At 39.5% G+C, this 225,160-nt stretch overlaps 16 protein-coding genes across 31 annotated transcripts; 8 read left to right on the top strand and 8 right to left on the bottom strand.

Moving 5' to 3' along the window:
* The first annotated feature begins 698 nt into the window (after positions 1–698).
* On the top strand, positions 699–5,766 carry adamtsl7 (ADAMTS-like 7). The gene is made up of 14 exons (XM_033978986.2): positions 699–792; positions 2,053–2,082; positions 2,140–2,288; positions 2,672–2,801; positions 2,894–3,069; positions 3,142–3,250; positions 3,417–3,599; positions 3,668–3,797; positions 4,294–4,516; positions 4,588–4,761; positions 4,841–5,014; positions 5,083–5,262; positions 5,341–5,485; positions 5,607–5,766. Exons 1-14 carry the CDS (start codon positions 699–701, stop codon positions 5,759–5,761), a joined length of 2,052 nt encoding a protein of 683 aa, XP_033834877.1. The 3' UTR covers positions 5,762–5,766.
* Positions 5,767–6,112: 346 nt separating this feature from the next.
* On the bottom strand, positions 6,113–14,407 carry ptpn9b (protein tyrosine phosphatase non-receptor type 9b). Of its 2 annotated transcripts, XM_033966703.2 has the most exons (13): positions 14,307–14,407; positions 13,119–13,262; positions 11,973–12,062; positions 11,769–11,893; positions 11,556–11,661; positions 11,358–11,468; positions 10,400–11,268; positions 10,039–10,135; positions 9,898–9,967; positions 9,744–9,822; positions 9,426–9,576; positions 9,147–9,354; positions 6,113–9,067 (listed from the first exon to the last, which is right to left on the bottom strand). In XM_033966703.2, the coding sequence occupies exons 1-13, from the start codon at positions 14,337–14,339 to the stop codon at positions 8,844–8,846; spliced, it is 2,307 nt and encodes a 768-aa protein (XP_033822594.1). In that variant the 5' UTR covers positions 14,340–14,407; the 3' UTR covers positions 6,113–8,843. The 2 variants fall into 2 exon arrangements, with proteins under 2 accessions (XP_033822594.1, XP_055077888.1); XM_055221913.1 differs by lacking the exons at positions 11,769–11,893; positions 11,973–12,062 and having other exon boundaries at positions 14,307–14,384.
* An 805-nt stretch (positions 14,408–15,212) lies between these two features.
* On the top strand, positions 15,213–27,576 carry polq (polymerase (DNA directed), theta). Its single transcript, XM_055230915.1, has 33 exons — positions 15,213–15,276; positions 15,345–15,775; positions 15,844–16,076; positions 16,149–16,325; positions 16,387–16,517; positions 16,589–16,745; positions 16,812–16,923; positions 16,997–17,198; positions 17,284–17,425; positions 17,539–17,685; positions 17,765–17,977; positions 18,035–18,177; positions 18,244–18,427; positions 18,521–18,663; positions 18,761–18,954; positions 19,426–19,550; positions 19,695–19,938; positions 20,474–21,647; positions 21,979–23,308; positions 23,937–24,077; positions 24,413–24,615; positions 24,711–25,112; positions 25,188–25,313; positions 25,375–25,549; positions 25,611–25,734; positions 25,821–25,921; positions 25,984–26,066; positions 26,135–26,236; positions 26,302–26,413; positions 26,480–26,604; positions 26,915–27,050; positions 27,135–27,241; positions 27,343–27,576. Exons 1-33 carry the CDS (start codon positions 15,274–15,276, stop codon positions 27,454–27,456), a joined length of 7,536 nt encoding a protein of 2,511 aa, XP_055086890.1. The 5' UTR covers positions 15,213–15,273; the 3' UTR covers positions 27,457–27,576.
* A 752-nt stretch (positions 27,577–28,328) lies between these two features.
* On the bottom strand, positions 28,329–35,356 carry uba6 (ubiquitin like modifier activating enzyme 6). The gene is made up of 32 exons (XM_033974356.2): positions 35,284–35,356; positions 34,816–34,857; positions 34,655–34,749; positions 34,554–34,582; positions 34,344–34,438; positions 34,103–34,214; positions 33,619–33,699; positions 33,390–33,512; positions 33,131–33,254; positions 32,930–33,033; positions 32,706–32,768; positions 32,555–32,631; positions 32,403–32,469; positions 32,176–32,319; positions 31,955–32,101; positions 31,787–31,867; positions 31,630–31,707; positions 31,350–31,531; positions 31,042–31,147; positions 30,875–30,964; positions 30,594–30,674; positions 30,381–30,509; positions 30,247–30,298; positions 30,106–30,169; positions 29,965–30,034; positions 29,809–29,880; positions 29,602–29,725; positions 29,321–29,514; positions 29,126–29,253; positions 28,949–29,036; positions 28,780–28,874; positions 28,329–28,712 (listed from the first exon to the last, which is right to left on the bottom strand). Exons 2-32 carry the CDS (start codon positions 34,854–34,856, stop codon positions 28,571–28,573), a joined length of 3,078 nt encoding a protein of 1,025 aa, XP_033830247.1. The 5' UTR covers position 34,857; positions 35,284–35,356; the 3' UTR covers positions 28,329–28,570.
* A 556-nt stretch (positions 35,357–35,912) lies between these two features.
* On the top strand, positions 35,913–37,913 carry grhprb (glyoxylate reductase/hydroxypyruvate reductase b). Its single transcript, XM_033974512.2, has 9 exons — positions 35,913–36,175; positions 36,391–36,524; positions 36,620–36,692; positions 36,766–36,882; positions 36,961–37,049; positions 37,130–37,234; positions 37,329–37,464; positions 37,550–37,680; positions 37,767–37,913. Exons 1-9 carry the CDS (start codon positions 36,012–36,014, stop codon positions 37,886–37,888), a joined length of 1,071 nt encoding a protein of 356 aa, XP_033830403.1. The 5' UTR covers positions 35,913–36,011; the 3' UTR covers positions 37,889–37,913.
* Positions 37,914–39,590: 1,677 nt separating this feature from the next.
* On the bottom strand, positions 39,591–43,000 carry LOC117377881 (zinc finger and BTB domain-containing protein 5). Of its 2 annotated transcripts, none has more exons than XM_033974402.2 (4): positions 42,715–43,000; positions 42,107–42,320; positions 41,227–42,039; positions 39,591–41,131 (listed from the first exon to the last, which is right to left on the bottom strand). In XM_033974402.2, the coding sequence occupies exons 2-4, from the start codon at positions 42,314–42,316 to the stop codon at positions 40,034–40,036; spliced, it is 2,121 nt and encodes a 706-aa protein (XP_033830293.1). In that variant the 5' UTR covers positions 42,317–42,320; positions 42,715–43,000; the 3' UTR covers positions 39,591–40,033. The 2 variants fall into 2 exon arrangements, with proteins under 2 accessions (XP_033830293.1, XP_055086023.1); XM_055230048.1 differs by having other exon boundaries at positions 42,748–42,972.
* Positions 43,001–44,348: 1,348 nt separating this feature from the next.
* Positions 44,349–48,912, top strand: polr1e (RNA polymerase I subunit E). The gene is made up of 12 exons (XM_033974501.2): positions 44,349–44,442; positions 45,706–45,809; positions 45,893–45,969; positions 46,053–46,138; positions 46,238–46,290; positions 46,680–46,824; positions 46,914–47,024; positions 47,104–47,200; positions 47,276–47,406; positions 47,474–47,555; positions 48,402–48,533; positions 48,609–48,912. The coding sequence occupies exons 1-12, from the start codon at positions 44,379–44,381 to the stop codon at positions 48,769–48,771; spliced, it is 1,245 nt and encodes a 414-aa protein (XP_033830392.1). The 5' UTR covers positions 44,349–44,378; the 3' UTR covers positions 48,772–48,912.
* Positions 48,913–49,853: 941 nt separating this feature from the next.
* On the bottom strand, positions 49,854–53,701 carry fbxo10 (F-box protein 10). The gene is made up of 10 exons (XM_033974383.2): positions 53,022–53,701; positions 52,125–52,943; positions 51,897–52,046; positions 51,677–51,813; positions 51,496–51,566; positions 51,262–51,414; positions 50,833–51,183; positions 50,439–50,749; positions 50,181–50,368; positions 49,854–50,064 (listed from the first exon to the last, which is right to left on the bottom strand). The coding sequence occupies exons 1-10, from the start codon at positions 53,673–53,675 to the stop codon at positions 49,887–49,889; spliced, it is 3,012 nt and encodes a 1,003-aa protein (XP_033830274.2). The 5' UTR covers positions 53,676–53,701; the 3' UTR covers positions 49,854–49,886.
* A 2,051-nt stretch (positions 53,702–55,752) lies between these two features.
* On the bottom strand, positions 55,753–56,569 carry LOC117377980 (interleukin-8-like). Its single transcript, XM_033974523.2, has 4 exons — positions 56,482–56,569; positions 56,255–56,387; positions 56,084–56,169; positions 55,753–55,912 (listed from the first exon to the last, which is right to left on the bottom strand). Exons 1-4 carry the CDS (start codon positions 56,528–56,530, stop codon positions 55,881–55,883), a joined length of 300 nt encoding a protein of 99 aa, XP_033830414.1. The 5' UTR covers positions 56,531–56,569; the 3' UTR covers positions 55,753–55,880.
* Positions 56,570–61,208: 4,639 nt separating this feature from the next.
* LOC117377991 (permeability factor 2-like) lies at positions 61,209–62,125 on the top strand. Its single transcript, XM_033974534.2, has 4 exons — positions 61,209–61,406; positions 61,493–61,622; positions 61,705–61,791; positions 61,938–62,125. Exons 1-4 carry the CDS (start codon positions 61,346–61,348, stop codon positions 61,948–61,950), a joined length of 291 nt encoding a protein of 96 aa, XP_033830425.1. The 5' UTR covers positions 61,209–61,345; the 3' UTR covers positions 61,951–62,125.
* A 534-nt stretch (positions 62,126–62,659) lies between these two features.
* camk2d2 (calcium/calmodulin-dependent protein kinase (CaM kinase) II delta 2) lies at positions 62,660–94,334 on the top strand. Of its 13 annotated transcripts, none has more exons than XM_055224989.1 (21): positions 62,702–63,111; positions 65,115–65,209; positions 81,343–81,402; positions 82,191–82,245; positions 82,399–82,464; positions 83,233–83,305; positions 84,422–84,524; positions 84,646–84,729; positions 84,903–84,997; positions 85,097–85,219; positions 85,303–85,386; positions 85,557–85,599; positions 86,714–86,751; positions 87,501–87,560; positions 88,572–88,616; positions 90,138–90,186; positions 90,407–90,505; positions 91,025–91,100; positions 91,183–91,277; positions 92,229–92,457; positions 92,996–94,334. In XM_055224989.1, the coding sequence occupies exons 1-21, from the start codon at positions 63,050–63,052 to the stop codon at positions 92,997–92,999; spliced, it is 1,638 nt and encodes a 545-aa protein (XP_055080964.1). In that variant the 5' UTR covers positions 62,702–63,049; the 3' UTR covers positions 93,000–94,334. The 13 variants fall into 13 exon arrangements, with proteins under 13 accessions (XP_055080995.1, XP_055080981.1, XP_055080964.1 ...); XM_033974457.2 differs by lacking the exon at positions 90,407–90,505 and adding an exon at positions 90,672–90,692 and having other exon boundaries at positions 86,711–86,751; XM_055224991.1 differs by having other exon boundaries at positions 86,711–86,751; positions 92,241–92,457.
* Positions 94,335–94,664: 330 nt separating this feature from the next.
* Positions 94,665–156,699, bottom strand: ank2a (ankyrin 2a, neuronal). Its single transcript, XM_055224963.1, has 48 exons — positions 156,456–156,699; positions 154,160–154,261; positions 148,451–148,549; positions 147,716–147,814; positions 146,089–146,187; positions 145,822–146,007; positions 142,916–143,014; positions 142,723–142,821; positions 141,729–141,926; positions 141,167–141,265; positions 140,990–141,088; positions 140,811–140,909; positions 140,491–140,688; positions 140,281–140,379; positions 140,074–140,172; positions 139,800–139,997; positions 139,629–139,727; positions 139,458–139,556; positions 139,280–139,378; positions 139,113–139,211; positions 138,947–139,019; positions 138,779–138,829; positions 137,870–137,996; positions 137,737–137,788; positions 137,558–137,658; positions 137,287–137,322; positions 136,377–136,601; positions 135,532–135,686; positions 134,917–135,128; positions 134,621–134,828; positions 134,436–134,532; positions 134,128–134,356; positions 133,877–134,002; positions 133,580–133,702; positions 133,480–133,512; positions 133,386–133,407; positions 126,365–126,442; positions 126,160–126,291; positions 125,947–126,087; positions 125,667–125,877; positions 125,513–125,591; positions 99,329–101,365; positions 98,797–98,886; positions 98,412–98,495; positions 97,619–97,786; positions 97,364–97,531; positions 97,187–97,278; positions 94,665–96,212 (listed from the first exon to the last, which is right to left on the bottom strand). The coding sequence occupies exons 1-48, from the start codon at positions 156,585–156,587 to the stop codon at positions 96,011–96,013; spliced, it is 7,752 nt and encodes a 2,583-aa protein (XP_055080938.1). The 5' UTR covers positions 156,588–156,699; the 3' UTR covers positions 94,665–96,010.
* Positions 156,700–171,852: 15,153 nt separating this feature from the next.
* LOC117378119 (histone PARylation factor 1) lies at positions 171,853–175,911 on the bottom strand. The gene is made up of 8 exons (XM_033974664.2): positions 175,838–175,911; positions 174,243–174,426; positions 173,990–174,170; positions 173,827–173,925; positions 173,555–173,699; positions 172,510–172,597; positions 172,246–172,418; positions 171,853–172,171 (listed from the first exon to the last, which is right to left on the bottom strand). The coding sequence occupies exons 1-8, from the start codon at positions 175,874–175,876 to the stop codon at positions 172,040–172,042; spliced, it is 1,041 nt and encodes a 346-aa protein (XP_033830555.1). The 5' UTR covers positions 175,877–175,911; the 3' UTR covers positions 171,853–172,039.
* Positions 175,912–179,015: 3,104 nt separating this feature from the next.
* On the top strand, positions 179,016–193,961 carry ppp2r2ca (protein phosphatase 2, regulatory subunit B, gamma a). Its single transcript, XM_033974949.2, has 10 exons — positions 179,016–179,400; positions 179,762–180,024; positions 180,459–180,556; positions 180,673–180,856; positions 182,175–182,287; positions 182,375–182,552; positions 186,230–186,394; positions 189,004–189,173; positions 189,381–189,472; positions 190,809–193,961. Exons 2-10 carry the CDS (start codon positions 179,961–179,963, stop codon positions 191,104–191,106), a joined length of 1,362 nt encoding a protein of 453 aa, XP_033830840.1. The 5' UTR covers positions 179,016–179,400; positions 179,762–179,960; the 3' UTR covers positions 191,107–193,961.
* Positions 193,962–194,051: 90 nt separating this feature from the next.
* On the bottom strand, positions 194,052–203,232 carry wfs1a (Wolfram syndrome 1a (wolframin)). Its single transcript, XM_033966972.2, has 12 exons — positions 203,119–203,232; positions 202,530–202,947; positions 202,171–202,250; positions 200,767–200,911; positions 200,503–200,676; positions 200,213–200,293; positions 200,006–200,148; positions 199,808–199,933; positions 199,476–199,721; positions 198,262–198,540; positions 197,635–197,798; positions 194,052–196,562 (listed from the first exon to the last, which is right to left on the bottom strand). Exons 2-12 carry the CDS (start codon positions 202,945–202,947, stop codon positions 195,380–195,382), a joined length of 3,039 nt encoding a protein of 1,012 aa, XP_033822863.2. The 5' UTR covers positions 203,119–203,232; the 3' UTR covers positions 194,052–195,379.
* Positions 203,233–204,352: 1,120 nt separating this feature from the next.
* On the top strand, positions 204,353–221,945 carry crmp1 (collapsin response mediator protein 1). 2 transcript variants are annotated; one of them, XM_033967698.2, is made up of 14 exons: positions 204,353–204,697; positions 206,187–206,275; positions 206,355–206,539; positions 207,874–208,038; positions 208,459–208,520; positions 208,597–208,677; positions 212,655–212,723; positions 213,151–213,271; positions 213,997–214,153; positions 215,020–215,161; positions 216,484–216,654; positions 217,921–218,100; positions 220,298–220,463; positions 220,548–221,008. In XM_033967698.2, exons 1-14 carry the CDS (start codon positions 204,353–204,355, stop codon positions 220,637–220,639), a joined length of 2,025 nt encoding a protein of 674 aa, XP_033823589.1. In that variant the 3' UTR covers positions 220,640–221,008. The 2 variants fall into 2 exon arrangements, with proteins under 2 accessions (XP_033823589.1, XP_055080954.1); XM_055224979.1 differs by lacking the exon at positions 204,353–204,697 and adding an exon at positions 205,183–205,264 and having other exon boundaries at positions 220,548–221,945.
* Positions 221,946–225,160: the final 3,215 nt, after the last annotated feature.

Raw genomic sequence — 225,160 nt, 5'->3', positions numbered from 1 at the left:
ACTACTACTAGAAAATATATACAACAGAACAACAGTGCAAACATGGCTTATTAAATTAAACTACTGACACTACTAGGCTACATCGATTCCATAGAGTGTTGGTGTATGATGATGTATGGTGTAAATACACTAAAAGTAAACTTACTGAACACTAATTGACATTTTAAATAAATTATCAACCACATGCTGCCAGCTGCATGACGTCACAGATTTTGTATGGTACGTAACAATTGCCCATGTACGTGATTGCCTTTGCATATTTCAAGAGGAAAAAATATGTTGAAACCTGTGCTCTGTTGGACCCTTCAGGTATGTGGGTCCTGTGGCTGACCAGAGGTGTATTTATTGCCTGAGAGTGTTCACCTTTGCCGGGTCCGACCCTGTAATCAGGAAAAGGTGAAAGGAGAGAGTCCATCTGTCCTATCTCCCTCCTGTCACTCATTTCACTTTCATACTTGTATTGGACTTGTCTTTCAGCCATTGCACACTCCAGTTCGCTATACTTTACAAATCCTTTTTTAGGAATATCTGACCTCATGTAGTGAATCTAATGGGCCCAACCGTCCACAAACATTGCATAAGAACTCATGTTAACGTATAGAGAGCCAATGTTTGAGTGACTGATTACTACTTTTGTGCGTTTCTCAAGGTCGTTATGAAAAGAGGTAGTCGTTAAGAGACTAACTGGTGTTTAGGAAATGTCCAGGTGTCAGCAGACTCACAGAACCACTCATTTGGTTCCTGTGGCAGCTGGACAGGACAAGCACATCAAAGACCCTCATGCAAGCAGAGGTAACACGAGAGGCAATAGTGTGCAATAGTGGATTGATAATAGAATACAACTATTACTATAACTACGACAATTACTACTATAATGGAATACAACTACAGAAAAGTACAATTTAAATGCATGTCCTATTTCATGTGTTTACTGCACATCAAAAGCATTTTTATTGTACGATAACACAGTGGCTCCCAACTTTTTTGTCTTAAGTACCGCCTATGCGTCATCTCACACTCATTTTAGTTTAATAGTTTATTAGAGTTATAGAGTTTATTTAATAATTATAAATCTGTTTACTAGTGTGATGCTAATTCTAACTATATTTTCTTGTTTTAATAACATTCATGCCAAAATTATCCAACAGAAGCACTCTTAAGGATATAAAATGTACTGTAAAGAATATTCTACATTAGCCATTGGGTCTTCTCCCTCTGGGCCTTATTAAAATACTTTTAATATGATATATACTTGAAATGTACTATATAGGCAAGTACTTGTTCAAATAGTTTGGAGTCTCTGATTTTAAGATAACCACAATATCCATCTGGGTACATTGTAGTCTACGGAGTATTGAAAATTGTGCAGAAACTCCCAGGATGCCTACACGCACACATTAAAAAAGTGTATAACCCAAACTCTGTCTGATTTAGCTGGTGAAACGTAGACTACATTACTTCTCTACGCAGCTGTAATGTAAGGATATAACACTATGGGAGTTTGTCTTGGTACTTCTTTCACATACTTTAGGATTACTGTCGATCTGTTTCTCTTACTGCATCTTTCACGCACCATAGACTCACTCAGCATGACTTCAGTTTTTTTTTTTTTTTAATAGTTCCTATGCGTCCCAATTCTTTATCCACACTTAAACACTATGCAAGCATCTATCTTTCCTCACACATGTACTCCAGATATGTGCAGGAACAGCGCAGTTAAAAGTTTTCTCCAGCTTTATGGTTTCCAGTGTATAGCGGTTAAGGAATTGCATGGTATATAAATTATAAATCAAAACATATTGTAGATGATTTCATATAGTGTCCATTCAATCATTTTTATTTCTTGAGGATAAGATGTTTTTTTTTGGTTTTTTTTTTACAATGTGTAAAATGTTCCAATGAGGCAGTAATTTGTTAGTTATTGCTACCCCACTATAATTGACTATTTTGTTACATTGCAATCACGTTTAACAACTTTACACAAGTTGGAACTACACTAACTCTAGTGTTCTCCATACCCTCCTAAAACTGTCCTCTTTCCTCCCCTTTCAGGTCAACCCCACCTCACGGGCTTCTCTCCCTGTAAAGGATGAATGCTTGTATCCCTGTGCTTGAGGCTGGATGTATGAGGGTCTTCAGTGTCCAGTCTCTCCATGGCTCAGCTGCAGCTCTGCTCCTGCAGTCGGGGTCAGGCCCTGGCACTACTCCTGCTCATTCTCCAACTCACACTTCTCAACCAATCATTTGTTTCTGGTTTCTCGGATATAAACTTTGACCTGACTCCCAAGGTAGGATTTCCGTTTCAATAGATTTAATATTTTTGTTATTGTATGTGCAAAATTCACAAAGTGTGGGCAGGAAAAAAATCCCAAAACAAGTGTATTAAATGAATGATATGGCAAAAATAATAACAATGCAAAAATACTGGTAGAGTTTGAATAATCAGTCACACTATGTGTCATTGTTGCTGGTGCTATTCTGTCATTGGACCACTTTTGAAGTTAACTACTGCAAACTGGTAACACAAGAGCTGCAGTTTTAAAGAGTCAGTTCTTTGGCCATCACAGTTTGACTTTTCTCATATTTATTAAAATCCAAATGCATGCTTATTGTTTCTGCCTCAACTTTGAGTAGAGGGTGTTTATTTATGGTCATAATGCTATGCCTGCAGAAGTATAAAATGGTGAAGGGAGACTTCTCTCGGACTTTCCTACGTGTTGGCTATCACAAAATAGCTGAGATTCCAGCAGGAGCACGCAACATCAGCATACAGGAGACAATGAAGAGCCGCAATTATCTGGGTATAAAAATAGACAGGAAAGTGTTGTGCAACATAGTTCATAAAATATTTAAACTAACCAGTGAAGTTGTAAAAAATATGTTTTGTCTTCAGCCCTACAGACTAAACATGGTGTGTCCATAATCAATGGAAATTGGGTGATTGATAGACCAGGTATCTACACAGCAGTTGGAACACAGTTAATGTATAAAAGACCCAATGAGATTCGCTCACGCATGGGAGAGTCTATTACTACTCCAGGGCCACTGAGTGAGGACCTGATTCTATATGTAAGTCTGTCACAGACAGAAGATCAGCACTAACATTCTTAGACACAAGTCTTATGTCTCCTGTCTGTGCAGCTCATCTATCAACAGCCCAATCCCAGTGTGTACTATGAGTACAGTCTGCCCTCACCACACACAGGGCACAATCCAAAACCCCATGAGGGTTCAAATGTTATTGCCCCAGGTGAGATCACAGACTTATCCCCTCTCATGTTACAGAGAATGAAACACTGCATTACAATGTAAATATGGAAACATTTGGTATTCTTTTGATGTATACTATACACCATATATCATATGTCATGGTTAATATGAATTACATGCTAAAATATGTCTCTGTTTCTCATGAGGGGTAACCACAAACCCACCCCTCTCAAGGAGCGCGGTTAACAAAAGTGGCATCTCTAACAACATCAATGAGAACACCCATCTGTATCAGGCTCTAACCACACCAGCTGTGACCACAAAACTGCAGACCATGTACAAGTGGGTACAGTCAGGACACAGCGAGTGCAGCACCACATGTGGCACTGGTAAGTACACACAGTTGTACATGTAGATCTACACACATGTACATGCTCATGGTGGTGTATGTTGTCAGGCACGCGGCACATGCTCTGGGCCTGTGTGGAGAAGGATTCCCAAACAACTGTGTCTTCTGACCTTTGCGACTCTGCTCTTGAACCAGCAAAGCAGCAAGAGAACTGCAATCCCCAGCACTGCCCTGCATAGTAAACAACAAACACACACACCATATATACAGATATAACAAAATATAAGTGCATGTGTGTGTTTTTTTCATGGGCCTATGAGTTTCTCTTCCATATTATGGATTATATTTAAAGGTACAGTATGTAACTTTCACCTGCATGATTCCATGTAAATGTTTTTTTCCTCGTTGTGGAAGATTATAGCCCAAGGGACATTTCCATGGAAACAAGCAGGAGGAGAGGATTGCCAACTGATTTTAGCTAGAACAGTTGAGGGTCTGTATTGGCCATTTGTTTTTTTCTAGACTTATAATTCACAGAGTGAGAGAGAGAGAGAGAGAGAGAGAAAGAGAGAGAGAGAGAGAGAGAGAGAGAGAAGAGAAGAGAGAGAGGGAGAGAGAGAGAGAATGTGTAGTTTATTTCCTCCATTTAATTTCATTTGCCCTACTCCATACAATATTACATGTGGTCTGCATTCTGTGCTACACCTTAAATGTTCCTTTTCATCCTTGGGCAGCTGGGATATTGGGGAGTGGTCTGAGTGCAGTGCAAAATGTGGGCCTGGTACTCAGCAGCGGCAGGTTATCTGCCGCCAGGTCACCCAGACGCACGCCAATGGCACCGAGACTTCTGTGACTGTAGCGTTGGAACAATGTGGCTCCACTGAAATGCCTGACACCAAGTCCACCTGTCAGCTCAAGATCTGTAGCCAGTGGGAGGTCCGGTCTGAATGGACTCCGGTAAGAAACACAGTAACAAGATGATTCAGATCAATTCATATTTTCATTGTACAACACTGCATATCTGCCAGTGCTCAGTGCCATGTGGAGTGGGCCAACGCAGCAGAGAGGTGATGTGCGTGAGTAACCAGGGGGAACTTGAGCCAGACAAAGAGTGTAATATGAACATAAAACCAGACACTCTGCAAAACTGTGACATGGGCAAGTGTGCTCGCAGCTGGTTCACCTCACAGTGGAGCCAACAGGTGAGACTCCACAACTGATTATGTCATTATTATAGAAACAAGAATATCCCTGAGAGAATGTCTACATTGTGTTCCTCAGTGCACTGCTGCGTGTGGCAGAGGGAATCGCACTCGGACAGCTGTGTGCCTTATGGACTATGTGACAGATCTTCCACTGGGCAGCTGTGAAGGAGAGCGACCACCGGAGGTGACAACATGTGATTCAGGCCCCTGCCAAAACCGCTTTGAGTGGTACACAGGACCCTGGAGTCAGGTAAATTATAATTATACTTTCTCTCATAAATCATTACATTTTTATGTATGTGATTCATTGTGTTCCAGTGTTCTGCAGACTGTGGAAATGGAACACAGACCCGGAATGCTGCTTGTATTATCACTAATAATGGGAACATGGATGTTGTTGACCAAGCAAATTGTGACAGTGAGTTGAAGCCCATCACAGCTCAGGCCTGCACTCTGAAGCCTTGTGGGGTCCAGTGGTATGTCTCGGAGTGGAGTACAGTAAGTGATTTGTTGATTAGGATTTGTCAGGCAAAACACTGACATTTTTAGTACTGGTTCTATGTGCTGTTTCTCTAGTGCTCTCGTTCTTGTAATGGTGGCTACCGTGTGCGTGAAATGCGCTGTCTGACAGACAATATTGCCCCAAGCGAAAACTGTGACCCACACGTGACCCCAAACACACGAGAAGAATGCAACACACAGCCTTGCCTTGCAGAGATTGGTAAGCCTCAGCAGCTTTAGTCAAGAAAAATGAGACAAGTTTACAGACAGAATGAAGTGTGCTGTGGATTAACACTTGTTGTGTACTGTTCATAACCTCACAACCGTTTTCCTCATTTCAGATCCTCAGTGCAGTGACCAGTATCACAAATGTTTGGTGGTAGTTCAAGCTCGTCTCTGCATTTATCCTTACTATAGAAGTGTCTGTTGTGCTTCCTGTTCTCGAGCCCAGAAAACATTCCCTGCCAACATTCACCAGAACAGGATACGCCGGTGATAAAACTGACTTCTTTAAATGGGATAGTTCACCGCTGACATCTTTGCTTAGTGATAAAAAATACTCAAATAAAAATACACTCACCACAGCATGAATGACCTGCCCACCTAGAGTGTCTATTACCAGAATTTCCTGTGCTTCAATCCAGCATATTATCTACCCATCCATGTTTAAAAAAATATTTGAATGATCTAATCAGTAGACTGTGTGGGAATAAAAATATGTAATATTTTTTACTTGTTCTGTAAAATCTCTGTACACCGGTGGCCAATATGAAGTTCCAGGAGTGTGTAAAGCATGCATGTAGTGAATACAATGCACAGTGAACAATTATCTTTGTACTCAAGGCAGTTATAGTAATACCTTTGTTTTAATGGAACCGCTGAACTGACAGCATGTAAAAGGCCATAACTCAATTGCAAGAACACAGAAAGTAACATTAAAAACACCATTGACTCACATTGCATACTCTCTTGTAAAACAAAGTAGCAAGTTCTTCACAAACACAACCCTGCATTTTCTTCTCCATGTTTCCCCACAGTTGTCTTGTGTCTGTGGCTGCTGTTAGGTCCATGCTGTTGTGGCTGTGTAAAAAGTCTCAAGTGAACCTGGGCCTTTGGTAAGAGGGCTGCGGGGTCCACATCACTGTCTGCACTTAACCGCACGGACACCATCACCCCAAAACATTCAAGGCCAGAGGGTGAAAGTTTCCTCAGAACCATTCAAAGCTCTCCAAAAATAGTTCCCATTACTGTAGTATAACAATTACTTATTTGTGTTGATGAAATGTTGTATTAAGCATCGTACCGTGGTTCACAAATTCCATAACTGTATATGTTTACAAAAGACATAAATATAGGTTACAATTCCGTAAAAATAAAATTGATATAGTTTTCTTAAATGATAATTTACCAGAGGCAAACTCAGAAACAGATCTTTGACACTAGGCAAAAACATTAGAAAAAAGCCCTGAGGTCAAATAAAACAATGTCTCATCTCACGCACATACTGCAGTAATGTCCTATCTTTATTACAAGCAAACTCTGCAGGACTGTAGGCAGAATAATCGAGTCCTGTTCAGCTCAATCAGTGGTAGTATGCAAGTGCACTGCTCTGTGTTACTGCGAGACTAGCTGGACTCTGAGACATAAGGAGAATGTGAAGGCACACTTATCGGAGGCAGCTTGTCCCCAAGATTTTTATGTAAAACTATCAAGGAAGATTTCAAAGGCAGGGGTGTAGGTTATCGATTCAGAGGTGAGGCGGCAGTGAAGCAGGTTCAGGCCAAATTACCCAAGACTGCCTGATAAGAATGCTCTGTGATAACGTTTATTGTAGGACCTGACTATCTCACATAAAAATATGATTTCAATTTATAACCAGCTGGGTCGCTACTTAAATATTTCTTCACTATGAGAAGTGAATTGAATTCAATTAAACAAGGTTCAATTTCCCTTTCCCGATGTTATTGTACATAATAGGTATAAATGTATGACACAAGAATATACATTGGCTTTAATCTACCATTTCAAGAGTACATCCAAGCATTCAAGGTAAGGACTTTGGCTTTTAAAAGTTAGGCCCAATCCGAAATGGAGCAACACTAAGGACCAAGGAGGAGGAGTAAAGAGCTATTGCTGCTTTTGGTGGATCTGATTCCTCCTAACCAGCCACAGGAACAACAGCTGTTCAGTAAAGACTACAACACCCAGAAGACGGACTACAAGTGCACCATCCTCCACTACTGCGCTGAGTCTCATGAGAATATTAAAACTTTCAGTCTTTACAATCAACATTTTCATCACAGCGATAGCCTACATAAATAAAGTGACTGTACATGAGTGAAACTACCGCTGTTAAATCCAGAACTGCGCTAAACCCGGACATGAATCTCTGAAGTTAACTATGAACTGTCTCCAATGTGACATAAGCACCAGCTCTGAGCAGGTTCAAATATTCTCCAGACATCAGCAGCACACATCCCCTGTCACAGAAAGAGCAAATATATTACACTGAGTCCTGTCCTTTAGTCCCACAGCAGCTGGTATCAGTGGCACAAGGAGGGAGCTGTGTTTTCAGCTTAGTTTATGCAAAGTAGCCATGTGGTTTTAAGTTTAGTTTCTGTAAAACGTAAAAAAATGCACACAGCTGCATTAACCACATTAACGCTGATGTATTTCAATAGCTTTTATGCTTAATATGTTGTAGGGTTGAGCTTATTAATACAAAATATTTTAATAATCTGCTGCAGTATATAACTTTCAAATTAGTATTTGAAATCTTTTGGTTTGATCTGTGCAATGAATTGTGGGATGCCTCTTAGCTCCCTTACTGCTGGTTAGAAACCTCCTGAGGTTCCTATGCTAAAGGAGCTATGAAAGGAAGCATAATTGCTCCTTGCCTTACTCCTTCCTAACTTCACTTATCAATTCAGATGGTCCTTGTCAAGGCTGACGACGGTGCATGTCCGGGTCAATGATCATGAAAGGAGCTTTCTAGGCGCATTTATCCAATTCGGATGGGGCCTTGGTCTATATGTAAAGATATGAAACACACCATTAAAAACACGCACATTCGACACACATACCACCACTAAAATAAAAATACATTTCACTCACACTCATTTCTCACATTCTCTGTGTTCCAATCACATACATATTAGGGGTAGGATACAAAAATTACAAAACAAAAACAAAAAAAAACAAAAACCAAGGACCATTTTTTGAGGTTATTAACTGGTAGAGCTCGTATTTTCTCATGTGCAAATCATATAAAAATGCTACAATTCATTCTCCTGTGAACAAGACCGGTTCAGGGCAAGCCATGTCTCCTTTAGTTTGCAAATATAAAGAGGCTTGGACATTGGCAGCACAGTTTGCTTAATCAGCGACAATGCAGTCTTTTCTCCTCTTGTGCTCTATCCATTCATGTTTTGGTAGAGGTTTTTGTTTTAGATATGACCCCAGTCAAAAACGTTCATCCGGTAAGTCATTAAAAAATGTAGCACATCTGTGAATCCATCCTCACAGAATTCAGCTCAGGCTTGCAATCCAAAATGTCGTCCTATGAACCCATGAGTGTGTCACTCACTGTCAGTTTCTATGTCTGAGTCAGACCACTGCACTGGGCTCAGTTTGCCATGGCGCTGGGCATACTCTATGACTGCTGTATAGCAGAAATAGTACTGGTCCCAGGTCTGAATACTAAAAGCCCTCTGAGTGCGCATTCGGCGCACAGTTTGACACACATCTACAGTGCCTATGTCCTCTAGACGTGAAAGACAGATGTCCAGAGTGCAGAATGTACCTTAGTAAAAAAAACAAAAAAACAGCTCATCAATTAAATTTATCAAAAACGTTGACAGGTGAATAATGCAATAACATACCTGTGCGACCAATGCCAGCACTACAATGGACAACCACTGGAGGGCCCTCTGGACGGCCGTTCCAACTAGTGCCCAAGTTTTGTACAGCTGTTTTCTGCCTCTGAATTACATGTTCACGGAAATCCAACATGGCTGTAGCACTTTTGGGCACTCCAAAGTCTGGCCAGCTGACATACAGGTAGTGACACACCTCTCGCCTTTCACCAGACTAAGAAAAGTAAGTAAAGTGTTTTTGTTTGTTTGTTTTTAAATAAAAAAAAAAAAGTCAATTAATCTTACCTGTGTGTTGTACAACTCTAAATGGGAGAGTTTGAAGTCTTGAAACACTTGGATGTGAGTGTTTCTGATCAAAAAGCACCCATGCTGCTCAGTCCTACCCTCTTCTAGAGGCCAGTACTGACCACACTTGACACGGCCACGCTCTACCACCCTGAAAGAAGATCAACACTACTTAGATTTGATTGGAGGTGATTTATACTCCTTGTGACTACCCCACAATCTTCTCAAAACCTAATAGATTGAACATTCAGTTTGCGCCAATTCTACAGGAATTTTCTGTAACAAATGAGAAATGCATGAGCAGTTACATTGTCTCACCTTGTGGTCATAACAATAATTAGTACCATCTGTTCCCACACCATGCGCCAGAAGTCAACAAATGTTTTAGGCAAAGGACCTGAGAAACACAAAAAAAATGTTTGACAGAAGCCAGAAAACATTTTTTTAAACTGACGGCTCAACAGATGCATACCCTGAGTAGCAATATAGGCATTTCTTCTTTTGTAACCATCCATGAAGCTAGCATTAATGTAGTCTGATGTCTGCAACCAGGAGATGAATTACACAAGGATTACGGTCACATCTACAGTGAAGTAATGAGTGAATCATTTACCTCATCATCAGCATCACAGAGCTGAGAAAGTCGCACACGAGAGTGGTCCAGGCACAGCACGTCGCTGTACCGATTTTTTATTTGATTGGCCAGTTTCCTAAAACAGAGGGACACACAGAAGAGTTATAATAATAACTGAAAATGATACCTTACACATGTATTGCACTTCACAGGCTTGACAAGTGTCTCAGAGTGCTACAATGTAGTTGATTATGCATATATTTGCCCAAGGACACAAAGACAATATGCTCTGGTCAGAGTGTGGTTCGAACTGCTGACCTTTGGGTTGGTGGATGAGCGCTCCACTGAGCCACTGTCAGCCCAAGTTAGTAAGTGCCTACTGTGTAATATAATGTCTTACTTTGAATAATCAAAGGTTCCTGTTGGAGGTTCCTTGCGAATTTCCTCATACTCCTGGTAGATCCCCTTCTTCTTTTTCCTTTTGACATGCTCCACCAGGTCATGCAGCGTCATGCCACCTTGTTCTGGCATGTGAACCGACTCCTCTATGCAGCGCTCGTCATCGTCTGACCAGGAGAGGTGCGGTGACTGAGAAGAGGCCTGATGTGGAGGACGAGGCAAAGACTTCTGGGGCAGCGGAGGAACACCTTCCTCATCCAGATCCTCACTATCATTAGTCTGAAGCTCCTCCGATCTTTTGGCATTGTCTGTGTCCTTACCATCCGACACATCCACGTTGTCCTTTAGAGAGAGCGGTGTGTCAGGGGGTGTGTCTGATTGTGGAGGAGCCTGATGCCCACGGCCATTGACATTAGCATTGAGACTGGAGCGACTGGTTACAGCTGAGCCATTCCAGTGTTGGTGATTTCCCAGTGGTCTGTTGGCAGCAGAATGTGGAGCCTGTTGGTTAAGGTCTGGGTCTCGAGTCCTGCCCTCCACATTGTCATAGTGGTTGTGTGGATTTGCATTACTATCATCAAAGCAGTTAGAGTTAGCTGCAACTTGCTCAGAACCTAACTGTGTATTAATGTGAGTGTGGTCAGCGCCAGCGCTTGACTTGCTGCACTCCAAACTATAGGACCGCAGAAGACTTCCTACACAGTCATGAGTGTCATGCCTCTGCGTTTCACCCTCAATGGCATTTGTTTGCGTATTGACACAAGACTGGATCCATGCCACATGGCTATACTGGGATGTTCCCCCCAGGTGTTCAGGGAGGGAGGAAATGGGGATATGGTTGGCCAACTCATGCGCCCTCACCGTGCACACCTGATGAGAGAAATATATACTTTCAGTTAACACCGATATGCAATATTATCGAAAAATGTAAAGTGTATTGTGAAGGAACGATTGCATACCCTTTCTCTTAATTTCTCACGTACAAATAGTCGGAGAACTGCAAAAGGGGCCCGAAACCACAGTGGTGATGAGACAATGAAGACACATTTCAACCGAGCTGGGAATGCCCCCTAAATATGTCAAAGAAAAAATCAATGATAGCAAGATAGCTTCAAAATGATTTGAGGGGAAAACACAAAACAGATAAAAATATTTACCTTGAGCAAATTGAGGATCTTGACACAGAGCTCATAGTCAAAATTTCCGTAGCTTGAGTTAGTCATGTCGTAGATAAAAATTAGTCCATCTCTTTGTGTTTGGATGCTGAGAAGAGACAAATAATTAGAAAGAACATTTTATGGTACAGAGATTCATTAATTTGCAAAATAACTGCGGTCCAAAAACTAATAAAATGGTTGCATATGCTTCACCTTTCTATGGCTTTGTCAAGCTGATAGATGATGGCCTGCAGGACAGCCTTGTGCGTGGAGGCATCCGGCCTGTGTAGACGAGCTGTGAATAGTGCTAGAGCAGCTCCTTTTGCATCACGGCCAGGCTACGTGACAATTTATGGAAAAGTAGCGTGTCAATTTCTTTGCATTCAAATATATTAAGCAAAAGGGTTTGTCACTAACCAGCACTGTAAATTTTCCACTGAGCAGCTCAGAGCGAAGGGGCTCCTCGTCAGGGTTGATATTAATGATTCCCTCTTTAAGTCTTGTGTTCTGATTGGAACAGAACATCATATTAGTCTTTTGAATGGCACATTTTGCATGTATGTATTGCTTCATTAAAATCAGTCATACCGACATTCCCACATTATTTGCAAATGATACAAGTGTAACTAATATTACATAGCAATAAAAAGTTAAGCCAAGTCCAGAATAGTAATAGGCCAAATGAAGTGTAGTTCAAGCAAGAGTGGGAGTGCCTCAAACCAAAGGTTGTCCGTGACAAGAAAGTCACATGACAGAGGTCTAAGTTTGTCTGGCAGCAGAAACATTGTGTGTATGTGAGTATAATACATTATATTCTTGTTATCATTATAATCGACAAACGTACTGGTAAAAAAATGTATTAAAGGAAATGAATGAAGCCTGCACTCTTACTCTTTCATAAAAAGGTACTACAACAACTGAACCTGGGTTGCCACTTGCCAGTGCATAAAACCTGGAGATAGAGAACTTAAACAAGTGTTTCTCAGTTTATATGGAAAGACCATTTCTCATGTGAAACCTCCAGAATTCACTCACTGGGTGACAGAGTCTGCACTAGCACCGATCAACTGATCTGAATCCTCACTACCTAAACCCCAGCACCGGCAGCCAGAGACTCCTTTTTTTTTTAAATTTAAACTGGATATCAGCATTGGATCTGGCAACCCAAATGAATGGGACATTATGTCCATCATTTTTGCAATAAAGAATACATCAGCATTAGAATTATTATCAGTAAAAGCTATAATTGATTTGCAAACTTTTACCTCATATCTGGAGACACAGATAGGTCAAGATTATAGAATTTAAAATCAAAATCCTACATACAGTTCAAATAATGTAATATTTCAAAATCCCCTGCAGATGGCAGCATGTTGAGGCTTAATTTTTGGTGAATGCTTAGTGCTGTAACTAGGTGTGAGGCCTTGTTTTTCCCATTTAATGTCAAGGGACTCAAGTATGGGAAGGAGAAAATCCTTATTAGACATCTAACTAAATAGAAAATAGACAAAAAGCCTGAAATGAACAACACACTGGCATAAAATGTATATACAGAAACGGTACCTTGTATGCTTGAAAGAGATCAATGGCTCTGGACACATCAAACTTGCGTGCCATAAGAAACTTAACAGCTGTAGGTTGGGAGACCAGCCCAGCACTGTGTGGCTGCTCCCTGCTGCGCACTTCACTCAGGAACTCTTCAACAGCCTGGGTGGCAAGAAACATGTGAAATAAATAATACTGACGGAATAAATCCTAACCCCAATTCAAATTATTGCATGCGGGAGATGGTAAAGTAGTTGCCCATAATTGTGTGCATTTATCCGGGTTGGATGACCTCTCAGATAATCCAGTTTACCTAAATACTTAATCATTTCTTTTTGGATTAGTATATTGTATGTGTGATGCCCTTCTAAGATCAACAAAACTGGTTTCAGGAGATTCTTTAATATGTCATGTCATTGGTAAGAATAAGTCTCAAAATGTAAATAATAAAAAAATAAATAAACAACAAAGCTTATTTTGCATAACTGCAAATTGTAAAACTGTATTTGAATAGGGGGAATCTGTAATTCGATGTGTGCCATGATCATCGACAAGCCCATCCCCTTTACTAGAAAGTGATGGCAACAACAATGCTAAGAACCGCATCTTCGTTTCTGTGAACTGTGAACCGTAAATCTGAGTGACATGATGCAGCCTGCCAGCTCCTCGTGGAGGGGTGTCTGATTTAATACACGGGTGACCACCACATAAAACCATCTGGGATAATGGTTGATAACGTGTACTTAGACAAAACAAGCAACAAAATCGTAAAAGCAACAAAAGCTAGCATTAGCAGAGGGCTATGGTACATGTGGTAGCTGGACTGCTAACCATACCGTTATTTACAATCCAATCTGCGTGGGCTGAGCCGACAAACGTAAAACTATTGGCGCGTAAACCCGAAATGATATACATATTAGACAACAACGAAAATATTGTCAATGTCCGTGGGTAATAAGACGGACCATCGAGACCCTCGTTAACCTGTAGCCTTCGCTACCAACACTAGCACCCGCTAACTGCTGTCAGTCACACCGGAGCCACTCCAGAGGCAACAGGGCCAAGGCTGTTTACTTAACAATACTACCAGCAACCACATGACATGATATGTACCAAAGATCGCTAATACAGACATTCCTTATTCTGGAAAGTTAACATAATAATGAGGCTGGATAACTTAAGAAAATTCCAACAAGTTAACCTTACCAGCTGCTCCTGAGTTGTCAGGGCTTCCGCCATCTTGAAGCCTCCGCAACGTCGCAGCGGGCGCGCCCACTATCCCTCACCCCCGCCCCGGACTGCTCCACTATCCCTCACCCCCGCCCCGGGCCGCTCCACTATCCCTCACCCCCGCCCCGGGCCGCTCCACTATCCTTCATCCCCGCCCCAGATTGCTCCTCTCACCGATTTACCGGACATTTGCATTATTTGCGTTTATCAAGTTTACCACTATACAGCCATGGCATCTATTGAAGTATTCCAATCTATTTCAATTACGGTTTCTTTTTTTTCTAATTACTTTACTTTTCTTTGTTGAACTCATTGCCAACACATATATTATACTGTATTTTATTCTGCATTAATCTATTTTATGGACCCAACCCAAACTGCAACAAACTATTGTAACAACTAAATCATCACGTTTGGCCAGAGCCGGAACCTTTGTGTTGGAACTATTTTCTTCCGGCCTTCTTTCTCAGTAACACCAGGGCGGGGCTTCTCCTGGCGGACTTTTTCAACAGCTCATGGGGAAGTTGTTTACATTTTCTAATCACTAAGTACTAATTCAGGAAACATCGCCAAGGTAATTTAGTAAATGTTCCCTGTATAAATGGCTCGATTAAGCTTTCTGTAATTAGATGAACCAGTGTCATGGGACCATCATGGTTTCACTAATAAACAACATTTTATTTATCTGGCGTTTTTCCGAAACAATATGCTACTATGAGCCCTGCTCCTAACTCCAAAAAGAAAAACTACATGGGACTGCACCATATCAAAAAAACCCGAAGGTATATTTGTGTCAGACACTGTCTTTTTGGTGGTTATAGTTCATATTTTGAGAATTTACCTCGAGATTCATCTCGTAATTGCTTTTAGAGCTGATGAACCAAGAGACAACTGCACTCTAGCAGGCAATAGTGACAAACCAGGCATAAGCAGGGATAGCACCATGGTGAGTGTTACTATTTTAACCAAAATATGTTGTTTCACAATCTCTGAATTTCATAAATCTTGCATTAGGGGGGAGGAACTCGACCTCAGTTTGGAGAATCCACCTTAGCTCTTGATGAAGAGCTATTGCAGGTGCTTGATGCTGCTGATGCAATGAAACCTTCAACTGCTGTGCACACTGACAATGTAGTTTCTATTATACCATTGAGAGGCCATTCAACAATTTCAAAGAATCAAAATATGGGTTTAAGAAGTAATACCATTAGCAAGATGTGTGCTGCTCAACCAGATACACATGTATCCACAAAAGGTGCCAACATCTCAAGGAGTGTGTGCAGTAATGCTGTTAATCGCCAGAAGCCTGACTGGAGAGATGACTGCAAAGACCTTGCCCAGCGTCTGCTTTTTAATGAAGATGGAGAGGAATCTCCCCAGTCTACCTCAAGTTGCACTGTGGCAGATAAAGAACAACCTGTGCAAACACTAGATATTAATACTATGTAAGCATTGCCATACTTTTTTTTAATGGATTCACTGTGACAAATTTACAAATGCCCTTAAATTACAGTACACAGAATAAATCTCCCAGAAGACATCACTTACCTCAGAGTGCAGATAAAGGCAAAAACGGAGAACACCTGAATGCTTTCAGCAACTACATATTGTTTAGTCCTACACAATTGGCGGAGGCTAGAAAACGGGCCAAACAGCAGCAGTCATTACAGAATCAGTCTGCATCAGTGCTGACAGTTCCCACTGGATTAGATGCCACCACTCTTAATAACACTTCAATCCAACCAGGTGTGTATACTATATATTGTATTTATGTGTGTACATACCTCCTCCAATATGAGTGTGTGCTTTTGTATACAGGCACTGTTATGTGTGCCCCTGAAGAGCAGGCCGAGAAGCTGTTTTTGTCCAGTTGGGGTTTACCTAAACCTGTTTTGGATCGTTACCACAAACTTGGAGTCACTCACATGTTTGAATGGCAGGCTCAGTGTCTAGCAGTTGGCCGTGTTCTGCATGGAGGAAACCTAGTTTACTCTGGTAAGATTTACAGTCTTGTCTTGTTTTGCTGCATTTGTTTTTACATTAATTTTGTTTACAGCTCCTACTAGTGCTGGAAAAACACTAGTGTCAGAACTACTCATGTTAAAGCGAGTACTTGAGACAAAAAGAAAAGCCCTTTTTATTTTGCCATTTGTCTCTGTGGCCAAAGAAAAGATGCATTACCTTCAGGTAAGGAACAAAGGAGTGCATACATACAACATGAAGTCTAATAATGACAGTTTGATTATTATTATGATCAGAATGTGTTTGAAGAAGCGGGTGTTCGTGTAGAGGGATACATGGGCAGCACGTCTGCTGCAGGCGGGTTTTCGTCTTTGGATGTTGCTGTTTGTACAATAGAAAAGGCGAATTCTCTCATCAACAGACTTATTGAAGAAAATAATATGGGGTTATTGGGTAATTATGATCAGTCATTATCATTTTCATATGTGTTCTGGATCACTTAATCCTTTATTTTTTTAGGTATGGTGGTGGTTGATGAGTTGCACATGGTTGGTGATTCTGGAAGAGGGTATCTGCTAGAACTTCTCTTAACAAAAATCCAATACCTTTCATTGAAACAAAACATAACAGGGTCTGTAAATGCATCTTATGCTGCCGGACAGGTTGTACATGAATCATTGTGAAAAAAACTTGTGATGTTTTAGGTCACATTCTGGGAGTGTACAGATTGTTGGTATGAGTGCTACTTTACCGAACCTATCCCTTTTGGCCAAATGGCTTGGAGCTGATCTTTATCAAACTGACTATCGGCCTGTGCCACTAGAGGAACATCTAAAGATTGGAAGCAATATTTACAACAAGAGTCTTTCTGTGATTCGACAGTTTACACCTGCACTGAGTATTAAAGTAAAACCTATGTTTGAACTTTTGAAACACAATGTAATCTCCAAACGAGAGCGAAGCATTCCAATTAACATATTTTCTTTTCGAGGGCGATGATGACCATATTGTAAGCCTCTGTTACGAGACTGTGAGTGAGGGCCATTCTGTGCTGCTTTTCTGCCCTTCAAAGAATTGGTGCGAGAAACTTGCAGATGGCATTGCGAGGGAATTTTATAATCTTCAACATAAAAGTAGGTGGAAAGTACATTTTATTACATGCTGGAAGTGAAGACGGCATCAAAACATTCACAAATACAATGTAATACAAAAAGTGTGACTCATAAATAAGCACCTTCCTCTTCAGAAACTCATTGTGAAAGAGATTCTCAGCCTGTGACCCTGAATCTAGAGGGCCTGGAGGAAGTAGTTGCACAGCTAAAACGAACTCCCGCTGGCTTGGACCCTATACTCCAGCGCACTGTCCCTTGGGGAGTTGGCTTCCACCATGCGGGTAGAAAAACAAAGCTATTCACTTACCAAATTCATCAGCTAGATCAAAACTATCTTCAATGACTCTGTAACTCTTACAGGTCTCACATTTGATGAGCGAGATGTTTTAGAAGGAGCATTTCGTCAAAGTATAGTGAGGGTCCTGTGTGCTACTTCTACACTCTCTTCAGGGGTAAATCTGCCTGCCAGAAGAGTCATCATTCGGACCCCTACGTTCAATGGACGCATATTGGACCCTCTCACATATAAGCAGATGGCAGGGCGAGCTGGGAGGAAAGGGGTGGACACTACAGGTACAGTTAAAAAGTTTATTTTCGTATTACTCGGGATTCATTTGTATCCTTTCCCAGGCGAGAGTGTATTGGTATGTAAAGAAGCAGAGCGACAGAAAGGCATAACACTTCTCAGAGGTGATCTTCAACCAATCCGCAGCTGCCTAGTCAAGAGGGAGGGAGAGGGCGTCACCACCAGTATGCTGCGGGCCATCCTCGAGGTAACCATAGTAACAATTCAAGAATACATCAATACACAATACTGTATATGTACTTTCTGACACTAGATAGTTGTTGGAGGTGTTGCCAGTAAACCACAGGATGTCCGCTTGTATGCCTCATGTTCGCTTCTGGCTGCTAGCTTGAAATGTGAGGGGAGACCGACAAATGAAGAGACCAATACGGGGGCAATTGAGGCCTGCGTTGAATGGCTCATGGACAATGAATTCATAAGTATCCAAAAAGAAGAAGGTGATCACAAAGCTTTTTTCTTATATTACAAATCCAAGCAGTAACCCAGCTCTCGGTGGAATACTTACAGTTGTATTGTTCTTGTCTATTAAGAGGAGCGGTACTGTCCGACTCAACTTGGTGCTGCCACCCTATCTTCATCTCTCTCACCTCCAGAGGCTTTGAAAATATTTGCAGATCTCCAACGGGCTATGAAAGGCTTTGTTCTGGAAAACGACTTGCATATTTTGTATTTGGTATACATTCAAGTATCTCTCACTTTTCGCTTCACCAAACCACAAATATTTGTAACAAAAGCTGACATGACCTTGCTGTATCTTGATTTCTCAACAGATTACTCCGCTGTATGCAGAATGGACTACCATAGACTGGTATCAGTTTTTCTGTTTGTGGGAACAACTGTCTTCTTCAATGAAAAGAGTTGCTGAGTTAGTTGGCATCCAGGAAGGCTTTCTTGCACGATCTGTCAGCGGAAAGCTCGTTGCCAAGACAGAGAAGCAGCACAGGCAGATGGCTATACATAAACGGTAGCATATCTTCTATGCCAACGGTTTGAGATTAAACCTTTTATGTTTGTAGCGAAGCTGCATTTAGACGTTATTTTCATAGTAGACTTGTCAAACTATTATATCTATTGCACATTGAGATTTTTAAATACATATTTAAACAGATAAAGATAAAAAGACTTTAAGGTAGAGAATATTTATGAATACATGTTTGGGTCACAGATATGATCAAGATTGTTAAAATCTGTTTTTAATAACTGATGATTAGTCACAGTTGTTCTGATTAGCCACTGCAGCCCTAATTAGTAGCTGTTTGTGCAAAGCTAATCTACAGTACATATAATAAAATTAAATATTTGCATTTTCCAACAAAGTTAGGTAAGACAATGGCACATTACTGACCTTTAGACAGTTTTATTTCATTTTAATTTACATCTACCTCTTTTTTATTTTTTATTTATTGTTGCTAAGAAATTAAATCATGTTTGTCAGGTTTTTCACCACTCTTGTACTTCATGATCTTGTGAATGAGGTTCCTCTGGGAACAGTGGCATCTAAATACAATTGCAATCGTGGACAGTTACAGTCTCTACAACAGTCTGCTTCTACATACGCAGGTACACAAACACTATAAGAATGATCTGCATGTTTTTTTTATATAAACATTTAAGATGATAAATTCAATGGCTAAACATAACCTCTCAATTCTTGAATATCAAATTGTTTAATCAAAACTAATGACGGACCTGTTCCTGTTTTAGGTATGGTGACAGTTTTCTGCAAGCGTTTGGGTTGGTACAATTTGGAGTTGCTGCTGTCCCAGTACCAGACCAGACTGAGCTTTGGTGTCCAAAGGGAGCTGGTCGACTTGGTCCGGGTTTCACTATTAAATGCAACTAGAGCCAGAGCTCTTTATGCTCAAGGTCTCTGTACTGTTGCTGAGCTGGCCAGAGCCACTGTAGAGAATGTGGAGAAAGCACTGAGGAATGCTGTTCCATTTAAGAGGTGTGTACATAACATTCTGAGGTTAATCTTTAATTAGATTTTTAGTTACATTACGAAGCATACCATTTTTACAATAATACAATAAGTGATTAAGAGATGATAAATGGGAAGTTTATACATGGAATAATATAGTAAAGAAACATGCCAAATTTCTTCTGGTTTATTTCCTGTAGACTGTAACTCACGCCAAAACAAGAGCAAAACAACAGCAGCCTCAACTCACTAGGGCCAGTCTCCAAAACAGACCAGTAACTGACTCTAGAACCTTCACATCAACTTGCCTGCATAACATACAAAAGCGGTTACATTCACAACAATACAGACAGTTACAAGAACAACAATACAGACAATTACAAGAACAACAAAAGGTGTCAACTCTGAACTAAACGCAAAATATAAGATCATAGCACTATGTTATACCATTTTATCTTTATAATTTTGTAGTTGCAACCTGTTCTTTAACACAAGCACAAATCATAATTTGCTATTTATAATATTATATTGTACAAAAGCTTATATATTTCTGTGTTTGTAGCTCTAGACGTGCAGTGGACGAGAGTGAGTTTGAGGCAGCAGAGAGGAGAAGTCTGCGGTGTGTCTGGGTGACCGGTGGACGGGCCTTGACTGAACAGGAAGCTGCAGTAGAGATCATCTCTGAGGCACAGATTCTTCTTCAGGAAGACCTGGCACAGTTAGGAATTCAATGGGACCCTTCAATATGTCCTCCTATAATCCCTGAAAACCAAAAGGACAGCATGGACTCCTCTGATAGTTCCTCTGAATCACTAATTGGCTCATGTGAAATAGATGTAAAGAACGTCACCGAACAACCTAATGAGGGCGGGGTTGATAAAAATACAAAAACACAAGCGGAGGATGACAATGGAAACCCAATTGCAATAGAAGAAACAAAAAAAGAAAATGTAGATGAAATCAAAACTGAAATTCACGCCACATTAAAGACACAACCCGTACCTGAAAGGAGCCTGACACAAGAATTATCAGACATCGTATCAAGCCCATCAATTCAAGCTGTGCCCAAAGTCATTCAGCCATCACCATCTTCACCTATGCCCCCACCCCGTTTCAGACCGCTGGGATTCAGATCTGAACAAAGGGATTTTGATGGGACATCCACAAGTGATGGATCCAGAGTTAATGGACAGTCACCTCCTCGGCCAGGCAGACTTCAGCACTCTATGGTTCTAAGTAAAGTCCTCAACTCCATACAAACAAAAGACACGTCACTCAAACAACTGAATGTGGCAGAGTCTTGTATGATTCCAAGTGCTCCTCCAGATACCAAGCAAGAAAACACAAATGAAGAAAGGCAAAATGAATCACCAGGATCAGTTCCTCTATTCTCCCCAGAGGCAAAAAGACGAAGATTAGCAAGTGAAGATAAGTTTTCATCCCCAGAGCTTTATGCAAGTAAAGAAGAGGTGAAAAGTGGCAATGAGAGTTTTGGGGACAGCTTTGAGTTGGACACTCAGACAGAAAGAATCATGGCACAGCAAAACCACCAATACAGAACTGAGAATGACAAAGAGGAGTCTAAAACGGTAGAAGGAGACGAGGTGGAAGAAGATTCAGATGAAGTTGAAAAGGGACAAAATGAAGCCAGAACTGCTACAGACAAAGAAGTAGCCGTATTTGCTTCTTCTCTCACAGATAGCCAGATGGAACTCATCCTTGACACCAGCAATCAGGTTAGTAAGACTACATTTCTTACAATGTCAATGCTTCATCTAAATCTAAAATTATTCCTCTAGCATACTGTTTTTTCCCTAAGTATAAGTCGCACCAGCCAAAAAATGCATAATAATGAAGAAAAACACATATTTCACATATAAATCGCATCTGAGTATATAGTCTGGAAAATACTGTAACCTTAAAGGGAATAGAAACAAGATTATGCATTTAAAATTTTATGCTGTGCTCAAAAAGTTCAGTGGAGTATGGAATGTAAAGAATATATAGTTCTTTATCCCAAAATTTTGAAGTTCAAACATTTTAATAATATTTTTTACTTTCCCACAGATCTATCCAGCAAACAATGTGGCTCATAATCAAATTAAAGGAGGTTTAGTGGAAGAAATGAACTTGGGAAGAGACTCGTCCACATCAGACAGTCCTAACAGAAGCAGTAGTTTTATATTTGACAGTTTATATGATAGTTCACTTTTGGCGTGCTTGAGCCCAAACAATGGGGAAAACCAATCGGATGATGAGAAGGCAGAAACAGCTGAACAAGGGTGTCCACTACCATCAACACAGGACCGAAGGCGCAGTCAGGTCTTGGCGAATCAGGAAGCAGAGCGGCAAGAAGCTGTCCAATGGGGTGAATCGTCTTTCAGTCTTTCTGAATGGGGAGACTCTTTATTAGTTGGTGAGCACTTCCTGGAAAGGCAGAGTCAACTTCGTCAAAAGGAAAAGACTAAAGCGCCTAATGCTGACAAACCATCTGATTTGCCACAAAACACAACGGAACAGGAGGACAAAAATCCACAGAGTACCAAAGGAAACGAGGAAAAACTAGGACATGTGGTTACCAGACAAAACAACATGGAGGTTAAGTATCTGTCAGAACAAAACAACATGGAAGTAGATGCATTGCCTCAACAATGTCTCCAACAGGAATCTGAAAATATTTTTTTCTGCAGTCCTGGTGTCCAAGAGATCTTTGACCGTTGGCCTAGTATGACAGAACAGACTGAGCAGAAAACCTCAACAGGTACTCACACCGTGTACAACTCCAAAAGGACTTCTCAAAATGCTGCAGTTACATCCAAGGTCGTCACAGATAAGAAAGACAATGCTGTTGACCTGGTTCCTCCTACTCAACCAACAGCGCCAGTCACACCAAGAGTCAAACTGACCACTTCTTCTGTGCATTCGCCTCTTACTACTCAGCCACTCAATCAATCAACTCCCACAAATTTGCTACCGGTAAAAACAAGAGTCTCGAAATGTCCCACTTCTCACGCAAAGGCCATCAGAAAACCTGTAACGGTCATAAATCATCAACAAAAAACTAAAAGTGTCCCCGAGTCTGCTCCTACTTCAAATGCTGACCCCCAGAGCGATGCTGCGTTGTCCTCTGTGCAATCAAAGTCTCCCTCTGACTTGGAAAACTGTGAGATTGATGAAGGATTTAGTTTGCAGTTGTCCCAGGATGCTAGCCCCACTTCAAGTAACCCCGGGACATTCTCCATCATTGACGTTGCGAGTGACAAGCGTCTATTCGATACCTTTATAAGTGAATGGAAAACAAAAGGAAGATATTCTCTGAGTTTGGCTTGTGAGAAGAGGCCACACCAACTGGAGCAGCTTGAAACAGGGATAGGAGCAAGGCATAAGAGAGGTAAAGGTAATATTTACATTTATATGAAAGCCATAGAAAACTGACTAAATAATGTAATTCGTTGTTCATTGTTCATTCTCATGCTCACACATAAAGACAATATTTTATTTAACTGATTATGAAGTATGAATGAAGTATTACGGTAATATTTTCAATGCATGCAAAATGATGTTATGTTGTTTCCTCATCACAAACAGACCCGGAGTTGTGTTTTCTTTCATTCACACATGTTTGAGAAACCCTTTATTATAATTGTCTATTTTTTTTTTTTGCCTCACTGTTCACCTTCACTAGAATCATTTAGATGATTTTAGTTCTGTAATTACTAATCTCTACTGAAGTAAAAGTCAAAGGTAACTGTAAACTTAAACTGTATATGACATCAAAAAGTGGAAAAAAAAAAAGCATTTTGAGCTTTGGGGATGCAGACAGACTAATAAAAAAGTAGTAAACAAACATGTGAATGAAGCAAAACACAACTCCAGGTCTGTTTTCGAGGAGGTAACAACATCATAACAGCATAAAGTTCTCACAAAAGAAAATATTTTGTAATATAGGACCTTTAAGCTATTCTGTAAATAATTATTGTGCAGTTTGTTTATTTTACTGACAAGTTCTGGACTTTTCTTTGCAGGAACAGCAGCTCCTCATAAATCCAGTCTGGAGAATGGTTTTCCAATCAGAAACAGTGAAGGACATGTGCTTATGGGGCTGTCGGTCTGTTGGGGGGCAAAAGATGCTTTCTACATATCATTTCAGAGAGAGCAGGGCCAAGGTAATGTCAACATGAATCTGACTACTGCAAACTCTATAAAATCTATATCCAGGGGCTTCGGATTGGGGCGGTAAGGGCCCAGTGCAAGGGGTCTGTAATGTGCATTTTAATTTAAGTTTATTTTTATGTAGCGCATTTAAAACAACTACAGCTGAGCAAAATGTTTCACAAAAAAGTCATTAGAGATTCAGCAGTGTGGTCCCTCCAACATGTTTGTTCCAAGAATTCCCAGCTACACGAGTGCATATATCTTTACTTTACTTATTTGTTTCCTAATCGCCAGTAGAGTATTCATAAAATGTTTCACTCTCAATGCTGTTCTCTTTCTGTACCAGGCCTCAGCTCCAGTTTGGCCCCTCCTGCACTGGATGAGGCGCTGACAGTCACTGAGAGACTGAAGCAAGTGAAGCTGTGTCTGGAAACGATATCAGATACATCGAGAAGAAGTACCGCAATTGTGTATGACGTCATTGAGGTGTACAAAACCCTCGTATTGAGTTGTGGCGTTAGCTTGGAGATGAACTGTGAAGACCCCAAGGTGATAAAACAGCAATGTTCTATTACTGACATGTTTTTGTTTTTTTGTTTTAATATATCAAATCAAATGAATGCTCTTAATAAATATGTGTACAGGTTGCATGCTGGCTGCTAGACCCAGGCAGTGAAGAACGAATTCTACACAATATGGTTACAGTCTATTGCCCCGAAGAGCTCCCTCTGCTTGAAGGACTTGGAAGTGCACATACGTACTGTCCCCGTGTCAGGGCAGCGACTGAGAGCGTCCTCCTTTATGCTCTCATGAACCACTTGACTGGGTTGCTAGAGAAAGGCGGCATACTAGACTTTTTCACAAGAGTTGAGATGCCATCCCAACTTTGTCTCGCTCTGTTGGAATTAAACGGAGTGGGTTTCAGTGTAGAAGAATGTGAGAGACAAAAACACGTCATGCAAGCCAAACTCACAGCTCTTGAGTCGCAGGCATACAGTCTGGCGGGGCATAGCTTCTCTTTAACGAGCATCGATGACATAGCACAGGTTAGACAAGCAAAACAATTTTCAATTTTCAAACGGAACATAAGAAAATTAAATTACACAGTTTCGTTATTTCAGGTGTTGTATTTTGAACTCCATCTGCCTCCTAATGGCGACATTGGGGCCTCAAAATCCAAGAAGACTCTGGGTTACACCAGGAGAGGGGGCAAAGTGCGACTTGGGAAGCAGTTTAGCACCACCAAGGTACAGCCACCAACAGCTGACATGTGATGATTTGGTTTGATTTTGTTTTGATTTTTTTCAGGATGTTTTGGAGAAACTGCGCCCCCTGCATCCTTTACCTGGTATAATCCTTGAGTGGAGAAGAATCACTAATGCTTTGACCAAAGTGGTGTTTCCACTTCAGAGAGAAAAGCGGCACCATTCTGGGCTGGCTATGGACAGGATTTACCCCACAGCACAGACGCACACAGCCACAGGTAAAATGTTCTTTGCAAATAGTATATTTCATTTTATTCTAAACATATTTTTCTGTTGTAGGTAGAGTGAGTTTCACTGAGCCCAACATACAAAATGTTCCAAAAGATTTTGAGATCCACATGCCCACAGTTGTGGGTGAGAGTCCTCCTTCACAAGAGAAATGCCACTTAATCACCAAACCAGGGTAAGTGAAATATTTAATCATGCACTGATCAAATTAAATTAACCAGGACTATTTAAAATGAAATAATAATGTTACCCTATTAAAAGGAAAAAGAGACGCTCTGTTGTAGCTTCTGCAGCAGCCGGTAGTGCAGACAAAGGGCCTGCGTTCTCAGTCAGCATGAGACATGCTTTTGTGCCTTTTTCAGGTAAGAACATTTTGAAACACAATTTTCACTGGTCACTTTGACATTACTTGTTTAAACTGTAGGTGGAATGATATTAGCAGCTGATTATTCCCAATTGGAGTTAAGAGTTTTGGCTCATCTTTCAAAGGATCACAGACTTATTCAGGTAGGATACATATTCTTAAAAAAATAAAAATCATAATAAAATAAAGCAAACTAATGTGCCTGTGACAGGTGCTTAATGGAGGAGCAGATGTGTTTCGCTGCATTGCAGCCGAATGGAAAAGTGTTGATCCTGAGAGTGTAAATGACAACTTGAGACAACAGGCAAAGCAGGTGAAAAACTATTGAATGTTAATCCTTAGTCCTCCAGCAGTATATAACAGTCTTTTTGTTTTTAGATTTGCTATGGCATTATTTATGGAATGGGTGCAAAGTCTTTGGGGGAGCAGATGGGAGTGGAGGAGGATGACGCAGCATTCTACATTGAGAGCTTTAAATCAAGATACAAAGGTACATAAAATCTAATTAAGTGATACATGTGCCATTAAAATTAAACATATCAATTCTACATTTCAGGGATTAATGCCTTTCTGAAGGAGACTGTGAAGAACTGTGTGAAGAATGGTTATGTTCAAACCCTGATGGGCCGTAGGAGGTACCTGCCTGGAATCACAAATGCAAATGTACACGTCAAATCACATGTGAGTGAGATATTTAGTTTTTTATTCATACATTACAAAGACCACAAGAGCAAAAACAACATAATAAACAGAAAAAGCTCATCATCAGGCAGGAATGCTGAGGGGGTGTGCTTTAGGGTGTGTGTGATTATTTTGTCCCTGCTTCCCTCATGAGGTCAGATCCCCATGATGTCAGTCTTTTATTATTAGATAGACTCTCCCTTCAGGGATCAGGTTAAAAGTTCATTTGTGTTGTGTTATTTTATTTAAATTTTGGATTATTTCTAATTCTATTCAAATCCACTCTATGACTTTAACATTATGTGTCCAGGCTGAGAGACAGGCGGTCAACACAACTGTTCAAGGTTCAGCTGCCGACATTGTCAAACTCGCCACCGTCAATATCGAGAAACAACTGAGGAAAACCTACCCTACGGCGCCTTTGTCCCACCAGCACGTCCCCTCAGGTAACATCCATAATGGTCCACTGGTTTGTTTAGTTTTCTAAATAAAGTAACTAATTTATCTCTTGACATAATTAAAATATTCAGAAAAAACACAACGCCGGATTACTACATCCCAAAGACGAGGTGCTTATTTTGTCCTACAGCTGCATGATGAACTTATTTATGAAACTTCAGAAGAAAACCTTATACAGGTATAGGGATCTTGACATATTTTCTCTTTGAAATTATTACTGTTACGAATCTACTTTGGTCTAACATTTGGTCATGTTTTTTTTTACCTTTTTTTGTTCAGGTTGCTCACACAGTCAAGAAAGAGATGGAGTGTGCAGTAAAACTATATGTAAAACTTAAGGCTAAAGTCAAAGTGGGACCAAGTTGGGGTAATTTACAAGATCTAGATATTTAATAAGTATGTATTGTCATGTAAATAGGATATGAACTTGGATTTTAAATTATAAACGCTAACTATGAAATGTACATAAATTGATTGTAACGAGACACTGATGAAGTGTTAGCTATTTATAAATCTGAAACATATAATAATGATCTTTAAGTTATATGAACAATATGAAATGAACTTAAAATGAGTCAAGCAGCTTTATTCTTTCAGACATCTTAATATCTCATTATTGTTTACTGTTAAATTGTCCCGTTTATTGACATTTTGTGCATCATCTGGCGTTTTCTGTGGAAAACTTAAATGGATTTCAAGATTAAAATATCATGTCTATTTTGGTCCATACCTCTCGACAGTTTTGCATCTTTACAGTTTTTGTTAGATTCAAAATGCCACTGTATCATATGTCCTCAGTGTAATAACCTGCATTACTTTCAGGTTCATGACTGAACATAAAGTTTTCCATGAACCAGCAGAAGAAATCATATACAACACAAATGGCAACAAAATGAGTAGAAAATAAATACATGGTAAAAACGCAAAATCATAAATTATAGTATTCTTTGATTCAAAGTCAGTAAAATATGTTTGGATTCAAAATGCCTTAATCTCAAGTTGAGGGTAAATCTTTAACCTGCTATAGTAATAATTATTTGCCATATGGAGGTTTTACCCAGATAAACAGATATTTTCAATATAGATTCTTGTGATGTTTGTGTAATGTCACAATGTGAAGCACTTCATGAGAATAGTTCACAAACAGAAGAACGTTTGAAAATTTCACTGAATCTTGTGGGATGAGTAAACTGTAATTTTAGCAGACTTGCTGCCACAGACATGATGGATACTATTGAAGGCATCAGTGTAATTGTAGACCAAGGTAAAAATAGTGAGAATTTATTTCACAAATGTACAGTTCTGCTACTTGAGCATCAGTGGATTCCACTGGCAGGGTCTGAGGCACCGGGAAGGCCAGAAAAGACCTTGGCTGCCTTAAAAGCATGGGACCAGTGATCTTTCATTTGACAGATGACAAAGCTTTAGCCCAACGTACAGTAAAACCGCATACATAAGAAGAACTGCAAGGACACCAGAGGTCATCTGTGGATATTCAAAGGAGGGGTCAGGGCATCTCCCCACCGCTGCTGAAATAGTATCTGACTGGAGGCCCAGGCAGATCCTCGTCTCCTTCTGCCTCTGGAGCAAATGAGACTGTGAGGTCAACATAGCGCCGGTCTGCTGATGGCTTGATCAGTTTCTGCATCCTACACAAACACAGAATGTAGTTTAACTGCACCAAAGACTCAACTGAGAGGCTTTCTGAAAACTTACGTGAGTTTTAGTCTTTTTGAGTGTCCTGGCATGACAGGCACATATAGCATTTTTACTCCATATACAACCATAGTTGGTTCAATTCCATACTTTTCCTGAAAAAAAAAAAAAGTCTTGATTACAAAGCTGCAGTAACTCGGGCAGTAACTTGCAAGAGTAAATCACTCACCCTTACTGCATTCATAAAATCTGACAACGTGAAATCTGGATGTCCATAGACAGTCCAACAGTCCCAGATGGAGAAGTAGATGTTGTCCCTTGAATATCAATGAGAAACATGTCCTTTAATTAAAGTCTAGACCCATTACATTAAGATTATACAATGATCCTTAATCACCGTACACACCGAATGAGTGTCTTCTTCACTGGGGCTGGTTCAGTGAGCACCACAACAGGGATGGCCAAGTTGAAGAAGCAGTTTTTGAAAGACTCAAACCCATAGCCTCCAGCCACTTTAATCAGCTCTAGAGCCACCTGAAAAAGTGTTTATTTGAAAGTCTGACACTTGCAAATATCTCTATCAATACAGATGTTTTCTTACCAGTCCTGCAACAGCAGCTGTTGCAGTAGCAATAGCAGGAATGATCTTGCCAGCAATGCGCTTGGTCTTAAAGCGGTCTGCAGGTTCAATAGAATACATCCTGGCTCTGAGAGCTGACGCTGATGTGACGAAGTCCAGGTGGCCATTGCTGTCATCATCTTTTTCAAATTGTAATGGACTCATTTGTAATGTCTCTAAACAGTTTTATACAAACAAAGATTACAACGTGCCCTCCACACACTTGCATTGTTATCACTGTAAACATATATGTTTTTGTGAACCTGGTGTGATGCAGTTTGTTGCAGTGGCCTTCTCTAGCTGTTCAATGGCCTCCCTCTCCTCTTCACTGCTTGTTGTCAGTTTAATCTGATCAGATTTTTTAGCAGTCTCATCCGTCACTATACTCTGAGAGTGGCACATTAAAAGAAAGTTGTGTCACAGATATCTATTTTTTTTTTAAACCAAAGACAAACATTACGTTGTCTAACCTTCTCTGTTGGCTGATACTCTGGAATAGCCACATCTGAGAGTATTCCACTGACAATCTCTTCAGAGAGATCCTAGCAAATACAAACAGGATCAGAAAAAGAAAATGTTATTATGCCAAGTAAAAAGAAGAATCATTGAATAGAAATTTACATTACCTTTTTGGTGTAAGAAATATTGTAAATCTCAGCATAAAGTCGGGCTGTGCTGACGATGAAAGTTAAGTGCCTGAAAATAGCACAGCATGAAGCCTTTAAATACATAACCACAGATCAGATGCTCTTTAGAGACATACTTACAATGGATCTTGCAAGTCAAATTCAATAGGTGATGGAGGTCGTTTTGGAGACTGCCAAAATAAACCTAAAAAAACAAAAGTAACTAAGTAATGGAGCTTTTTATTCCTCCAATAATCACACTTAGTGCTTTGTAAAACGTACTTCCATCTTTTAACCTTGTGTCCAGAGGGAAGGAGTGCAGAAGCTGAAGGGCCTATGAGAAAAACAAAACGATTACATAGAGGAAATCAGTACAAAAGGCTATATAATAAAAATATGTTTGCAAGAGACGGCACCTTTGTCTTGAAATACTTCTCAAACTTCAGGCGAGCAATTGCAATGCACTGCTCCCAATGTCTAGGCCGTCTGCTCAACTGTTTCATGACCTGGAATGAGCCCTCCAGACTTTCCCCGGCCCTCATTCTCTACAGAACAAAAAGGCAGTTATGTGTTAAACTGTATAAACACAAAACCTGTTGAACATGTCAGAACACACAAAGCTCCCTCACCTGTAGGACAACCTCAGCTGAAGAGTGGTTCTGCCAGAAGGAGTTGTACAAAGATGGTTTGTGGGTAAAGGCATTCTCAAACTGCGAAAGGAAGATTATTTGAAATGCACAACTATTGATTTGTGAATGTACATTTTAATGATTCAGTTTTTTTCACATCATTCATATTTTAAAATCCAGGAAATTATTTAATTGTAGACTCTCGCAAACTGTCTCACACTTGGTTCTCAAATTCATCTAAATTCAGCATTATTTAAAAAAAAATAAAATAAAAATCAAACCTTGTCTCTTGCCCATTGGATCGTGTGCTCTATAACGGAAGGGAAAGACTTGAGGGTACAGAATGGGATTTCCTCTTCTGGGGGGTCCCTCTATAATGTATGTAGTATTTGTAAATGTTACTGTTACTTCAATTGTACAGGAGGCAAAATGTCACCATTAAACTTACATGGCTATTGTAGGACTCTGTCAAGTTTGGCAGAATGATCTCTGTGTGACCTTTAGTGCCCATAGTACCGGAGTCAAGCAGTGCTTTTTGATTAGAAAGACATCGGCTGAAAATGGAAACGGAAAAACATTTAAAAGGTCCTATATTACACAAAACACAACTCCAGGAATGTTTGTGATGAGGAAACAATCTTGTAACATAGATCAGAAAATGGAGTAATACGGGCCCTTTAAATAACAGTAACAATAAAATACTCATTAAGGATTTGGTCTTATTTATGGGTGTTTGAAGCAAAACATTTAACTTGCCTATCTACATATCTCCGAGCTTCCACATTATCCAGTGCAGTCACCACTACATTCAAACTGGAGTAGAAAGAGTCACTGTAGATCCCTTCAGTAGCTGGACACACTTTGTTGAGATGAGCGTCTATCTGGAGGTCTGGGTTTATATCTAGTGTAGCTTCTGCTGCTGTAGTACTCTTTGGTTTCTATGTGAACAGCAAAAGTATTTGTGAAAAAGTATGCCATAACAACAGAAATGTAAGATTTGTTTTCATTACAGTTAATTTGAAGTTGATAAATGTACCTGTATATGATGTGGCCTGAAAAGAAACTGACGATTGAGATTGGACTTTTCTATTAGATCAGGGTCAGTGATGCAAACCTACAACAGAAAATTATTTTAGTCAACTAAAAAAAAATGTAATAAGACATGCCATAAAGTGTGCACAAAGCCAGCTCACCTCTCCAGAACCTTTAGCTAGTCCAACCCCAAGTAGTGCAAAATTCTTCAGCATCTCACATCCAATTGCACCACATCCCACCTGTGGTAGTGGAATTGTATTAACTTGTCAGAGAAAATGCTTAGATCTTGATGAATGAGGTGTGGGTTTAGAGAAAATGTGTTTTACCATAAACACTCTAAGCTTCTGTAGCTCCAGACTCAGTGTTTCACCAATGCAAGCTCGTAATCCATCATACCGGTCTCCCCTCGGATAAAAGTCTTCATCAGGAAGAGACTGCAAGGGCCTGACTACCTCCACAGCATCAATATAAAACTGCAGAAGAATAGCAAGTCAACACTGGAAAAATTCAACAAAACAATAATTTAGGGGTTGGCTATAAAACATACCCACTGCTGCAGTGGTGCAAACTTTCCTGTAATGGCTTTCAAAGCTTCCTGACTGGCAAGTCCTCCAACAGCTGCAGCTAGAGGAGGTAGGACCCCCTTAGCTGTTCTTGCCAAACACCGAACTAACTCAGAATTTACTGGAGCCTGTTGGAAAATAGACAACAATTCTTAGACTGTCAAGGGTATGATGTGCTATATTGGATCAGTTAGGGTTATAACTATCTTACCTTGTTCCTCATAGTAGAATTTACTTCTTCAGTTAACTTTAGTAAAGTTTCAGCATCTTGCAAACACCTGTTCATAAATAATGGATTCATTATGTAACACTTTGCTCCTGTGTAACAAGAATTTATAATCATACAATATAAGAAACACTTACTTGATATCTGGGAGTCGACTATGCTGCTGCTGAAAACTGTCCAGGGCCAACATGACAGCGTGAATCTGCATTGGTGCCTATTGAAACAAAAACAAACACACATGAAAATGTTGCATTGCCACTTTTTGTTTTGCAGGTTTAAACTTCTTACCTCTGGTTTACTTAAATCTGGGATCACAACCTGAGGATCACAAAGTTGTTTCTCCATTGTTTCCTAAAATTTAAAATAGTTTATAGTTTAGTTTAGTAATAGTTTTATTTTGAAATTAATCTGAAAGGGGTTTTTTTCATCCCCAACCCCCCAAAAATAGAAATGCATTGATAAATTTAATCTTTGGACATACACTAGTCAAAATTAATTTGGTAGGAACTTACAAATTTGAATGTTTTAGGAGTTTTTACCAGCACCACAAAACCACCATGTGCATATGGACATAGTTGAGTCGTGTCTCCTATTGTGAAACTGTGAGGAGAAAGGACTAAAAAAAACAAAAACAACAACCACACATGAACAGAAATGAAATATCTTCATTGGCCACAAGATGTCACTTTAAAATACTGGTCATGCATTACTACCTGAAATCTTTCGTAGAGTGCCATTGAGTTCATCCATACCATTGACCTCTCTAAAGACAACACACTGTCCTGTCTCCAGGCCATGGGGGTGGTTGTCCATACATGTAACCACACCAGGGTTGTCCTAAAGGTGGTGTCAAACATGTACAATTAAAAATGCATAATTACAAATGCTGTGTTTAATTGTGTAAAATAAATCCATGTAATAATATTAATAATAAACAAAAACAATAATAATAATAATAATAATGTTAAATACCTGAGTAATACTTTGGATAAATATTTCTTTCGGCTCTTCTCCCGTGGGATCCGAAACCTCAAACTCTTCCCCAAAATCACAAAAGACTCTGGCGCAAATGCCGTATGTATCACAGCCAATAAACTGTAAAAACATGAAGAACATGAAGAATACCCACCCATCAGTATTGACTCCAGCTCTGGCTTATCCAACGGTGAAATGTTTCAGTTAGTGTGTGGCACAGACTTACTTTGATAGGAGGTGACTGTGAGTGGCAAAAGTCATTTATTCTTCTTTGAAGGTTAAGTCTGGCTTCTGTCAGTACAATACACTAAGAAAAAAAATATATATATATATCATAGCAGATATTGGAGAGCAAAATGAAACTCATAAAGTATTGTGGCAGATACCTGTGTTACATATATCTCACACACAAAATGTAATTAATTGTGAAAGGGAAAACATGGGAAGTGGATAATGGTTGCTATGTTATGTTATTAATTCAGCGTTGTTATGTTATGATATGAATTCAGCGTTGTTATGTTATGATATGAATTCTGCGTTGTTATGTTATGATATGAATTCAGCGTTGTTATGTTATGATATGAATTATTTTGATTATTCAGTTAGATGTTGTAATTAAAGAGATCTGAAAAGCTCCTCATTTCTTTTCTTGAACTGCTACAGTAAATTAATTTCATGCAGTTTATTCTCATTTAATGTATATATTATACCTGGTACTTTTTGAGAAAGCTGAGGTCAGTATTATCGTCCAAAGAGGAGGACAACATATCCACATGAACATAGGGATTCAATTCAGCAACCCGGGGACACACTGCTTCCACTCTAATGCATAAAAGTTGAGAATATGAAAGAAGTGAGACTGGTGCAAGCATATTAAGAAAAAATAGTGCCACTGTTGACAAAAAATATGGAGCAAAAGGGTTATAGGGATAGTTAAATGTCCAGGCTTACCTCTTTCTCTGACAGGACACATCATCTTTGCGTATGAAAAAGTTAGAACCAAGATCCCATGTTTCACACTGCTTTGAGTCATGAAGAGTGACAGCCTGAATAAAATTTTAAAAAGACCAACAGTAGGCTTAGGACACTTAATAACTGAAATAAATATATGGACATGCTACCTGCCATCTTCAATGATGTACCAAAAATGAACTAGCTTACCTTGACACCAGCCAGGACAATATTTTTTGCTGCATATAAAATTGCATGTTACACAGTTGAATGAACAGTAATAAAGATTAATTTATATGTATAACACGTACCAATTTCTACACCAAGTCCTCCCATTCCACTGAGAAACACAGAGGATTGGGCCATTTGGTGCATAGCCACATCTCCCAGGACATAGCGCTGCCGGCTGAAAACACAACAGGGCTGTGAGAGGATCTCTTATCAAAAATATGGATTTATTTACCAAACGTACCTGTACAGCGAATCGTCAATCTCCATAGAGTCGGATGCCATTCTGCGAAACAAAAATAAAAATCACCTCAAATTAAATAAGCCTCTTTTTCCTAAAACCAACGCCCTCTGGAAGCTAGCTAACGTAATGGTCATGTTATTGATGTTTTTCGTTTTGAGGATCAACCCTGATGCCCTGAAGAGATATAAAAGCTTAAAGGCATGCCACACTACTATCCGATATTTGATTTTTAACGCTACATTACACAGAGACATCCTTTAAATCTAGATGCCGTGTTAGCATACAGTGATACTAGCTAACACCAGTGTCTGTCTCTACTACCTGAGGCTAACTGACGCTAATTTAACGGTTGTGGTTATTCATTCTACAGCGCATTCATTTACAAGACGTATCTTATCATAATGATGTAGAAAACAACAATGACATGGCCTGAAATAACGCTGTAATAGTAAGAAATGACGCTGCTACCTGTCAGTGTGCAAGTCAAGCAGGAGGAATGAATGGCCCGGTCGGAAACTGAAAGTACTTCCGGGTTACGCTGGTCACGTGACCGAGCAAACTCACATTTCAAAACACTGACATAAAACTGATATAAAACTGATATAAAACTGACAAAACGAGGCTCGTCATGGAACCTAGGTATGACATGGCGGTTTATTGGGAAAAAAAACAGCCCAATCAAATCAACATTTAGGTAAAAATAAGCCTAGACGTATTTATTTTACTGATTATTAAAGAGACACTACATTGAAATTATACAGATACATAAAAAAGAATAAATGCAGTGCCCCACGAGGTCAGAGCAAAAATGTATTGTAGATACCGCTGAAGTAATCAAAGGTCATTGGGTTGGTGAAACATTTACTTTCTGCTGACCCTTTGAATGACTCAGAATGGACAGAAAAAAATGAGCTTTTACCTTACACTATAACCTATATAAAGGCTATTATTTTGAAATGAATGCGCTCACTATTCATATGGACCTTTCCACTTTCAATTCTGCTTTACACAACATTTTTTTACTGTGTGTGTCTCAATTTAGACTTTAGAGTTACCCACCCTCTGTTCATATTGGCCAGAAGCACACAGGAGCACCTCCCCTTGCCCTGGAGCCAGACCCAGGGTCCTGTACCTGAACACATCTGAGTCTACATTGGACCCCTTCCATCTCTACGACAGTTCAATCTTTGTTTGCAATGTGGAGCAGTGTGGCACTGCGTCCGCTGCAGCGGCTGTCAGTCACTCGTCTGAATTTAAGTGCAGCTAAAACTTTGCAGAAAAATATGTCAACCCTTCAGCGAGTGTATGTGACTCGACAAATACCACCTGATGGCCTCAAGATACTGCGAGAATCTGGACAGTGAGTCATATTTTACTAATTTTATTCATCTAAATACACATTTGATTGATCTTCATTTCTGTTTAAAGATTTAGAAAACTGCCTGTCAGGGTCTGAAATAAAATCCTGTGCATGTATGTGTGTAAGGACCAGTACTATCAGGCCAGGGGTCCTGGTCAGATAGTACTGGTCTTATCTGGTACAGCTGATATTCTTGTTCATGTGTGTTTTTCCAGAGTTCAGTTTGAGCTTTGGGACTCAGATGACGTCCCAGTCCCCAGGGCTGAGTTACTCCAGAAGGTCAAAGGTGTTGATGGTTTGCTCTGTGTGCTCACAGAGAAGATAGATGCAGAACTTTTAGATGCTGCTGGTCAGTGAAAAACTATTATGTCTATCATTAATTTTTATTCATAATTAATGATGGACAAAGTTTAAATGTGTCAATGTTGTGTTGTACATCTGCAGGCCCAAACCTGAAGGTTCTCAGTACAATGTCAGTGGGGTTTGATCATCTTAATTTGGAGGAGCTTAAAAAAAGGTATTTTATCCATTATGTTTTTATGCATAAACAAAACTTTTAACACCTTGATTAAATCTTTGGTTATTCATAGAGGAATTCGGGTGGGGTACACACCTGATGTTTTGACTGATGCTGTAGCTGAGTTAACTGTTGCATTGTTGCTGGCAACATCCAGGAGACTGATAGAAGCCACACATGAAGCTAAAACGTAAGTCAGGTTTTCACTATAAACAATTAACCTGAACCCATTAGAAGTGTGAAAAGGCAATATTATTGTTTGTGACAGAGGGGGCTGGGGCACATGGAGGACACTGTGGTTATGTGGATATGAACTGGCCAATAGTACAGTGGGCATATTTGGTCTGGGAAGAATTGGTACGAAACTTTCTCACACACAACATTACATATTTTACTAGACCGATTGGTTCAAAATGTGTTTTTATTTTTGATTAAAGGTGTGGCTATCGCTGAGCGCCTAGCTCCATTCAAAGTTAAAAGATTCATTTACACAGATGTTGCCCCCAGGCCTGAGCTTGCCAGTCAAATCAACGCAGAATTTGGTAAGATTTTTTTTTTTCATGGGTTATGGAACGCAAAGATAAAGGCTTCTGCACAAATATGCTCTAAACACAAGCTTACTTCCTTTTGGTTCAGTTTCTATGGATGAACTGGCAAAGCAATCAGATTTTCTTGCTGTGTGTTGTGCTTTGACACCGGAGACAAAGGAGATCTGCAACAAGGACCTCTTTTCTAAAATGAAGAAAACATCCATCTTTATCAACACTAGCAGGTCCCTCTCCTCATAATGTGTTATATACTGTAATACATGTTGTATATATGCTGTTGTATATGTTCTCATAGTTTTTGTCTTCTAGAGGTGGTGTGGTGAACCAGGAAGATCTTTATGAGGCTCTGTCTACTGGGCAGATTGCAGGAGCTGGCCTTGATGTTACAGTGCCAGAGCCATTGCCAACCAGTCACCCGCTGTTTACTTTAAAAAACTGTGGTGCGTGTGCCAGACACTCCAATATTTACTTTATCTCCACTTTGATTGGACACAGCCCTCAATCTCTGTCTGTTTGTTTTCTACAGTGATTCTCCCTCACATTGCCAGTGCATCCTACACTACACGTAATTCCATGTCATCTCTGGCTGCAAACAACCTGCTTCTGGGTTTACGGGGTGAACCAATGATCAAAGGGCTTCCTCTGTGAAGAAAGCAGAAGCTGACACAACATCGCTCTGAATCAAGACAATATAAGCATGATTTTTTATTTTGTAAAGTATCCTCTGACATTTTAAACAACATACATCAAATAAATATGCTTTTTTTCCCCCCCAAGACCCTAGTTTGGCCCAAACTAGGGTTGACTCAGTGCTGAGGTGAAGAGAAGATCACCCGTCTAACTAGAAACAACCAGAGGGGCAAAAAATATTAAATATTACTTCAAATTATAATATGCAATATGATTTTCAATCATAATCTATCTTATATTTTGAGTTGGATAAACAATCAACATTTCACACACTGATTTCATAATGATAAACTCAGTGTTAGATGCAATAATGTATTTATATTTTTTTATTGAATCAAAGAATTTCCCAGATTCCCATTCCTCATAATGTTTTTTTTTTTTTACATGATTTTTTATTTAAAAACACTAGCTTTAAGTTTTATACTTGATTTGATAAAATGTTTTGATTTACTTCTGAATGAAATTGAAAAAAATAAATAAAAATCTTAAGATCAGTTATTAATTCTTGTTTCTCAAGATTGTTACAAATCACTAATCAAAAGTATCCAGCCTTCCATGTGGCAATAAGGATCTTAGAAACCCACAGCGTAAAGACTAGATTTAAGGTGCAAATTATGAATGGTTTTGTTTACTCTTAGTCTAGGAGTAACTGGGTAATGGACAGTAATCATCTCGAGGGAGCCAAGATGATCTTATCATTACAAGACAAACATGTAGAAAGAAACCCTGGTGCGTTCATCTGATCTCACATAAACAGACTGCTGCAGATATCCCAATAACCACATTAAGAGTATTTATCATTTTTATATTTACATTGACATTGGTATTTACTGAGACCTCCAGAATTTGTGCCCAGGGTTTGTGACACTAAACAATTATTAACAACACTGCCAAAAAGTCCACTTACACTTGTTTGTAACATGTACTACCAGTCAAAAGTTTTAACACACCTTCTCATTTGACGTTTTTTCTTTTTCACTACTTTCTAAATTTTATATACATACAGAAGACATCAAATATATGAAGCAAGATATATGGAATTGTGTAGTGAAAAAGAAAGTTAAATAACTCAACTAGATTTTTAAAAATATTTTATATTCAAATTCTCAAAAGTAGCCACTCTTTGCTTTGGCAGCGCTGCAAACCCTTGGCCTTCTCTTAATGAGCTTCATGATGAAGTCTCCTGAGGTTTGACTTGTCAGGGTCAAGAGATGCCAAAAGTGCAAACCAGGGTTCAAAGCAAAGGGTGACCATTTTTAATAAAAAAAAAAAAAAACACGGTGAGTTATTTTGAGTTTATTTTTGTTTACTACATTCCACATGTGTCCATAGTGTCATAGTTTGATGCTTTCAATGAGAATCTACAATGCAAATAATCATGGAAATAAAGAAGAAAACTAAATGAAAAAGTGTGTCCAAACTTTTGACTGGAAGTGTAAATTATTCATATTTACATCCGGTTGTACACTTTCATCACAGTAGACACTCTGTTCCTGTGAAATATATCTCTGAACTGCTTTGATATTCCTAAATTCTTAAAATGTTTCAAGTAAGAAAAGTATGTTCAGGGACGGTACGAAAACATAAACCACACATCAAAGCATTTTGGTCAGTTGGTTATTCCAACTATTGGATACAGTTGAGTTGAGTTGAGGGGAGGACAGATTTTCTTTTTTGATGTTAAAATACACATTTATTAAAAGAAAGATTTGTCTTAAAATCCCATGATTGATGCAATATATTTTTTAAATTTTAAAATCTGCACAAAGCATGTGCACAAGTAAATTGCAGGACTTTTCATTGCACAGTGCATATAATTCATTAATTACCAGAAATCAGAGATTGTTTGTAAAAATAAGTAGGAATGATGCAACAAAGGTGTAGATAATTGGCCACAAACCCAAAAACCCAGCGGGAACTGGGTTGATTAATTTAATTCTTAAACTGCTTCCAGTCACAGTATTGTGGCAGTGGAAAAGGGCCTTCAGCATTAAAAGCTCTATTTTCACAGACATCTCTGATAAAAAGGTGCAATTGAATGAAGAATGAGAGTGACAAAAATAAACAAATGTAGTTCAATTCCAGGAGCAGCCTGAGCCTGCTCTACAGCAGAGCATTGGACATGTTGCTGTTCTGCCAGCGCAGACATGTGGTTTTTGAGTGCTTGTACAGGTGAGAGGACTGGCTAAAGCGTTTGCCACATTTGAGGCAGGCATACGGCTTCTCCCCTGTGTGAACTCTAATGTGTTTCTTGCAGTCCGTTAGAGTAAGAAAAGTTTTGCAACAGATTTTACAGGCATATTTGCGATCTCCTTCCACTACAAGGACGTTATGTTCTGATAACGCCTTCTTGCACTTGGACAAGACATCAGCTGAGGCTCTAGTCAGGTGAGGGGGGAGTGGTGTGGACCTGCCATTGTTCATGTCATACCCCCTTCCTTCATTGAGAAGAAGAGGACTTGTTAAAGAGGAGGAAGCAGCACCTTGGAGAACACCATTTAATCCTTCTTCTGCCATTTTAGGAGCAATGCGCCTGTAACCAGAATATGCCAAAGCTGTGGAGGATGGTCCTGCAGATCCTTGTGATGGATTCCCCAGGGCATGCAGAGAGAGTGAACTGGAACGTTGAAAATCCATCCCAAAGCGATCTACATGTGCTCCACTAGCCCCTGGTCCCCTAGTGTTGACCAAACTTTCATGCATAGGACGAAGGAAAAAAGAATCTGACTGAAGGCCATCTCCAAAGCCTGAATGACTCTCAGTGTTAAGGCGAAGAGAAGATGACTGGCTGGAGCCAGACTGCTCTGCAGAGTCCCGTCGAACCAGAAAGTGAGGGGTAGCTGCTTCTCCAGTTGTGGTGTTTGGGAGGTCATCCTCTCCAGCAACAAGCCTTCCACCATTGCTTGTAAAGTCTTTGGAACTTAGAAAGCTTGATATGCAAAAGCCAGCTTTGGCATTCACACGGTTATTGCTGTTAATGCCTTTTAGAGGAAGTGAAGTGGACTGAAGTAGTGAGCCTGAGCTCGGCTGTGTCTCAGAGGTGAAGCTACGGTCACTGCTCTCTGGACTCAACTCCACTTTCTCCTCGTCCTCCTGGCCCACACGCTCAGTTGGGTCACTGGCTTCAGCTTGTGATGTCACATCACTGATTTCATCAGTGGGCTCCGGAGAACTCAGAGGCTCTTGCTTAACGACAACCACCTGTGGGAAAAGAAAGGTAAAGCAAAAGCAAAATCATGGTCAGCTGATTAAAAGAAAATTATAAGTTATATACAGCCAACTATGATAAATGTTACCTTTTGTTCCTCTTCTTCTGGCTCATCTTCTTCTGTTCCAACTTTGACTTTCACCTCTGCTCTGTTGTCCTGGTGCTCAGCGTCATCCATGTCTTCCTCTTTGCCAACCCCTGCCTGCATTCTCCCCATGCCTTCCGCCTGACAGTGCCCACTGTCGGACTGACTTGGCATTTGGGGATCATCTTGTGACATGCCAAGGAAGTTGCCAACTGCATCCAATTTGGAGTCATCGCCCAGTTTGTGTGAATCAGGTGAAAGAATCACACCATCCTCTCCTGCATTTACATGTTCATCTCCTAACAGCCCTAGGACAGGGTTAGATGTGCACTGCCTCTGCCTGTTTTGGTCTTCAGGAAGTCCCAGAGCGGATGACTTGCGTTTGTGAAAGCGCCTGATTGAATAGGAGGCTTTTTGATCTGTTCTACCACTAACTCCAACATTCCTCACACCATCATCTTCAACTCCATCCAAGGCCGAGCTTACCAGGCTCAAACCCAGCTGTTGAAGCAAGAAGCTGCGCTGTAGTTTTGAACTAGCAGAATTTGCCACTAGGTTTGGGTTCACAGCCAAGTCAGCCTGCTGCTGTTGTCGGTTACGCTGCTGATCCTGCTGAGTGTGATGAGAGGCTCTCTCAGAGGATGAGGACATGGGAAGGGTGCGTGTAGTGAGATAATGTTTACAAGCTTTCACTACATTATTTAGGTGCAGATGGGAGGCTGCTAACAGAACATCCATGACATTACTTTCACCCAGCATCAGAGTCGAGGTGTACATCATGTCCACTAGTGCAGCAAAAGCCTCAGCTGTCACCACCTGGGATGAATACAATTGATCAATACAATGACAAACTGTGATCATAGGGCTAGACATGAGCACTCACCTCACTATCAAGCTGGATCATGTTCATGCTAGCATCTCCATCCACAACAGTGAAAAGTGCCCGGAAGTGTGTGCTGCAGGCTGCCAACACAGAGCGGTGGGCCTTAAAATGTCGACTGCCAACAACGATGACACAATCACACAGTTGCCCATGAATTCGTTGATAGTTCAGCTGCTGAAATATCTGCTCAAAATGTCCAGGGAAATCCATGTCCCTAAAAGAAAAGATGACACAAAATAAGCAAGAATTCGGCATTTCTAAATCAAAGCAAGAGCCATTCCTAATATGGATTACTTTACATAGAACGTTGTCCATGTATTTACAGTGCTCACTCTGATCACTTCTCATCTTGTTGCAAAAAAGGCTAAATAAACACTGACTGGTTCAAGCAAGTGGACTAAAGTTAAAAGAATAACCCACTCATTCACCTTTGATGTTAGCTTAATGCTGGCTGTGAGTAACCGTGCCATTTCACTACATAAAACTGCAATTTTCACACTACAGATTACTTCCATGTGATGCGTCTGGTTCATAATTAGCTAAGTTCGGGTTGGCTAAACAATTGTTGCGTGTTTTTGTCTCATTCTTTTGTGTATTTTTGCACTAACCTATCGGGCCTTGTTGATTGCGCGTAGACTCACGTTTTCTCAGGCACTGTGGTCCTCAGCAAATAAACAGTTCTTCCATAAAGATCCGGCTCCTGACAGCGGATTCTGGATCACGACGATGCCATGCTATTTTATCATTATTCAGTAGGCGTGTGTCATTAAAATAAACTCAGCTCAGACAATGTTATACAAAACAGACTCACATGATGGCGCTGTACTGTACTATTGAATCATGCTGCTTTTTCTTCTTCTACGTTTTAATGGCGGAGGTGCTCCCAAAAGGTGCATTTACCGCCACCTACTGACTGTTTTTGAAAGGTGCTTTTTAAACTTTAGGAGGAGGAAAAACAAATAAATAATAATAAAAAATAAAATAAATAAAAAATAAAATACATAAATAATCAATCACATTTAATCCAATAACAGTGACTTTTCATTCTATCCCAAGTGATGGTCTACTTTCGTTTAGTGTTTTGAACAAATCCTCTCCAAAGATATCCAAAAACCTCTTGGCTGCATTTAAAATCATGTCAATCCTCTCAAACTTTTTTCTCCAGAGTTGACAGTTCACCACCATCGCCCTGGATGCCAAAAAAACGCTTCTTGTCAAAGGTAAAAACGTGTTTACGCTTGTCAGTGTCCACAGGATCTCTCTTCTCTTTATTCTAAACCTGTTTGTTTGCCTCAGCATATGAAAGTTTACCATTTTTCCTTTGTTTATTGAGCTTTCCTTCAAAGTTTCGCCAGTTGACAGATCCCGCACGATAATTTCCATTATAATAAAGACAATGTGGGTCTTTGTCCTCCTCTTTACACATTTCTTGATTTCTCTGTACACAGCTGCCACGTGACCATAGTTATGACGTCAGACGCGTGGGCCACGGCCACATCACCACAGACTGTACATATAAATTTACTTCTTATTTACCTTATTATCTACCTTATTTAGAACTTTTATAATTCCACCCATATATTAATTATTTTGGTATGATTTAATTATTTTGTTCTAGTTTTAATGTATTTTTAATGTATTTTTTTCCCCCTTTAGTTAGCTTTTGTTTTCTGTCTTCTTGTAAACTGATTTATATGAATTTGTGCACTTGTTTTGTTTGTTTTTTTCAGCTTGTATTGTCTTTTAAAAAGAGAGTGCTCTCATTGGGTTCCCCTGTATAAAAAAAAGATAAATAAATACTATTTTAAATGCCTTAAATATTATGTATTACATATGTGTTACAATATGTATTATCGTATATGTATTTGTTATTTGTTATATTGATGTCTCTTAATAAAAACATAAAAAATACAGTCTATAGGTCAAACGCTCGAACAGGATATTCTATGTAATCATGGAAAATACGTTCCTGGAGTTCATCTGGAGTTCATTAAGTCATTGATTAAATGCTGACCGATTCTTTTAGTTTATTTCCGTGCCGAACTTTCACAAATGAAACTCAATATACATTTTTATTCGGAGAAATAATAGCACTAGAGTATTTTTGTGTTGTGTTATTATTTTGTCTTGTCCTGAAGTGGATGAGTCAGTGGTGAAAAGAGCCCTGGTGCATTATTGTCTCCCAGTTGCAGTCCGCCGTGTCGCTGGGGGGCAGCACTGTGCTCCTTTTTCAGAGGTTTTATACCAGAGAAGAAGCGCGAGACAAACAACAATGGCGGCCTCCTGTACCGTGGTGTGCTGTGAAGAAGAAGGCGAATCTGATAAAGCAGTACTTGGTAATTATCACATTATTCATCACAGGTCTTTATTAATACACTATACTACACAGTTTGACTTATATAAAACACAGCTTTTATTTTGCTTTGGCTATCCACCAATTTTCATCCAGAGAGGCCCCGGTTTGCATGGGGAATAAAGCTCTAAATGGATTATCTTACTGTTTTTAAAAAGCTACTACAATCTAGTGGTGAAAGAACTACTCAGTTTTGGTACTTAAGTAAAAGCACAGATACTGGCGGAAAAAGTCCACTAAAAGTAAAAGTATCACATGAAAAATCTACTTAACTAAAAATATTAAAGCACAGACTTAAATGTTAAAGTATATATTGAGGTCTTATAAATCTTCAAATGTAGTGATTTTGATACAGATTTGTGCTGAATTTTGTTTAACAGAACTATTCTAATTAAAAAATTAACTCTTCAGCCTTTTCTGCAGGTCTCAGAGTGAAGTAAAAGTAAAACATATCCACTTTAAAATGTTCTCAAGTAAAGTACAGATGCCTAAAAATTTGTACTTAAGTATAGTTTTACTACTTTTGCTTCGTTATGTTCCACCTCTCCTACAATCAAGGCAAGGCAAGTTTATTAGTATAGCACAATGCATACACAAAGTAATTTAAAGTGCTTTAAAGAATAAAAAAGACATTAAAATCACAATACAACAAATCAAAACATAAATATTTACAAATAATTATCATGAAATTAGCATTAAAATAGTGCAGAATCACAACTAAACTAGTGTTGTCAATGCCTAAACCTGCATATATATATATATATATATATATATATATATATATATATATATATATATATATATATATATAAGGGGGAGAGGCTACTGTAGCAGTATTAACGATTGACTGCAGGTGATGGGGTTTAAGTAGTAGGATTTAGTTCACACATGGTCTGTAGGTTTAAACAAACTAGGTGTCAGGATTGAAGCTGGTAACACAAATGACAAAATTCATGTTGGGCTTCTTCTGCCTCTTCGTCTTAAGTTCGTCTTCATCTGGTGTCCAAAACACCAACACCAAATTATAGCATCAACTCCTTGGACATTGTGTCTTTATAATTAAGAATAAATCAGCACTACAATTGTTATTAGCAAAAGGCATTTATAAATTAAACATGTCTACCTCATAGGGGGACAGAGAGAGGTCTAATGTTTAAATTTAATATCAAAATCTTACATACAGTCCCTCATGATCCTCACTATTTGTTCTATGAGGCATCTAATGAAGTTCTTTTTTATCTCTTAGTGCAATTTTCAAATGGAATTGTTAAAGATCCAGACAAGCTTCAGTTTTCTATGTACAAGAACACAGATGAAAGAAATCCCAGGAAGAAAAACAGACGCATATTGGTGAGAGGTTTAAAAAGCATTAAGTGAGACTTTGATTCATACGTTTGTTGTTGACTGAGGTCGTCATTTCTCTTCTTGTTTAGGTCGCTGAATCAAGCAGACTGTCATATGTGGGTGACAACTTTGGACCTGCTTCGATGAAGTGTAATAATATGTGCCAGTAAGTTTCAAAACTATTCAGAGGTGGTGAAATGGTTTGGCAAATATCACAGTAATTATAATAAGAGGTTACATTTCTTTCAGATATTTTGTTGGAGTTTTGAACAAGCAGACTATGCAAATGGAGGTGCACAAAGCTCAGATGTTTAATTTGCAGCCAGTTGTTCCAGGTATAGACAATATCCTATAATGGCATAATTAGTAGAGCTTTGTGTAATGATGATTTTTACTCATGTTTTTTTTTTTTTTTTTTTTTTTTTTAAACCAAGGAGAAACTGATCCTGTAAAATCCAAAGATGCAAATCTGACCTACAGGGATAAGGCAAGGCTTACTCACTATTACCTTACATTATTAGTTACATTATTGATCATGTTTGTTTAATCCCTTAGTTGTCCAAGTACAATCCTTAGCAAAAGAAAAACTCAATTCTGTCAACTGTTTTTTTGTTTTGTTTTGTTTTTTAATGTGAAGACGTTTTGCTCCTCATCCAAGCAGCTTCTTCTTCTGAAACTAACACACCTATTTATATTCAATAGACTTACCCAACAAACAGAAACTGTGTACAAATAGGCAGTGTCCAGTAATCTGACCAGAACTGAAGAAGTGGCTAGGATGAGCAGCGAAAAGTGTTCACTCAAAAAAAACAAAAAACATTAATATTATTGATCATAGTTAATGTGTAGTAACTTGGTCTCTGTTTGGTTCTTAAGGTTGACTCTCTGATTGAAGCTTTTGGTACAAACAAACAAAAGAGAGCTCTGACTTCTCGAAGACTGAATGAAGTTGGCAGTGATACTCTACATCATGCAGTGACTAAAGCGGCTGACTCTGTGATCGAACAGAAGGGTCTTGAGGGTAAGTATCAGAATCACCTACAGCTTATGAGTGCTTTTTACTTCACTTTCTCATTTCACAAGACATTTTTATTGTCTTTTTTTCTTCAGCTCTTCAACAAGAAGTGACAGAAACTGAGCACCAAGGAGATGTTGCAGTGCACCTACCCCCCTGTAACGCCGAAGCAGATAAACCAGAAGATGTGTATGCATTTGAGAATCGTATCCTTTCCAATGATTTCTTCAGTCAAAAAAAACAACAAAAAACAGTAGCATAGAGTTTCATTCTTAACGGTCTCAGTATTGACCTCGGTGGAGTTATCTGCTTTGAGAGATGTTGGTGCCAAGATGGCGACACTCAGTCCAGAGGAACTACAAACCATGAAGGATGATGGAGGGTCAGACATTTGATCACTACACATTCTGAAAGTAAAATGTGCATTGTTAATTCTGCCTCATATTCTCTTTTAAAGGTATCTTTGCGTCATGAAACACTTGGAAAATCTCCCACAAAATGGTGAAACCAGAGAAAAAATTCTTTCTTGCTCCTTCTACCTGTCCATGCTCATCAAACTGTCTCGACAAAGAAACATGAGCCGGAAGTGTAAGTGGTTATAATCATTCTGTGTTTAAATAATAATTTGTATTTAAGGCTGCTGTATTATCTTTAGTTGGACAAGAAGAAGGATGCCCGCGTATTATTCAGAACAAACTGATGAAGACATTTACGGTGGAAACTTACAGAAATGGCAGGTAAGTTGGAATTAATGCAATAATGGTGAACTGTCAATGAGAAATGTACTGTGTGGCATCATCCCTTAACCCCGTGACACCTGAATCATTTTCCTAGTTTATAGAAAGATATTTTAATGGTGATTTTTATATTCAGTTGGATCCCAGAACAAGGCTGTGCGGATTCTTTTCTTTTTCTTTTCTTTAACATAAGACTCCAGGTCATAACAGAAAACCGTTTTGACCTAAATACAATAGAAAAGAATCACAAAATTGCATTGAAACGCTTTTTTTTACATAATATCCTCAACTGCTCCTTGGTCTGGTGTTGCACTAAGTTATTTAGGGGGAATAAGAAAAACTGCTGCATCATTTTATTTTGCGTCAATTTGGCTCATATTGGAATTTACACCAACTGACCAAATTGACACACTTCCGCATTGTGCAATTTTGACTCTTTTCCTGCCCAAACTGTCCCCATGAGACATAAAATAAAACGATTCACAGGTTGGATTTCAGACAAATAAGAAACACCAGGCTTTAGGTAAATTAACAGTCCCATAGTTTGTTGATAAATCTGAATCTGATAGTCATGCGAACACATAGTTTATGGTTGATATCGTTGTAATTACCGGATCTTGGTGTGAAAAAACTGGCATAAAAATGTTTTGTCAGCACAAATAAACAAAGGGGAAGTACTTTCACATCATAGTGCGATTACCAGCAGTGTGTCAGGCATCTGCCGTGCACTGAAATGACCCAAATGCTAGAATGTGAATACAACTTACTTTATTATTTTATTATCTTGTATAGAAAGTCAGTAACTAGATGTAAATGCTGGACTAACTAACCCCTCCTTCTATGTAGAGTTCAGAACATGATTTCTTCTTCTATGCGTGCAAAACTGGCAGCGTATAGCTTGGCTTTGCTGCTGCATATGAACCTTATGACGGCCAATCTAACACTACTGCACCGTGATCTGGGAATTACAGAAGCCAGGTAAAACATAAAAAAGATAACGCTTATTGTTCACTCCGCGCCTTTATAAGAAACTCTTTTACCCCTTTCTGACAGAATGATTGAGGTGGCCAAATCGATGGGGCTAACTCTAAGCAAGACGCCAAAGGTCAAAGGTGAAGCGTCACTGCTGGATGACTTCAAATATGCTACACTTAATTTACCTCTGGTCAAACACGAGAAGTTCACAGAGCGACGTAAACGCAGGAAAATGCGTTGAAGCCAGACAAGTAACGGCACAAGTTAAAACACACATGTTTATTAATAGAAACAAATAAAATGTTGCGTTTTTTTCAAGATACAAAAAGTGTTGTCATCTGTCAAGCTTTTTATTATAAAATATCTACCTTGAATAAAAGGTATATCTAGGCACATAAGACGTCACATATTGCACACCAAGTTTTCAACGGGCTCTCACAAGTCAGGCCTGTGGAGGCTGTTGTGCTCTACTAAAAAGATGCTAATGTAATGGTTTATAATAAATAAAACTTCACACAATATAAATATTAAGACATTGGAATGGTACAAGCCAACATTTGGCATTTTCTTTGCATAACAGACTCACTATAAATATTCCTGGTCACTGATTACAAGGCACAGATTAATGATGGTTGAGCAAGCAACTCCTGCTTGTCTAAATCAAAAAGTGCAGTTCCTTAGCAGGGAGCCATGAAAGATTATAATGAAGTTTTTAAATATTGTTGGCATTAACTAGCAACATTACAAAAAGGTATTCTTGGTTTTATTGGGTTGAGGTTCACAAAGCGTCCTCAGGCCCAGTGTACAGCAGTTGACAAAAATGGAGATTCTATTATGAGTGATTGTATTAGAAATATTCATGTTTCTTTGTTAAATAATTTAATTTCATCATACAAATGATTAGGAGGTGATGTATTACCTTCATGTTTCAATGGTCACTTTATCTGAAGTGTCACATAAATTGATTTTGCTTTAACAGTTATTCTTCACATGCTTCACATTCACAGACTGGGATTTCCTTCATTCAGTCCTGACAATGAACACATATCTTTATGCTATTGTCTTTGTTTTTCATCATTTCTTTGGACAGACATTCACACATAATCAACCAAGAATCCATATACAAACTCTGGATCAATATCCGTAAACAAAGCCCTTCCACTTTGAATCGACAGCTTTCCTATTGTCCCACACATGAAACAACAACCTGTTTGGGATGTGATCAGTCCTGACACGTCACACAGGTTTTCATGTGGCAGTTCTGATAAAGCAAAAAAGAAAGATAATACATAATCTCTTATTTGTATGATATAGATTAAAAAAACTAAATTATCACTCATTAATGCTCTCCAGAACTCAGAGGATAGTGCAAAACATGCTACCACTGTGGCATCCATTCTCTACAGTGGCACTTATCCTGTTTGTCATAGAAATTCCAAGCCGTGAAGGATATTGAGATGAGGAAAGGCCGGGAGAGCTGGCTTGTGGACGAGGGGGAGGATTTTCCAGCATAAAAGCAGAAGCAAACGTATTGCTGTAATATGGATAAATAAGATCAATAAAACTGGACCACTATACGTAACAAAGACATATGTATACATGTATATATCGTATGTATACGTTATACAGACGTATAACATAAAAGCTTACCAGTTATTATGCTTTATAATACTATTGTTGCGTAAGACACAGCTCTCATTGCCTGGATCCATGTACAGCAGAGTTTTTTTGTTTCCAGGATGTCCCTGGAATATCACATTGTCGTGGACAACACCTCTTACAGCTCCTAGTACAGCAATTCCACAGCCCTGTGCGGGTTGAACACGATTGCGCAAGACCTGAAGAAGAGATAATTTGCATAAATCATTTTAAAAAGTCTTAGAATGTAAATAATATGACCCAAAATACCTTAATATCAGCATTTCCAGACACCTGAATCCCATATCCACAGTTTCCCAGCATGTCATTTTCCACTATCTGTCCGTTTCCACAAAAAACAAGTCCATGACCTCCATTTTCATAAATGCCATTTCCTCGAAGTTCCACTCGACTATCCTTCTCCACTGCAACACCACCACGGCCGTTTTCCAAAATGCAGTTTGCAACCAGTCGAGTTAGCTGACTGCTCTGCTGGACAGCAATGCCAGTTCCACGGTTACAATTCACAAGGTTACTAAATGCATTGAGTGGTTCACTGCTCTTCACATAAAGTCCAACAGCTACAAACAAAACAACAAAAGTCACTGAGTTGTGAGCAACAGTTTAGTTTATTTGCCCCTTGTGTGGTGTATATATAATTTACCTCCATTGTAGCTCATGCAGTTACCCTCCACTAATGCCACACTGATGGAGCGTCGGGCAGAGTGACGCTCATCCTCGCTGTCCAGATCACTCTCCCAGGCAAACAGCTCCCCCTCCTCATTAAGGTTCTCCTGACCATCTCGTCCTTCCGCCTCCACTCCTCTTCTCTCCCCATTAGCTCCTCCGTCTCCCATGCCATCCTGCCCTGGCCAGTTTCCCTCTCTCACTTCAATATTCTCTGGATCCTTCCTGCAAAATACTGCCAGCCCATACATGCAGTTATGGGTGATGAAGTTTCCTAAGAGCTGTGGGAGGCTGGATGACATAACCCACACACCACAGCCTTTGTTACCTATAGAAAAAACAGGGTTAAGTTTAGACAGAAACATTGGCAACTTATCTAAATTTCATTGAAGTGAAGTTGACGTACAGTAAACATGATTTCCCTCAATAAGTCCACGACCTCTTTCTCCCACCACAACGCCATCGGAATAGCCATGACAAATATAGTTATTCCTCAAAACTGGGTCTCCTCCTCGGCGGATGTCCACACCGCCCCATTGGTTCTCTCGGATCACATTATCTGGAAATAGCAGATAAAACGTAATGTACTGTCTTAAATAAGATTTTGCAAATGCACAAATGTTTAGCAGGAAGGGCAAACCTGTTATCATTCCTCTTCCATTCTCATTAATGGCAATCCCTGCTGCCTGGCCCTGAAAAATGTGATTCCCACTAGGAAAATAAGGAATGTTGATACGTGAGTGAATCTGAAGTATTAGACATAGTTTATAACGCAATACAATTTCATCTTTTTATATTTATTTAATATGTTTTCTACCAACCTAACCACAGGATTCCCACTAAAGAGTATATATACACCAGCCTCTTTGTTGTTGTAGATCAGGTTACTCCGTATGGATCCTTTTCCATTTCCAAGTACCACAACACCAGAACGCAAACCACTATGTATTTGGTTACACTAGATTAGAAAACAGAAAAATAATTGAAATTATACACACTTAAACATAAACATATATTGCCATGATACTTGGTTTCACTCACCACAATGATAGGGTTTGCTCCCTTTCTAATGTCTAGTCCTGCTTCTCCATTTGAGTGGATGTTATTTTCTGCTATAAGACCCTGAGCAGAGAGGCGCAAAAACACACCAGAGGCCCGGCACTCGCACACTTCATTCCTCAGCATTACGATCTATATGAAAATGACAATGACAAGGACTAAAAATTAAAACCTTCAAAGTGACTAATGGGTTGTTAAAATATAACTTACTGTGGAATTTTGAATACATCGAACAGCATAATTTAGCCCACGAAAAACATTGCCTTCTAGCCGAGCTTGTCCATAATTTGAGACATGGACTCCTCCTTTTCCATCTCTAAAGAGGCACCGTCTGAGGATGCATCCTAAAGTCGATGCTGCCAGCATGTTAGCCTCTGGATCTCGCTCTAGTTCTTGCTGAAAAGTGAGAGGCTCTGGTGTTTCAGATGGTGGATCAGGGCAAGAAGCCAGTGGAAGGGAGCCATTTGTCTGGGGCTTCAGTAGGTGGGACAGGCCGTGATGGTCACATGGAATTTTGTAATCCAAAGTAAAAGAGATACTTTTATTTCCCGTTTCACTGTCTAGATTGTCGTCTTCTGCCTCACTATGCTCACCATCACTCCATCCATCTTCAATGACTGTGCTGTGGCACACACCCTCTAACAAAACCTTCTTCTGCCATTCATCGATGCTCATAGAGTTCTTATTATTGCATCCTGGGGGATGAGGTTCAACAGAGGATAAGGAATTAGGTTTTAGATTGCCACTACTCTCGGATACAAAACAAGTCGGAAATGTCCTTGTCAGGGCAGCCAAGTGTTTACAAGCCCAGTTCCTTTCTGATGTAGGGGGGCCTTCAACTGTTACAGAGGCTATATCACTGCCTGAAAAATCACAGCTGTCCAGTAAACTAAGTGCAACACCAATTAAATGGGCAGAACTGCTCTGCGAGAAGGAGCAGAATCGAGCCTGGCAAGTTCCTGGTCCACGAATTTGTAGCTGAGCTCCTTCAAAATTGCAGTTATCTAGTTGAACATGTCCCCATGATGTCTGGAAGAAAGGAGAAATATTTAAGAACACAGAATACTGAACCATATTTATACAAGAGATAATAAACAAGTTATTTACCTTGTAGACCACTGTAGAAAACCACGGTGGCATGAAGACTAGATTACATAGACGAGCAGTAGGGCACTGTTGCTCTATACAAACTAAGAGGGCCACCTCACCTAGAGTACCCAGTCCTATCAACTCCACTGGCACCTTTATAGCCAGTTCAGCCTGCTCCTCGTACACTCCTGGGTGGAGAACAACACGATCATATGGCCCAGCTACACCAAGAGCACCACGTAAGGTCTCAAATTCACATCCTGGTCCAACATGCCAAGTTCTGCGATCTTTCCGGCGGCGAAAAAACACCAAGCAGGCAGATGATTGAAGCTCTGGTCCATTTTGAGTCCATGTGCGGGTGGCCAAAGCGTGCTGTTTCAGGGCCTCTCTCCAGGACGGTGGCTCTACATGAGGCTGACTGGGCCAGTTGGGATGCTTGCACTCCGGGCAGCCCAGGCACAGTTGTCTCCAGCGGGTGTTATCCAAGGACAGGACAAGCTCCCGCCAGGCTCGGCACACCTGGCAGCAGCGCCCCAAGTCTGGGAGGGGAAGATAGGCCAAAATAAGCCTCCAGAGCTCCACAGGGAGGCTGCCCACCTCCATGGCAGCAGCGACACCAGCTGGGAACTCAGTAATGGGAGCTGTACCTAGAAACGCAGCACAGTCACACATTAGCGTGAGCAGGCAATGTAATAACACAGTGTGGTTACAAAAGTACACTTTATGCCTCAAGTGTACAAACACATGGTAGAAACAAACACCAACACATTAATACTGTTCTATTTTTGATTGTTGTTACATTGGCTCAAAAACAATTAATCTATCTACAAATGAACTTAAAGCATGTGCAACATCCCTATGGCTAGCTGCAGCGTTAACAAACACATAATACATGGTCAAATATGTCAGCTTGTACAAGTCAGAGCTAGAGACAGGGTCAGAGTCAGAGCTAGAGACAGGGTCACAGTCAGAGTCAGAGCTAGAGTGAGTCAGAGCTAGAGACAGAGTCGGAGCTAGAGACAGAGTCAGAGCTAGAGACAGAGTCAGAGCTAGAGACAGAGTCGGAGCTAGAGTCAGAGTCAGAGCTAGAGTCAGAGCTGGAGTCAGAGATAGAGACAGAGATAGAGTCAGAGCTAGAGCCACAGCCAGAGTCAGAGCTAGAGACTGAGTCAAATCTGGAGTCAGAGCTGGAGTCAGAGCTAGAGACTGAGTCAAATCTGGAGTCAGAGCTGGAGTCAGAGCTAGAGACAGAGTCAGAGCTAGAGACAGAGTCAGATCTGGAGTCAGAGCTAGAGACTGAGTCAGAGCTAGAGTCAGAGGTGGAGTCAGAGCTAGACTCAGAGCTAGAGACAGAGTCAGAGCTAGCTTAGGTCTATCAACACAAGCTCTGTCTAAATTCCACACCGTCTAGTTTTCTCCGTCTTTGCGTCGTTCATCTTTAGGATTTCTGTGTTTATTCCGATCCGCGGAGATGCAGATATTTCCCAATGATGGTGAGCCTTTTCCTTCAGTTTACGTCAGGAGGAAAGATGCGAGCGGCGACAACTTCCGCTTTCTACCGGAAACGCACAAGTGAGGAGACAAAACACCAACGATGTGATAAATAAATAAAAAAATTAAAAAATAAAACACATTGTAATTATGTTAATATGCGGTGTGGAGCCTTTTTCTTTCTGTAAGGATAATTTAACTTTTTTTATTTTCACGATAGTCTGACTCAAAAGGTGAGATGTGGTAGAATAGCATGATTTTCAGACAGTAGAACAATGTTTTTATGGGCTTTACCTTAGCTATATTAAAAAAAAATGTATAGGTTCATGAGTAGGTATTTATTTCTGTTGTTCTTAATAATTTCTAATTTATTTTTAATGTATTTATTTATATTATTTTTTTTTTATTTTTTCTTATCTACTTTCGCCTCTTTTTAATTTATAAATGTAAAACATCGCGATATATTATGGGAGACATTGTTTTTATATTACAAAACCATAATAAAAAAAGAGTTGAGGGGAAAAAAGAGATAAGATTCTTTTCTATTGTTTTACATGGAGCTGTCAGCAGGTGGCAGTATCTCATGCTCTGGTATCTCTTCAAAGGAATGATACACATATGGATCTATTAAAATAACAGATGACACAGTATGATGCAAAGCGTGACCAGGTTTTCAAAATTCAACACCTGGGCACATTGTGAAAAGAGCGCGTAACTGTGCATTCTTGACGCACTTGTGGATCAGTCATAATCTGAGGGACTTCTGCCATTGCAAAAGTGAATTTTTTGCCTTATGGTCATTCTGAAGCACGGTTTTCTGTGTTTTAGCCAAACAAATTACAATATACTGCCCTCTTTACTGTTGAAGACTGGGATCATATCAAACTCTTCAAAAGTAGGGACATTTCCTGCGACATTTCTTGTATAAAACTGGGACAAATCAATGTTTTTTGGTAAATCTATTGGGACAGAGGACACAGGACTCAAAATTAGGACTGTCATGTGTGTAAACTGGGACATTGGTTGCCCTATCATGATGTGCACTGCCTGTGTTCTTTTTATTTATCTTTTAAAGTGCTCTCTTTGTGCTGGGTAAGTGCCATCACAAATAAACTGCAGCCAAATCTTGTGATGTCTTTTTTCAAAACAGCAACTTATGCAAAAACCTATATGACGTTTTAAACAAATGCATGCTTGAATGATAAAGCCCCAAACCTATAAGTTCATGATTTGCAAAGTAAAGGGCAATAAACAGTAGAGAAATCACATTGCTTATTAAAATGATATATATGCACTTTATTTATTTAGTAGGCTATGTACAATTCACATTACAAAATCTGGTAAATGTAGATAAGACTCTGATCACTGTAGTTCACGGATTCCACTCTATCCCTTTATTACGGTTTTTACGTTTTTACCTGCAAAACAAGAACATGAAACAGACATTCAGGTAACATGTCCTTCAGTGGGAGTTTCCATCATGAATATTGCCCCCGCCCTCTTTCACAATCTCAAATTAATCTTTAACTAAATCCCTGAGAGTTTCTGTGGTTCAGTTGAAGACATGGCAGTAAAAAACCCGGACTTACGCTTCTGGTTTCTACGCAAGATTCTTTTGACCCACTGGGCACTGGGGTCAAGGCAAACTTTCTGTCCATCCTTTTTAAGAGTGGCGCTGTAGCACAAAGCACGTGACTTAAACTAGAGCTCAACAGTCAGATAATTACAATAATAATGATAATAATAATAATGATATTTACACAATCTCTGTTTCTCTGCAGTGAGAGTTGGCCGGATGCACCTCCACCTTTCCCAAGTAGCGGCCAATACGTTTTGACTCCTTCTGAATACACTGGCATCGCAGATTCAAAGCTTGATCTCCTTGCACAATAACTGCAAAGTGAGTGTTCAGTTTTACTACAACAAAGAACAACAACACTCCAAAATGCATTTAATCAATCTGCCATCGCAAGCACATGTCACTCACCTTCAGACGTGAGGAGGAACACCAGTGCTACTGTAATGAGAGGAGACATGATTACACCAACCAGATCTCTTGGAAATGCAAAATAAACAGACTTCTCTTTCTTGTATTAGGAAACTTGCACAACAAGCCCGGACACATTTTTTTCCCCTTCTTTCCTTATTTTCACTTCCTGCGTTAACTTTCTGAGAACAAAAGACACATTTCCCAGCAGTGTGATAAACTACATCAGCAGACCAAGGATCCTCTGAAACATATCTGGCCTCAGTTGTACTTGCACTCTTATGTTGTTTTACTAGTTCAAACAAAGGTATAGTTACTTCTGCATATGCAAAGAGCAGCAGTGATAAGCTACCAGTGCAAACTTGTTGAAAATGACGTTTGCATGTGTGGTATGTAAACTCTAACAAAGCTACAGCTCGAGACCGACACTTGAGCTCAGATTCTAAACAAAAACGGTTGTTAATCCTCAAACTCTCCTCCAAAAACCCATGGCATTTCCCGTATTCTCCAAGTCCTCTAAGCACTTTCCTTTGAAAAGCCTTTCATGAAACCATTCCATTGAAACCAATTGTTTTCAATCTTTGTTTTGGCACTAATCACTATTACAACAGAGATAGAGAGATGGAGCCATGTCACATGTGAATCATTTGTGTTTTTCCCAGCTCCAATTTTCCAGCTGTGTTTCCGGGGTTTAGTATGTGCTTGTATAGATGCATAGATTGATTCACACAACAAAATCTCAAATTACGATATTAAAATATTAGAATTTTGCTCTGTTTTTGTTAATGTTCAAAAATCAAGAACGAAATCGTGTTTTTTTTTTTCTAAACAGATCCATTCAGGGCCGTTCATCAAATCCTAGATGTTTAAGTAGCTAAACTGATGCAGAACAGTTACAAGTGTGATCAGTGCATAATGACGAGCCGAACACTCAGGATCTGTTATAATAATAACAAAAAATACTTTTGCTTTTTGAACATGTACCAGAGCTTATGGCTTCAAACCAGTAGTTTCTGATGTAGAAGATTCAATATAGAGTAATGCTCACAATAATTCTTCTATGTGAAAACAGCACTGTACAATGAAAATTAGACATTACAAGTACACACATTTATATTACTGTTATTATGACTTCCACTTTTTTCCTGGAAATTCTTGATGACCATACAAGGATGTTTTGAAATATCCAAATTCTATCAAATGTTTTTCGTCATACTTCCTTCATTGGCAGAAGCCTGAGCTACTTTGGGGAAAGTTTGATCATCCACTATTCATGTATGAATGTAAGGCATTTTTGGGAAAAAAAAAACCCCAAAACAAAAAAAACAAAAAAAAAAACAACAACAATTGCATTCTACTGCCTGATGAATTTGTAAATTAAAGAATTACACTGTAAAAGTTTTCCGTTTTAGATATTATAGTACAGTAGTGATACTGCAGACTAATTTTATAGCAATATAAGTCAGTCTACAGTATCATTGCAGTATACTGCACATTTGGAGACTTGGAGAGACTTATCCTGCATTTGTGTCCAGTAGATTAGACGACTGTCACGTCCTGTTCACTGGCCTCTCCAAACGAGCCTTAAGACAGAACAGAACATCCAGAACATCCAGAACACTGCTGCTCGGGTCAGGACTAGAACCAGGAAGTACTTCACACATGTGTCCTGTGCTCAGGTCTAGAACCAGGAAGTACTTCACACATGTGTCCATGAGCCACATGAACCATCTCACATGAGGAGGACTAAACCAGGACTAAACCAGGACTAAACCAGGACTAAACCAGGACTAAACCAGGACTAAACCAAGACTAAACCAGGACTAAACCAGGACTAAACCAGGACTAAACCAGGACTAAACCAAGACTAAACCAGGACTAAACATGGGGAATCAGTGTTTCAGTTTTCTGTAGCTCAAACCTGGAACATTCTTCCTGAAGATGTGAGACAGACCTCAACTTTGACAATGTTTAAATCCAGGCTTAAAACAGTTGTGTTTATCTTTGAATATGACTGAAAGGGTTTTATTCTGCACTCTTCTCTTTTAATGTACATTTTATGATGATTATTTGTGATTATTTATGTTTTGATTTGTTTTATTGTGATTTTAATGTCTTTCTGTAAAGCACATTGAATTACTTTGTTTGCAAATTGTGCTGTATAAATAAATGTGCCTTGTCTGGCCTTACACTGAACATACAGTATCACTGCTATTATCTGTATTACACGACACTAACTTACTGCAGTGTAGTGATGCAGTACATGGGCTTTACAGTACTACTGTACTTTGAACACCACTGTAATTACAGTAATCTACTGCAGTGTAGTGATTCTACAATAACTTACTGGAAGTAGTAGTGATAGTGTTATATGTTACAGTAATGATAGTGTTATATACATATAAATGTCATGCAAATTATAATAAAATTAAGGAAATGTTACTGTTTATTTTACAGTAATTGTTTGTTTTGTTTTTTTACTTTAAAAAAAACACCAGAAGTTGCCATGTTTTTTAATTTTATTGTGTACTAAAATCAACCTCAGGTCGTATAATACAATGAAACACTGGTCTGTCTCAACTGTGGTGCACAGATTATACAAACATCATTTATACACTGACTTTAGTGTAACTCTTGTACAGTGAGACTATATATATATATATATATATATATATATATATATATATATATATATATATATATATATATATATATATATATATATATATATATATATATATATATATATATATATATATATATATATATATATATATATATATATATTCTGTATATATATTCTGTATATATATTCTGTGTATGTATATATATATATATATATACAGAAAATACATATACTCTACTCCCCAACACAAATTCTATTAAAATGTGTTTCATCATTCTTCATTTTTCCATTTGCAGAAGCCTGTATTTCTCAATACATTCAGTTAGTGATGATTTAACCTCTTAAGACTCACAACTGCCCAAATACTACTAATACTATAATATTCTCTAATGCTGACTATATTGTGACGTTTACATTTTATTTGTCAGTGAATTGTGACTGATTTCCTCCTAAGAACAGAATCCAGATGTTAATATAAACATAAATATTCACCATAAAATGAACATTAAAAGAGTAAAGTGCAGAATAAAAACTTTCAAAAACATTATTTCCCAGAATCCTTTGCCTTTACACTAAAGTACTATAGTAATAACTACAGTAAAGTGCTGTGAAAATTACTGTGATCCTTTGTGTTTTGTGAAGTTTGGAACCAAAGTGCAGAACCTTCTGAATCTAAATGTATTTGTTTCTGGTAAATGACCCTGGTCAGAAAGTTCTTAATAAAAAACACTTCTGTGTCACGTGAAAACCTCGTAGAGCCGAGGTCACATGTGTCCCCTGGAGTTTTACTTCCAAAACCACAACACGAGATTTAACTGTCACATTTCCTTTTCTTTACCACATTTTTCCTGGGTCATTCCCCGACCAATTTGCAATAATGTGTTTACTTTTATACAAAAAGACCTGCTTTCATTGAAAGACCAAGCAAACAAAAAGTCATTAAGTGTGTCTAGTAAATACTCATTCCTCAGTTATCGTCCTGATAAAGAGTGGTTCTTTACTATGAGCCAAACCGCACGACGAGTCATGTTTGGTATGTTACAACTTTCTACTTTTTACTACTGAAAAGAATGTGAGGGACAAATAAACCGTTTAGGGACGTGTTTGAGCTTGAGCTGAAGTTGCATCAGGTGTATGCACCTTAAAGTCATTGGCATTTTGTGAGAACAACAGAATCACACAGGCCATGAGCCAAATCCATAAATCTATGAAGTAAGAGCGATGAGTGATAAGTGATATGAATGAAAGTAAAAATATTAGATAAAGGTCATTGCACCATTTTGAACTGACTTTCCTTTTCTTTTGACAAAATATAACATTTATTACACAATTAAGTTTTTATCACCATGTCATAACAGTTAAGTTTAATGTTTATTTGTTCATATAAAAGTAATGATTTATTATTATTATTATTGATAATAATAATAATAATAATAATAATAATAATAATAATAATAATAACAATAATAATAATAATAATAATAATAATAATAATAATAATAATAATAATAATAATAATAATAATAATAATAATAATAATAATAATAATAATAATAATAATAATAATAATAATAATAATAATAATAATAATAATATTTAGTAAAGATTAGCAGTTTCGGGCTGAAATTGTCCAAAGGATTCTAGTGAAGGTGAATGGATTTTAAAAACACAGTGGAGCACTTCCTGTTTTACCAGATGACATCACAAAGTGGAAGTGGAGTGTCTTGTGTTGAAGATAAGAACTCAGCCTAAATATGCAGTGTTTGTGTGTTAAACATGTGAGAATGAAACAAAACATAACTCCAGGTCTGTTTGTGACGAGGAAACATTATAATAGACCGGAATATACAGTTATATGGGGCCTATTAACTTCGTAAATTACTTCCGAACAGAGGTGCAGTTTTCCCCTGTTATCAGTATTAGTCACCTTTTTAAAAAACACACATGACAAATGACTTTGAAAATCAATGCTCTACACACTGAAAATTCCCACTCCGATTACAACTGCCCCAAATTGTGCAATACTGAAATGAGTCACTCCTACTCTGGCTACAAAAGGAGCAACCTGAGCTCTCACTCTCCACAACAGCATTTCCACAAGTGCAGCAGTGGCAACAAAGAGAAACACCACAGCCTGAAGAGAACAGAAGACCACAGCCTCAAGTTTACAGTCCAGTCTGGTGCTGAACTTTCTGAAGAACTTTCTGTAGATTTTTTTATCCATCTCAAAGAACGAAAATGAAAACCCACGTCATTGCTTCTCTTCTGGTGCTCCTTGTTTTCTGGACAACAAGTGAAGGTAAGTCTTTTTAAACAGTCTGTATCATTGTTCATGCTAAGTAGAAAACACTTTAACATGTTCTAACCTCATGTTCTTTTGCTCAGTTAAAGGGATGAGTCTGGGTGTTGAGCTGCACTGTCGCTGCATCCAAACAGAGAGCAAACCCATCGGTCGCCACATAGAGAAGATCGAGCTCATTCCTGCAAACTCTCACTGCGAGGAGACTGAGATCATGTAAGAATACTTACTTTGAACTCTTATATGAAACTCTCCTGAAAACACAAAAGTCTGATGTTGGTTTGTTTCATTTGTGCAGTGCCACATTGAAAAGGACGGGTGAGGAGGTGTGTCTGAACCCTGAGGCTCCCTGGGTCAAGAGGGTCATTGAAAAGATTCTGTCAAGGTAAGACCCTGAAATATTATTATTATTATTATTATTTATTATTATTTATTATTATTATTATTATTATTATTATTATTATTATTATTATTATTATTATTATTATTATTATTATTAACTGTAATTGTTCTTTCTCTTCTTTTCTACAGCCGTAGACGTTGAACCTGTGTGAATGAACTCCACTCCATCCTCACCAGACTCTGAAAAGACTCTTCTTTATCCACATTCTGTTGATGAAGAGGAAAGACTGAAGAAGAACAAAGAAACTCACAGAAAATGACAGGGCTGGCCCTGTCTGCTCCAAACAAAGCGTGCGCTTTCGTCACTTTATTCTCTAGGCCTATTTATTATTATTTTTTATCACAGTCGTGTTTATTTATTTGAATGTATTTATGGTAAAATGAAACATGTTACATGTAAATGTGCACTTCTGTGTTGTGTTAATATTTGATGATTGTTTAATAAATTATGTTGTTTGACATTATGTTTTGTGTTTTTTATCTTGTATAAACTTTATGGCATAACTTTTAGTTCTTAATAATTCACCAAAAGCCTGACAGATGATGATGATGAAGAGCAAATGTACATGTTTGATTTTTGTCCTCTGATCTCTGCATGAACTGAGGTCCATTTCAAAGAAAAGTCTCAGTGATAAATATCTTGAACTGAACTTGAGCTGAATGTTTGTGTTGTCAGTGCCAGGCTGGGTCTGTCAGTGTGAACATGTGGAGGTGGATCATAGATATTGTATATCGTGGTAAATATGCTCTTCTGTGTCATTAAAACAGTGTAAGAGCTTAATGTTCAGTGACAGTAGGAGCACACATAGTGGTGGTCTTATCGTGGACCTGTGGGATGCAGGGAAAGGGGCGGGGTCACAGGCGGTGGTAGGTGCGCTGCGCTGTAGTGCGGCGCATGATGCGCGCAGAGTCTCCACATTTGCAGCAACGGACGGACGCTCCCAACAAAACAGCCTGAAATCCACGCACCATGCTGCGCTCACGAGCCGTGACGAGCGCTTGAAGGAAAATAAGATCCTTGCAACATTACGGAACCTTCCATCTCTGAAGCTCTCACAGCAGCTGCCCTTTTGTCGCAGGAGCCGCCGATGCGCTTCGGCTGTGCATGAATCTGCCTTCGGTCTGCGGGTCCAGGACACAAACCGGGAGGTGTCGTTGACGGGCGTGCGCGCGTGTGGAGGTGGATTGAGTCCGTTGTCAGTTGAGTAGAGCCGCATCTCACCTTTGGCACCTCCTTCAGGATGGCGTTAACGATCTGCACGAGGTTCACCGATGAATATCAGCTGTTCGAGGAGCTGGGGAAGTAAGGGCATGTTTTTCTCTCATCTGGCATCATCCCGTATGAAATGTCAGTGTGTTATGTAATAGGCCGCCTTGGCTTAGGGACGCGGAGGCTCTGTGTGTGTGTGTGTATGTGTAGGGGTGTGTGTAGGGGTGTGTGTGCGTGTGTGCGCGTGCGTGTGTGTTGCGGTGTGTGTGTGTGGGTGTGTGTGCAGGGGTGTGTGTGTGTGTGTGTGTGTGTGTGTGGACGCTGCTGGTGTTGCCTACTGTATGCGACGTGCTCCAGAAAAGCAGCTTTATGTGCCTCATGTATCGTGAACGGCACATTTCATCACACATTTGAACACCAGTCATCCTCCTTTTGCTTCATAAATATCTCGCATTGTTCCTCCAGTGTCTTTACGCATATGCGCATCAAGCCTTTTTATCCCTGAGCTCCCACAACCCGACCCCGCGCGTAAAAATGTAAAACGGTGAGATCTGGAAACCCACCACCAACACTAACTCCTCTCCTTCTTAAATATCTCCCCTCCTCCCGCCCCAAACTGCCTCTTCTCTCCCCGCGTGACAGAAATACCCTCGGTAATGCGACAGCACCGTGTAGTTGGCGATGACACATTCCTCAGCCAAGCACTAGGCTGCGGTCAATTACCAGACACGACCAGGGAATTCCTCACCCCAGACTGAGAGACACGGACAGAGCCAGCAGGGTCAGCGGGCATCAGAGAATAGCCCACGTTAAATGCTTTTTTCTTTATCCTTTTACGCATGTGTAGGCCAAGTGTGTGCCTCTGTGTGGTCAGCCTTCCTCTAAAAGCCCAGTACAAAGAACCACTGCACCTGTCTGCAACATGACCTGGCAATGAATGCAGTAAACCAAAACAAATCAAAACAAAAGTGATCTCATTATTGCCTTGTTTTGTTCTGTTGGTGTCAGTTTATTGACTCCTTCCTTCCACCTTTCCTCCGTTTAAGACCGGCACAGGAGAATAAATATAGAGTGCCTTCTTCTTACATATGATCCTAAGCTATATCCATCTAACACCATTAGTCATCAATAATGCAGACGCGGTGCTTTCAGTGCTATTCCGCTCACCTGAGTTTCCTCTCTGTGCAGTAAAGCCCGTGACCTCCCACCGTTTGAATATGCTGGATTTCATTAGTGTCATTTCCATCATCAGTAGAGGCTGTTTGTCATGTATATGCTACGTCTGCTGCGTTATTGTGGCGTTTACCTGTACTTAATTCAACTGAACGTGAACACTTTTTTATAATAAAGCATTTTTTTTATCCAGAATGACCAGTTTTCTACCATTTAAATGTGTGTTTTTACAATCTGAGCAGTCAAAAGAAGTGTTGCACGTATGTTTTGTTATTCTTATTATTCATTTACAGCTTTATTCACTCCGTTCAACCCGTTATGACCTTTCTCCGGATACTTTTTTACAGCTACTGCGTGTGCCCTGTGTGACATATGACTTCAGCTGCGCTCCGGGCTCGTTGCAAACTATGACGATAATCAAGTAAAAAGAACAAAACTACTCAGACGGTGACAGTGCTATGATTTTTCCTCAGCGAATTTCACAATAAATTAGAGAGACGTGAAGCAAAGTGCACGCTCAAGGGGTTAGATTGTACAGTTATTATTACGTTATATAGAAAAACGTGTTACTTTTATGAGTCGTATTGGAGCGTTGCCAAGTTTGAAGCAAGTTGTAGCCTGAAACGCAAAGCCTGTACTGTACTGTTCAAGTTTGAATAGCAAAGTAGCAGATGTGAGTGGAGCAGGAGTGGGTTTTTTCAGGGTTGTGTTCTGTTCTGGATGAGAGATGCGGTCCTTTATAGCTTCCTTCTCTTAAATATAGCTGACCTACTTTTTTGATCTTCATACAAGTGCCGGAAAGACCAGGACACATGGTAGTGCTGCAGTCGGCTGTGTGATTCTCTGGTGGTGATTCGCGTGAACACAAATGATTTCGAGAAAGCGTACTTTACTTACAACAACTCAATCTTCCTTTGTTTCAGGGGTGCGTTTTCCGTGGTCAGGAGATGCGTGAAGATCTCCTCTGGACAAGAATACGCTGCCAAAATCATCAACACCAAGAAGCTTTCAGCCAGAGGTAGGACTCCGAGCGCACACAGAGACAGGAGGACGGCACAGAAGGACATGCCTCCAGTCACTCACATGTGAACGAGCTGTGAACATGGCATTCTCAAAGTGCGCTTTAGGCCAAGAGCGTCCGAGCATAATGTGAACAAATGCATTTATTCTATAGGGCTCGTGTTTAAAATGATCTTAATCCTGGTTTTTCATGTTTTAAATGCACAAAAAACTCTTTATTTAATCCGAATTTGACGAGTAATAAGTGACCTTCATTACACGTGTGACTGAATCGTACAAAAAGCAGTGAATATTTGAAACCTGTAGAGTCATAGCCACGATTCTTTACCAATATTTAGCTGTCGGACACATTATGTAGACTATAGTGCACAACAACAACAACACAACAACACAACAACTTTATGGACCTTTCTTGCCTAAAATGATGGATTTTAGATTGAAATAACGTCCAGATCAGTCCAATTTAACATAATTTTGATGCCACAGGTCTGTCCGTAACGCAAGCCTCTTGAGTAACCTCCTAAGACCCGAGTTCTTGCATGACTTTATTAATTTCTCTTTGTTATTTGGGCTGATTGGACCTGATGAGTGTAAAAACAAAGAATTATCCTTTTACATAATGCAGTGGTTCTTAACCTTGTTGGAGGTACTGAACCTCACCAGTTTCATATGCACATTCACCGAACCCTTCTTTATTGAAAAATAAAATATTATTTTCTTCAAATTCAACACATATGTCTGTTTTACTTTTGCACAAAATGAACCGTGCATTAACATCACTGTGTTCAAAGAATAAAACCAGTACAATGCATGAACTCACAACAAATTACATACATACCTTTTTACAAAGACATGACCTTTTTTACACTGAAATCATTTTAATTTTTAACCTTATGTATTCCAATTATGAACTTATTGAATTTATGCAATTTATTATTTTTTAACATTTTAACACACACACATCACCTAATTTCCATCAGGCTAGAATAATAATGAATATTTACTGCAAATCAGTGACATCTGCTGTTGCCTTTGAGAGACCAGGTCAGAAATGCTTCACCTTGGCTTCACATTTGTCCTGAGTAAAAACAAAATGAGAAACAACAATTGTGCCTCTTGGACCAATGTGTCTCATGTGAAGAGCTGCTGACAGGAGCAGGAGACATGTGCCTTTACAAAAAAAAAAAAAAAATCTAAACATTGTAAGCTCTTAAAAAAAATCTAAATTGAATATATTTGCATTCCCAGAAAGATCACTGAAAATAAATGAACTGACTTTTAAATAGATTTGAGATTCAGTCATTTAAATAGTCAGTGATCAGCTTGGATCTTTTTCTGTGAAAGTTTTCCGTCTACAGCCAGTCCTCTGTCAGTAAAAGCATGTGGTTTTGGAGTTCACACTTTGAAGGGACTGTTTTGGTGTTAAAATGCACTGATTAAAACTTTGTGAAATGAATATTACGTCTTTATTCAAATGTAAATCAAACTGTTATTGATTATTATGAGAACAAATATGAATACTAAGGTTTAAAGCATGCTGTATGTCACGCTCTGTCCCTTTAGTTTGCATACTGTTCCATATAGCCTGTACCTTGTGTGTCCGAGTGTGTGTGTTCTGTATTGATGTGGGACTCTGGCTGGTCTTGTCGTCCCACGGGCAGAGCTCTAGCAAAGACGACCCAGTTCTCTCACATCCGTCACTGTAATTGTTGCCGCTGGCCTATTTGCCATCGGCCCAAGACATGCACATATATAGACATGTTCCCTCGCACATGGAGATGTCCACATGCACATGGAAGCGCACACATGACCTAACGATGGCCAACAGCACGTTCTGTCTTTACAAACCAGTGGTGCATTGCTCTTTCTCTGCAGCCAGTGGAGTTGTGTCATTGCCGGGTTGGCTGTGAAAGCTGGTGTTATCTGGTTGTAGAATGACCTTAGTCATCAGAGAAAATGATTAACCAGCAAAGTGAGTTCCCAAAGTTTAGGATTCAGATTTGATGATCCAGCAGGTTTTGAGGTTTGCTTCTAATTCACTTGGTTACTCTGAGTCTAAAAGCGGTTATTATACTTAAACGGCCCATGTTACACTGTTTTCTGATCTATGTTATGTTGTTTTCTCATCACAAACAGACCTGGAGTTGTGTTGTTTCATTCACACATGTTTTTTTTAATAGTAAAACCTTTAAAATATAGAATAAACAAAGAAGTTGTCTTGAATTGAGTCTGGTTTATTGAATGAATGAATGTCGCCTCGCCCTCAGTTGACAAATGAACATGCATACAGTGTATTTATACATAGGAACAATAGTACAAGAAAACCAGTTTAGTCTAGTCAAAGTGGCTCATGGACGTTGGACAAATCTTACCATAGAAATACAGACTTTAGTATCACTTTAATGTAGTTGTGACACAGACAGATGCCTCCACAGTAAAGATCAGAATACAGAATGCCATAACAACACAAATTCAGCATATTTTGGCTGAGTTTTTCTCTCAAATAGAAAACACTCAGCCCTGGAATTGCCAATCTCTACTAAATTAAAGGTAAAATGTAGTTGGTAACTTGAAAACTACCACTTCATGACATCACAAGGTTGAATGGAGCATTTTGAGCTTTGGAGATGTACAAACTAATGATAAAGTGTTACTCAAACGTGTGAATGAAACAAAACACAACTCCAGGTCTGTTTTTGAAGAGCTAACAGCATTATAACATGACTTAAAGCTCAGTTTTGCGTAATTTAGGATCTTTAAACAAACATGACACTTACAACATACGATTAACCAATTTAGATCACAGCAAGTATTGATTAATATCCAGGTCAACAAACATATTTTTATACGATGTTATATTTCCTCTTTCACTTAACACTATTTGCTTAGTATCCTAAACTGTCTGGCCTTTCCCCTTCTTCATCTGTCCTCTGCTTTCGTTGATCTTTCTTCCTGCTCGGTGATGTGTTGGTAATAGACACCTTGGCAGACACATTGGTTGTCTCACTACTTTGCATGCTGGGACAGATTTTCCAAAAATACCACCGGGGTTTATCGCGTCACATGCATGTTTGTTTGTGAGTATAAACATGTCACACACACTTTTCTGTGTCTCTGTGTCTTTAAAGTCACTGCATACTGGGCGCACTGGCACGTCAGATACGCTCTTACCCTCTTTCTATGATAAGCTTCGGTTTTGCAAGTCTGATTCCTTTTCTCCGCGGCAGGATCATGACCTCCCCCAACCTCTCTCCACTAGCATTTATGAGAGGTTTATGGTCGGATTGGTGGTTAGAATGTGCAGAGATCATGGTCACAGATGTACGTGTGCACGGCACCAGTCACACTCCCACAATCCGCAATCCTCCTGATTATGCAGCATTTCATTAAGAGCGCTAGATGAGCCCGTGAATGAAAGTGAGAGGAGAGGAAGAGGAGGACAAGCACAGCAAGAGAGTAAGAGCTTTATAATCAGGAGTAGATGAAGGCGGGTCGTCATTGGCTGTGTTTTAGAATATGTACTGTGTGTGCGTCAGTGTCCTGTCACTATTACTCTGTCCCATCTTGTGTCACTTTGCATTTGCATGTGATGTGCAGGCTGTAGGGCTGTGTGCTGCTTATGTGGGTTTGTAATAGTCTTTGTGTTGTTTGTTTTTTTCCACTGGTACACGCAACACTATTCGGCTGTATAAAAAGCTTTAATATTCTTTTAAATTAACCCTAATATGCGATTCAGATTAACAAACTAAAGCTGTAACTGTAGTGATGGCTCAGTCAAATGAAAAAGAAATCTTGCAAGTTAATCTATACAAAAATACCCCACAATGCATCATGATAGAATATTAGAACATCGTGTACCCCAAACGTTTACACCAATAATGCCAGCCAATTTGAACTTGCTTTCTAAATCTTGCAGATGCGATGGTTTTAACGTTCTGCAGCAGTAATAATGGACAAAGTGTTGTTCTTTGGCCCTGGTGGGAGACTGAAGCCCACACACAGGAGAATGGAGGGTGGTATCAGTAGGTAAAAAGGCAGGTCACATGACTCACTGGGTACTTCAGGGCTAAAAATAAGCACTTGCGTCACTATCGGTGTCTCACACTGACTGAAAGAGAATTCCTATCTTTAGAAAATAGCCTGCATTTTAGTTTGAGGTGCTTTTATCCTCAAGGCACGCGGAAATGCATTTGTTTACCTAGCATAATACAGGTATGGATGAGGATGCGGAATATGCAAAATATTTACTCATTAACGACACCTGAAAAACAGCTTTGAAAACGCTAATCACTAAATCCACCCATCGTTCAATATATGAAAGATAAGTCGATTTTTTTTGCGCTACTGGGACATATTTGGTTATTTTTTTGGCTTGTTTCCTCATTACAAACAGACCTGGATTGGTGTTTTGTTGTTGTTGTTGTTGTTGTTGTTGTTGTTTCAGTCACACATGTTTAACGCACAAACGCTGCATATTTAGGCTGAGGTTCGTCTCTCAAACAGAAAAACACTCTGTTCTAGGTCTGTTTTTGAGGATGTAACAACATTATAACACGATTTAAAGCTCAAAAGAGTCAATTTTGTGTAATATAGGACCTTTAAACCGTAAAAAAGATGAATGAATAACCTGTATGACTTATTACAGATGCAAACTAAATACTAAAGTGTTTCATTCTGCCGTTTATTTATTACAGCTTGTGTTATTTAAATGTATAATATTGTAGATTTAGAGGAGTTTTCTGGTTTAAATCTGCTCTTTTTGTGTTTTTTGTGTCAGTGGCATACAATAGTTTCATTATTATCGTTTATTGTCTATATTTACTTCAGCTATATATCAAATTTCAAAGTGACAGACCGAGTAGAGAAAAGTCTTTGTTGATCATCCAGCCTTGAAAACCTTAACACTATAACTAATAAGGCTAATGGACGGCACATAGAGAGGGACCTCTTCATTGCGCACGTTAGCATCCTTAGTTCTCTCTGTTCTTTCAGCTTTTTAAATGAATCACTTTACCTTATGTTGCCTCTGTTTCCTTTTCGATCATTTCCACAGCACAGACAAAACATATTTTAAAGAAGATTTGTTGTGCTCGTGTCTGCGAAAGTTAAGCAGCTTCTTAAAATCTGCGGGATGAGTGACGTCTGGAGATTTCAGATCCCTGGTCACAGAGGTGTTTCTTCTCTTCACCAGTGCATAAAACAGTCTCACAGATTCAGTATTTTTTTCTTGACAGTGGTTTACTTCCTTTAGTCAATACGTGTGGATATAAGGCCATCATTATTTCAGATCATGCACCACTGATAATGAGCCTGAAGACTTCGGGTAATAGATACAGACCACGGAGATTTAATACTTTACACTTTCCTACAGAGAGTTTGTCAAATTTATGTCAAAGGAAAGGTAATAATACTGCAGGAGTATCCTATGGTTTAATATCGGAGTAACTAAAAGCTTATCTTAGAGGCCAAATTATATCCTACAGTGACAAAATTAAAGAAAAAAAATCAACATGAACAGGTTAAGAAGACTGAAACGGACATTTTACGGCTTGACGAAGTGTCGGTCGACTCTCCTTCACTTGATTTGTTTGAACAACGCACAGCTCTCCAGACTGAATTCAATCTGTTGACAATGAAGCAAACTGAAAACCTTTTAAATAAATGTCTCCAACAGCAGTTTGATCAAGCTATTCTTACAATTAATGGAGAACATGGAGTTAACTCAACAGATCCTTTGGAGATTAACCGTACACACAACTGTATACGTCTAAGTCCAATGGGGATGAATTGCTTTTTGACAGTAAGCTTGGTCTGTCCACTACTGAGGAGGAGTCAGCTCTAGACTTGGAAAGACCCTCCTCGAAAGAACATTATTTTAAGGCAGTCGCATCCAGGCAAAACGGGAAATCACTGGGACTGTTTGGCTTTCAAAGTGAATTTTTGAAAACGTTTTGTAATGACTGAGCCCCGATCCCGCTTTCTGTTTATGATGAGCCCCGAGTCTGTGGTTTGGTCCCAGAAACTATGAGACAGGCTGTTATATCTCTGATTCACAAAAAAGATAAAAATAAATTGGAATGCGGCTCATTCTGACCCATTTCCCTGTTAAATCCCTATTAGATTTTTACCAAAATTCTCGCATATCGTTTGGAAACCGTGTTGTCTTCCTTTAAATCTGATGGCCAAACGGGTTTATTAAGAATCGCTACTCATTCCACAACATTCGTAGACTCCTGAACATCCTCCATCGTCCCACTCCACCCGACACATCAGAAGTAGTTTTATCACTTCGGGCGGAGTGGGATTATCTTTTCTATACACTTGAAAAATGTGGCTTTGGTTTAAAGTTTGTTTCATGGATACACACTTTGTATTCCTCCCCGGTTGCAGCTGTCCGCACAAATAATAATCTGTCACCCTTTTTTAAGCTAGGACGTGGAACAAGACAAGGTTGTTCTCTATCGCCCATGTTATTTTCTTTGGTCGTTGAACCTTTGGAGATTGCAATACGTAGTGACACTTTTATTAAAGGTATTCAGAGGGGGGATTCTGAACATCAAGTATCTTTGTATGCGGACGACAGCCTTTGTATGTGTCTTGTGAAGTCTTCCACATTTGCTTACTCTACTGAATGACTTTGGGAAAATATCAGGCTACAAAGTGAATATGCAAAAGAATTAATGCCCATAAATTCAGTAGCACTGCAGCCTGTCCCTGCTGAGGTCAGTGCCATTTAAATTAAGGAGTAAGGATAAAGTGGCCAGGAGTATAAATTACTAATAATTATAAACTATTATAAACACCTGTATAAAACAAATTTAGGTCCATTATTAGACTGTATAAAACATGACTTTGAACACTGGACTGCATTACCATTATACTACATTACCATTATACTACATTACCATTATACTACATTACCATTATACTACATTACCATTATACTACTTTACCATTATATTACATTACCATTATACCTGTGGGGCAGAATAAACTTTATTAAAATGAATATTTTGCACAAATTTCTATAACTTCTTCTTCGGTTCCTATCTTTCTGACCAATACTTTTTTCTCAAATTTAGATAAACTGGTATCATCATTTGTATGAAATGGAAAAAATCCACGCATCTGCAAAAAATATTTTACAATACCACAGAGATCATGGAGGACTGTCATTACCTCATTTACAATATTATTACAGTCCATCCTATATTGGTGCAATGTTGTACCAGAGTCTGTATTTGGGATTGTAAATGGTTGAACCTTGAGATTGTGTCTTGTCAGTCTGTTTCTTTAGATTCTCTGCTTTGTTCAAAGCTGCTTTTATCTCGATTATTAGGTAAATTATTTTTAAACTCAGTGGTTAAACGTTAATTTAAAATGTGGACGCGATTTAGGAGGCATTTTTGTGTTAAAATAATGTCAATATATGCCCCACCTGTGTAAAACCACAGTGACTGTTGACTCTTTTACATTTCCCTAGAGACACTGAAGGACCTGTTTACTGAAGTTTAGCCTCATTTAAAAGATTGAAAACAAAGGACCATATCCCTGATTCTCATTTCTTCAGGTATCTCCAGCTTTGCAGCTTTGTGCTCATTCAACCTTTTCCCCTCGCAGCCATTGGACTCTCTTGGTTTATGCTCATTGGTAAAGTTTATGCTGCACTCAACTGATATAATATGACTCATGTCATGATTCATGTTAAAACAAAGTCGGAAGAGGAACTGGATACAAATTTCTCTGAAGATGTACGGCAATATGTTTTAGATAATATTCACTCTTCCTCAATCCACTTAAGACCAAGAGTTATACAGTTTAAAGTTGTCCATAAACTACACTGTCCAAAGTAAAGCAAAGATCAAACCAGAACTTGATGCTTTTTGTGATCGTTGTGACACTGAACCACAGACACTGTCACATATGTTTTGGTCAAAGCTGAAAAACTTCTGGCAATCCATTTTTAAATTTCTTTCTGAAGCATTAGGGGCCAATGTTGAACCTGAAGCCACAATCAGAATATGTGGCCTGTTGATCTTATGATCAGAGGTTGTACCGTACTATTATTACTACTATTAGTACTATTACTTCAATGGGTAATATTATCTTTATATATTTGTTTATGGTGCAACAGGGTGGGTTTGTTTTGGAGTTTGGGTGTAAAAAAATAGAGTAATGTGTTTAAAATTGTTGATATCTAACTGAATGCTCAATAAAAAAACACTTTAAAAAATGCATGTCTACGTAAAGACTGTGATACTTCCTCACTTCCTTTGACTTATTAAGCCATAAAAATGAGATCACAACAATAAAAAAAATTAAAATACTTGCACAATTCACGCTGTTAGCTGCATGTGCATATAAGATAAAGCAACTTGTTAGGATAATAACTGCTCAATATGGGGGGAGGGTCATTTATCCGTGACACCAGCTGCCTTTTGTTCCAGAAAGCAAAGGAGTTATCACGGATGTTGTGCCTCCCACATTGGAGACTGGTGGAGGGTGACGGTGTTTTGGGATTGTCTTATTGTGCAGCGTGTTGAATAGAACAATATTTGGGATGGGCGTTAAAAAATCGTAATTAAAATGGGTCAGAGTTATCATGGTTTACTCTCTGTGTTGGGTTTATTTACATGTTGTTATTAATTAGACATGCAAAAGAAAAACATGTGTAACAGTCGAGAACTTTTCACCAGTCTGTATAAAAATAAGACGACAGGATGAAGCCACTCTGCTTTATTCTCTCTGTGACAGACATAATACGTTAACATTAATATGTCCTCACATTGACTCTGCAGTCTCCAACATGCGACTGAGAGTTGAACAACAAAATTATTTTGAATTTAAATGGGAGGTAGTGGAATAAATATTGTTAGAAACAAATGCACCAGTTACTGTTTTACATGCATAAAAATAAAAAAAAAATCGACCACACCTGTGACAGACATATAGACACACGTTAATATGTCCTCACATTGGCTCCTGTAACAATGAGAAAACACCATGAGATGGCGTCTCATTTTCACGGCATAAGTATCATGTTACAACACAAGCTAACGGCAAAATTTTACAATCTGAATTAAAGTTACAAAATTTGAATTATTAATTCCAAAATACATTAATTGCATGTGAAAATATTGTCTAATTAACATGTGTTCTTGTATTGTTGCTAACGGTAAATTATCTTCATAAAATATATTATTATATATATTATTTAGCAAAAGAAACTTACCCTCTGCAATCTCCAACATGCGACTGAGAGGAAGGGAAGCTACCACAATAAAATACAAGGGAGCAATGCACACTTCCGGTTTTTCAAAATAAAACATCAAAAGAAAAAATACACACTGTTACACATGTATGTAATAATGATACGTTGACAATTAAACTAATGAGGTTTTGGGTACTTATTCGAGTACAGCCTAGTCTGCTTCTCATCTCTGTTTTAGTGCTGGTGTTTCTTACTGAAACTGAATGCATATATGCACTTTTAAATCTTCAGTCGCTCCTATAATTCTTAAGTTACACTCACCAAATTTTAACAGTAGATAAACTGAACCTTCTGAGATTTTTGGCAATACATATGGCTATAATTGTTCACTTACACTTGGACTTATCACTACTTAAACTAGGGGATGTTTTTTAAGTGTCCACCATTTTCGTTTTCGCACTGAATCGCCCGATCCAACACACTTTACATAACATTTAAAAGCATTTCTGGCTTATGGATCTTATTTGATCCTCAATATTACATTTTAAGTCGTTTATCGTCTGAGGTTTATTCACAAACACCTTTTCTTTAAGATCGCCCCACAGGAAGAAATCAGGACTAGTCAGGTCTGTGGAGATCACATACTGCCCCCTGTCTTTGAAAAACACTTATTATTCCTTTAATGACATTTACTCTTGGGGTTTGTGAATTTGACCCATGTCACTCAAAGATCCACTGTACATTGAGGGTTTGTTCCTCGGTGCTGTATTTGCTCAGATTAATGTGGGAAGGGTCGTTCTAAATGCTCTGAAAAAATAAAAGAAAAATATTTAGAAACATTTGTAGTTCATATCTTCAAATGACTGGGCCTATTCACATGAAACCAAAACTGGCATTATGTCGTAAAAAAAGCGGTGGATCAAAAAGGCAGGATTCAAAGAGAAAACCGGGTTTATTTCAAGGAAAATACAAAGGCCGGGCGTTGGGAGCTGGGTCGGAGGCTGAGGTGCTCATTGGGTCCAACAAAAAAAAAGGTCACAGGAAGAAAAACTGACGATAGAAATGAGCAGGGTCTTTGCACTCCAGAGGTTGTAGCTTGATTGCTGATTGGCTGCAGGTGAGAAGTGGGTGGCGCCAGATTCTCCACCCAGCTCCAGGCGCAGACACAGAACGGAGGGGGTAGACGACACAGAAACACAGGGAAAAACCCGGAATCCTGACACATTAACGTCTTGTCTGTCAGCACAGCAAACTACATGACAGTGATTTCACAATAGCCTGAGAAGTGGGATCATCATCAGCTCCAATAACAAGTGTTCTTTTGTTTTACCGTGGATCATACCTGGATGACGGAGGGATTACACAGACAGACACGAAATTAATCTCACGTAGAGTTACACAGTCCATCTGAAATCGTCAAATACCAGAACGTGAGAGCGATATATTTGTACGTCTGAGTCCCACGGTCGGGATCAAGGCTCCACGTGAGTCTGGTTTGGTGTAAAACTTTTAACTTTATTTCTGTAGCAATAAAATATGGTTAGACAGATCGTTCAGATGAATCTAAAATCGTTTGGAAGATAAAATGATAAATCATAATATCAGTGATCAAATGTAAAATGTAAAAAAGTAAAATGGATCAGACCTGGACGGCTGAGGGATTACACAGACAAAGTAAAAGTAGTAAAGTACTGTACATAAGTGTAAATTTTAGGTATCTGTGGTTTACGATTTTTAAAGTAGATACGTTTTACTTTTACTTCATTATATTTGAGAGCAGTATCTGTACTTTCTACGCTGCTATATGCTGAAAAGGCTTAGGGTTTATTTTTGAGCATATTTGTAGTTTGAGCGAGACCCGGCCCCGGATAAGCGGAAGAAAATGGATGGATAGTCTGAGCAAATGAAAATATACAAAGAAAAACAGGTAGGAAAAAACTATGAATGCAGTTGTTTCTATTGAACAAAATTCTGCAAAATCACTATATTTGAACATTTATTAGATCTCAAAGTATGCGCGAAATACTTTTACTTTGTGCTCTTTAAATACTTTTTTTCATGTGATATTTTTACTTTTACTTGAGTATTTTTTTGCTGCCGTATCTGTCCTTTTACTTAAGTAACAAAATTGACTTACATCTTCCACGACTGCATAATATTTGTGTTTTAAGGACCTGGCAAATTTTGGGAATGTGATTTAGTGAAATTCAAAAATGCCAGTTTCATTGCCAGATTTACTTATGAATATCTCTACATGTAATTTATTTTGTATTGTTTTATTTGTACAAACAGATTTTTCTACTGCCTTGGGATCTTGTTATTAATGCATGAAAATTCAACATCAGCAGAACAACATTTCTAACAGGTCTTTTCTTTTTTTAAACCCGTCGTAACTTAAACTCCAGCTCTGGCTCTTACATCTGGGTGTATATTTAATCGAGTAAACATTATCTAGTCCCACAGAAGACGAGACCAAGCACAAATCAGATGCCCAGGATAATTTGATCAATTACACTGAGCAGACATAGTAGTGTGCCTCCGAGTGTCTTCGTAGACTCTCCCAACATCAAGAGTCTCCTCCTGTTTTCTGTTATCTAATCTGAATCTGATGGAGTTACATTTACAGGAAGTCTCTCTCAGACACGTGCGCTGGAAGCCCTGCTGCAGTGCGGCTGCAGATTACTCTCTAAAGAAGAGACATGCGGCCGTGAGGAGAGTCACAAGTGTCACTTCAGACAAATATGTGGCCATTTATCCAGGAATGACAAGTGGTGGAAGAAGTACTTTGTTATTTAAGTAAAAGTACAGATACTGGAGCAAAAAAATTACGCTAGAGTAAAAGTAAAAGTATCACGTGACAAAATTTAATAGTACCTCTTTAAAAATGTACTTAAAGAGTAAAAAGTAAAAGTATTTTGCACAGATTTTGAGGCTTCAAATTTAGTGATTTTGATAAAGATTTGTGTTGAATTGTGTTCAACAGAATCAATCTTTTTTTTTTTTTTTTTCCCCTGTCTATTTTATTTGTATGTTTTTGTTTGCTGAAATTATGAACATGTTAAAAAATAAACCCTTCAGACTTTTCGGCAGGTCTCCAACAGTAATAAAAAAAAAACAACAACTTTTACTTTTCAGTCCAGTTCAAAAATATAGTAGAGTAGAAAGTACAAATACTACACTACATCTGAGAGCAGGTAAGAAAAAAGTGAAATGTACTTTAATTTGATTGAGTTTTGGTTGTTTATGGTGTTATCTAGTGGACACTTTCAGAGTTGCAGCCAGAGCATGTTTTGAACAGAACTTTATTGAACAGAAGTTACACTAACAAACAGAAGCATATTGTCTGTAGTATTAACACCGTAATATGTAAATTACACGTGGACTGTGCAGCTCTCAAAATAGCATCAGATAACCTTCAATGTGTGGACTTATAACCTTGTACTCAATATTGTTTACTTTATATTTTGCATTATAATAGACATATCGTGATTTTACATTTGTCTGTTCTCCAGTGTCACTTTCTCAAGCATCATTAAACCTGCAGAAAGACAAAACCACGTCTGCAGAGTCACTGATGTTAGAGTTTATTGCCGTAGTTCCTGTTACGGCACATGTATTACTTTACTACTTTTACTTTGTTACGTTCCACCACTGGCAGTAGAAATGTTGCTCTCCATATGACTTTATTTTCTTTCTATAGGACCTTTAAGTTGTGTTTTTGCTTGTTGAGGTGTTGTTTGTTTATGCATGCAACTAAAAAGTGTTGAACAAAGACATACATTTCCTGGTCAGGCTGGAGTAGAGAAAATCATTAGTTAGAACATTTTATAAACTTGTAAATTGTAGGTTTCTATTCAAAGATATGAAGGAATGAGCCAAAAGGAGCAAATTAAGAATGATGAGTTTTAAGAAATCATTGACAATATTGTTGAACAAGAAAACAAGAAGGCAGAAAAGTGTATTTGTACAGCACAGTTTGTACACAAAGTAATTCAAAGTGTTTTACAGAATAAGAAAGACATTAAAATCACAATACAACAAATCAAAGCATAAATAATCACCATAAAATTAATATTAAAACAGAAGAAAAAGGTCATAAAAGAAAAAGGTTTTACTGAAGGAGATAAAAGTAACATCACCAAGAACAATTTTCTTTAGATTTGTGCATGTTGTGCTTTAGAATTGGAAAATGAACTCGAACAGATGCACTGGAGCAAACGCTTTTTATACTTTCAAAACTCAAAAGAGCAGTGTTTCAGGGCTCTTTTGAGGATTTTAACTGTACCGATCTTATATCCTGAAGTCAGCCACGACGGAGACATAGACAGCAGAACCTAAATGTGTGAAATACTAATGTAGGAAGCAAACACACCTGGAGTGCTGATGCTGAGAAAACGCTGCTTTGAGACAGGATGCTTTATGACATGACAAATGCACGAGGTCACTGTTATGGAGGGACGGTCCGGCAGCTGTCAGCAAACCTGAGCGGCTCCGTTTGTGCTGTCACACAGAGTAACAAAGGCCAAGGAAGAAACTCGTCTTGAATGGAAACAGCTGAAATGGGTAGTTTTTCTGAAAATAAACATAAATTCTGCTGTCAGTTTTAAATACATTTGTAATGCCAGTGATTTTATACTCCCATACATTTTGCTTCTAGTAAAGGATTGCCAAGTATTTTTGTCAGCTTGTCACACCTTAATGTTGTCAGCCTGGAAGTGCCAAGCAGCTGCAGCACTCTGGTTGTTGAATGTGTAAAATGTGATTTGTAGGCCAGAAAGAAATCCTGAATGAATCAGATGAATAGTGGAACATGGCTCTGTTATTGCTGAAACAGCTGAGCAGATGCAAACCACATTAGAGAAGTTAGTGCCATGGTTCTCTTTTGTGCCACACAATATCCTGCAGCAATGCAAATAAAGTTTTGTCACCAGGAATCAGGGAACTGGAAGTGACACGAGAATAGATTTCCTCCCTGTTGAATTCTCTGTTTTCAGGATGAACAAAACACTGCCATGTGGAGATGTTCGACATTTAGCAGCAAATCATTGTATCTCAAATGCTCTAAAAGACAATAAGCTTTTATAAAAGGTGTTGTCAAATTCCAATAGGATTAATTATTCATTGTAATTTGAAATAACTACGGTACATATCATTTATCCTGATCTTGCACCAGGCACATTAAAACTCCTGTTAAAACTAGTCAGTATCTTGTACATTTGTATGGACAGTTTACACAGTTTACACATTTTAACTATTTATTAACTATTTATTATTTCCCAGCAAAAACATTTGACTCCACAAAGTGCCTAATGTAATGCAGAGTTCATGTTCCTCTGGTTGTTGGCAATTTAAAAAAAATCTATCCATATGTGACATAAAACAACGTGTTATACCTGTTCTGCTAAAGTTAGATGAATAGAGTTAGAGATAGTTGTGTGTGAACTCTTATGTCGGCCATTTGCATGCAAGGCTGGTTCCACTGCAGAGGAGAGAAGAAGCCTGACGCTCTGATTGGTGTAGGAGTTGCTAGACAACACATGTCCAGCCGGCTGGGAGGTGGACTACCTGTGGAGAAGAGTGCAGGAGAGAAAGAGTCAAAGAAAATTAAAGCTGAATCTGTGTTTCATTTGATTAAAAACATGTCAAAGTCTTGCTATAAATATTTCTCAAGGTTCGGTTGCATATTTTATTAGTAACTATGAACTGACAAAACAAAACCCAAAATCCCAATCAAGGCACATAATGATGTTTGTGGACACGTGGCGTTATAAGTCAAAGGTTTTAGCTCAAATGATTGACCCCACATGCGCTCCGTGTGTATTTAGATATGTATATGTATATAGAGTGTGTGCCATAGAGTCTGTGGTACATGCACATTTCTGACGCTTGCCAACAACACACATACTATGTAGATATCCGAGCCTATAATAGAAACAAGCTGCATGATGTTCTTTGCTGCTCTCGACTGAACTGAGTCCACAGTTTCCATAGCATCGAGAGGAAAAAGCAGAGGACAAGGATGAAAGTGGAAAATAGGCGGCCTATTTTTAAATAGAACCCTCATTCTGCTGTACTGTGTTCTCCTTCTCTCCTTGTCCTTAAGCAGAGCTGAAGAGGCTTAGCTCACAATATTTTTCTCATAACAACTGTACATTATTTTTGGTACTTTAAATGAGTAAACTATTAGAGTTCATTAAATAGAAAAAGAAAGGAAAACAACTCATAGTCTTTTTGAGAGAATGTAATAAAACTTAATTGAAATTTAGAGGATTTGGATGTGGACTGCATGGGGTTTTCCAGATATAATCCTCTAATCACAGTTATTTCACCATATGACGTAATTACGATCACATATACAAGAAGTCACATAGTTATCTGACATATATATAGGTGCAACATTTCATTTTTTTTTTTATTGAAAGTGCTACCAATGTGCTTTTCTCAGTGGATATACATTTATTAAAGAGACAGAATTTGCTGAAATCAATTTTCCCAGCACCTTGAGACATTTGCTCTGCCTCTTTCTCACCTTGGTATGAAATCTTATATTGATAAAAAAGAAATAAATAAAAAATACAAGTGAATTTAAAGGTATAGTATCCACTCTAACATTAATTATCCTAGTATGCACGAACCAGTTTGTTGTTTGTTGTTCTAAGTCACATTGCGTGCACATATCAGGTCACATTACTTTGTTCAGTACTTTATAAATGATAAGGAGAAGATCTAATATAGCAGAAGGCTGATGCTTACATCTACTACATTAGACACAGTCATCCCAAACACTGGTGTCAGTTCAGTGAAAGCCCGTGTGCAGTTCCCTGTGTGTCAGATGATTCATCAAACCAGTCCTGACAGAGAATAATAAAATGCAATGAAATGACTGTCGGGCTTTGTCTTCTGCGCTGTTTGTCTTTCAGATCATCAAAAACTCGAGAGAGAGGCGAGGATCTGCCGCTTGTTGAAGCACCCCAACATCGGTGAGCAGTGCACAAACACACACGTCTCAGGTTCAGGTGGCTCTGCGGAGGGCCATTCATCTTGTCGACACAGTTATGAATGCGTGCGAGAGCGAGTGTGCGCACGTGTACTGGTGTGAGAGAATGGTCTAATGATGATGTATCTGCGCGCTCGACCAGCTGAGTCAGCACAGACACCTCTGCTGACCCTCCGTTCACATGTCCTCATTATTTCTTTAGGAATAATGCTCTGCTTTACACACTGCTTTTTTAATTGTCCCTAATAAGTGTAAGAGGAGATAAGAGGACCTTTATTTTGTACCACAATGGAGAAATTACTGTGGTGGAACAGAAAAGTGCAAGAGCAGCAGCAGGAGAATAACATATAAAATCATATACATAAATAAATAATACTGTATACATAAAAAGAGAGAGACAAGATGAGATTTGTTCATATTTGTACATTATAAACAGAAATAACTGTAAAGAATGAAATGACAAAACAGGCAAGGCAAGTTTATTTGTATAGCACAAATAGATAGCACAAGTAGAATAAGAAAAGACATTAAAATCAAAATACAAACATATCAAAACATAAATAATAATAAAATGAACAAAGAAAGAGAGAAAGAGAAGAGTGTAGAATAAAAACGTCTCAGTCAAATGCACAGCTAAACAAATATATTCCGCATGTGTTTCTTCCTTGTTAATTGTTAAATTGTTAAATTTTACAACCACAACATTTAATCAACAGTGTTACAAAAATGTATGTTGCAGCGTGTTTATCCAGTTCACATGTTTTTGTGCAGTACGGCTCCATGACAGCATATCAGAAGAGGGTTTCCACTATTTGGTGTTTGATCTGTAAGTTTTTCTTTTGCTATGTCTAATGTTTTGATAAACTGTAAGTAATATAATAAAATATTGTTCTAACAGTAAAACAAGATTTAAAAAAAAACAAATATTTCACTTACCGGTACTCTAAAAAAAAAAATCTATTTTCTCTTCTGATTTTAGAGTGACTGGTGGAGAGCTGTTTGAGGATATTGTAGCCAGAGAGTACTACAGTGAGGCCGACGCCAGGTAACAGGCATCGAACACGGCTTTATGTCTGTGTCACACAGAGTACAGTGTGTCAGCCCGTGTCACACACAGAGTACAGTGTGTCAGCCCGTGTCACACACAGAGTACAGTGTGTCAGCCCGTGTCACACACAGAGTACAGTGTGTCTGTTTATGTCACACACAGAGTACAGTGTGTCTGTTTATGTCACACACAGAGTACAGTGTGTCAGCCCGTGTCACACACAGAGTACAGTGTGTCAGCCCGTGTCACACACAGAGTACAGTGTGTCTGTTTATGTCACACACAGAGTACAGTGTGTCTGTTTATGTCACACACAGAGTACAGTGTGTCTGTTTATGTCACACACAGAGTACAGTGTGCTGAATGTTTACCTTATATACGGTTGTCACCTCAGAGGTGCGATACATCCACTTGTCTCTGAGGCATCTCCGGGTGTTATTTATAAAAGTGATTAATGAGGTTCAGGCCACATTATTAATCATATGATGTTGCCAGCCTTACACTGTGTGCTGTGTGTTGAAGCAGTGGTTCCCGAGAGGAAAAGAGATTCACACAGGCTTAGCTCTTGTTCCTGTTCTTCTGTCATAATTGTTTTATTCCATGTCCTTGTCTGTGCAGTGCTCATATTCACATATTCAAATATTATCTTTCCAGAACACTCATTTACCAAATGATACATTGTAATAACAATTTCCCAACTTCTTTTTCTATCCATTCATTCATGGCATTTGCTTTTTTCCTTTTTTTTTTGCTTTTTTCTTTCAGCCACTGCATACAGCAGATCCTGGAGAGCGTTCATCACTGCCATGTTAATGGGATTGTCCACAGAGATCTGAAGGTTTGTATGACCATCACAGAGCGGCTGTGACTGTTAGGTCCGGTCTCCTGCTACTGGTGCGTTAAGACCATGTGTTTGATGCCTTCATGCCATTTTTGTGGAGTTTGTGTATCTGTCAGTGCATCCCTCTTTTTCATATAGTAACAAAATCTGGACTAAGACAGTTTAAATAATACCCACATCAGTTTTGTGAGTTGAATTTTTGTCAGTTGAGTTTTCCAGTATATATAAAATAAATATAAATATAAAATATTTTATATATATACAGACATGGTTTCAAGTTGTTTATATTCGACCTTGACACAGTCCTGAATCTACTTCATTCATGTCTAATTTAAATCTGTACTCTCCTGAGCTCCCAGGGGGTTATTTCTTTAGTTTGTTCGTATAATACAGGACATATAATAAGATGCCATATGTGGTGAATCGCTGGACTCCATAGTGACCTTTTGAAGATAAAGAATCTGTGAAATCATACAGGCTGCTGTTTTCATTTTTGTGTTGAATAGTCCAATTGTGAGTTTGTGTGCACAGCTGAGTGCATGTGGTTAAGTCATATGTTTGCCATTGACTGGCTGCTCTCAGACTGTCTGTGTTTAGGCTCTGTAAATGTTAGCATATGAATAATTCATTATAGCACGCTGCCTAACTGGCCTCAGGTTAGCAAAGACCTTTCTGCACCTGTGTCCATGTGTATGTATCTACAGTGGCCTTGTGCGTACATTTAGAAGTACACTTGACTGTCAGTGTGTGTCTTTTGTTGTTGCCCATATGTGGCTTAATGGCTGTTACACCCACAGCTAGTCCCCGTCCTTTTCTCTGACATACGTGTCGATAATGACATGTCTGCTAACACTTTAGAAGCATCCATGAGTGATTCACCCTCACCCTGTGTCCAAAGTCTTGGTCCCATCATGCACATCTGTCGTGCTGTCCTTTGTGTGGCAGAAAGAGTGTTGCCTCAGGCACTGATTTAGGAGCAGTTTAGCAGCTACAAACCCCTAATGTTAACTATTAGGATTTGGTTTTGGCTAATCTGATCTTAGATCTCTGTCAGTGAGCAGCATGCTGTCAGTGACCTATCGCCTCTAACCTGTTTGACTCCGCCCCCCCCAGCCTGAGAACCTTCTATTGGCCAGTAAGCTGAAGGGGGCGGCGGTCAAGTTGGCTGACTTTGGGCTGGCTATCGAGGTGCAGGGGGACCAGCAGGCATGGTTTGGTGAGTATTCATCCATCCATTTATGAATCACATGATTAGCCAAGCGACTGGTCATCCAGAACAGCTGACCCACTCGCCCTGCCATTCCATCTCTCCATCATCAACCATGTTGCCCCCTCAGGTTTCGCTGGGACTCCAGGCTATTTGTCCCCAGAGGTGCTGAGGAAAGATCCATATGGAAAACCTGTGGACATGTGGGCATGTGGTAAATAACTGATTATTGATTCTCTCGCTGTTCCATGAAAAGCTACAACTGTGCTGGTCTGTAATGCTTGATGACTAAATTAGACGCTAGTGCTAGTTTTACACTGTCTGCAGTATAACCTAGCGACCTTCCATGTGGTGTTGCATGATGTGGCATAATCTTTACTGTTCTAGGTGTCATTTTATACATTCTTCTGGTGGGTTACCCTCCTTTTTGGGATGAAGATCAGCACCGCCTTTATCAACAAATCAAAGCAGGAGCATATGATGTAAGGCTCACTTAGGCACCAGGCAGAGCACAGAGCATGACGTGATTTGCATATTACCTTAAAGAAATCTACTATCAAACAGTCTTTCTTTTTTGACAGTTCCCTTCACCAGAGTGGGACACTGTTACTCCAGAGGCCAAAGACTTGATCAACAAGATGTTAACTATCAACCCAAGCAAACGTATAACTGCCGCTGAGGCCCTCAAACACCCATGGATTTGTGTAAGCGTCAACATAGAAACAAGATGTCCACACATCTTTAGTCGAAATTAAGGAAAAGTTGTAAATCCCACACTTTCTTACAGCAACGGTCCACTGTAGCTTCCATGATGCACAGACAGGAGACTGTGGAATGCCTGAAGAAATTCAACGCCAGGAGAAAACTCAAGGTGAGACAACAAGTCTCTTTTCTCCTCCTCAGTTCTTTGTCTTAAATATAGCTTCATTCTTAAATATTCCTTCATTCTTTATCCTTCCTGCTATGACTTTTTAATCACACTATTTCTCTATTGCCTTTCTTTTTACCATCACTTCCTTTTCTGCTTTTACATCACCACAGGGAGCCATATTAACCACTTTGCTGGTCACAAGAAACTTCTCAGGTATGTTAATATTATTTAAAAATGGTGGCCTTCGATATTGAGGTTAACTGGAGATATGTTGAATTGGAAATTCTCTGCTATCCTCCATTGAATTATCACAGAACAACAGCAGTCTTTTCTCATCTTTGACCTCTTCTGTCCTTCAAACTGTTTCTCTTCCACTTTGCTGAGTCATGCAGTATATTTTTTCATGTTTTCCATTGTATTAGTTGTGATTGTACCTTGCTTTTCTTGCACTCACTCTTTGCTTAAAACATTTGTACTTTTTGACTTGTTTCATTCATCTTGCTTTTTTTTCAAATTCTTTTCCTTCTTTTGTGTGGATTTTGGGTAACCACTTGAGGTAAGCTTTTTGGACTGGCAGGGGTTATTGCTAATTAAATAGTTTTTAATTACTTTATGCTTTTAACGGTTACACATGCATGAATATGCATTGGCTGGTTTGGATGGATAGTAGTTTTGAAATGTTCACAGATCTTAGAATAAACATGCACCTTAAACCAAGCATGCGTACAATATAATGTAAGCTTAATCAAATGAGTAGAATTATACTTTGGGGGATGAGAAATGGTAGAGTCTTTATTCAGATATGAACAAGAAGCAAGACATTTCACTGGTTCAAGCTCACAGGGAACTTTTTTCACAAGCATATGTTTTATGTGCACATAGTGTTCAAATCCACACCCCTTGGTCATATTAAGTATATCAAGTATTATTTAATTATTTGTCCCACATTTTGATAATTAAATGAAGTTTAATTTGTCCTTTTTGCTGTTTATTAGACTTGTATCTGTGGGTTTGAGTGAGTGAAATGTCTGATTATTTATTTCTCTATTAGCTCTGATTGAGCTTATACACTGACGGTATAATTTCATACTTATGCATGTGTATTTTATTATGTCATTATATTCATTATTACCTACCACAGTTTAACCGCATAAAGCCATAAAGAGATTATATTAATACAGTTTACTAGCACATTGCATTATGGGTAATGCAGTTGTCTCCTGAAGCTGGGGCACAGTTAAAGGCGTTGCTTGGTGCATGTTGAAATGACTGTGTTTACTCAGAATATCACTTATTAAAATGCTGTTTTTATTTCATTCCACAGCAGCAAAGAGTTTGCTCAACAAGAAGCCGGAGGGTGTTAAGGTGAGCCACCGAGAAATTGTTTCTGCATTTTTTCTTGCATAGATAGTGTATGTTGGAACGTTCTGTGTCTTGAACAGTTCATTGGATTATCAGTAGGTCTATGCATTGTGCCTTTTTAACATTCAGGGACAGTCGCTTATCTCTGGGTAAAAGTTGTTACAGAACCTTCACATTTTTATCAGTCTAGTCTGTGTATTTGACCATGTGTTCTTATAGAGCCAGGCCTGAATAATCTTTGAGTGAAATATCTTCATGCAATGGCAAAAATTATGTCTTTATTTAAGCTCAGAGGCACATTTAGTGGCACACACGACATGTAGATTTGAGTTTGCTTTTCACTGGTATTTTGATCAGTGTTTTATGGTGGTGAAACATATTTGTACACCACACACGTGTAGATCATTGGTTATATCACATATTTGTTTCACATTATTTACACCTTCATACATTTTGTGAAGTTAAATTCCTGCCAAACACTTCTCTTGGTAATTTCACTATAATAAGCTTGTTTTTAATGGAACCACTTTGGTCTGTGTTCTTCTTTTGGATCACAGCAGGTGGCATTTCAACTTCTTAATGTGCTTTTAGTTGTGGAATGCAGAATGATGTGATTTTTGTATTTACATATTTATTACATACGGGTGGTTTAATTGTGATAGGTTGTTGAAACATGATGATTGCAGAGTATGGCTGTGTGTGCCTGAAAAGTGCGTTTGTGTGTCATATTCCCTTTACACTGCCCCCTGCAGGTCAACAACAAAGCCAACACAGTGACCAGTCCTAAAGACACTGGCCCTGCCCCTGCACTGGTATTCACACAGTACCTCACCCACACTAATCCTTACACCTCTCCACGGCACCAGTCGGTGGAGGAGGTACAGGTTCACCCTACACACGGCGTCTCAGTTATGACCTTTGGATTTTTTTGCAGTTTAATCTAAATATTTGTATGGAAGTAAATTATGGGTGATACAAACTGGTTCACTAACTCGAGGCTCTCCCTGAATGCTCTCACGTAGCATGCCAGGCCTGAGCATATAGCTGTAAAATTAGTAAAAATATAATAATTCTCAAGTGAGATTAACATAAACAAGTTATTAAATGAAGCATGCATGCATGGGGCATGTTGGGCTGGACCAGTAAGCTTATCCACATGTTAATTTTGGACGGCTCCTAGGGCAACCTCTACCTCTACCACCCTGTACAATGCTCTTTTTCTCATTGTTAATATTCACACATTCTTGTGCACTGGTGCTTACATGCTTAGCCATCATTGTAACATGAGAAAACTATTCACTTCCTCATATTGGTGTTGATGTATTTTCCATGTATTTTGTTGAGCAATTATCTCGCCGCCTTAGGGGAAGATATGTGTACTCAGACTCTTGAGTGTGGCTTATGGATTTGTGCATGCTCTCTCTGAATCGCTGTCTGACGTCAGGTCACATGACTGCTCTGCATGATGTCAAATTCTCTCTTCTTCCCCATTTGCTGCTGTGTTGATTACGCATGTGGCACATGGCATCTCTTTCGCTCCTTTGTGGTTCACCATGTACACAGCACATCCACGAGCAGACAGAGGCAGGCTGATGATGTTATAATCTTGTGTAAGCTGACTGAGTGATTAGAAGCACTGAGCCGTCAGGATCGATTCAAATTTTAAGCCCCTGGTGCCCAGATAAACACAAAGACAAGCGCTATATATATATATATATATATATATATATATATATATATATATATATATATATATATATATATATACACACACACACACACATACATGGTTCTGTGACTTATAATATAATTTATTTTTCTAGGAACCCCAGACAACTGTTATTCATAACCCAGTGGATGGAAACAAGGTATTCTTGCCATAAACATAATTATTATTATTTTATATTTTTATATTATTGATGCATAATGTAAAGCTTTAATAAGAGAATGAAAATAAATGCTGATTCTGTTGTTATGCTGCTCACAAAATGAAAGGAACAAAGTGTTCCCTTTAGTTTATTGTTGAAGCTGCAGAATCCCGTTGACGTCCATTCAGAAGTTTACTAAAGCTGAACACTTGAGTGCTTTGTGTGAGCTGTGTATATGTTACAGGCAGTTGATAATCAGACATTATAGTCGATGTGTATATATAGTATATATAGTATTAGTAGTAGTATATATAGTATATATCGAGGTGTTCTGTTGAAAGCCTCAAGGCATTTAGGCAAAGTAGAGAATATTGATCCATTTCCTCCTTTGCCGGGTCATTTTGTGCATTTTATCGAAGCCTGAGAGTCATTTTTATTCAATCTATACAGTGCACTTCATGTAAAGTGTTTTTTATCTGACTGTTTATGTTGCCTCTTTTAGAATCAGGAGAGAGTAAAACATGATTTAAAATGTATTTATTGGCACAAGAGTGATGGATTATGAATAATAATAAGGAGACTAAAAATAGAAATAATTAATATTAATAATATTATTAATATTAATAATCATAATAACCATAATAATCATAATCACAATAAAGGAAACACTATAACTGTCCACTACAGCCTACTTTTATATAGCAAATATTTATTTTCTGTATATCCTATAACTAGATCAAATAGAAAATCCCAAAACTTTAACCATTTATTTTACAATTCATGGCAGACATTTAAATGAACATTATTATTATTATTATTATTATTATTATTATTATTATTATTATTATTATTGCTGTTGTTGTTTTTAGTATTGTTTTTATTATTCACAATCCATCTGTTGTACCAATAAATACATTTAAAATCATATATTTTTCTTACCTGATTCTAGTCATATATACAGATAAACACTAAATAAATACTCGCTGTAGTAAATACAGCAGTGGACAGTTTAAATGATTCATTTATGGGAAACACTTCCACATCCTCAAATCAGTCACATTTTTATTGCTGGATGTGAAGATTCTTAATCGATAATCGTGATTGTTCAGGTCACAATACAAAGTCATTTCTGTTCAATCTATACTGCCATAAAGTATAATTTTTTGTCACCTCAAATTGACTTTATCCTTCAGGAAGTTTGATTTTATAAACCAGACCACAGACTGCGTGTTACAGAAATGAAAGAAAAGTTTGGGGTTTCCCTGTTTGGTCCTGAGGTCAATAATTATGAATAATAATCATGATAATAATAATGAATAATCTTCTCACAATAATCGTAATACTAAATATCCCGTTTGGTCACATTTAGACTTGATGAGGTCTATGATGCTCTCTTGACTTATAAAAGCAGCTTCTCTCCAGTAAAATTAAACCCAACAATAAAACCAATTTGTCTGCATTACTATTGTGTTTAAAAGTGACACATTATATTTCTCATGTGTCATTTGTCGTTTTTACCAGGAGTCCATTGAAAGTGCCAACACCACCATAGAAGACGAGGACGTGAAAGGTAAACACTCTTTCTGTAGATATATATATTTATCTATTATATAGTCTTTTCCACATCATTCTCCACCGATCAATGATGCTCATCAAACCCCACACTACCTCTAAACTATTTATTTTCTTCATTTTGGCCTCCCCTCTGCTGCCATTGAAACACATATAACATTGATTTGTGTTATATCCTTGCACATATGCATGCTGGCTCACCCCCCGCCCCCGTTCAGCCCTCCGTCTGGGCAGCTTAGTGAGCGGCCTCTTGAGCTCTAAGAGTCGCTCCTCTCAGATGTCAGAGTCCAGGCAGACCCTCACCTCCTCAGTCCAGAGTAAGTCGCCAGCCAATCAGAAAAATGCCCTTCATTATTCAGGAAAGTACATTAAACCATACCTTCTTACAGCTTTTTTTTCCTACGTATTTGACCTTTCTGGTTCATATTTTATATTTGTGTCTTTGTGTTGCCTAAATTAAGTAACCTTTTTAATATCCCCCAGCCTGCACCAATAACAATAAAGGTAATTGTCCACCTTGCTTAGTTAAAATTGCTTTTGTAGAAACGATACACATTTGTTTGTTTTATGAGTTTTGTTGGGTGAAAAGAGTTACATCATGCACATGTCTTAAAAGTATTAGTCATGGAGGGTTTTAAGTTCAAAATAACGCTGTTGATTCTGCTTTCGACGGCCTTCCATTTCTAATAATTTTCACCATTTGTAGATTAGATTAGAGCAGTATTCAGATGATAGATTTGTTTAGTGCTCCAAAGCCCATATGCCTGAAACACGTAAATAATAAAAAACATGAGTGTAAATGTAAAAGTGACACTGTGTTTGGTCTTGTGTTGCAGCTCGAAAACAAGAAATCATCAAAGTCACGGAGCAGCTGATCGAGTCCATCAACAATGGGGATTTTGAGGCTTATGCGTATGTCTTTGATTTGATTTTTTACTTTTTCACTCACTTTTACAACAGATTTATTCACTTTCTTCCTGTCTTTGATGCACAGGAAGATTTGCGATCCTGGTTTGACCTCTTTTGAGCCGGAAGCCCTCGGAAACCTGGTGGAAGGACACGACTTTCACCGTTTTTATTTTGAAAATGGTACATTCTGATGTTGTTGATGCGTATCCATGACACCCGTGAGTCAGTATGTTAGAAATGTGCACGTTTTAAGCTGCGATACTCGTCTAAAATTACTTAATAACTTAGATATATAATTAATAACCTCACCTATGCTTAGCTACAGATCAAGCCAGCAAGTACGAGGTTTTTTTTTTTTCATTTGTGCCAAAATAAGTACACAATGCTGCTAAATCCCAACAATTAAGAAAATAAAACTGAAGAACAAAGTCAGTACAGAAAAGTGGGCGGCGAAAACGAGCTTCATCTACAATATGGCGTCTTGAAAATAAGTGATTAAAGATTTCTCAAACACGCACGAATCACTCCAAAAACAACTTCAAGAGGGTGAATGAGAAGGAAACAACGATAACTGAATTTGCAGAACACGTCTGATTTAATATACACTCTTTACAGACCTGAAAACTACAAACAAGCGCTAGATTGGTGGTTAATTGCGTTATTTTTTTATTAATATTGACCAGACTGTATTTGCTGGTTCTGTGCAAGGGTAGAGCGGTGATTATAGTGTGACCTTGGAGCGAAAATTTTAAAAAAGGAAAAAAAAAATCACTGATGAATAATGACTGCTATAAATGGAAGAATGTCCTCAGACTGGATCAAAATAGAGCAGATCAACCGGATATGTCCCAGAAACCTCAATCACTTGGCATTGGCGCTTTTCCACAGTCAAGCTACAACATATGGAGACACTTTTGCTTTCATATGAGTCCATTTTTAGTATTTATTTATTTATTTTTTATCAGTTTAAGCAATACAGCTCAGTAGCGCAGTTGTATGTTCTCTAAGAAAACATCATTGGTCCAACGGGTAAATCCACTGACTTTATGTGTCGTGGAATTGGAAAAACGCTCTATAAAAATGTATTTATTTGACCATATTTCACTATCAGCACTGTCTTTTTAATTACAGCTCTTTCTAAAGGGAATAAGCCAGTGCACACTATCCTCCTAAATCCACACGTGCACTTAATCGGAGAGAACGCGGCGTGCATCGCGTACATCCGTTTGACCCAGTACATGGACAGCGGCGGGATGCCCCGGACCATGCAGTCTGAGGAGACTCGAGTCTGGCACCGCCGGGACGGGAAGTGGCAGAACATTCACTTCCACCGCTCCGGGTCTCCAAGTATCCCCTCGCAGTAAGAGACACGCAACGGAGACAGAGAGACACAACAGAGACACACAACAGAGACACGCAACAGAGACACACAACAGAGACACACTCGAGACACGCAACGGAGACAGAGAGACACAACAGAGACACACAACAGAGACACACAACAGAGGCACAGCAGAGATACACAACTGAGAGACACAACAGAGACAGAGAGACACAACAGAGACACAACAGAGACACAACAGAGAGACACAGCTGAGACACAACTGAGACACACAGCAGACACGTAACAGAGACACAACAGAGACACTCAACAGAGACAGAGACACAACAGAGACACAACAGAGACAGAGACACAACAGAGACACGCAACAGAGATATAACAAAGACACAGGGAAACAGGGAAGCCCTACCCTTGACCTAAATGGAATGATTAATTGTTATAGTTTGTTTGTTAATAAATCAAATACAAGCAGAGAGAGTATCACATAGAAGTATTCATGTGATTTGTGCTCATGCACTAAACTAAAATTCACACTTGTTTTTACTCTTTTTGACAGTTAATGAAATGTCAGCTTGCGGTCTATAGCATCAACAGTAAGGCCATCCACTAGCCAATAGCTGACCAGTGAGCGCCCTTTTACCTCTGACCCTCTGCACAGGACACAGCTACATTTTACTGTAATGGAGTTTTATCAATGGACATCATTCTGACCCACCACCAGGTGGCAGCACAGTGTATTTGGACATTGAAATTAGCATATTGGCTTTTTTTTCCCAAGATGTTTTGGTATGCATTTTAAATATGAAAATAGAGATGTTTAAAACTCTACTGCTGTAATCTCTGAAAGATTTATTCTGTATTTTTATGTGTATTCATGTGTGTGCAATACTAAAAACATTTGGAAGATCAGAATGTTCAAATTGAGCTTGCTTTATTTCTGGTGATGTATATAATTACATTGTGATTGTTGAACAAAATCAAAGCCGATATTGAAATTCTTACCATCAGACAAATTCCAACTTGACATCGAATCCAGTTTGTGAGCTACATTTATGTTTGCTATGAGCTAAGTCATACTGTTTGAATTCTCCAGTTTTAATAATATTAGCCTAATTTAATTGTAAAGAAAAGCAAAGCAGCTTACACTTTGCATTAAGATATGTTTGCCTTTATTATCAGTGAAATATGAATTAAGAGAATGTAGCATATATGTAATATATGAAAATTCAAGACTATTGTGTAGTGCATGGGGGGGTAATGTGAGTAAGATCATATGAAACTATACTATCTTCTGTTTGATTTGTGAATCACTGACTAGTTTGTTTGCATATGTTATTAATGTTGTGCATCAGTCCTGTCAAATGTTTCTAATGCCAATATCAAAGAACTGTAAAAACAGTTACAATGACTTTGACATGAAAATCAGAAATTATGATCAAAATCATATCAGACAAATGGATGCTCAAGCATCACGACACTTTGTATAAAACTAGAAGACAAAAAGGCATTTTCATAATGTTTGTACTGTACTGTATGAGTGTATGTACGCTTTCTGTTGTCATTTACCTCTTGTCATTTCCAGTGTGTTACTTTGCCAGTACAGAGACTCTACTTTGGGGCAGGGGGAGGTCTTCCTGGACACCCACAGTGTCACCTCGCTGCTTCGGACAGTGGTAGTGTCTTTGTAATCATTACTGTATGCTCTTCAAAAATTGTCTTTTTTTCTTTTATAAAGGGTAAAAATGATAAAGATTTCTTTTGATGAAATGTATGATGTCAATGCAATGCACCGCTCCTTATATGGTGTGTGTTCTGTTGCCAGCACGGCAATGGATGGCTGAACATGTTTAACAAATAAAATCAAATCAAATATGTGATAATAAATGATGAAAGAACACAGCTTTATGTTTCATTATCATTTACACGTATCACTCTTGAAATGTGATAATAAGAATTCAAATGTAAAGATCTATATATTTTCATGTTTGTAGCTATGGCAACTTTAATCATTCTGAAGTTCATAGATATAGTCAAACCTGGTGGTCATCATCGGAACTACATTTAATTGCGTCTGAGTTACAGTAATGTGAGTATTTATAATTAGCTGCTTTCCACCCCTGCTTAAGATATAGTAATTAATTAATAACTTCATAAAGAAATATCGATATAAATGTAAAATGTGAATTAAAATGATGAAAACTGAAGGCAGAAACAAAGTACCATGTCCAGTATTTGAATATTTTTATTTGCGACATCAGCCATGGAAACACTGCAGTCATTTTATTGTTATTTTTTTTTTAGTTCATGCCCTAAATATTTATACATATGCATTAAATTGAATTATATATAACTCATCACAGAAGAAGGATGCTCAAAATCAAAGCATACCTGTCACAGTGAACTTCCACTAGTTTGCATTGTACATACGTATCTCTAAGTCACTAAATGAACAGTGAGACAGAATTAAATACATTAAAGTACATGTTGTAGGTACATACAGTACAAAGCGTTGTGAATAATGGCAAACTGAAACTCTCAACCTCTAGTTTTACCTCAAAGCCTGTGCACAAAAAGCATGGAGGGTTCACTCTGACATTCAGAAGTGCCTGTTTGCGTATCGTGGTAAATACTGCGTGTCCCTTTTAACTATACGGAGAGAACCTGCTCACAAATTCATTCACACAAACTCAGATTTTAAACAATACTTTAAATCATTGTTCCAGTCAGTAACGGATCATCTTCATCTCACCTAAGGATGGCACATCATTACAAAAAATAAAAAGTAAAATACATTCAATGCATTACATAATTATAGATCTGACATGAAATAAGAAATACATGCATGAACAAACAGTTATGGTAGTTGTCACCGTTCTGAAAAATATATGGTATAACATCACATAAATGAAAACACACACATAGGGGAGGTAGCAGCAGTCCACAGAACTATGAAGCTAATATAATGACAGATGTTGATTAGTCATGCCTGCTCTACTTCACATGAGTAGCTATTAGTTTCTAGGCTACAGATGTCCATAATGCCTCTAAATAGATAATATAGAATTCAGATTACATATAGCCTACACAAAACACAGAAGCAGCAGCGATGGATATGAGCAATCATAAGGTCTACGTGACATCCTGACCACCTGGTTTCATATAACGGTGAGTGGAGTGGTGAGAGTAAGTGCACAGTCCAAGCATATATTGAGAAGAGCGGTAGAAATATTCAGCAGGTAAACTATTTTTGAGGATAGAAGAGGTCTGCGTGTTACATAATGAACGTGTAAGGTAATATTTCTGGGTATGTATGAGCCTCTACCGTAGTGACAACAACTTCAAGCATGGAAATAAATTAAAGGGGAAAGGAAAAAAACAACAACAAAAATGTCTTCTTTGGTCACGTAAAACAAGAATATAAATTGAAATAAAGATGTGGTTCGAGACTAAATGGGAAGACTATGGTAACTTAGAGGCGACTTAGCACGCTCTGGGATTGCATCTGGCTAATGCATAGGATTTTAAGGGAAACGTCTAGCTCGGGAGTGGGTTCAAGCAGTAATCGGTGGGTCTACTCTTCCTGCTTCTCGTCGGCGTCTTCTCCGTGTTTTTGTTCATAGTGGTGGTGAAAGAGCTGGTGGAGATGCTGCTTAAGATCTGTAGACCTTGGACCTGTTCGAGGGCCCTCCACTCGCTCCAAAAGCACTTGTTTTTTCTGGCCAGCTCCCTTCACCACGGTTCGCCTCAGAGTGCGGCTTTTACGCATCTGGGCCCTAAGGCGGGGGACACAAAAGTAAAGACAGAGGAGTTAGATTTTATTATTCTCAAGGGAAAGGTGTTAGTAGAAACAAACAACTTTCACTGGATTATAAAACAAACATCAGCAAGTGCTTCTAAATACAACAATTCATTCATTTGTCTTTCACTGCAGGTGTGTCATGGGTATTAGTAGTTTAAAAAGGAGCAGCCTAGGATCAGTGGTGGAACGTTTTAAGTAAAAGTAGAAAAGTACCGTACTAAGGAAATACGTACTATATTTTTGAACAGGACTGAAAAGTAAAAGTACTTTTATTATTGTTTGAGACCTGCTGAAAAGGCCGAGGGGTTTATTTTTTTAGCAACTTCATCATTTGAGCAAACAAAAATGTACAAATAAAAATAACAAGAAAAAAACCCCCAACAACAATCGATTTAATTATTTCTGCTGAACCAAATTCACCACAAATCTTTATCAAAATCACTAAATTTGAAGTGTTGTTATAATCTAAAATCTGCGAGAAATACTTGTACTTTTTTCTTTCATATAAATGAGCACTTTAATACTTAGTAAGCACATTTTTTCAAGTGACACTTTTACGTGAGTATTTTTGCTCTGGTACTGGTCTTGGTCTGTACTTTTACTTAAGTAACATAACTCCTTACTTCTTTCACCACTGCCCAAGATAATAATCTGCTAAAATATAAACCTTTAAATTTTATGTAGAGCATGCAAGTGAGTACGCACACAAAACACAAAGTATAACAGAGAAACACTCAAACAAACTCCTAAAGCCAAAACTCAGTAAATCACTTCAAATGTTTTTGTCCACACTCAAAAATATGTCAGAAATAATGTTAATAGTAATGCAGGTTCTTTAGTAAAATGTTTGATTTATTAGATTACACAACAGTTTTTTCTATAATAATTTTTTTTTTAATCAAAAATCCAACCCAACAAATTCAGGCATTTAAATAAACGACTCCACACCTCCTCACTACAGTCCCATCATCTTTGACACTCTGCCTCTCTACCACACGAGGGAGCTCTTTGTCATTAAAACCGCCTATATAACCTAGAGCCTGATGATTAAAAGATAACACAAATGTTTAAAAAGAAGGTGATTTATGAAAAAAATCATATAGTCCAATGTATATTTTTACCAACCTGTCTGAAATCATCTTGTGCCGAGGGGACGTCCGAGGCCAAAGTCTCATCACCGTGTTGTGTCATCGTCTGCTCGCCCTCCAGCACCACTGTCTTCTCAACACAACTGACCCTCCCGCCTTCAGCTTGGTCTTGCTTCGATAGACCCTCAAATTCAGTAAACGTGACCTGAATTGAAAACAAAATATGTGCTTTATCACGCTAACTTCTGCATATCACATCAGTAAAACAACAACAAAACAAAACGGCACACACCTCTGACTGGTCGCCTTCGCTCTTTACGACAGTCCTCTTGATCACTTTGGAGTATCCTTCACCCTTGGGCGACCTGATGCTGGCCTGGGCACCCGCTTCAGATGGGACGTGCTCCAGCTCAGCTCCATCAGAGGAAGAAACACACTTACGGATAACTGTTCGGGTAACCTGCCAAAACAGAAAGACGTCAATTACAATTCTGAATCTATTTAAGTATGAGTTTAAGCCGTGTTATAATGTTGTGACCTCATCAAAAACAGACGTGGAGTTGTGTTTTGTTTCATTCACACATGTTTGAGTAACACTTTATTATTAGTCTGTAACATCTCCAGCTCAAAATGGTCTTTTCCACCCTGTTTTCAAGTTAACAACGACTTTACCTTTTGTTTAGTAGAGACTGCTAATCCCAGTGCTGAGATAATCTAAATAACATGTGTGAATGAAGCAAAACACAACTCCAGGTCTGTTTGTGATGAGGAAACTACATTATAGCATAGATCAGAAAATAATATAATACAGGCCCTTTAACACTGAATCTACTGTTACTAAACTGTGTACATGATGCATTAATAGCAACTGTTCCGAGTTAATTATTTGCCATTTTAGCGCAAACTAGGTTAATTTGCAGTTTTGTGGTCTAAAGCTGTTTGCTACATTTCAAGAGACATCGCACACCTCTGCAAAAGTGGAGTTTGAAGTCCAGTTAAGCAGCTCATTTGCCTTTAGCCTGGTAAAACGACCCACTACGATTATATCACTCGCTATCTATGACAAAGCAAAAATGTAGGCCAACCTTTTTTACAACAGTGCATCCATTTTCATCCTTGTATATCTCTTCAGAAACTGACTGAGGTGGGATATCGTCCAGTTCATCTGCCTGAAAGGACAATAATAATTATCATTTTGTAATAAAAGTAAATGTTTTCTTGTATCAACCGCAGTGGCTTCACAAAAAAGGGACATTGGCACTCCAGACGTGCGATTGCGTTAAAAAAATGGTTAGGGAAACAAGAAAAACAAAATACTCGATAGAACATTGATTTGGTTCAGTCATCTTAAAAATAAACTTTTCTTTTAAATGAATTTTTTAGTCAAATGTGAGTTTCAGACACCGCAAACAGACGCAAACTGCCGCTACATCGTATAGTTCTGTGCACCCATCATGCCAAAACAAATACCTTAATGATAACCCTTCTTCGAATTATCCTTGTGGTCAAAAACTCCTCATCAGAACTTTCTGACAGTGTTCCAAGTTCTGCTTTGATTTCCTGATTCATCAACATAAGACATTTTTATAAAGTTGATCAGCAGAGACAGCGTTTGTGGTTGAAGCAGAGCAAAACAGTGGTCAGAGTGTTATGGTGCACTTTCCAACAATGGTCTGATTCATGGTATTTTACTAATGCAGGAAAGTACATCATGGCATTCTGTAACAAAGTATTACACCATGCTGGTAATAGGATTTGCTCATGATGTGAAACAAATAGCTGGCGTGTTTGTGAGCGTGTGAGCAAGCAGTGGTTATGGTCAGCAGTGACAAGCTTTTGTGAGTGAAAAAGTTAAAATAATAAAATCATGATAGTAGTTAAAAGTTGTATCTACAGCCACATTGTTAGCAGACATTCCTGTGTGAAGCAAATCAATTTTTTTTTTTTTTTTTGCCAAAAGCTGGGATTCATTTCCGGATTAGTTTTCTGGGCTCCATCTTACCCTTGAGATTGATTCACTAGTGTCATCTTCATCAATATCTCTCGCTTCAGTTTCACAAATAGACATCTTTGGTGGAGCTTCACACAAGGTGAACTCCTCGTCAGAACTCTCTTCATTTTCCTCTTGTACGTGGTCAAGAGGTTGGTAGGTAAAAGAATAATCTTCATAGTGTTCACTTCCAGAAGAAGGTAAGAGAGGCTGGAGAAAAAATCCTTGCTTCTTTGGATAGTTGTAAGATTGTTGACGCGATTGAAATTTTAAGTCCGCTTCCTCAGATTCTGTCTCTGAAAGGTCTGAACTTGCTTGTTTACAGTCAAAGTATGGCTCTGTGTCAGAAAGTTCAAAAGTTGGGCTCGCTGCTTTGGTGTGTGCAGGATTGTCATCAAAAGTATTGGAGACCTCGTCATAACCGGGTGGGATGCAGTATTCATCATCTGAAGGTGATATCGCCTGTTCAGAATCAAGGGACGTTCGAGCTTCCAAAATCTCCACTGGTGTCACTGACTCTTCTGAATGATGCAAATTGTCTTTTGACTTCACAGGGCTCTCGAGTGTAGGTAAAGCTTCCTCAAAACCAAAAAATCTTGATGCTTCTGGTGCAGCCACGGTTGAAGCATGTATGTCCATTTTGTCAATATTTGCAGAGATTGGAAGATCTCCAGAGCTAGAAGAATCTTCAAAAGGCTTGTCATAATTAGTTTCAAATACATCAGCTGAATAATCATCACTGTCTTTGCGGGACAGGCTTTCTTCGTCCTTTGTCTGGCTGGTATTCATTTTAGGCTGAGACATAGTGGACAATAGTTCAGCTGCACTTTCTTTAGTTTGTATTTCCAGATCTAAATCCTGATCTTTTTCATCAGAACTCTCCTGATGCTCGTCAAGGGATGACTGGTCACTGCCTAAATGGCTAAAGTCTGATATAGGGTCTTGATTTGACTGAACAAATTCTGATGCAACAGACTCTGTCAGATCCTTTGAAAAATCAGGAAATTCAGCTGCAGGGTAGACTTTTAAATCAAAATCCTGAGAATTGGTAGAGTCTTCATAAAGTGTGTCTTGTTTTTGGTAAGCCTGACTCTCCTCTATGTTAGGGGGAGGAGTCAAAGAAGATATTTCAAATGTTTGATTATTTTGACCTCCCTGCGTTATGTCCAAATGTTGCATTTCTTCTAAAATATACATCTTTTCTTCAAATAAAGGATCATGTCCTGGCTCTAATCTGGATTCATCTGAATTAGGTTCTGGTTTTGATGTAGTTATTCCTGATGCACCAATATTGGAAACGTCAACATCGATAGATAGGTTAAGCTCTTCAGTGGGTATCACATTTTTAGGTGTGTTGCTGTCCTGTCTTCCATCGTCCAGATAAGTCTCAATGTCCTCTTGGTGAAACATTTCCAGAGGATCATCAGAAATTTTGTCAGAAACACAAGCTACAACATCATCCATTTTGGGAAAAGACACTGATGATGCTACAGTTGTGTTATTCTGGCTTGTCTCTGCTACAGGGTGATCTTCAAGTGTCACCTGATGTTGTGCAGATTCACTTTCATCACTGGCAATGTTTAACTCTGATATAGGTTCTTGATGAATAATTTCAACCATTTGAAAGTCTTGTTCAATCTCTGTGGTTATTTGGGTGTCTGTATCTACACTCTGGCTTTTTTCTTGTTGGAAAAAGTTAGAAGATGTTTTGTTATTTGTATTAGAGCTTTCATCGATGGATGACCAAAGTTCAGAGTGAGTCAAACCAGTTACTGCTGAGTTAGTTTCTATGGGTCCAATGACTGGGTCAGCTACAGTATCAAAATGGACTGGAGTCTCTAAACAAAGAATAGAAGACATTGAATCTTCATTTTGTTTAGTTGGTGTGATTGATACTTCAGTCTTCGTGAGTTCAAAAGGCCCCAAAAACTGTGGTTGTGTATTAGAAGACAAAGTGTTTGGCTGATCTAAATTTGGCAGTTTTTCATTGAACTGAATGGATTGTTCTGAGGGTTCTGAAAGAATGTTCTTGGATGATGTTGTTGGGATCTGCAAGAAATAATAAATGAAATGGTAGATGTTTAAAATGAATGCTATGAAAGATGAAATACGAACATGCACTTATATGAACATATGTGGACAATGACATGAGAACCACAGAAAAATACATTTGTGTCCCTTTTGTTTTAAACACAATTTATTATTATTGTAAACTAAATCTTCCAAGAAGGGCACAAATGGACTTTCAATATCTGAATCCAACAGTCAACAATATTTTCACTTGACCTTGTTGGATCTAATTTAATGCTAGGTAAGCCAAGAGCATAGCAGCAGAATCACAGTAAGCACATTAGTAATATTCTGGCAGAATTCTTGAAGGAAAATCCTTGCATATTAATGTATATGGACTATGGGCTAAAATACTTACATGATATTCATACACAGGGTACAGTTAGTTAGTGTACCAAAACCAAAGCAGGCTTTTTGGAGGCTGTGCTTATTAAAAGGCCATTCCTCTCATATTGCACACATGCCAGGGTGTTTCAACTGATTACAACTACTAGTAACACTGCATTCGATTGTGCTCTCTTACCAAAACGGGGTATGTTGACTCTCAAGTTTCTCCTTGATTTTAATCCAAAACAAGTCTCAAACAATGAAAGTGGAAAGTGTAGAGTCTGAAGATGATGACTGCAATCTGCATTGTCTCCATAATCCATGAACAAAGTCTGTTCCATCAAAGCTTTATATTGATGTTTTGGGTCTGCAGTTGACATGTGACTCAACATTTTCTTACAATTTTTTTTTCCTCTTTAAAATGTTTAAAAATATTTTGTTGGATAATAAAAAACAAACAAACATAAACTATCATTATCTGGAATAAAATAATCCTGACAAATAAACTACTGACTATTAAAAAAAATTATATCTATCTATCTATCTATCTATCTATCTATCTATCTATCTATCTATCTATCTATCTATCTATCTATCTATCTATCTATATATATATATATATATATATAATTGTAATTATAATTATAATAATTGACACCAAAAAATGACCTTACCAAATATGATTATCTAGAACTGGTTTTGTGACAAAGACAGTGCCATTGTGTAATAAAATTTAGACAGGAATAATATATATTTGGAGATTTTTAACTAAATTTTATTCTCCATTTGGCATATTAACTTTAGCTGGTTAAATTTTAAGTTCATGTTCTGAGGAATAATAAATACTTAAAAAAAAATTGAAATGTTGAAATTTCATGCAAATTTCAACATTTCAAGTATTAAAATAATTCATCATAAATACCCATTAAACAGTGGATCATAAATATGTGCTATCAATCCATTTCTCTGATATTTAAATCGATCATGATATGTCTCAACATTGTTAAGATTTGATTCTGTCTCTGAGAAAGATGTGTGCGCTGTTGAAATACTAACGGGTATGCCATCAGAGTCACTTTGAGATGTAAATGAATCAGGGGTCTGGATGTTGTCAGAATTGCTAGACTGGTTTGAGCTCAACAGACATGATGAGTGGGATGAATTAAAACAAGAGTCAAGATCAAATTGAGGAAGTGTCAAGTCAGGTGACAAAGTATGTAATTCATCTACTGAATTATATGACTGAGAAGACATTGACATATGACTATAGCATGGACTATTCACACCAATCCTATCTGACAATACCGGATTATTATTGTTGATTATTGTTGGTAATTTTTGAATATCATCTGAAAGACTGTCGATGGACATATCAGAAAAAAATGAATGTGACGACTGTGAAATTCCTGTAGATAAAATGTGATCATGGGACTGAAATGTGTAGATGGGTGAATCAGAATATAAATCCTCAGAGGATGGAAAGCTTTGAGAATAATTAAGGAAATAGTTACAATGCTGTGTTAAGATTTGATCACTGAAATACAATTCACCAGAAGCCACTGACTCTGGAGAAGATGCTCTGAAGTCCAACAACCATTCTTGCATTAGCTCATAGTCAAATTCAGATGATAAAGATTCTGGGGACAATGGTCTGCAGCTAAACCTGTCAAGTTCAAGGTCTGATATATCTGATTGTGGCGACTGTGCTCTAGCCTCATCAAAGAGGTTTTCTAGGAACAAATCAGTGCCTTCCCAGTCTGAGACTGTTGACGATGGTGTACAAGACCTATGCCCTGAAAAATCACGATGCTGCATAACATCATAGGATCTAAACTGGGGGACAGGTGAGTCCGGAGAAAGAGGCCTACATTCGCTGTGAGATGCTGCTGACTCAGGAGATGATGCCCTGTACTTATCTATCAAGTCACCCTCATCAATGTAAGTAGATTCCTCAAACAACAATATGGGACTGACTGATCTCACATCTGGCTCTTTGCTTTCCACCAAGTTGGATGGTACATTACTCAGATGAATCCCTCGTACCACATCTGCATATGACATAGTCTTTGAAGTGAACAGGGTTGTGGTGGAGATTACTGGAGGTTTGTTAAAACTAGCATTACTTTCTGAAGTAAAGGAATTTGGTGTATCTGGTCTACTATGATCAAATAGTTCTTCAAAATTATATGTGAAGTCGTCAGTTTCTGATAGATCTGAATGAGGAGATGAAGGTTGAGAATATTTCAAGAAATAGTTACAATGCTGACCCATCAATTGACCAACAGTCGATGGCAGTTTAGTGAGAGATTCCTCAACAGAAGCCACTGACTCTGGAGAAGATGCTCTGAAGTCCAACAACCATTCTTGCATTAGCTCATAGTCAAATTCAGATGATAAAGATTCTGGGGACAATGGTCTGCAGCTAAATAACCTGTCAAGTTCAAGGTCTGATATATCTGATTGTGGCGACTGTGCTCTAGCCTCATCAAAGAGGTTTTCTAGGAACAAATCAGTGCCTTCCCAGTCTGAGACTGTTGACGATGGTGTACAAGACCTATGCCCTGAAAAATCACGATGCTGCATAACATCATAGGATCTAAACTGTGGGACAGGTGAGTCCGGAGAAAGAGGCCTACATTCGCTGTGAGATGCTGCTGACTCAGGAGATGATGCCCTGTACTTATCTATCAAGTCACCCTCATCAATGTAAGTAGATTCCTCAAACAACAATATGGGACTGACTGATCTCACATCTGGCTCTTTGCTTTCCACCAAGTTGGATGGTACATTACTCAGATGAATCCCTCGTACCACATCTGCATATGACATAGTCTTTGAAGTGAACAGGGTTGTGGTGGAGATTACTGCAGGTTTGTTAAAACTAGCATTATTTTCTGAAGTAAAGGAATCTGGTGTATCTGGTCTACTATGATCAAATAGTTCTTCTAAATTATATGTGAAGTCGTCAGTTTCTGATAGATCTGAATGAGGAGATGAAGGTTGAGAATATTTCAAGAAATAGTTACAATGCTGACCCATCAATTGACCAACAGTCGATGGCAGTTTAGTGAGAGATTCCTCAACAGAAGCCACTGACTCTGGAGAAGATGCTCTGAAGTCCAACAACCATTCTTGCATTAGCTCATAGTCAAATTCAGATGATAAAGATTCTGGGGACAATGGTCTGCAGCTAAATAACCTGTCAAGTTCAAGGTCTGATATATCTGATTGTGGCGACTGTGCTCTAGCCTCATCAAAGAGGTTTTCTAGGAACAAATCAGTGCCTTCCCAGTCTGAGACTGTTGACGATGGTGTACAAGACCTATGCCCTGAAAAATCACGATGCTGCATAACATCATAGGATCTAAACTGGGGGACAGGTGAGTCCGGAGAAAGAGGCCTACATTCGCTGTGAGATGCTGCTGACTCAGGAGATGATGCCCTGTACTTATCTATCAAGTCACCCTCATCAATGTAAGTAGATTCCTCAAACAACAATATGGGACTGACTGATCTCACATCTGGCTCTTTGCTTTCCACCAAGTTGGATGGTACATTACTCAGATGAATCCCTCGTACCACATCTGCATATGACATAGTCTTTGAAGTGAACAGGGTTGTGGTGGAGATTACTGCAGGTTTGTTAAAACTAGCATTATTTTCTGAAGTAAAGGAATCTGGTGTATCTGGTCTACTATGATCAAATAGTTCTTCTAAATTATATGTGAAGTCGTCAGTTTCTGATAGATCTGAATGAGGAGATGAAGGTTGAGAATATTTCAAGAAATAGTTACAATGCTGACCCATCAATTGACCAACAGTCGATGGCAGTTTAGTGAGAGATTCCTCAACAGAAGCCACTGACTCTGGAGAAGATGCTCTGAAGTCCAACAACCATTCTTGCATTAGCTCATAGTCAAATTCAGATGATAAAGATTCTGGGGACAATGGTCTGCAGCTAAATAACCTGTCAAGTTCAAGGTCTGATATATCTGATTGTGGCGACTGTGCTCTAGCCTCATCAAAGAGGTTTTCTAGGAACAAATCAGTGCCTTCCCAGTCTGAGACTGTTGACGATGGTGTACAAGACCTATGCCCTGAAAAATCACGATGCTGCATAACATCATAGGATCTAAACTGGGGGACAGGTGAGTCCGGAGAAAGAGGCCTACATTCGCTGTGAGATGCTGCTGACTCAGGAGATGATGCCCTGTACTTATCTATCAAGTCACCCTCATCAATGTAAGTAGATTCCTCAAACAACAATATGGGACTGACTGATCTCACATCTGGCTCTTTGCTTTCCACCAAGTTGGATGGTACATTACTCAGATGAATCCCTCGTACCACATCTGCATATGACATAGTCTTTGAAGTGAACAGGGTTGTGGTGGAGATTACTGCAGGTTTGTTAAAACTAGCATTATTTTCTGAAGTAAAGGAATCTGGTGTATCTGGTCTACTATGATCAAATAGTTCTTCTAAATTATATGTGAAGTCGTCAGTTTCTGATAGATCTGAATGAGGAGATGAAGGTTGAGAATATTTCAAGAAATAGTTACAATGCTGACCCATCAGTTGACCAACAGTCGATGGCAGTTTAGTGAGAGATTCCTCAACAGAAGCCACTGACTCTGGAGAAGATGCTCTGAAGTCCAAAAACCATTCTTGCATTAGCTCATAGTCAAATTGAGATGATAAAGATTCTGGGGACAATGGTCTGCAGCTAAATAACCTGTCAAGTTCAAGGTCTGATATATCTGATTGTGGCGACTGTGCTCTAGCCTCATCAAAGAGGTTTTCTAGGAACAAATCAGTGCCTTCCCAGTCTGAGACTGTTGACGATGGTGTACAAGACCTATGCCCTGAAAAATCACGATGCTGCATAACATCATAGGATCTAAACTGGGGGACAGGTGAGTCCGGAGAAAGAGGCCTACATTCGCTGTGAGATGCTGCTGACTCAGGAGATGATGCCCTGTACTTATCTATCAAGTCACCCTCATCAATGTAAGTAGATTCCTCAAACAACAATATGGGACTGACTGATCTCACATCTGGCTCTTTGCTTTCCACCAAGTTGGATGGTACATTACTCAGATGAATCCCTCGTACCACATCTGCATATGACATAGTCTTTGAAGTGAACAGGGTTGTGGTGGAGATTACTGCAGGTTTGTTAAAACTAGCATTATTTTCTGAAGTAAAGGAATCTGGTGTATCTGGTCTACTATGATCAAATAGTTCTTCTAAATTATATGTGAAGTCGTCAGTTTCTGATAGATCTGAATGAGGAGATGAAGGTTGAGAATATTTCAAGAAATAGTTACAATGCTGACCCATCAATTGACCAACAGTCGATGGCAGTTTAGTGAGAGATTCCTCAACAGAAGCCACTGACTCTGGAGAAGATGCTCTGAAGTCCAACAACCATTCTTGCATTAGCTCATAGTCAAATTCAGATGATAAAGATTCTGGGGACAATGGTCTGCAGCTAAATAACCTGTCAAGTTCAAGGTCTGATATATCTGATTGTGGCGACTGTGCTCTAGCCTCATCAAAGAGGTTTTCTAGGAACAAATCAGTGCCTTCCCAGTCTGAGACTGTTGACGATGGTGTACAAGACCTATGCCCTGAAAAATCACGATGCTGCATAACATCATAGGATCTAAACTGGGGGACAGGTGAGTCCGGAGAAAGAGGCCTACATTCGCTGTGAGATGCTGCTGACTCAGGAGACGGTGCCCTGTACTTATCTATCAAGTCACCCTCATCAATGTAAGTAGATTCCTCAAACAACAATATGGGACTGACTGATCTCACATCTGGCTCTTTGCTTTCCACCAAGTTGGATGGTACATTACTCAGATGAATCCCTCGTACCACATCTGCATATGACATAGTCTTTGAAGTGAACAGGGTTGTGGTGGAGATTACTGGAGGTTTGTTAAAACTAGCATTATTTTCTGAAGTAAAAGAATTTGGTGTATCTGGTCTACTATGATCAAATAGTTCTTCTAAATTATATGTGAAGTCGTCAGTTTCTGATAGATCTGAATGAGGAGATGAAGGTTGAGAATATTTCAAGAAATAGTTACAATGCTGACCCATCAATTGACCAACAGTCGATGGCAGTTTAGTGAGAGATTCCTCAACAGAAGCCACTGACTCTGGAGAAGATGCTCTGAAGTCCAACAACCATTCTTGCATTAGCTCATAGTCAAATTCAGATGATAAAGATTCTGGGGACAATGGTCTGCAGCTAAATAACCTGTCAAGTTCAAGGTCTGATATATCTGATTGTGGCGACTGTGCTCTAGCCTCATCAAAGAGGTTTTCTAGGAACAAATCAGTGCCTTCCCAGTCTGAGACTGTTGACGATGGTGTACAAGACCTATGCCCTGAAAAATCACGATGCTGCATAACATCATAGGATCTAAACTGGGGGACAGGTGAGTCCGGAGAAAGAGGCCTACATTCGCTGTGAGATGCTGCTGACTCAGGAGATGATGCCCTGTACTTATCTATCAAGTCACCCTCATCAATGTAAGTAGATTCCTCAAACAACAATATGGGACTGACTGATCTCACATTTGGCTCTTTGCTTTCCACCAAGTTGGATGGTACATTACTCAGATGAATCCCTCGTACCACATCTGCATATGACATAGTCTTTGAAGTGAACAGGGTTGTGGTGGAGATTACCGCAGGTTTGTTAAAACTAGCATTATTTTCTGAAGTAAAGGAATCTGGTGTATCTGGTCTACTATGATCAAATAGTTCTTCTAAATTATATGTGAAGTCGTCAGTTTCTGATAGATCTGAATGAGGAGATGAAGGTTGAGAATATTTCAAGAAATAGTTACAATGCTGACCCATCAATTGACCAACAGTCGATGGCAGTTTAGTGAGAGATTCCTCAACAGAAGCCACTGACTCTGGAGAAGATGCTCTGAAGTCCAACAACCATTCTTGCATTAGCTCATAGTCAAATTCAGATGATAAAGATTCTGGGGACAATGGTCTGCAGCTAAATAACCTGTCAAGTTCAAGGTCTGATATATCTGATTGTGGCGACTGTGCTCTAGCCTCATCAAAGAGGTTTTCTAGGAACAAATCAGTGCCTTCCCAGTCTGAGACTGTTGACGATGGTGTACAAGACCTATGCCCTGAAAAATCACGATGCTGCATAACATCATAGGATCTAAACTGGGGGACAGGTGAGTCCGGAGAAAGAGGCCTACATTCGCTGTGAGATGCTGCTGACTCAGGAGATGATGCCCTGTACTTATCTATCAAGTCACCCTCATCAATGTAAGTAGATTCCTCAAACAACAATATGGGACTGACTGATCTCACATCTGGCTCTTTGCTTTCCACCAAGTTGGATGGTACATTACTCAGATGAATCCCTCGTACCACATCTGCATATGACATAGTCTTTGAAGTGAACAGGGTTGTGGTGGAGATTACTGCAGGTTTGTTAAAACTAGCATTATTTTCTGAAGTAAAGGAATTTGGTGTATCTGGTCTACTATGATCAAATAGTTCTTCTAAATTATATGTGAAGTCGTCAGTTTCTGATAGATCTGAATGAGGAGATGAAGGTTGAGAATATTTCAAGAAATAGTTACAATGCTGACCCATCAATTGACCAACAGTCGATGGCAGTTTAGTGAGAGATTCCTCAACAGAAGCCACTGACTCTGGAGAAGATGCTCTGAAGTCCAACAACCATTCTTGCATTAGCTCATAGTCAAATTCAGATGATAAAGATTCTGGGGACAATGGTCTGCAGCTAAATAACCTGTCAAGTTCAAGGTCTGATATATCTGATTGTGGCGACTGTGCTCTAGCCTCATCAAAGAGGTTTTCTAGGAACAAATCAGTGCCTTCCCAGTCTGAGACTGTTGACGATGGTGTACAAGACCTATGCCCTGAAAAATCACGATGCTGCATAACATCATAGGATCTAAACTGGGGGACAGGTGAGTCCGGAGAAAGAGGCCTACATTCGCTGTGAGATGCTGCTGACTCAGGAGATGATGCCCTGTACTTATCTATCAAGTCACCCTCATCAATGTAAGTAGATTCCTCAAACAACAATATGGGACTGACTGATCTCACATCTGGCTCTTTGCTTTCCACCAAGTTGGATGGTACATTACTCAGATGAATCCCTCGTACCACATCTGCATATGACATAGTCTTTGAAGTGAACAGGGTTGTGGTGGAGATTACTGCAGGTTTGTTAAAACTAGCATTATTTTCTGAAGTAAAGGAATCTGGTGTATCTGGTCTACTATGATCAAATAGTTCTTCTAAATTATATGTGAAGTCGTCAGTTTCTGATAGATCTGAATGAGGAGATGAAGGTTGAGAATATTTCAAGAAATAGTTACAATGCTGACCCATCAATTGACCAACAGTCGATGGCAGTTTAGTGAGAGATTCCTCAACAGAAGCCACTGACTCTGGAGAAGATGCTCTGAAGTCCAACAACCATTCTTGCATTAGCTCATAGTCAAATTCAGATGATAAAGATTCTGGGGACAATGGTCTGCAGCTAAATAACCTGTCAAGTTCAAGGTCTGATATATCTGATTGTGGCGACTGTGCTCTAGCCTCATCAAAGAGGTTTTCTAGGAACAAATCAGTGCCTTCCCAGTCTGAGACTGTTGACGATGGTGTACAAGACCTATGCCCTGAAAAATCACGATGCTGCATAACATCATAGGATCTAAACTGGGGGACAGGTGAGTCCGGAGAAAGAGGCCTACATTCGCTGTGAGATGCTGCTGACTCAGGAGATGATGCCCTGTACTTATCTATCAAGTCACCCTCATCAATGTAAGTAGATTCCTCAAACAACAATATGGGACTGACTGATCTCACATCTGGCTCTTTGCTTTCCACCAAGTTGGATGGTACATTACTCAGATGAATCCCTCGTACCACATCTGCATATGACATAGTCTTTGAAGTGAACAGGGTTGTGGTGGAGATTACTGCAGGTTTGTTAAAACTAGCATTATTTTCTGAAGTAAAGGAATCTGGTGTATCTGGTCTACTATGATCAAATAGTTCTTCTAAATTATATGTGAAGTCGTCAGTTTCTGATAGATCTGAATGAGGAGATGAAGGTTGAGAATATTTCAAGAAATAGTTACAATGCTGACCCATCAGTTGACCAACAGTCGATGGCAGTTTAGTGAGAGATTCCTCAACAGAAGCCACTGACTCTGGAGAAGATGCTCTGAAGTCCAAAAACCATTCTTGCATTAGCTCATAGTCAAATTGAGATGATAAAGATTCTGGGGACAATGGTCTGCAGCTAAATAACCTGTCAAGTTCAAGGTCTGATATATCTGATTGTGGCGACTGTGCTCTAGCCTCATCAAAGAGGTTTTCTAGGAACAAATCAGTGCCTTCCCAGTCTGAGACTGTTGACGATGGTGTACAAGACCTATGCCCTGAAAAATCACGATGCTGCATAACATCATAGGATCTAAACTGGGGGACAGGTGAGTCCGGAGAAAGAGGCCTACATTCGCTGTGAGATGCTGCTGACTCAGGAGATGATGCCCTGTACTTATCTATCAAGTCACCCTCATCAATGTAAGTAGATTCCTCAAACAACAATATGGGACTGACTGATCTCACATCTGGCTCTTTGCTTTCCACCAAGTTGGATGGTACATTACTCAGATGAATCCCTCGTACCACATCTGCATATGACATAGTCTTTGAAGTGAACAGGGTTGTGGTGGAGATTACTGCAGGTTTGTTAAAACTAGCATTATTTTCTGAAGTAAAGGAATCTGGTGTATCTGGTCTACTATGATCAAATAGTTCTTCTAAATTATATGTGAAGTCGTCAGTTTCTGATAGATCTGAATGAGGAGATGAAGGTTGAGAATATTTCAAGAAATAGTTACAATGCTGACCCATCAATTGACCAACAGTCGATGGCAGTTTAGTGAGAGATTCCTCAACAGAAGCCACTGACTCTGGAGAAGATGCTCTGAAGTCCAACAACCATTCTTGCATTAGCTCATAGTCAAATTCAGATGATAAAGATTCTGGGGACAATGGTCTGCAGCTAAATAACCTGTCAAGTTCAAGGTCTGATATATCTGATTGTGGCGACTGTGCTCTAGCCTCATCAAAGAGGTTTTCTAGGAACAAATCAGTGCCTTCCCAGTCTGAGACTGTTGACGATGGTGTACAAGACCTATGCCCTGAAAAATCACGATGCTGCATAACATCATAGGATCTAAACTGGGGGACAGGTGAGTCCGGAGAAAGAGGCCTACATTCGCTGTGAGATGCTGCTGACTCAGGAGACGGTGCCCTGTACTTATCTATCAAGTCACCCTCATCAATGTAAGTAGATTCCTCAAACAACAATATGGGACTGACTGATCTCACATCTGGCTCTTTGCTTTCCACCAAGTTGGATGGTACATTACTCAGATGAATCCCTCGTACCACATCTGCATATGACATAGTCTTTGAAGTGAACAGGGTTGTGGTGGAGATTACTGGAGGTTTGTTAAAACTAGCATTATTTTCTGAAGTAAAAGAATTTGGTGTATCTGGTCTACTATGATCAAATAGTTCTTCTAAATTATATGTGAAGTCGTCAGTTTCTGATAGATCTGAATGAGGAGATGAAGGTTGAGAATATTTCAAGAAATAGTTACAATGCTGACCCATCAATTGACCAACAGTCGATGGCAGTTTAGTGAGAGATTCCTCAACAGAAGCCACTGACTCTGGAGAAGATGCTCTGAAGTCCAACAACCATTCTTGCATTAGCTCATAGTCAAATTCAGATGATAAAGATTCTGGGGACAATGGTCTGCAGCTAAATAACCTGTCAAGTTCAAGGTCTGATATATCTGATTGTGGCGACTGTGCTCTAGCCTCATCAAAGAGGTTTTCTAGGAACAAATCAGTGCCTTCCCAGTCTGAGACTGTTGACGATGGTGTACAAGACCTATGCCCTGAAAAATCACGATGCTGCATAACATCATAGGATCTAAACTGGGGGACAGGTGAGTCCGGAGAAAGAGGCCTACATTCGCTGTGAGATGCTGCTGACTCAGGAGATGATGCCCTGTACTTATCTATCAAGTCACCCTCATCAATGTAAGTAGATTCCTCAAACAACAATATGGGACTGACTGATCTCACATCTGGCTCTTTGCTTTCCACCAAGTTGGATGGTACATTACTCAGATGAATCCCTCGTACCACATCTGCATATGACATAGTCTTTGAAGTGAACAGGGTTGTGGTGGAGATTACCGCAGGTTTGTTAAAACTAGCATTATTTTCTGAAGTAAAGGAATCTGGTGTATCTGGTCTACTATGATCAAATAGTTCTTCTAAATTATATGTGAAGTCGTCAGTTTCTGATAGATCTGAATGAGGAGATGAAGGTTGAGAATATTTCAAGAAATAGTTACAATGCTGACCCATCAATTGACCAACAGTCGATGGCAGTTTAGTGAGAGATTCCTCAACAGAAGCCACTGACTCTGGAGAAGATGCTCTGAAGTCCAACAACCATTCTTGCATTAGCTCATAGTCAAATTCAGATGATAAAGATTCTGGGGACAATGGTCTGCAGCTAAATAACCTGTCAAGTTCAAGGTCTGATATATCTGATTGTGGCGACTGTGCTCTAGCCTCATCAAAGAGGTTTTCTAGGAACAAATCAGTGCCTTCCCAGTCTGAGACTGTTGACGATGGTGTACAAGACCTATGCCCTGAAAAATCACGATGCTGCATAACATCATAGGATCTAAACTGGGGGACAGGTGAGTCCGGAGAAAGAGGCCTACATTCGCTGTGAGATGCTGCTGACTCAGGAGACGGTGCCCTGTACTTATCTATCAAGTCACCCTCATCAATGTAAGTAGATTCCTCAAACAACAATATGGGACTGACTGATCTCACATCTGGCTCTTTGCTTTCCACCAAGTTGGATGGTACATTACTCAGATGAATCCCTCGTACCACATCTGCATATGACATAGTCTTTGAAGTGAACAGGGTTGTGGTGGAGATTACTGGAGGTTTGTTAAAACTAGCATTATTTTCTGAAGTAAAGGAATTTGGTGTATCTGGTCTACTATGATCAAATAGTTCTTCTAAATTATATGTGAAGTCGTCAGTTTCTGATAGATCTGAATGAGGAGATGAAGGTTGAGAATATTTCAAGAAATAGTTACAATGCTGACCCATCAATTGACCAACAGTCGATGGCAGTTTAGTGAGAGATTCCTCAACAGAAGCCACTGACTCTGGAGAAGATGCTCTGAAGTCCAACAACCATTCTTGCATTAGCTCATAGTCAAATTCAGATGATAAAGATTCTGGGGACAATGGTCTGCAGCTAAATAACCTGTCAAGTTCAAGGTCTGATATATCTGATTGTGGCGACTGTGCTCTAGCCTCATCAAAGAGGTTTTCTAGGAACAAATCAGTGCCTTCCCAGTCTGAGACTGTTGACGATGGTGTACAAGACCTATGCCCTGAAAAATCACGATGCTGCATAACATCATAGGATCTAAACTGGGGGACAGGTGAGTCCGGAGAAAGAGGCCTACATTCGCTGTGAGATGCTGCTGACTCAGGAGATGATGCCCTGTACTTATCTATCAAGTCACCCTCATCAATGTAAGTAGATTCCTCAAACAACAATATGGGACTGACTGATCTCACATCTGGCTCTTTGCTTTCCACCAAGTTGGATGGTACATTACTCAGATGAATCCCTCGTACCACATCTGCATATGACATAGTCTTTGAAGTGAACAGGGTTGTGGTGGAGATTACTGCAGGTTTGTTAAAACTAGCATTATTTTCTGAAGTAAAGGAATCTGGTGTATCTGGTCTACTATGATCAAATAGTTCTTCTAAATTATATGTGAAGTCGTCAGTTTCTGATAGATCTGAATGAGGAGATGAAGGTTGAGAATATTTCAAGAAATAGTTACAATGCTGACCCATCAATTGACCAACAGTCGATGGCAGTTTAGTGAGAGATTCCTCAACAGAAGCCACTGACTCTGGAGAAGATGCTCTGAAGTCCAACAACCATTCTTGCATTAGCTCATAGTCAAATTCAGATGATAAAGATTCTGGGGACAATGGTCTGCAGCTAAATAACCTGTCAAGTTCAAGGTCTGATATATCTGATTGTGGCGACTGTGCTCTAGCCTCATCAAAGAGGTTTTCTAGGAACAAATCAGTGCCTTCCCAGTCTGAGACTGTTGACGATGGTGTACAAGACCTATGCCCTGAAAAATCACGATGCTGCATAACATCATAGGATCTAAACTGGGGGACAGGTGAGTCCGGAGAAAGAGGCCTACATTCGCTGTGAGATGCTGCTGACTCAGGAGACGGTGCCCTGTACTTATCTATCAAGTCACCCTCATCAATGTAAGTAGATTCCTCAAACAACAATATGGGACTGACTGATCTCACATCTGGCTCTTTGCTTTCCACCAAGTTGGATGGTACATTACTCAGATGAATCCCTCGTACCACATCTGCATATGACATAGTCTTTGAAGTGAACAGGGTTGTGGTGGAGATTACTGGAGGTTTGTTAAAACTAGCATTATTTTCTGAAGTAAAAGAATTTGGTGTATCTGGTCTACTATGATCAAATAGTTCTTCTAAATTATATGTGAAGTCGTCAGTTTCTGATAGATCTGAATGAGGAGATGAAGGTTGAGAATATTTCAAGAAATAGTTACAATGCTGACCCATCAATTGACCAACAGTCGATGGCAGTTTAGTGAGAGATTCCTCAACAGAAGCCACTGACTCTGGAGAAGATGCTCTGAAGTCCAACAACCATTCTTGCATTAGCTCATAGTCAAATTCAGATGATAAAGATTCTGGGGACAATGGTCTGCAGCTAAATAACCTGTCAAGTTCAAGGTCTGATATATCTGATTGTGGCGACTGTGCTCTAGCCTCATCAAAGAGGTTTTCTAGGAACAAATCAGTGCCTTCCCAGTCTGAGACTGTTGACGATGGTGTACAAGACCTATGCCCTGAAAAATCACGATGCTGCATAACATCATAGGATCTAAACTGGGGGACAGGTGAGTCCGGAGAAAGAGGCCTACATTCGCTGTGAGATGCTGCTGACTCAGGAGATGATGCCCTGTACTTATCTATCAAGTCACCCTCATCAATGTAAGTAGATTCCTCAAACAACAATATGGGACTGACTGATCTCACATCTGGCTCTTTGCTTTCCACCAAGTTGGATGGTACATTACTCAGATGAATCCCTCGTACCACATCTGCATATGACATAGTCTTTGAAGTGAACAGGGTTGTGGTGGAGATTACCGCAGGTTTGTTAAAACTAGCATTATTTTCTGAAGTAAAGGAATCTGGTGTATCTGGTCTACTATGATCAAATAGTTCTTCTAAATTATATGTGAAGTCGTCAGTTTCTGATAGATCTGAATGAGGAGATGAAGGTTGAGAATATTTCAAGAAATAGTTACAATGCTGACCCATCAATTGACCAACAGTTGATGGCAGTTTAGTGAGAGATTCCTCAACAGAAGCCACTGACTCTGGAGAAGATGCTCTGAAGTCCAACAACCATTCTTGCATTAGCTCATAGTCAAATTCAGATGATAAAGATTCTGGGGACAATGGTCTGCAGCTAAATAACCTGTCAAGTTCAAGGTCTGATATATCTGATTGTGGCGACTGTGCTCTAGCCTCATCAAAGAGGTTTTCTAGGAACAAATCAGTGCCTTCCCAGTCTGAGACTGTTGACGATGGTGTACAAGACCTATGCCCTGAAAAATCACGATGCTGCATAACATCATAGGATCTAAACTGGGGGACAGGTGAGTCCGGAGAAAGAGGCCTACATTCGCTGTGAGATGCTGCTGACTCAGGAGATGATGCCCTGTACTTATCTATCAAGTCACCCTCATCAATGTAAGTAGATTCCTCAAACAACAATATGGGACTGACTGATCTCACATCTGGCTCTTTGCTTTCCACCAAGTTGGATGGTACATTACTCAGATGAATCCCTCGTACCACATCTGCATATGACATAGTCTTTGAAGTGAACAGGGTTGTGGTGGAGATTACTGCAGGTTTGTTAAAACTAGCATTATTTTCTGAAGTAAAGGAATCTGGTGTATCTGGTCTACTATGATCAAATAGTTCTTCTAAATTATATGTGAAGTCGTCAGTTTCTGATAGATCTGAATGAGGAGATGAAGGTTGAGAATATTTCAAGAAATAGTTACAATGCTGACCCATCAATTGACCAACAGTCGATGGCAGTTTAGTGAGAGATTCCTCAACAGAAGCCACTGACTCTGGAGAAGATGCTCTGAAGTCCAACAACCATTCTTGCATTAGCTCATAGTCAAATTCAGATGATAAAGATTCTGGGGACAATGGTCTGCAGCTAAATAACCTGTCAAGTTCAAGGTCTGATATATCTGATTGTGGCGACTGTGCTCTAGCCTCATCAAAGAGGTTTTCTAGGAACAAATCAGTGCCTTCCCAGTCTGAGACTGTTGACGATGGTGTACAAGACCTATGCCCTGAAAAATCACGATGCTGCATAACATCATAGGATCTAAACTGGGGGACAGGTGAGTCCGGAGAAAGAGGCCTACATTCGCTGTGAGATGCTGCTGACTCAGGAGATGGTGCCCTGTACTTATCTATCAAGTCACCCTCATCAATGTAAGTAGAATCCTCAAATAACAATATGGGACTGACTGATCTCACATCTGGCTCTTTGCTTTCCACCAAGTTGGATGGTACATTACTCAGATGAATCCCTCGTACCACATCTGCATATGACATAGTCTTTGAAGTGAACAGGGTTGTGGTGGAGATTACTGCAGGTTTGTTAAAACTAGCATTATTTTCTGAAGTAAAGGAATCTGGTGTATCTGGTCTACTATGATCAAATAGTTCTTCTAAATTATATGTGAAGTCGTCAGTTTCTGATAGATCTGAATGAGGAGATGAAGGTTGAGAATATTTCAAGAAATAGTTACAATGCTGACCCATCAATTGACCAACAGTCGATGACAGTTTAGTGAGAGATTCCTCAACAGAAGCCACTGACTCTGGAGAAGATGCTCTGAAGTCCAACAACCATTCTTGCATTAGCTCATAGTCAAATTCAGATGATAAAGATTCTGGGGACAATGGTCTGCAGCTAAATAACCTGTCAAGTTCAAGGTCTGATATATCTGATTGTGGCGACTGTGCTCTAGCCTCATCAAAGAGGTTTTCTAGGAACAAATCAGTGCCTTCCCAGTCTGAGACTGTTGACGATGGTGTACAAGACCTATGCCCTGAAAAATCACGATGCTGCATAACATCATAGGATCTAAACTGGGGGACAGGTGAGTCCGGAGAAAGAGGCCTACATTCGCTGTTAGATGCTGCTGACTCAGGAGATGATGCCCTGTACTTATCTATCAAGTCACCCTCATCAATGTAAGTAGATTCTTCAAACAACAATATGGGACTGACTGATCTCACATCTGGCTCTTTGCTTTCCACCAAGTTGGATGGTACATTAATCAGATGAATCCCTCGTACCACATCTGCATATGACATAGTCTTTGAAGTGAACAGGGTTGTGGTGGAGATTACTGCAGGTTTGTTAAAACTAGCATTATTTTCTGAAGTAAAGGAATCTGGTGTATCTGGTCTACTATGATCAAATAGTTCTTCTAAATTATATGTGAAGTCGTCAGTTTCTGACAGATCTGAATGAGGAGATGAAGGTTGAGAATATTTCAAGAAATAGTTACAATGCTGACCCATCAATTGACCAACAGTCGATGGCAGTTTAGTGAGAGATTCCTCAACAGAAGCCACTGACTCTGGAGAAGATGCTCTGAAGTCCAACAACCATTCTTGCATTAGCTCATAGTCAAATTCAGATGATAAAGATTCTGGGGACAGTGGTCTGCAGCTAAATAACCTGTCAAGTTCAAGGTCAAATATATCTGATTGTGGCGACTGTGCTCTAGCCTCATCAAAGAGGTTTTCTAGGAACAAATCAGTGCCTTCCCAGTCTGAGACTGTTGACGATGGTGTACAAGACCTATGCCCTGAAAAATCACGATGCTGCATAACATCATAGGATCTAAACTGGGGGACAGGTGAGTCCGGAGAAAGAGGCCTACATTCGCTGTTAGATGCTGCTGACTCAGGAGATGATGCCCTGTACTTATCTATCAAGTCACCCTCATCAATGTAAGTAGATTCTTCAAACAACAATATGGGACTGACTGATCTCACATCTGGCTCTTTGCTTTCCACCAAGTTGGATGGTACATTACTCAGATGAATCCCTCGTACCACATCTGCATATGACATAGTCTTTGAAGTGAACAGGGTTGTGGTGGAGATTACTGCAGGTTTGTTAAAACTAGCATTATTTTCTGAAGTAAAGGAATCTGGTGTATCTGGTCTACTATGATCAAATAGTTCTTCTAAATTATATGTGAAGTCGTCAGTTTCTGACAGATCTGAATGAGGAGATGAAGGTTGAGAATATTTCAAGAAATAGTTACAATGCTGACCCATCAATTGACCAACAGTCGATGGCAGTTTAGTGAGAGATTCCTCAACAGAAGCCACTGACTCTGGAGAAGATGCTCTGAAGTCCAACAACCATTCTTGCATTAGCTCATAGTCAAATTCAGATGATAAAGATTCTGGGGACAGTGGTCTGCAGCTAAATAACCTGTCAAGTTCAAGGTCAAATATATCTGATTGTGGCGACTGTGCTCTAGCCTCATCAAAGAGGTTTTCTAGGAACAAATCAGTGCCTTCCCAGTCTGAGACTGTTGACGATGGTGTACAAGACCTATGCCCTGAAAAATCACGATGCTGCATAACATCATAGGATCTAAACTGGGGGACAGGTGAGTCCGGAGAAAGAGGCCTACATTCGCTGTTAGATGCTGCTGACTCAGGAGATGATGCCCTGTACTTATCTATCAAGTCACCCTCATCAATGTAAGTAGATTCTTCAAACAACAATATGGGACTGACTGATCTCACATCTGGCTCTTTGCTTTCCACCAAGTTGGATGGTACATTACTCAGATGAATCCCTCGTACCACATCTGCATATGACATAGTCTTTGAAGTGAACAGGGTTGTGGTGGAGATTACTGCAGGTTTGTTAAAACTAGCATTATTTTCTGAAGTAAAGGAATCTGGTGTATCTGGTCTACTATGATCAAATAGTTCTTCTAAATTATATGTGAAGTCGTCAGTTTCTGACAGATCTGAATGAGGAGATGAAGGTTGAGAATATTTCAAGAAATAGTTACAATGCTGACCCATCAATTGACCAACAGTCGATGGCAGTTTAGTGAGAGATTCCTCAACAGAAGCCACTGACTCTGGAGAAGATGCTCTGAAGTCCAACAACCATTCTTGCATTAGCTCATAGTCAAATTCAGATGATAAAGATTCTGGGGACAGTGGTCTGCAGCTAAATAACCTGTCAAGTTCAAGGTCAAATATATCTGATTGTGGCGACTGTGCTCTAGCCTCATCAAAGAGGTTTTCTAGGAACAAATCAGTGCCTTCCCAGTCTGAGACTGTTGACAATGGTGTACAAGACCTATGCCCTGAAAAATCACGATGCTGCATAACATCATAGGATCTAAACTGGGGGACAGGTGAGTCCGGAGAAAGAGGCCTACATTCGCTGTGAGATGCTGCTGACTCAGGAGATGATGCCCTGTACTTATCTATCAAGTCACCCTCATCAATGTAAGTAGATTCCTCAAACAACAATATGGGACTGACTGATCTCACATCTGGCTCTTTGCTTTCCACCAAGTTGGATGGTACATTACTCAGATGAATCCCTCGTACCACATCTGCATATGACATAGTCTTTGAAGTGAACAGGGTTGTGGTGGAGATTACTGCAGGTTTGTTAAAACTAGCATTATTTTCTGAAGTAAAGGAATCTGGTGTATCTGGTCTACTATGATCAAATAGTTCTTCTAAATTATATGTGAAGCCGTCAGTTTCTGATAGATCTGAATGAGGAGATGAAGGTTGAGAATATTTCAAGAAATAGTTACAATGCTGACCCATCAATTGACCAACAGTCGATGGCAGTTTAGTGAGAGATTCCTCAACAGAAGCCACTGACTTTGGAGAAGATGCTCTGAAGTCCAACAACCATTCTTGCATTAGCTCATAGTCAAATTCAGATGATAAAGATTCTGGGGACAATGGTCTGCAGCTAAATAACCTGTCAAGTTCAAGGTCTGATATATCTGATTGTGGCGACTGTGCTCTAGCCTCATCAAAGAGGTTTTCTAGGAACAAATCAGTGCCTTCCCAGTCTGAGACTGTTGACGATGGTGTACAAGACCTATGCCCTGAAAAATCACGATGCTGCATAACATCATAGGATCTAAACTGGGGGACAGGTGAGTCCGGAGAAAGAGGCCTACATTCGCTGTGAGATGCTGCTGACTCAGGAGATGGTGCCCTGTACTTATCTATCAAGTCACCCTCATCAATGTAAGTAGATTCCTCAAACAACAATATGGGACTGACTGATCTCACATCTGGCTCTTTGCTTTCCACCAAGTTGGATGGTACATTACTCAGATGAATCCCTCGTACCACATCTGCATATGACATAGTCTTTGAAGTGAACAGGGTTGTGGTGGAGATTACTGCAGGTTTGTTAAAACTAGCATTATTTTCTGAAGTAAAGGAATCTGGTGTATCTGGTCTACTATGATCAAATAGTTCTTCTAAATTATATGTGAAGTCGTCAGTTTCTGATAGATCTGAATGAGGAGATGAAGGTTGAGAATATTTCAAGAAATAGTTACAATGCTGACCCATCAATTGACCAACAGTCGATGGCAGTTTCGTGAGAGATTCCTCAACAGAAGCCACTGACTCTGGAGAAGATGCTCTGAAGTCCAACAACCATTCTTGCATTAGCTCATAGTCAAATTCAGATGATAAAGATTCTGGGGACAATGGTCTGCAGCTAAATAACCTGTCAAGTTCAAGGTCTGATATATCTGATTGTGGTGACTGTGCTCTAGCCTCATCAAAGAGGTTTTCTAGGAACAAATCAGTGCCTTCCCAGTCTGAGACTGTTGACGATGGTGTACAAGACCTATGCCCTGAAAAATCACGATGCTGCATAACATCATAGGATCTAAACTGGGGGACAGGTGAGTCCGGAGAAAGAGGCCTACATTCGCTGTGAGATGCTGCTGACTCAGGAGATGATGCCCTGTACTTATCTATCAAGTCACCCTCATCAATGTAAGTAGATTCCTCAAACAACAATATGGGACTGACTGATCTCACATCTGGCTCTTTGCTTTCCACCAAGTTGGATGGTACATTACTCAGATGAATCCCTCGTACCACATCTGCATATGACATAGTCTTTGAAGTGAACAGGGTTGTGGTGGGGATTACTGCAGGTTTGTTAAAACTAGCATTATTTTCTGAAGTAAAGGAATCTGGTGTATCTGGTCTACTATGATCAAATAGTTCTTCTAAATTATATGTGAAGTCGTCAGTTTCTGACAGATCTGAATGAGGAGATGAAGGTTGAGAATATTTCAAGAAATAGTTACAATGCTGACCCATCAATTGACCAACAGTCGATGACAGTTTAGTGAGAGATTCCTCAACAGAAGCCACTGACTCTGGAGAAGATGCTCTGAAGTCCAACAACCATTCTTGCATTAGCTCATAGTCAAATTCAGATGATAAAGATTCTGGGGACAATGGTCTGTAGCTAAATAACCTGTCAAGTTCAAGGTCTGATATATCTGATTGTGGCGACTGTGCTCTAGCCTCAACAAAGAGGTTTTCTAGGAACAAATCAGTGCCTTCCCAGTCTGAGACTGTTGACGATGGTGTACAAGACCTATGCCCTGAAAAATCACGATGCTGCATAACATCATAGGATCTAAACTGGGGGACAGGTGAGTCCGGAGAAAGAGGCCTACATTCGCTGTGAGATGCTGCTGACTCAGGAGATGATGCCCTGTACTTATCTATCAAGTCACCCTCATCAATGTAAGTAGATTCCTCAAACAACAATATGGGACTGACTGATCTCACATCTGGCTCTTTGCTTTCCACCAAGTTGGATGGTACATTACTCAGATGAATCCCTCGTACCACATCTGCATATGACATAGTCTTTGAAGTGAACAGGGTTGTGGTGGAGATTACTGCAGGTTTGTTAAAACTAGCATTGTTTTCTGAAGTAAAGGAATCTGGTGTATCTGGTCTACTATGATCAAATAGTTCTTCTAAATTATATTTGAAGTCATCAGTTTCTGACAGATCTGAATGAGGAGATGAAGGTTGAGAATATTTCAAGAAATAGTTACAGTGTTGACTTATCAATTGACCAACAGTTGATGGCAGTTTCGTGAGAGATTCCTCAACAGAAGCCACTGACTCTGGAGAAGATGCTCTGAAGTCCAACAACCATTCTTGCATTAGCTCATAGTCAAATTCAGATGATAAAGATTCTGGGGACAATGGTCTGCAGCTAAATAACCTGTCAAGTTCAAGGTCTGATATATCTGATTGTGGCGACTGTGCTCTAGCCTCATCAAATAGGTTTTCTAGGAACAAATCAGTGCCTTCCCAGTCTGAGACTGTTGACGATGGTGTACAAGACCTATGCCCTGAAAAATCACGATGCTGCATAACATCATAGGATCTAAACTGGGGGACAGGTGAGTCCGGAGAAAGAGGCCTACATTCGCTGTGAGATGCTGCTGACTCGGGAGATGATGCCCTGTACTTATCTATCAAGTCACCCTCATCAATGTAAGAAGATTCCTCAAACAACAATATAGGGCTGATTGATCTCACATTTGATTCTTTTGTGTCTTCATTATAATGAATACCTCGTACCACATCTGCATATGTCGGATTTCTTGAAGTGAGCAGAGCTTTGGTTGAGATAACCCCTTTTTTGCTAAGACTAGCACTGACCTCTTGAATTCTAGAATTGGATTTTTGAGAGGATAGTGCATAATTTTCTTTTTCTCTATCTTCATTGAAAGTGTCATCGGTTGTATGTAATTGTCTCGAAGATGATTCTGTCTTGTCTGTTTTTGCTTCATCTTTCTTAGAAAATATTTTTCCTAGAAAATTTAACACATACTTCGGCCTCTTGATTAACTTAAACACCTTTGGTCTAAAATGATAATTTTTCACTTGTGGGTTAGGCTGTGTATCGAGAGGCTGGTTGTAATTGTCATTTTTATAGTCATGTTGTGTTATTGGTGTACTATGAATGGTATTAGTTTCCAAGTTAAACTTTTCCCTCTCCTGCTCAGTATTATTCTCTTTTTCATGATGCTTTGTCATTGTTGCTGTTTGTTTTACTAACAAGTTTGAAAGATTTTGGTCCTCTTTATTTTGTTTAAAAGTTTTTTTTGAAGTATCTAATTGAACACTTGGTGACATTTCTATTTTCGAAAGCCAGTAATCTAAATATGACTGTTTTTCTTGGAAGCTTGGGGACAGAGAAGAGTTCACTGTAAATTGCATTTTATTAGAATTATTAATTACTTCATTATATCCTGAAGTGTCAACAAAATTTTCTGATGATGGTCTCACTTTTGCATCTGATATTGCTGGCAGTGATGGATTCTCATTTGAATATAACAAAAAATAATTGCATGTTTGATGCCTTAGCTGAGAACGGGTTGGTTCTGAGAGTGCCAGTTCAAGAAATGAGAAACTACACTGTGAAATTTCAGAATCTGGTGAGCAAGCTCTACAGCGATCCCCATGTTCTCCCCCTATGGAATTTATAACATGGACTGGTTCATTATTTTCTGTAGTATTCATCATTTTGGTAGTGTCACTGTATTTGGTCTTCCAAATATTTCTACTAAAGCAACAAGTTGTCTCGGGTGGTGATGAGCTAAAGCAATTGGTGCCAGTAGGTTTATCCATATAGTTTCTAGAGTCTTTTGCTTGGGCACTGTCAGAGATAAAAGAACAATAATCTGTTGAGTCAGATGTCATAAATGCAGACTGTTTTTGAGTCTGTATGATTGGTTGAAAGGTTTCATTAAATTCCACTAAGTTCAGTGATGTAGAAGTAAGTGGTTCTGATGGTTGGGCGCATCCTTCATTGGCATCAATAAACATCAGGTCCTCCATATATCTGGCTTGGTGATCTTGAGACTTTGCCATCTCTTGGACATTCATAAATGTAAAAACCTTTCCCATAGTTGACTTTTGTATTACTTTGTCATAACACTCTTGTTGGAGGAAAGAGTCAGCAACAGTAATACTTTGAGATGCCAGTGTTTTTATAGTGATTTCATCTTCAATCCCAGCAAAGGGTGCTTGTCCGTCACATGACTGTGCAACAACTGCACTGTGAAGAGTCATTATACACCTCATGTTGTCACTAATATCTTCAAAATCACCCTCAGCCTGCTCTGACTCTAAAAGACTTGGACCAAAGTCTTTAATTGTTATTGATGGTGGAACATTCACACCATCATGTTGTTTACTGTGACCCAATGTAAGATCAAAATGTTCATATGGGAGAGTCTGTTCCATGTAATTTTGCCTTTGATGCAGAAAAACTTTTCCGGTTTTCCCAGTCTTGGAACGTGGATTTTTCCCTTTGCATTTAGTATTATTTTCCACTTGGATTTCCACTTCAGCTTCTTTTAATGTTGGAAATGTACTTACTTGCTCATCCTCTAGGGTATAACTCGTTGGCTCTTGTATATTAACATCATCAGGGTTCCAAAGGTTGGGATTCAATTCTCTGTTGGTGAAAAAAGAACACATATTTTATATAAAATACTTTGATCATGTATGATACTGAATCAACAATAATTACTGTGGAATCTCAAGCTCCTCCAGAAGATCATGTATGCTTTCTGAATGAGTGTGTTCAACAGGCTCTGCCCAGGACGGAATATCCAACAAGGACGCAACTGAAAGGTCCTCTTCAGAAACTGCTGGAGGTGGTCTACGCTCTTCACCTTCAACCCTTCTTACAACTCGGGGACTATCTACATCCTCTTGCACTGAAGACAGGGCCACTGACACTGTTAAAAGAAAATGTTTTGAATAAGTGAAACGTACCTTTTCTTTAAATGGCCTATAGTCTGCCATACCTTCACTGTGATCAAGTGTCTTCTCAATCTCTGCATAAGTCCTTGATGTTTGTTCAACTACCGACTTGTTCATTTGAGTTTCAATAAGATGTACTATGTCCATGCGGTTGATCTTCGTTAGTCTTTTTACCAAACAATCCTCTGAAAATTACCAGATAATCAATAGTATAGTAATTTATTTATTTATATAATGATGACAAACATTGTACTAACCAGTGGCATGTTTTCCTTCTCTTTCAACCCATCGCTGAAGCAAGGCGTGACTCTGTTCCTGAAGTGAATTGGGATTTTCTGTTCTAATGACTTGAATGTCATCCTCACTAAATTCAAGTTCTCTCGCAAGCTCTGTATGAGTTAAAGATATAAATGAGAAAAGGGTGAACTTTTTTCTTTCTTTTTTTTTTTGTTTCAAACTTACCAGTCCAGCTGAAGCCAAGAAGATCTGCGATGATTGTCAAAGTCTCCTCTTTTCTGTCAGCATCATCCTGCCAATCAACTAAAAAGCCACCGTATCATGTAAAAATGTCTCTTATTTCTACAAGAAATTCTATAAAATACAATGTTAATATTATAAGTGTAAGATTATTAAATATAAACTGCATAACTACGTTGTTGTCGTTTTGAATGGTATTGTCAGTGTGCATGCATAAAACAGATGGCAATGTTTTGGTATGATTTTTTGTCAGTATGTACTAACTGTGGTTCTATTAAAACTAGTGCTACTAGAATATGACTAGAACATATTGCTGTATTAGTGGTGAAATTTTATTCTGGTGAATTGATGATATTCTTAGTTGGGGTATGGAATTTGTACAATGCAGTAATTCAATCTTGAGATTTTGAACATACAAAAAAAAGAAAGGACAAATATAAAACAAATATAACACAAAAAAGCATGACAAATGTGCTACACCGTTAACAGTATACCATTGATATACATGAAAAAATAAACAAATATGAAAAACCATAGACAACATAAAGACAACAGGCAGTGGAGACCTAACCATACCTGGTGTATAGTCTGGAGTTTGATCAACGGCGACTCGCTGCATCTGAGTTTCTACAGTGTCATCCCAGGATGGCCTAGATTCAAATACATCCTCTTTTTCAAATGAAGACTGGACAGAAACTAAAGGATGGACATCTGAATCTAACCTCTGTGGGGCTGGGATGTCATAAGTAAAAATAACAGAATCTGGACTCCTATGACTAGTGCTGCTTGAATCCACAGAAATTTTAGAAGAGGATTCTGTAATCTCAGAAAGTTGTTTTGTGACATTAAATGAGTAAGGGTGCATTTGTTCTGCAGGTTTGTGGCTAGGTAAGGACACATCATGGCCAGAACTTATATTGGTTTTACTGCTTTCAGAGTAATGTCTACTGTTTTTATCAAAAGTACTACTTTTACTGTCACTTTCAATCTCTGATCTTGTTCTACGACTTAAGACATGGGCTTCTGCTGATAGAGTAATGCTTTCTTTGGTTTCTGAAGTTGGGGGTGAATTTGCCTTTTGTATGTTAATTTCAATGACTGAGCACTCATCTTCACATTCTTCCTCATCATCTTCCTCAGATGACTCAGAGGATTCATTGCACTGTTTTGAATGCACCAAATGAGGCTGGGTATCCGACTGAAGATCAGCAATAGTAGCATTAAGATTCAGACCAAGATGTTCATTTATTTCATTATCAGTTTGAATATTTGTTACCAAAGCTGTGGGTGAAGCAAGCTGAACCTCTACAGAATTCCCGAGGTTAGTTGAGCAGAGTGATTTCTGAGACATGTCAAAAGTTTTAGGGGTTGAAACTTGATTATTTTCAGCCTGACAAATTATTGATATGTCCTCTACGTGTTCCTCTTCAAATGATTGCTCAATTTCTTCATCAGATTGTCTGATCGTCATGTCAATAGCTCCACCTCTTGTCATTTCAAATAGTTTTCCCTCCTGAAACTGAAATGGATCTGTTTCAATTTCTCCCGTATGGGTAGTTGAAGAATCTACAGGGCCAGCAGATTCAGAATGAGGATGAAAGAGGGGGTCAACATCGAACCCAAGACTGGTTTCAAGGCATGCACTGGATAACTGTGTTGCAGATTTTTGACTGTGTTTCTCAGTTTCAACTTCATGATACATTTCATCAAATGTTTTAATCTTTGCAGCCATTTTGAACATCTCTTGTTCAGTAAAATCTGTATTTCTGCAATCTTCAATATCATCAGTGTCATATATATCGGATGCTGGACAATCATTTGCTTCAGATTCAGTCTGTTCAGTTCCATCTCTGTAAATGGTTTTGTCAAATTCATAGCAGGCTTTGAGCTGAGAGGCATAATCTTCATATACAGCAGACTTTGATTCACTGGGCTTTGTATCAGTAGGACTTCCCTCAAGTGAGTCTTGACAAGGTGACTCCTTAGTGGGACTTGGTTCAATAGAATCCGGAGATTTCTGTGAAGATTGATCCTCTATTACAGGACTTGACTCTAGTGAGTCTTGCTGAGAACAATCACTAAGTTGTTTATCAAACTCCTCAGAGTGCAGCTTTTCCAGACTGTCTGGCCTCTGTGGCTTTAACTCATATTCTGATGTTTTGACATCCGAATCAGTATTAAATGTACTCACATCATTTCTGTCCAGAATGGAGTCTTTTGAATGCTGCGCTTCCTGTTCACTTGGTTTATATGAGTCACAGCCAAAAGTTGTGTCTTTGGTGTCTACCTGGAAGATAGATTTCTCTCGTGATGCATCTGCTGAATCTTGTGCAATATCTTTAGTCAAGATTACTTGTGTAAAGTTCTCATAAACCTCCTCCTTGGTTTGTTGAGGTTGGACATTTGCTATATTTTCTTTAAGATAAAGATCTAAGTCAGAACTGAGTAATGAGATCATACCTGACATATCTTTTTCTAACGCATTTGTCTTTGTTTTTCTTTCGATAATCATTTCATTGAATGGCATTTCCATTGAAGAGCCTGGTGATTCGCTACACTCAGAGAACTGCACCCCAGTTACACTATCCTCTTGCTTCCTATTCTTGGTGGTGACTACAGGGCTCTCATGAACACAATATTCATCTGGATAATTTTGTCTTTCCACTGGACATTCCAGAATATATTGTTCCAAGTCCCCACTGAGAAGGGAAATCATACCTGACATGTCTTTACTTACACTCTCTTCTTCTGACTTTTGGTTAGTTTGTATTACTTGAAATGGTGCCTCGGAGGACGTCTCAGGAGAGTATTTGTCAAATTGTTTATTTCCTATATCTTTGTCATTTTCTATTTTGTCAGTTTTATCAACACTTTGTTCATACATTTCTTCACCTGTCATAATGACTTTCTTTATTTCTTCTTCAGATGTAGACTCATTCATTTCACAGTAGGTTTCCTGTTTTGTGGTTGGCAGAGATGCATCTTTTCTTTCTGGAGAAGCTAGTTGCTCAGACTTGTCCATGACAGTTTGTTCATCTAATAAATGACTGGAAGTTGAAGTTTCAAAACTCTTTTCTGAATCTTGATCCAACACTAATGACTCATGGTGTGTTTTCGGAGTGACAGTGGCATCCTTTGTCAGACAATCTTCTTCTGAACTAGTTATAAATGTTTCTTCAGTGTCCTTTAGATTTTCTGTGTCATTGTCTGCAGCTAATGAACTCGTGACCTGTGGTGTATCTGGGAGGAGCTGTTCCAAGTCATCGATGAGTAGTGATTCCATTCCTGACATGTGTTTTTCTTTCGTTTCTGTGGTATATTTTTCAATTAGTGATTCTTTTTCTTCCCCTTTAGCATACGTAACTGCCAATGGCTCTTCATTTCTATCAGAGGCACTTTCAGGTTTATCTTTTGTTATAACAACCTCCTCAAATGTCTCCTGAACTATATCATTTACTTCTTCTACTTCTTGGGTTGTTATGTTTTTCAGACACTCATCTAATTCTTTGTTCAAGAGATTTGTCATCCCTGACATATCCTTTACTGTTGAAGAAACATCTGCAACTCTTTGCCTTTCAATGCGAACTTCTTTCATTTCTGGTTCCTCTACTGTAAGTTTCTCATAGGCAACAACTGTATCTGTGTGTTTGACTTCATCAGTAGACACTGCTTCATTTGAAACTAAAATATTGTCTCTCTTTCTTGAGTAACTCAGCATTTCTTCAGTAATCTGACCTGTTACAAGAAGATGTTCATAATTTTCATCATCCCCAGAGTCAATATCGTCAGTGAGTACTTCTTCCTCAGGTACTTCCATCTGATACTTCTTATCAACTGATGTGGCTTTGAAAAGTTGATATTCAGGATTATCCTCCAGTTCAGCTTTTATGTCAGCACTAAAGTCCTCTGAAGGTCTGCGGTCTGGACTGATCTGCATGTCTTGGGAGCTTCTTGCTGTGCTAATGAAGGGTTCATCTAATGTCATTGAACTTCCATGTGAGTCTGACCACTCTCGCTCATCTTGGTCAGTGGCAGTGAGCTTGGCAACAATCGCTTCATGTTCAGTCAGTTGGGTCCGATCAGCACTTTCACACGTCACCACTGCAATGCACGCATCGCTTATGTGCTCCAACAGGCCTTTATCTTTTTTGGTGTCCTGCTCAGTCTGGAATGATTTAATTCGTTCTTTAACAGACAATGTCTCATTGTCTAATAATTTTTCCTTTGCTTTTGGAGGAGTTGGTTGGAGATTACTATTCATCTCCTTATCACAATCTGTTTCTAAAATCAAGGGTGTATCATTAAGAGTGTGTGTTTGTAATTGTTCATTTGAGCTACTATGTTGCACTTCATTTGTGGTGTTTTTATCTATGGGTTCTGTCAGTTTAATAAATGAAGATTTGGAATCTTCCAATGGTTGCAATGTGTTTCTTGGTGTTTTAACTGACTCTGACTCATCCTCTGACAAAGGCAGGACACTGTCCTCATTAACCACTACAATATCAGCGAACGTTACTTTCTTTTCTACTGGAAGTTGTAGTCCCTCACTCTGCTCTTTGGTAGGACTTTGTGACGGAGTAAATTGGTGAATATCAGCTTGTATGATAACTTCTTTTGAAAGATCCTGTCCTGCGATGCAGTCTCTATCTAGTGATTCAGATGATATGGTTGAAAGTGAGGTATCCATGGGTTTTTGCTCAATTGGTTTGCTTTTTGCAGCTGCTTGACCTGTCTGAAATGTTTTCATAAGTTCTTTAACAGACATGGCCTGACCTTTATCTGCATATTTTGCTGTCTCTGAGCTGTTCGTCTGATTCATAGAAGTAACTGACTGGTTTATTCTATCCTCATCGTGAATCTCTTGCATATACGATTCAGAAGAAACTGGAACAGCTTTGTGTTCAAAGAGTCCAGTTTTATTCTTTGACGGATCTTGCCCAGTCTGGAATGCTTTCATTAACTCTTTGACTGACATGGTCTCCTCTAATCTCTCAGTCTGGGATCTTGGTGATTTAGGAGATCTGGAAACCCTGGGCAATTCCGGCATGTCATCCTCTGTCCTTGGGACATCATCTACATGGAAATCCTGTGTATGAGTATATTTTTGCTTTTCCTCTTCTTCTAATTTGCTCTGTAAAGCCTTAACTCTCTCACTTATAGGCCCAATAGAAGTTTCAACAATAAGAGGTGAAAGAGGTGGCTCTGCAGCTGAAGTTGGTAGGACAGCAGGCACTTGAAGAACACTGTCTCCGTCTAATGACTCTACTGAGCTCACACGCTCTAACTCTCCCTCTGAGCTACTGCATCCAGATCTCTCCCTCTCACGAAGTTTTTTGCGAATAGGCTTCTTGATATCAGGTGGCCGCCTCTTGCCATCAGATGTTACTATGACGTCTTTACAAGTACTTTCGTAAAGATCATCTTGAGAGGTACTGAGTGATATGGACTTCAGTTCCACAGAGGTGATACAGTTAATGACAGTTTCTGTGTTTTCCTCACTTAAGGCTCCCACTTGGTCACTTTGTACTTCATTTGAAGCTATTTGAGACACTAAAGTAGTTTTATCTTCATCATGAATGTTAGAATTGGAAAGTTGGGTTGTTTCTGTTTTCAGTCTGGACTGTTCCACAACGACTAACAGATCATCCACTGATGCTCTAGCTCCAGCTCTGTCAACACTTAATAACTCTGCGGGGTCAGTCAGTATGGTGGACATTCTTATGTCTGACATGTCAGAGAGAAGGTCAGGGCTTGCAAGTGTTGCAGGATCGAGAGTCTGTCCAACTCTTAAGGAGAATGTCTCTGTTGACTCAGATTCATCATCTTTCAACAGAAAAACTTCAACAAAAAAGATAAAAACCAAGGGGACAAATCAAGCGGGAGAAGAGAGACACAAGAAACTGTGATCAAAACATTGACACCAGGTCCATCTTCATTTGTAAGAGCAGAGAGAGGAAAAACAGTCTTTGAGGCAAGGCCAAAGGGGAGATGAAATGGTGATCCAGAGAAGGAAGAAAGAAGTAGAGCAGCATAAGCAAAGGTAGAAAAAACAAAACAGGTTCAACAGAGCCAAGAAGAGTAATCTTATTTTGGATGACTTAAAGATAAACACTGATAACAAACAAACATTCAAAACAAATAAACCAACAGAAATTCTCAAGATTGTTCTGGACATGACAATTCATGTCTTTTCACCAAATAATACTTGAATTAGAAATCAAATTGAATAAAACAAGTACATAATTTAACAAAATCAGGACGTTTTTGATAGTGTACTGAATAAAAATCACCTTTATGTATGTGTGTATATTTATTCACTTTTACATATTGTTGTGTATTGAAGTGTATTAAATGTGTGAATGTTCCCGTTCAGAATGGATCACCCTCCCACTGATGTAGATGGATGAACATAGCATGGACAAAATATAAGTAAATGTAATACAAATAATATAAATAATAAAGATATGAATAATAATTATAATAAGCAGCTAGTTATAGTTTGTATTCATTACTAAAGAAAAGAAGGAGGATAGTTTTAAGAGCAAGGAATGAGGATGCAAGGCAATGCAGACACACATCTTAAAGAAGACATATTATGCAAATAAACTTTAATGAGATTTTAACCATGGTGCTCTCTCACCATATAATTACTTAAATTTGTCATTTGATAAATTCATTGATGACTGAGTAATCCCCCCCCCACACACACACAATGCACAAAATATAAAATCAGCATCTGCTTATCTTATAATTCAATATAATTCAATACTAAGTACCTGAAAAAGCATGATATGTCTTCTTTAAATTTAAATTAAAAATGTGTTTACATGCAATTTTCAAGTTATAATCATAACGATTTAGTTAAATCATTATTGAATACATTAAAAATATATAAGCTTTACATATTAGCACAAATGTACAATATGATTAATTTTATAAAATAAATAATGAAATACATATTTTATTATAAAATTCCCAAACTGTCAGCGTATACGATTATACTTACATTTCTTGTCACTCTTTTCACTCTGTAAAAAGACAATAATAATTATCAATATTCTTGAAATTTAAAATGTATAAATTGTCTAGTCAATTTTTACCTCATCATCGGCATCTTGGTCTGAATCAGATTCCTGTAAAAGAAGAAAAGATTATTACATCAGAAGCAAAACAGAAACAAAAGTTTCGATTGAGACAGACCTTTGAATACGTCGGTAGAGTGATGTTGAGGTTGCAGATAGCGTTGTGATTAAGACTGCGATAGGTGCGTGGTTCCTTTGTAAAAGACAGACGTCCACACGGCTCTTGTGAAGTGTCTCGAATCTGTTCAATAAAATGAGAAATATTCAGCATTTTAATAAAAAGGATTCATAAATATCAGTTTTTATCCATGTGGTCTGTTTGTGAGTGATAAGTGGTGTTTGGAAGGTGCAGTTTAGCAGCACTTATTTATTTATTATTTATTATTAATTTATGAATTCTGAGTGTGACGCATACTTTTATGAAGAGGGCTAATCTGTTCTCCTTGAAGGCGAAGAAGCTGAAAACATGATGCTGTCCACTCTTGGTCAGAGGAACTAAGTTTCCAAAGCAGTCAGCAAAGATAGGTTTTCCCTCTAGTACCTGTAAAAAGGCAAGTTTTGATAATAAAGATAATTCAATAAAAATCACGTGTAACATTTCAAATTGGGTTATCATTTGATGTGTGTGGGTTTTTTTTTACAAAAACATTTATCCTCCAAATATACCTCAACGTCTCTGCTGCGTGCAACTTCTGTGAAGTTCTCCTGCTGCTCCAGCGTCTTGTCCATCTTGTCGTCCGTCATACAGAAGCAGCGCAGTCGGGCCTCGATAGGGTCTAACGTCTTGGCAAAGATTACAAACTTGGCCATGTACGGCACACAAATAATCTCTCTGTAAAGCTGTGTGCCAAAGCTAACTGATTCTTGAGTTTGTCTGCAGTCAATAAGCCAGAACCTGGAAACATAAAATAAACATAATCAGGTTATTGAGTGGACTAGTCATTTATTATTTGTTAAGTATTATATAAACTTACCTTGCTGATACATTTGTAGTAAAGGAAACACATTGGTTAACAAAAGTTAGAGGTGTAGATCCTGTGATGTCCTCCCACTGAGCTGGAGTTGTTCCACCTGAAACAAGGACAGTGAAATAAAAAGTTTTAAAACTAGTATTAAACAAATATTAAGGTAGTCTGATTTACCATAATGTATCACGTACCTGTAATACTGCAAAGTAATCTTAAAGTCGGCGTCTCTCCACTGAAGGCAGTGTTTTGATCCTCACTGTTGGAGTGCTTGGGGATGGGGATGGTCATCGTGATAGGTTTGTGGAACTTTCTTCGTCTTGGCTCTAATGTTACAATTGGACTAAATATTGCTTTATTACCAAGGCATTTTCTCACTGTGTCAACATCAATTGGTTGGGCCTGTAACAAAATACAACAATATATAAGTCTTTAAGTGCTCTGTAGCGTCTTAAAAAATATATTTTCATTGTTATCTAGTCTTCCGTACCTGGAGACCCACTCTTATCTTTTTGGTGAGTGCTCCTTCAGGGAACACAGCCTGGACCTGAGGCACCAGGGTGCTGCTGAGGACCCCTCCCTCTGGACCAATCAGATGGCTGTCCTGCTTTACACGGGACACCACTGCAAAATACTGGGGAAAGTCTCGTGTGATGATACGGCATATTCTTTTCTTCTCAAGTTCTTCAGGAGAATCAAGCTCTGCAAAGGTCAAAATTCACAGTGTAAAACAATCATCAACCAGGCCTGTCACGATTATGAATATATCGACTTATCGTTCTATACACGACAGATGGAAGAATAGCGTTTATGAGTCAATATTTATCGTGGGTATATTTTCTTTGCACTAGGGAAAACTGTGATGAGATTTGAGCTGTGGAAGGTTGAATTATGAACTTCTATGACACATTATAGACTCAAACAAACTACTTAACACTTGCATTCTGTCATTTATTTATTGCAGCTCATGTTTTTTATAGTTCATAAGTTTTGAGCAATAATTCTGCTTTATGATTTGGGTTCAATTTTATCATTTATCGTCTATCACCTCAGTAATATATTGCACTTCAAAATGAGTTATCGTGACAGGCAACAGCATACATACTTTCATCCATGCCGTTAAGTATCTGGTTTAGTTCCTCCTCAGTGAAATCACAGTGATGTTCCCTCCAGTTTTCTCCTGTCTCACTCCTCAAGATGACAAGCTCTCGCTCTGTGCCTCGCAGTGCTGCAAAATGGGGGATCTCTACAATCACAGGCCTAAAACAACAACAATTACAAAACAATGTATTAATTACACACAGAAAGTTCAATTTAAATGATTTAGATTTGCAGATACAATGCAAATAATGGCGTGAAAAACATAAAAGTCGATCATAAACAGGTTCATGCAAAACAACAAAGAACAAATAAATGTAACCACAACAATCTGACAAAAGTATTTATAGCTGAACTGATATGTGTGACTCTTCCAAAAAGAAAAAATAAACGATAATCTTTGCATCAGACATTTTTTGATCATGTTGAAAAAGTAAAAGTGAAAAAGTAGACATCAAATCTCGCTGCTGTCGGCAAATCTAAAACCCACTAATTCCACATGTCAACGAACACAATCCAGTGGGAGCCTGACAGCCAAACTGATGCAAGAGAAATTATGAAATCAAGATGTAAAAAAAAAAAAGGTAAAGGGGGAAAATATGACATAACCAAGCTTCTGTGGTAGAGGTTGCCCACACCCATGGCCCTACCCGAGGAACTTGGTCCCTGGAGGACCCAGCTGAAGGATGCGACTGACCAGGCTCTCACCCTCATTGAGAGGAGGTGGAGCAGTGGGCAGATGCAGTTTACTGATCCATACGCAGCACAGAGATGGAGCCAAGAGAAACACATAAACACACAGATCTATACATAATAGACAGAACAGATCCCCTCACAGAATCTTTAACTTACCCCAAGAACTGAGCTCCGGTGGGTCCCACTTCAATTATACGACCAGCCAAACCCTCTCCCTCCACCATCGGAGGCATGGAGGCGAGGCGGTGTCTCTTGACCAGTCTGCAGGTCACTCTCGTGGGAGCAGAACACTTCCTCGGTGGGACAATAATACGGAGCCCATTGTGACGGCAACCGCGCATGGCTCCACCTCGAGCATCGACCATAAAACTGACCAGGAAGCTGTGAAAACGGCACCAGCATATTTAAGTCAGCAACAATAAAGATCCAGGTAGTATTATTAGTCATTTTAATCATGGATAAATGCACTAGGAAATGTGTATCTTAAGTGTTTTTGAAATAACCACAATGCAAATCTTCTCTTAACAGTCCTTACATCCAAGTGAACGGTTTGACACATGCCTCATTATTTTGGACCATAACAGGCTCTGTGCACAGCTGCATGCTAGCTAGCTCACTGTGTCTTGAGGCTAACAGTCACTTTTGGAGAACAGAAAATAAATAACCTATTCAATTAATTTAAATAAAGACTACACAATTATTTTTTATATGTAGAATAGTTCAGTTTGTGGCATAGTTTTAATATTTATAATGCCTCAAAACTAGCATTAGCGTTAGCATTGAGACACAAACATTTCTAAACATAAAAGAGCTCTCCAGTGAAGTATTCATTTTATTTGTTTAGTGTGGCAAAAACCATGAGGCAAAAAGAGAGAGATACAATTAGACAGGAAGTAGCGACGCTAACAGTGAGGTCGCTGGGCGCTGTTGTGCACAGACCTAATTGTACCAGGAGAACAGTGCTTTTTAAAATCATCGTATCTACAGAAAACATCTCACACCAAATGTGCACCGTGCATGTAAACGTCAAAACATAACACAAAGATGCAAAACTTAAAAGTTTCACCTGCTGTTGTCATGGTCTAGACACGGTGTGGAGTGGCTATAGCAGAACACATCAACGCACAAACAACCAACAAGACAGCCAAGTGACACAAAGGCAACAATAGACAACAGAGAGAAGAGAATAAAAGAGATGAGTTGAACCTGACACAGGACACAATACACAGCACACTACAGTTGCAGAAAGGAGAGCTAAAGCACATGGATGATGGAGTCTTACTTATAAATATAACCTTACATATTCATAAATACATTTGTGGTTTAAGGATAAATACCCAGAGTGCAGCAGTGTGGAAGACAGCACCACATTATCGAGGTGTTCAGCCCCCCAGCTCAGGCGAAACGACTCTTTATCCTCTCTCGACAGAGCTGAAACCTTTGAGGCACAAATAGCACTAAGAACTTTCCCTGTAATCATGTGGTGAAATACTGAATATAAAGAACTAGACCGTACTTGGTGGCTTGAAATCATATCTTCAATGAGAACTCCTTCTTTCTGATGGAAGCTGTGAATCGCAGTGTATCTGTTAGAAACACATTTTATATTTGTGTGTCTGCATTAATGTTACTTTGAAACTGAAAAACACCTGTCCAGGTTGTGACTCATGTAGCTGAACCCGTCCAAATAATGTCCCGGTAAAGAATCATCTCCCAACTCTCTGAGATCCTCCGCTCTCAGATATTCTCCCCCGTCACCGGTCATGGTATCCTCACCTGGCAAAAATCAAACAGTCAAAATGATGTTAAAAGTGTTGTACGCCTGTAGTTTGTTCAATCCACTCAGTGCAACCTGAAAAAATTCGAGCGGATAAGTCGAGATTCAAGCGTGTGCAAGTATCACATCGGTTATATATTAGTTATGACCATAGACTGGATAAAGAAGTGGAAAAAGCGAGTGTGACGTCAGCCATAGCGCCCAGTCAAATGAAGCTAATCGAGGCTAGCAATTATAGCGGCTAATTTGGAGCTGAGTTCTATATTTGGAAGTCCAACCACGAGTATCATAGCAAACAAAGAGCCAATGAGGAGCGAGGATGTTGAAGATAACGCCCCTTCCCGCCCGCACCGCTGGTTCAGCAGGGAGCGAGCGCTGTCAAACTAATCTGTTGCTGCTAGCGGGACTGACGTCGGGGAAAGAAGGCGCCCGATTTGTTTGTTATGATGTTAATATCTTGATTTACGAGCACAATAGCGAAATAAAAACACCAGGATCACGTAGAGGGCGTTAATATGAACATTTTAAGACCAAAATGACAATAGAAAGTGAACTGAAGGCAGAATCGCTCGACCCGAAAGCGCACCAATGCTAACTTCCTACGTGGAAAGTAGCGGCTAGCAGGTTAGCTCTGTCCACTTATATCTACAGCCTATGGTCATGATTAGTTTTCAATATGTTCATCGCAGTTAAAATGCATTATGAATACGTTAAGATTCACAATCGCATTTGTCATAAAACAATCCACAGCAAGCTCAAAGTGCTGGGGCGTTTTCTGTACCTTCCACCTCTACAGACCCGTCAGTTAAAGTCTCGTCGTCAACCCTAAAAACTATAAAACATACATCTTTAAACCCCCACGTTCAAAATGACATTACCCATCATGCACTTGTACTTAAATTCAATAAAAGCAGTGGGTGATTGATAATATTTTTACGCTGTGACTCACCCTCTTCATCTGATACGTCTAAGTCTTCTGTCATAGTTTCTGGCACGTTCAGCTTGTGTTTCTCTGTCACGGTCTGAAATATCATGAGATCAAAAATGAGTAACGGGATTTTATGTTCGCAAAGAAATCTAACAGCATAATGGTGCACTTTAGTTTTTGAGCTTACTGTTGTGGTAGTGATGACCTCCTCTGTCACCACTTTCAGAGTATCAACCACAGAGATGTAACCCAGACGTTTCGCGATGGACAAAGCAGTGTTCCCGTTCTAAGAAAAGAATACATACATGTTTTTAATTTTCTAGGATCCAAAACAGCGCTATCTTTTCCTCTTACCACTGTTGTAGCGTTTGGTTTGGCCCCGTGTTGCAACAAAACATTTATGATATGTGTGTTCCCCTGCTGTGCTGCCTGGTGCAGAGGTGAGTATCCGCTCTAAAAGATACAAATAAATACATAAATTAACATTGATTAGAAACATGTTGAAGTTTCATGCTGACTGCTCTATGTTTACCTTTGTTTTGGCGTTGACGTTGGCTCCTTGTTGCAACAGAAAGCTCACCATCTTGGCGTTTCCATAATGGCACGCCACAATAAGAGGAGTGTATCCCAGCTACAAAAGAAGTCAGAGCACGTTGAAGTATTGTTGATATGTATAATAGTGTTGGGTAAAGCTGCGTATTACTTTTGTTTGCTGATCTAAGTTTGCATCATGTTTGGCCAGTACTTCGGCCGCGTTCACTCTGTCCTCTTGAGCGGTGAGATGTAGAGGAGTCAGGCCAGTCTGTAACCAAAGGATTAAAAACGTTGATCTGTTTGTTTTTTATTGAGTGTACTTTGTAGTTTATTTGTGTACCTTGGTTGCTGCATTGACATGTGCTCCTTTGCCCAGCAGCAGAGCGGCCATTTCGGCGTGTCCTTCCTGAGCTGCGAGGTGTAGAGGACTGACTCCCTGTTTAGTCAGTGCGTTGGTCTCTGCTCCGTACTGCAGCAGGGAAAGTGCTAGGTTGGTTTGGTTCTTTTTAGCAGCAATGTGCAGAGGGGTGTAGCCATTCTGGACAAGAAAAAGAAGCATTGTTAAAAAGGTGGACATGATTTACACAATTTATTGTCCAAGCCTGAAGTCCTACCTTTGCAGTGACGTGAGGAGATGCACCTTTATCAAGCAGCAGCAGAGCCACTTCCTGATTGTCATAATGTGCAGCCACGTGAAGTGGAGATAGACCGTTCTGAAAAAGTAATACATATAGATTTATTCTGGTCATCTCTGAACAATACAAACATCCTGAGCATAAAGAATATAACCATGAAAACATTTGTTTTTGTTTCCATCTCACCTTTCCTATGTCATCAGGGACAGCTTTCTTTTGAAGAAGCAGTTTTGCTACATCGAGGCTTCCATATTTAGCTGCTACATGTAAAGGGGTGAATCCTTTCTATAAATAGAAAATACAGCTCACTTGAGTCTACTAAGCAGGCACTTCCCGAGATGAACAAAGGTCAAAAGAAGATTAAAATGAGCATTTCATTTAACATCTAGATTTGACCTTAGTGGCCAGAGAGTGTGAGGCTCCTGCCTCCAGGAGCACAGCTGCAGTCTCCACCTGCCCCTCTCGGGCTGAGATGTGGAGCGGGGTGTAACCGTTGGTGGTGGCAGCATCTGGATGAGCCATGTGCTGCAACAGGAGCTGCACAATATCTGTTTTTCCTAAACGGGAGGCAATGTGCAGGGGAGTTTGGTCCTCCTAGAGGAACATTGTGAGAGGATTAAATCAGATGAGTTTATTTATACATTCAAAATATAAACATAAACATATGTCATAAAATGTATTCTCCTCCTGTAATAAAACATAGTATTTAATCTTACCCTGGCCATAGCGTCTACAAATGCACCATTCCTGAGCAAACAGCGAACAACCTCCATCTGACCGGCTCGTGCTGCCATATGAAGTGCAGTTTCACCGCGCTGATAAACACAGAGATTAAGTGAATGCACCTTTCTTTCTATCTGCCCTCAAAAGTGTATTTGGTCAAAGTAGTTCTTACAATGTTACGGATATCAGGTGAAGCTCCATTTTGCAGCAGCAGCAGAACAATGTTGAGGTGGCCCATGAAGGCAGCTACATGAATGGGAGTCAGACCAGACTAGAAATGAAAGACAACAGATATATATAACAAACCTGCAAATGTATCGATACAGTCAGGTCATTTTAAATGTTTTACCTCAGTTATTGCCTGGATGGAGGCCCCGTATTTGACCAACAGCTCCATTACTTTGACTCTGTTTTTCTTGCAAGCGATGTGAAGAGGAGTGAAGCCGTTCTGTTGATTAGAAAATGAAACACAGGCACAGATGAGTGAAACAGTAAAGTGTAAAACTTAGTATGAATAACCACATATTGACAGTCCGGTTTTTGCAATATACAAGAATTATTTGGACTACAATGTCCCTGTAAACTGTTCCAAAGTGGAGGCTGTGGACGAGGGGTCATCGAGCCTTTACAGTCCATTCACCTCGGCTTTGGATTGACCTACTTGAGGAGATAAGGCGTGAACCATCAGTATCATCTTTTACATCACTTTTTAAAACTCACTTTAATCATCAGGCCTTTTTATGAATTGTCTTATATTTTTATGTGTGCATCTTTCTTTGTACTTGTACGTTTTGGTATTTGTGTATTGTGTTTTTTACTTTGTTGTGGAGCACTTTGGATACTCTGCTTTGTTAAACAGATAAAGATGATTATAAAATATCTTATGACAAATTTGACCTGTGTGCACGTACCAAAGCTCGTGCGTTGGGGTTGGCCTTCTTGTCCAACAGGAGCTTGGTGACTCTGTAGTGGCCACAGTGAGCGGCGACATGTAGAGCTGTGAGGTAGTCCAGTGTAACATCATCAACAGGCGCCTTGTGTTGCAGCAGTAGCTTCACACACTCTACGTGGTCTCCCTGGGCTGACATGTGAAGAGGGGACAGTCCATTCTGTGGGGAGAACAATAAACATATGAATTTTGCAAAAAAAAGAAATGTCTTTGCAGAGAAACTTGTCCACGCCTTTATCTCCTCAAGGTTGGATTATTGTAATGGACTTTTTGTTGGCAAGGACATTAAAAAAACTACAATACGTTCAAAACAGTGCCGCCAGAATCCTAATGAATGTCAGAAAATTTGAACATATCACTTCTTTTCTCAAATCACTGCACCCATAAATGCATCACTGTCCAGGCACCGCTGTATCTGCAAGACCTCATCACTTTACAGTCTTCAAACCACACCCTCAGATCTTCATGTGGCTCCTTCAGGTCGTCCCCACGAGGCTCCGTACAACAAGGGACCGAGCTTCTGTTCGGTTGCACCACGACTCTGGACTTACCTCCCTGTCCAGCTGAGAGCCACACAGAGCCTGGACTTTTTTATTGTTGATGTTTTTAGCAAATAGTATTGGTTTAAAGTTCTTGTTTTATTATAGCGCTCTGAGATTGTATGGACTGAAGAGTGCATTATAAATAAAATGTATTATTATTAGCACTTCCTGTATTACCACATGGCATCATAAGGTGGAACAGAGTGTTTCCAGTTTGAGAAAAGGCCTAAATATGCAGGTTTGTGTGTTAAACATGTGTGAATGAAACAAAAAACAGAACTCTATGTTTGAGATGAGTAAACAACACTATAACATAGACCAGTAATATGGGCCCTTTAAGAACTATTTAGGTAAAGCCTTCAATAAACCGTCTGATATATGAATTCAAAGTCCTGCTGCATCCTCTGATAGTACCTTGGTTCTTGCGAGGATGGGCGCCCCCCTCTCCAAAAGGATCTCCACTGCTGGGTCATGCCCACTTCTTGCTGCACAGTGAAGCGGCGTCAGGCCGTCCTGAAACACAAAACACACAGGGAAACATATGACATAATGTGATTACATATAATGCATCAAATACACTCTAATAATTATACAAAAAGCAACTTACTCTAGTTTTGGCGTCAATCTGAGCCCCTCTGTCCAGGAGTAACGCCACCATGTTGGTGTTCCCGCGTTTTGAAGCCACATGAAGAGGAGTAATTCCATTCTAGTGATGAGAACATAAATGAATCCTGTGTCATTTACTGTATTTTAAAGTGAGTTACTTTTGATATTTGTGAAAAGGTTATGTCTTTGAAGGTGCACCATGTTATACCTGACCCCGACTCGGGACAAGATACCAGTTTCTAGCAAGACGTGTTGTTGTAGGAGGGGAAATGTAACTACTGCTAACTTGTCAAAGTCATGCTGGCATTGTTATGCTTAAGTCAAGGAGAGAGCATTCAAGAGGATGAGAGGACAATGCTGTACCCTGGCTGTGAAGTCCACAGCAGCTCCTCTGTTCAGCAACAAGGTGGAGACATTCACATTACCGTAGTGAGCGGCGATGTGCAGAGGAGTGAAACCACTCTGTTAGAGACACACAGGGAAACAGCAGGCAATCACACCATAAGAAGGAAGGAGAGAGAGACATGAGGATCTAGTAGAGCTAGTAGAGATAAATGACAGTTTAAAAAAACACTCAGGCAGATGCAAGATATAAAAAGTAATGCAAAAGAATCAGAAGATTAGTTTAAGCATGCTCTAAATTAGCACATGCAACATGCACATTCATGCAAACCAGAAAAAGTATTCCACATGAAAAAAAAATAAAATTAAATATCTAAGTGGCATTAAAAGAAATAATAAAAAACATCAAATAAATATTAAACCAATCAGTAATACACATAAGGCTGTGCATTATGTGTACATCCTTAAGATGAATAGACTACAATACACAGCAGTGTGTCACTTCTTACCTTCCCATTCTGTGAGACATGGTGCAATTTAATTAAGAAACAATTAAAAGTTAACTTAAACATCAAATCATATCAATGTAATATATCTATGTTTACAACTTAAAGGTCCTATAGTACACAAAATGTATTCTTATGAGGTTTAAGCCACGTTATAATGTTTTTACCTCATTAAAAACAGACCTGGAGTTGTGTTTTGTTTCATTCACATGTTTGAGTAACACTTTATTATTAGTCTGTACATCTCCAAAGCTCAAAATGCTCTGTTCCACCTTGTGATGTCATGAAGAGGTAGTTTTCAGGTTAACAGCTACTTTTTAAACTTTTGTTCAGTAAAAACCCACAATTCCAGGGCTGAAATTATCCAAATGATTCTAGTGAAGGTGTGTGGAGTTTAAAAACACAACGGAGCACTTCCTGTATCACCACATGACATCACAAGGTGGAAGAGAGTGTTTTTGGTTTGAGAGAAGCCTAAATATACAGGGTTTGTGTGTTAAACATGTGTGAGTGAAACAAAACACAACTCCAGGTCTGTTTGTGACGAGGAAACAACATTAAAACATAGATCAGAAAATACTGCAACATGGGCCCTTCATGAAGAAATTAAGTGAATGTTTATCATCTATAACAGAATTATTACTAAAATGCATCGATATTAATCAATTAAATGAATCAACAGATCTAAAATAAACACATTTAGCACATTTGAAGTGTTAGCCATGCAGGTTTGTGTGTATTTGTTTGCATGCATGGAGTCGTGTTGGTGTGACATGCAAAGCTTCCCGTCAGATCAGAGGAAGAACAGAGCAGATGAGCTGAGAGGGATGGTCAGACATAAGTGAGAGGGGTAATAGAAGGATACCTCTGTGGTTCTATTGACCATCATCTGGTTAGGGAAGCGTAGAGAGAGGAGGAACAGGAGGAACGTGGGAGTTAGGGAAGAGGATTTCACAACAACACACAACGTCAAAGCTGAAAACTACCGATAGAACTTGAACGTACTGTGGATATCCAGTGTCTTGAACTTGATTTTTTTACAAGATTTTGGGTATTCGTTTTGCCTGGGATCCAGAATACACACTTCTTCAATGTTTTACGAAGATAAGAGTCTGGTCATCGCTGAATTTCCCGTTTTTATATAGGTGATTGACAGGTGGATTAGCCAATCAGGGACACACATGGTTCGTCGGTATCGGAAAAAATAAAGGAAAAAAGTAACAGGAGGCTGAAAAACGTTGCGGATTTCAATCAATGTGTCAATAAGCGAACCACTGAGATAAATTAGACTTTATTCGTGAATCATAGGTGGCCAATCAGCTCCTTCGTTTCAAATGTGTCACTGAAAAAACAGATCTGACTGCACGATCACGTTTGACCGAGCTCGAGACTCAACGGAAGACGTGGGGACCAGACTGATATCATTTGTATAAAAAACACATAGTGATATTATTCTAGATTTCCCAGGCAAGCATTTATTACCACCATTTTATTCCCTTTGAGCTTCTTGAATGACATGTTGCAAGATATCTCAGTATAATCAATGTGTTAAAGACTAAAAAAGCTCTTAAAGAAAACCAAAAACTAACTATTTATCTCTTTAGGTTCTACACTCCAATGGTTCTGGCTATGTGTGTATGAATGTGTGTGTGTCTTTGTGTGTGGAAAGCTCTGGGAGTTTTTAATGCTTTGTTTTTAATACTTTTGTGTTTTGTCAAATGTTTGTGGGTTGCTCTTTTCTAGGGGACTCCAGATGTATACAAGCCAATATTTATGTTCTAATTGTCCATGTTCCCTTTCAAAATAAATTAATAATAAAATAAATAAATAAATAAATAAATTAAAATAAAATAAAATAAATTAAAATAAAATAAAATAAAATAAAATAAAATAAAATAAAATAAAATAAAATAAAATAAAATAAAATAAAATAAAATAAAATAAAATAAAATAAAATAAAATAAAACAAAACTTTTTGAATTGAATTAAAGGAGAGTCTGTTTACACTGGCAAGGTCTTTACTTTATGTCGTTTAATTGGATTTTAACCCTTCCCTCACCTTGGACTGGACATCAGCGTTGTGGTCGTTCTGAAGCAGTAGCGCCGCTGACTTGGTGTCGTCTTTGCGAGCCGCGATGTGTAAAGCCGGGAGCCGGACCTTTCCCTTTGTGTCGTGCTCCAGCAGCAGAGACACCACAGAGTTATGTCCCTGCTGCAGCGCAATGGCCAGAGGAGTGAAGCCGTCCTGCAAGAGAAAAGACTAAAACGTATATATGTGGGGTTTTGTTGAATATTTACAATTATAAATGCAAAAGGATCAACGTACCTCGGTGGCTATGCTTTGGTTTCCATCATTTTCTAGCAAATATCTCACCACTTCCAGATGATTCTCCTGCGCTGCCATGTAGAGTGGAGTGAAGCCATTCTGAACACGCAACAAACCAGAAACATGCATGCATTATAAGCCTGATAACACAGTTTGGACCACGATATATCGCTACAAATGATAATATTGAAACTACTTTATGCCTCTGAACAATAACAGTAATGCAGGATTATACAGTCTCATTAAAAGGCCTGAGCTGAAACAAATAAATAACAGAATTAGCCAATAATTAGTCCAAAAAAATAGCAGAAACCTCCTGACTGTTGCAGCAAAAATATCCACACGATAAATATTGAGCCCTAAAATATATTAATGCAGCTTTCATTTACAGAAGTCGATATAGTAATAACTGTGAAAGGCCTAATGCATTAATCTGTTTTTTATGAGTTACTGTTATGGAAATCTTTACTTAATAGTGTTTTACCTAATTTGTACTTTGTCATATACGTTTGTGTATGAGATGGCACTTGTATGCAGACCTCTTAGTCCCAGTTTCTTGAATCTAAAACTATATCTTATCCATTTTACTTTGAGATCCAGTGCACCATGCTCTGTGTCCACTATCTGATGAACATTAGATAAATTGCTTTTCCTATGTCCGTCTGTGTGTTCACTTTATAATATCTGCACCAACTGACACTTTAGAATAACTGCACTAAACTTTTTCTGCACTTTATAACACCGGTCACCTTAATAAGCCATGTTTGCACTGTTGTTCTGATGTTGTTGTTGTTTTAAGCATCTTTTTAAACTTTATGCATGCCCTTATTTGTACTTATTCAGTGTTTTACGTTGCACTTTATCGCCAAAGTAAGTTCCTAGTTTGTGAGCTGTGTTCACTGACAATGGCAATAAAAGTCTTCTGGGGTTGTCGGTGCTGTCTTCCCTCCTTCCTTCTACACCTGGAACTGGGCGGAGACTCTGACACCACCCACTACACACCTGCAGCCGATCAACAAAGTACAAAGAGACCAAGGATCCTACACATGCCGCCAGATCGTCAGTGTGTCCTCCGCGGTACAGCTCTGCTCAGCTCAGTCAAGTTTTTCGTTGTTATGGTCATAGTGCTCGGTTGGCATTTCTCGTTTTTTTTCGCCCGATCCCGTTTCGTGGACCCACCTGGCACCTCCGCCTCCGACCCAGCTTCCCACGACCGGTTCGAGCACCTCAGCCTCCGACCCAGCTTCCTACTACTAGCTCCTCCAACCATCATTCGCATCGTCTTGTTTGTAAAAAAAAACCTCTGTTAAACCTTTACTGCGAGTCTGTATCTTTGATCCCGCAGACGTTACGACAATGTTCCAAGAAGTCTTTTGTCCTCGTGCTCCTTTAACGGCTCTAAACTGGTTTTCTGGCTCATGTAATTCTTATCTGTGCGGTATAAATATGCTGTATGTACCGAGATTGACACAATTTAGAGCAAGACGACGCTCAATAAATCAACGTCTTGGCTCTTTGATTCAAGACGACTCCTCAGTTCATTTTATTCTTTAGTTGTTTGTAGAAATTCCACATCAATACACTCACGAATTTCTCACAAACAAATGACTTCATAAAGTGCTCGTACCTGTGACTGCGAGTTCACATTGGCCCCTCGTTTGACCAAGAGCCTCACCACGTTCTTCTGTCCCGCTAAAGAGGCGATGTGGAGTGCAGTGTTCCCCTTCTGCAAATACCGAAGAAAAGAAAGACAATTGGAATAAACTTTCAATTTGTGAGTGAAAGTTGGTCCTTGTCTTTATCTCCGTCTTTCCAAGGACAGTGTAATTGGTATATTGCCAGCTGTTTCCCGGTAGCTGTTAATCTTCAAGAGTTTTGGGTGTCATATAACGCTCTCCCTGCCAAGCCATTAATGTTCTCGGTCTTTCCTGTCATGATGCAATCGGGTGTAAACAGTGGGCGCTTTTAAACCCTGCAAGTGACATTAACAAAAGCGTTTACTCGTGTTTATGCATTTAAACTATGACAAATCACAGCATTATCTACAGCGGTTCATAACTAAAACCAGTTCCAGCTCATTTTACTGCGGATTCCACCATCTCAAACCGTCGTCACACACCGAGGAACGCGAAAGGACGTCCTGGGTTTGAGTTTCATTGACAGAATAGGATTTCAGTCCGACGTATACTGCCCCACGTACATTTGATACCAATGCATCTTGCTCAGACTCAACCCAGTTCCTCTGCTGTCATCTCCCCATCCTCTTTCGGATCAGCCAGTTGTCGCTCATGGCTGTTTCTTACGATTTCAAACACCGATGTAGCTCTGACCTCATTTAGAAACGAAGTAGAGGTGCGGTTACCTTGGTAGAAGAGTCAACCTGTGCTCCTCTGTCCAGTAGCTCTTCCACTAAATCCATGTGTCCCTCTTTCGCTGCCAGGTGTAGAGCGTTTAAGCCGTTCTAGAGGGAAACAAAGACACATGTGCAGTCAGTAATTACAAAGAAATTATATAAATAAGTTAGCGAAGGAAGCAAGTCGAGCAAGACATAATCGAGGTTATGATCCAGAGCTGAGATTCACACATGTCTAAACACATTTTTGGAGGAACGAATATGACTGTGTTAAACTGCATCGAGTAAAGGTCAGTTTTCTGCAGCTAAAACCTTCTGAAGATGTTTGACAATGTTAAAATCTAGGCTCAAAACTGTTCTGTTTAGCTGTGCATACGACTGAAAGGCTTTTATTCTGCGCTTTTCTCCTTTAATGTTAATTTTATGATGATTATTTATGTTTTAATTTGTTGTATTGTGATTTTAATGTCTTTTTTATTCCGTAAAACACTTTGAATTACGGTGTGTACCAGTTGTGCTGTACAAATAAACATGCCTTGCTTTGCCTAAAGGTCTGTCTTCTTTATGTTATGAAATTATCGTGGTTTGCAGTTGATTTTTTTTTTTCTTTTGTTTAAATAGTGAGTCATTTCTTGTAGAACTGATGCTGCTTTTCTTTGAATTCTTGTGTGTTATTATTAAAATGGGTTAGGCATCATAAGTATTTTTTTTTTTACTTCAGCCTAAACCCTTTCGGTCATGATAGAAATGTTATGTACAACCTTACACAAGTTGAATAATGTTTGATTTGAATGTAATGACCAAATAAAATAAAATAAAATAATAATAATAATAATAATAATAATAATAATAATAATAAATACATAAATAAATAATAAAGAAAAATAAATAATTAATAATAATATTGAAATCCATTTTTATGTTTGTTTTCAGTAGGATAAAACAAAATCTACAGAAAACTTATGATCACATAAGGAGCTATATTACATAATGTTTAAATATGTGATTGCATGACTGTTACCAGGTTAAACAACCATATCACTTAGATATCTACGCAATAAAAAAAAATTAATAAATACAAAATACAGCAGAAAATCTAGGACTTTCTGAAAATTTCTGGCAAAATTGCATTAGTTCAATAAACTCATTAGTGCAAGCAGGATGTTTTCTGTTAATCCACACACAGAAAAAACAGACAAACCAACGTCACCTCATCCTCTTCTTCCTCCATCCTGCCTCCCGCCTCGTCCCACTCCTCAAACTTCTTCTCTAATCTTTAATGCACTCTCTTTCCAAACTAATCCTAACTTCTTAAACCTCTTCTTAATTTTTTGCCCACTGATGCTTCCAGCTCTTTCCTGCGCCGCGACCAGAGGAGAACACAACAAGGAGGTGCACGCCGCCTGTGTATAGCCCACCCTGTCACCGGTCAAGTTGCCAACACGATACAACGGGCACGTACTAACTGATGACACTTCTACACATACACACGCATGCACACGCCCCACGCGCACGCACAAACACATAGACTCGGGGAAAGGCCAAAAGCTCAAAGGGGTGTCATGTTTCTGCAGAGTCATAAAGGGTATGTAGGACACCCCTCGGACACTCAGAAGTATGGATGCTCGGATTTAGAAATGGCTGAAAATGGCAGCCTTTCAAGGAGGAGCAAAAAGAGAGCATTCCAGAGAGGCCACGCAGTCAGGAGGCGTGGACGTGACTTATTTATAATTACTAAAAATGGTCATTCCTGGACATACAGTTGAAATAAAGGTTCTATATTACACAAAATTGACTCTTGTGAGGTTTAAACCATGTTATAATGCTGTTACCTCATCAAAAACAGACTTGGAGTTGTGTTTTGTTTCATTCACACATGTTTGAGTAACACTTTATTATTAGTCTGTGCTCTGTTCCACCTTGTGATGTCATGAAGTGGTAGTTTTTTTAAGTTAACACCTACATTTTACCTTTTGTTTAATAGAGATTGGAAATTGCAGAGCTGAAATCATCCAAATAATTCTAGTGAAGATGTATAGGGTTTAAAAACACAGTGGAGCACTTCCTGTATCACCACATGATGACATCACAAGGTGGAACAGAGCGTTTTTAGTTTGAGAGAAGAAGAACTCAGTCTAAATGCGCAGGGTTTGTGTGGTAAATATGAAAGTGCTTTTATGGAAATGTATCAAAAAATTAAAAACAGTTATGATATAAGAACTGTCATTAAAACTAAAAGTAACACACGATGAAAATATCCATACATTTATTCTTATAGATTATATCAAAGTCTTGTCTCCCCAAACACATGCTGGTTTTGTTATTGTTCGCTCTTATTAAGGAGTCTGACAGGACAGAGTTCTACATCATTAAATCAGAAAAGTGAGTTTGTTTCAGTAGGATTTGAATCGTTCCAATTCCAGACCCCGCGTGAGAAACAGTAACAGAATTAACTGTGAGAAATGCATAAATACAGATGAACAGAGACAGAACAAGCATCAGGACTGAATGGCACTATATGATGTTGGTGTAACTGGCTTTGTGATCTTTGACCTGTATTATACAAACCACTAAAGCCAATAATAACATGACAGTGTTTTGTTTTGTTATTTTATTTAATTTTAATTTTAATTTTAATTTTAATTTTAATTTTAATTTTAATTTTAATTTTAATTTTAATTTTAATTTTAATTTTAATTTTATTTTTATTTTATTTTATTTTATTTTATTTTTATTTGTATTCTCTGGGTGAGAAAGTGTGTTGGCGAAATTTTCCACTTTGTAACATGGCTGAAATGTAATGTAATTATTCAATGGGAGAATCTTATTTGATTAGTTGTTTGTTTTTTTTCCATACATATTCATGCGCCAGTGTACACAGACACTGGGGGTGAGGTGGGTTAAGTGTCTTGCCCAAGGACACAATGACAGAATTCATCTGTGGGAGCTGGAATCGCACCACCAACCTGTGGGTCAGTGGATAAGTCCGCTCAGCCAATGATACTTTTAAGTTGAGAGCGGGATTTGAACTGCCAACCTTCAGATCAGTGGACATAACATCTTTATAACATGAATCTCTACATGTTTCTACTAAACGTGATATTTTACAGATAGTGCTGCATTTAACATGAACCTCCTGCTGTTATATCTGCACTAATATGATCCATCCGTCCATTTTCTTCCACTTATTCAGGGCCAGTTTGCGGGGGTAGTAGTCTGAGCAGGGACTCCCAGACCTCCCTCACCCCAGACACTTCCCCCAGCTCCTCCAGTGGGCGTTCCCAGGCCTGCCAAGAGACACAGTCCCTCCCACATGTCCCAGGTCTTCAGTAAATATTACACTATGCTCCTTCTGCTCCTCCCTTCCTGAAGTAGAATGTAGGACTAACATATTTGTGCTCTGGTATTATGCGACTGTACATTGTCCTGTTGAATAAATAAATAAAATGAAATATACACAGAGACTCCCAAAGCACTGGTGATGAATCCAGCAATTTACATCCCTGGACATTTACTGACTCACATTGACTGAGTCAGCAGAAACAGTACAATCCTATTAAAGCGTTTCAGTCCAGTAAGTACATGTGTCACTAACACGAGCACACAGACATGTACTAACCACACACCACTTCACAGCCTGATTTAAACACACAGAAAGCCTCATTTCACTAATGCACTTTCAGCTGAACTCAGTGATCTCACTGTGAATTCACTGTGAAGAGAAACAGACAGATCTGTGTCACCGTGTGCTGCAGCATCACTGACCACGGATTAGCACTCGGATACATTATATAGTGTATATTGTATATAGTTGGTGCACTGTGGGTAGAACAGGTGCATCAGGTAGTTCTACGTTAGAGTAAAAAAAACCAAAAAAAAAACAACTAGATTTGATTTATATTGAATTTTACAGTAGAATAATCAATAATGTGTCTGGTTTGTTGATCATATTTATATCAGATTTTCAGTACTGTTTTCATGTGTCAGTACAAATACACTGTCGACTCTCTCAATCTCTGCTCAGTGGCAAATGCAATAGTAGATGAACCAGTCCAGGGTTTTTTTCACTTCAGATACCGATTCTGATACTATGGCTTTAAGAATCTGCCCAATATCTACTTGATATCAAACAAAACCAGTGGAGTGACTAAAAAAAGACTTTATTTTCCTAAAAACAAATCCTTTTGTATGATAAAATGTGTGACGTAGCTGTTATTTATCCCTCAAATAACTACAGAATAACTTTGTGTTAAAAGCTCAAACATTATGAGACTTTCTGGACCAACTACAGCCTGTGGTAAATTATTAAATCAGTTAACAGGCCCAACCAGGAAATTGACAGAAATGATATTTTGGAACCTAGACCCAATTTGTCAAATTTTCATGACTGGGTGCCGATATTCAATACTCGTATCTGTGCATCCCTTTGCAACAGTCCACACTTACAGTATTAAACACAGGGCAGTGTATAGATAATGAGAATATATATAATGACATAAGTAAATTAGTACATTTGCAGTACTTTTGCAGTTGTTTCCACATTACACATTGTTACCAGACAAAGACAAAACAGTCTGACATAGTGACATCATCTATTTTTACTGAATATTCACACCAAATACGTCGTACCATAACACTCTTGATTTCACTGATTAGTTTCAAAAAATCCCCACGGTGCAGCTCGTGTTTCCTCATCTGGTGTTTGTCATGTGACTTTCATAGACTTCAAATGACTTGGCAACAGGACACGGTTTGTCTGTGGCGACAAAGATAGCGCTCAAAATGTCATCCATATTTGAGTCACCTGACTGAGGCTCAGATGTGAAGGGCAGGGGTCTTGTGTTTCCTGGGTGTGTGTCCAAACAGTCACGCCGCCTCTGTGGAATGTTGGTACACAAAACACAAGCGCTGGTGCCCATGACAACTATCCTCGATGCAGGTCTGTCACGTAATGTCCCTAAATACGCACTGACAGTAGGATCATTAGCCGTCCTCATCTCCTAAACAACCCACGACTTCCCCTGTGCAAATCTAAGACGTAAAAATAGTGGGTGGAACAGGGCTATTTATCACCGTTCATTTCCTGGAGCTGAGGAGAATGTGACTGTGCGTTTGTGTGTGCGTTTGTGTGTTTGTGTGCACTATACTGGAGGGACGGGGGGGGTATTTGAGCGCAGCTGTCAGTGGGACGAGGCCATCAGTCTGAGTGGGGATTGGAGATGAAGGGGGTGTGGTGCAGAGGACAGGAAGGCTAGTCGAGCTGGTTGCTGGTCGGATGAGGTAGAAGGGGGGCAGGGGGGCGTGGGGTCGTGGGGGCGGGTGGGGCAGGTCGGGTATGTGCTGACCTGGCTCAGCTGTGGGGGGGGGGGGGGGGGGTGCCGCAGTGACACAGCAGTCCGTGTCCCACAGCTATGACCCCCTGAAGTGCCGTGTTTGGACTGTTTAGGTTGTGGTGAACAGGAACTCGCGCATCATAACCAAACAAAAAAGAAAACTAATCAAACCAAAACTATATAAACATTTGATTTTACATTTGGAGACAAGTTAAAAGTTGGAGTTAAGCACATGCGGGTGTCTGCCTCTTTAGTGTGTGCTGTGTAAATAGGAGTCTCGTGCTGTTATGGTCGTGTAAACAACCTTTTACATGTTAAAAAAAGAAAAACAGCAGCATTCACAGAGGCAGGAATAATGACACTGACTGACGAGTGGGCTCTTTACCTGGTTACATGTGCAGATGTCAATACCATTTTTCAAAAACTCCAGCACTTTGTTGACGTTCCCCGCTCGTGCTGCTCGGAGGAAACTGGTGTTGCTGTCAGACTGAAAAGCCAAAAACATAAAACACGTATTAGAATCTGTAATGAAACTATCCTCATAAATGTAACCAAATGTAATGTAAAATAAATCTAACAATTTTTTTATCTTGTTAATTAACCATTTCTGTATTTCTTACTTATTCAAATTACAATTATTGCATATGAATTTGCATAGAAATGAAAATATGGCTGTTTAACTGTGTATCTCCCGATAACCTGATATTTTCATACCTTTTAATTTACCTTGTCGCAGACCACATAAAATGACGTGGTGGGCCGCATTTGGCCCATGGGCCTTGAGTTTGACACGTGTGTTCTAGAGTGAAAACAAGGTGTAGACTCATTCATAACCACTGCTGCTTAACCAAAGCTTTTTATTCTGCACTTTTCTCCTTTAATGTTAATGTTTTGTGATTATTTATGTTTTAATGTGTTGTATTGTGATTTTAATGTCTTTCTTATTCTGTAAAGCACTTTGAATTACCTTGTGTATGAATCGTGCTATACAAACTTGCCTTTCCTTGTGTTGCCTTGCTCACGTTTTAAACATATAGTCTGACCTAGTTGCTGCCAAGGTTGTAACACTGGAAGCGGTATCTTCTGACCTGGATTCTTTAAATGTTCTAGGGATAACTCAAGTGCTCTCCCTGCAGTGACATGGACATAAATCTATCCAATTTATGGTTAAGTCACAGTTTTATATAGCGCTTTTCCACCTTCAAAGCGATTTAGTCAAAGAAACCACTCACATTCATACACAGACACTGGGGACGAGGTGGGTTAAGTGTTTTGCCCAAGGACACAACAACACCGTTCATCTGTAGGAGCTGGAATCGCACCGCCAACATGTGGGTGAGTGAATCTGACCACTCAAAAAATGATGCTTTTACGTCGAGAGCGGGATTCGAACACTGCCCTGTTCTGTATGTGACTGTATAACATCTTTATAACATTAAAGTTGATTCACTGCCTGGCCAAAAAAAAAAAAAAAAGTGGCCAACAAAAAAAAAGACCATAAAACAGCATAAACAATAAAAGAAACAGAAAAAACAGTAAAAGAAACAGCAAAAATAATAAAAGAAACGGCAAAAACAATCAAAGAAACGGCAAAAACAATCAAAGAAACGGCAAAAACAATCAAAGAAACAGCAAAAACAATCAAAGAAACGGCAAAAACAATCAAAGAAATGGCAAAAACAAAAAAAGAAATGGCAAAAACAATAAAGAAACAGCAAAAACAATCAAAGAAATGGCAAAAACAATCAAAGAAATGGCAAAAACAATAAAAGAAATGGCAAAAACAATAAAAGCAACGGCAAAAACAATAAAGAAACAGCAAAAACAATAAAAGAAATGGCAAAAACAATCAAAGAAACGGCAACAACAATCAAAGAAATGGCAAAAACAATAAAAGAAATGGCATAAACAATAAAAGCAACAGCAAAAACAATAAAGAAACGGCAAAAACAATCAAAGAAATGGCAAAAACAATAAAAGAAATGGCAAAAACAATAAAAGAAACCGCATAAACAATAAAAGAAATGGCAAAAACAATCAAAGCAATGGCAAAAACAATAAAAGAAACGGCAAAAACAATAAAAGAAACGGCAAAAACAATAAAAGAAACAGCATAAACAATAAAAGAAACAGCATAAACAATAAAAGAAACAGCATAAACAATAAAAGAAACAGCATAAAAACAACACATTTACCCCGTTCACATTTAAATCTTTCATGTATAGATTCAACTAACAAGTGAAAAAAGTTTGTTACATGGAAGTACACCATATGTTTCCTTGAGCATGTGTGTGTGCGTGTATGTTCTGTGCGTCTCTAAAGGTCAAAGGGCATCACACTTCCATTGTTAGTGTGTAATTATTCCAAACATGCACAAGATTGAAACAGGATCTCCGGGACTTTCCAATCACTGGTGTTAATTTGTGCGCTCTGTGTGATCAAACGCACAATTACACGTCCGGATTAAGTTTTCACCCTCGCATAAAGGTCACGCACACGCACATACACGTACATACACACACAGCGACATACATGCGATGACCCCACGTGCTTCAGCCTCACTCAGAGTCAAACATGGACAGTGACAAAGCTAAACTGAGCTCCGTAGCAGCGCTTTTCAGTTTGTAAACATAGAGTAAACGTAGTGCATCGTGTATAAAGTTTCAAAAGAGATATCTCACCAAAGAATCATTCAAGTTTTCAGATTCTGTTGCTCTGTAGTTGTCAGTGTGATGGTTCAAGTTATTCTCACTTCCGGCCCTTCGTAGAGATTGATTTGATCCACAACCTTTACAAGACGCTGCGTTTCCCATTGTACAAAAAAAACAAATGAGTCCACTAGAAACTTTGTGAAATACATCTACTACTAACACAGTCTCTATCCGTCCGTCATCTTCTGTTCTTACTACCTTGTCTCTATTTCTCACTGGCAACTGTAAACACTACATGTCTCTGGAGGCTATTTTTACGTGGGGAGGCCTGTCTTGGACCATACACCCAGCCCATTGCTGTGTGTGTGCCTGGGTGGGGTGCATGACAGCTGGGATCCGCACTGTCAGGAGACGACATGGGCCCGGTGCTGTCAGGGAACAACCAGAGCCTTCAAACTCAGTGGAGAGGAGTCTGGACATAGCAGTGAGATCAGGTTTCAATACAAAGACTGACAGAGATTCCAGAGAGACAAGATGAGCAATTATACAAAATGCATCAGATTACACGGGCAGAAACTGAAATTTAGAACTACTTTTATTAGTAGTTAATGGCAGTCTCCAAAGCTATTAGTATTCTCCTTTAAAAATAAATACATCTTTGAGTCGCCAAACAAATGGAGACAGAATGTCCAGAGACAAAACCTCCTTTTGTTCAGCACAGCCTGTCTAATACAGATTCATCTATGTTTATTACTTTCAGTAAATAAACAGCAAGTACAAGGAAATAGCAGGCATTTATGAGAAAACCTCCATCTCTGCTAAGTACTGTGTACTCCAACATAAGTATGTTATGGTATCATCCTGTGTGTTATGCAATGACACTTGTAAGTACATTACTGGTGATGCATGTGCTGAGTAAAGCACACACAGATAGGATTGATTGTGAAGCAGATGTAATCTGTGAACCTCCGCTGGGTTTGTGTAGACTGAACTGCATCCATCTTTATAATAAAGCAGACTGGATTATACAGAGATATAATCCCATATCCAGCAACGAGGATGTAGTGAGCACAGAGTGCCCGTATTTCCTTTGTCCACATATCGACCCCACTCCTTTTTTTCTACTAGTTTGCTCTTACTAAAAACAGCTGCTTATTACAAAAAACAAACAAACAAATGTATGGAGAATATTATGGAGAGATTATGAGAGAGATCATTATGGAGAGATTATTTCTTCACGGACATATTTTATTCTCTCCAGGTTTTGTCGTCCATGCTGCCGTGGGCTCATGAACGACCATCAGGATCAAATACAGAATATGACATTTACAAATACGACCAATACACACATACACACTGCACCATAAGCAGCACAGAGCTAAAGCAAAGTTTACCTGTCGTTTTCGTTCTAGCTTCTCTCTCTGGCGCCTCCTTTTGTCTCTGGCCTGCTGAAGAGCTTTATACTCAGGGTGCTGCTCAAGCTCTCTGGCCTTCTTTAGGTGAGCGGCTGCATGGGCCATGACTCGGCCTTAAACTCGTATTCTCAAACAGAAACACTCTAACTTCTCCACATCTGTTCCACTTTAAAAGTTAGTTTAAACCTGGAAAGCTCAGTGTCCAAACACACAAAACGCAGTTACTCCAACATCCATCAGTCCAAAGCAAAAAATGCCATTCAGACACATGTGGGCAAATACAAAGGCAGATGATGACAGAAAAGGCTTAAATAATGAGGAGAGTAAGTCCTCCCTCGCACTCATCACATTTGAGCACACAGAGAATGCCTCATCCAGATGTGCACAACATGAACAGCTGTGGAAAAGCAGGCACATGCAGAGGTTATGCATGTAAACGGTTTTCTATTATCACAGGACACTGGTTTAGTCCCAGCACTTTAAAAAGGGAGTTATAGCAGTCGGAAATTATAGCCAAAATGTTTATTATACTGTAGATACATGTACATTTAGGCATAGACGTTTTACAGTTTAAAAAGATACTACTGACGCTCCAAAAAATCCAGAAATAAAGGTAACCGTGACATTAAATTGAAATAAAAATCAAAGATAGTTACACATGTTTTCTTCTTTTACAGCGACTAATCAAATGCACTATATTTACAGCTGCATTATCAGTTTGTTGCACTGAACATTTGTGCCTTTCCTGACCCCTTGTGGCTACGGTGCGTTAGTTTCTCCCTTTCTCCCTTTCCTTCTAATCCAAATCTGCCCACTGTTGACAAAAAGAATCATTCCCCTGCCTGGAAGTAATTTAAGAACCACTAAAGCAGCATAAACACACAGTAATCAATAGGAGCGCGAGTTGAGAAAGTAAACCTGTAGGTTGAGCACACACTGTACCTACGCCAGAGCATCCAGAACGCTCCACTCATCCGGAAGGGGACTATGAGCGAATAAAAGTGACACTCAATTACCTGCAATTTCTGTTTCCCACCCCCCATAAACAGAGCAAAGTGGGTCAGTCCGGTTTCAGCTGCAGTGCACCTCAGCTCTGTGATTTGACGACATGAAAAAATGAAGAGGCGACGTGTACCGGGCCATAACAACGTCATAAAGTTCACTGTCTTGGTGCATCAGGGTAAATAGGAGACTGTAATTTCAGTAAGATGCTACTCTGACAGCTGTGTATCTGCTGCACAGTTAAACCCGAGCATGTTTCAGTTCTTTACCACACTTCTCCTGTTACTAATGCTGCATGTGGCAGAGTAAATGCCCCAAAAAACTCCAACTGTGTCAAATCCTGCTGGTTTTGCATTTTTCCTGTTTGTCTTAATCTGCTCTACTGCCCTCTCCTGGTCATTACTAGGAAATAAACTCTGAAAATCAATACAGTTTAATAGTGCAGTGCAACAATGCGCCACTAGGGGCTGCAGGAATACATAAAACTTAGACTTATTAGACTTATTTTCACAGAGGGCCACATCAGCTCTCAAAGGGCCAGATGTTAATGTAAAACAAATTATAAATAAACCTTTTTTTATCTTGTTAATTAACCATTTCTGTATTTATTACTTATTCAAGTTACAAATATTTCATATGAATTTGTATAGATATAAATTTAAAAAAATGTCTGTGTGACTGTGTATCTAATGATAAACTGATATTTTAAGACAGTCATACCTTTTAATTTACCTTGTCGTGGGCCACATAAAATGACATGGCGGGCCACATTTCGCCCACGGGCCTTGAGTTTGACACATGTGATATAAAAGGTCAGTTTCGCTATAATATATTGTAATAAGATGAAATGCAGTGATCTATGTGTGAGTAGTAGCTTTACGGGAAACTTATCCGTGTAAGAAGACAAGCTGATCAAATACTGAATCGTTTAGCTTTTAATTATCAATCACACGCAACAAAAATATGTTTCTTTTTGTTGTTTTTCTTTGTACGTCTCAACGCATCAGTGTCTCAACTTCCTCTCAAAATCCATACGATCGATCGCCATGTCACCCAATCCCGCTACAATGTTCTTACTGTAAATTTCCAAGCGCATGTTCTGGGCCGATCTCTTTATACTTTGACCATTTTGCAGCTACTTACATCAACAAAACTGATCAATATCGCTTTATTGATCGTCTCCAATCTCCATCGCTCATTCGGGATGGCGAGGATTGGGTGAACGCATTATAAAGCTGCGACGAGGGCAGAGTGCGTGTCCATTTAGGAGTCGCATTACATGGAGAGAGGCTGAACTGCAGGTCCAGGCTCCTGTGTGGGGAGCGGGTAATGGTGTACTTTCCACTTTATAGATCCAAGGCTTTTATAATGCCCATTAGAACAGCGTGATAGATAGATACAAGAACGTCGTGTCATTTGACTTGTCTCATTAACATACGTGGACACGAGGCTACAATACAATGACAGAAGAAGCGTAATAGCCACAATGAATCTTAAACTACAGGTATGTGGTTTATTAGACAACTTTATGCCCACTAAAAAAAAACGATAAAGCTTTAATATCGAGTTCTCTTGGCCAAACACATGTAGTTCTTGTTTTTGCGTCGTGCTTGGTTTACAGTAGCTTTTGTTAATTGCCTCCTAATGGACTCGGTGCTGACTGGTAACACACTTTATGAGCCATCAGCTTTAATGGAGGGAGGATGTTTTTGTTTTTTGAGTCTGTGAGCCATTCATTTTTAATTTTTCTACAGCACTTTACCTCATTTCACTCTGAATAATAGTGTTTGTTTGACGTAGTTTGCAGTGAGAATTACGCTGTGATCTCAAGACTTGCGTTTTACATCCATTTTATCATTTGGTTTCTTTATTTTTTGCTTTTAATGTGAATTTTTGTCTGCCCCAAGTGTTTTACGAAGCATCATTCATTCACTCCATACCACAGACTGTGTAAAGAAGTGGACTAAGTGAGTGCGCGTCCATGAGCACTTCCTATTTGGGCTGGAGCAGGTCAGCTATGTCCATTTATATGCTCCATTGTAGCCACAGCTGCCCTGGGGTAGACTAATAAAAGCAAGGCTGCTAATCTGCACCACTGGCCTCTACAAACACCAATCAATCACATCATATTCACAAAGCACAGGTCACTGCCGCTCACTGCAGTATTTAAGGAGTCTGTACAAAACAAGTCCAACCCTTTGAGCATCACTGGACAATGTCAGTCGTATGGTCAGTGCAGCTGAATTATACACGACCAGTCAAAGGTTTGGACACACCCGCTCATTCAGTGTTTTTTTCTTTATTGTTACTACTTTCTACATTTTAGATACATGGAAGATACCACATATATGAAGCAAGATGTGTGGAATTATGTAGTAAAGACAAAAGTTTAATTTGACAAAGGATGGCTACTTTGAGGATTGGAATATAAAATATATATATCTAAAAAAAAATTTAAAAAATTTGTTATTTAATGTTTAAGAAGAAGAACAAGAACAAGATGAAGAAAAAGAAAATATATATCTAAAAAATAATTTAGTAGTTATTTAATGTTTAAAGAGCGGAAGAAAATGGATGGATTAATGTTTAAGAAGAAGAGGAAAAAGACCAAGAAGAAATACATATCTAAAAAATAATTTAGTAGTTATTTAATGTTTAAGAAGAAGACAAAGACGAAGAAGAAGAGGAAGACGAAGACAAAGAAGACGAAGAAGAAGAAGACGAAGGTTTAATTTGACAAAGGGTGGCTACTCTGAGGATTTGAATATAAAATATACATCTAAAAAATAATTTAGTAGTTATTTAATGTGTTTTCTGTGCTACATAATTCCATATATCTTACTTTATATATTTGACGTCTTTCATATGTATCTAAAACATAGAAAGTGGTAAAAATAAAAGGCAAAAAACATGAATGAAACAGTGTGTTCAAAATTTAGACTGGTAGTGTATATCTTAAAAGACTGTTTGCTACAGTGCAGTAAATACATTAAAAACAGCACATGTCTCAAGCCCAGATGAGTGGAAAAGCATTATGGGTTCTTGTCCTTAAGACACAAGCAAAGTAAAAGTAACTGTAAAGTAAAATGCACAGTCTCTTAACAAATAATCTCTTCACAGTGACTCAAAATTGCATTATGACATTAGAGAGACAGAGACAGGGTTTGAGATGCTCCAGACAGCAGTGGGAGGTCCATAAACACTAAACACACACATGCATACACAGTACACACACACACACACACACACACACATGCAGCACATGCACCATCTCCCTTTAGGTTATTGATTCTAAACTGCAGCTGAACCCTGCACATCGACGTCACTGCACCTCTCCACCTGGCTCCTATAGATATTTTTAGTTTCCGTGGCTAATTAAACTAAAAACAAACATCGGTTGTATCGTTTTTGTTTGGGTTTTTCTACTATCAAAGAACGAAATCAGCCCTAAACAAATTCACCGTATTGATTTTGTGTCGTATTACCCATCCTTGTAATGTCAAATGAGACTATTTAAAAGGCGGTGCAGGATATAGTCATGCAAACGTCAATACAAAGTGATCAGCCACTAATTCAGTGTACTTAAGAAACATGTAAACAACAGCGAAGTCCATGTTCTTTGCAGAGACAGTGCGATAGTAGAGTAAGAATGATCTCATGCTCGGCTGCCTTTAATACTGCTTAGGAAAGGTCAGTGTTCAGATAGCATTTCAACTGTCTGTCTCATTCTGTCGCTCCATTTGTTTTCCATTTAATTAAGTTAGATGATATTTAGCGACATATGGTTTGGTCGTATGAAGAAATGAAGACTTGGGCCTGAGGCTGGGCTGAGGACAGAACACACATGCACACAGATGCAGCACATTTAACCTTGATACAGTCATATGATAGTCCACAAGAGCAGGCCACAGAGACAGAAAGAGGAGACAACCACACCCCACTGTAACTCAGATGGAAGCCGACTGCACAAATGCACATATCTGATCTGCAACTGTGAATTTAAACTATGGAGGGGTTTATATTTTCAACCAGGCTCCAAACAGGCTCCAAACAGGCTGTAACCAGGCTCTAACCAGGCTCCAACCAGGCTCCAAACTGGCTCCAACCAGGCTCCAAACAGGTTCTAACCAAGCTCCAACCAAGCTCATACCAGGCTCCAACCAGGCTCTAAACAGGCTCCAACCAAGCTCCAACCAAGCTCCAACCAGGCCCCAAACAGGCTCAAACCAGGCTCCAACCAGGCTCTAAACAGGCTCCAACCAGGCCCCAAACAGGCTCTAAACAGGCTCCAACTAGGCTCATACCAGGCTCTAACCAGGCTCCATCCAGCCTCCATCAAGGCTCCAACGAGCCTCCAACCAGCCTCTAACTGTATTTAAATTGAAATATACCCTAGGCCCGAGGTGCCCAAACTTTTTATCATCAAGCTCCTCAGCAGAGGGGCAATCGGGGGCCATAGACTGGTGGACAGTACAGAGAATAACCTGTTATAAATGTACAAATTTTAATTAGATTGCACCACCAAACCTTTATTCAGGCTTAGATTCTCAATAGAACACACTAAATAATTGATATTGGCAAAAAACCTGCAGTAAAAAATGCTGTTAAGGTAATACGGGCCAATTCACCATGAAATCTGGGGGCCAAGAAACGTTGATTTGAGGGCCGCTTTTGGATCTCGGGCCATAGTTTGGACATGCCTGGTCTATGTTTATAAATGAAACAGAACTGCCAATGTTGGAGTAGGATTTATGAACTAAAATGATCATAATGAGCCTGGACATTGAAACACATGGAAAAGAAACAAAACAACACTATAACAAGAATAGGAAAAATACAGTTTTACCTATAATATTGCATATACAACCTTTAATGTACGTCCTTATTGTTTGAGGTACCTAAGTACAGCATCTGCCTCTGTATATAAATAGACTGTGCACGTTCTGCTGATGCCAGGTGCACACTTCATATACATACACATTCTGTACTATCATAAACTCTACTTTTCTATTGCAGGGGCCTTGTTCAAAGCTTTGGAAACAGCAGTAACGCCACAGAAATTTATAGCGTTCACTTATTCTGTTTGAAATGCAGCCAGGTCCCCGGAGAAAAAATATGACGTCAGTTTCCCATATTCATAAATAAGAACCAAGAAACTCATGTATTTCAACAGTGATCTCACCGCAGAGGCAATCTATTCTCCACGCATTTTAATACGAGCTCTGCAGGTCCATTTAAATAGACTTTATGATGAGAGTCTTAAGTCAAATTTATCTGCATTTATCTGTCAATCTTTCTCCCCGTCTCTGTCTCTCTCTCTCTGCCTCTCTCTCTGCTTTTATTTCTTTCTCTCTCTCTCTCTCCCTCCCTCCCTACCTCCCTCTCTGTCTCTGTTTTCTCTCTCTCTGTGTCTCTGTTTTCTCTCTCTCTGTCTCTGTTTTCTCTCTCTCTGTGTCTCTCTGTTTTCTCTCTCTCTCTGTCTCTCTCTTTTCTCTCTCTGCTTTCTCTCTCTGTTCTCTCTCTGTCTCTCTCTGCTTTCTCTCTCTGTTCACTCTCTCTCTGTTTTCTCTCTCTCTCTCTGTCTTCTCTCTCTGTTTTTCTCTCTCTCTGTTTTCTCTCTCTGTCTTTTCTCTCTGTCTTCTCTCTCTGTCTTCTCTCTCTCTGTCTTCTCTCTCTCTCTGTCTTCTCTCTCTCTCTGTTTTCTCTCTCTCCCTGTTCTCTCTCTCTCCCTGTTCTCTCTCTCTGTTTTCTCTCTGTCTCTCGCTGTCCCCCTCTCTCCCTCTCAGCCTCCCTTTCTCTCCCTTCTTCTCCCTCTCTCTCCCAATCCCGCATTGAATCCTGGCATTGTCATCTTGGAATACGCCCGTGTCATCAGGGAAGAAAAAATCCATTGATGGAACAACCTGATCATTCAGTTTATTCAGGTGAGCACAGACTGTTGCTGCACCTGGACCGGACCAACTGCAGCAACCCCAACATATTTAGTTTAATCCATGTGGCGACTTGTTTTTTGGCCAGGCAGTGAATTTATAATAATAAAAACTAGACTCTATGTGATTCATTCCAGTGAGAGGAGCATCAGGGCTAATCCAGACTCCAGACTCCGGAGCGCAGGGTACATTAAAACGAAGGCGTGTTTCTGAGAAGTCTATTGATCACAGGCCACACCCACCGCCCTCTCCCTCAGCCCCACTCCTGCTGACGGGAAATATAGTCATAAGGCCGCAATCAATTATTAAGATGCTTTTAATGTTCATTTCAAACCACCTGCTCTGCACAAAGCATGACAGAGCAAACGTCTGCAGCCCGTACGAGACTCCCTTTACGATAATGATTCATTTACGTTAATAATACAATTGGCAGACTTCCTAAACTACACAATCCAAATATATTTTCCAATCGAATGTCTTATTGTGGGTTTTGTTACCGCACACATCTGTCGTCTCCTGTGCAGCAGTTCTTATATTATGGCACAGGTTTTAGGCGAATTCCTGAAGAACTGCGTCAACACTCAAAACACTCCACCTTGTTCCACCTTGTGATGTCACGTGGTGATACAAGAAGCGCTTCACGGTCCATTTAAACGCCGTTCACCTTCACTAGAATCGTTTGGATGATTTCAGCCCTGGAATTGCTGAATCTCTACTGAACAAAAGGTTAAAAGCGCCGTTAATTTGGAAACTGCGCGACACTACATGACATCACAAGGTGGAACAGAGCGTTTTGAGCTTTGGAGAAGTAGCTAGAATAATAATAGCATTCCTCAAACATGTGAATGAAACAAAACACAACTCCAGGTCTGTTTTTTGAGGCGCTGAAGTATCAAAACGCTGCGATAAACTGTGTTAAGTTTTATCTGATGTTCTCGCTTCCTCCTCTCGTCCAGTGGGAGGTGTCAGACAGAACGTGGAGTACTCAGTGGGATTATACAGCCTTGTGGTAATGTTATGTACTCGCTGATGACAAATATAGACTCTGGGACACCACATGTTTTTTTTTTTAAGAACAACATGATACAAGAAACACATCAATGTTATCATCTGGAGTGTACGAGCTTTGGATTATGACAGTATTTCAGAAGCAGGTTCACTGTTACCATGCAACTATATTTCAAAACAAGATATTTTTTCAGTTTTGTCTCATGTTAACTGTTTTTTTTTTTATATTTTATTAAAGTAAAAAATATATACTGTATTTTCTGGACTATGAGTCGCAATTTTTGTCATAGTTTGTCCAGGGGTGCGACTTATATGTGAAATTATTCAAATATATAACTTCTTGTACCAGTGTAACAGCCATCTATTTCCAGAGCAGGTGGAGCTGTTCAGAAGCGACACTGAGGATGAAGAATTCAGTGGATTTATTGATTTGGACTGAGATCCAGAGTAAACTTGTTGTGTTCTTTATCTGTTTAACTGTTAATATCTTACGTTAACAAACCAGACACGTGTTCAGTTCTGTCTGTGCTTCATGTCGCTGAATAAATATAAATGTGTTACGTTAGCGTGATGTACTGATATTCAGCCTGTTGTTCCACATTTTATTATTATTATTATTATAACTTGACTTTAAAGATAAAATGTTTGTTCTTGGTCTTGGATTTTGTAAAATAAAGTTCCCCCAAAAATGCGACTTATAAATGTTTTTTTCTTCATTATTATGCATTTTTTCTGGTGCGACTTATACTCCAGAGCGACTTATCGACCGGAATAAACGGTAATTTAAGACGTAACGGAGAGAGAAATGAATAAATACAAAGAAAATAGAGGAAACAGATGAGAAAGCAAGTGCAGAAACCAAAATATCTATCTAGTTTATCCAAGGGCTTTGCGAAAACGTCATTTTTATCGTAAACAGTCGCATTTTTATACAGTGCAGCGCTTTTTTTACCTTCAAGGCACACGTTCATACATCAAGTGGTTAAGTGTCTTGCTCAAGGACACAATAACAGCGTTCATCTGTGAGCGCTGGACCAATGATGATGATGTCAACGCCGAGACTAGAATTAAAACCGCCAACTTTCAGATCAGGGGACAAACGCTCTACCAACTGAGCCACTGTCGCCCTTATCTCCAATAAAAATAAATCTTTTTAATCACTGCACTGTCAATCTAAACATCCTGCTCTGCTTTAAATGAACAAAACAGCGACTATCACCAAAAGCCGCTCTAACTAATAACACTGGAGTAAACAGGTGTGTGTGATTCAACAAAAAAACACACACAAAAATCACGTGTAAACACTCACTAACCAGCCCAGTGCGCTAAACAACACAGCTGTGGTCCAAACGGTTATGTAACGCTCTGAGGTGAGTGTTACAGCCCCGCACATCCACACAGACCCTCACACACACTCGTCTTTGCCCCTCTGTAGTCGCTCAGGAGTGTGTGTGTGAGTGTGTGAGCCCGTCTAAAGAGCTAATGTAATGAAGGCTCCATTAGGACGGCCTTCCTGCACAATCCCATCGCCCACATCCCACAGGAGAAAGACAGACGGAAAAGACAGAGCAGCAGCTGAGGAAGAGCAGAGGAGAGTGTCAAAGGTGAGGAGCAACTTGGACCGCTGAGGAGGGGGAGAGGGGGGAGAAGAGGGAGAGAGGGGAGGACAGAGGAGGGAGAGAGGGGGGAGGACAGAGGAGGGAGAGGAGGGAGAGAGGGGAGGACAGAGGAGGGAGAGGGGGGAGGACAGAGGAGGGAGAGGAGGGAGAGGGGGCAGTACAGAAGGGGGAGGTAAGGAGAGAGAGAGAGGGCAGTACAGAGGAGAGAGTCAGACAGGGTCATAGGTTAAGCTCACATTGATCACTCCAGTTCCATTATGTGATTGGTTGTTACTGGTAGGGCATCTGACATAAAAAAAAATCTATGCAACTTGAGCCGACTATGACTCCACTGCAGGTTTCACCAAAATGATTTAGAATAAACAACAGTAACAGAGATGTGTGAATGACTTATTCAGTAAAATAAAAATACCACAAGATTATCTTCCCTCTGGAGAATATTACTACTACTACTACTACTACTACTACTACTACTACTACTACTACTACTACTAACAATAACAAGGTGAAGAAGTAGAAAAAGACGAAGACAAATAAGACAAAGAAGAACATGAAGAAAAAGACAAAGACGAAGAAGAAGAAGAAGAAGAAGAAGAAGAAGATGAAAGAGACAAAGACGAAGAAGAAGAAAAGACGAAGAAGAAGAAGAAGAAAACAAAGACAAAGAAGAAGACGAAGAAGAAGAAGATGAAAGAGACAAAGACGAAGAAGAAGAAGAAGACAAAGACGAAGAAGAAGATGGAGACAAAGATGAAAAAGAAGAAAAGATGAAGAAGGAGACAAAGACAAAGAAGAAGGAGAAGACAAAGAAGAAATGATAATAACTTAATTTGTATAGCACTTTTCAAAACATAACAAAGTGCTTCACAAAATAAAAGTCAAACTGATAAACATGAAAAAAGTGACAAAAAATAACACTCAAACACCCCCCCCCCCCCCCCCCCCCCCACACACACACACACACTGTATACTGTATTATTGACAAAATGTATTTTGTCCAAACAAAACAAAAAAAACTGTATTATAAGTTTTTTTGTTTGTATTTAAAAGTAGCTACAGAGTTTGCTGACTTAATCTCTTTTGGGGGACACTCTCTCACTGAGGACGCCCTGTCCCCCTGTGAGCAGCCGGGAGGGGGACACAGTGAGGAGAGTCTGATCTGTGGAATGGAGGGAGCATTTGAGGACACAGGTGGTGAGTATGTCATAAATAAGAAGGTGCCAGGCTGCAAAGAGTCTCTTTTAATTTGCCACTGATGCAGCCACTATAGTTGATAAATGTGTCTAAATCTGGTCTTATCTTGTTTTTGTGGATCCAGTTTGTGTTTTGTGTCGTGTCCTGTGGGTTTTTGCATTTTCAGCAAGTTTCATGTATCACAGAATATTTTACAAGCCAAATTCAGGATTCTTAGTTCTTAAAAATAGCTCAAACTAAATATTAATGTGTCTGCGTATGTCTTTAAGTTGCACTATGTAACTTTTCTGGGGGGAAGGCCACATGTTTTTAAGGTATTTTTGAGCAATAAATACACCTGTAATTGATTAAATTCACAACAAACAAGTTTAAATCTATAGTGTGGAACATTTCAGGCAAAGCAAATGTAAATGAGCAGATGGCAGAACCCCAAAAAAGCTACAGTGCACCTTTAGATCCATCTATTTAAACACAAACGTATATTCAATCTGAGAAAGTGCGATGGAACAGAAGTGTTATTATCCCGACTGTCCTGAAGTTATCTCTGCAGTTGCCCCAGACAGCGCCCCCTTAAACAGACAAGTGAAGGACGGGGATGGGTCCGGGGGTGTCCACAAAGGCGGCGGAGCAGACTGGAGCTGTATTCCCTGACAACAGCGGTAATGCTCAGTGACACGGGTCCACTTTGCTCACACACAGACACTGGGCATCGAAGTGGCCATTTTTTCTACTGCAAAAATCACACCAGAGACAAGACAGTGCAGTATTTTTAGCCCAGGAAAGAACAGACTCACATCGTTTTGATCCTTTGTCACTCCAGCAACTTCAACTGGCTCTTAAAAGCATTTACAGTGTCTTTTCTTAAACAACTAAAAGGCCAAGCGTCTTCAAACGGTCAAGAGACGAGGTAAAACTAGGCCTGAAGTTCGATACATATACACCAAATCATTAAAAAACATAAAGTGCAACATATAAACAGCCAAATGAACCAATAATTAGCCATAGAAGTTATTTATTCAACTCTCTGCAGCTCAAATGTTATCGTTTTGCATTAAAAAATATGATAAAATCTTGCCACTATTGCAAAAACATTGTACACCTGATAAATACTGAGGTCTAAAATATATAGTTCCAGCTTTTTCACCGTGACAGGCCTGGGTAAAACATGTAGATGCACTGGGTAAAACGTCTAGACACTGCCAACGCTCCAAGGTTTTGTTATAACACAGATCTCATATTCTCCATTTACATCTTCAAACTGTACAGAGCTCATACTAACAAACTCCTGTGACTGGATGAGATCAGAGGCCCCACCCAAAGACCAAGTGTGTGTGTGTCTTTGTGCTTTTCTGCCTGCTCTGACTCTGTGTGTACGGCACGAGAGTCCATTACTGAAATCACATTAGCCTGAGAGAGCACGAGCAGGAAACAATCTACCATCCACCATCTCCTGACTCCAGTCATCAAATACACCCAGTCCAGGAGCATTAAGACTTCACCTGCTGCTCACGTTTCATAATTACAGACACCTGTGATGAGCGGAATCAGCAAAACTCTTATACATCAGGTTATGTGATCCACACGTAAACACTGAGAAGACCCTGATGTGACAGGGCTGTGTTTAAACACTGTTACAGTCACAGTTACACAGCTACACTGTAACTCTCACGTCAAGGCCAAGTGTCCAAGCTGAAGGTGTCAAACTTATAAACACATGCAGCTCTCACTCACACCAGCCAAACCTGGTCCTAACCCCATTAACGTCAATTATCATCTTCTGTGTCAAAAGAGTCGATACTGAGCTCAGTGTGGCCCAAAGCCCATGGACATGTGAGTGTAACAGGGACAATCAAGTGTATAACTTTGAATAGTTTATTAGGCCAGGCTAGTCACGCATCCGCTCTCCAAGGTGATGGAGAACTTGGTTTAATAGACTGTAAAACAAGGATCTGGCCACTTTAGCTGTGCCTCTCTGCAGAACCAGAGCCTGTTTATTTTGACCACTCCAACAAACAGCCCCCAGACCTCTGCATGTATGAAACATGTCATTTACACAGATCTACATGTATGAAACATGATATTTACACAGATCTACATGTATGAAACATGATATTTACACAGATCTACATGTATGAAACATGCCATTTACACAGCTCTTTGACATAATATCTATTTCATAACATCACATCACACATCCCAGTCCATTTGGACCGTGCTGAGCTAAAGGATGAGCTAAAGACATGGATGTGTGAGAATAAGACACCGCCTCAGACCTTCCTCCTCCAGTGAGCACCACAGTCTGACTGGGCTAATGCAGAGAGAGGACTGCGGACACCCACCTGCCGAATCCGGCCCTGGTGAAGAGGAGCGGGGGGCCCACCCTCCGGAGAAGTGTTACTGGAAGAGGCCATCTTCAAGTCCCGGTCAGAGCCGCCGCCCCTGAACAGACTCTCCTCGGATCTACTGGACATGATGCCCGGGCTCAGTGGCTCCTTCAGCGGCTCAGTCTGCGGCTCCTTCAGTCTCTGGGTCCTTGAGCCGGGGCGAGGGGTGTCTCTGTGCGCCTCAGACTGGAGCAGGCTCTCTGGGGCCCGGGAGCATCGTGCACAGTGCGCACAGCTGCAGATCAGGACGTGTCCGTTTGGAGAGATGCTCCTGTGCTCTGCTGGAGCGCGCGTGTGTGGAAATGTGAGCGCGCCGCAGATGCGCTTCCCCGAAACTCCGCAGGATCCGTGCTGCTTTCAAGGACCGTAGGAAACGTCACCGACACTGCCCAGTAGAGCGAGAGGGCTGGACCTGCCACTGAAGAGACAGAGGCTAAGAAAACAAAACACAGTGAAGGGCAATATGACACAAAAACACTAGTACTATCTGAGCTAATTAAAACAAAGTATTATATCCACCGACTGCCTTCATAAAAATGTCACTACTCAAAAATAAAATGCTCCGTAAACGCAGCTCCGCATTCAGCGTGAGACTCTGGTCCTCTGGAAATGTGGAGCTGATGCAGAGCAACCTCCCACATGTAGAGACAAACACCACCCCTTATCTGTTTGTCTCCTTCAAATGGTAAAAGTTTGACTACTACTAAAACCAGACCTCTTTATGTGCAGAACAAAAACATTTAAAACCCTGTAGATCTGCTCCACATTGATGATACTGGAGTGGAACATCCAGCAAAACCTTGATCAGAGTAAACACAGGCCTAACGACATCACAATAACACTTTTTGTAGTGTTAAAAAAAGAGCATGAGTAAAAATATAAAACAAAATCTTTATTAGAATTTGATATTTTCACACACTATGAACGCATCACTGAACTGTTTCCAAACTTAAGAGCACATATTACAGCACCAGTCAACAGAGTCAAACGCAGTAAACAGATAAATGTACATTGAGAAAGATATGAACACGTGTAGGGTTTTATTTTGTGTCGTTTTTTTTTTTAGTTTGCCAGTTGGTCCACAGGTTCCTGACTGCGGTTTGACAGATGAGCCTCAACAATTTCTCCAAAAAGACTCCTCTTCAGTAAGTTGTAGGCCAGTGGGAGAAGCTGCTTGATAATTTTATGAAAATACTGGAGGAGAAAATATATTATTATGATTAAATATATTATAATTACTAGCGATTGAATGAATTACTGGTACTTACGTGGGATCCGTAACAGAATAGGTCCATTCCCAGTTCGTAGCCCATGCCGTAGTCGCACTCGTCATTCGCAAACTGCACAAAAGTGATCATCTCCTGTATAGGCCCAAACGCTTTAATTCGTTCTTCGTCAGTTTTGGCTTCAGCGATGGCTTTGCAGATCTTCTTGAGCGCAGCTAAACCAGCAAAACGCAGATAATTCATACACTACTCTGCAGATAATTCACCGGTAAAGCTCTGAAAATCTTACCCACACAGAAAGCTTACCATCTGTTTCAGGCAGTTCTCTGTATCCGACGTCATTCTTATCGACAGGTACGACTATGCCTGCACCGTGGAATGTTTTGGTGACCACCTACAAAATGAGTTAATAACAGGGTCTTCGGTAATCTATTACACAAACTAAATTCTCAAGTAACGTAACAAGGTCTGTCACCATAACACATCTGGAAGTACGATATTTTGCTCAAGGAAAAGTATAAACGATAATGCAGTTGTCCCTCACTATAACGCGGTTCACCTTTGCGGTCTTGTTGTTTCACATGCTTTTTAATTTTTTTACTGCTTATGAATGTACATTGTGTTCTGCGTCCTGATTGGCTGTTGGACCGTAGACCATTGTCCATCCGTCTCCTCTGTACCGTGTCTCCTGTTCAGTACAGAATGTGTTCAGACAAATTTACATAAACGTTGGATCGCAGTGTGACTCAAGTTTTCGTCCCGACAAAACCCACAATGTCGACGAAACGAAGGACGCCTACGAAGGTTTGAACTTTGTGTTTAAACAAGAGAGAAATGTGAGAAAATGTTAATTCCTGTGTGAGAAAAGTGTATAAAGTGTGTGGTGAGGGGTTTTACAGCCTTAAAAAATATACTAATTGTAAAAAATAAAGCTGATACTTCGCAGATTTCGCCTATCGCGGGTTATTTTTAGAACGTGACCCCCGCAATAAACAAGGGACCACTGTATTGAAACTAATTTATTCCACTGATACAGCCTTAACAACAACAGCCATAACGCAGGATTAATTTCCCAGGAAATTATTTTCTAAATCTACAATATTGTTAAAAATGATGAGCTCCAACAAGTTGTAATGGGACATATAGTTATTTCTTCAACCTTCTACAGAATAAATCTCATAAAATAGCAAAAAAAATAAGCAACAATTTCCCAGTAGTGCAAAGAAATAATACACACGATAAAAAATATTGTTCCCTCTGTCATGTATTAAATGATAAGTCGATATAGTGAGTATTGTGACAAGCCAAAATGTAACCTTTATTTTGTAGATGAGATCAGTTGTGTCTGTACCTTCTTATCTCTTTGCTTCATGTCTTTGGTTTTCTGCTCAAGTGAAAACCCCAGAATCTCAGCTTTGTCTTGTAGCTTCTCCTCGAGGCTTTCCAAATCTGGCTTCTGGCTTCCCTTTTCTTTCTTTTTCCTCTGAATATACAAACTGATGACAAAGAAATGCATATTGGTTACCGTGTCTATCGAGGTGCAGTGGTCAAGTATTTGCCCACTAACCCAAAGGTTGTACTGCTCAATTAAACAAATAACAAGACTATTGAAAATGTACTTACTAAACAGCAGCAAACACATTTTCTCCCATCTGTGTTATAGTGCAGCCTTTCTTGGCATCATTCTCACCCACAAATGAGGGAAGTGAGTCTGGAGTATCTCTGTCAAGAAGTACAGTTTGCACATTAAGTTTGAACATTTACAGACAAAATATTCAGCCTTTACCTGTAATAGCCGAAGTGAAGCTGGCTGCAATCACTTCGAATTATAGTTTGAAATTCTGGTGGATCATAGAAGTATCGACAATGAAGATTTAAGTTTGGTTTGGTCTTTAGTTTTTTGTGAGCTCCAGCCAGAACGTCAAAGGGACCAACCAGCTGTAACCCAAGTGTGTCTGTTAATGCACCTGTAAAATAAAACTATATTATAGACTAGATATTCTATTAGAAGTACTTAGGTGGTAGTATTTGGCATGTACCACGGGGGTTGTCCGGACAGAGTTCCTTGCAGAAGTCCCAAAAGTGATACAAATCTTCAGGCATTTCAAGACTGTAAAGTTCTTTCATTTCGTCGCGTTGTAGAGACGTTATTGTTGATGTAGACACGTCCTTCAGTTCATTCGTGCGTGCTTTCTTTAGTTTTCCATTCTCTGTAAAGCAATCCTGCAGAACAGAGAGAAATAAATATGACAGGCTGGGTTCATCATACAGTATGGGATGGCTGGTATAAATAAAACTGTGAAAAGAGCAGGTAAAAGGGTCCATTTTCGACTGACAGGAGGATCAGTCATAATCTGAGGGACTTCGGTTGGTGTACGTTTTTGCCTTATGCGATTTAAAAGCACGGTTTTCTGTATTTTAGCTTAAAAAAATGACAATATATTACCTTTACTGTTGACATAGGGTGACCAGATGTCCCTATTTACCCAGGACAGTCCCAGTTTTGAGCCATTTGTCCCATGTCCCAGAGGATTTATCCAAAACCAGTGATTTGTCCCAGTTTTATACAAGAAATGTCCCAGGTGTCCCTATTTTGACCCTTTTGATCCCTGCCAACAGTAAAAAGGGGACTATATTGTCAAATGTTTTTGTTCAAATACAGAAAACTGTGCATGAAAATCACCAGAAAACAAAAAACTTCACTCAGTTGTAATGATAGAAGTTTGTCATGTTATACACTGCTTCACAAGTGAGAATGTTGTTAATTACAGGCTGTTTTCACAAGTTTATCATCACCAAACACCCTCAACCCAGTGTGTCCCAGTTTCTAACTTTGAAAATCTGGTCACCCTGTGTTGGCAGGTATCAAATTGCTCAAAAATGGGAACACCTGGAACATTTCTTAAACTGGGACAAATCATTGGTTTTGGATAAATCTGCTGTAACAGGGGACACAGGACTCAAAAGTGGCACTTTCCTGGGGTCAATGGGGACGTTGGGTCATCCTGCTGGTGTCCAGAGTTAGGACTAAACCAGGACTAAACATGGGGAATCAGCGTTTCAGTTTTAAGCAGCTAAAACCTGAAGATGTGAGAGAGGCCTCTACTTGGACAATGTTCAAATCCAGGCTCAAAATGGTTCTTTTTAGCTGTGAATATGACTGAAAGGGTTTTACTCTGCATTTTTCTCCTTTAACGTTAATTTTATGATGATTATTTATGTTTTTATTTGTTATATTGTGATTATAATGTCTTTCTTATTCTGTAAAGCACTTTGAGTTACCAACAGTGCTGTACAAATAAACTTGTCGTGTTTTGGCCAAGACATCAATCAATCTAAAGTTTTACTGAGCTCATACGAAGCATACTATAAAAAGAGGTTATGATACACCGTTAGAAAGCCAAGTTATAAGTTTATATGAGTGCAGTGGATGACAAAGAGGCGCACACTGCAGCACTGCCATGTTGCCGTGTGTCCACTGCGGACATCACACAAACACAACACAAACCATGAAACCTTCTGCTAAATGCGTCCTCTAAACATCTACACACGCCCAAACATGTCCCTGCGCTTGATTTACCTTTAAAGCAAACATATTTTCATTCACAGGCGTTTCGGGGCTTGCAGAAATTACCTGAATAGATTTGTTTTTTCTTTTTGCGCGCCCCGCCATGTTTCCTCTGCTCCGGCCTCTACTTCCTCTGCGCTCTCCCTGACGCCTCCAGTAGAACTCTCAGTGTCACGTGCGCTGCTGCCCCCCACAGGCCAAAGGGCGTACTGCACCCGACCAGAAAACAACCAGAATCACAAGAGTTTTATTGCCTTTGTCAGTGAAAACAACTCACAAACTAGAAACTTGCTTCGGTGATAAAGTATAACATAAAAAGTCTGAATAATAATGTATAAAGAAGTAGAAATATAGCTGTTATAATAAAAATATATACAACAATAACGTCAGAACAACAGTGCAGAAAAACAGGACTGATGCTGGAGTCATTTAGGGGTGGAAGGTAACAAAATACAAGTAAAAAAGTGCTGTACCTAAAAATATAATCTTTAGGTATCTGTACTTTACTTAAGTACATTTTACAGTGGGTACGTTTTACTTTGACTTCACTACATTTGAGAGCTGTATCTATACTTTCTATTTATTTTTTTAACTGGACTGAAGAGTAAAAGGTACTTTTCATATCATTTGAGGAGTTATTTTTACTATTTTTGGGGTAACATCCTACATTTTTGAGTTCAGTCTTCAGCTTTGAGCGAACAAAAATAAATGCACAAAATTCATAAGAAAAATTAAGAAAAAATAGATAAAAATTGATTTTTATTGTTACTGTTAATCAATATATTTCATTTTATTTTTTAAAAATCAATATCACTACATTTACACGTTAACAAATTAACAACACTGTCACGGTTCCTGTTCTGCTCTCCCTGCGCCCTCGTCTCCCTCCTCCCTCACCTGTCTGTCTCCGGAGCTGGGCGGAGTCCTGACTCCTCCCACGCGCACCTGCTCCCCATCAGCGCAATCAACGCCACCTGCCGCGGATAAGAGGGGTCCGGACGAGTCACTCGGCGCCGGAACGTCCGCGTACTCACGTGATTATGCTCTTGGCTTTACACCGATTTGGAATTCTGTCTGCTCTGGCTTACCGGAACCTTGTCCCCTTTTCCTCCAGGAATCCGCCGGGAACCAGCTCCGGACCTCCCCAGCTCGTGCACCTCGACCCTGGTAGGATCCTGTCTCGCTCTGCTCCCCGTACACCTCGGTCCCTCCACGGCTTCGCAACCACGCTCCCCAGCTTCCATGGTTTTTGGACTGTAGCTTTGTCTATGAACACGAACTATACTCCTGACTATTACCTCTGTGCTCACAATCACTGTGAATAAAGACATTGTTAAACTTTACGAGTCTGCACCTTTGGTCCCTACGCCACGCTGGTTACGACAAACACTTTTCAAATGTGTACTTAAATACTTTTACTTAAGTAGATTTTTTTCATGTGATACTTTTAGTTTTACTTGAGTAACCTTTTACCTTTATCTGTACTTTTACTTAACTAACAAAACTGATTACTTCATCCACCTCTGGGTCTAAACCTAAACATTTGGCTGATTAGAAGGAACGGCATCTGTTCACACACCTGCTGCTCAAACATGAGGCTCTGTCAGGACACAGAGGTCCCTCATCACACTGGTCATTCAGGGACAGTGAAGCTGCACAGGACGACCCTCACGGACAACACTCTCACAATAATGCATCATTAGAGATTCCCTGAAATACAACTTTTGGGCTGTAATTACCTCAGACACATGTCTCAGATTCATGTGTGACCCTATGTGACCCTGTAGCCAGCCGCCTATGACAGTCTTCATCAGCTCCTCTTCATCGGCTCCTCTTCATCCTCACTAAAGACACTGCGCTCTCTCAAATAGTCCAGTGAAGTGGAGCCAATCACAGCCTCTTGTGCCATCACTTTCGTTCTTGTTGGCCAATGAGAGCGCTCCATGACCCCCTCAGCAGTGGCAGAGTCCAGGGGCAGCTGGCTCTGAGTCCACAGGCTTCAGGTTTTGAAGTGGAGGGATGAGGGGAGATGAAAGAGTTTATGGAGAAAATGAAGGCTAAGAAAAGCAGGAATGAGTGCATCAAGGAGTTTTATGATGGCCCCTAACACACTGTGAGTCCAGTCTGGGACAGGTTTCAGTGATCAGACTGAGGTTTGTTGGGTGTGATGATGCAAGAACTGACTCTGAAAGTACAAACAAAACTGTGTTGAACGTCACCAGCGTTTGGCAAGGTCAAAAATTCAATGTAAAGTGGAACCTTTCTATTTCCCTTTCAACTTCAAATGTGTCAGTCCTGAAACTAAATGATCTGAGGGTTGAAGTGTGGCCATCAAGAGTGTTTACACATATGCACACATGTACATAGATACAAATATATAGATACATATATTTATAGATACATAGCATGTCAAATCTGTGTTAGCTGTGATGTGGAGACTTCCCTGTCTGCTGATTCAGTTTCCTTTTGAAACAATAATAATGGGGAAAAGGAAATGATAAAACACATGGACTTATTTCTTTCTTTTTTTTTTTTTTTTTTAATTATCACAAGTTTTAATGTTTAAAAAAGTAACCATTTGTCAGGCGATAAATACAACATGAGCACACTTTATCTACTCTCTATATTTCTAGCATTTACTTATTATTCTGATTATTACAGCCACAGACTCGGTCAAAACCCTCGTGGGCCTGTGTGAGTGTAATGTGCCTCTGAACATGACTCTCACAGGTCCCATGAGGAGAGGCTCTTTGGCTCGGGGGGGAACAGGACTCTGAGTGCAGGACGTCCCAGAGCTCAGATAAATTGATCATTCATCGATTTTCTTGACGAATAATGCAACAGAAAACAGTCTCACGCTGCTGAGGGGTTTGAGGTGATCTAACACACTCATACTGTGTTGTGTTTGTGTGTTTTCGTAGATATTTAGCCTATACATTTTACTGTTATAGCAACTTTAGACCTAATCAACTTTAATAAATATAGTCAATGTAAAGAGACAATAATGACACTGTATATTCTCTTGTCCATAGCTCTACAATATTTTAAAAACAAAGGCTTAAAACAACTAAACATTTCATCTAAACATGTATTTTTTATTTTATTTTTTTACATTTAAGGTTAAATTTGAGCCTATTATCCTTTATTTGTAAGATGTCAGGCATGGTGACGCATACTGTACCTTATTCCTGTGTTTTTATTCCCTCTCAGCTTTGAATGATCCAATGCGCCCTCTGGTGGCTGCTCCTGCGCCATCACCTGCAGTGGGAGTGTGCACCACTGACAGCTCCGCTCCTATTGGCTGCTGGAAGAGGAGGCTGCCATGACACATTGGATGCTGCACAGAATCAGTTCCACAGCATCAGCAGCTCAGGCTCAGCACCTCCATCCTCCCTTTTATCCCTCTCCTTGTCTCTTTTCTCTCTCTCTCTCATCCTCCAGCCTCTCCTCCTCCTCGCAGCATCCGTCCTCGTGTTTTTTTGTGAGCGCGTCCTGCTTGTTCATCTGTGTCGACGAGGGCAGTGACACAGGCCTGCTCCGGCACTGCAGCAGAGGACGCACAGGCGGCAGCAGCAGAAGCGGAAACAGCAGCAGAAGCAGCAGCAGAAGCAGAAGCAGCAGGCCGACCGGTAGGTGTGCTCAGGCCTGACTCCTTCCTCATCTGCACTACACACATCTGGTGTCAGGTAGTCATTCATTTACCATCAGTGAGTGTGCGTTACGTGTATTTGATGGTTGTGTGATGAGGGCCAGGGGGTTGTGTCTGTACATTCTGCACACATGACCACCACACCCTGGGTATATTTGCCAGTGTGAGCCACAGAGTGATGCAGAGGCACATTTTTATTCTCACATCCTTCTATATCTGCTTGTGCTATCCGCTGTTAATGCTACTTTTTCCTGATTTTATAAAGGCCATAATGACATACTTTCCATCTAAATGTTATATATTTCTCAACTTCTCTCTGTTTTTCTGCCTTTATTTCCCAGACAAACCCCTGACATCCTTCCCTCCTCACTCTCTACGCTTTATCTTCGGCCGGTTGAGAGTTTACCCAGCATGCCTTGCTCCAGGCCGCTCCGTTAGGCCCCAGCAGCATGGGCGAAGCCTGGGTGGGGAGAGAAACTACGGATTGGAGCCTTCCCCTCAGGCCGGGCGTGCTGGCAGGTCAGCCTTCCCCAGCTTCAGATGGGAGAGGACGCTGAGAGCCCAAAAATTAACCACACCTTCCTACGAGACTACGTCACCGAAGGTATGACCCTGATCTCAGTGTCCAAGTCTCAGTGGTGTCAAGTGTCCCACCGCTCTGACGGGACATTTTTTATAGAGAGTGTCCTGAACAAATGGTAAAATTCCAGTACATATAAAGTGATCTGTGGGAAAAGTGATTGTAATTTCTGTGACAAATGAAGGTGTGGACATGACATGGCAAACTGAGCTAAAATATTCGACTATAAACATGTTTTTCTGCAAAGTGCAAATGTTCCAAATGGGTTTTTTAAATGGGTGATTTGCATAGTCTAAGTGGATTCACAGTACGTCTTCATTTTATTTATTTTCCTCTGAGATCTCTTCATATTTATGCTGTATTATTCTTTGCTTTGTCTTCTTTTTCCTTCGTGCTGTTTCATGCTAATCATTATATAGTGCAGTGTAATTGCTCTGATATCCCCGTCCTCCTCACAGCTGATGTCATCTCTACTGTGGAGTTTAACCAGACCGGGGACCTGCTGGCCACAGGAGACAAAGGTGGCCGAGTGGTCATCTTCCAGAGAGAGACTGAGGTGTGTTATATCTGTCACTCATGCCACTATTTTGTTCTTAAATCCTCAAAACTCCACATATGTTACGTCTTTAATAATGTTTCATCTCTCGTTTGTGTTGTTTGTGTGTGGAACAGTCTAAAGGGGAGTCAGAGGAGGTTGGAGACACAGGAGACTCTGGAGAATACAATGTCTACAGCACCTTTCAGAGCCACGAGCCGGACTTTGACTATCTGAAAAGTCTGGAGATCGAAGAGAAAATCAACAAGATCAGATGGTTACCACAGCAGAACGCAGCGCATTTTCTTCTTTCCACCAACGGTATTTGTTTATTATACACTAGTTTGTAGCTTTGCACAACATTCCACGCAGTGATGGGAAGAACAGTCTGAAAATGTTTACCAATGTACCCAAATTAAAACGTACTTTGGAGCGTATTCTGGTACTGCATTCTGAATACTTCGAATGCTTTTACATTGAGTCGCATTTAAGTTAAAGTGTAAAAACGCAACGTAGTGTTTGAAGGAAGGAAAAAGACGGAAAAAGGAAACGGAAAAATGTCACACGCTTCACCAAAAGAGCAGAGTTTTGAATTTTCGCACAAACTTTGCACAATTTGAAGCGTAAATTGTGTGATTAAGTATGTGTTCCCTGGATTTTAGAAAAGTAATTGCATTCTGAATAGCACCAAATGACAAAAGTACTGGAATATAGTTGTGTATTCTGAATATTCTGTGTATAAGTTTCTTCCCAACACTGATACTGCGTAAATACTCATACACACTCCTCATCTAAATATATAAAAGATCTTTAGACTAACATGTAACACCCATTCCTTCCAAAAGCAAACAGTAATGTAGCATTTGAGAGTACATTTAGTATAATAGATCTTATATAATATTTATGTAGTGTAAATTGGGGATGCAGTGTATGTACAGACAGGAAGTATCGTACCATTTACCAGCACACATCAATATTTAACTTGAGTGTAACCCAAACATAAACCTGTTCTGTGTCCTGTTATTGCGACGTGTTCTGCAAAAATCTACACGTGTTTATATTTATGCCTTTGTAGAACTTACTTATTGACTAATACACCAGTTTGTGTTGCTTTTTTGTAAGTAAAAGTAGTAAAGTACCATAGTTTAGTACATGGTCTTAAGTCAATTTTAACCTGGATACTTTTTACTTTGACTTCACTTCATCTGAGAGCAGTATTTGTACTTTCTACTCCCCCATATTTTGACCAAGACTGAAAAATTGAAGTATTTTTTATGAATCTTTAAGACCTGAGGGTTTATTTTGAACATTTTTATAATTTGCGCAAACAAATAAAAACAGCGAGAATAAAAAGATCGATTCAGTTGTTTCTGTTGAACAAAAGTCAGCACGAGATCAGCACTTTTGAACCTTTATTAGATCTCAAAATCTGCACAAAATACCTTCACTTTTTACTCTTTAAGCACATTTTAAAACAGGTACTTTAAGACTTTTACTTTAGTAGATCTTTCATGTGCTACTTTTAGTTTTTGTGCTTTGGTATTTGTAAAATCGAGTACTTCTTCAACTGTTTCACTGTTTTTTTTCGACATTTTCTGGTTAATTACTTGTAACAATACTGCGTTATGTTATGTACCAGACAAGACCATCAAACTGTGGAAGGTGAGCGAGCGAGACAAGAGACCAGAGGGTTATAACCTGAAAGATGAGGAAGGAAGGATCAAGGACGTGTCCACCATCACCTCTCTGCAGGTACAAACGCTCACACGCACAGCTGTACAACGTCTCCTGCTCATTTTGTATTTACTCATGGTATTTTCTTCCCTTTTCAATGTCAAGGTGCCCATCCTGAAACCGACCGATCTGATGGTGGAGGTGCGGCCCAGGCGAGTGTTTGCAAACGGGCACACGTATCACGTCAACTCCATCTCCGTCAACAGCGATGGAGAGACGTACCTGTCTGCGGACGACCTGCGCATCAACATGTGGCACCTGGGCATCACAGACCGTAGCTTCAGTATCCTTTTCAGAGAGTTTTTTAATGCGGGAATGTGATCTTTTTGCAATAGTTTCACAAATTCTGTTCTGAATATTTGTTTTTGCATTAGCAGTGTGAGCAGTGATTGGAAGAATACTCTGAAAATGTGTTTAGTAATGTGTTTTGTGATGTATTTTGTCACATGAGCCAATCAGAGTACTGTGTTCTGAATACTTCGAATACTTTAAACACCAATTTGCGTTATATCTTAGTAAAAAAAATACTGCATACTACATATAAACTGCATTATTTTTGTTGCCCGGTTTGTTTTGCAGTAATGTGGGCCCAGTTAAAGAAGGAAAACACTTTATTTTTCTCAGTTGATGAAGTACTACCATGTATTCCTTTTAATTCTTGAACATTTATTTATTTTTATTTATTCTCTATTTGAACTGCGACAGATACAACAAACACAGATTAACAATTCAGTAATCTGACGCAGGTATCACAGTGTTTATAGACCAGGATAATTTGCAAAAACAGTAGTCCTCAGAAGGGCTTTAAAATCTGTTCAGATTTCACTAAAAAGCAGTGGGATTAGTTGTAGAGAAAGCAGTAAATACAGCGAGTTTGTTAACCTCCTGAGACCTGGCGTCCTCATCTGTGGACAACACATTTTGGGTTGTTTAGGCCACAGTGCAAATTTTTAGAAGAACAGCAACAAGAACATGTTCAATTTTGAATATTTTTAAGAGTTTAGAATATGTATTTATTTTTTATTTTTATTTATTTTTTAATTGTTTTATTTATTTATTTTATTTTTAACTATATTATTTTTTTATTATTTTTAATTTGATTTGTTATTGTATTTAAATGAATTAATTTATATATTTTTATTTGTATTTATTTTTATATTTTTTGTATTTTAATTTATTTTTTTCATTTATTTATTTATTTATTTGTATTTAAAGGCACATGTCTTCCTGCACCTGTCAGCAGCACTTAATAGTTTTTGCAACTAAAGTCCTGCAAGAGCTCGGGTCTCACGAGGTTAAAAGAATCAACTATTGGAATATTACATACTTATATTCTACAAAGTAACTGTATCCTGAAAACTATCGAATGAAAAAGTAACTACAGTGGTCCCTTTGTTTATCGCTGGGTTTGAAGTATCACCACACACTTTATACACTTTTCTCACACAGGCGTTAACATTTTCTCACATTTCTCTGTTGTTTAAACTCTCTCAAAGTTCAAACCTACGTAGGCGCCTTTGTCGGTGAAGAACGGAACAGAAAAAAGCTAAATTGCACACAAAAAAAAAAGCTTGAATCAGAATACAGTTACTCAAAAACAGTATGAATGTCATTTCTGGATATGTATTCAGTTACTTCCCAACACTATTCATCCACATTACTGTCAGAACAAACTCTATCATACAAAATAAAGTAATAACAGAGTCGACCATTTTTAATTCCAACGCTCAGATACAGGCTGAAAGGTAAAGGTCCAATGAAACAACAGCAGCGTTCATCTGTGGGAGCTGAAAGGAAGTATAGATGTACGCACTTAATATCAACAGAAAAACTCATCTTGTCGTCAAATGCATTAATATTTGTAACACGGTGACACACTGGATTGAGATTTCGCCCATCGACCAAAAGCTGAGTGTGTCAAACTCACCCAAATTCTCGCTGTCGTGTAACTAACATTGCCGTTGTCTCCATTCACAAAAAATTACATAAATAGTTTAAGCAGAATGGGGGAAAACCTGCTCGTTCTGGGGTTTCCTGTCCATCCTGATGCTTCAGATGACGTCATAGCGTTCGTTACATTAGGTTAAAGTGCAGATTTTTTGTTATAATACATTGAGTTCTTGGGTCAAAAATATAAATGATCAGGTTCAACGTTTGTTTAATTTACTTTCGGGATGTTTATTATGAAAATACAGTGTGATAAATAGGGAAATCTGACTGTTTTTACCCCGATCTGAGAGCACGGCATCATCAAAATCAGACAAAAAACACCAAAAACACAGCTTCTTCATTACAGTTTAGTTTTATTTATACAGTACAGCACTTTAAAAACAACAGCTTCTTGTTACACATCCGTGAAATGTAGATACAGCGGTTTGATTCAGATCTTTCTCAGAGTCCCCCTCCTCCATTTTTAATAAGAACACGAATAGATTTGATTGAATTATATAGGATGTTTGTAGAGGAGCGGGCGGTACGGTGTCGGCCAGGGTGCGTGCGCTTGATTCCCATTTATAAAGAACCTGACCTAGAAAATCAGAGACGCATCCATGGAGGAGTTTAAATAATTTACTCAGCAGTACACTTTCTTCTGAAGCACACAGGCCCCACCAGAAATAGAACAGTCGAGAGGAGCCCTGTCGGTTTAAAGAGCCGTTTGGGGTTCGCTGTTTTGAATTTGATGCTAATTCTTCAGATTTTTATTGTATTTATCGTTATTTATACCGAGACAGCCCAATGAGAGCGCTCGGATTCTTAAAATACAGAAAAATACAAACAAAAACAAACAAAATGACCATACATAGGTCCATTTAAAACATTAAAAACAGGAGCAGGTGTGAGTATAAATGTTTATCTCCATATTATTAAAGTGCATTTGTGGCACCAGTGTATCCAGTTTTGCATGTCCTTGAAACATATTGAATTTCTTGGATTTTCAGTTCTAGTGTGGTCAGTTTTTAGACGTAGACAATCATGAGATCTTGTATTAAAAGTTCCTGTATCAAGGTTCAGCAAACAAGTGGGATATTGAGTCAGTCTGTCGTCGTCGTCTCTTATAAATACATTTTACACAGTGTTGTTCTTCTGACACAGAGATGAGAAACCTACTTTTCCATAGAGTGAACAGAGATGGGTTTAAATTCATCACTTGTTATGAAACGAAGGGCTGAGGGAAAGAGTCGAGCTAAAGGTTTAAAGTCGAGGTTGAAGTCTGCAGGTGGATTATATCTCCATAATCCAGAACAGAAGGAAACTGTTACGTAATTCCATGATATGTATTTAAAGGATAAGTTTTCATCAAGATTTTATAGGTGGTGACTATTTTATTTTATCTTATTTTATTTTATCTCACCTTATCTTATCTTATTTTATCTTATGTTATTTATTTTATCTTATCTTATTTATTTTATTATTTATGTATTTATTTATATTTAATTTATTTTTTAATTTATTTTTTAATTTAATTTGATGTTTTTATTTTTTATTTGATTTTTTAAATTTTTATTTATTTATTTATTGCTTTCTCTACAACTTATTTATTTATCTCGATTTATTTATTTATTTATCTCAATTTATTTAAGCCCGAAAACGAATGTGAAGAGGAAAACTTATCAAGTCCCTCCGCTGTCTTCCATCAGGACACAAATCAAACGCTTTATTTATGCTTCCTATTCAGTTGAAGAAAAAAAAGAAAAGGGAAAGAGAAAAAAAACAAAACAATACATACCATATATATACACATACATATAATTTAAACATATATACCAATCAGTGTACTATTTAGTGTATAAAGATTTGTGACTTGCTCATCACAAAAATCAAATCCTTACACATTTGCGTTCAGTGATACATTTATGTGATATAAATTTCACACATATTCGTGCGTTATGTCATCACAGAAACACCGCAGCGTATTTAAGCCGCCCCAGTGTTACATAAAACCTTGACAGCACCTCTCAGATATTGTTGACATCAAACCAGCGAACATGGAGGACCTGACGGAGGTGATAACAGCGGCAGAGTTCCACCCGCACCACTGCCACCTGTTTGTGTACAGCAGCAGTAAAGGCTCGCTGCGTCTGTGCGACATGAGGGCCTCCGCACTGTGTGACAAGCACGCCAAACGTAAGAAACGCTCCACCTACCACCTAACCCCGCCCACATCTACACACGTTTAAAGGTCCAGAGTAAACGCCAAAAGGCAAATCCGTCAAATGGACAAAATGTCGTAGGAGTGAAGACGTTTCGCTGCTCATCCAAGACGCTTCTTCACTTCTGTCTTTACTCCTACGACTTTTTGTCCAGTTTACAGGTTTTACTTTTGGGTTTTAGTGTAAATCAGACCTGGACGACAGACATTTTAAAGGTCGTATATTACACAAAATAGACTCTTCTGAGCTTTAAGTCGTGTTATAATGTTGTTACCTCCTCAAAAACAGACCTGGAGTTACATTTTGTTTTATTCACACATGTTAGTAACACTTTTTTGTTAGTCTGTGCGTCTCCAAAGCTCAAAATGCTCTGTTCCACCTTGTGATGTCACGAAGCTTTCAAGTCGACAGCTCCTTTTACCTTTAGTTTCGTGGAGATTCCAGGGCTGAAATCATCTAAATCTGGGGTCTCAAACTCAAACGATCCAGGAGCCGCAGGAGGTAGAGTCTGAGCTTTGTTAAAACCTTCTCAAAAGACATCGCTGTTTTCAACATACATGAGGAAATACGCCAATTCTTCTGGATTTTATGGATATTCTAGTGTTCTCATCCAGTTGCAACAATCGTAGAATAAACAACACGCTAAACTCCTGATATTGTAGCTTTAATGTGGACTCCTTGACCGTGACATGGAGCGAAAACTGTTGTCAAAAACACATAAAAAATAAAAAATATTCAGTTTATATGAATTTTTGAGCATGACAACCATTATTTCTATGTAGTTTTCATTAGCAGTGACTATTTTACATCACATCATCATGCTTTTTAAACAAAATTATTTAACAACTGCACGAAATAAACATTGCTTCACAAACATAAGCGCCGTTTTCAACATACATGAGGAAATATGACAATTCCTGTGGATTTTACGGATATACATCGTTATTTGTTGAATCTTTTGTGACGGGAGGACACAGCGCGAGTGACACGTGCGTTTGGGGTTTACAGATTCGCCGGAACCTTCTACACGCAACATGGTGACGGCCACAAAACATCGTCTCGCGGGCCGCAATTGGCACCCGGGCCGCGAGTTTGAGTTCTAAATGATTCTAGTGAAGGTGAATGGAGCCTAAATCTGCAGCGTCTGTGTGTTAAACATGTGTGAATGAAACAAAACTCAACTCTAGGTCTGTTTTCGACGAGGAAACGTTAGAACATAGATCAGAAAATGACATAAGTGTAAACGCTGTTGACGTGTTCCAGCAAAAATGACGACTGGATTCGATGAGTTCAAATCACAAAAGTTTATTCCCCTGACAAATACAATCTAATACAGAGATCTGGGTCAGACCGTTGTCCTAAACAGCCGACGTACGCGGGACTTAAACCAGGGCGCACTGAACTCCTGCCTTTCCCGTGACCCAAAGGTAAAAAACCAACATGAATATGTGAAGATTATGTCGAGCAGGTTCCTTCTTCCGGCCTCGTTCACCTCTCTCAGACATTCCCGGTCTGTTTTTGGGCCTTGAGTCTCCTCCAGCTGCCTTATCTCTGCCTTTAAAGGGAATTGTTATAATGCAGGGGCGTCAAACACATTTTCACCAAGGGCCACATCAGCAAAATGGCTGCTCTCAAAGGGCCAAATGTAAAATAAATCTAACAAATTTTATGACTTGTTAGTTAACTGTTTCTGTATTTATTACTTATTCAAATTACAAATATTACATATGCATTTGCCTGGATGTAAAAATATGACTGTAACTGCATATCTCCTGATAAATGGGGATTTTAAGACCATCATATCTTTTAATTTACCCTGTCAAGGGCCACATAAAATGATGTGGAGGGCCACATTTGGCTCGTGGGCCTTGAGTTTGACACATGTGTTATAATGGATAAATTATTTTAGTGTTAAAGGATTAAAACAGTGTTCAAGCCAATATGTAACTTCACCAAACAGTATTTAAACGAATATTTGAATTCAGTGTTTTGACATATGTGTAATGCAGAAGAAGCTTTATTATTTGATTATTTTATTATTCGCTCTAGCCCTTGTGTTGTCCTGGGGTAATTTATGACCCCAAAAAATAACTCACTCACAGCAGAACTTGGACATTTCTTTATCAAATAAGTTGAAAACTGGGCCACTTGAAAAAAATGTTGATTGTATAATAAGAAGTGTCTGAAAAACAAGTTACGTTAAAGTTCAGTTTTGACCCCAATTTGTTTCTCTTATGTCTCAGATCAACTTAATTTCCACCTCTGTACTTGACAAACACAGTACAGCGATGAAAATTTAAAGTTGCAGGAGATTTTGAGGTCCAAAAATCACAAGCTTTACTAAAATATGACCACCTAACCAAAATTTAAAAGAGTTATAAGAAATTTGAGCCCAGAGGAGCTTCAATGTATCTCTACTGGAAGGAACATACACTGAACAGGAAGTATTCAGCCATTTTAGATCAACATTTCTGTTTACGATGAACAAAACACCACTCAGAAATAGCACATTGCGTCTTCTTTAAACGGGAGCGCTTCACAAACTCGGACTCTAAACGTTATTTCCGTTTTGCTGTTGTTCAGTTTATGAGGAACCAGAGGATCCAGGAAGCCGGTCCTTCTTCTCAGAGATCATTTCCTCAGTGTCAGATGTCAAGTTCAGCCACAGCGGGCGCTACATGCTAACCCGAGACTACCTCACCGCTAAGGTGTGGGACCTACACATGGACAAGGGCCCCGTGGAGACGTACCAGGTGAAGTAGCTCCGTCAGCGTGAGTTTGCATCTGTTCTTCTGCTGTGTGTCTGAGTGAAATAAGATCAGTCCTTATGTCTGTCCTTTCTGTCTCTATCGGAGCTGGAGTGTATTTGACTGATGGACTGGATCTTTAAAACATTGATTTTTACAACGTTTTTTCTCATAAATGTTGCATAAAGTTTGACTGTTGGTGTTTTTCTGTAGGTACATGAATATCTGAGGAGTAAGCTGTGTTCTCTTTACGAAAACGATTGTATCTTTGACAAGTTTGAGTGCGTCTGGAACAGCTCGGACAGGTAAGAACTCACGTGAAAAGCTCAAAACTCTTTGTGACGGCTCTGAAAACTCATCACTTCCTTCACTTTAGTACATCCAGAAGTGTTTGTAGCGCATCGTCTTTCATTTCATCTGTCCTCCCTTTTATTGATTAGCCGTGACGTCGTTGGATTCTTGCAAAACAGGCTAATTTTACTGATTGCGGCTGTTTAATGAAGCACAGATAAAACCCTTTTGTAATTAAATAAAGTGCTTTTGAGCCCATGTAATGATTTTCAGTTCAGTATATTGAGCATTTTGTGTAAATCAATATATAACACAGACATCACATTTTTATTCTTTTAATAAAACCTGTTAAAATGCATTTATGTGAGTTTAAAGTCATGTTTTAATGCTGTTACTTCATCAAAAACAGACCTGGAGTTGTGTTTTGTTTCATTCAGACTTGTTTTAAGTAACTCTTTATTATTAGTCTGTGCATTTCCTGTTTCATATTTTTATTGATATTACACTATCATTTAGAACAAATGCATACACACCTTTTATTTTTTATATAACAAGAACTAAAACTTAAAAATAAATAAATAGATAAATAAAATAATAATAATAAAATAAATAATAATACAAAAGTAAATGAATACATAAATCACACAAATCTTGAGTGAATAGATGAATAAGAAAAGCATCACACAATAAATAATACAAATATTATTATTAATAATAATAATAATAATAATAATAATAATACAAAATAAATACATAAATAAATGACAAATCTTGAGTGAATAGATGAATAAGAAGAGTGTCATACGTTAAATAATACAAATATCATAAACAAAATAAAATTAATAATAATAATAATAATAATATAATAATTAATAATAATAATGAAAAAAGGGGGGGAGTTTGGCTTAGACAGTTTTTTAAAAATCAATAAATGGTTGCCACTTTCTATAAAATTTCTATAAAATACTCTTCTTACAATATCTAATCTTCTCCACATTTAAAAAGGACATAACCTCATTAATCCATTGAGCGTTGAATGGGGATTTTTTTTATTTCCTGTGTAAGAGGAGATGGCGTCTTGCATAAGAGACGCCACAACCAGTCTGTACATCTCCAAAGCTCAAAATGCTCTGTTCCACCTTGTGATGTCATGAAGTGGTAGTTTTCAAGCTAACATCTCCTTTTACCTTTAGTTCTTTAGTTATTAACAATTCCAAAAAAGCCTAAATAAGTAGGATTTGCGTGTTAAACATGTATGACTGAAACAAAACACAACTCCAGGTCTGTTTGTGACAAGGAAACGCCATTATATCACAGCTCGCCCTTTAATAACGATCTTCTCGTTGTCAGTGTGATCATGACAGGAGCCTACAACAGCTTCTTCCGGATGTTCGACAGAGAGACCGGGCGAGGGGTGACTCTGGAGGCGTGGAGGGAGAGCAGCAAGCCCCGCGCCGTGCTCAGGACCCGCCGCGTGTACACGGGGGGGAAGCGTCGCCGTGGAGATGTGGGCGTGGACAGCCTGGACTTCACCAAGAAAATCCTCCACATGGCATGGCACCCGGCTGAGAACATTATCGCCATAGCGGCCACCAATAACCTGTACATCTTTCAGGACCGGGTCAACCCTGACGCACAAACGCAATGACGAGAACGGGAGCTTTGAAGTACAGTACAGCGGTATCGGCCTGAGTAAGGTGTATGCACTACTCTTTGACTTCTTCATGTATTGCGATGTTAAACGTCTACGAGCACTTGTTTTTGGTTGAACTCTTGGATGATCTGATTTCTCGTGTTGCTTAAATGGTTCTAGTTGATCTGGGACCATCCTAGGGCCAAAGAACAACTGCGTAAGTCATTATTAGATACATATTCAAGCGTTATTGCATTGTTGCTTGGGATTACAAACCTGTATGTACTCATTATTACCAGCGAGCAACACAAACAAAACGACATATTTTCTGTCTAATTTAGGTATAAAGCTCATTAAGTGCATCATGAAAAGCAGTCGACTTATAAGTAGAGATAAACGGGTATGTTGATTGGCTGATATTTGGGTTAATCGGCCTTAAATCTTCAGCACAGGCCGATATTTGGATGAAGAAATACACATTTACGCTTTATTTGACTACAGCGTGAAGCGATAACTCCAGAAAACATGACTACTCTACTCTCTTATAAGTTTATGGTAAAATATTGACTCCAGAATACACGCTTGTTCAAAACTTCACGAATATGTGAGTCTCGTCTCCGCTGAATCTCCCTGTTTTAAGTGGCTGTGATTGACAGGTGGATTAGCCAATCAGCGACATGGAAGATTTGTGTAGAATCAATGAGAGAAGCTTTAAATTCAGTTACAGTCGTCCCTCGTTTTACGTTCTAAAAATAACCCTGCGAAGTATCAGCTTTATTTTTTTTACAATTATTCTATATGTTTTTGTCTGTAAAACCCCTCACCACACACTTTATACACTTTTCTCACACAGGCGTTAACATTTTCTCACATTTCTCTCTCGATTAAACGCAAAGTTCAAACCTTCGTAGGCGTCTTTGTCGGTGCGGGACGTTTCATCGACGTTGTGGGTTTTGGGAGAAAACAAATTGCAAACGTACAGCACTTTAGAGTCACACTGCGATCCAACGTTTATGTAAATTTGTCTGGAAACATTCTGTGCTGTACAGGTGACACGGCACGGAGGAGACTGATGGACAACGGTCTACGGTCCAACAGCCAATCAGGACGCAGAACACAATGCACGCTCGGACGCTGTAAAAAAGCATGTGAAATCTGAGACCACGAAAGGTGAAGCGCGATATAGCGAGGGACAACTGTAGTCTGAGGTGAAATAAATGTGATTTTCTTTCACACATGTCATCAAAAAAGACGTTTGACCGAGCTTGAGACGCAACGGAGGATACGGGGACCAGACTCATATCAATCTGTTTAAGAAATACAGAGCGATATCATTCTGAATTTGTGAGGCAAGAACTGGGTGAGTTTGTAGTCAATTTGAATTACACAAATTTGGGGAAACTTATTCAAAATCAGCCCTTAAACATCATCCCAAAAACAGTTCATCACCATCGGTATCGGCCATAACCAAATCGGTCGATCTCTACTTATAAGACGAGCTTGTTCTTTGTGAGGTTGGTCATGGTGCAACTAGACGTAATCCTGAATATGTACCACACTTTAACATTTAGAAATCAGATTATTCATATTCCGCGATTGACTCCACCATTTCAAAAGAGATGCAGGGACATCTCTCCTTTTTTGAGAAATGCCCGAAAACCTACAAAAAAAAAAAGTTCTGACGCAAAAAAGGACTGTGCTTAAGTACCTAAAAGAAGACTCTCCACTATCCATCAACCCTTCTCTCGTACACAGGAGCAGTGCTCTTGGGGATCTGAAATAATTGTCCTATTCATGTTGCAATAACGACGCTGCAGCAGACAGTATTTTGGACTTTTCAGTAACACGCGTATACTCTTTTTATCGTCTGCTCTATGTATTTGATGTTTCAGGGTTAACGCTGTTCTTTTTGTGTCCTGGAGAGACATAACAGGAGAAAAAACAACATTTATGATTGTAAAAGAAACACGATTGTACAATTTGGTGATGCAAACGGCGTATAGTGTACGTGCAGGCAGTATTGGAGAATGCAGTATTGAGGTTGCGGTTTCTATGTCAAGGTCTGTTCCCATTTCCTTTAACAACGTAGCGATTGCAATCAAGGAAAAGGAGAAAAAAAGAAAAAGAAAAGTTGGTCCAGATCGATAGAGATTTTATAACCCAGAAGCACATTTTGGTTTAACAATCAAAAGTAGTTATTTAGAGACGGGCCTGTGGGTGGAAAGTAGCGGCTGAGGTATTTAGATCAGGTCCGATGTCATCAGTGCAATAGCTTTTCATGTATTTTGTGTATATTCATCACACCCCTGTAGCGTATACCTCATAGCACCACCCGCTTCTCTCGGGGCCACTCTCAAAATGTATCGGAGTGCAGTTGTGATGGACTAAAAATAGCGTAACTTGAAATTTGATTGTTTACAGTGAATGCTCTGTTTTAAGTGACCTTGGCCCTATCGGGATGGTGGTTGGTGGTCCGGTTGTGTTTGCACTTACTAGAGTTTGTATCATAATTCAAAAAACAGCTGAATTTCCGATCGTGATCCACTGTGTTCCACCGGTCTCTTACGTATCACTCGGCTTTGAAACAGACTTATGATTTCCGTACGGTTTGGATTTAGAGTCTAGTCCTTGCTGTCAGATACATGTCCACAATAATTGGTCTTTGAAAGAGCAATATCAGAGATTTTTACACCTCGGGCAGGTCTCAGATTCTTATCAGCAAGCTGTAATTTGGCTCATCTTAGCCACCGTCACACTCTACGCACGAGTGAGAGGTGCACAGCTGAAGCATGTTACCATTACCTAAGGCTACTTGCGTATTTATCATACTGTAAAAAAGACAAACCTAACAATACAAGAAATCTAAAGAGGTGAATGAAAGGAATGTGCATTAATAAAACTTGAGATGTGTCAAACGTGTGTCTGTTTATTGTCTAAAGACGATGAGAAAAAAGAGATTTAAGTTTCAGTGCGAACAGTTTAATGTTAAACCGCCACAGAGATAAGACTTAACATGACGTAAGAACACGGAAAATCAAGAAGCAGGTTCAGAAATCAGTGCAGTTGAATTTATAAAAGCTCATTACATATTACAGACCTTTGTGTCAAATGTCCCTCTTTCTCTTTTTTAAGACAATCCACGTCTAAAGCAAAAGATGAAATTAAATCTGTCAACTGGACAAATCGTTGTAGGAGTGAAGACGTCTGGCTGCTCATTCAAGTTTTGATCAGATTGCTGGTGGACACGGCCTTATATCTGTCTGAAGGGATGGGCTAACGAGAATTTTCAGACAGTATGAGATTCAGGTCTATTTCAAACCTACAAATACTTTTAAGACAAAAACTGGTTCACGCAAAGGACAAAACAGCAAGCCATAAACAAAGTAACTACTCCATTCAGTGTAGTGAAGAATGCAGTGAGCGTTACACTGGAGAAACTAAACACACACTTCATAAGAGAATGAACCGACACCGACGTGAGAGCAGCTCAGGACCACAGTCTGCTGTTCATCTACATCTCAAAGACACTAAACACTACTTTGAAGACAGTGAAGTTCAGATCTGAGCCAGAGAAAATAAAAGCTTTAAGAAGGGAGTCAAAGAAACTATTTTTGTTTGGAAAGACAATCCTTCCTTAAACAGGAATGGAGGCCTGAGACATAATCTCTCACCGATTTACAACTCTGTCCTCAGACCCAAAAGAAAGAGAACAATAGCAGGTCGTTAAAGGTTGAATAGGGTCGTTTAAGATGAAACTGGAAGCAAAAGCTTACAGTTTACAGTTTCAGTGTAGTTAGCTCCTCCTTTCAGACAGATATAAGTCAGTGTCCAGAAGGAATCTGACCAGAACTGAAGAAGCGGCTTAGATGGGCAGCGAAACATCTTCACTCCTACAACTTTTTGTCCAGTTGACAGATATAATTTAATCTTTTGCCATGAATCAGACTTGGACGACTGGGGGATTACACAGACAATCCACGTCTAAGGCCAATCGGAATATTGCACTTACAGTTCAAAAACAGCAGAACAAGATCAATTTGAAAAGAAAATATTTTTAAGTCTAAAGAATGTTTTTTAATACATGTTTTACAATAGCAATATTTTTTCCTGATTTTTCTGTTTCTATTGCGCATCTGTGAAAATACAAACAAATACATACCAGTAATTATCTTTTGATTTTAGAGTTTAAAATCGTTTTTCGTTGTATTTCCTTCTAAAACTAAAAAAAAATAAGTGTAAACAATGACCCACCAATACACGTAATGATCTATTGGTGTTTACGGCTTCTTTACGTTGAGATTTTCGCCGATAGAATAGGAGAAAAGAAGAAATCAAACGCGAACTTTAACGCTCTCAGTGTGGTGCGTCTCCAGTTCCTCTCGATCTTCACCTGCCTTCCTCCGGTCAGCAGCGAGGAGGTGCAGTCCAGACAGTGGATCGCCTTGAGCTCAAACGCCGGAGCTTTGGCCCCTAAACGCCCCTCCAGCTTGGTACTGAACTCCACCAGATTTCCAGGTTCTAAATTGAACAAAACCTGCCTAAACTCATGACTGGCCATTAAAAGTATATCTCGAGCTGGGTCCTCCATTTCAGGTCGCCCTTCGTAGATGATGCCCACCGTCACCTCGAAACGGTAACTGTCGAAGCGCTTGACGTGGCAGGTGTGTTTGGCCAACGCTTTTATCTCGCAAAGCTCCTCTTCCTCCTGCATCTTGAGGAGCAACGGCACAGAGAGAGGCTCGGTATCAGCTGCTAAACCGGCCGTTACGTTGGGCGCTGTGGCGTTCTTCGGTTCGCATTTAGGATAGGTTTCTCCGTAGAGGCACCGCAGCCAGTCCCCCATGAACACAGGCAGCATGTTGATAACAGAATGAGCTCCGTTTTCAGTCTCAGCCACGCGTACATGCTTAAAACGCCCGGTCCAGGTCACGCGATGTCCATACAGGTGACTGCAGAAGATCTGAGTTTGCGCCATGCCTTTAGACTTCCAAGATGGTGGCCCACACGCCTCGCTGTACTGGTGCCAAGTGAGAGTGGAGTTGTAGACTTTCTGTCCTTCAGCGTAATACAAATAAACGGCGAAAAACAACAGCACCATGGAGATGCAGAGTAGGATGAGTTTGACGGGTCCGCGGTGCGTCAAAGATCTCGCGACGTCCAGAATCGAGGTGCTGAATCGAGTCCAGAGGCGCAGGGTGACGGGGATGGCGCACACGATCAAGGTGACGATCACTTTGGTCAACTCCAGCTCCAGGAACCATTTGAAGAGTTGGATGAAAAGCATCGTAGCGAGACCGAAGGCAAGGACGGGTAAGGCGAAGAGGAAGAGGAAGTAGGCCACGCAGGTGCGAATCAGGCCCACGGCGGACGAATGCTGGAGGAGGACCACGGAGAACTCGCACCACATGAAGCACACGAGGTACGGCACCAGGAAGCAGTATGTGCCTCGGAATCCACGCAACATGGCCATTCTGAAATACAAACAACTTATGAGAATTCAGCCTTAAATTGACCATATTACACTGTTTTCTGATCTGTTATAATGTTGTTTCCTCATCACAAACAGACCTGAAGTTGTGTTTTGTTTCATTCACACATGTTTAACGCACAAACCCTGCATATCGAGGCTGAGTTCTTCTCTCAAACTAATAATAAAGTGTTACTCAGACATGTGTGAATGAAACAAAACACAATTCTAGGTCTGTTTTTAAGGAGGTAACAGGATTATAACATGACTTACACTCACAAAAGTTAATTGTGTGTAATATAGGACCTTTAAGCACTGATGTATGACCTTTTACGGGGATGTTATTACACAGTATATGCTTAAAAACAATAAAATACCACAAAAGAGATGACAGTGAAAAGTTGAGGATGAGGTCTGAGCTATTCTGAAGATTTCAGGACTTCCTGCTGGTGCCCAGAGTCAGGACTAAACAATCAGGGGGAATCAGCGTTTTGTTTTTATGCATCTAAAACCTGGTACAGTCTTCCTCAAGTAAAATTATGTAAAAGTATTTAAGTACCTGTTTAAAAAAAGAGTAAAAGTATTTTACACAGATTTTCAGATCCAATAAAGCTTGAAATAAACTGTTTTTGATACAGATTTATGCTAAATTTTGTTCAACAGAAACAACTGAATTGACCGTGTTTTTCCTGACTGTTTTTAATTTGCCTATTTTTTTATTGATGTATTTATTTTTATTTGTTTTTATTTTATTACTTATTTATTATTTATTTGCCTTTTTAGCAGGTCTCAAACCGTAAGAAAAAAAACTTTTACTTTTCAGCCCTGTGCGAAAATGTTGTGGAGTAGAAAGTACAGATACCTCCACTCAAATGTAGTAAAGTAAAAGTAAAAAGTATCCAAGTACAGATACCCAAAATGTATAATTAAGATAATCACAAAACCATGATGTATAATCTTGTTCTATTTTGAACTGAGCGACTGACCCAATGATTAAGTTTTCATAATTAAGTCAAATAGTTGATGCTGTAGTTCTGCAAAACCAACCAACCAAGTTTTTTGTTTTTTTTTCTCACCTGAATATCAGAAAGAACAGATAAGCGTAGAGCAGACAGGGGAGACTCAGCTTCAGCACAACAGACTCCCCCAAAGGCACCGTGGCAAACGTGTGTCCCAGTAATCTCAACGCGGTCATTTTCTCTGGCAAAAAGTGCGTCAGGCCACATAAAAATGACGCCACCTGGATCATGGAATAATAAATAAACAAATAAATCATTAAATAAAATAAAAATGTAATAACAAAAATAAAATAAATAAATAAAATAAAATACAAAATAAAAATAAATTAAATTAAATAAAAAATAATAATTAATAAAATAAAATAAAAAATAAATAACAAAATAAATTTAAAAAAACAAATAAAGATAAAATAAAGAGTAAATTGATGGAAGCGACGCAGCCAATCAGCCCCTCCGACCACCACCAGCTCTCACTCACACCACTGTCAAACTAAGGACTGAGGGTGAAGTGCCTTGCCTAAGGACACAACAACAGTCTTTGCCTCTAGCGCCCCACTGTGGCACCTGATATTCCCAGCGGTCTCCCATCCACTTCTGAGATATGACGAGATGAGACTTTGACAAGGAGGTTTTGCTACGTTCCATTCATTTGTACGTGTGTGTTTAAGATTCACAAAGTGTTACCTCGATGAGCATGGCTTTCCGCGCGTACATCGCTGCAGCTGGACTGAGGCTGTGGTAGCTGATCACGGTGAAGAAAATGGCCACGGTGGAGAGCTCAGAACAAGGGATCCAGCCCTTGTCCGCCACAGGGAAGGTGAAGATGACGAAGAACACCGATATGATGAAATATATGTACTGCTCCAGGTTGTTCCAGCCAAAGTTGGTCTCGGCCTGTTCTACATCCAGCCCGGGTTCAAAACGTGTCAGCAGAGACGTCAAGGTTTTGAAATTCTCCCAGGTCTAGTAAACAAAAGGCAAATTATAACAACAAAATTAGATAAACCATAGTATTATTACCACCAGAGAAGGGATATTTCACCAAAATGTTAAATGAAAAATATAAATGTGTACCTTACCCAGTGATGGATAATGTAAAAGTACAGATACAGGAGTAAAATGGTACTCAAGTAAAAGTATCACATGGAAAAATCTTTTTAATTGAAATGATTAAAATACCTGTTTAAAAATGTACTATACACGAAAAAGTCAAAGTGTTTTGCAGAGATTTTTTTAACTATTAAGGCATCAAATGTAGTGATTTTGATAAGTAGTTTACCTGGTTTTAAGTGTTTCAATTGATTTTTATTTTTTCAAGCTGTTTCAATTGTGTATTTTGTTTGCTCAAAATTAGGATATTAACTCAAATTAAATGTGCTGAAATTAAGTCTCAGCCATTTCACCAGGTCTCAAATAATAAAGAAAACTATTTTTACTTTCAGTCCCATCCAAAAACGTAGTGAAGTAGAAAGTATACATACCTGTTTAACACACAAAACCTGCATATTTAGGCTTAGTTCTCTCTACTCCACCTTGTGATGTCATCATGTGGTAATACAGGAAGTGCTCCACCGTGTTTTTAAACTCCGCACACCTTTACTAGAATCATTCGGATGATTTTAGCTCTGGAATTACCAATCTCTACTGAAATTAAGGTTAAAAAGTAGGTGTTAACGTGAAAACTATCACTTCATGACATCACAAGGTGGAACATTTGAGCATTTCGAGCTTTGGAGATGTAGACAGACTAATAATAAAGTTACTCAAACATGTGTGAATGAAACAAAACACACCTCCAGGTCTGTTTTTGAGGATGTCACAGCATTAGAACATGACTTAAAGCTCACAAGAGTCAATTTTGTGTAACATAGGACCTTTATGTTACTACTTGTACTTACCTTGCTGCTCTTAAACACACGCAGAGTACAGATGATCATGGCGACGAACGACAGGTAAAACACCAGCAGGGGGATGACGAACGCAAACAGGTCCACGGTGAGGTTACTGATGATGAAGAAGAAGATGAGCGCGTTGACGTGTTGTGTCGGGATGATGGTGCTCAGCCACTGGACACCTGCTCGAGACGCCCAGTCCACGAGACGCTCTTTAATCTCTATGATCCCATGCAACGGATACTGCAGCATCTACGTACGTCGGAAGATTTGGATGAAGTTAAGTGAATTTAAAAGCGAGTTATTGATTGGATTTTATTTCAAAAACAAAGCCATACCACCAAGCGTGACTTCATGTCCATGGCTCTTTTTAAAGCCATCGTCTGGTTTGTTTCTAGCATCATTCCGCCCCATGTGCTTCTGTGGTGTTTTCTGCCAACTGGAGGAGCAGACTCCGCTTTACACTGCAGCATGAAGAAATCAGTGTTAGTATTAAAGGTCAAAGTTCACTGCAGTCACCATCACGTTGTTTTGACCTGATATCTGCTGCTTAAACGCTCAGAGCTTTTGGATTTCCCTGTATCCTTTGTGTCATCGTTTGCGGGTGTAGACTGAACAATTCCTTGAGCGTAATTTTTGGTCATCTCCACGAAGTCGTCCAGGTCCACCATCTGTTTGGCTGAAGGTGCAGACGTGTTATTATGAAGCAGAAACGTGTGGTGAGATGTTTCGTGGACTCTCACCCTCTGTGCTGACCATGCTTTCTAGTACTTTTTGTGTCTGGCTGGATGTTGGGGAGTCGATCATGCTCGCAGTGCCGCCTACTGGTGAGAAATGAGAACAGCACTGGTGAGTTCCAAACATAGTAGGTCTGAAATGTGACACTATAGAGATCCCAGCAGCTGCAAGACCAGACGCCTCAGATGGTTATATATCATGGACTTCACAGTGATAACATTCAAATCACAAAAATAAAATAAAATCAATGCTAAAGTGCTATAAACTATACTGATTTGATATAAAACATACAAACCTGGTGCTGTGTTGACCTGGCTCACATTCTCCAGCATTTCAGCCACTGCGACCTTTGATTTTCTGTCAGGGTTGAGCTTCCAGTACATCATCATGGCCGCTTTACGCACGGCCAGCTCAAACTTACTCTCAGTTGACAACTTTCGTACATCGGCTTCATTCTCTGATGTAATCCCTTGTAAAGAGAGTAGTCACATAACAAAATGTTGGATGAGCAAATATAAAGACAACTGTCCTGTTAGGAAGCACTGTTTCTGTAAATTACCCCTTTTCTGAATCCAACAGCGCCGCAGGATCTTGGCAGCACCTTTCCTTCCCTGTTTTGCTGCTTTAATGAACCAGCTCACAGCTAAACGGTTGTTTTTCTCTGTGTCCTTCTCATCAGCCAGGAGAAGATAGTGCTGACCCAGCTAAAAAACAAATACATATGAACATATTCATGCATGTCATTGAAGGTTGAAGGTATTTTCATAACTTTTTTAAGGTTTGACCTTTTGGAATAATTAGCATGGCTGCTGTTACTCAACAACGTGCAGAGTCCTGATCAAGCAGCATAAAGCTCTGGAGACGTATCATGTTACTGATGTTTAACTACTTTTATCTGGTACAGTAATAAACAAATGTGTTTATGCAGAGAGACATGGCTCCTTTAAAATGAGAACATTAATATACCTTTAGTTTAAGACTTTTAAGGTACAGTGCAGGATTTTATAATTACAACAAAAGAGTTGTGTGACTGTGGAGGTGCAGGTTGTTTTACCCTGAGGACAAGACGCCCCCTGTGGTTATTTTTACATGTCACATAAACATGTTCTGTACAGAAGATACACACAGGCAAACTTCACACCATGTGCCAGAGTGATTCACTCTGTCACGTGTGTGTGTGTGTGTGTGAGAGAGAGAGTATGTCCTGTGTATATACGTGTGCACATGTGTGTGCATGTGTGTGTGTGCACATGTGTGTGCATGTGTGTGTGCGTGTGTGACCATGGGGTGTGTGGGGGTGTGTAGGGGTGTGTGTGTGTGTGTGTGTGTGTGTGTGTGTGAATGTGCATGAGCATGTCCTGTGTGTGTATGTCCTGTGTATGTGTGTGTACATGTGTGTGAGGCTCTGTGTGTGTGGGGGTGCACATGTATGTGTGTGTGCGAGTACATGTGTGCGTGCACATGTTTGTGTGTGTGTGTGCACATATGCATGTGTGTGTTCATGTGTGTGTGTGCACATGAATGAAAAAATAAAGAGAGATGAGAATCATATAAATCTGGACACACAGTGGTGAATAATATGCCTGTGGCAGTATGTTGTGTGTGTGTGTGTGTGTGTGTTGTGTGTGTGTGTTGTGTGTACGTGTTTGAAAGCCGGGGTCATCTTCCAGGAGGATAAAAATAGTCTCTTAAGCAGACAGAGTGAGGCAGAGGGTTTCAAAACAATACAAAAGACTACAAAATACAAAATACAAAAGATGTGTGTGTGTGATCTGTGTGTGTCTGCGTGTATGTGTCTGTGTGTCTGTGTGTGTCTGTGTCTGTGTGTATGTGTCTGTGTGTGTGTCTGTGTGTGTATGTGTCTGTACATGTGTGTGTGCGTGTGGTCTGTGTGTGTGTGTGTCTGTACAGGGGTGTGTGTGCGTGTGTGTCTGTGTGTGTGTGTATATGTGTGCGTTCTCACTCGGGTCTGGGCCCTGGCGTCTCCTTCTTCAGCCTTCAGCTGCATTTGTTCCACTGTCAGATCTTCTTCAGGTTCTTCATCTGCAGGTGAAGGACATTCTCAAAAACACTGCTCCTTCAGTTTATTCATGAACAAATGTGACAAAGTCTTCATTCACAAACAGCCTCTGTCAGTCCAGTCAGGCCTGGGTCTCTTTAGACTTTACATAATCAAAAGGACAGAGTGACTATTTTAGCAAATGGAACATTATACTTTGCTATTCTGTACTACTAGTACTTCTAATAATACTACTAGACTTGGGAAATGGCTCAACACTACAGAACTGCAACGTGCAACAACTGTGAACCACTGACTCTTACCGACATCGTCCTCGTCCACGTCCTCCTCGGCTCTCCTCAGTCTCTCCTGCATAATCACTTTCTTGGCCACAGAAGCAAAGCGTCTCTTTGGTGGAGTCTTCTGAGTTTCACATGATTTGGGATTTGAGGAGAGTTTAACCGATGGCACCGTCCCATCTGAAGAAGAACAGTCTGGGTCTGTCTGTGCAGAGGCCCCTGAGCCGCTGGGGCAGGGTGATTTGTCTGACCCTGTGTGCTCTTGACCACAGGGGCCCGTGGGGTTGGTCAGAATGTGTGCAGATGAGGGAGGGGCAGGGATGTCCTGGGTAAGACTGTCCGGGACAGAGCCATCCCGGACAGGGCCGTCCCGGACAAGACCGTCCTGGACAGGACACAACCCCTGGCTGTCCACACTACTCGGGGTTGATGTCATGTCCATCTGTCAAATAAAACAGATAAAGATGCACATTTATTTGACTTTAAGATTATTGATGCATAAAACAACTTACAAATATAAATTATACAACGACAAAAAAACCTTTCATAGAACTTGCGTCCAGGGCAAAAGTTGTTGCTCTTCTTCTGAATTAATTAAATAAACAGTCTGTACCTTAAGTGAGGATCCAGTTGGTCTTTCCAGTTAAAAAGTAGCTGTATTATTCCTCTGGGACCCCATGTCACTCCTCGAAGCTCCGTGAAACCAAAGACTCTGTCCTGCTGCTGCGGGACAGTCCGGTCTGAAGTCAGTGCTTATAAAAAGAACAAGTTCAAGTCCCGCCCCCTTCTCTGATAGGCAGGAACGAGTGTCCATCACACGCCTGCTGCTCCACTACAGGCTGGACCGCAGGGACAAGACCACGGGGACAAGACCATAGGGACAAGACTGCAGCATGTACCTCAGGAATCATTCAAAATACAGAAAAGGATTATTATTTAATATTTATGAATTATCATTATTATTATTATTATTATTATTATTATTATTATTATTATTATTATTATTATTATTATTATTATTATTATTATTATTATTATTATTATTATAAACACATGTGTCCACAGTGTAAGTGTTACATTTAAATTCTAAATAAGTTTCATCATTTTCTTCGTCACTTTTCCTTCAGGCTTCACTTTTTACACAACAAATATTTAAAATGAATTAAAATTAAAATATGTTTTGCTTGAGAACCAAAAGCGGAAACGTATTAAATGTTTTGACTTTAAAATATGACTTTAATAACTTTGATGGTTTAAAGTCTTTTCTCTGGAGCTGTCCCCTGCGCACGTGCTGAAAGGACAGTATTACACATGGCGGCCGCACGGGGGCGTCGTTCTGACTCCAGCCCTGGTTGTGTGAGTTACAAATATAAAGCCAAGGTTTGAATCGTGTTTTTTCACTGTATTTACCGCTGCTCTCACGCAGAGTTTCAGATGTTTCTTTCTGTGGAGGTGCGGCTCATGTCTGAGGCTCAGCTCTGCTCCAGCGGCTCTGAGCCCCAGATGTGGGTTAAAATGTGCGGGCTTTAATCTAATCCTCTGACGCTCTGACCCACTGAGAGCAGGATGTGCACTGCGCCCTCAGTTTGGGCTGCTCCCGGGCCCGTGCGCATCTGACACAGATATCTGCAGTTTGAGGCAACGCCTCCTTTAAAACTGAACTGCATCAGCACGAGCTCGAGCGCGCGCGAGGACAACACTGTGGAGCAGCGCGTGAGAGAAGAGGAGAAGAGGAGAAGAGGAGAAGAGGAGAAGAGGAGAAGAGGAGGCTGAGCCGCGGCCCCTGAAACGCCCTACAGAGGAGTCCCGTCGTCAGTTTGTGAGGAGCGGGTCTGTGCAGCAGAGTCATGTCGGACTGCAGGAGGGAGTGGAACCGCGAGGACGAGCTGCCCGTGTACCTGGCGGGGCCCATCAGCACCGGGCCGAGGCAGAGAAAGAGCTACGGCATGTTCAGCCCCATGGAGGGCGCGTTTGACAGTAAGACAATAGACTTTGACGAGTTTGCGGTGGGGAGGAAGGGCAGCCGGACCCCGAGGAGCGGCAGCCGCGAGAGGCTCCTGGACACCGGGGAGTCACACGGAAAGAGCCCCGTTAACGCCCCGGAGGCCCCACCGGCCAACACACAGGTGGAGAACGAAGGAGGTGCCACCGGAGTGAGAGCTTCAGCTGCACAGAACACTTTACTTGGACAGGTATGAAACACACAGGCTGTTCACTGCACAGTGACACTAAACACGGCTCTGCCACAGCTTCAGCTGATCAGATGGATGTGAGTTAGGGGGCGTTGATCGATGCACCTGTCACATTCTGATGCACCGTCCTGTATCTGTAATACCCCAGTGCATTATGGGTGATCCATGTGGAGCTGTCCGGTGTGACGTGGTGCTGAAAGCACAAAGCACAGCGCCTCTTGTTTGTGTTTTGACCCAGGCCTCCTCCTCCTCCTCCTCCTCCTCGTGTGTGAGCTGTGTGTTTGGGGCTGTGGGGCTTTGGGGGCGCTCTTTCCTCCCCCTGCACCCCGCGCACGCGCACATGCACTGAGCTGTCACCTGGGCTCTTCCTGCTTCAAACCTGCTGCTCTCACTCAAAACACACTTTGCCCAGCTCTGAGCTCCAGTCGGAGTCTGGTCCGCTCCATTTGGGGACAGAGGGTTTATCTCCGCACAGGGCGCAGTGTGAGCGCATGTCAGAGGCTCCAGCCCCGACAGGGCGGAGGGATGTCGGGGAGCACTGTGCAGAACTGCATCCCCCATCGGACGGTAAGAGAGCCGGTTAGCCTGGTTAGCCACAAATCCCGACACAAGGGATTAAAATCTTAGCGTGGAGAGTGGAGGCAAAGAGCATAAGGCTTCTCCTGTTCACAGTGAAGACAAAGAGGCCACACATCTACTCTGCTCTACTCTCTAAAGCGACACACGGAGCCTGTCAGTGCGATTATTTTTATTATTTGATGTGGCGATGAAACGAGGAGCAGAGCAGAAAACAAACAGAAGTGATAAGCTAAAGAAAAGAGGAGAGCTGTAACGTAACTGCTCCAAACGCGTTGTGCTGAATGTGTTTAGTGAAGTGCACAACAAAGAGCAGTTCACGTTACAATAGACCATAACACAAACACAATAATGTCTATGCTAAGAATGAATCCAATTATCAAACAATGAATGGCTCCAGGTTGCCATAGAAACATAACATTTGCAAGTCAGTCCTCCATGATGGAGGAGGAGGAGGAGGAGGAGGAGGAGGAGGGTGCACACGCTCCATGCTGTGTTTCATGTGCAATAGTGTTATACTTCACTTTGACACATTTCTTTATTGAAAATTAACACTTTTGTAAAACAGCTCATGCTAAATCTTAACTGAATTTTGTTTTTCTTAAACAAAATTAGATCTCTGCAAAATGCAGTTTTACATTCAAACCTGCTGTAAAAGTTTCTCTTTGTTCATGTGACAGTGCAGCAGAGGCTTTAGTCCTGCTCTTAGAGGGTCTCTGCTTTAGTGCCGTGTTTACAGTCTGTAGGATGTGAGAAATGATTTGTGATTAGAGTTTGGACGCTTCTGTTGCTTCTGTTTGCATTTCCATCTTGAAAGAGACAGAGTATTGACCTTTACCACATGTGAACAGACCTGTGGTGCTGAAAAAACTCACCTCGACTGTCTAAACTCACCTTTATCTAAACTGTTCAGGGTGAAAAGCTGCTGATCAAAGGCGGACGTGTGGTGAACGATGACCTGTCCATGTTTGCTGATGTGTTTGTGGAAGATGGTCTGATCAAGTGAGTATCTTCAATTCTACTGTTGCAAACTATTCACATGTCCCTAGTCACTATAATGTGCTTTTTGACTTAACGACAGAGAGGTGGGAGAGAACCTGATTGTCCCAGGAGACGTGAAGGTGATCGAGGCTAACGGCCGCTTGGTGATACCAGGAGGAATCGACGTCAACACCTGCTTCATGAAGCCCTTCATGGACACGTTTCCTGTGGATGACTTTCTGCAGGGCACCAGGGCGGCGCTCAGTGGAGGCACCACGATGATCAGTGAGTGTGAACATCTCAGAGGGACGACCATAGACTGTGTAAAGATATATGTGTGTATAGAGTCTATGTGTACAATGATTATGAACACAGTGTATCTGCGGCGTGTGTTTCAACCAGAGGAAACAACAAGGACATATTAGTGAACAGATTAGAACATTAAGCACTCCACATCTTCAGCTTCATTAAAAGTGAATAATTGATTTACAGCGGTCCCTCGTTTATCGCAGGGGTTACGTTTATCGCAATAAATGAAATCCGTGAAGTATCAGCTTTATTTTTTACAATTATTCTATATGTTTTTGTCTGTAAAACCCCTCACCACACACTTTATACACTTTTCTCACACAGGCGTTAACATTTTATCACATTTCTCTCTTGTTTATGAATGAATAAATAAATAAAAATGCATTAAATATCCCAAAACCATCTTTTTTTACAGCTACAGTATGTAAGTTTTTTTGGAAATAGAAAGTTAAAACCACACTTGAGAACAGTCTCCATGGAGATAGATGGTTTTTAAGATACTGGAATACAGTGGTCCCTCGTTTCTTGCAGGGGTTACGTTCTAAAAATAACCCGGAATAGGTGATTCGTGAAGTATCAGCTTTATTTTTTTACAATTATTCTACATGTTTTTGTCTGTAAAACCCCTCACCACACACTTTATACACTTTTCTCACACAGGTGTTAACATTTTCTCACATTTCTCTCTTGTTTAAACACAAAGTTCAAACCTTCGTAGGCGTCTTTATCGGTGCAGAACGTTTCATCGACGTTGTGGGTTTTGTCGGGGAGAAAACAAATTGCAAACGTACAGCACTTCAGAGTCACACCGCGATCCAACGTTTATGTAAATTTGCCTGAACACATTCTGGACTGTACAGGAGACACGGCACGGAGGAGACTGACGGACAATGGTCTACGGTCCAACAGCCAATCAGGACGCAGAACACGATGCACGTTCATACGATGTAAAAAAAAAACAGCGAGACCGCGAAAGGTGAACCGTGATATAGCGAGGGACAACTGTACAATCAAATTTGACACTGTAAAAGAATGAACATGTCTCTTGGTGATTTCCAGACTTCACGTTGGGTTAAGGATCATTATATTTCCACAAAACAAAGTAGAATATCATCCTGTTTTTGTAATTCCACTTTTAATTATTCACTTTTCTCCCTGTATAACCTCATACACCTGTGATGTAAAGTACCACACACATTTCCGGCTGTACACACGTGTCTGTTATCTGTACCTGTGTTTCCATTGTTATTATCTGCGTGGGATTATATCTGTTCCGTAATAACCTTGACGGCCTGTGTTCCACGTCGCAGTTGACCACGTGAGCCCTCAGCCGGGTGAGAGTTTGCTGGGGGCGTTTGAGCGCTGTCAGGAGGCGGCAGATAAGAAGGCCTGCTGCGATTACTCTCTGCACGTGGACATCCCGCACTGGGACGAGACAGTCAAGGATGAACTGGAGCTTCTGGTGCAGGACAAAGGTGCTTTTCACTCTTCCCGGGGCTAAAGTTTGTGTATAATTCTTAAGTTGTGTTTTGGAGCAGAGCTGCGGAGCGTTTGGGACCGATTTAGAAGCAATTTGGCAGAAAATGTGCTGAATCCTCTTACAGCAGAAAAAACCTTTTGTTTCATAACAGTGGCGTCATGGTTTGCTGGCTGTAAAATAGGGTTGTAATCTGTTCTAAGTCAGAAATCACTTCACTTGTGAAACAGGAAAAGCGCCCGTGTGCCCAGTTTCATCTTTCCGCTGTTTCACTTGGATGTGCTCTTTCCCGCTAATGTGCAGTATTTCTGTGCCAAGAAGGGCTGTAATCTGTGTGGTTTCTGTACAAGTGATTTAAAGTTGTACAGAATGACTTTGCTCTTTGTCTTATGTGAACACTCGTTTTTTTCCGTCTTAGGGATCAACTCGTTCCAAGTGTTCATGGCCTATAAGGACGTGCTCCAGATGACAGACTCAGAAGTAAGACGTTCATCGCCAATATCAACGTCATTTGCGTACGCGATTTCCATACAGTATCTGTTTTTCCCTGTTCTAGCTGTATCAGGCCTTCTCCTTTCTCAAGAAAATGGGAGCTGTTGTTCTAGTTCACGCGGAAAATGGAGATCTGATCGCACAAGTAAGTTTCAGTCAAATATTTATCTGCGTAATCCCTCAGTCGTCCGGGTATGATCTAGAGTAACAGGAAAATTCAATTCTGTCAAGTGGGGAAAATAAATGAATAAAAAAAAAGTAAAAAAAAAAAAAGAAGAAGAAAGAAATAAAATAAATAAATAAAATACATAGAATAAAAAAACAAACAAATAAATAAATAATAAAATAAAATAATGCATAGAATAAATAAACAAATAAATAAATAAAATAATGCATAGAATAAACAAAAATAAATAAATAAATAATGCATAGAATAAATAAACAAATAAATTAATACAAAAAAAATAATAAAAAAAAAAAAAAAAATAATAATAATAATAATAATAATATAGAGATTTTTATTATTTTATTTTATTATTCTGAAATATCTGCATTTAAGCAAAAAGTGATTAGTATAATAAACAAGTAACCTATTCCCACATTTATCTATATGTGACAATCCACTTACTACATAATTATATTCAGGCATGTCCAAACTATGGCCCAGGGACCAAATTCGGCCCTCAGACTCATTTTTCTTGGCCTTGAGGCTTCTAGATGAATTGTCCCATATCATATTAAGCAGTACTTTTTACTACCTTGATAAAGCCAACATCAAATATTTAATAATACATAAATAACTCTTTTTTTATAGCACTTTTCATGACACTCAAAGACACTTCACACAATTCAAGACAACAAAAGACAAATGGAAGAAACGGGGGGCAGGGGCAGCAGCGGAGAAGGCCCTGCCCCCCCAGGTCTTATGTTTAGTCCTGATGGGGGGAGACAGAAGGTGGGTGTGTGTGGGGGGGGTGGAGGAGCTCAGAGAGGCGGGTGGGGGCCACGTTATGGAGGAACTCGTACGTAATGGTGCAGAGATATTTGTGTAATCCCTCAGTCATCCACGTCTGATCCATATCAAAAGAAAAAGAAAAAAAAAACTCCCACGACTTTTTGTCCAGTTGACAGATTTTATTTTTCTTTTGCAATGATGAGAAGCTTGAATTGGCACATATTTGAATTATTCACAATATTGACACTCCGTCTGCGACCCTCAATTGGCTCTCTGCTCTGTTTGGGTTTCGAGGTTTGAGGTTTTGCTGCCATTAATTTAAAAAAAAAAGGTCTGGACATGCCCGAAATATGTGAAAAGTCAATGTTACAGTTACAGTAGGGAGCGCTGCACTGGATCTGATGCCGCGGATTTGCAAAACAGGAGTAGATTTCAGATTTCAGGCGACATCACAACATTCTACAGGCCAATAATATTTAATACAGATGGGGGCAGACTGAATTAATGCTGTTCAAATGCAGATTCTTGTTTAATACAGTGAGTTCTTGGGTCGTAGTCCAAATAGAAATGATCAATTTCAACATTTGTGGATTTACCTTTAAGATATTTCATGGCATTTACATTAATCTATTGTGACATAATGAAACATGTCCAGCTAGAAAAAAAAATGAATTTGAACTTGGAGGGAAAGTGGACATTTTTCACTTGACATGGGATATCTTTCTGGAGTACTTTGATAAACCGGTGAATATCCAAGTATAGAGTACATGTCCCTCCTCCCCTTTATCTATCTATCTATCTATCTATCTATCTATCTATCTATCTATCTATCTATCTATATCTCTATATCTCTATATCTCTATATCCATCTATCTATATCTCTATCTATCTATCTCAATAATTCCGGAGAATGTTTTTATTTATTTATTTATGTATTTATTTATTATTTTTATTATTTCTTTATTATATATTTTTTATTAATTTATTTTTTCAATTATTTATATTTTTTTATTATTTATTTTTTATTGTATTCATTATTTTATTATACGTCATCTTATTTATGTATATGTACTTTGTATATTGATTTAATTGTTATTATATTTTACTGTACCAATTATGCAAAAAACAACAAAACATAATAAAAGATCATTAAAAAATATATGTATTTTATGGCGAACTATGATGTAATGAATAGGGGAAACTGGGTCTTGCCCTCATCTGAGAATATGACGTCATCACATCTAAAATCTTTAAACCACTAATTTGAATAAATGCAGGATAGATAGGATAGGATACGTTTAAAGCCATAGTGGGGAACATCCTGGACATGGGTGAGGAAACAGGAAAGGAGATCTCCGACTCTCCTGAAAAGTTCCATTGCGAACCTTTTGTTAAGTTTCCCTGAAGCCTAAACATGTAGTCGCACATACTGAACGCTTTTATTACCTGCCAACCTGAGTTCAAACGACATTAACGATAAAAAAAAACAACATAATTATCAGTTGGAAGTTTTTCGGTGATCTGTATTCTGTCAGCTCCAGGCGCAGGGGGAGAACAAATGGTGGTGCAGCTGGTGGAGGTGACAGGTTTACGTGAGGACGAGGTTATTAGACTAATGTCGACGATGAGGCATGGGCGCACGCGGTGGTAAAGGTGAGGGTGCGAGCGACGCCGGCAGCTGTGATGAAGGGAGGTGGCGGTCAGTGTGAAATAATGATCCTGATTAAGGTGACAATTAGCCCCAAGACTATGATCTATATGTGGATAAATGAGGCCAATAGATTCTAATGAGAGCAAGTGAATTACAATGATGCGCTGCTCAATCAGTAATTCAGAGAGCAAGATGAACAGCCTTTAGCTTATCTGAGGCCGAGGACAAACGAGACGAGAGAGATGCGAGAGTGCGGGCTCGTTCTCCAACACCGCTGTTTATCCTGTGCCCTTTGCAAATGGAATGATGAATGTTTATTATAGAGACAATCGACTGGGGAAAAAAGTTGACTTATTTTGGTAATTAATGCAACAGATTGAGTAGTGCATTGCAGAGATAGTTTTAGGCAAATCGACTAAGTTTGTTTTCTGAGTGTGTGTCATAAACTGTATAAAGAAGTGGATTGAGTGCGTGTGACGTCAAATGAAGCTCGTCGAGGCTAGCGGTTATAGCGGCGAATTTGGAGTGTAAAATAAGGTTGTAATCTGTTGTAATTTCGAGTGAATATTTGGATTTCTGAGCGTGAGTTTCATGGCGACCAAAGAGCCAATCAGGAGCGAGGATGTTGAAGGTAACACCTCTTCCCGTTTAGTGTCCTAGCAACGCTGTCAATCAAACCTGTTCCTAACGTCAGCGGGAGTGACCTCGGGGAAAAAATGAACCTCATTGGTCTGTTATTAATGTTCAGATCTTAAGCTTTTAAGGACTGAGCACATTATAGACCATTATCGCTCACCTAGACTTTTTTTTTTCTTTTTTTTTGCCATAAAAATCATGTTAAAGGAAGTATCAGCATGTACTTTTACTCCTTTTCACACAACTACCTCTATTTTACATATCCATCCGTATTTTTCCTTTGGTGCATCAAATAAGTGTGTTATACGTGTTTAAATTATGGACAAAACAGCCAAATAAAAAAATCCAAAGCGAGATAATACGAACATTTTAAGATCAAAATGACGAGCCTGACAGCAACAGTTACGGAGAAAGGGCTGACAGTTTTTCCAATAGAAAGTGAACTGGAGTCGATGGAGCCAGAAATGTGCCATCACTTCTCATTTGGAACGCGGTCGCTAGCAGGTTAGCTATGTCCATTTATATAAACTAACTCAATTTCACCGAGGGCCACATCAGAAAAATGGTTGCACTCAAATTTGCCTAGATGTAAAAAGTATGACTGTGTAACTGCGTATCTCCTGATAAATTGACAGTTTTTAAGACAGTCGCGGGCCACATAAAATGACGTGGTGGGCTGCATTTGGTCCCCGGGCCTTGAGTTTGACACATGTGATATAAACAGTCTATGGTATGTGATGTGTTACTAACTTTTAATGTAATTGGCTGATTTTTTTCCAGGGTGTGACATATAACACTGACAGAAACTACCCTCATAAACCTAAATAAATAGATGGAAGCAAATGAACTATCATGTACCAATTATTACACACTGTTTCAGGAGCAGAGTAAAATTCTTGGCATGGGAATCACTGGTCCTGAAGGGCACCCTCTGAGCCGACCGGAAGAGGTAAGTTTTGATTTTTAAAAATACATACACTACGAGTTAAAAGTTTGGACACATCCTCTCATTCAAGTTTTTTTTTTCTTAATTTTTACTACTTTGTACATTTTATAAACATATAGAAGTCATCAAATGTATGAAGGGAGATATATGGAATTATGTAGCAAAGAAAACACGTTAAATAACTCTGCAAATGTTTTTTATTTTTTTATTTTATAGTCAAATCCTCAAAGTAGCCTCCTTTTGCTCTGTCGTTTTCTTTACTACATAAATCTTACTCCATATATTTGATGCCTTCTGTGTGTATATAAAATGTAGAAAGTAGTTAAAGTAAAGACAAAGAAAAAACACTGAATGAGGTGATGTGTCCAGTGTAAATTTAACAAAATGAAAATAAACCGTGTCAGATTTCTAACCTCGTGTTTCTGTTAAGGTGGAGGCTGAAGCGGTGTTTCGTGCCGTTACTCTGGGCCACCGCGTGAACTGTCCAGTTTACATCACGAAAGTCATGAGCAAGAGTGCAGCGGAGGCCATCACGCAAGCCCGGAGGAAAGGTCTGCGAGAGTACACATGTTTATTTAGTTTAAAGGTCCTATATTACACAAAATTGACTCTTATGAACTTTAAGCCATGTTATAATGTTGTTACCTCCTCAAAAACATGCTTGGAGTTGTGTTTTGTTTCATTCACACTATAGTTACAGTGTACAGTTGTATAAATATCTATTTTTCATTTATAAAGATTTTTTATAAAGACATTTTATGGAGCTAAATTATTCCCTGATTGTGGGAAAGATGGTCTGATGTGAGCGGAGTTGTGTTTTAGTTTTAGTTTTTCCTCGAGTGGTTCAAAGAAGAAGGAGCTACCACTGTCTGTGTGAATGTTCATGTATGTTAGCTTGATTTTTATTATTATTTCTACATCTCCAAAGCTCAAAATGCTCTGTTCCACCTTGTGATGTCATGTAGTGATAGTTTTCAAGTTAACAGCTACATTTTATATTTAGTTCAGTCAAGATCGGCAATTCCAGGGCTGAAATTATCCAAATGATTCTAGTATGTAAAGGTGTATGTAGTTTAAAAACACTTCCTGTATCACCACATGATGACATCACAAGGTAGAACGGGGTGTTTTCTGTTTGAAAGAAGAACTCAGCCTAAATATAAATACGCAGACACAACTCCAGGGATATTTGTGATGAGGAAACAGCATTAAAACAGTGTAATATGGGCTTTTTAGGTGATTTTTTTTTTTTTGTGTGGTTCCTGTCTCTATCTAGGTTCCGTGGTGTTCGGGGAGCCAATCACAGCCGGTCTCGCTACTGACGGGTCTCATTACTGGAGCAAGAACTGGGCAAAGGCAGCGGCTTATGTCACTTCACCTCCTCTGAGCACAGATCCGACCACCCCGGATCATCTGAGCACGCTGCTGGCCTGGTATCGCACACAGACATTTCCTGGACTAGTGTATAAACGCACAAAAACCTTAACTAGTTTCAAACATATATCGGTTCTGTCAATTTAATTAAAAAAAAAACAACGCACTCGCACAGGGAAAGTGAGCAAACCTGCAGACTTACTCACATGAACTTAACGCCCTGCTACTCACTTTTGACTGGCCTCAATTCCATAAATAGCCGCAGAACTACACTCCTTCATCATCTGTTGCCTTGGATACCACGTTCCTCCTCCTCTTCCTCCTCCTCCTCCTCCTCCTCTTCTTGTACTCCCTTCTCGTCTCCTCCGCTCCTGCCTGAAGCTCCGGCCTTTTCCCGTCACTCCAGTGTAGCGATAATGCTTTTTGTGTTTATTATTCTGCTGGAAATAAATGTTGTATTTCTTTCGCTACATTTCTAAAACACAAGGACAGAACATTTATGACTACAGTGTTACTTAAATCCACTTCTCTGTCTAATTAAGAAAAATACGCTTGATAAAACATTGTGATAGTTATAAATACATCTGTGTCTTGTTCATAATGAGATGAAGTCTGCGTGAGATTTCGTAAAACTTCTCTCTTTTGCGATGTCGTTAGCGCGTTAGACGTCGTGCTGCAGTAGTGTTGCACCACTGCGAATCCGCTCTGGTTTGTTTGCCCTAGGCCACGACAAGACTTACACTTTTAATGCACACGCTCTATAGGGACACCCAGTGGCTAAAACAGAGAAGCGTCTCTTTACGCAAGATCTGCAATCATACCCCATTCGCTCGCAACGTCTCTTCTTATAACTTTTAGGATTGTCAGCAGCTATATTCATAACACCGTTTACTTGAACATTTACTGACTTTTCTTTTTCATTCAGTGGGGATCTGCAAGTTGTGGGCAGCGCTCACTGTGTGTACAGCCTGGCCCAGAAAGCTATTGGCAAAGACAACTTCACCCTGATCCCAGAAGGAACCAACGGCGTGGAGGAGAGGATGGGATTTGTGTGGGACAAGGCTGTGGTGAGTGCGGGGATTTAAAGTACATAATTCAGAGGCAAAACACGGGACACTGGGTTATGTCCGTCTGAAGGAAGAAGCGAACTACACTGAAAACTAACGCATCTACATACACTGCCTAGTCAAAAAAAGGTCACACACTCTAATATTCACTGTGGCATTGTTTCGATTTCGCTTCTGCAACGTCACAAGATTTATTTCCATCCAGTGTTGCATTAATTTTCTCACCCAGATGTTGCATTGATGCTGGTCGAGTCTGAAGCTGCACAAAACTTCTCCAAAGATTCTCAGTGGGGTTAAGGTCTGGACTCTGTGGTGAACAATCCATGTGTGAAAATGATGCCTCTCCCTCTCTCTCTCTCTGTTTTCTCTCTTTCTCTCTGTTTTCGCTCTCTGTTTTCTCTTTCTGTTTTCTCTCTGTTTTCTCTCTCTCTGTCTCATTCTGTTTTCTCTCTCTGTCTGTCTTCTCTCTGTTTTCTCTCTCTCTGTTTTCTCTCTCTCTGCTTTCTCTCTCTGTTTTTTCTCTCTCTGTCTTCTCTCTCTGCTTTCTCTCTCTCTGTTTTCTCTCTCTCTCTCTCTCTCTCTGTTTTCTCTCTGTTTTCGCTCTCTGTTTTCTCTTTCTGTTTTCTCTCTGTCTCTCTCTCTCTGTCTCTTTCTGTTTTCTCTCTCTCTCTCTGTCTTCTCTCTCAGTTTTCTCTCTCTCTGTTTTCTCTCTCTGCTTTCTCTCTCTGTTTTTTTTCTCTGCTTTCTCTCTGTTTTCTCTCTTTCTGTTTTCTCTCTCTCCCCCTCTCTCCCTCTCAGCCTCCCTTTCTCTCCCTTCTTCTCCTTCTCTCTCTCTCTCTCTCTGTGTTCATGCTCCCTCTTTCACATTTTGAGCCCGATGAATCCTGTCATTGTCATTTTGGAATACGCCCGTGTCATCAGAGAAGAACAAATCCACTGATGAAATAACCTGGTCATTCAGTTTATTCAGGTGTCAGCTGACCTCATTCTGCTGAACCTGGATCGGACCAACTGCAGCAACACCAACATATTTACTTAGTTAAATCCAGGCTGTGACTTTTTTTTTGGCCAGGCAGTGCATATTGTTTTCCTGGTTTGATTTAAGCCTGAAGATGGAGTTATAAACAGAAGATTGACGATGTCTAAGCCTCCCATTCCCGTTCAAAGATTTATTATCTTTCCTAACAAAAATCGTCTCTTTACCTCTTTTCTCAAACCATTTCTTTTCTTTGGCTCAGATCTGTACCTGCTCTACACCGTTAGTATTCATTACGTCTGTCCTTACTCGTCTTTTTACCACACGTTTAAACGATGTCTTTCAGGCAATTGGGAAAATGGATGAAAACCAATTTGTGGCTGTCACATCCACTAACGCTGCCAAAATCTTCAACCTGTATCCGCGGAAAGGCCGGGTCGCGGTGGGCTCCGACGCCGACATCGTCATCTGGGACCCTAACCTCATCAAGACGATCACTGCCAAAAACCAGCAGTCGGTGAGGGCTTCACACAGTTCTACAGTGTACTATAGAACAATATAACAATACAAGAAGAATACATGAGCAGAAATGGTAAAGAACAGTGGTCCCTCGTTTATCGTGGGGGTTACGTTCCAAAAATAACCCGCAATAGACAAAATCTGCGAAGTATCAGCTTTATTTTTTACAATTATTCTATACGTTTTTGTCTGTAAAACCCCTCACCACACACTTTATACACTTTTCTCACACAGGCGTTAACATTTTCTCACATTTCTCTCTCGTTTAAACACAAAGTTCAAACCTTCGTCGGCGTCTTTGTCGGTGCAGAACGTTTCATCGACGTTGTGGGTTTTGTCGGGGAGAAAACAAATCGCAAACGTACAGCACTTCAGAGTCACACTGCGATCCAACGTTTATGTAAATTTGAACACATTCTGTACTGGACAGGAGACACGGCACGGAGGAGACTGATGGACAATGGTCTACGGTCCAACAGCCAATCAGGACGCAGAACACAAAGCACGTTCATACATCGTAAAAAAAGCACGTAAAAGTGCACTAACAAAATTCATTAAACAGCGACGCCACGAAAGGTTAACCACGATATACCGAGCGCTTTCCCACCTTCAAATCACTCAAAGCGCTTTACATCAAGGGACCGCTCACCCTTTCACACACACATTCATACACCAGTGTACGCAGACACAAGAGGAGGTGGCTTAAGCGTTTTGCCCAAGAACACAATCACAGCAACTATCTACAGGAGCCGGAATCGCACCGCTAACCCGTTGGTCAGTGGCTCTCACCGCTCTCCTAAAGACGTTTACGCCGAGAGTGGTACTTGAACTGCTAACCCCTCGACTCAGTGGACGCGCACCGAGCCGCTGTATAGATTTTTCCTGCATAAAACATAAACTTTCTTTTTATTATTTATCTAAAATATAAACTCAGCCCGGCACAAAACACTTAATATTAATGCATTCACTCTGATATGCCCTAACCCAGTCTGAAGCAGCTTTGAGGGATTATACCCCTCCACCCGCTCCACCCGCTCCGTCCCATCCCCCCAAAATCACTGTCACTGCTCTGCCCGCCTCCTTCACCCCCCATCTTCCCAACCGCCGCTTCTCCTTCCCCGCAGCCGTTTGATGCGCGGACCCCAGACGCTACGTGCTATCAGCGTTGTAAATGGCGCTGGGGTTGATAAAACGTTTCTTCTTTGTTCTCAATAATTCCCGTTTAACATTTCCTCCGTCTGTGTGGCTTATCCGCTCTTACCAGGCCTCCGAGTACAACATCTTTGAGGGTCTGGAGTGCCGCGGGGGGCCGGCTCTGGTCCTGTGTCAAGGTCGAGTTGTGTACGAGGATGGAAAAGTACAGGCTCAGCAGGGCACCGGACGATTCATTCCGCGCAAGCCTTTTCCCGATCTGGCCTATCAGCGCATCAAGTTCAGGAACCAGGTAACGAGGAAGAAGAAACAGGTGTTATTTTTTTATTTAAAGAGACAGTGTACGAGATAATCAGAGGTGGAAGAAGTATTCAATTGTGTAAGTAAAAGTACAGATACGAGAGCAAAAAACACTCAAGTATAAATAAAAATATCACATGAAAAAATATACTAAACAAGTAAATAAGTTAAATTATTAAAGTACACATTTTCTCGCAGATTTTGAGATCTATACTTTTTTCTGGCCTTTTTTTAAAATTACAAGTTGTTGTTTTTTTTTTTTTACATAAATTTGACTTATACTTTTACTTAAATATTACTTAAAGTTGATAAAAAAAAAATAAACCCTCAGCCTTCCCTGCAGGGCTCAAACAGAAAATTTTAAAAATACATTTACTTTTCAGTCCAGGTCAAACATATCGCAGAGTAGGAAGTACAGATACCTGCTCTTAAATACAGTGAAGTAAAAAGTATCGACGTTAAACTGTTGTGGGATTTCTAATAGTAAAAATCAGAAAAAAATATAAAATCAATAGAGAAGTTGTCTTGAATTGTCTTGAAAAAGTCAGATTTATTGGATCAGTTGTGCTCAGTTGTCCCTGATCGTGTCGTCTCAGCCTCAGCCGACAAATGAGCACACGGAGAATTTATACCAGCGAAATAATCAGACCAGTTTTAATCTAGTCACAGTGACGACTTCTTCTTCTTTTTTCTACTACTTCTTCTTCTTCCTTCTTCCTCTTCTTCTTTCTTCTACTTCTTCTTCTTCTACTTCTTCTTTCTTCTACGTCTTCTTCTACTTCTTTCTTCTACTTCTTCTTTCCTCTTTCTTCTACTTCTTCTTCTTCTAAGTCTTCTTTCTTCTACATCTTCTACGTCTTCTACTTCTTCTTTCTTCTACTTCTTCTTCCTTCTACTTCTTCTTTCTTCTACATCTTCTACTTCTTTCTTCTACGTCTTCTACTTCTTTCTTCTACTTCTTTCTTCTTCTTTCTTCTACTTCTTCTAAGTCTTCTTTCTTCTACTTCTTTCTTCTTTCTTCTACGTCTTCTACTTCTTTCTTCTTCTTTCTACTTTCTTCTTCTTTCTTCTACTTCTTCCTCTTCTTTCTTCTACTTTCTTCTACTTCTTCTTTCTTCTTCTTCTTCTTCCTCTTCTTCTTTCTCCTACTTCTTTCTTCTTCTTCTACTTCTTCTTCTCTTTAACAAACAACAGATATGTCCGTGCGTAACAACAAATAGTATCATGAAAATTTGTTCAAAGAGATAAATGACATCACACATCAGTCCACGCACGGATTTAGGAATTAGGTCAAACAGATGTCAATACATATTAATACAAGTAAAGATTTAGGGCAAAGAACTTAAGTAAAACACCTAAAAACTGTCCTTTACTACTTTTACTTTGTTACGTTCCACCGCTGAAGATGAGGATTTAAAATTTCATAAACACAACTCATCCATGTTCCCAGATGTGAGTTAAAACATGTGGAAAACCAAACTGTAATGTTGATTTATTCCTTGGAAAAACATTCGACATGACGGAGTAGGTGTGTTTTGTTATAATTAAAACGCTGAAATCCAGTTGGTTAAAACATAAACAGATTCTCTCGACTAACAGCCTCAATGATAAAACTGAGCTTATACAAAACATGTCAATAAACTGAAAATAGCACCTGGCAGCCTCACTGTTAGCGTCACTACTTCCTGTACAATTTTATCTCTGTTTTTTTGTGTGGAGTCACGCTAAAATTAATAAATATTTAAAGATAAAACAGTGGACATGGCGGAATATTCACCAAAACACTTTTCCATGTTTAGAAAGAGATGTTTGCTTCTCCATGCTAACGCTAATGCTAATTTTGAGGCATAATAAAGAAAAAACAATGCCACAAACTGAAGTATTCTACATATAAAAATAATTGTGTAGACTTTATTTTGATTAATTAGCATTTTAATTACCGGTAGTTGTTTATTTTATGTTTTCAGGTTTTAATAAAAGTGACTGTTGGTTTTGAAACGCGGTGCGCTAGCTAACGGGCTGCTGTGCATTGACCATATACAAAAAAAACGTATACTATATGCAAGTTAAGGCACTGGAAATTAAGGTTCAGTTGTGTATTTTTTATTTATTTATTTTTTTTAAAGCAGTGTGAACGCAGGATACGCACCTCCACTTTAATATTTTAATGTGATATTCCGTTTGCGCAGGTGAATAACGAAAAGGCCGTTACTCGTGGCATTTATGACGGTCCTGTCTACGAAGCGCCCCCCATGCCCAAATATATAACTCCGTCTCCTTCTGCCAAAACCTCCCCAACTACCAACCAACCCCCGCCCGTACGCAACCTCCACCAGTCCAACTTCAGCCTCTCAGGTAGGGGGCGCCGCTACTTCCTCCTGCTTCTACTACGGTCTCATTAGAAATACGTCTAACTAAGTGCAAATCTGTTGTTCGCAGGGGCGCAGGCGGATGACAACGTCCCACGAAGGTCCGGCCACCGCATCGTAGCGCCCCCCGGTGGCCGCTCCAATATCACCAGCCTCGGTTGAATGAAGAACAAAAGATTTTCACCTTTCTTTTAGCGTATGTGAGTGCAAACGTGTGACTGTCTTTGTGAGGGTAGTTGCTACGGCTGAAAATCTTTATATAGTTTCTGTTAAGGTAATTGCACTTCTTAGAGCATTAAGTTTGTATAACTTTGCCTTGTGTTCACGGTCACTGAGGAGCAGCACACTTCAAACCTGTTCACTCAACCACGTAAGAATAGGCTGGCACTCTCGCTCTAGTAATAATACGGATATAGTACTAATGCAGCTGTTATAAAAAACACAAATCGTTGAACTTTTAGCATGAGTTCTGATACTTCCAATGACTGTCTCACTGTATTCAGCTTTAAAGGGCCCGTATTACACTATTTTATGATCAAAAAACACATCTGGAGTTCATTTCCACATGTTTAACACACAAAACCTGCGTATTTAGGCTCGGTTCTTCTCTCAAACTAAAAACACTTTGTTCCACCTTGTGATGTCATGTCGTAATACAGGAAGTGATTCACGATTTCAGCCGTGGAATGGACAATCTGAACTGAAGTAAAGGTAAAAAAATAGCTGCTGAAAACTTGAAAACTACTGCTTCCTGACATCACAAGGTGGAACGGAGCATTTTGAGCTTTGGAGATGTACAGACTAATGATAAAAGGGTTGATCGAACATGTGTGAATGAAACAAAACACAACTCCAGGTCTGTTTTAAGCAGTTAAAAACATTAAGCTCACAAGAGTCCATTTCACGTAATACAGGACCTTTAGAGCACGGTGCTTCTTTCAATCCAAAGTCGTATTTATAGCTGTGTCTGGCTCACATTTTGCATGGGCACATCGGTGTTGCACTTTTACCCACAGAGAAACACTGGAAGGAGACAGAGGCACATTGGTATTCTACAAACACACTGTTGTATTTACTGTCTGCTTCAGCACATTATGCATATACCTGTCTGTATAGGTCTGGAGTAGATGTATCCAACACAACTGTGAAACATTATGCAAATTTATTTATAATGTCTCCTGAAGTATGACTCGAGCACATCACAGTTCAAACAAGTACACGTTATCACCCAGCGAAATGGATCTTTAAATGTTTTTTTCCTCATGTAATGTTTATACCATAATGTGTCTGTGCTGTGTGACAGGAGCAGATGTGCTTATAGACTTTTCTTACACTCACTTGCCATAATTTGCTCTTGTAAAAAACACTCCCGCTGCAGTTTTATGAGCATTTAATCGTCTTGTTTGGTACATGTAGTCTTTTATGATACTTTGTTTTATTGTTTCATTGTCTGGTGATTTAAGTGAACTCACAAATGACCAATAAAGATAACTCTTGTATACCTTGACTTTAGATGTGTTTTTCTTTTCAGTTTCAGGGGAGCAGTTGTGCAGGAGGTGCTGTAGGGTTCTCTGCTCACTGGGAGGTTGCTGGTTGAATTTCTGACCCCATCAGTACATCACAACACAGCATTGTTGTGATTTACTGTTGGGTTTGGGGTGGCAGCAGGGCCAACCCAGCCTATAAACAGGCTAAGCAGCTGCTTAGGGGCCCGAGGCCACCAGAGGGCCCCCAAGAGCCCATACATTTATATTGAAAATAAAGATTGGAAAGTTTTTTTCTGAAAACTAAATGGCACTCTGGTGTTTATACTAGTCTACAGATCCGTCTTAAACAATTAGATGTGTTTTATTTCCATTAACTAAATATGTGCTGCTACATTTGTTTTGAGTCGGGCAGTGGTGTGGACAGCTACAGTTTACACAGGTGAAGGACCCCGCCCCTCCAGGTGCACTCTGGGAGCACTGAGGGACATTTGAATGTTTTACAAACTAAAAGACTCAAAGTTAGTGAAGTTCAGTTTATCTAAAGTGCAGGACAAAGTATGAAGAGCCCAGAGGAAGATCTGTGTGGGGAAAGAGGGACTTTTCAGAGAAGACTCGAAATATGTCTCACTTTACATCAGTGAATCTGCAGAGAGGACACACCTCAGAGGGACAGAGGACAGACAGGACACACCTCAGAGGGACAGAGGACACACCTCAGAGGGACAGAGGAGCAGGTGAGTCTGTTTATTACATTGTCTGTGTTTGTGTCTTGTCCTTTTGTCTCTAAACATCAGATGATGTGTGTGTGGTTAAAGTGGATCAAAACTAAAACCTCTGTTACATCTGCTGAACGAAAGAACGACCTGTGAACGACTCCTGAATGTGTGAATGTTCATACAGGGACGCACCGATACCACGTTTAACAAAACTGAGTAAAAATACCAATACCAGACATTATTTTCGCGTGTTTGGTTATAATGGCAAATGGTAAATCAAATTAATTTCATAGGATTTTTATAGTATAGCCACTTTTTTCTTATCTTATCAACTGAAATCACTGTAATTATCATCTGGCTTTAATATTTACCACTTCATCTTTGCAGACTGGGCTCCGCGCTAACTGCTAATGAGCTAACGGCTAACGCTAACGAGCTAACTGCTAACGCTAACGAGCTAACTGTTAAGGACCTACTGTTGGACAGTGTGTTGTGTTACTTTCACATATTTTCACGCTGTGCCTTTTTTAAAAGGTCCAAACTCGCTCTGTTGTTTCAACTTTTACAATAAGTTTCACTGCAGCACAAGCAAATAACAACCAGCTCCACTGAGCAACATTAGCATGATACTAATGTAAACACAGACACTGGGCTGATGTCCTCTGTGAACTGTAAAAATCTTTAGAGTCCTAAATATTTGTATATTTCATGTGATTTAAGAGCAGAACAGTGAATGTGCAGCTTTATGCTCAGCTCTGAGCTCACTGCTCTGTGAGAATCAAACAAGAGGCAGCACAGATACAGTGGTATCGGCTCTTGGTATCGGCAGCCCATTGACGAGTACGAGTACTGGCACCGGATAGTAGTATTGGTATCTCTGCATCCTACTCATTAATATGTGTATGTGAAATCACAGCATCTAAAGCCTGACAATAAACATAAAAATAACGTGATCCTAAAATCTTATTTAAAATGATCTGATGTTATGTCCAGACTGTTTTTCTTATGCAACTCTAACTTGGATCACTACTTTGTACTTCTTGAGTGATATGATTTTGAAGTAAGTCTACTCTGCTTAAGTACATCATTTGGCTTCTTTATGTCACATAAAGAATTGATAAATGTAAGCCCACTTTAGTGAATTAGAACACATTAAAATGCTCCAGAAACCAAGAAAAAAATGTTCTTTGGCAGACCCCTCCGTCCTTACATGTTTTTATACTGTTATACTTGTGGTTATTGCTGTTGTGAGCCTCTAGAATTTGCAGTCTTTTTATAAGTGGTTGTGATGATATCTTAATGTTGTCAAATATGAATATGTGGCACTGAAGTGGCGAGGGCCTCCGAGGGCAATTTCAGCTTAGGGCCCCCTAAAGGCGAGGGCCTGGGGTGGCAGAAGCTCTGTTGGTTCTACTGCACATCCTCTGATGCGAAGCTCAGAATCCTGAATCCTGTTCCACGCATGAACATCATTAGTAGATCCCCTGCACAAGTCCAGCTCCCACAGACGAGTAGTGTTGTGTCCTTGGGCAAGTCACTTAACTCGCCTTCTCCCAGTGTCTAGTGTCTGTACTCTGTGTCTGCTGGTGTTTAGATGTGTGTGTGTGTGTGTGTGTGTGTGTGTGTGTGTGAATAGCTGAGTGCTTTGTTGATATAAAGTGCCTTGAGAGTAATGGAGGACTTTGGTGGTTAGAGGCTTTTGACTGGTCTGACCCATGACTAATAATCAGTGGTGGAAGAAGTACTCAATATTGTTAAGTGAAAGTACAGATACCAGAGCAGAAAAAGAACCCAAAAAACTCAAGAAAGCAAAAGTATCACATGAACAAATCTACTTAAGTAAAAGTATTCAAGAACCTCTTTAAAATTGTACTTAATGAGTAAAAAGTAAAATTATAAGGCTTCAAGACTTAATAAGGCTTCAAATGTAGTGATTTTGATACAGATTTGTGCTAAATCTATTGTTATTGTAGCTGTTTTTATTTGTATATTTCCGTTGCTCAGACTACAAATGTGTTAACACTAATCCCCTCAGACTTTTCAGCAGGTCTCAAACAATAATGAAAAATACTATTCAGTCCTGTTCAAAATGTAGTGGAGTAGAAAGTACAGATACCTCACATTTATACGGTACTTTACCACTTTTACTTTGTCCCATTCCCTCACTGCTAATAGTGTGGTAAATAAAGTGTGTTTATGTAAACTGGAGCAGTCACAGACAGATCAGTGCTTACCTTGTTGAGCATTTGACAAAGTGGAGTTGGTGGACTCGTCAGGGGCCTTTAGAGCGCCAAAACGCTCTGTCATTAGCAGTAGTATCATAGACTCATGCAGAGTCCCAGTGGAGTGTTTACTTTCATCCACGCCTCTGAGAATAACAGCCAATTTAGTGCAGCTGGTTTACATGTTTCATCTGGCAGAGATGCACTCTTCTTGTTCCAGACAGAATCCTCTGAGAAAACTCTGCAACTTTGTTCAAA

The sequence above is a fragment of the Periophthalmus magnuspinnatus genome, chromosome 1 (genome assembly GCF_009829125.3).
Source record: "Periophthalmus magnuspinnatus isolate fPerMag1 chromosome 1, fPerMag1.2.pri, whole genome shotgun sequence".
Taxonomy (NCBI): Eukaryota; Metazoa; Chordata; class Actinopteri; order Gobiiformes; family Gobiidae; genus Periophthalmus; species Periophthalmus magnuspinnatus.
Note: the sequence above shows the minus strand (reverse complement) of the source record. Positions and strands in the feature narration are given on the sequence as shown.

Coding starts and splice junctions, on each gene's coding strand:
- wfs1a (XM_033966972.2), bottom strand. CDS start 202,947: ATGGACATGACATCAACCCCGAGTAGTGTGGACAGCCAGGGGTTGTGT. Junction 200,149..200,212: donor AAGCATGGTCAGCACAGAGG/GTGAGAGTCCAC, acceptor CTGCACCTTCAG/CCAAACAGATGGTGGACCTG. Junction 196,563..197,634: donor CTGTTCTTTCTGATATTCAG/GTGAGAAAAAAA, acceptor TTTGTATTTCAG/AATGGCCATGTTGCGTGGAT.
- grhprb (XM_033974512.2), top strand. CDS start 36,012: ATGTGGAGCAGTGTGGCACTGCGTCCGCTGCAGCGGCTGTCAGTCACT. Junction 36,883..36,960: donor GCCACACATGAAGCTAAAAC/GTAAGTCAGGTT, acceptor TGTTTGTGACAG/AGGGGGCTGGGGCACATGGA. Junction 37,681..37,766: donor GTTTACTTTAAAAAACTGTG/GTGCGTGTGCCA, acceptor TGTTTTCTACAG/TGATTCTCCCTCACATTGCC.
- crmp1 (XM_033967698.2), top strand. CDS start 204,353: ATGTCGGACTGCAGGAGGGAGTGGAACCGCGAGGACGAGCTGCCCGTG. Junction 216,655..217,920: donor CTGCCAAAAACCAGCAGTCG/GTGAGGGCTTCA, acceptor CGCTCTTACCAG/GCCTCCGAGTACAACATCTT. Junction 220,464..220,547: donor GTCCAACTTCAGCCTCTCAG/GTAGGGGGCGCC, acceptor TGTTGTTCGCAG/GGGCGCAGGCGGATGACAAC.
- ptpn9b (XM_033966703.2), bottom strand. CDS start 14,339: ATGGCGGAAGCCCTGACAACTCAGGAGCAGCTG. Junction 13,263..14,306: donor TGACAACTCAGGAGCAGCTG/GTAAGGTTAACT, acceptor CTTGCCACCCAG/GCTGTTGAAGAGTTCCTGAG. Junction 9,577..9,743: donor ATTATTGTTATGACCACAAG/GTGAGACAATGT, acceptor ATCTTCTTTCAG/GGTGGTAGAGCGTGGCCGTG.
- LOC117378119 (XM_033974664.2), bottom strand. CDS start 175,876: ATGGCGGGGCGCGCAAAAAGAAAAAACAAATCTATTCAG. Junction 173,926..173,989: donor CTTCACTTCGGCTATTACAG/GTAAAGGCTGAA, acceptor ACTTCTTGACAG/AGATACTCCAGACTCACTTC. Junction 172,172..172,245: donor TATTCTGTTACGGATCCCAC/GTAAGTACCAGT, acceptor TTTCTCCTCCAG/TATTTTCATAAAATTATCAA.
- ppp2r2ca (XM_033974949.2), top strand. CDS start 179,961: ATGGGAGAGGACGCTGAGAGCCCAAAAATTAACCACACCTTCCTACGA. Junction 180,025..180,458: donor ACGAGACTACGTCACCGAAG/GTATGACCCTGA, acceptor TCCTCCTCACAG/CTGATGTCATCTCTACTGTG. Junction 186,395..189,003: donor GTGTGACAAGCACGCCAAAC/GTAAGAAACGCT, acceptor GCTGTTGTTCAG/TTTATGAGGAACCAGAGGAT.
- polq (XM_055230915.1), top strand. Junction 16,518..16,588: donor AAAAGATGCATTACCTTCAG/GTAAGGAACAAA, acceptor TATTATGATCAG/AATGTGTTTGAAGAAGCGGG. Junction 26,414..26,479: donor CTTTAAATCAAGATACAAAG/GTACATAAAATC, acceptor TCTACATTTCAG/GGATTAATGCCTTTCTGAAG.
- adamtsl7 (XM_033978986.2), top strand. CDS start 699: ATGTCCAGGTGTCAGCAGACTCACAGAACCACTCATTTGGTTCCTGTG. Junction 2,802..2,893: donor GAAGAGCCGCAATTATCTGG/GTATAAAAATAG, acceptor TTTTGTCTTCAG/CCCTACAGACTAAACATGGT. Junction 3,070..3,141: donor GTGAGGACCTGATTCTATAT/GTAAGTCTGTCA, acceptor CTGTCTGTGCAG/CTCATCTATCAACAGCCCAA.
- ank2a (XM_055224963.1), bottom strand. CDS start 156,587: ATGGGAAACGCAGCGTCTTGTAAAGGTTGTGGATCAAATCAATCTCTA. Junction 138,830..138,946: donor AGACGTATCAGATGAAGAGG/GTGAGTCACAGC, acceptor TATGTTTTATAG/TTTTTAGGGTTGACGACGAG. Junction 135,129..135,531: donor ACTTAACGGCATGGATGAAA/GTATGTATGCTG, acceptor TGACCTTTGCAG/AGCTTGATTCTCCTGAAGAA.
- camk2d2 (XM_033974436.2), top strand. CDS start 63,050: ATGGCGTTAACGATCTGCACGAGGTTCACCGATGAATATCAGCTGTTC. Junction 63,112..65,114: donor CTGTTCGAGGAGCTGGGGAA/GTAAGGGCATGT, acceptor CCTTTGTTTCAG/GGGTGCGTTTTCCGTGGTCA. Junction 83,306..84,421: donor TTGTCCACAGAGATCTGAAG/GTTTGTATGACC, acceptor CGCCCCCCCCAG/CCTGAGAACCTTCTATTGGC.
- LOC117377980 (XM_033974523.2), bottom strand. CDS start 56,530: ATGTCTCCTCTCATTACAGTAGCACTGGTGTTCCTCCTCACGTCTGAA. Junction 56,170..56,254: donor TGCAGAGAAACAGAGATTGT/GTAAATATCATT, acceptor TTTGTGCTACAG/CGCCACTCTTAAAAAGGATG. Junction 55,913..56,083: donor CTTGCGTAGAAACCAGAAGC/GTAAGTCCGGGT, acceptor CTTGTTTTGCAG/GTAAAAACGTAAAAACCGTA.
- polr1e (XM_033974501.2), top strand. CDS start 44,379: ATGGCGGCCTCCTGTACCGTGGTGTGCTGTGAAGAAGAAGGCGAATCT. Junction 45,810..45,892: donor AGAAAAACAGACGCATATTG/GTGAGAGGTTTA, acceptor CTTCTTGTTTAG/GTCGCTGAATCAAGCAGACT. Junction 46,291..46,679: donor ATCTGACCTACAGGGATAAG/GCAAGGCTTACT, acceptor TTGGTTCTTAAG/GTTGACTCTCTGATTGAAGC.
- LOC117377881 (XM_033974402.2), bottom strand. CDS start 42,316: ATGGATTTCCCTGGACATTTTGAGCAGATATTTCAGCAGCTGAACTAT. Junction 42,040..42,106: donor TGATCCAGCTTGATAGTGAG/GTGAGTGCTCAT, acceptor TATTCATCCCAG/GTGGTGACAGCTGAGGCTTT. Junction 41,132..41,226: donor CAGAAGAAGAGGAACAAAAG/GTAACATTTATC, acceptor CTTTTCCCACAG/GTGGTTGTCGTTAAGCAAGA.
- fbxo10 (XM_033974383.2), bottom strand. CDS start 53,675: ATGTGTGACTGTGCTGCGTTTCTAGGTACAGCTCCCATTACTGAGTTC. Junction 51,567..51,676: donor AGTGGGAATCCTGTGGTTAG/GTTGGTAGAAAA, acceptor TTATTTTCCTAG/TGGGAATCACATTTTTCAGG. Junction 50,065..50,180: donor ATTATAAAGCATAATAACTG/GTAAGCTTTTAT, acceptor TCCATATTACAG/CAATACGTTTGCTTCTGCTT.
- uba6 (XM_033974356.2), bottom strand. CDS start 34,856: ATGGCATCCGACTCTATGGAGATTGACGATTCGCTGTACAG. Junction 30,299..30,380: donor AGAAGTATTTCAAGACAAAG/GTGCCGTCTCTT, acceptor TTTTTCTCATAG/GCCCTTCAGCTTCTGCACTC. Junction 30,170..30,246: donor CACAAGGTTAAAAGATGGAA/GTACGTTTTACA, acceptor TTGTTTTTTTAG/GTTTATTTTGGCAGTCTCCA.
- LOC117377991 (XM_033974534.2), top strand. CDS start 61,346: ATGAAAACCCACGTCATTGCTTCTCTTCTGGTGCTCCTTGTTTTCTGG. Junction 61,407..61,492: donor TTTCTGGACAACAAGTGAAG/GTAAGTCTTTTT, acceptor TCTTTTGCTCAG/TTAAAGGGATGAGTCTGGGT. Junction 61,623..61,704: donor TGCGAGGAGACTGAGATCAT/GTAAGAATACTT, acceptor TCATTTGTGCAG/TGCCACATTGAAAAGGACGG.